At 41.7% G+C, this 247469-nt stretch overlaps 6 protein-coding genes across 9 annotated transcripts; 3 read left to right on the top strand and 3 right to left on the bottom strand.

Moving 5' to 3' along the window:
• The first annotated feature begins 12110 nt into the window (after window positions 1-12110).
• On the top strand, window positions 12111-15517 carry cyp26a1 (cytochrome P450, family 26, subfamily A, polypeptide 1). Its single transcript, XM_069664758.1, has 7 exons — window positions 12111-12299; window positions 12647-12871; window positions 13267-13548; window positions 13931-14080; window positions 14211-14345; window positions 14937-15074; window positions 15179-15517. The coding sequence occupies exons 1-7, from the start codon at window positions 12111-12113 to the stop codon at window positions 15515-15517; spliced, it is 1458 nt and encodes a 485-aa protein (XP_069520859.1).
• A 36578-nt stretch (window positions 15518-52095) lies between these two features.
• On the bottom strand, window positions 52096-99875 carry jmjd1cb (jumonji domain containing 1Cb). Of its 2 annotated transcripts, XM_069663857.1 has the most exons (30): window positions 99648-99875; window positions 92621-92734; window positions 80025-80130; window positions 79721-79845; window positions 79462-79605; window positions 78175-78216; window positions 74026-74296; window positions 72844-73398; window positions 72411-72756; window positions 70948-71911; window positions 70575-70772; window positions 69888-70060; window positions 68152-68314; window positions 65155-67672; window positions 64578-64779; window positions 62937-63151; window positions 62696-62848; window positions 61479-61568; window positions 61102-61226; window positions 60681-60915; window positions 60331-60551; window positions 59698-60048; window positions 59410-59578; window positions 59213-59303; window positions 58956-59086; window positions 58352-58474; window positions 57588-57727; window positions 57312-57488; window positions 56197-56328; window positions 52096-53654 (listed from the first exon to the last, which is right to left on the bottom strand). In XM_069663857.1, exons 3-30 carry the CDS (start codon window positions 80029-80031, stop codon window positions 53562-53564), a joined length of 8154 nt encoding a protein of 2717 aa, XP_069519958.1. In that variant the 5' UTR covers window positions 80032-80130; window positions 92621-92734; window positions 99648-99875; the 3' UTR covers window positions 52096-53561. The 2 variants fall into 2 exon arrangements, with proteins under 2 accessions (XP_069519958.1, XP_069519959.1); XM_069663858.1 differs by lacking the exon at window positions 99648-99875.
• On the bottom strand, window positions 92379-165043 carry LOC138593619 (probable JmjC domain-containing histone demethylation protein 2C). Its single transcript, XM_069664691.1, has 4 exons — window positions 164739-165043; window positions 119519-119716; window positions 92621-92734; window positions 92379-92387 (listed from the first exon to the last, which is right to left on the bottom strand). Exons 1-4 carry the CDS (start codon window positions 164892-164894, stop codon window positions 92379-92381), a joined length of 477 nt encoding a protein of 158 aa, XP_069520792.1. The 5' UTR covers window positions 164895-165043.
• Window positions 165044-170685: 5642 nt separating this feature from the next.
• Window positions 170686-211130, top strand: reep3b (receptor accessory protein 3b). The gene is made up of 8 exons (XM_069664988.1): window positions 170686-171012; window positions 184726-184798; window positions 194188-194264; window positions 194540-194660; window positions 194742-194855; window positions 202407-202572; window positions 207890-208023; window positions 208255-211130. The coding sequence occupies exons 1-8, from the start codon at window positions 170981-170983 to the stop codon at window positions 208324-208326; spliced, it is 789 nt and encodes a 262-aa protein (XP_069521089.1). The 5' UTR covers window positions 170686-170980; the 3' UTR covers window positions 208327-211130.
• A 3548-nt stretch (window positions 211131-214678) lies between these two features.
• nrbf2b (nuclear receptor binding factor 2b) lies at window positions 214679-221150 on the bottom strand. The gene is made up of 4 exons (XM_069664645.1): window positions 220991-221150; window positions 218612-218696; window positions 218148-218188; window positions 214679-217097 (listed from the first exon to the last, which is right to left on the bottom strand). Exons 1-4 carry the CDS (start codon window positions 221081-221083, stop codon window positions 216381-216383), a joined length of 936 nt encoding a protein of 311 aa, XP_069520746.1. The 5' UTR covers window positions 221084-221150; the 3' UTR covers window positions 214679-216380.
• Window positions 221151-222332: 1182 nt separating this feature from the next.
• On the top strand, window positions 222333-228157 carry LOC138593032 (NHL repeat-containing protein 3-like). Of its 3 annotated transcripts, none has more exons than XM_069663855.1 (4): window positions 222339-222398; window positions 222688-223029; window positions 225036-225238; window positions 225743-228157. In XM_069663855.1, the coding sequence occupies exons 2-4, from the start codon at window positions 222780-222782 to the stop codon at window positions 226334-226336; spliced, it is 1047 nt and encodes a 348-aa protein (XP_069519956.1). In that variant the 5' UTR covers window positions 222339-222398; window positions 222688-222779; the 3' UTR covers window positions 226337-228157. The 3 variants fall into 3 exon arrangements, with proteins under 3 accessions (XP_069519953.1, XP_069519956.1, XP_069519954.1); XM_069663853.1 differs by having other exon boundaries at window positions 222385-222398; window positions 222683-223029; XM_069663852.1 differs by having other exon boundaries at window positions 222333-223029.
• The last annotated feature ends 19312 nt before the right edge of the window (window positions 228158-247469 follow it).

Here is a 247469-nt window from a genome sequence, read left to right as displayed (position 1 = left end):
GAAACACTGCCCTCACGGGATTCAGTCATGGAAGAAAAGTAAATGTATGTCAAGACTTGCAGTCCAGTTCACTTCGTAAATTTGCATCATTGACGGATTGCAAACAAACCTCAGACAGCCGACCTGTTAAGAAACAGATCCAGCTGTAGAGTTACGTATTGGCTGTTGCATCAGATTTGATATAAGCTGCTCTGTCTGCATACAGTGAACCATGAAAGACGTGTGGCATGGTTCACAGCCAGTTATGAGAAACAAAAACATTCTCTTTTATTAACGAATTTAACTTATTGTCTGAGGAGCAGTCAGGTATGTGACTGTTTGGGTTATAGTTTACAGATTTGAAGCTTACATAAGACTTACTAAACCATATTCAGATTGCTACTCTGGCCTGAAAACCTCTCATTGTCATATGTCATGGTTCTAAAAAAGATCTACTGAAACTCATTGTCCCATTACTTGAAATGTTGTCAGTGTGTATGCATGTGTGCAGAAATGGAGTGATGCTGAGGTCATGGATGGATGGCAGAATAGATGAATGGATGATGACGTCTCGAAAGACTGATGTTCATGAAAAAGTGAAGTTTAGTTGAACTGCTTGATTGTTTTGCTTGCTGTTTAAATTCATTTCTGCCTCACATTGTACATTTAAATCAACCCCAACAACACACTCTCACAACCAGTAATGGGGATTAAACTTTATGAAGGGACCCGTTATGAAGGCGACTCTTCAACACACAGATTGTACTTGTATTGTTCGCTGCATTAGAAACATTTTAAAATTGCAACATCTGAAAAGTGGATATTGATTGATTTGAACAACATAATACTACAACAACACACATTCATGCAGACACAAGCCGGGTAACTGCTGGTTTTTGTACAGGATGTATGAGACTGTACAGGTGAACAGCAAAGGCTCCAAGGAGCTGATGAGGATTTTGGGTTGTAGTGTTATAGTGACCCCTGCATGATGCAATTCTAGTGGAGGGTTTGCATGTGATGTCACTTTATGAAACACTGACAAAACACATAGCAAAAGGAACGTGAGCGAGGCGTACAGTTTGAAAATTACCAGAGTAGAAAGTGGAAAGGCCAAACAGCTACAGACGAGTCCTCCTTCTGCAAAAACATACAGCACATACAACAGCATCACTTCGGGAAGGACAACAACAACATGCACGGCGCAAGTCACACGACTGATGGTGCCAGCTAGCTCTGAAGGCCTTGTTAAACTCGCCTTTGTGACATCTACTTCATCATTTGCCCTTAAAGTAACATCCAGTGTTGTGGATTGTGTGGTCAAAACTACGCAGGCATACTTTTTGGACTGCTCACAGACATGGTAAATGATGAAATTTAGGTCACACAGAAGAATGTTCACTTTAGGAAGGCACTCAGCAATGCTTTTGGCTGTATCCATCCGTCATGTGACCCTAAACCCTGCATGTCCGAACGGTTCTTCTCCCACTTTGTTTTAACTTCTGTGGAATGTGCCATGTTGGTTGTCTTGTTCACCTATTCCACCTACCTAATTTACACATTACGATCTGATCAGTGTACAGGATCTAGATGAGAACGCGTCTGTATACCAGGTGTGAAGGTACACGACTTTGATCAGATGTCATTCCCCAGACATCGATCACATGTTTACACCAGGTGGAGATGGGGTCTAAAGATCATCTCGCATGTCGTTAACCTGATGGCCTTTTCTTGTACGAGGCTTTTACAGATTCCTTCCCCCCCTTCTGGTATCACTCCTGTACTCATTCATAGCAGCAGAGCCTGAATTGTGGTGACAGTGGTCTCATGTAAAAGGTGACATCAGTGCTGCCCTCTTCCTCTCACTTTAAATCAGTTGTAGGGTTAAGGACTTTATTTATGTGACATTGACTACAGTTGTGTCTTACAGCTCACTCAAAATACATGATTCATACTTACAATAAATCTTTGGGAATTGTTATGTTATTAGTGATTATATATACATACTCTATATTTAACAGTTCAATAACTTGCAGTCTAAATTCTTTCTTTTTGTTCCTCAGGGTGAAATGAAGCTTTAGAATCTCATAACCCACATACAGTATATCCACAAAGCACAGCAATAATGAATTGGTTCCTTTGCAGCCTGTCAGCAGGTTGATGCTTAACTCAAACCTGCACGTGACTCCTGATGACAAACCTTTTTAATGAGACTGTTTCTATCCTCTTTGTGTTCGGGGTCTGGGCTCCACTTTCAGAAGCATTTTTGCACTGAAACTGATTGAAGTTTTTTTTCCCTTTTAGATTATTTTATTGCCTTTTTTAAAAGTTGCTTGTAAATGCCACTGTATATACTGCATATTTTGTAAAGACAATATTACAGCAGTGTGTCTGCTACAAACAGAACTGGAGGTTGACATTGTGATATGCACCTCTATAGACAACTAAGTAAATATATAATTAATAAGAGTTTGAATTTGCATTTGTTGCTTACTTGGTGAACAGCTCGATTGTTTGAGGAGCTCAGTGATTTACATTGGTACCTTCTCTCCACTCGTTTGCATGGTTGGCATACAAACTAATATATTAAGCATAAACCCTCCGTCACAATGTGAAGTATGTAAATACCAGTCCAGAAGATTTCAAATACCTGATTATTGATAATATCCTAAATAAAGGACAGTTTCAAATTACACTTAAGTCAAAGGCTTTCTGTACACACACCTGTCTGAGTTTCATCTCATGCGTGTAAACTGGTTCACTGGAAGCAGAGAAATATTTCCACATGAAAAATTCCATCAATAGAACAAAACCAGAAGCGGTTCTTAGTCACTACGTTCTGAGCTTCCTGGTCTTTTATTTTGTCTTTTTTTTATGTTTCAGTTGCTGCAGTCAGTCAAACTCAAGACTTCCTGCAGTGGTTTAAATTCAAGGCCTACCTGAATACATGTAGGAAGTGTGTTGAAGTATGCTTAATGGGAAACCTCTTTGCGGGAAAAGCTGAGTGTCATTGACAGAAACATAACAGGCAAAGCAGACTAAGGAAAAAATCAGTGCACGAGAACAGAGACAAGTCCATGAAAAAACAATTCATAGCAGCAGATTGACTCTTGATGACTCCTGTGATGGAGAGCAAGACAAGTAAACATGTTGGAGGCATGTTTGGATGTTCTAACTTCTTCTAACCCTGTCTGTTAGAAATGAAGTCGACATTAAAGAGCACAGCAATGTGTGTTAAAAACCTGTCCCGTGTTGTGCTCTGGCTGCCTAAACACAACAATCCAGAAAAGTTTAATAATGCAGTCATTGCTACGAGCACATTTTATAATACAAGATATTTTGGTGTTACACAAATGAAATAGGTTTTAAATTAAATTCTTACTGATACACGGATAGTCAGATACATTTATTAAAATGCATTTATTTCTCATCCTTCCTTGATAAGTTACTGGAACGTATAAACCAAGAAGCATTACGCTTCTTTCAAAATGTATTTGCTGTTATAGATAATGTAGTTTCTATGTGGCAGGGTTGTAAAATAAGTTAATATATACTGTAGAACCACATAAAGGCCTTTCACTCTTCAGTCAAGATCAATATTTGACGGGTTAATGTTCGTTTATTCGGAAGTTTCACATAATCCGATGTGAGACAACAAAGGAAATCTCTGTGACTGTGCTAGATTCAGATACACATCCAACACATAGCTCATCACTTTGTCTTTTGATTTGGCAGAAATTCAACAGTTTTCTGGTTAAAATGGCACAAACCAAAGTTTTATTTCCCACTGCTTGTATGCCAATGATCATTTGCCTGATTTTTGTTGTTGTTGTTGTTGTTGTTGCCTTCCAAGTGGAGAGAGGGTACGTGTTGATGTCCAAAGGAATCCTGGCTTTACCTTTGTCACACCATGACTGAGATGTTGTTTTCCTAAATCTCTTGTTTTTATTTTGTGTGCTGTAATAAAAGTTTATTGAACAGTTCAGGTCTGCTCGTTATTAAGCCGAGTGTGAGGGTAATCGTGAACGGTCGGTTTGTCTGTCCAGCTTTTTTCATGACGTCGTGCGTCAGTGTAACAGCTCTCGTAATTGCCATGATGTCCTTTCTAGCATCTATAGACTCGTAACACCATCAGGCCGGTCTGTAACAAGGACAATGTTGGTGTTATGTTTTCATCCATTATCTTATAACATTAGGAGTGTGCCTGTAGAAAAACGTTCAGACAACCTTGTAACTCATGTTATAAATGTTAATGTTTATAAAAAACCCTTATGGGGCACCGTTCTTCCTGCAATAATTGAAGTCACAAAAATGTTGGAAAATGGTCATTAATTATAAAGTAACTATGTTATTATGTCAGCAATGCTACATGGTGATTAAATATAATATACTAACATGTTTTCACTCCCAACTCGTCAAATATGGCGGCCTGACGCTTGAAAATATGACAATCTAGGTACTGCTCTAGCATCATCTTAGCACCTCCAGGGTTCAGAGTTCAAGTTAGCAATAGTGAACAGGCAACGTTTGATAAGATTTTCAAAATAAAGCCTGCTGACGAACACGTCCGAGGACTTTTGGACAAGAATCTTTAACATGTGGTGGCTGTTTGGTTCTGTTTAGGCACCAAAACAGCTTGGGTAGGTTTGGGGAAAAGATCAATTTAAAAGAGCACTTGCATACGTTATGTAACTGTTTTTGGCTTTTTGCATTTATTGATAGGACAGCTGTAGAGAGGCAGGAAATGTGGGGAGGAGAGAGTGGGGGATAACATGCAACAAATGATCGGCAGACCGATTTGTACAGGAGGGGAACATTTTTTAACAATCAATATGTAAAGGAACATCGCAGGTGGAGCTATGCTTAGTGACAGATGAGTTTCAGTGATGCTTTAGCATGTTTGATATTCCAGAGACGACCCAACATATCGAGTAATGTTGGTAAAGACCATCCGATCCACTTAGTTTTCTGTGTTCTTAAATTTACTGGAAAATCTTTGTGCTTTCTCTCAATATAATTAAATAACATCAGAGGCTTTTCCAGCTCTGGTTTCTCATTCACAAGCACCATATTGTTGGAACAAACAGGAGCCCATGTTTTATAAACAGAAGGAAAACGGGTGAAGAGATGGTGCCTTATCTTTTACTAAACCACGTCGTACTCTGGATACTCTGCTCTCCCTCTTCCTCTCTCACACAGAAGCGTCGCTTGTTCTGTGAAAGTTTTCTGTGATCTTGGATGTCGCCCTCAGAGCCCTGTGTATCCCACCACACACACGCTTACTGGGAAACAGCAAGTGAACTTTGGCCTGGGTCAGCGTTTGAATGCGAGGATCCCTGTCGCCGCAGATGTAATGAGGCGAGAGACATTTGGAGAGCTCTATTATCACTGGACAGCAGCGACCCTGCCAACACACACGCACACACACAAATGTGTTTGTTTTCCTCAAAGGGTCATGGTGCCCTCTCAGCTCTACTGTCTTGTTTAATTCTGCAACTGCCATTATTTAACATTTTGACCTTTAATCTTTGAACACGTCCTCCATCTGTCAACATAGAGAGAAAGCCAAAAAATGTGGGATGAGAGTTTTGTTTTTGAGAATGAAGTGGAACTTTCAGTATTTGTGGCAGACATTAAGAATAGAAATCCATAAGGTTGATTTTTCATTTAAAGAACAAATCTTTGTTCTCCAAATTTTGGCTCGAAATGCAACATAATGTCTGGCCCAAGTCTCGTAACCCATCGGCTACCTATGATCTTAAGCAACGGCCATTTTTCAGTGGCGATAGAGGATACCCGGACCGGGACTTCCTTTTGCATGTGCTCGTCACCATTTACAGTCCGACTAGCAACATTAGACCCCAGAACTGACGGAGGACGACGTCCATGACCGGATGTTATCTGCACGGATATGCAGAATGATTCATGCTAAATCTTAGTCGGACCAGCCAGTGGGTTCAGGGATTGCAATACTGCATGTTTCACCTCTTTTGCTTTGCACACACAGTTTTCCTGCAAACAACCAAGGCCAGCTGAAATTAAAGTGGACAAGACAACTCCGAGAACAAGCAGAAATCCAAATTCTTTCAAGACCAAATATCGTGTCATTCGCCTACAAACAGACAAACATCAAGGCCAGAATTTGGAGGAGTCCCAATCTCGGATCCCATCGGCTATAGTCTGAGACGATAAAGCCTCTGGGGACACCGGTGAACGTGCTGGGCGGTAAGCGATAAACGACTTCCTGTAAAGACTTCCTTTTCCGTGTGCTGCATTGTTACAGAAAGAGAAACCGTTCTGTTGTGATTTACTTGTTATTAACGGGTCTTACCTTTGCCCAAATCTCAACATCATGATGCAGATTTGTACGAAGTAAAAATTCAAGCTTTGTCAGGTCTGTCCTCAAGAGGAGAAGAAAACTTTTAAACTGCTTGATTGTTTAGCGGAGGTCAGATCGATCTGATGCATTCAAGGAAGTCGGGAAATCGAACGCTTAACGGCTTTCGTGATACATCGTCAAGGGAATTTATCTGAAGTTGAATTTTAGGTCTAGAATGGATCTGATGAGGCTGATGGGAGCCGGGATGGCATTAAGGTGGATCCGGTTCCACCTGCTTTTGCTCTCCTCACAGACTGCTTTTCTTGCATACGCCGCAGCCTGCTGATACGTGATTGGTCAATATTACTCAGATTACAAGCGTAGTTCAAACAGAAACCAGAACACTTGCCTTCCCGGAATCCACGTCCCTGCCAAAAGATTCTACTATGTAGAATCTGTAAATAGAGATTAGGAGGAGTCCTGACCTGACAGCAGGTCTCTCCTGGTGGATCATTTGTGATAAGAAGCACAGCAAAATATTTCTAACATTTTGGAATGGTTTTTGTGATATTGAAGGTCCAAACCTCGAGGTCAGGGGTCACAAGATAAATTTGAGGGGTCATGAGACACTTTTCTGCAACACAATGTTATGCTCACTTTTCAGGCCTCCCCTGAAATACCCCTCCTTGCTATAGGCACTTAAACTAATTTGTACCATATACAGTATGCTATTCTAACATTAAGGTTTTATAAGATCCACACAATATCAATATAGTCACAAAACAAACTGTCTGCAAAGTATTTAAAGTAGCTCCAGGCATTGTGATCAGGAGTGCCCGGGTGAAAGCAGCAGATATTGCGTTCCTGTGTCAAAGCAGTGAGACGGGGCGGAGGGGGGGGCAGGGTTTCCTTCCTGCATGTTTACAGGAGTGAGAAGTATTTTAGTGCAGGGATCAAACACTTTAACAAGGCAGTAAACTGCTTTGACATTCAATTCAACAATACAGCAGAAAGGCAGAGGATGTCAGACATCCAGACTAACTGCACCACTGTGATGGTGTTTCAGCCGTCTTATCTTCTCAAAGCTAACGAACCGTCTGCCATCAGAATACTGTAGCGACCATAATGCTACACACTGTGGTACCTAAAGACACCAGAGGTAACATGTTGTCATATCTTCTTTAATCCTAATTGTATCATAGTTTTCTTTTTCGGTTTTAATTTTTTTTTTTAATCACTCATTAGAGCCCAAGTGGACTCCAGTAAGCACCTACTTCTGCCTATGCAGTGTTTAAATAGAGGGAACTATTTATTGAGCCCATGTTTGCAATGGGTTCTGGTCTGCCCCGGGTGTCTCATGAGGCAGTACATGACATAAAAAGTACACCTGTGGCAACTGGAGTACAATTTCAGCGTTGGCCCTCACTGCTGGACGCTCCCGAATCTCTTCATCTCTCCAATTTGCAGACATCTTTGCTATTGTCGTCTTGTAAATTATCCGTCTTCATCAACCTTGAATGTTTTTAATCATTCTGTTATGTGTCCCTCTTCTGGTTTTGCAGCGGCCCTTGATCGAATTTCATCACCCCGCCCACTCACTCGCGGGGAATGTCCCTGACTATTACCTGCTGCGTTCACACATCAACTCATCCCGACTGCTTGCGGACATTTTACTCGGAGGCTGGCAGGAAAAAGTCTGCATAAAGGGCCTTATGACACACTATCGGGGGGCTGACTGTCATTCCACATATTTTTAACACAGTATGCAATTTCACTGTAAATTTGAAAAATTACTAACACTGTTTAGTATATTAGACAGCCTGTGACACAAATTAAAGGAATGGTGTTAAAACAAAGATATCAGGTTTTAGGAAAGACCCTCTTAAGTTGCATTATGGCAAATAGAGGATCAGTGAGTTTACTATGTCTGCCTTTTCCGCCTCAGATGACTATAATGTAATAAACAAAAAAGAAAGTTACATCCAGGTCACTCTCTCCTGTTTGAGTTTCTGCAGTGAGAGACAGAGAAAGGCAGAAAAACAGTGAGTGACCTCATGCTGAACCAGGAGCCCCACACTCTGACCTCCTCCTGCTGAGCATGCATCTTAAACTACAAATCCCACAAGTCAAGAAGAACAGTCACCATACAGAGTGTTGATTCGTGTCAACTCACCTGAGAATCATGATGTTAAAGGAGAGCGGGGCAGTTTCATTCATAACTCGCAGCAGAGACACAAAGTATGTGCGGGGGCAACAGGACTGTAAGGCCTCTGTTGAACCTCATCATTAAAGAAAAGAGTGGAAAATTAAGTGTTAGTGTCAGGTAAGATAAAAATATATATATTTAAACTTAATTCTCTACATTTGGACTTTTTTCTCAATGTCCAACAATATACAGGAGATATTGTTTTTTAATAGCTGAAACTGAAAGTTTGACTTTATTCTTTGATCCAAATGCCCCGCCCCCCTTTTATATTCCTTGACCAGTACTCTTCCATAAATCGCACGCTAAATGAGGTCGTTTCGTTTGTGGTCAAATTAAACATAATTATAAACATAATCGATAATTGAACAGAGAAATCATCTCTCTTTATCTCTCTCTCTCTCCCTCCCTCTCTCCCCTGTGAACTTGGTTGCGCGCGAGAGTTCACCGAGATGTCAGGGTCACAAGCAGGTCAGCCAGCGCGCGAGCTGCGGGAGGAGGAGGGATATAAACACGCGCTGCGGGACTTGTGCTGACTGCGCGCTCTCTGCCGGTGTGTGTGTGTGTGTGTGTGTGTGTGTGTGTGTGTGTGTGTGTGTGCGCGTGCGTGCGTGCGTGCGTAAAATACGTGTGAACATATAAACAGATGTGTGAGTGAATTGATCATCTGCGTATCAGCTGTAGAGACACATGGTGCCTGAGTTTTTATCATTACAGCACACATGGAAAGTAAATACATTTAATCAGGTTATATTTTTATTAGGTTTTATGTAACTGAGAGCTGTTTTATTTCTATACAGATACTAAAATACACTTTCAGAGAAACTTTCTCTGAAACAATTTAGAAAGTAACTCAGCTTCATTCTATGGAGACCAGTTTACAGCTGAAGAATCAGTTTGTATGTCTGCATGCTTTATACTCTGTACTGCTCGCCTCGGAGCTAGAATGATGTTTTCTATTATTGTCTTTGTAAAAATGTCCTTTTACATTTTGTACTGATATTAACCCAAAAACAGGCGCCATTATGGAAGACTTCTCCTGTGCTTCACCTTGGAGCACCCTCCTCACCTAAACCCAAGTATTTTGAGTTGTGTCTCACACAGACAAGCTCATGAAGCGTGTAAAGAAGAAATCGAGGAGATTTCAGGACCTGATTGATTTGGAATTGTCTACAAAATGTCAGAAGTTCATGTGTGAAAGGGGCCTTCGTGGGATATTCATGCATGCTGCACGAGGCTACAGTGATGCTGTACATGTCATAGCAGTGAAGCTGCAGATGTTGGTCTGTCCACCAGCTGATCAGCAGGTTGACAGTGAGTTTGCGGAGCAGCATTGCGAGATGTAGCCCTACACTTGAACTTCCCTTCACCCACTCACCCCCTCCTCCCCATCCTCCCCCTCCTGCCTGCTTTATCACACCTGAACAGCAGAATCCTGTTGAACACATTCACATTGTGATGAGAAAAACTCACCAGCTACAGCATGAGCAGCTGGAAACCCATTCACCCTGAACATGCATCACCCGCTGCTGTCCGTCTGCACACACACAGTAAACAAGGTTTCTACAATCATAACGCGGCTCATGTTGAAGATGAGCTGAAACACAATGGAAGTGGCTGAATCAGTAGGAGGAAATACGGCCTCAGTATCTGTGGACATGTGTGGATGCAAGATAGTTTTACATGGTGATCAGTTAGAAGCTGAATGGGTTTAATATACTCATCACATTTTATTGGCTGACTGAAATGAAAGCAGAAAAGTTCCTATGATTTAAACAGTCTTTTTGTAGTGGAGCTGATCTATTAAGGAACTCCTTGAGAAAACTGGACTTACCTCAGTAAGCTGCTTTTAACTAAAGTATCTGAAAACTAATCGTTACTCTGAGGATTACTACAAGATTACATCTTTCCTTCCAGGAAGGAAAATTAAAGGAAATAATCAGCCGTGTTTCTGCTCTTGAAAAACTTGAATACAATAAAACTAATATGTAGAATATATGTCATTGAAGTGTAATGAAAGAGCTGTAGGCCTACAGTTTGTGCAGGAACATGTGTGCTATACAGTGTTTTCAAGAGAGTGTGCTAAGGCTTACAGAGTGACATTTAGCTTGGGAAGAAGTACCCGAAAGAACATCTTATTTGACATGATTGATGAGGAGCAGAACAGCACACACTGTACAAAGTGAAAGCAGGTCGGGGTCAGCAGGGGCCTAATTTTTGCCCCTGGCATCGTAGCTGTGCTTTTTCTAGGTCCTCGTGCAACTAGTAATACTTCAATTCTGATCTGTTTTTTAATACACAGAGATAATAACAGACAACAGGAGCCACGTTTCGCTTGTAGCCAGCATAAGGTCAAAAGAACAGTCGTGGAATTTGACGTGAAAGGCCTGATGGGAGATCAGATTATATGTGAGTGTAACAGTGATAGTCGCGCGCCTTCACGCCGGGGTGAACCTCAGGGCGCACACAGTCAGCCAGAACAGACAGATCCATCCATGTAATGTGTCGCTGTAAAAGCAGCAGCCAAGCTGTCTCACGCTGACCGATTGGCCCTGCCACACACACACACACACACACACGACCTGACGTTATGGCACGTCGTAAAAAACAGAGTCCAAATGCAGGGTGAGGATGTGGGGAGATGAGCGCCTCCTCTGCGCCGTGTTTACTTTACATGCGGCGGAGGGATAACCTTGCGTGCATGTGCGTGCATGCATGTTTATGTGTGTGGGCGCGCGCGCGCGTTTCCCCCCCGCCCATCTCTGCTGACCCAAGTTTGAACCCTCTGAGAGAGATATCATTTTTATAACACACACATACACAGGGAGGTTAAAGTCTTGTTGTAGATTAGGAGGAGGTTCAACCTGAAAACAGACAGAAACTGAGTCAACAAGAGGACAGCGAGGCGTTTATCAGCTGTCATATTTCTACTTAAACATCATGGAGGCAATAGCAGGGGATCAGGCTGGTATCAGGGGCATAAATAAAAACATAAAAAGTTTGATCGCGTGCAGGCACGTCCTATCAAATTCAGTCAAATAAAATAACAATTAGAGAAGGCAAAACTTTGAATGGCACCACTGAGACCCATAGGAGAGGGATTAAGACATTCTTCGAGCCTCTTTTCCATTTTTTAAGCGGCTGAAAATGTGCTGCTTAAAAGCTTTTTGCTCTTGAATGCAGGCCGCCCTGCAGGCATGATTACTGATCCTACAAGCGGGGCTTAAGCCAAGCTAATGAGTGTGTAAACTAGCTGCCTGATTGCCAACAAAGGCGTCTTGGGCCGCGCTTCCATTGTCTCGCGGGGAATCATCACCTTTTCTCAGTGAAATCCGACCGCGGATTGTCTGCGTGCAACAGGAGGTAGGGATTAAAGATGTGGCCCTTGGAACAAATGGTGAGGCGAGTCAGCCAGTACAGGCCGGAGGCGGAGCCCAACGACACCCACAATTAAAGATGAACTTTGAGTGAACTAATTTATCTGAGGGAGGAGAAGGTAACAGGCTGGCCCGCAGCCCCTGCAGCCTATAAAACCACAGGATGAGCAGCCTGGAGCCTTCGTCGCTGACAGAGCTTCACCTGCGCTGCACCACTTCTCCTGCTGCAAACATGGCTCTGAGCACGCTGCTGGCCACCTTCCTGTGCACAATCGTGCTGCCCATCTTGCTGTTTCTGGTGGCGCTGAAGCTGTGGGAGGTTTACATGATCCGAGGCAGAGACCCGAGCTGCTCCCGCCCGCTGCCCCCCGGATCCATGGGCTTACCTTTCATTGGGGAGACGCTGCAGCTCATCCTGCAGGTAAACGCACCACACAGCTGCTCAGGGCTACTTTCACATGAGTGAAATCGTCTGAGGATTCCCCAGGCGCTCTGCGGGAAAGAGATTTTAACTTTTTCTATGGATTTATTAGTTATCTCTGGTAAACAAACATCACTGCTGCACCAACAGGGTGAAAAATCGGATTTAACTGCACTTTAAATTATAAGACCGCATTCAAGATTTGTATACATCTTCTGTAAAGCATCATCGTAGTAGTATTGATTCTTTTTACCTTATTGAGCTGTATTGATTGTGTGTGACTGTAGTGGGCTGTGTGAGCACTGTTTGTTTACTGATCTTAACTGTCGGTGTCTCCGTGTTTGCAGAGGAGAAAGTTCCTGCGCATGAAGCGGCAGAAGTACGGATACATCTACCGCACACACCTCTTCGGGAATCCCACGGTGCGCGTGACAGGAGCGGATAACGTCAGGCAGATTCTGCTGGGGGAGCACAAGCTCGTGTCGGTACAGTGGCCGGCTTCTGTGCGCACCATCCTGGGCTCGGACACTCTTTCAAACGTCCACGGAGCCCAACACAAGACCAAGAAGAAGGTCAGTTCACTTATTTGAAGTCAATATCATAGCGGATAGTCTACTAAAGTCTACTCTGGAGTTTGTTCGAGATAGCCCATTTTCATAAAGTAAAAATTCTCGTTTTTAATTTATATGGTTTTAAAGTAGGAAATATGTTATGGTGCCCAGAATTTAGAGATCAGGCTAAAGTTGCTGCACCAGAATTAAGAAAAGTCCAACTTGAGGTTGAAAAATATCTTCAACAAGAAAAAATTACTTGATTTTTTGCACTCAACAAGACAACATAACAATATCTACTCTGTCCCCAGTGGCTATTATTTGACTTAAAGGTCATTGATTCAGAGCACCACTTTGATTGAAAAGTAGCTTAATATCAGACACATAAGTCTAACCTCCCTCCTGTTGTCCTCCAGGCCATCATGCGGGCCTTCTCCAGAGAGGCTCTGGAGCTCTACATCCCCGTCATCCAGGAGGAGGTGCGGGCTGCAGTGAAGGAGTGGCTCAACAAGGACTCCTGCGTGCTGGTCTACCCAGAGATGAAGCGACTGATGTTCCGCATAGCCATGAGGATCCTCCTGGGCTTTGAGCCGGAGCAGATCAAGACCGACGAGCAGCAGCTGGTGGAAGCTTTTGAGGAGATGATAAAAAACCTGTTCTCTCTGCCCATCGATGTGCCTTTCAGCGGACTGTACAGGGTAAGAGAGAAACTCACGATCCTTATGTAGCTACACCTTTTTAAAGAAAGCAAAGAAGAGGGATTACAGAAGAGTACTTGGAATTACTTAATTTTTCCATTTTGAGGATGAAGTCAAAGTGCTGTTTGTGTTTTTATGCACTATGAGAAGTTTGACTTTCCAAAAAAACGACAAATCTACTTGATTTCATAGATAGCCAAACATTTAAAAAGCATGTTGAAATAAGTAGCAAGCATAGGCACGCAGCAAAGTGATAATCTGCCTGTGTTTACTCATACAGTATCCATGCATCGACTGCTGGTGTCATCTTCTTACATTGTCGTTCTTCTCCTCCCCCTTCCATCCACCTCTCCTCTGCTCCTGCCATCTTTTTGTCCTCCAGGGTTTGAAAGCAAGGAACTTCATCCACTCCAAAATCGAGGAGAACATCAAGAAGAAGATGCAGGATTCAGACAAGGAGTCTAAACACAGAGACGCTCTGCAGCAGCTCATAGACAGCAACAAGAAGAACGGGGAACCAATCAGCATGCAGGTACTGATCAGGACATGATCACATTTACTGCGTCAGACTACAATGTATGATAGCATCTCTTCTATTCCTCTGATTAGCCTTTGTTTGGTTAGCACCTTCACTCATTCTGTGTTTACATTTCTGTTTTCAGGCCATCAATGAGTCTGCTACAGAGCTGCTGTTTGGGGGCCATGAAACCACAGCCAGCACAGCCACCTCTCTGGTCATGTTTCTGGGCCTGAACCCAGAAGTTGTGGATAAACTGAGGCAGGAACTGATGGACAAGGTGATTAACGACATGTGCCTTTTAGGTTTTTAAGTTGTTGTATGTTCACTTTTGATAGCAGCTGCTGCAATTTAGTTCTCTCTCTAAATATTCAACAGACAATCTGGTGTAACTTAAAATTCCTCTCTCAAGTGCCAAAACCATACACAAAAAATAATACCAAATTGCGGACACTCTCCTAGCTCTAAGTAAACTTCTCCGAGCACTGCACTGTGGTTGTTTGCTATTGTCAGGTCATAAATAACAAGAGCCATGGTCTGCTAATATCTAGAGTTACATCCTGAAGCTATTGTATCAACATGCACCGTAGCATTAGCAGAATATAAACATTCCCTAGAGAGAGTTTGAAGCTTATTATTGTCAGACGTGTTTAACCCCGATCGGGATAATTAGACCTTTCTGAGTATGAAGGGCCAGCAGGGCTAACAAGCTAATCTAAAGTAAACAAGCTAAGTATGGATAGATTGATTTCATTTTGTGGCACCAATTATTAAGGTTTGATGTAATACAAAGTTACTATTTACAAACTAACACGATCCCATTGCTCACCTTAGTTAACGTAATGTCTTTGTATGTCCTCAGGAGGAGCAGGGGATGGACCTCCACAGTCTGGACATTGAGTCCTTGGAGCAGTTGAAATACACCGGCTGTGTCATCAAAGAGACTCTGAGGATCAACCCTCCTGTTCCCGGAGGCTTCAGAGTAGCTCTGAAGACTTTTGAACTCAATGTAAGTTGACAAAGATCTCTAAGAACTACATGAAACTGTAAACCCTTGATTGCAAAGAAACAACTGAAAACAAACTTACTGACGATTTCCTTTCACCACTTCAGGGTTACCAAATCCCCAAGGGCTGGAACGTCATCTACAGCATCTGCGACACGCATGATGTGGCAGATATCTTCCCCAACAAGGAAGACTTCCAGCCGGAGCGCTTCATGACAAAACCCTCCAGCGACTCTTCCAGGTTCCAGTACATCCCATTCGGAGGGGGGTCCAGGATGTGTGTGGGGAAGGAGTTTGCAAAGATCCTGTTAAAGATCTTCCTGGTAGAAGTAGTCACAAAGTGTCACTGGACTCTTCTAAACGGGCCACCCACCATGAAAACAGGACCTACTGTCTATCCTGTGGACAATCTGCCAACCAAGTTTACCAGTTATGCACAGAACTAGATCCTAGAAGAGTGTAGCGTGAAATATAAGGTCTCCCTAAAGTCTGAAATCATCTGTGCAGCAGTATAATCAAGATGCTTGGGGAGTTTTGGAAGCACTCAGATGCTCTTAGGAAACGGATCAAAGACTTGTGAACTGAAAATGGGTCCGTAAATCTTTTCCGGACTTGTGACTCTTTTGGCATAAATTGTACATATTGTAGATTCTCTATCATTGTATATCATGATGTTAATACGTTGGATTTGTTTGTGTAATTTTTGTTTTTATAATGAACAAACTAAACGAGAGGCACTATACACAGACAGGAACACTTTAATCAGCTCAGAGGTGTATCTATAGGAGTATGTAAATATGTAATGTAGATGCTGTTTATATAACTTTTCTATCTTACCCAAACTTATTTATGTGACATATGTTATATTGTATGAGCTTTTTATTTAATAAAGCTGTTTTGCTGAAAATCAAAATTTTTTTTTTGTCAATTCATTTTAAGGAAATGATTCAACAGTCATTTATTTAGGAAATTATACTATTCTGCCTTTATATTTTGTGGATGTGGGAGGAAAATGTCTGTTAAGTACGGAGCTGGAGTAAACTAGCATCGCCTAGCATGAAGACTTGTAGCAGGGGGAAACACCTCGCCTGGATCTGCCAAAAGTTCAAAAATACAACTACCGAAACGAGATTAAATATGTGGGATGACATTAGAAAAATATTCGCTTACCAGGCCTCTGAATCCCACTCCTCAACTCCTCTTGAGAAACTGGGAAAAAATATATAAGATGCAACGAGACAATGAGAGGGCCGTCAGTGTTTTTTTCAGTATTGATTTAAATCCCCTCAAACTGTAAATGTTGTCAGCTATTTTAGATTTAGTCTTAGTCAAAGTCTTCAGACGAAAATGCTTATTAGTTTTAGTCACATTTTGGTTACCTTAACCCTTAATTGTTCGATGAAACCTCAAAAACTTCTAGTCCAGTTTTATTCAATAAAAAGTTGTCACATTTCAGTCAAAATGTTTTCTCTGTTGAGAACCTGATCCTGTGAGCACACACAGAGCCTGGGTTAACCAGAAAGTTCACAACCACCTTCGTAATACCCGTTATCCCCAGCTTCGGGAATGAATGCTTGTATTTTGACAGACAGATTAAACGCACGGGGGGGAAATATGCGTTTTGAATGTCCGACAGCCAACCACTAACACAGGTTTTATTATCAACGATCTGTTTTTAGCTCGTCAGCGTCTCGTCTTTGTCATGGAAGAAAGATTGTTGATGAACATTTTTCGTTATTATTTTCCTTAATGAAATTAACACTGTTGTCAAAGAACTCACATTGATAAGAAGTGAAACCTAATTGGTGGTACCAGGTTGACCGCCTTATATTAAGCTTAAGCTGATTGTTGTTGCACCATGTAACTAAGCTCTGTGTTAGTTCAACTTTTGAGCATGAGAGGAACCAGAGTTATAGTGGAAGTCTGAGGTGTAGAGTGTGAAAAGGAATGGCACCAGTACGATACCTTGAGGCATGCCACAGCTGCTTATCATAACATCAGATGTAATGTGGTCGGCCCTGAAGCAGGACTCAGTTTTCAGTCTGCAGCTTTTCCCTCAGGACACTGAAGAAGTCAAAGAATATGACTCTCCAAGGGCCTCTCTGTTTGTCCAGGAGCAAGAGGGCCTTGTGCCAGGAGGTTGCTGAACAAGTGGAGTACTCGTCTAAAAATGTCCATAGTGCATTACACTTTTTGGTTTTTAGGTATTTGATTTCTGTGACGTTTGTTTTCCAGGAAATATCCAGCAGGTTAGAGGCTTTAGAGCTGGTTTTAAAGGTGTTTTTCACCTTGGCAGGCTGAGGCTAATTATTTCCCCATGCTTCCAGTTTTCATGCTATGCTAAGCTAACACAGTCCTGACTCTATCTACACACTTAACACACAAATATGATATTGGTACACATTTTTTCATCTCAAACTTATTTATTTTATTTTATATCATGTGTATTTATGATAGCAGCAAAATTCTTAAGCTTAGTTTCGGAAAATTTGCGCTCCATGTAAAAGTTTAATTGTGAATAAATGGGTTTAATACAGTTATAATGTTGATCTGCAATCACAACTAAAAACAGAAATACTTTAACATATGAAAAACAAAACATTTGTGACTGTTTAGAAATAAAAGAAAAGCCATTTTTTACCAGTTAAAGTTGATGACGGTTAATGTATTTACTCTGTACATTCAGAGGGTGGGTGGTCCGCCGACACACACACACACACACATTCCTTTATCCTTACTGAATCAATAAGTTGTGAGGAGAAAAGGAAAATAGGAGAGAAATCTGGAAAGCATAGAGGGAGGGAAAGCAAAGCAGAGCTGATGACCCTGGCAGATGAGCAGACAGAGGGTGAAACAGAGTTCATACTGATCAGTTCAGTTTCAGGGCACTGAACCCGTATAGACATCCAGCGCAGCATGGAAGTAGGCCAGTAGCATGAATACATGTTTGCTGCAGGGTCAGAGATAAGATTATTGCTCACATTAAGGATAATAAAATGTTAATGGATTACTTTTGACTGTGGTAATGTAACAGTGGTCAGTGAACAGCACTTAAAGGGTTATTCTGGTATTTTTAAACCTGGGCCCTCATAAGTATTTATAATACCTCAGCGTCTCAATTAGTTTGGGATTTGTTTCTCTAGACTGCTTCAGAGAAAAGGGCTGTAATGTCTGCAACCTAATCCTTACAGGGCATAAAAGTGTTTTTATTCTAAATGTTTGTTAGAGAAAGGATCCATTCAGAGATACATCTTCTTTTAAAGAGTACGACCCTTTTTGTGTAAAATTAAATAAAAGTCTGGCTTAAGGAGAAGTCTCACTCTGTCATCTCTGATAAGAGTTGAGTTCTTACAGGGAGACGATGGTAAAAATGTGTTTGAGTGAAAAGGTACGGATCATTTTAACACTTAGAGCAGCAATCCAACCAGTCAGTGGCAAAGCAAGCTGTCTCCGTGGACAGACTTTGATTATGTTTCACGTCTGTTAGTTTAATCAAACTACCAGCAAAATTACTAAACTGTCTTAAAATTAATTTAGACTCCAAAACATGTTCAAAACAGTGCCCGGGTTTAGAAATACCCAAATTATGCTTTAAGGTTTGATTCTGGATGTTTAAATAGACCTCGAGAAAAGTTTCACTATGACACAAAAAAACAGATTTATTGGTATACATTTAGTCTTTGAATAGCCATACAACAATAACTGCAATCCTCAATTACTAATACAATAACAAAAGAGTGGAGCATCATTGCCGCAAGAATAATCATTGTGTAAATAACACACTGGCTCACCAATATGACTCTGATGCAAACTCCCTTTACAGCGCTGTTGCTAAATCTGTAAAAAGCTGTTGTATCGTTCTTCCGTTATCCGCACTCCCTTATCCTTTGCAGGGTTGCAGGGATCCAGTTATATTGGGTAAGAAGTGGGATACACCAGGAATTGGTCTGTGTCCTAAAAATTTTTTTATTAAAGGATTCCTTTAATATCCAGTGCCAATGTTACGCACCGATACAGGAAGTAGTGCGATGTTGTTGAATTGGTAGTAATGGTTGTGATGATGAAATTATTAGGGCCTGTGGGGTAGAACATTCATGCCAACCCTCGTATCCTATCCAGAGAAGCTGAAAACAGACAGCCACAGTCAGTTCTCAACACCTGCCACCATCAATCCTTCAGCTACATCAGTTACACAGGGTGTAAATAGACTCTTCCTATGATTGGTTGGCAGAATGATTTGCATTACTTCCGTAATGAGTATACGAGCATCACAACGGACAATTTAAACCCAATATCAGGAAAGTTTACACAAAATTAAATGCAGATATTATTAATTTGGACATGAGCCCATTTCTAGTACTTTTTTAGATGCTTACTGTTATAGACTTATGACCCAAAATTACATAGCTGGACTGCTATTGGTGATTCAAGTTCCCAGTGGCTTTAAGTAACCCCTTTACTGTGGTCTCAACAAACAAGCGACCTGGTTACCGCAGTATGGAAGGAAGAGCTCTGCTCTGTCTGGCTCTAAGCCTGTTCTCACAGCAGTGTCAGTCTGCTCCAACACAGACACACAATAAGAGAAAAGTCAGACTAAAGATCTCAACACACTGATAAGAAAGAAATCTGGTTACTGATCGGTTGCATGTATCCACCAAATAACAATAACCATGTTAGTTTAGTGCATGTAAACATGTTCTCTTATCAGCCTGTTCCTCCAAACACCCTTGAGACTGATGGCGACTTTGATCCTTTTTGACTGTTCCCTTCACTTGGTAAGTGAGAGCCAGTGTTCCTGCAGGCTAAAGGCTGCTTTACTGGCAGATGTGCTTTGGCCTCTTTCACAAGTCGTTCCTCTTTCTTGGTGCCCTTCTGATTTACACCCAGCCTTCCTCAACTCCACGTCGACTTCTTAGCATTGTGCTGTTGTCCCTGGCCCTTGTTTATTACTGTGCTACTTGCGATTATTGGATCCCCAAATGCTGCACTGTTGTAGCTACTTATTGTAACTCACTGTCGATAAGAGTCGGAGCTTAATGGCCAAATTGTAAGTGTAAATTGTCGCTGACACCTTTATGTCTGACCATCCTATCCCCGCCGGTCCAGCCCTCGAACGATGTGAATGAACTTTTATGAACTTTGCCTCCTCTGCTCATTCTAAAGAGCGTCTGCTTCCCTCCATTGTTCCCCATCGCCCAGTGGAGACAAAACTTTGCACGGCCAAGGCCATTTTCAGCTGAATTTGTGACCATTGTGGTAAATTTACAACAGTGTTGAAAGAGGATTGAAACTAGCTTGCTTTCAGTTAGCTCCTCAGGCCTGAACATGGTCCAGTGTAAATCAATGTTATAGCTATTGAAGAAGTGTTATTGAAGGCAGCACTTTTATACACCAAACCACTTTGTTGCCATGAACAGTACATGAGGGAGGTGAGGGGTAGGGACCGGAGGAAGCAGAGACCACAACACAAATGATGGGAGAGAGAAAAGGGGAAAAGGGGTTTAGTTTCACAATTTTAAATATCCCAACGTGCACAACAGTTCACTGTGTTTTTTAACTCCCCTATTGAACCTTAATTCTTATTTCAACCAAGTCAACATGAAGGGTCGTTTTGGCTCGAAAGTTTAAGAAAACTTCTGCCAAAGCCTCAAAATTGTCCAAATATGTGTTCAGGACACAATGACAGTAATAAGACTGATGTTGGATAAATGCATGAAACCATTACTGCATGTCTTCTGTTCTTCTCTCTGTGCTTTGACTTTAGAGAATGTGTCAGGTACCCTGCTAGCACATTGTAGACTATAATATGCAAACATAACATGTTTTACAAATGCATTAGTTGTTTCAAAGTGCAAATCTTCTTTTAGAACAACAATAATTGTTTTAAAAGTACAATAGTACTTTTTTGATACACAATAATTCTTTTTTTTTTGTAAATACTTGGCTTCACAATTCTGTGAATGCACCGCAAAGGAAAGTTTTCAAAGTAAATTGATGGATATAAACTATGGACTTTTTATAAGAAGTGATTGTTGTTAGTTTTTTCATTTAAATGTTGCCGATCTCGGATCTATGAGCTATAATTTGACAACCTGACAACGATTTGGCCTTTGTGGACAACAGTGAACACGCCGGGTGTGTAGCCAGCGGTTAGCATAAACAACTTCCAGTCAAGACTTCCTTTTCCACGCGCTGCATTGTTACAGAAAAATAACCCATTTTTCTTGTGATTTACTTTAATAACGGGTCTCACCTTAGATTTATTCACAGATTTGTAAAAAGTCAAAATGAAGCTCTGTCAGGTCTGTCCTCAAGAGGAGAAGAAATCTACTTCTAATCTGAATGCTGAACGGCTTTCATGACGTTGTCAGGGAATTCATCTCAAGTTGAATTTTAGATCCAGAACAGATTGTTAGCGGTGAGCATGCGGATGTCTAGAGATTAATAAGAAGCTAAATAATTGTCATATAGCCACGAGGAGATGGTAACGCATTACGTTCCGCCTGTTTTTGCTCTCCACACAGACTCTCCTGCATACGCCACAGCCTGCTGATACGTGATTGGTCAATATTACTCGGACTACAAGTGTAGTACAAACGGAAATCAGAACATTTGTCTTCTCTAAAATCCATGTCCCTGCCTACAGATTCTACATTTCTATCTAGAATCTGTAAATAGAGATTAAAATGTTGCCGACTACAGATACCTCTCCTTTTGTTTTTATGGTACTATCATTGTTTATCTTTTACAATACAATTTGATAATCTATATCTTAAAAGCAAAACTACTCCATTGATATGTATAGAGACTGTTTGTTGTTGAACTCCATGTGGCGAGTTTAGTAAGGTCAAAAGGCCGTTCTGAGACGTGGTTATTGTATCCTGACATTTCAAGCTCCATACAAAGAACACAGCAAACAATTTCACATACTGTCATCTGTTAAAGTGAGACTTAAATATGGTTATCATGTGATCAGCTTGTAAACGGTTCAGACAATAACATTTAAACCCTTTGGTTTACAGGGGCCTGTTGCTCTGTGATCGGGGCCTAAAGTGGCTCTTTCAGCGAACAAATGGTCGACAGAAGAAGGTACTAATCTTATCAAGTGAAAGTCTCTTGTTTTAATGTTATCATGTGTGCTTTATCAGGCACTTTAGCTTCAATGGGCAGCTATTTGGTGTGATGACCGCGGTCATTGAGAGTCCATAGTGTCTCTACTGGAAAAGTCATTGTAAGCCAACGGAGCGTTAATTCCTCAAACCGCGTTTGCACAGTGTCTGCTTTCCCCTCAGCTTCTGCCGTCGACTCCTGAGTGCCCAATAAGAGATGCTAATGGAGTCGTTAGCATGGCTGTTGGTAGCTCACTGTGATTATTCACAATTTCAGAGACTGTTGACAAGTTCAGCGGGTCACACAGAGTTCAGCACCGTGGGAGAGAGGTGCTTCTTTATCAAACAATGACTCTGATCAAGGTTTACCTAACACACGGTTTAATGAGATGCCTTCAGTCTAAAGGATCATTTACAAAAGCCGATAATGTAAGTGTTGTACAAACATTGTCTTTTATTTGTTGTCTCTGGAGCAGCAAACATTATCATGTGGTATTTATTCAGTTCCTTGTATTACCAAAATAAAAGTCTTCAATGTTGTTGTGCAGAGTTTAAACAGCACAAACAGCAGCTAGCATAGACAGCAAGGCCAGCAGTGGCTGTGTTAAGACATCATGTTGAGTTAGCCTGTGCTAGTCTTGTTGTTGTTCTTTATCGTTTCATTGAAAGGATAGTGTAATAGAGACGTGACGAGTGAGAGAAGGGACACGCCATGACGAGACTCACTCACAAGCTGAATGTGTCTGCGCCATCGTTTCCGAAAGTCTCTGCCCGAACACACTAAAACGCAACCCTATTTTCTTTTTGTTTGTTTGCGATGTAGAGCACCTTGTAACTTACTAATATCCTGGTAATGCAGTTTTTCAGTGTGATTCAGTGCCCTCACAGTTAGCTGCTATAGATGATTTCACTTTTCACAGTTCAGCGTAAAACATCTGACAGCTGCAGGACGTCCTCTGTCATCTACTGGACTAAACAGGTCAACAATATCACAGGGAGGGAGTCAAAACGGAAAGAAGAGAAGAAAGGACGGAGATCGTGGAGATATACATGACTGTGCAAAAGTTTTAGGCAGGTGTGAAAACATGCTGTAAACTAAGCATGCTTTCAAACATGGAAGTGTTAATAGTTTCTTTTCATTAATGAACAAAATGCAGTGAATGAACAGAAGAGAAATCTAAATCTAATCAATATTTGGTGTGACCACTCTTTGCCTTCAAAACAGCATCAATTCTTCTAGGTACACTTGCAGAGTTTTTGAAGGAACTCGGCTGGTAGGTTGTTCCAAACATCTTGGAGAACTAACCACAGATCTTCTGTGGATGTAGGCTTCCTCACATCCTTCTGTCTCTTCATGTAACCCCAGACAGACTCCATGATGTTGAGATCAGGGCTCTGTGGGGGCCAGACCATCACTTCCAGGACTTCTTGTTCTTGTTCTTCTTTACGCTGAAGATAGTTCTTAATGACATTGGCCGTATGTTTGGGCTCGTTGTCCTGCTGCAGAATACATTTGGAGCCAATCATACGCCTCCCTAAAGGTATTGCATGATCAATAAGTATCTGCCTGTATTTCTCAGCATTGAGGACACCATTAATCCTGACCAAATCTCCAACTCCATTTGCAGAAATGCAGCCCAAAACTTGCAAGGAACCTCCACCATGCTTCACTGTTTCCTGCAGACACTCATTGTAGTGCCGCTCTCCAGCCCTTCAGCGAACAAACTGCCTTCTGCTACAGCCAAATATTTCACATTCTGACTCATCAGTCCAGAGCACCTGCTGCCATTTTTCTGCACCCAGTCCCTCTGTTTTTGTGCATAGTTGAGTCGCTTGGCCTTGTTTCCATGTCGGAGGCTTTTTGGCTGCAACTCTTCCATGAAGACCACTTCTGGCCAGACTTCTCCGGACAGTAGATGGGTGTACCTGGGTCCCACTGGTTTCTGCCAGTTCTGAAGGCACTGCAAGACATCTTCTGATTTGGAAGGGAAACAAGCTTGATGTGTTTTTCATCTGCTGCACTTAGTTTCCTTGGCCGACCATTGCGTCTACGATCCTCAGCGTTGCCCGTTTTTTTGTGCTTCTTCAAAAGAGCTTGAACGGCACATCTTGAAACCCCGGTCTGCTTTGAAATCTTTGTCTGGAGAGACCTTGCTGATGCAGTATAACTACCTTGTGTCTTGTTGCTGTGCTCAGTCTTGCCATGGTGTCTGACCTGTGACATGAACCTGTCTTTCACAAACTTACCTTGGTAGCAGAGTTTGGCTGTTCTCACCCAGTTTTAAGCCTCCTACACAGTTGTTTCTGTTTCACTTAATGACTGTGTTTCAACCTACATGTGAAACTGATGATCATACACCTGACTATAATCCCTCAAAATCCCTGACTTTATGCAGGTGTACCTGTAATAATTGATGCAGGTTTGAAAGCAAAGAGTAGTAACACCAAATATTGAATTTGATTTAGATTTTTCTTTTGTTTGCTCAGTTATCATTTTGTAAATTGATAAAAATAAACCATTATTATTTATATTTTTGAAAGTATTGTTAGTTTACAGCATTTTTTCACACCTGCCTAAAACTTTTGCACAGTCCTGTATGTCAAAGTGTAATGTCATTGTTCAGGGAGTTCAGGAGCTGCTCTACCTGAACCGTCTTTGATTTATGGAGTTTCCTGATGGACAGACTGCTTACTAGTTGTCGTTAGCTAGTTAACTTAGCTCAGTTAGTGTCCAGACTGGAAACTTGGAGTATTGTTTGTGTTCATACTGTTAGGGCAGGACAGGAGAGGAGAGGAGAGGTAGGACGAAATGGGTCTCAGCCAGGGAACGGGGCAACATAACCGACTTAGCATCAACCTCTCTGTGAGCATGGCTGGTTGGGCCTCAAGGAGGGCAGACTTACCACAGGAACTACAGTCGAGGGATGATGCAAAGCAGGGATGACGAAGGCTGTGAGGTTGATGTCTTGTACTCCACTCATTGGAAAACTCCATATGAAAAATGACCCCCTTACTGCGGTGCTTTTCAACAGCTAATCTGCGTATTTTGTAGCCCTTTGTAAGACACATTTGATGCACGGGAAGAAAATGTTTTCAAGCAGTGTTTTATATTGTAAGTTAGACAACAACACAAAGGCAGCTGGTTTGTTTCGAAATGTTCATAACCAGTAATGACATACACGATATATCATTTTAAGTTATGAGCTAAAATCTTGGTCCTTAAACGTTGGTACACCATCAGACCGACAGCTGGGTGTATCTGAGTTCAGCTCCTAAAAGATCAAAACTACGTCCGTCATTCCAAAACACCTTCTCATGCATCCTGTTATCACAAAAATACAGTTATTACTTTTTACTAGCGCTGATAATGAGTTGATCTTCAGCCATCCAACAACCAGCAATAAAGTTTAATACTTTCTAGGAAACCCACAGGTCAGGTGTCACCACTGATATAACACCTGTAAACACAGATAGGCCTGTTTTCCTGGTACTGTTAAATGAGAAGCAGCACTCTGCATCTTTGAATGATATCATTGCATTTGTCTTAATGTCACGCTTCATGAACGGCAGATTACACAGTAAGTTACACCGTTGATTTAAATGTATTTAAGACGACAGTGGGACTTTTTGTGGCTTGAGGCAGATGCATGCAAAATGCAGCCAAAATGAATAACAGTTTTGAATCCATCTGCTATCAACTGATGACAATAAAGCCATAAAGACAATAAAGACTTCCTTTTCCCTTCACTTGTCATTGTTAACAGTGCAACTAGCAACTTGAGTACATTAAGAATGCAAAGACAAAACACAAACCGAGAAAACACAGGTAAAAGAAAAATGCTGCAAATCCAGTCGACACAAAGGAAGTGCTCCAGGCCTGTAGGGGGCGCTCGGTGTAACAGGTTTATTATTGCCGAAAGAGAGCGAGGGAGACGAGACAGGTAATGCATTCATTATCAGACCTTGTAACGTTAGTCACTGGAGTGTCTCTGGTGGCCATGTGCCACAGACAGCTGGGTAAAAACACAACTTTAGAAGATGAGCTTTTGTTGAGAAATGGCTCCCAATGAACAGATAGCTTTGCTAAAGTAACCGCTGCTAAGTGAAGCTTCTGTTGGCTACAGATCTCAGTTAGCCGTGCAGCTAGCGGTACTTTTAGCTGACTCTGCCTGGTGTTGCGCTCTGAGCACAGTGAAGTGTTGGTTTTAACTCCTCTAACTAGCTGTTAGCTGTAACACTGAGCGCCCCCAGGGGCCTTCAGCACTTCCGTTGTGTTTTCTTTTATGTGTTTTCTGGGTTTGTGCGTGTTCACATCCTTAATGTATTTGCAGTGTTTCCATTGTTGGATTTGTTTTGGACTTGTGCCTGTCTTTTTGAATTTGTTTCTGAATTTTCAGCTTCTTGCTTCTAGTGGAAATCATTCGGGCTGTTGTAGCGTGATTGACCTTGTTGGCCACCGAAGCTAACCCCCGCTCTGAAAATGAAAATTCATTACATGTGATACCAAATATAGTTTGTCATTGGATATGAGCTGTGATGATATGTTGGATTTGTCCTGGTACAAGTTGAGTAGAACCGTTCTCTGTGCTGTGTATTTGTATTGTACTGACATGGTTTGTACAGAATGAGCTTAGACATTTACCGCACATTGTCCTGAGAGCTCAGTGTAACAAAAGAGCAGTTCTCCTGGTCTCAGATGGGGAAATCCTCTCCATGTCACTGTTGTCAAAGTCCACAGGGATTACTGCATGCAGATTTTTCCTGGCTGCCTGTTGCCCTCAAACATACTTTGTGAAGTTCAAAAGTTCAGCACAGCTCTGAACTCTGTCAGGGACTCTGGAGGCCGGCAGTGTGCTCGGCTCGGTTAGTCTGTACTTCCAATAACAGTTATTCCCAGTACGATTCCCGGTAGGATAACAGGGGGTTAGAACTTAAGGCCAAGGTGAGGGCGATACTAATGAGTTAGCCAAGAGGTTAACCAGGAGGCAGCGATAAAGCATGCACACACACACACACACACACACACGACAATGGTGAGGTGGTGGTGATTTCTGCTAAAGGAACACTCAGAGTGAGGTCACACTGGGGTCTTCTTCTCACTGTAATAAACATGTCAGGCTTCCATATTTTACCTTAAATTATTAATAATTATAAAAAGGAGAATCCTGAACCAACCAATCAAATCATGTTTACATCACTTTTTTAAAAATTGTTTATTTTGATTCAAACAGTTGAACTCAACATATCAGCTCGATCAACACTTGCGATGCTTTACAGAAGTGCTGTTTGTTCCCGTGATGGTGCCATTTGTCCTTTCTGATCATAGTCATACATCAGTCTGTTTAGAGGCACTTAAGGTGGCATTTGGCTTTCTGCCATAAGCTGACCTGTCAGAGATCTGGTATCAGCGATCAGTCTGGGATTACTGAAACCCGACTTAGCAGCTTGATTTCTCTTGGCAAACAGCGCTGTGTGTGTACAGGTAAACAGGGTTTTAATCGGCTTTCACAGGTACACACGCCCACAACAGACCACAGCGGAGCAGGCGACTGACAGGAGCTGATGTATTTTAAATGATTTACTGAGACACATTCATGCTGTGAAGACTTTCTGTCTGTCCTCCTCTCACTGCTCTGCAGCTCAGGGACAAGGAACAGATGCCTTTAAAATGTCTCTTTTAAATGTAGGTCTGGAGGATTCGAAACAACAAACAACATTTTCTAATAGAAAGTGAGGGAAATAAATACACACAGCTTTGTTGAGAAAAGTCCAGAGGTCCCCTGTAACCAGTGGTGTAATGTAACAAAGTAACTTTGTTACAGTACTTAATTATTCTCTGGGAGTAACTGTAGTTTACGTGAGTTTATATATTTCTGTCAACTTCCACTTTTACTCCTAAATAACGTGTACTTTTACTCCGATACATTCCCCCTAAGAATCTTCATTACTCAAAATAAATCGGAAGAATACGGCTTTGAACGGAATAAGACTGAGAGGTGACAAACTGAGGTTGGCAGTGATGCAACATCGCAGAAACCATCTGGCATAAAAACCTCAAAGAAGAAGAAAGAAAGTAAATCAAATGCAAATGTGCAAAAACAATAAAGCTTTTAGCTTTTAAATCAAGTCCAGGCCAGTCAGATGCAAGCGAGTAGCGACTATTAGAATATGACTCGATGGTGATACTGGAGGCGTGATGGATGGAGGGCGTTGAACAGCTACTCCGGTGAGAGATGACAGCAGTGATGGTGGTGATGAGGACGAATGGGTCTTTAAGTTGTGAAGAACTTATTTCTCTTCAAGTGACTTCATTTCTACTCACATCATTTACTTGTGCTTTTACTTTAAGTACAATAAATATTACAAATAACATGATACTTTAGTACAATAAAGATAAGATACTTTTACTCAAGTTATATTAGAATGGCGGACTTTCACTTCTATCAAAGTCATTTTCTGGTGTGATATCTGTACTCTTACGCAGGTATGGCTTTTAGGTACTTCCTCCACCACTGCCTGTAACACCATATTAGTATAAAGGGGTTGTAAATAAGAACTAACTACAATGTTTAGGATACTTGTGTATGCTACGTAACTGATGTACCATATTTTAAGCTAACAAACAACAATAAGCTAGAGGACCAGAAATTGTTACAGTTAGTGTTTGAGTTTAGAAAAGAGGAGGAAAATAATCTGAATGAATGGCTAACACAGCTCTGATTTTCTTATAGAGTTTGGCAGCTGGAACACAGCTTGTGGGTTTTAATATTTGGATTCACTGGAAAAAAAAACTCATCTTAAAGCTCCACAGTGAGAACAGTGAGGATTCATGCCTCTGATTTAAACTGTGAGTAAGGCTGAGCAGGGCTGGCGAGACAGGATGGAGCCTGTGAGGAGGTCACAGGGGTCACATCCCTGAACTTTTAGAAGGATTCCCACTTTCATGAGCCCAGCAGCAATCAAACATCTGAAAGACAATAAAAAGGAAATAAAAGACACAACAACGCTCGTTCTGCAGCGCCGTTAACGTCTCCTCAACGTCATTTACATCCAAATGCCACACCCTGCCTCATAAACACTGATAGACCTGCAGACTCACTGGTGTCTCCGAAGGGCACACACAAACACACACACACGCACACACACACACACACACCATGATTAGAAGATTAGAAAGTCAGTAAATCTATACAGCTCATAGAATTCAGTAAATTAAACCCATTTACTAAACTTTACTCTGAAACATGCCATTTATACATGGACAACACACCCCAGACGATCTGGTGGTGAGGTCAAAGGTCACAAAGAGGATGAAGGGGATCTCACAGGTATTTGTCACATTTCAGACGCCATCACTCCTTTGAAGAGGAAGAAAGAAAGAAAAAAAGGCCATTGTCTGTGAGCAGACCCCAATATAACAGTTTCATCAACCTGTCAGGAAGGACAGACACACCTCCAGTTACACACACACACACACACACACACACACACACACACATTTAAGTGCCTGTGTCTCTGAGGCTGTTTAAGCAGAGTCAGAAGCTGTTGGATGTAAAATGAAATAATTGCTCTGAGCCTCATTTTTCCCAAATTTGACACATCTAGCATTTTGTGTATGTGGGGGAAGAACTTTACAGTCTCAATGCACAAAAATATATTAAGAGCCGAGCATGAAGAAAACATTACAGGAGGAAGGTTTCTTTTTTATGTTGTATAGCAAGAATAAAGTCGCACTTGCAGTATTGCAGTATAAGTTCTATGGAGGATAAAGTCAAAATGTTGGGACTAAAGAGGACATGTTGCTCCTGGGTGCTGGTTTAGCTCAGCGGCTATTTCCCACGTCCCATGTGTAGAGGCTACAGTCCTCCATGCAGCAGCTCCGGGTTTGACTCCCACCCTCGGTCCTTTGCCATGTGTCATTCCCACTTTCTCTTCCCCTGTGTCCGACACTATCCAATGTCTTCTCTATCTCAATGAAGCCATAAAGGGCAAAAAACCCCAAAAACATTTCAAATAAATGAATAAATAAATGTTTTCCTGCTCTGATTTGTTTTTCTTAGAGCTGGCACTTATAATAAAAGTTTGACCTTATTCACAATCAATCAAATTGCCTTACAAAAAGAGCAGGTGTAGACTGTACTCTTTGTTATATTATTTACAGAGACATGAATCCACCAGGAGCACTTGTTAACATTTGGCCACAGTTTAACAGGCAGAAACCTGGAGCAGAAGCAGGCTCATGGTGAACAGCCATCTGCCTCCACTGGATGGGCTTGTGTGAAGGAGGAATGAAAACATGAACATCAAATGACCAAAGGAAGGCAGGGAGGGAGAAACAGAGGAGGCGTGAAAGAGAGCCCAGGTCTGGAATGCATTATGAGGTTACAATGTGAGCACTTTGCACACAGAGCAGCTCTAACCTGCATGTACTGAAGGTGTAAGGGCAGGCTGCTGACAGACATGTTAGGATGGAAAACAAGTGTGGTTTAAGCTTACAGTTCAACCACAGAGCACCAGCTGAATGAACTAACTCAGCAGTGCTGGACAGGCTGCAGCAGGTTTATCACAATACTGGGGATACATAGTGTGAGTAGAGTTCAGTGGATTAAAATTCATCTTATAATTACTATAAAATGCCCTGATTTCTTAAACATAGTATTTAACCTTATTTATTATCTATACCCCTTATCCTTAGAGGGCTGTGGGGGGGTCAGGGAACCCTGGACAGGTTGCAAGTCAGGCAGAGACGATTACTCACGCTCACACCTACAGGGAATCTTGAGTCAACAGTTAACCTAACCTGCATGTTTTTGGCAGCCAGGGTCAGCCCTACATGTGGGTCTGTATGTGACTGACTGACTGTGAGTGAGTGACGGTACTTCAGAGCCAAATAATGTAAAAAAGGAATAAACAAATAACAACAACGGGCCGGGAAACACTACAAAATAAAAGCATAGTGTACAAACGAGGGGAGCTGGAGGTCACTGGGGAGAACATGCACACAATACTCGCACAGAGAGGTCTCAACGGCCCGTAGGTTCAAACCAGGAGCCTGCTGTGAGGTGACAATGTAACCATCACACCACCATGCCGCTCACACATTCTGTTCACAAGGATAATTTTCAATGCTGAACAAAGCTGGAGTTTTACAGTAAAGCATTTGGCTGAATTGTTTCTGTGTTGAATTGATTTCAAAGGAACAGAGAACAGCATCGTTGCAAGGCAGCATTTCTGCTCTGCGTGCACAAATAAGACCTGGACCCTCACTACGTACTCGCTCATCAGGTTGACTTCACACTGCGGAGGCAGGGATGGAATAGATAGTGGAGGTGGAGCTGGCGGGATGGAACAGCGCCACGTTTATATGTGACGCCTGCTCTGTTTGTTTACATGTGAAGCCACTTTTTCTTCCACATCGCTGTAATGATATGTAAAAACACAAACTGGGACAGCAATCTGACGGACCTGTTGGGTTTAAAAGCATGACGGCGGAGTCATGCTTTCTGCTGGATCTCTGTGAGGGACAAATCAGTTTCCCAGGGCCATCGGCACATGTTAGTCTTACACAAACCTATAACCTGACTTGTGAGGCTACAAAGTTTAATGCACACTTTGAACTGATTCATGTTGGAGAGAACAACCATAGAAACACAAGGACAACAAGGAAGTGAAACCAAACCACCAGCAGTCAGTGGAGACACATTCAGGTGTGAACTGTCTGCTGCATTTACACACAGTGCAGATACACCTGCAGGAGAATGGGTCTGAACACAGCTCCAGTTTGGCAGGGTGCCAAGTCTTTCACACACACACACACACACACGGTCACATGTATATGCAAAGCCACCCACCCACACCCACAAATGCACATTTGTGCGAACGCATCTATCATCCAGTTTCACTTTCTGTTGGCTGCGTGTATTCCCATGATCAATCATAGTCCCAGTGTTTGCTCTGCCATCGGCCATCTTTTATTGTCGCCTTCAAAGGACTATCTTGTGTTCTTTGTAGAGTGGTGTAGGTGTGTGTGTGTGTGTGTAAAAGAGCAACACGGAGGCTGAGGTGGTGTTTTGTTATATTTCACTTCACTTCACTTCACTTCACTTTTTCTTCATTCACACAGAGTACAGTTTTTCAGCGATGGAACTCAATGAAACTATCACAAACTTAAGTGCCTGTTTATCAGCGTCTCGGTGTAATGGAGGAGGCGTGGGTCCATCCCATAGCTGAGTGTTTGTATAGCCTGAAAGTTCTCTAAATGGAGCGTAACCAACCGATCTCTCTACCTGTCTTTGAAGGAGTCGAGGAGACGGGGAGTGGGACGTGGATGATAGAGATAAAGGGTCAGGCATCCTTTGGTGTCTCATCACCCATTGGTTTGTCGACTGTGTAAATGAAGCGTTTGGAATTTTGCCTTGTTGGTTTTTCTTGAGCCAGAAGTTACAATATTTGAATGAGAGGGTGGTGCTGGAGAGGAGCGAGGGGTTGGCAAACGGCAAGTTATCAAAGCTAAACATAATACACCCCTGGCATTAGCTTGTGAATGAGCAAGTTTACCCTCTTGTTTCCACACAGATTCTGTTTGTGTCGGTGACTGACTGCAGCTATCAGACTAAAGAAGTAGCGACTTGCCGCTCGCTCGCCTGGTGAGAGAGCAGCGGTGACATGTACCGAGAAACAAATAACCGGTCTTTTCATCACTACAGTCCGCTGTAATCTCTCAAGGGAAAAGCCAACAACAATCCCGACTCCTGTGCACTGGCTGTAAAACACTGAACCAGCTGACAAGCCAGTTATGGCGACCACAGTATACTTGCTTATATCAATACAATATAATCATTTCATCCACTGAAAAAGCCACAGCACAGACTTCTTGCACGGCCAGAAAGTTCCATAAATCACAGAGAGAGAGAGAGAGAGATTATTTGTCAGATTTTTGCATGAAAAAATCCCCAAAAGGCTCCAACTACACAAACAGGTGAAGTAAAGTTCAGTGACTGTGTCTGTGTTGATGTCTAGCAGACAGCTAGCAGCTCCCACCTGTCACTCAAGAGACCCAGCCCCCATGATTTAAGGTTTAATATGATTAGAACGAGAGAGTTATATAAAAACTCACCTGATATAGAAGAAATCTGTTTTTTTGTACCCGGCTGTGAACATGTTTATTTCTGCTGTAAAAATGGGCATTTTAATTTGGGCCTAATGGGGGTTTTATAGCATTTGGAGCCAGCCTCAAGTGGACAGTCGAGGAACTGCAGTTTTTGGCACTTCCACATTGGCTTCATTTTTCAACACCAAAGGTTGCCATTCAGGTGAAACGCCACGTCCTGTTCATTACTGATAGCTGCCTATCAAGTTCCCAGCTTTGCAGTCCGTACATGTGAACATCCCAAAAGCGTCTGGACACAAAGAAACAGAAAGGTCGTCATCGTTACGTAAATTTACAAACATTTTGTGGAAAATATCTGGTTCAATATGCAGATAAGAAATGTGTTGACACTCCAGGTAGTCAACGCTTAGCTACGGCATCTCTTACTCACTGTCTCAAAGTGAATGTGAAGTGAACTTGGTCAGTTTGTAAGTCCTACATTTTTCATAGGTGTTTCCACCATGTGCAGTTGCATTGAGCAGCTTATATTGCTGAGGTTGTGTTTACACTGATGTTAATTGAAAGCCAGGTGCATCTTGTTCAGACACTATGTAGCTTGTGCATCTGTATGACACAATTGGGGCAGTGACAAAGCATCTGTATTTAAGGACGTGGGAACGACAACAGGCTGAAAATCTTGATTTCAAACTTCAGTAAAAACTTGCTGTTTTCATTGTGACTGAGGAAGTATCAGTGAAATATGAAATCCTCAAACATAAACAGCAGAAGGGAGAAGCAGGTCAGCAGGAGAACTTCACTGTTAGGGTTCATCAGTCCAACGTGTGTGTGACAGGTTGAGCAGAGCAAGATTCAACAGAATACCCCACGCTGGCTTTTTACTGAAATCAGCATTTGTGCAGAGGAGCTTCTGCTGACACGACTAAAAGGCAGACGCTGTGACAGCCCTCCCCCTCTCTCCCCCCTCCTTCCCTGCATCTCATACTGTCATCTGGCCTGCACATGAACCCTGCTCACCTCCTCACCCTGAAGTAACAGCAAGCCTGGCTGACTGTGTTTGTGAGAGAGAGAGAGAGAGAGAGAGAGAGAGAGAGAGAGAGATAAGTTAAAACAAACGATATTAATGAAGAGAGCGTGGAGAGAGTAGGGACACACCGAATCAACTTAAGAGGAGATTTTTTAATTCCGGCAAATTAAGAGAGAAGGAAATTGTGTAAATGAATGTCGCTGCTAGTTCAGATCAGTTTGATGCAGTTTACACACATGAGAAAACAAAACACAATCACTGAAATGTCCAAGAAAACACAGACAGGAGCTGACAGCACGGTTTCAGTAAGGTAAAGTCCAGATTGAAGTTAAATAAACAGTAGGAGTCAAACACTGGTAAGGTGAGGGATCAGACACGTAACGAAATGCTTAGCTTGTCACGAGACACAGCACAATCTGACAGAGATCGAGGCCGGGCTCGGACAACAGGAGGTTTAAAATGCTAAACAATGTTGAAATGTGGTTGCATCATGGACTCGGGAGGAGCTGCACAGATGCTGATCTCTCATCTCAAACATGCTCACACAACCAGACTGTAAAATAATGGCACATCACACACCAGAGGAAATTAATAAGATTATCCTTTGTGCCAGAGCAACATACCTCATAGCTCATGGAGAGCAGATGATGAAATGCTGATGCAACAACCTGCCACAGAAGAAAAAAATTAGTTCGGGGCTAGGCTAGTAGTATGCTAGCTAACGTTAGCCTCATAGGCTAGGATGTTCACTGTTGCTTGCCAAATACTGTCAGTGGCTCAGTCTCTTTGTAAACTTGTCACTCTCATTGGCCTGTGGTCTCACAAGAAAGCTCTATAGTAAGTAAGAGTAATCATCAAGATGTTAGAGCCTAAATATAAAAGGTGTAATGCTTCTGGGTGTAACAGAGGCAGTCTGAGATGAGCAGAGAAGCTCAGGGGAGGGGAAAGCCAGGGGGAGAGAGGGAACTGCAGGACAGGAGGGAGGATCTGTAGAAACACTTCCAGGTGCCTCATCCAGGTAACATGTGATGAGGGCAGAGGGATAGTGTTAATGCACTTACCCTTGACAGCTTCTCTGCCAGAAAGAAAGAAATGATTGGTGACCTCAATACCCATTTCACCTGCAGGAGCACGCTGTCTCTTAGAGATGACGCTAATCTACTTTAGCATTGTTTTCCCAATTTGAGCTTCAGGCCTGCTAAAGCTAGCACAACCAGCTACTGGATGTGAGAGCCAACACTGGGACTACAGTGATCCAGTCTCCTACACTCACTGCGACAGCTGCATGTTTGTTATAAACTGGCAAATACAAGCAAACAAACACACGCTCATTTTGAGCATAGCATGTGTGCTAAGGCTTTAAGGCATTCATTAAAGCAAAATTAGCGCAGGGTCTAAAGAACGGCTGAGATGCAAGTGGCGTTGTCTTACAGTTCTGCATGGTCTGAAAAGTTTGGGACCCTCTGGGCTGTTGGATTTGGGACTTCTGTAATTGGTGGGGCATCACTTCCTGCCCCTGATGTACCTTAAAGTACGAGCTACCACTTCACACACACACGCGCGCACACACACGCGCACGCACACACACACACACACACACACACACACACACACACCTCCTTGAGGGTCATCAGGAAATAGAGAACAATAGAAGTAACCAGACGACCTGACTCCTGCCTAATGGCTCACCACTTAGAGCTGAGACACACGCACACACACACACACACACACACACACACAGATGGAGACACAAAAACAGTACTCCGTAAAGGAATAGCCGAAATCAAAGTAATACCCACCTTAATTATCGTACACACATGACCTGTGTGTGTGTGTGTGTATATCATATTGAGTTCATTACAGTATCACAGCCTCTCGTTGTCCTCTGTGTCTGTTTATCTGTCCGTCATCCCTCCACACATCCATCCATCTGTCCTCACATCCATCCACGTCTTGTGTACCTGCAGTGGGCAGTAAGTGTGTGTGCTGTAGTAACATGGTGTGATGAATCTGCCAATAAATCAGAGGTGTCAGGGTGGGAGTGAACTATTGGCCTTTAATGGCCAATAAATATAGGTTAGCAGGACAGAGGTTGGCTGCAGGTCACAGGGCGGAGGTGTGTGTGAATGAGTGTGTGTGTGTGTGAGAGAGAGTGTGTCGTATTAACTGTTGTTGGTGTGGGTTAAAAAGGGGTTAAAGGGGTTCACAAATAGGGATCAAAGAGGGAAATTAAAATTGCTAATTTTAGTCACTTTAGTTTTAAAAATTTAAAACATTGTAGAATTACTGCCTCAAAATAATTCAACCCTGTAAGGTGCCTTAAATATGGACTTTAAGTTTTTATATTCTTCGTGTTACATCCTCTTTATAATATAATTTCCCAGTTTTTTGCTGGCAAGTATTCCTGCTGAACTCTGGGTCTTCCCCGCTGACTGGTTTTCCAGCTGGAACCATCAACAGCCTCCTCCTCCTCCTCTCATCTGTCCACGTCTGTCTCAGGGAGACAGCGGTCACCTTTTAGCCCTGTGAAAGGCTCGGCCTTCAGTCCCACCTCCCACAGAGAGGATGGGGTCAAAAGCGATCCAACCCAGGAAGTGATTTTACGCCCTTCACACATGTGAGGAGCTTTGAAGGGGCAGAGGGAGAGGAGGACAGGAGGCTGGAGGTGTAGTCATAAACACCAAAGGCCTCAGATCTTCTAACTAGCAGCCATTTAATGAAGACACGTTTGCTCCTCATTCACCTCTCATCACCCCCGACTCCAATCCCGACTCTCATTCCTCCCACAGTCTCTTCTTTTCCTTCCTCTCTCCTCCTTTTTATCCCCATGATGAAATAACGAAACATTCATGGTCATGGAGCAACATTTCTCATCCTTTATCCCAAAAAGGGCACAGGAAAAACCATTTTACTCATTCTGACGGTCATTAAAGGGCATAAAACAAAGGAACTAAAATATAGTTGCAAAAATGAAAAGGAGTTTTATCAAATATTTGGTACCATAGGACTAAAAAAACAATTCTATTTCATGAGTATGTGCTCTGACCTATTGAAAATCAAATTTTTTCCCTAATAAAAATAAAACTTTGTTAAGTAATTAATGCAAAAATATATATTAAATAAAAAATGAACCAATACATACAGCAAAACATTTTGCTTTCGCCAGGTGTAGCCATATGTCTTCACAGTTTACATTATAAATGTTGTATTTCCGACTCCAACAGAAAAAAAATCTGTGGGTTTACTACTAAATATAGTTGTTAGACTTCAGTGGGTTAAAGGTTAGTGAGAAAATAAAGCAATTCAATTTCAGTTTAATTTACAATGGCCTGTTATACTGATGCATTATATTAACAAAATAATAAAGCATTATATGAAGGTAGTTTTTTGACGTTTGACAGACAAAGCAAAAGCAGCACATTCAGAAGTTATTGTATTAAGAAATCTGAGGAAAGAGACAAATAAAATCCCAAAAATAAAGTTCAGTTAAGACAAAGTAAAAACAAGAAGGAAATAAACACTCAGCTCAGAGACGACAGCAGGCCGAAAGAGAGAAAAAATAAAACATTTAAAACAGATAAAAGAAATGAAAAGGAATCAGGATGTTATTTGTCACTTTTTTAAAGATCCCTGTGTGATTTCATCATCTAATATTCTCAATGCCTCCTCATTAATAAGTCCTGTCAGTTGCTACTTGTTTTTTTCATTATATATTTACAGTTATTATTTTAGGCCTGCTTAGAATTAAAGAAGCCTTTGAGTTTTACAGCTCATTCATCATTCCTTCATTCATAAAATATTGTTTGCTGTAAAACGTTGTTTCCTGTAACATTTTTTAATATGCACAGAGTGTCAGTGTGCATCTGCTGCAGGACGGCCTGCACAGGACCAGAATCGGGTTTATTGCCGGTTTGCACATACAAGGAATTTGTTTTGCTGATTTTGGTGCAGAACAATTAACACAGAAGTAGAATGAAAATAAGAAAATAGAATAAGATATAGAAAAAAAAGCAATAAGAATAAAAATGTAAAAAGCAATATGTATAATACAAAATATGCACAACAGGTGTAACTAAAAACTGTACAGATGTGCAGGATATTAAGCAGATTGAAACAGACCTCAGCATGAACAAAGACACAAACATCAGTTTTTAACCAACTGCAGCATGTTTTGCTTCACCTGCTGTCATAGAGACACATACAGTATGTCCCTGCTGCTCACTGTCAAACACACATCACTCTAGAGACTATTTTAACAGCACAAGTGGGGCATTTTGAAAGCTGTCATTCCAGGAGCAACACCTGACACCTGTGTCTGGATCTCCATCCTCTGGGTTTTGCAAAACGCAGTTACTGGATAAGCGTTGATATAAAAAGAGCTGTGTGCACCTCAGGGTGATGTTAGGAACCCGGACAAGATGGAGCTCGGTTTTCCACCATAAGGGGCTGAATATTCACGGGTCTCGTTTAAAGACAAATGAACAAAAGGGATGCATCTATGAACTGAAATGCATCTATAAATGCAGCGAGTCTATCCAGGTGAAATTCTTACGTGTTCTGCCTCAGGTCTGGCCTTGATGGATGGACAGTCGGCCATGTTGTCAAATAAAAGAATACTATTTTAAAAAATCAGTCTGCCCTCTAAACAGCATATAAGTCCACTGTGCAGAGGGGCTGCTGCTGTGTTTGAACCAGTCTGAGATCTGGGCTGGGAGTGAGTGTCGCTCACTTTCAGTGACTTTCAAATGATTTGTTTACTTCCTTCATATCATTAAACTCTTCACCTCGTCACTCCTCAGTACAGTTGGTTCAACCCTCTGTGGACCAGCTGATGAACTCCACTCAGCATTGTGGCTACGTTTGATGAACACGTGGTGTGAGTGAATAACACAAAAACATGTAAAAGATGATTCCATGCTTGAGATGTATCCTCTTCTTTCTCTCCTTTCGTTCTTTCCCTTTTCTTTTCAGCCCCCCTCCTCTCTGTCCTCCTGATTTTATCCCTCTGTTCTCCATCCATCTGTCTCTTTCTTCCCTCCGTCGCTAACCTCTACTTTACCTCTGTCCCTCTGTTACCTTTGTCCAGGGCTATGCATGTTTGGCATGCAGCATACCTCGACATCAGTGTGTGTGTGTGTGTGTGTGTGTGTGTGTGTGTGAGAGAGAGACACAGACTAACAGGCTTAAAATGAAGTCAGCCTTCTCAGTCTCTCGTGGTGTGTTTGTGTGTAATTTGAACTACACGTGTCTCTATCTTAGTATGCAAATGTGCATGAAGTTTAGTGCATGTAAGAGAGAATGTTTGTGTGTTAAGCCAGCAGGGCGCCACCTCTACTTAAACCCCTGTGTGACCCCTGGATGATCATCCCAGTGTTTAACACACAGCCCGAGTCCACATTCCTATCTGCTGTGTGTGTGTGTGTGTGTGTGTGTGCGTGCGCGCCCGATGGTTCCCCATTAGACATGGTTGCTTTTACATGTCAGGCATTATTAAAGGATATTCCCGACAATCTCGAGTAACATCCAGCGACACACACTGTTAATAGTGGCCTCTTAAATAATACAGAGCTGTACAACACACCTGTTAACCATCCAAATACTCACAACCAGCACTAGTTTTATGGTGTGTTCAGAGCAAAAAAAAGACAACTACATATAAAGTCAGGACAAAGACTCGAGATCAGAACTGATCAACAAAAAAAAACAATTAGAGCAAGAATTTGGTGTCTGTCGGGAGGTGCTCCTGACGTCCTCAGAGTGCATCAGTAGTTGTTGATCCTATCTCAACTCACACAACTAGCATATTAAAGTTATTGTCTTTATATCATTAAACTCTCCACCTCATTTAAATCTGTTTAGTTTGGCTTCACTGCTGCCGGGTTCCAGCCGACGTGTGACTTAATACAGTAAAACTGCGACAGATGGTGACAGGCGCTCCGCAGCTCAAACAGAACGTCCATCCATTAAATCTTGGTAATGAGGCGAGCCTGGCCAGGTAACATGTCGTCAAACCAGGTAAGTGTCGGCCTCTAGTAGCTGAAAGCAGCGGTAAAGTTCATTACATTACTTTTTGCTTTCCACTAGATCCTTTAACTGAAATGGCAAATATTTGTGGGTTGAATTTAACAAATGTGAATGAACATCAATCTGAAGTCTTTGTGTTGTTGTTGAGTCAGGATGTGTTTAGCCTAGCTTAGCATAAAGCAGCAGAGGGGGAACAGAAAGCCATTCTGTCTGTCCAGAGTGGAAAAACACACCTAACATCACCATTAAAGATGACTAATTGTTGGCCGCTGGTTTAGCTTAATGGTTAAATCGCGAAACCCAGAGCCTCAGTCCTCGATGCAGTGGCCCCGGGTTTGGCTCCTGCCCTCCGCCCTGTGCCGTGTGTCTTCCCCGGTTTCCCACACTATATACTGTCCTCTCTCTCTCAACAGAGGCGGAAAAAGAAAGATCACTAATTAATATATTGTATCATGTTTAATAAACGAGTAAAAAAATGTTAAATAGTCCCTTTATTGGTTTGACTTAAGCAAACCAGTACGCTCATTCAGCTGGTCAAATTGCTTCTTAAACTTGCCCCCCTTCATCTTCCTAATGTTGGACTGAGCATGCTGTTTGCAGCATTTCTGAAACACTACAATTCAACCTTCATGCAGACATGCAGCTAGCCAGGCTTTCTTCAACAGGCAGCTTGATGTTTTACCAAGAGCCTCAGCTGCAAGATCTGTCCCTGACTGAGGAACCAAATGGCAGGGTCTAAGGTTGGTGTGACAGTACAGTCCGTCGGCTGTCTTTGTTAGGAGCAGCTGCAAACATGCTTCCAGGATAAAAATATGTCAGAGTTACTGCCATGAAATTCATTGAGCACCTTCATGCTCCCAGAGGATAAGCCTTTCAATAGTGGACGCTGTATGAGCTGGGGTGAGTTATATTATAAAATTGATTAACAAATATGTGATGTGTAACGTTCAGTCTGAAGCCTCGCTCAGACATCAGCTCTCTGTATCTGTTGGTTTCATGGACACGCAACAAACTGATGAGTGATGTGTGGTGACTGCAGGGTCACAGCCTCTGGATCAACAGTGCAGGGCAGGAACTACCATTTGCTGCACACCTTAAACACTCACTTCACATGTACATAACAATCGCACACACACACACACACACACACACACATACACACACACACACAGAATGACTGTGGTCGTGAAAAAGGCAGATGTCCCAGCAAGGGAACCCCACAACCTGCACATGCATGCCTGTGTGTGTGTGTGTGTGTGTGTGTGTGTGACTTTTTCATGACCACAGTCACGCAGAGTTCAGCAGCAGTTCATCCAGGGTAACACAGGGTGCAGGGAGATACTCCACCCTCTCTCTCTCTCTCTGCTGCTCTCTCTGTCACGCATGTGTTTGTATACGTTTGTAATATTTACATTAAAGAAGATAATTTATTCATTTCTTTAGAAGATGTCACACATTCCTGTGAAATATTGTTTTGACTTGTGACTCTTGAACTGTAGGTAAAAGTGTAAAAACAAAGATATCAAGGACATTTCCATGTCATGCAGTGCTGCATATGTGAACAGAAGCTCTGTTGTCTCTCATGTAGAGTTTATTAGGTGTTGAAATTAGCAGATGAAGAATTGTAATGATTGTTTCGTACAGTGTGCAGATTCTAAAACTTCTTAATGAATTATTTTATGCAAAATCTGGAATGTTTCATGGATGTCCACTTAAAAACGACAGGCATGCTAGCAGCTTTGGGAAAAGGCTAGCAAGCTTAAAATGACAATGTGCAACATGCATATATGCAAATTTTACCCAAAACCACACTCCACTAGCAAGGACCATCAACAGGGTATGACTTAACAATTTATCAATCAATGAGATTGATAATAATGACGCTTTGGGGAAGCTTTAATGGGGATCCGCCGTAGCACTCTGGCACGACGAACCTCCTCAGGGCCCTACGGATAAGAGGACAGAAAGAAACAGAAAAAGAAAAGGGGAGGGCGGGAGGGAGGGAGGGGTGCAGGATATGAGAGCGAAAGAGGAGGAGGGGTTAGGTTTGGATCTATGGGAATCCCGGAAGAGGCGCGGTTGAGGTGCGTTCCTGCTCCTGACACTTTGCTATATAGCATCAAATGTTGAACGTGTGGTGTTGCTTGAGTTAAAGGGTCCCTAAAGCCATCAGGCATATTTGTCTGCATCGATTCATCCAGTAAATAATGAGATATGTTAAAGGATATTCAAAGGAAACCACATTTTGTTGTGCTGCTGTATCAAGGCAGGAGAGTGACTCTTGATTTCCATTTAACAGACTGTAGAATTTGTTCTGCTCGAGGTTTCTGCCTGTTAAAAGCAAGTTTTTCTGCCACTGCTGCCTAATGTTGCTAAGTCCTAGTCATGGTGGATTCATGTCGGGCCTCTCTCTGAACAATAACAAAAAAGTGTATGGTTTGGACCTGCTCTTTTTGTAAAGTGTCTTGAGATAACTTTGATTGACTGATTGATTTCTTTATTGGATTGAATAATTCCAGAAATCTAAACTTGAAATGCAAAACTGTCTGGGCCGTCACACTGACCATAATACACCTCTGAATGACTGCATTCCCATGACTGCGTTCACAAGTTCACCTGAAACTCTAAAACCTCAAGTCATCTTTCTTTAAAAAAGTGGCCGGTATTGTTAAAATCCATTCTAAGGTGGCAGACAAATACAGATGCGCTGCAATCACCCAAACGATTCCCATTGACGGGCAAAAGTCTAAAACAAATTAAAACAAAAATCATGCAGCAAAAAGCCCAAACACGCATCATCAGCAAAGGTGCTGCAAATACATACAAACACACAAACCCAGAAAACACAAGCACAACAAATACGCTGCATATCCAGTCATCACAACGGAAGGGCTCCAGGCCTGTAGGGGGCGCTCAGTGGTAAAGCTTTGTTATTGATGAGAGAGAGACAGGGAGAAGAGGCATTGAATTTATTGATTATCAGACCAAATGACTTTAAGGACAATGCACCACTGACTACTGTGCATTTATTATTAACACTTTGTCACTAAGCAGATATGCTGATGAACATTGCAGTTAAAGGGATAGTTGGGTTTGTTTGAGCTGGATCACTCAGTCTGAGCTGGATCAAAGCTCATCAGAAAAAAAAATCGGTGCAGGCGTATAACCGTCTCAGTGTTGCACCTGGAGTGTTGATGATTACATTAAGCGGAGCGCTATCTAACCCCATTATCACTCAACAGTATAAAACACTTCACGGCATGAAGGACAGCAATGTCCTCTGGTCCCAACCGTGAACGGCACGTTGTCGTTTCCATAACATTGTATTTTCTTTTGTTTGTTGTCTCTTCTACAAACCGCTGACACAAACAGCTGATCCGACACCGCACGCTGCAGGCGAGGTAACACGTATGTGTTGCGGTCCACACAAAGTAATGCCAAATAAAGAAGCGTTCTTACTGAAAAGTGGATAAATTACTTGTGAAATTGACCCTATCTGCAGCACTGATCGCCTCCTGTTGAAGGCAGGACACGAAGCCTGCCGTCTTATTGGAAGGGGAAACTTTATATTATCTTGTTAGCATAGGCAAATTTCAAACCACAGTGTGATTGAACTGATAAATACTTGAAGTGACATCAGGGGAGGAAGCCGGACAAGACCACATTCATGTAAACTCAGAGACAGAGAGTATTCCCTGGAAATCTGGGTGCTGGTCTTAAGTCAGTTAACAGAGCAAACATCCCCAGCAGTCATACACATATACACACACATACAAACACATCGTCCACAGTCCCACCAACACCTGCAGCGCTGGGCGGGCAGCCATGGAGCAGACTGCCTGTTTCACGCTCCGCTACGTTTCACCGGAACATTCTGCAGGAATCTGACTCCAACTGGCAGCGAGGCCAGAAAAGACAGGTGTGGTGGAGTGTGTGTGGGTGGCAAAATGTGTGTGTGTGTGTGTGTGTGAGACAGAGAGGCGGATGATTTGTAACTGAGAACATTAGCATGTGTTGTCAGGTTTGGTATGAGTTTATTAAGAATGTGTCTGACACTCAGGTAAAAGGATATAGTCTGGCTGATCTAACAGAGTCCAGACAAAACATATCAGACTCTGCAGAGCTCCTGCCGGGACGGGGAAGACTCTGGGTAACATAAGGCAACATTAAATCAGCTGGAGACACTGAGTATGACATGCTTATGATATCTGGTAATGATGTGATATATAATGACTTGTTTTGGGGGACTGTATTCAGAGTTATCATGAATATACATGCACCTTTACTCCCACATACACACATAAAACCTTCTGTATGTTTTATTGTAAATACATTGTGCTGGTTCACACAGCCAAAACAAAAACCTGACATCACTGCAGGACTGTACGCCCGACACACACACAATGCTCTCACCTGTACTGCTTTTCATTCTCTCTCTCTCACACACACACACACACACACACACACACACACACACACACACACACACACACACACAAACGTACGCATGCTAAGATGGAAGCCTCTTGTTCAAGTGTAGAAGTAAAGGGGGTCGTTCAGAGGACAGAAACACACAGGCAGTCTGCCCTTCATGTAAACCCTCTCTCTCTCACACACACACACACACACGCCTCCTCTCCTCTCTTTCCCCTCTGCCCTCAACTTAAACCTTCACCCCAATCTTACCCCAACCCTCTCCACGTAGTCTTAACCCCCCACCCAACATCCAACGCCCACTGCCCCATTACCCTGTTACCTCTGCTACCCCCTCCTCCGGCATATCACCCACCCACCCCCACATACACAAACACACACAAACACACACTCAGAGAAGAAGCCGTTACAACCTGACTTCAAACCTTTGATTGGTAATATCTGCACATCAGGTAAAGATAACACATTCCTTCCCTCTGATCTACCAGTCAGTGCTTCACTGCAGTGTAACAAATAACAGTAACATGTAATTGGTATTTTAAGATTACATTCATTTCAAACACCTGGATATTCTATTATATATGCAGACTTTTTGTCTGCAAGTCTAAAGTGGGTCATATGAGCTGCATTCCCACTTCAGTAACTTTCTCCAGGGACCAGGAATCTTTGGAGGAATTCAGTGCATTTCCACTGCAGGAACCAGGATCTCCACAAATGTCCCCTCTTCTTCATTCTACTTTACAAAAGTACAGGAACTTCTGTTAGATTGAGGCTTGTTTTTTATTCAGCCACTATTTTTATAAACCTGAAGCCACAGACTAGAATGTATTTATTCATCGTGCTTTGACACATTTATGTAGTTACAGAAGACAGATAGGTCGACAACAAAGTACAGGCCCTCCTGAGCATCTGTACTGAGGATGAAATCCAGTCGGTCGGTAACAGTAACTTACAACATCAAGGTGTTGCTTTATACAGCGTCATTGTGTCTGAATATTTGTCCAAAAAACACAGCGGCCTGATTTGTTGGATCTTTGCAGCTCTTTAGACCGCAGTGGAAACAACAAGAGGCTGCATGAAGTTGTAGAAAAGTAGTTTCTAGAAGCAAAAGTTGAGGTAATTTTTGTGAAAAAACTTTATTTATGAAAGAAAAACTGGCCCTGTTTGTTGTTTAACACTTGGCAGCGGTATAAGAGGAACGCAGGCCAACAGAAATATGAACAGGGCACATGGGGGTCAAAAACCAGTTTGCAGTACGGAGGTTTTTTTTGTATTGTTTTTGTTCTCATGAAGCTTTCTCGCCACGCCCTGAGGAAGGGTCAAAACCGGTTGGCGTCTATTTCTTTGATACTGATGGGGTTTTTTTTACGGGAGATGCCCTGATTCAATAAAGGCATAGTAAACTAAATCCTTGGCTCTGTGTGAGTGTGCCTGAAGAAAGCCCAGTGGCTTCCCTCCCTCGACAGAATCGGGGTTTATTGCCAAGTAGGTTTACACATACGAGGAATTTGTTTTGGTGTTCTGCTGCAGAACAATGAACACAGAACTAGAATAAAAGCTGTGCAGACAACACAACCGTTTGCTTACCTTCCCATACTGCTGAACAAGGAACAACTGCTGGTGAGATTATGCTAATGCTATGAAAGGCTTGCTATCAAGCAAAAGACAAGATATCATCAGAGGTGATCTGTTGTAGCTGCAACTTCTTCTGCAACCACGGCACATTTAACAATCTATGACAGCTTGGATGGAGATTGTGTTAGCTGAGGATGAAGGTGAAGCTAGTAGGCTAGGCTAGACTCAGAGCTAAGACAACAGGCTAATGCTAAGACTGATTTAAAGACAAAATGTTTCATATCTAGAATGAAATTAAGACAAAGAAAGTAGATATTACAGAGAGATCGAGAAGTAGAGAGCCCCAACAAGAACATCATTACTGGTAATTGCAAAGCTCTCCCTTACTATGTTTTATCGTCATGGCAGAGGATTGAACAGGCGGCAAACACTTTGACAAGAGTCAGGGTTGTCGTTTTATTATTATAACAACATAAAATGATTCTAACAGCAGGTTCCTGAATAACTCTCTGGAGGGTTTCAAGTGTTTTATTTGTCAATTTCTTCAATCTGTTACAAATTCTGTAGTTTTTTCTCATTAATTGTATTTCTAAAAGCACTGGTGGAAATAATGTGCCCTCTTAAAACAGCTGTAAGTGTCCAGCACTGCACGATGAGATGTAAGGGGCATGATTAGTCTTATATAAAGTTTGTATACAGGTGTTCCCATTGCTGGGTCAGCCTCAGTCTAACTGCTTTCATTTTATTTGCATGCGACTGGACATTAACCAGGGGTAGTAGATCACGATTTTCATTTTGCTTAATGGGAAATGCTACAATCGGCATTCAGACCTGGATCAAATGACTCTGCAGCAGAGCCGGGTAATTATCGCCTCTGCTTCAATCGGCATTGATGGGAACACAAAACCCGGGTCGACACGCTAATCTCCGCCCCCTGTCCGGCGCGATTCTATGCTCCGTCGGTAACTTCTGCAACTCCTCATCATCTCAGCTACAAATTGTGCCCGTCTTCGTCCAAGCAGCGTTCAAACATCGTTCCAAATTTGTCGGCGGCAAGTTTTATATATAGACCGAATGAATAATAGATACGATGAAGACCTAACCACAGTGACATCTTCACTGTTTACTAAGCCTGTCTCCAGCGCATTTCTGACGTCAGACAGTGACGCAGCAGAAAAGAGACCGACAGGAGGATACTCCACTGGCAATGGGAAAAGAGACAATCACCATTTATAATCTGGTCTTCCCGGATCTGAAAAACCTGCTTCAATGTGCTAATTTCGGTGGGAAAGGGGTATTACAGTCACTTGAAACAATCCCTGTGGTGTGAGCTTGTTTGCAGGTACCTGTGGGGCGTTTTGTCCTGGATGTCACTTGTTTGTGGCTCTGCTTCAGCCTCAGACGGGGAGGAGCAGCAGGCTGCCGGCTGTCAGCACACACGATTTATGACACCTAATCTCACTTTGAAACAGGCTTCTGTTTGTACACACCGACTGCTGCAACCAGTGACACACACTCTTCTCTCTCTCTCTCACACACACACACACACACACACACACACACACACACACACACACACACACACACACACACACAAAGAAAAGCAATGTATCAGTGTTGGAAGCCAATCACCAGTCGCACACAAATGAGCAATACTGTACTGATGTGGATATGACAGCATTTTTGGGCCATTGCAAGTAAGACAAAAAGGGAATAAAAATCAATTCGTCAAGGGACAGTGGTGTCATTCATAATATATTATGAATATTAGAGTCCCAAAGGAAAGAGAAGAAAGCTGGACTTTTTTTAAAAATTGAAAATGGCCGACATACGCTGTTGTTTATTACATTTCTTTAACATCAGATATGATGGTATTATATAAATGCATTATATGTTCTAATCCTTGGAAGCAGTGGTATTTGCATGTGTTACTTTGTGAGTGTGTGGGCGGAGTTACATTAAAGGTGACCTATGGCTGAACCCTCTGGCTGAACCCTGAAGACACTTCCTCTAGCTGTACTTTGACAGGGAGGGCAACACACGCACACACACACACACACACACACACACACACACACACACACACACACACACGTTGGAGTTGTTTAGGTTCGAAACAAGTATTAACGACTCCTTAACACTAAAAGAAAAATGAAAGATAAAGATAGAAGATACTGCGACAGGAGAGGCAAAAAAAAGAAGATTGAAAGAAAAAAATAGAAACGTGTGTGCAACAGAGAGAGAGAGAAAACAAAGGAGAAGAGGAATAAGAGAACGAGAGGAGAGGGAGAGTGACCTCTGTCTGAACTCACTGGTGAACTTCTGCCTCAGTGTACTCCAGTTAACCTGTCACACAAACACACACACACACACACACACACACACACACTCACACAGTGCCAGGAGGCACAGTTTGAGCTTATATAATGGAGAGCAGGACGATAATATGTGTGTTTCCAGTTCAGCTTTGGAAGTATGAATGGGAGCTGATCCCAGCATTAGTCATGTCAGCACTGCCGCTGTCTCTATCTCTCTCACACACACAAACAGACACACACATTCACAAACACACACACGTGACCTCCAGTTTCTCAAAGCAAACACATCAGCGCAGAGAAAACATGAAATCGGGCAGAAAAACAGACAGTGTGTCTGTCACCGCCTGCTAAGTGATGTCACTTTAACTCACAGAAAGTCAAAGAAAAACATGTTGCTGAAGGTAAAATGTGAAGCTGAGAGCTGAGCTCGGGTTTAATGAGTAAACTGAGACTAATTACTGATCATCAAAGACGGCAGCTTTTTACCTTTAAAACAAAGGATGACTTTGTGAATCCCACGTAGTTCTTGTTTGCACTAGATGAAACACAGTAGTGATAAGGACTACCCAAGCGTTAGCATTAAATTAATCATATAATAATTTCCCCCATGACATCACACTCAGGGTGGAAAGCTCAAATACAGTTATGTTTTGTAAATAAATAGTAATATTGTTGTTCTGCTGTGTTCCAGCTGTGTTCCAGCCAGTATAAAGTGACAATCCAGAGGGCAATCAGGCCACATTTCAATAGCTAAGTCACCAAGTAATGTTAGCAATGAACCAATTCCTAGCTAACATTAGCGTTTAATAGTGTTACACCATTAAAGAGGAAAGGCTTATGTTTCTAGCTATCAGTCATGTTGTAGGAATTGCTTAGGCTACTGTTAGTAAGCTAACATTACCGTTAGCTTGCAAACAGTAATGTTTGACAGTGAATGGTAGAGTTAGCTGTTAATTAGCTAACAGTGAGGTTACAGTTAGCTTGAAATGAGTTGCTGTTAGCCAGCTAATATTACCGTAAGCTTGGAATTTATGTTTCTCCTGTCGTATAGTGTATCACTATCAGACACTAAGATGTTTAAAGCTGAAGTAAGCTGTTGTCTAACGGTAACTTGTAGGCAATCAAATAGCCTCTGTTGTTTGGCCTTTAAATATGACCCAATGTCCCTCCTGATTTTACCATTCAGTCTTTCCAGTTGATGATCAATCGGGAAGTAATGAAATAACAGTTTTTGTGATTCCCTACGTTTGTACAATGTATAAACTTAGTATACAGCATTTGGACTTTATAACAGCTTTCAAGCTTTCCACCCTGATGGTGACCTCAGAGTAAAGTGCCCGCAGTGTGAATATGCTAATGAACCAAGTTTAAATCTCTCTCGACCTACTAACACAGTATGTCTACATGGTGGATTATGTAAGGAGAAGATAGTGCTTATGGTGAAATTAATGAATAAAAATAAAACTGTCACTTAAAAACTTGAAATGTGTCTCTGCTCTGGTCAGCAGGTCAGCTCAACAGTTCATCTCACAGCCAGAAGGCACTGATGCAACCAAAACACTGCACACGTATCTCACGATCAACGCTTGTACTAGAGCACTGACAGCATTTACCTCCTTAAGAAAGCCATCTCCCCGAGGAAACAGACAACTGCTAGCATCACTGCATAGATCACTATTTATTTATTACGTTTTTGCATAAACCATGTTTCCATTACAATTTAGAGAACCAAAAACTTTACAATTTATGGACTTTAATTTTAGTGATAAATAATATTACAGAAACATATATATCCAGCTCGCTAAAGCTTTTTTCACGCACTGGTTTGTTTCATTTCATATTCTTTCTCCTATTTTACACAATTTTACACAGTTTAAGTTAAAGATGTAGTTTTGACTTTAGCTGATATTATTTAGAGACGTTTATTCACTAAAAAGTGTGTTAATTGGTTCTTTTGTAGAGGGTTTGTTTTAATGAGAATAGCTAGAATTAAGTACAAAAATTGTGTTTCTTGTTTTTTATGCTCTGTAAATAATGTATAGAATTATAAGTAAGATGTAAAACCTCTTAGTATTGTTTTAGATGTGGCTTTAAAATTTATTTCTGGTGTTTTCTATGTAATATGATATTAAGTTATATATGATTTGATGATGATGATCTGTGATAACCACTTAACTTACTCAACTTTAATGATCAAACCAGAGGATGACAGATGTCCTGTTGGTTACTCGTCCATATTGTTCTCCCTTTAAATCAGCACATGTCTGAGTTATGTGCATTAATTTGTCTCAGTTCCATATTAATGGTGACACTGAGGGGAAAAAACGTAATCAGAAAAGGCATTCATTTCTGACAGTTGGTTTCACAATAAATTGACCTCCCAGAAGAAGAATTTATGTATTAAAGCTCCCTCTTCTGGTGAAGTCTGAGTACTGCATGTTAGAGCAGACTCACATACAAATAAGATTTTCTTTTTAAAGTGGCACAACTTATATTTTGTGTATGTGTTGTTAAAATGACATCAGTCAGTATTACTACTTTTAAAGCTCCCAGGGAATGCATCTCAGCAAATGCAATCCTTTTTTTTTGTTTTCAAACCAGCTGATTACCTCTGTATGTTGCATTATGGGAGAAAAGTGTGAATAAACAGTACACTTTAAAAATGATCTTATCGGGTCAAGCTGCTTAGTCTGTCATTCTGTCTTATGGTCATGAGGAAACACTGGCAGTTATCACGGAACAATGGAGACCTCTAAATTTGGTGAAAAAAATTGCAATTTCAAAAATTGCACCGGCCGTTACTTACTGCAAAATCTTGGCGATGCATCAGTAAACATGTGTCATTGAGAGTTACTTTTCTCTTCAGTGCATCATGTTGCTGTTCTAAAACCTGGTGGAGCAAAGGTTTCGCCTTTACCACAAACAAAACTCACATGGAATATTAGCACCACCTAGTGGTGGTTAGCACACAGTGACATGTTCAATGTATAACAGGTTATTGTAATGACAATATTCTGCCCTATAATATGTCTTAGAGCTTGTACATTACCTCAAATATATATATTATTCTGCTAATATGTTGTTTGGCGGATTGATGTGCCTTCCTTAAAGTTACCCTGTTAGTTATATTGTGGCTTCCTTAACATTAATTCCTTTCTGAAAGACATTTTTGTGATGCACAACCGTTTCCTCATTTGTTGTATTTATAATTAGTGTTATATTTTTTATCTTTAATGCAGAACAGGAACTATATTTGTGCATTTCAGTAGCTTAATTCTACGTGGAGTTGTAGTTTGAGAACTTTCCATGAATGCATCCATGAGCTGAAGCTTCTTCTTCTTCTTTCTGAAGATGTTTCACTACCTGATGCACTAAATGAAACGGCAGAGACCATGTGAATATTCCAGCATCAAAGACACAGCAACAAATGTTTGATAAATCCATTTTAATGGAAAATGTAAAACCCTTTTGAACTTCAATGTACAAAGCATGTAACACTTGCACTTTAAAATTTGAAATTGAAGCAAGCCATGTTTTAAAAAAATACCTCAGTGAATGTATATATGTATATATTTACACATAATAGTAAACTTATTCATTATTTCATCTTTTAACTTCAAAAGGTTCACCATAGTAAATCTTAACAAAACAAAAAAACAAGACAATTCATTCTTTTCTTAAATAAATTACATCTTTTTTCTAAATGTATTCATTTTACAGCAAATACTTTTTTTCCATAAAATGCTGAGGAGTAGAAGCCATTTGTTCTTTCTTTACATAATACAACTTTACACAGTCTTTACAATAGTTTGGCAGTTCATTTTCAAAAAATGTATTTATGGCATGAGGACTGTAGAGCATCAACATTTCCCAAAGGTACAGGCATTATCGTGTGTGTGTGTGTAAGTGTGTGCGTGCGTGTGTGTGTGTGTCCTCCATCACAGTAGAGCCGTATTACAACTGAAAATCACATAGCAAAAGAAAACAACAGAAACTGTACAGGTCACATTTACATTAATGCTTTTTTGTCTCAATAACATCGCATATCATAGAGCTATAAAATAAATACATCTTCACAGAGGAAATAAAACAATGTTGGTATGAAACAGAAAATTAAGAACAAAACAGCAACAGAGAGATCGAAGTGGAACGAAAGGACGAGAACAGACAGATTACAGAAGGAACAACAAACGAGGGAGCAGCAGAGCGCGCCGCCTGCTGAAACATCTGAGAGATTTTCTTTTGCATTTTCCCCTCACATCTTTTTTTCTTCATTTTTTTAAACAGCAGAGATGACAGTTTGGATCCTGATGCTGCTTGCTGCTGGTGATGCTGTCATGATTGGCGAAAGTCTTCCGTCCAAGTGGGCTGCGGCTGCTGCAGACAGGGATTAAACCTCCTGGCCTTTATAATCCACAGCAGATTACAGCGTCTCCATCCAACCTGTGAAGTGTAGTTTTCAGGACAGTCTCCATGGAAACTGGATCACCATTAGTCACACTACCAAATAGTTTAGTTTGGTTCAGGTGGAGGCTTGTAGTGCTTTTTAAGGCTCCCTGTGTCCTCTCTGTGTTGTGAGTCCATGAAACACTGAGGACGTGTGTCGCTGGTTGAGGTTTAATCCCTGTCAGCCCGGCGGCCCATCAGGTTATATTTTTGTCTCCTCTTGGCACTGAAGGTTCGGGGTGGTGATGAAGGTGGGCGTGCCTCACTGGATGCCACCCGGATCGCTCACACCACGAGGTCCCCTGGGTCACATGACCAGCTCTGACCTGACCACCTCTTGCGGTCACGTGACACAGTCCTCCTCGTGAGGAGGAGGCGGGTGCGGGGAGAGCGAGGTGCTGATGGGAGGCGTGTTCCTCTTTGAAAGGCGTGGACGAGGCTGAGGCGGTGTCATGAGTTCTCTTCCTCGTCGTCTTCCTCCGAGCTGCCTCTCTTCAGGGAGCTCACTGCCTCCTTCACACAGTGGTACAGGATGTTCTTGACCTGAGGAGGAGGGGGAGAGAGTTAGCACAGCTGCATGTGTTCCACAACCACTTCACTGAAGATGTCAGTTTCTTCTGCTGAAAGCTACTGACAGTATCTTAAGAGCCTGTTAGGCAATCAGACTTGACACAGGTATTAGTTTTAAAGGACAACTTCACAAATTTTAAGTCGGCCTTTAAACTATAATCATGTGACCACAGAGACATTTCCTGCTGTGATAGTTCCTCCTCTTCTTACTAGACATCAGGAGATCCCTTCCTACAAGCTGCCGATAGTATGAAATGTTCGACACGTCTTGTATCCCAAGTTTTTTTTTTCTTTTTCTCCCAAAACAAGTCAAATAATATAAATGATGGTGCTATTTTCAGCAAAAACATGACTTTTTCTTTGAGTTTTTCTTTTTATTCATGCCGTTGGCAGCACCTGTGGTTTATCAGTTGGCAGATCTCATAAGAGACAGGTCTTAAGCAAAACAAATATTTTCCTTATTGGCCTGAAAGTTTACATTTTAGCATCAGAATGTTTATAAGTAATAAATATGACTCTGGTGACTATCGGGCAAAGATGATTGATAATCTTGTGTTAAGGTGGGACGCTCAAATGCTGTGTTCCATGTACTAAATCATATTAATGTCAGGAATCTGACAAACTGTTATCATTTCACAGATCCTCTATGGATCAGCGACTGAAAAGACCATGAGTAGTATAACATCACCCATGTAACATCGTCTTCCCATGAATAATTCAGAATACATTTTAAGATTGTTGTAATCACCTTTAAAGCCCTGCGTGGACAAGCTCCTGCCTACATCTCAGATCTCCTACAGCCCTATAAGCTCAGCAGGTGTCTAAGGTCCTCTGACCAGGGGTTGCTTGTTATCCCTCGCTCCAGGCTCAGAACCAAAGGTGACTGTGCATTTCACTTTGTAGCTCCAACACTCTGAAACTCTTTACCAATCAGTCTTAGATCTCTGGATACTGTTGTCGCCTTCAAAGAGCACCTTAAAACCCACCTGTTTAGACTAGCTTTGACTTCATCTGTTGTTGTTTCTGCTGCTTTTTACCTTGATTTGACCTGTTTCTTGTTTTTATCCCCAAACATGTTTTCGCTTTGTATTTTCTTGGTATTACCCTGTTCCTGTTTTGTGTATTTATTTTGTATCTTGCCTGTGTTTCTTTTATCCTCTCTGTAAAGCACTTTGTGACCTGCTCTAGAAAAGTGCTATAAAAAAAAAAAAATATTATTATATAGTAAAAATCTGCAGGGGCATCAGGCATTATGTTGTTTTAACTTGAGATCTGGCCTGCTGTCCCTCCAGATATTCACTACACATTAGGGCTGTCAGCAAATATTCTAAATTAAAATATATAACGTAATTGTAATCCAACTCAGTTATTATAATGAATATTTGATGAGAAAAAAATGAGCACTACCGCAGCTGTCTCGCAAGCTCTCGTGTGTTCTTGTCCTTCTTATCCTCATGTGCACTCTCTTGGTTACGGAGCATCTTTGAATGCACACGTAACTTTATACAATGATACGTTAATAATTAACTTTAGACTGAGCGTTGAATGTCCATACTACCGTAAACTTATTCTTTCATTTGATATATTGCGCAAAAATAGATATTCGAATAGTTCGAACCTGTCTGTTTTTTCAGAGAGAATAATAGAACGTCATTTTTGGCCAATTTTGACAGCAATACGACACATGGTCTTTCAGCTGCTGATCAATCAAAAAGCAGTGAAACCAGATTCCCTAGGTTCATATACTTGCAACATATATTGTATTGATCGCAGTATTTAAGCTTCCCACACTGAGAGGAAAATGGCCACAGTGTGACATGACAAATAGAAAACTATGCAGTCGGAGTGATTTTTATTCTTCCCTGCAGTCTGTCAGTATGAACACTGCCAGAATGCAAGCGCGCACACACGGTGACTCACACCTCATTTAAAGCTCCTGTCTGTGGAAGAATGAATGTGTGTGAAGTGTATTCAGAGCAGAAGGACTGGATGTGCAGAGAATATCACTGATGATGACTCACTCTGACAGTCTTCACACATGTGACAAAAGCTCATGTGGATTATTACGCCTCTGTTACGTTCCGTCTTCTATGTAAAACACACGGAGGCGTTATGGTGGGGCAAAGTCGTTCAGCCTCTGAGCCGGCAGCGGAGGGAGTAACAGAGGTGAAACAGCGTCTGTGTAAACAGTGGAGCCGGCAGGGTGGAACAGCGCAGTGTGCGTGTATTTGAAGCTCACACGGTTTGTTTACACATCGCACACATTTTGCTTCCGAAACGCCGGAACACTATTTAAAAACACACACTGGGGCGGCTTTATGCCGGCGCTGCTTGGTCCAATGTCAAATGACAAAGATGGCATGACGGCGGAGCTTTGTTACGAGGCTGAGGTGGAACTGCAGTGTAAAAAGTCTTTGCTGTGCAATTCTTCTAATGATGTCAAGATTCCCTCTTAAATTCTTTAAAGTCCTTTTTTATTAGTTTTTAATGTAATAAAATAACTGTGATCCTTCACCTGTAGTTTATCCTCGTAGTTGACCTCCTCTTTGTTGGGCCGGAGCTCCTGGGTCAGGTTGAAGGAGTTGGCTACGTGCTCGGGTGACACAAAGTCGTTGATGACCTGGACACAGCTGTGGAGGTTCTGGACCTGTCAGACAGGACGGAGGGAGGACGTCAGCACACAATACTGACCCCTGAACTCAGATAACAGCTGGACACATCAGCTCGTATCAACATGACACTGACATGTCATCTTGAAAAAGGTGATAAAACATGAATGACAGCTTTGAAAGGTTGTACAAAATCTTACATAAAAATATAACAGAAATATGAAATACATTCAATATACTTGAGTGTGGTTTGGGACATTTGAAGTTGCAAAGATGTGTTCAATTTATGTGGGAAAAAAAGATCAAAAAGTATTCCTCTTAAACATTATTTAAAGAAGGCTCGTTTTCTTATACTTTTTCAATAAATCAAATAATTCTCTCTTTAAATACTTTGGCTTCTTGTCTGTGGCTTTGAGCTCCAAGCCCACTGGTTTCTATCAAAAACAGAAATCTTAACGAACAGATAGATTTCTCCAGATCTAGTCCAGTCCAGAAGCTTTCTATAAAACCACTAAGTTGAATGAAAATGAAGCTTAGATGTCTTCATATATCAGAACAGAAGGTAGAACCCAACCGACAAGGGATGTTAACATGCCTTTTAAAAGATCATCACAAGGTTCCTACATCTTGCAAAATAAACAAATACAATAACATAACTTTAATAAATTATATCAAACAATATTATGTATTGTTGTAAACAATTCCAGAGTGGACCACAGTCTGCTCAGCTGTGCTGCTCTGCTTCATGTGCTGCAGGACCTCTGCAAAGTCCTCTGCTGCACACACGACACGATGACGCTATTCCTTAATCATCCGAAGCTCTCATGTTTGCATTGTATGTTTTGTAATTACAGTTTTCACATCTGTGCATAACGACAAACATATATACTGTTATAATGTGGTAGGCCCTCATCTGTCCAAAATATTGTCTGACTTTCTTTCAATCCTTCTGGCTATAGTGAATCTATCACCATGGAACTGTATGTGTTTGGGTTTTTGTATGTGTGAATAGTGAACATACCTGGTGCATGGCCCCTGCTGGTATCAGTACGGAGTCTCCCAGGAACTGAACTACAGTCCAGCCCTGAACTCCGTGTTCATCCAGCAGCCGCTGACGCTGCTTCCTGCTCAGGTACAAGCCCTGCTCTCTGATTGGGTCCTGGTCCAGTGACACGTCCAATCCCTGCTCCTTACATAGCTGAGGTGGAGGATGGTGGGGAAGAAGAAGGAGGTGTTAATACATGTACTTAAATTCACCACAGTTTAGGTTATTCAGAGTCTTTATCGGAGTACTGACCTTGTGCAGGAACTCTCGCACTTTGTCCATGTCTCTGTTGAGGTAGATGTGCCACAGCGCCCCCGGTGTCTCACTGGAGTCTTTGAGCCTCCTCCGAACCCCTTCGTCTAGATCCTCCTCCTCCAGACGCTTCAACACTCCTACACACACACACACACAGACACACATTCATATTTCTTAGTCTGCGCATGTTATACCTTCACTTTTTCAATTATGGATAGTTTTTTCTCTACAATTTATACAATATTGGTTCACTATGTAGTCTTTTAGTCAGTCACAAATCCATCCATCACCAACATCTATCACCAATTCCTCTGCTCTTCTGTTCCCCTCATTATCCGTCAATCATTTTATGCTACTACCTTATAATGATATAATGCACAGACAGAAAGCACATACCTAAACTAGATATCTAAGAGACCATAGAAAACACTAAAAATGGTCCGTGTCAACCTTGAACATTCAGGTAAACACAGAGGTTGTAGAATGTAGCTTTCAGCTAAGTGGTGACAGCAGTTATTTAGCTGCAAATGGCCTCTGCATGTTGCTACCAATATGTGATAGGACTTCGCTGTCTTTGGCTTCTCAAGTCTAGATGAAGAAGGTGATGAGGTCTGACACCTTTCTGCAAACAGTCTCCTCCCATCTCATCATTATTTCCTCTGTATCCTCTCCCTCCTTTACACACTAATAGTAATGAACACGTTCATGTTGATCCACCCAGTATTTAAGTTGATGACCTAACTGTCTCTGGAGAGCCTTACCAGTTTTTGACAGGACTCCATTGCCTTTGGCTACTCCTACATAAACCAGAACAGAGACCACATCTGAGACTTCCACGTGGAGGTTGGCCGTCCCAAAGTCCTGGTCCTGAGACGCAGCTACACCTACAGGGAGACAAACAGCTGTTCATCAGAGGGGCAGGGTGGGACTTTATCTGCAAAGGACATTTTAAATGGAAATATATAGACAGTAAAAGAACAACAAAATAGTAAACAGTGGGATTCTGCGATCCTTTTTCTTAGTTTAAGATGGAATTCTAGCTAGCTGCAGTTTTCTTACAGATGTTTTGGGTTACCCCGTAAAAACGGACAATCCAGTAGTCTAAATCACAAGTATGAAAACTGAGAGTGTTTATTTAGTCTTAACTCTATCATCAGTTTGCATCTTAGCAATCTCCCAAATCAGTGATGTTAGATTTGAACTGTTTTTGAGTGCATATTTTGAGTCAAATATTGAGTGCAGGTTTTTCTCTCGCTGCTTTTGGTCCTTTTAAAAGACTCTCCTCGTTGAACTCCTTCCTCATGTACAGAGAAGAAAGGTGAATTGATGAATGTTGCGAGGTGAAGTTAAATCATGGCTACCCACCATAGGCACAGCACAGTCTTGGCCCCAGATCTGGCCTGACAAAGAAAGATGGCAGGTGGGAGGCCAGGTTGAGGTTGCCCTCCGGATCTGAGTACTCAGGCAGAGGCAGGTTCTTCATCAAGTCATCATACCTGCAAACACACTTCTTTTAGAAGGGCTTACAATCACCTCTGCAGCTGTTGCATTTAAGTTCCAGTTGTACATTTTTAGCTTCTTAGAGCAACAGCACAGATTGAGAAATGGGTTTGTGTGCATACCTTGAGGGCATGAGGGCCATGAACTCCTCTCCAGAGGGCCAGTCCTTCAGTCTGTACACCATAGGTTCTCCATCCTTGGACTTGGGCCGCTCTGAACAAGTAAGAAGGCTTTACTTAGACTGGATCAATAATGTATTCATGGTGACATAATGTGTATGCAGCAATCTGATCATTCAAACAGGAACAGTGAAACTCACTGGTGATGTCCTCAAATCCATCCCAGAACTCCTTGATCCCGGAGTTGGACACCACCTGGTCTTTGCAGTTCAGCAGGTCCCCCTGGTGGTCTGCAAACTCCTGGTTGAAGGAGTCAGCTTTCCACAGAGTGGCATTCAGTCTCTTATGGATCCCTGACACCAACACAGGCTGAACAAACACAAACAATCATAGTTCTGTTGTTATAACATGGCTTTACTGATAACTGTTAGTACAGTACTGTTACAGTGTCAACTCGAGGTGCTTCTGTCAGTAAGACTGGTGCATACCTGTCCGTGTTTCCAGCACTCTCTGAACAGCTTCCAGTTGTTTTGGTTGCGGTGATCTTTGAGCCACAGTAACCGTCTGTTGTTTAACCAGCAGTGAGGAATATCTGGATACTGATTGGTTGAATCTTCTTGCGCTGCTGTGGTAACAGGCACTGACTTCTTCTTGTCTGGTTTGACATCCTCAGTAACAGCAGGGGCAGGGCTGTTGTTGTTGCCACCTGTTGTGACAGGCTCCTGCTTGATTGACAGTTTGGTGGTGATGTTCTGGCGGCTGGCGGGGATTTTGTTCTCTACTACTGAAGCGATGATGTCATCAAGGATATTGGGCATGGAGCGCCCACCTTTTCCAGTCTGTAGAAAAGAGGATAAACAATGTTTTGTCATATTTTCTCAACACACATCATACTAAGAATATATGATATGGCGGTCATACGTATTCAATTACACTTATAGATCTTTTCACATCTGCTTTGAACATAGTTTTCTTTTACCCATGAGCCTCACCTATCAAATACACACCCTTCAAACCACTACTAACCAAACATTACAACCGTAACTTGCTGTGATTGTCTTCATAAGAACCCCAATCTTCCCCCTGTCTCTGTATTGCATTATACCAGTTAATGTGTGTACCTGTGAAGCAGTCGAATAAACCGGTGCAAATGCGATTCCTGCATCAGTAGAGCCCAGCTTGAGCTTCCCTGCTGTGGTGGTGAGCAGATCTCTGAGAGTAGAGCCCTGCTCTGTGCTGTTAGCCACCAGTGAGGTGGTTTTACACTGCTGAAGAACCTCCAGGCTGTCCCCCTCCTTGTCCTCCTTCACTGTCTTACCCAGCAGCACTGACTCCTTGTTTTCTGTCAGAGAAAGAGAAGGTTGAGGTGAAATATACAAAAGAACAAGAAGAACTTATTGAAGTAGCACTGATTGACAGTTACAACTGAATAGAATACGACATTAACAATGTAACATAACATTTCCCTCACCTTTCTTTTCCTCCCTGGATTTCTGCTCTGCAAGGTCAGCCAGGAAGTGCAGAGGTGACTGGGACTCCGGAGGGGTAACAGGAGAACTTCCTGTGTCGCTGCCTGGACTGCTTCCTCCACCACCTCCTCCGTTAGTCTCTGCCTTGGTTCCTCCTTGATCAGAGTTCTGCTGAGAACCCGGCTCGGCTTTCACCAGAGACAGTTTGTTACTGTGGTTCAGGACGTTCTGCAGAACCTGGCAGGGAGAGGTAACAAGGACTTTATACAGACGGATGATGACTCCAAGGTGGAAATTGTCTCTGAACAGTTCTCAACTTTATTAAACATACTTTACTTTACATATTAACTAAATGAAAAATAAATATATAAATAATAAAACTCTTAACTCCGTAAAAACAGTGACAGACATTGTGAACAGTACCTGTGAGACTCCGTTGGTGGCTGGTAGTTTGGTGAGGAGGTTCTGTTTGTTGGTGCAGGGACAGTGGGATTTGATTTTGTGTTTTTCTCTCAGGGAGTGCATTGAAGTCACCAAATCAGACAGCACTGAAATATCAAAGAGATATGGTATGAAAGATAAGAATTTCTTCATTTAAGATTTTAAAAAAATCACAGATCCGTAAATGGAGCACATTGAAATTAATACGACAGCAAAACAATGAAAAGATGTTTCTGTTGTTATTGAAAACTTCAGTTCACAAACTTCACAATTACACCAAGTCAGCCACGCAGCAGTTTACTGTTTGCATGTACAACTGTTTAAACAGAAAGACACAGAAACAGGAGTTTGTACTGCACCTGTGCCAGGTATGATCTGTGTTGGCATTAGGTGTTTGTGATCGTGGGGTTGGCCTTTTACGCACTTCAGCCAGACATAAAGCTCTTTATCTGAAACACAGAAGAAAGGCACAAGTCAAGTAATGCACACACACACACACACACACACACACGAAACACTATCATACTAGAAGCAGAAACTAAACAAGCTCAACAGCATGATGTTCTTAAAGGAGACGCATGTTATGTTGTGTATGTATTTTTCCATGCTCACAAAAAAGGTGACTTAGAGGAAGGTTATGTAGGAAGTTGCATTTGCCTGGAATAAACTGTTTTAAAGGGGACATACGTGTTTCAGCTATGCAATCAATTTTCTATTATTCGAATGTGTTTTTGAATCACGTTGGTAAAGTTTGTTTCGTTTTAAAAATTGTATACATATTTTAATTTTATTATTTTTCGGAGCCTCTCCTTCCTCCTGAAACGAACAAGCTGTTTTAAAGGTTAGACCTTAGTCATGATTGGCTGAAGGTATTTGGAGTAACCGCGTAGCCCCTCCGCCACATGGGATCGCACACTGCAAAGTTGTAGAAAACATGGCTGCTCTAGGATCGGTTATTCAGCCTTATATGTATGAGCCAGAATCACCAGGAGGTATCGGGATGGTAAGCTGAAATCTTGACAACGACTTGACTACTAGCTAGTGCAAAAAGGCAGCCTGAGGTGAATGAAGGTGAATGACGATTTCAGCGAAAACAAGGTTCTACATAGAAACCTGCAGCTGTTCTGAACAGCCCATTTCAGAGGCTAACTTTTTAATAATGTAATTCTGGAAAAACATGGAATTATGCAGTTTTCACTAATTCAGTGTGAACAATAAACACCTAAAATGTGAAACCCATGCAAATATGAGAATATCCATCTAAAAGATATGGCCCCTTTAATGTAAATCCATGTTTGCATGTGACATGTCAGTAAAAGAGCTTCAGATCAACATTTGTCAAATTCAGATTTTATGTCAAGTCTTCCAAATTTTCAACAAAACAATGGAACATTAACCAAGCAAGAACATGTTAAAATGGAAAAGGATGCATTAACCAACTAAGTACAACTTGATATTTTTCAGCCTACAGTAAAACCTTTGAGGCTACCTTTAATAAGAATGCATGTTTGAATCTAAACTTAATCCGCAGCTCTGGCCTCTCACTCAGCTCCTAACTGTCCAAACAAAAACTGACCTTTTGAGCTTCTTCTCTCCTTGGCCTTGTAGCAGTCCAAGCAGACAACAAAGCCACACTTCTGACAGACCCAGTGGATGTTGAAGAGCGTTGCCTCACAGGCATCACACATCTCCCTCACCCCCCTCACTGCTCGCTTCCACGCAAGTTTGGCTGAAACACACACAAAAGGATTTCAGTTTAAAACCATATTAAACATTATTTTTAATAAAAAGGCCTGCTATTCATAAAGACACCCTACCATCCTTCTTGACCCAGGTGGCTGCAGTGTTCTCAGTCACAACCATCTGACAGAACTTGTCTCCTATGAAGCTGAGGATGTACTTGGCTGTGGATTGGTCCAGGTGGCTCTCATCAATCCCCCCAGGGATCCACAAGGACAGGGCTTCATCGTCAAACTGGTCTGGAGAGGAGAAGCCATCCATCCGGATGACTCCATTTTTACTGTAAGAAAGCCTGTGTGGAAATGAAAAAGGATTTAGCACGCAGTTTGTCCAGTAAGGGTAACAGACGTAAATAAATGTATTCAGAGTCCTTCGTAGCAACTTGAGACATCCAGATAACAAAAGAATGCTGAAGCATGGTGGAGAGGACTGTGCACCCAACAACACATGTTTGCATGCTGATTACTCCACAGTAGGCCATGTGAAGCCCTCACAGCACAACAAAGATGTTTCATTGCTCTCTCTAAAAGCCAAAAACTGTAATTTCACAGAACACTGGCGTTTCTGGTCTACTGCTGTCTCAAGGGGATGGTTTATTTGTGTTATTGTATTTTACACAGATATTGTGATGGACCTGAGCCAACTTTTCAGAACTCAAACGAACTCAGAAGTCAAACAACAACACAAATAAACTAACCAGTGCGGTTAGATGTAGAGCAGAAACTGGGCTGTGTGAGGTTAAATTCCTGTTTTTGTATATTGAGTCTGGTAGCTTTAAGGAGAGTGATGCAAAGGTTGTTTAGGTGTAAAAAAAACCTTTAAGAAATTAACGAGTGCAGCACAGTCTCATCCATCTTTACTTACTGCAGCACATTTCAAGGGTGCAGCTGCAAACACTACTGCATTAACACAAGCGTCCTCTTTACCCTAATAAATCTCTAGATTTCTAAGCAGTGCTTACATTTTAATATCTAAAGCACTTTGTGAGTCATCTCTGTGAAAAACGTGCCTACAGTGTCCTCAAAAAACCCTGCCAGCTGAGGTGGATGTTTATGAAATTGCAGTCTACTGGGCCAGACAGAGAGGAGGTGAGATGAGGTGAGAGGGAGAAGCAATTATAAGTGGAGATACAGAGATGGGAGGGGGAGGCAGGGGAGATTGCAGCAGCAGCAGTTCTGCAGTGAGTCAGTGAGGGAAAGATTATAGAGCAGAAAATCCTCTTTGACAGATTTACCCTGTTAGACCCCAGACTGCAGCTGCTGCTTATCCAACTCAAGTGTGTGCGTGTGTGTGTGTTTGTGTGTGTGTTTAATGTGCATTTACAATAAAATTGTGTGTTTGAGAGAGAGAGAAACACAGACTGAGGCAGCACACTGCACCAGCCATTTGATAAATAATCTATGTGTGGAAGCTGGGGCAGGATGTTAGAAAAACGCAGACCTTATTTCCTCTCTACTGTCCTCACATCATCTGTGTGATACTGTTCTGACCTGCAGCCTCGTAAACGAGAGGTTTCTCTCTTTTCAGAAACTGTGGTGCCGGTCAACGTATGACAATGAGCTATTGTTAGTCAATAGAATGAAGGGAGCAAAGCGTACCAGCATGTAAATGTGTTATTATAAATGTAGTTATGTCCAACAGTTACAGCAAGGGGAACCAGAGGAATAAAGGAAAATATGAGAAAAATGTTAGGGACAGCAGTTTGAGTTAATTTTTACCGTCTAAAATAGTAGAAGCGACAGAAGACGGGGGAATGTGCCGGCTCCTCGCCCTTCTTGCTGCGGATCACCCTACACTCCCGACACTTCTGCAGGTTGGGTCCAATTTCGGCACATGAGTCATCCTGCAGGAAAGACTCCCCCGTCTGCTTCAGCTTCTTCACCTTCCTCCAGTCCTTCAGGACAGAGCGGGGGATCCCATCTGAGAGTAAGAGTTAACATTAGTAAGTAAAGAGTACCTCCATCTTGGAGCTGCTGCTGAAGATTTCGTTTTACACCAAGAAAGAAGTTTTGCTTTCATCCTTTATATAACAATTCCATGTAGACTCTTTTTGTCCCTGACAGCCATTATGCTAATTTTAAATCAGTGATAGAAGCTATTTCGTCCTGTTTGTTTGATGAAAACAACAGTGACAAGCTTTGAAATATTTATGTCTTCTGTAGCCATCAGAGGGCACAGTGCTGAGAGCAAGGAAGAGATACTTTAATAAGATGTGTTAACAATACTAATGTGTTCACTCCTGGAAAACTAACTAGAAAAGACACTGCTATAGTAAATGTTTACAATCAGACTTACTGCTGCTGGCCATTTTGAGTTTAGTCTTCTCTCGGGCTGATCTGAAGATGCCGTTGGGCTTCACATCCTCTTCCTCCTTGTCATTGTCTCCTTTCTTCTTGGCCATATCATTCTGTTTCTTTTTGTAGGTGGGTTTAGGCTGACGCTTGGCTCTGCCCTCCATTTTGCTCTCACTGGCATCAGAGTCATCTCCACCGCTCTCTGAACCCGACTCATAGGTCCGTTTGTTCCCTCGTCTCGATGCAGGAGCTGGCTTCCTCTCCTCCCCTCCTGCTGCTGCTGCTGCTCCTGACTTCTCCTCCGGCTGCCTCTCTCTCTCAGCTTTGATTGCGCTGTCTTTGCTCATCTCCACCTCGCTGGATGTGGAGGCGCTGAGGTTGACCGTGCAGGGTTTGATCATGTCGGACATGGCGGTGGTGTTACTTGTGCTGGTGCTGGTGGTGCTTGGCAGTTTCTCTGGTTTGGTAGTGGTGGTACTTGCGGTAGCAGTGGTGATCCTGTCCTCCTCTGAGTGACGGGTTAACCATGCTTTCTTCAGCTTGTGATAGTTACTGGGCTGCCCGCCGCTTGTGGAGGATGATCCCGAGGTATGGCCGTTTGGCAGGGGACTGGACTTGCCTGGTGTTGTGCTCCCGCTGGCCGAGCTGCCGCTGCTGCTGTCGACAGAGGAGCATGAGGCTTGGCTGGAGGAGGGCGGAGGAGGCGAGCTATGAGTGGGGGGTTTGTCAACCGAATCCATAGTTAAGAAGGGGTTTCCAGTTGTGATGCAGGAGGGAGCAGGGGAGAAGTTGCTCCTGGATTTGGCTGCAGCCAAGGCAGCTTTGTGCTTCTTAAGGTGGACAAAGGAGGAAGAGTAAGGCTGACTGGAGCCAGAAGCAGAGCTAGGTGTTGGGGTGAGGCTTGGACTGGGCTGCGGTGTCCCTGCTGGACTAGGGGGAGGCAGTGACTGTGGAGATGTCGTGCGTGAGCCTAACCCCTCCTGGTGCTCTCCCTGTCCTGAGTGGCTCAGCACCCAGCTGCCAATGCCGGATTTAAGTGTTGAAATGTCTCCCCGAGCTGACAATGGGTACCCCAGCTCAGGGATGGATGCTGCACTTTTAATCTGCATGCCAAAAGCTGATGCAGCTGAAACGGCAGTCCTGCACACAGAGTTTATGGCACCGGCTCCCATAGTTCCCTGCATGCCACGCATAGAAGTCTTTTTATACTGGAGACACATGTCGTCCAGGTTGGAGTTGGGTTGGATAACCCTGCCAGTGCCACATTCTCTTATACTCTCCCCTAGTCTCGAACATTCCCCCTGAATCTTGGATGGGTAGAACCGCCCCTGAGGGAGCTCCTTATGGATCATAGCACCAGATTTGATAGCACCAACAGGACTGTCGTACTTCATAGATGTCGATGGACGCACAATGACTGATGCCATTGCTGCTTGAGGCTTTCCCCTGGACACACCTTTCTCTCCAAAGAATGAGCCTCCTCTTTCCTGAATCATCTCTCCACCTCTCCACCCGTCTGTCAACGCCTCCCCACTGATAACAGAGGCCACAGAGGTGACAACCGCAACGTTTCCATGACCTTTGACGTCCCTGAGTTCCGGCAGCAGCGTGGGGGGCTTCTGCTGCTCCGCTGATGTTTTGTTACCAGATGCTGCCAAGCTTACTGGCTGGATGGGTGTGAGAGTGGGTGGAGACAAGCGTCCACCGTAACCCGCTCTCTCCCTCTCTCGTTCCCGCTCCTTCTCCCGCTCCCTTTCTCGCTCTGCGGCCTCTTTGCGTTCCAGCGCATGCTGGGTGGGCGGGTGGAAGACGGGCGCTCGGTGGAGAGATGGCATTGCCCTGAGCTGGAGTTGCTGTTGCTGCTGTTGATGGTGGTGGTGGTGATGATGGTGGTTGGGGGCTGAGGAGTAAGAGGTGGCTGTGCTGGAGGAAGGAGACATGGCAGGGCTGCGGCGCTCTATTCTATCAAGACCTGTGTGGTGCTGATGCTGCTGTTGGACTAACGTCACCTGCTGGCTTAGCTGCTCAGTGATTTTCCCAGCTAGACCCTCCCCTCCTTCTGGCTGGTGCTTAATGAGGGGAGGGGGCTTGGACAGGGAGGCTTTGGAGCTGTAGCTACCGAGAGACAGGGTCCCCTGGCTGGGTACAGTGGCTCCGACACTAGACACAACCCCTGGAACTCCAGCAGAAACTTTCTCATAGTAAGAGCTGAGCTCCTTGGAGGGGTATAGTCTTGGAGGCTCATTCACTACACTGTTGGACAGTGTGGTGAAGTAGTTGCTCTTTTCTGATTGGATGACGTGGGGATGAGCGTGGCTAGCCTTGGGGCTCGGGGAGGCGAGAGCTGGTATCCGGACAGGGAAGGCTGAATCTCTGCTCCGCTCTCTGTCCCTGTCCATCCCGGCATCATTGGAGCGCTGGATCTTAGCGGTATAGGGAGCAACTTCGATGCTCTCTTTCAGGATTTGCCGATTTTCCTCTTTGTATTTGCTGGCTCGCTCTGCAGCCTGAACTGCATCCTGGGAAACATAAAACAAACACTGTTTAAGACAGATTAAGATTGCAGCTCTCCTGCTACATTTTTAGGTTTCAGATTTACATCTAGATTAATACATGGGGTTCATCATTCAACACAGTGTCACCCTTCAGTTTGAAGGGAGAGATCAGTGTCTTCCTGCAAAAGTATCCAGCAGCAAAAATGTGTTGCACGTGTATACACACATTATTATTATTAAATTGTATTTTATTCATTTACAAGTTATTATTGTTTGCATTTTATCTATTTATCTAATGTTCTTAGTTTACCCCGTGTTTTTAGAGAATCGTTTCTTCTTATTTAGCCATATTTGTAAAAAAATATATATATATATAAATACACTCTTATTTTATATATAGTGTATATTGGTGGTGCTACATTTAAATACATTCACATATTACCTTTAAGAAATGTACGAGTAATAACAAAATAAAAATAAAAGTGTAGTAATGTATGGAGTACCTGTGTATTTGCCATGCGAGCCTTGCAGTGGGGGTCCAAGTAGAGGCGGTGCAGGTGGACGTCTTTCCCTGTGGGGGTTCGACTCCTGTCCGTCTGCTCCTGCTTCAACTGGGCCAACGTCAGCGTCCTGATCGGGTCCACAAAGCCTTTCTTATCCACATCTCTGCACAAGACAAGGCCAACATTTAACATGTTATTAACATTACAAGAGGTTTCACTATAAATGTCAACAAACTTGCTTGGCAGACTTTTGTTTGTTCTAAAAATAGTTTAAAAAAAGAAATGCCTCTATTACTGGGCAAATAAAAAAACTAATATGACAATAAACTAAGAAAGTTGACACCGAAAAACAAAAGCATGTGAGAGACAGCTGTGGCTGGGTCAAACTACACTTAGACAACACAGAGGTTCAGGCTGTGTGTAGGCTATCATGTTATTTCTGCCTGTTCAGCAGGTTTGAATGAATATGATGTAACCTGGCTAATGAGTGAGGCGAGTGATGTGTAACGTTTCCACAGTGATTCCTAATTCAATGTGTGTGTGTGGGTGGGTGTTCAGTAGTGTCTAAATAATGGCTGGTGGTTACATAAGCAGAGCACCGGCTGCAGAGTCAGTAGCATTCTGTCTTAATTGCTTTAATATTGGATTAGTGCCACTTCATCTCTCTGACCTAGCGCTGTCTGTCTAGTTACACTCTCTTGGTTCTCTCTGTTTGAATACATCTGGCTATAAAAAGGAAAGGGCATGCAGTTCAAAGGATTCTGTGCTCCTTTGCAAAAACAAAAAGAAGGGCCTTTTGTTCCTATTGTATAAATTAAAGAGTCTATCCCCACATTGGAGAGCTTTATTGGCTAACCTCGAACGCAGCTGGGAAACTAATGGGTTGGACGTGTGAAATAATTTTAGTTTCCTTTTTAACTTCCCTTGAACTCTAACTTCCTCCACCATATTTCCTGTCTGCAGTTAGCATTAAAAACCACAGTACAAACGAAACCTTCTTTGTTTTCAGCTTGAAATTTAAACAGTCAGCTCTCAAATTAAAAAAGCTAATAATATCTGCCAACAGTGCAAGGAAATGTCTATTACCTAATGATTTAAAAGCAAATATCTGTAGTTTCAATAGCTTATATACACTGTACAGACAACCTTAAAGCAAGTGGATTTGTCTTGATAATAATGCAATGTTTTTTTCTTAGTATGTAGGAGACTAAGGCTTAAATTTAGCATCCATACTATTGCAATTATTTAAAATAAGGCTGCATGCCCTGGAATTGTCAGAGAAAAATAGTGTGTTTTAAAGTAATCCTGACTAAATGCACATACAACAAATCACAGTGACTTGATTAAATAACTGAACCAGAAAAATAAGCATTTATTGCCCTGATTTTAAGCATCTCATCTTATTAGATTTCACTTTTTGCACAGCAAATCATGACATTTTAAGAAAACACTGACTTAATCTTGAGCCCAATCCTGGAACCCATCGGCTATAGTCTGACGACGATATAGCCTCTGGGGACAACTGTGAACATGCCGGGCGTGTAGCCAGCGGTTAGTGATAAACAACTTCCTTCTACATGTCTATGTAGAATCTGTAAACAGAGATTATCCTGAGCCTGTTTTCAGAATCCAACCGTCATACTCTATGGGAGTTAAGCCTCCCATAAGTTATATTTCACTGGCACTAGACTGTGCTAGATGCACATTGGTAAACTGCTACTGCTCCTTCTACTCACTCTTTGTGAATGTCCATGCTGGCCTTTGAAAGTGGAGGGCTCGCGTGTGTGTGGATCTTGACAGGGGGGCGGTGGGGGTCAGCACTGGCTGGACGAACAGGAACATGGCTCAGCAAACCAAGACTGTCGCCAGCACCGCCAGCAGTCTGGTGCAGCCACGGACTGGCTGTGTTCTGCACAAACACACACAGAGTTATATCGTTAATAAGGTAATAACCAAAGCATAAATTCAGTAAAAATCATATCACATTACAAAAAAATGCAAAGTTATGCCACAACTTGGCATAATGGCTGCTTCCTTGTCAGATGGTCAGAATGTTGGGCAGTTTGTTGCACTTTTGAAAACACTGAATACAGTGTTAAGGTCATTTAAAAGTAAAGAACAAAACTGATAAAAATCAGAACAATTCTGCAACATTTTATAATACGAAATTGTCACATAAAGATTTCTGTTCTTAAATAATTTAAAGATGACTTTAAAAAGATTTCCTTTGAAAGCACAGCTACATCTAACTCAGGAATTTTCCTCATTCCTCTTCTACTTCTTGTCCCTGCCTGCCAAAATCCGCTTTCTCCATCCTTCCTCTGTATTTCTCCTTTCTCTAACGCAAACATTCAGCTCACTCTGGCCTGAATTTGTTCATATGTGTTAGAGGGATTGTGTCGTTTCAGTGTGCGTACACCTACCCTCCTCAGAGAAGCCTCAGAATTCACGGAGACAGGATTTTCAGGGTGGACCCACTTAGCTGTGGGGGGCAGATTGAGTCCTGGGGGGTAGGAAGGCTGCGTTCCGTTGGGGTACTGCCAGAGGATGGGGTACAGGCCCAGTCCTGCTGCCCCGCTGTGAGCCTGGGCGAGTAGAGATGGTGGAGGAGGGCCCTGACCCTGAAAACAAAGACACATTTTAAGTCTTTTAATTCTGCTTCCAACTGTCAGATCCTCATTGGATATATCACTCTCGTCTCCATTTGCCCTCCCCCCACCTCAACCTGAAGAGCTGGACTCTATACAGTTTATTCTAGTGTAGCTTTAAATGATGTGTATGTATCTGAAGTCAGACCTGTAGGAACTGTTGCTGGTGTGCGGCTGCTGGGTGAGGCAGGGCGAGGTGACCCAATCCGCCGGGGGAGTCGAGCCGAGGGTGGCCTCCAAGGAGAGATGCTGCTGGAGGAGGCATGGCCTGGAGAACTCCGGGTGGTAACAGGTGTGGGTGAGGTAGGGCGGAGGTATGAGGCGGGGCGAGGAGGTGGGAGGCAGCGTGGGGGTGGGATGCAGGGGTGAGGCAGGGGGAGTGAGGGGAGGGGGAATGGAGGCTGTGCAGGTGGGGGTGAAGATAGGCTGCCACGTGGTTGGCAGAAGCAGAGTTCTCTGCGTCTGAGCGGACCAGTGCTGGGTCCCTGTAAACAGTGAAGGTCTCGTTCTTGTCGATGATCAGGGGGCTCTTGGTGCTGCTCGAGTCCGATCGCACCGGGACAGGCTTGAAACCAGACCGGGGAGGTTCTGTTATCTCTATTTTAGCGGACAAACTGACACCTGATGGAGGCGGGGAGGTGTCAGAATACCTCGGTATTTTATGTTTCGATACCTCTGGGGAGGTGTTGGGTTTAGGTTTGGAGATATCTAGCAGGCCCGGATGGGGCTTTGCCTTAAGAAGGTCAGATGGGTTCGTGTTGGGGTAGACATGGCATTGAGAGTTGTTAGGGTGGGGGAGTTTCTGTTTTAGGGAGTCGAGCTGAGCTGGGTTTGGGCTCATTCTGGATTTGGAAAAGTCTGGGGACGGGACTGTGTTCATCTTGAGGGGGGGCGGTTGTTGCTGTTGGCGTTTTCTCGTCTCCTCGGATAGAGACGGGCTCTTAATGTTGGGGTGAATGGATGGGTAGTGTTGTGGTTGCTGTTGTTGTGCATGCTGCTGATGCTGCTGCTGCTGCTGCTGCTGTTGATGATGATGATGAAGAAGATGATGAGGGGGGAGAGGCTTCTCCTTCTCTACTAGGACAACATTCTCAGCTATCGACGTGACAGGTCTGAAAAGAAAAGGCACAGAAAAATATGTATTACAAAGACATACATGAAGATCAATATTTTCTATTTTAAATAGGAAAGATATGATAAATCTAAACCTTTACCATCACCTCTTCTGATAAATGGAAAAATAAATGTATCAAATCAAATCTCCCATTTGACCCTAAAATCTCTACAATCCAAATGTTATGTCAGTGTAAGGTAGCTTTTATGGATTTTATTTACGAAATATTTACACAGGATTATGCATCAATGTGATGACACTAAAGTGCAAGCCTTAACTTTCCTATTTAAAGAAATTAAAAGCTACCTATTATAGATTTCTTGACTCATACAGGATAATGCAAAAAACAATCTGCTGCCACCAGGAGGTCCACCTTTCTGGGGCTGGATGGTCTGCACCTGCCACCTAGTCATCATATCAGGAAGTCCAGAAAGGGACACGTAATGTACCAGACTACAAGAAATACACAAACACAATATGAAGCCTTCTGTTCGCACCTGATGACCTCAGAGGCAGCAAACTCGATCTTGTTGCTTATGCTCCTGGCTGTTGTAATGCCACCTCCTATGACGCCCTGCTGCTGCTGCATGGGAGGCTCGATATCTGTCCTGCGGCCTCCTTCTGATGGACAGGGAGACGGAGGGACGGGAGGCGATGAGACGGGAGAGGGATTGAGAGGGAGGTAAGGTGAGAGAGATGTTGACTCCGCCTTCTCAGAGGCGAGCAGCGCTGATACGGCCTCTGAGCTCTCCTGGTGTACCGTCGCCTGGGCGTCATCTGTGATATCGATCACACCGCCGCTGTGGAGATTTGACAGGGACGGCGTCTGGGATCGAGATAACGCTGAAAACAAACAAACATTTTTTAACTACAAGATCACTAAACTTTTTGTGAGTTTTCACATATGTGACAGCTGTCATGCCGCTTTACCTTTCACAGTATTTTTGCTGCTCTCCATAATGCTGCTCTGGACAGCGTCAGACATCAAAGGCGTCTGTTGCCGGGGAGACTGGGTGATTTGTGTTACTGCAACCAATTCCTCCTCCTCCTTTGATATCAATTTGCCCGTTTCTTTAACAACACCCTTCTTGCTGTCATCCGCTGCCTGAAGCTCCGCCCACGGGGACAGTCGACCAATGAGAGACGAGGAATCATTCATTTTGGGGCTCTGCATCAGCGGCTTCTCGTCTTCCTCCTTTTTGGAAACACTGCTTGGTTTAACGTCACTGCTGCGAGTCTTTAGCTCGTTCTCAGAGTTGGGCTCTGAGGAGGAGGAAGAGGAGGAGGAAGAAGACGACGATGAGGACGAGGAGGAGGAGGAACATGAGGAGTGAACAGCCCTCTTGTTGTGGGGGTTTTCTGAGTCACTGCTCTCGGACAAGTCGGAGGTCATGTCAGTCTTCAGCCTCTTTAGACCTGCCTTCTTCTCATCTTCCTCGCCCTTCCTGCGTTTGTTCACCGCTTGCTTGGCCTTCGACTTAGAGTCTGTACAAATTAAAAGTAGACACAGAAGAGTCAATAATGGACACTGAAGAAACAACAACAAGAACAAGAAATAGTAGTGATCTTTTCGGTAATGTTGTCAAACACGTATAATACCATGACAAACCAGTCAGTGGCAAAAACAAGCACTTTAGTGGATCTGGATGTACTTGGATCAGACCAGCTGCCCTCAGGGATTAGGTTGCAGCCCTTACAGCCTGTTTTGTGCCCACTAGCTGAAGAAACCTCAAGCAAATCCAGAACTTTTGAGTCATTTAGATCTTAAATGTGCAAATGTAGGGCCCTGGATAAAACAATATTTGTATTCCCCTTTCCAACACTTTCAAATAATTGTGTTGATACTAGTCACCAATGTGGCAAACTGCTGAGGGCAGTGAAGAACCTAAGACAGAAAAAACAAACTGGACACTCAGGACCCTCTTCATGACAGCAACATTATAAAGACATGTTAGGAACAAACAGTTAGCTTCTCACTGCCACATTAGATAAATGATATTCAGTAACGTTTGATGGACAGTTTTTGGAGTAACAAAAATATAAAAACTCTGTGCATCCTGTGATGCATCCCTTTTCAGCTCTCCAGCCGTGTGAGATGGTGAGCGCCCTCACCTCTCCCTGTGGTCTCTTCTCTCCTGTCCTTGTCCTCCTCTGGAACACTGCTATCTGATCCTTTCCTCCTGGAGGAGCGAGAACTGCGCTGCTCTCTTTGCTCCCGCCCACTGCCGCTGGGGGAGTTGTGTGATTGGCTGGCAGTTTGCTGGTTTTGCTGCGATTGGCTCTGCTGCTGGGAGGCCAGCGTCCCCTGGGAGCCTTTTGGGTTGGGGCCTGATGATGTCATGATTGGGCGGGGGCTGTTGGCTTGGGCTCGCGTGTAATGACTCTGTATAAATAAAGTCATACGTTAGCTCAAACAGAGAAACATACACACATTACTAGGAATGTATACACTCAGTTAGTTCATAAGGTACACCTCTATGTTTAAAGACCTCCACAATGATAGCATCTTTGTGAATCCTACACTGACACTGGTGCATTATTGGATATAAACTACAACCAGTTTTCAGTTGACGGAGCTAAAATTAATGCAAGTCTAATCCAACAGCAGAATGACGAAGGGCTGAATCAAAGCACAAACAACATCGGTGTTAAATAGTTTCTGTTTTACGCTTTCAAAGAAGAAGTGCTGTCTTTCAAACAGTTTCTACAGTTAACTTCTAAAATAGTACAGTCATCATTTAGAGCTTTATAACACCATGACCTTGTGAATATTTTCCTTGTGAATATCAGTGACATATATTTTTTTGGATACAGATTGGGTACAGATTTTGATCTGTGAGAACAATTCTGGGGCATTTTTATCACTTCAACAGACCAAATATGAGAAACACATCTCAGTGTAACTCAATACAATTCAATAGCAGCAAAAAGCCCCCAAAATGACCATAACATTGGAGCAACACCTCTTTAAAACAGTTTGAACCTTCATGAAGGCAGAATTTATTGCCGGGCTGTTGGATTAGACTGCATTAGTTTGAGCCTTGTGTTCTAATAAACTGGAGTGTATACTGGGGCGTGTTTCAAGTATTCAAGAGTCATTTTAATGCAATGTCCAATACGCAGCAGTGGTCTTCACTCTAAAAATCAGTTCTATTAACATAAATAATTGACTGACAGAAAACAGCACAAACATCATTTGAATGTCTACAGCACAATCAAAACATAAATGTTTCATTGCTCTGTTTTTACTCTTGCACATTTGAGTTCAAATAAAAAAATCAATTAAGCATTAAGGTCTTTGAAAATTACACAAATTGATTCACTGTCTCCCAATTGTGGCTTAAAAATAAAGCAACTAAGATTTTTCTCTGTGGCCATGTTATTGAGTGAGTCATCTACCGGCAAGTGATCATATGATTCACTGCTGGAGGCCAGGCGAAGGCAAAAAGGCTGAAACAAGTCAGACATAAAGCTGGCTGGAGGACAAAGCATTGACAGGGAAGATACCAAGTGTCTGCTGACGTCTTGGGATCGTATTTTTAGACAGGCAAGAGACCGAATATCAAAGAAGACAACTATTCCTTTCTGACCCTTACTGTCAGAAACAATAAAGTGAATCAGAAATTAAATCTTTGACTCGCTGTTTTATGTCAAATCCAATGTGCAGTTGAACAGAAACAACAAAACATGACTTTAAATGCACTGTGTGGCATTCTAACTGTCAGATTTATTATGTGCATCTAATAGAGTTCTTATGTCATACTGTATGTGTGAACACAGTCCAAGAGATCAGGGAATGTTGTTTTCATGCAGTGAACAGTGTTTTGGCAATACATTTGTTTAGACCAGGTAATAGTGGTTGTTGCTTTTAATAATAATTTGCTTTTAATAATTCAATATTTTAATTGTTTTTAAAACTCTCGGATAGCTATGCTGCACCAGTGGAGCTGCACAGAACAAGAATCTATGTAAACATAGTGTCCTATTTTCCTGGTTTCTGTCTGAACAATTCAGTTATCTACTGATAGTTTCCAATGTCTGTGAGGTTTACGCTTTCAAACTGTAAGCTAAGTAGGATATCTGAAGCCTGACAGTATTTTATGTTCAATGAATTGGAGGTAAACAACTTTACTAAAAGTCCGATCGGTATTTTCAAGAAACAGCAACTTTAATGCAAATATTTTCCAATACAATAGTCTGATGTGTGGGCTGGAGGTGAGTAAGGTAAAGAGAGAGTGGCTGTGGGGGTGCCAATGCACGGAAAGCAAAAAAAAGCCACCGTCTGTGTTTCTGAAAAACAAACACTGGTTCTGCAGGTTGATTTCAAAGGGAAAGAGATCGACTGATGCTGACGCACACTTAATGCACACTTAAGGAACAATTTGTAATTTCTAAATCAAGCCAGAAACACTTGAAATCAGCTTGGTATGAATATCATTGCTTCTGTAATGAATTCCCCGACAGGTCAAGTAGAAGTCACCTACAACAATAGGTGTTTGGCTGATTTTATGTTGCTGCTGACCTTGTGAAAGAGAATGAATGTGATGTTTCACAAGTTCGGCCTGTCTCTGAGCAGACACACAGGATGACGTGTGCAGAGTTATTATGGGGCTTTTTCAGCATCTTGCTGATACAAGGTCGACATGCCACTCTGTTTAATTGCTTTCCTGTATTCCTGACCCTGTCTGGGACACGTCGGTCATTTTCAAACATGATCAACATTTTTGTAAGCCACCTTGTAGGGTGAACTGTTAAATTGGAAACTGCTAACTTGGCCGCTGTCCAGATGCAAATAAAAGCGCAATATATAAAACTACACTGAACAAAAATATGAACGCAACACTTTTGTTTTTGCTCCCATTTTTCATGAGCTGAACTCAAAGATCTAAGACTTTTTCTATGTACACAAAAGGCAAATATTGTTCACAAATGTGTCTAAATCTGTGTTAGTGAGCACTTCTCCTTTGCCGAGATAATCCATCTACCTCTCAGGTGTGGCATATCAAGATGCTGATTGGACAGCATGATTATTGCTCAGGTGAGAAATAGCTCATCACTGATAAGAGGCGGAGCTGCACTCACACTCTTTGTAATCAAACTTTTCACATTCAGCCTGAGCTTGCACATGGCTACTGAAGCAGAGGGATGGGCTATGTGGTGTTTACACCAGCATGTTAGCTACAACCTACAGAACCAGCAAATAGCAGAAAGGTCACTGTTTCTCAATATGACAAACCAGACTTGATTTCAGGGCTTGGAGTGCAAGAGCAACTGCACACTGCACTAAAACCTGCCTGTGCTCTGTGGGTCTATTCACTGTGTCCACACTGGCCATAACAGCTGGGAGGGGTTGGTGTGGTCTGTGTGCTTGTGACCACAACTGTAATGAAGCCTTTTGTATATTGTGAACAGTTCTGTGCTGCAAAGTGTGTAGCAGAGGGAGCAGAAACCACAAGATGGCAGTGCAGGCAGGATTTCTGGACTAAGTACTTCAACATTTTATCTCCAGGGTTTGTGCATGCTGTTTGACTATTTATAGAGCTCGGATTTTATTAGGTCATTCTCAAAATATGTCTTTAAATTGGTGAAGAGTTTTTAACGGAGACAATCCAAAAGTTTTTCTCTTTTTTTATGTTCACTACAGAAAAGTTATTTTGAGTCTCTCTGACTTTAAGAGAGCCTGACATATCTTACACTGCTCTACTGTTATCCTCTTAATCCATAATTCAGCTATTTTTTGGTTCCAAGTGTAATAATACAAGTGAAAAGATCCTACAGAGATAGACAACTTTGTTAAGGTAACATCCTTTTATCTAAACCACAAAACGTGGTTTCTTCAAAGGGTAACTTTAATCCACAGAAGACAGGAGTTGCTGCTCTACCACTGCCTTGATCGATTAGTTTGTTTGTGTTATGGTGTTTTTAATTGTCAGGTTCTAAAATATATGTATCACACAGTAACACAAAAACTAACTAACCTATCAAAGCAGGGGTAGAACAGCAACTGTTCTGCAAGGTTAAAGTACTGTTTTTTTAATGAGGCTTTAAAGACAGCAATGAAATGTCTCCTCCTGGTTTCAAAGTTCTTACTTTGTCGTACTGTTTTCTGAGGATTGCATTGCAGCCGTTCCGCTGCAGCCAGCTGAAGCAATCCAATCTGTCAGCTGTGACTCTACAGTTATGGACTTTTGTGTGTGTATTGTGTAAAGTGTTGGTCTGGAGGGTTGAGGGATGTGGTGGTGGTGAGGGGGTTGAGGGTACCTGAGTGTTGCCAGTGGTCCCGCCGGGTCTCCCTCCCGCCATCTTTAATGTGTCAAAAACAACATGAAAAACAATCATGAGAATCTGTGCCTAAAATAGAATATATTACAAGTGTTCTACTGATGTCACACAAAAGGAGCTGACTGGTGACCAGTACAGCACTGTGTCTGTGGGTGTTGAGGTTTAAACAAACAGCACATAGAAACTGGTTTTGCTTAAAGGCTATCTGCATTAATTAGAGAGTCAGCAGACAAATGAGGCAGCAGGCATGGGTCAAACAGCCAGGGGAGAGAGTTCATGGATAACCACGGCTACTGTCTGATTAAGGAAACAAAGAAGATTTTTCCTGGTTTGGAGCTTTGCATCATAAAACAATTGAGGAGCTGTGTTGACCGATGTCTCTGCACATACAGATAAACAGACACAAGGCTCAAAAACAGCCATAAAACAACATACATCAACAAAAACACAACAACAGTGGCTTGACATCTGACGACATTTTTGCCCTTTTGCCCTTAAAAATAGCCCTTTTAAACAGCAATACCGGAATAAAGTAGGCCACTCATTTTGCCAGCTTTGCGTTTTCAATGAAAAGCTGATATATTGCTGCCCCAGTTCGTGAATTAACACAGAATGCCGGCATACCAGAGGGAAAAACAAGCGTCATGTGAACAAACTGTGAACATGTTTGTTGCCATTGTATTCTTTTTCTTTGGTCATGTTAAGGGACCGTCAGAGCAACAACGTTAAGATGTCGCTGTTCTGTATTCTTCATATTTGTTCATTCAGCTGACAGAAATAGACTGTCAGTAACGCAGCTTCTCATCTGGCACAAATGACACATTATTTCTATTTTGTTCTCAGCCTCCCCTGTGTTCACATTTTTCAATCCAGCTGCTTACAGTATTTAGGCCTTTTATCTTCTTTGTTTGACAGATGGTGCTCTGATGACAGAATGACACCACATGCATGATTTGTTGCTGACATATGGACCTATATTTTTCTGAGGCTTAATATGTACTTAAGGGCAGCATTAGCTTTCAAATCTTACTTCTATCAAGAATCATGTTGAACTATGCTAGCTACGACAGTTGGCTGTAGTGAAGCTATTTTCTAAAATACTAATAATCGTTCTCTGTAAAACATTTTTAATTGTAATTTTCACTTTTTGCATGTGAAAACAGAACAGCTTACAGTGGCTTAATATGTCAGTATATTTTTAAATGTTTTCATCCCATTCAGCACTAAAACTTTGTGCTGTTCTGTGTGTATTGTGTGTGTACTCACGTGGGCAGTGTTGTTGTTCATGCTGGATCTTGACCTCCGTCTTGAAGTGATTCCGATATTTTCTCCTTTTAGCAGGGAGTGAACCACGTCATCCAGAAATGTCATCTGGATCATAGACGGATCCACGTTCTGAGGCTCTAGCACCTGAACATACAACAGATTCACTTAACACTGTAGACATGTAAACCCAGTCCATAAGATCTAATGACCTGTGTTTCTCTTCGAACATTGTGTGTTGTGTGTGTGTGTGTGAGCATACCTGGTCATTCATAACGACCATGTTTCGACTGAAAAGGTCGTGGTGTGTAATGATTCCAGTGAACCACTGGGTGGCCGAGTCTTGTCTGTAAACACGCACACGGTAGCCATTCAACGAATAGGGACCTAAAGAGACAGGAAACAGATCCATCAGTGTTTTTGTCTATAGTTTATACACTTAAGTATAACACTTAACTACAGGTTCCTCTTGTTGCCATGAACAAATACCAGTTCAGTGTTACAGAGTATAAATGATAAAGTCAATAGAGTGTGTGACGATTGGAGAACTGTAATAAAAAGCTTACCTTGCATAAAAATTTCCTGCACCTTCTGGTCTTTGAGCCAGCACTTCACTTCTTCATATAGCTGATGGTTGTCTCTCACCACTGGATTTTGACTGTCCACCTCATCCTGAAAGACACACGCATGTAATGTTGAACGTAGAAATACAGCCCACCTACCGAGGGGCTGCCACAACATGTTCATGAAACTGTCTTGCAATAAAAGCCTTGTTGGGAAGGAAATGTAAGATTTAAATTTTAAGTCTTTTGTCTGGGTTATGCAGTAACCGATGTCTTACAGGGCCAATGGAGCTAATCTGAAAAAAGAGGCTTTATACTGAAATATGACCAAATATAATTATCAAAACGAAAGAATTAGAAATAAAGGTCAGTGTCTTACAAAAGCCTGCTTCAAGTAAAGGCCTGGCAATCTCTGCAGCAGAGATTTTTTAAATCTTAAGGTAAACCCATTTTCTTAAAAATGGTGCTGTTAACTTGTTTGATGAAGAGACCTAATTTAGTAATGCATGCTGGTGTGTTTATATGTGTGTGTGTGTGTGTGTGTGTGTGTGTGTGTGTGTGTGGTTGGGGCATTCAAGGTCGCAGAAACAGACGTGTATTTATTGAGGAGGTGGATCAGATGTTGGCCTCGTTACACAGATTTTATTGGAGCTACAGTCTGATCTGTTGGTCGATCGGAGGCTCCACTAAACGAGCTGGAGGAGGCTTCAGGGCCTTGTTTAGGATTACTTCAGTAGTGCTTATGAAGGACATACAAAAAATGTTCTCACTTTCCCTACCCAGATTTATACTGGACGTACAGGGATCAAACCATTTTCCACCATCATCCAACGGCAAGCTATACTTCCATAACTGCTGATAGGGTTAGGATGACCTACAGACGTAGTATGTTAGTAAGTATGAAGACTCAAAATAGCCTGAGACTTTCCATACTGAGAAGCAATGCTCATGGAATAACAGCAGGCTTTTTGTTGTGCAACTGCTAGCAATCAATAGTGGAATACAAACTTGTTTCATGAAAAGTTTCATGAACGTGTGCACGTGTGTGTGTGTGTGTGTGTGTGTGTGTGTGTTAAATTTAATCTAGGTCACTTTGTTGAGACTTCAAGGCGTTGCATGACGTGTGAATTATAGCTGAACAGAAAACAGTTTCTTCATTTTGTCAGAATATGAAATACTGAGCCTGTTTGTCTGTCTGGTTTTACATGTCTCTAAGGTCATATTTCAAACAATACTCAGTAGTAGTAGGGTTGGTATTTCAATATAAGCCTAAAAGCATTGTTATAACGATATATAATAATAACTTCAGAGGATGAGGTCACAGGTCTGTCTGCATTCATTCACAACATGATGGGCCGACACACAGAAGTTGTTAGTGTAGGTGTAAACAAAAAGAAACTTCCTGTGCAGGGGGAGAAGTGAAAAGAGGCGCTTCCTGTCACCCAGAGGAAGTAGGTGATGAGCTTGGCTACTTAGAAAGCTATAAATGGTAAATATTTGCATTACTCTGCTCAATGATCTCAGTTAGGAGATAGTTTACAACATCCAACAAGTTGACACACCTAAACCTAAAGAAGTCATTGTCTCTGTTACATTTCCTTCTAGAGATGCATCTTTTTCTCAAGACAGAACCACAGCCTGGACGGTTCATATTAGACAGACATGAAGATAATAACAGCTGGGGATGCACAATATAGGATATTATATGCACATATTTTCCTACTCAAGTGACCAATGGTGGATGCCAGCACCAATACATGCTCATATATTTTCCACCAAATTCCAACAATATCAAGTCTCTAATGTAGTAGAATTATAATGTTATTATGCCTACTGTTATTGTTATAGCCTACGAGCGAATCATACAATACAATGCTTTTCAGAATTAACACAGACTCTGGGAAAAACAACAGCTTTGACCTACAGCAAAATCAGCCCAATCATGTATTTTTAAGACTATTTCAAAGATGCCGTCCACTGTATATGAGTGTACCGTGAGTAGCATTTAAACATGTGAATAGTCAGTGAGTCAGCAAGGCATACCAGCAGAAATCTTATTTGGGGCTGATGCAGATATTTAATTTAAAAGTCTTTGTCTGCAGATCCTGATGACTATAATACTGCTGATAATATTGTGCATCCCCATGCACAGAGTCAGCGGACCACATCACTTAGCAGCTTTCATTTAACCTTCCCATCTCTTTCTATGTCGCTGTCTCAGTTCAATAAAACTCAGTGCTTTGTTGGCGTGATCAAAAACATAGTGTTGCCAAGTATTCTACAGAAGATACACCTACTCTAAAACATATCAAAATACAACTCACATACCCAGGTATACAGATGCAGTCCATTTATAACTGCCTTACAACACAGTGCTCTCTTTGTCGGTCTCAGTCACTTCCTGCTGCAGTGTTCTAGTTTCTGAGACCTAAATTAAACCAGCATACACACTAAAAATAGCACACTGGAATGCAGTACTACAGAGGTCGGCACAAACGTCTCCCATATATTTTTTACAATTTGTCAGGCTGATGAATTCTTTCGCCTACAGCGAAATGCAATCCAGATTATTCTACAGGAAACAATAATGAATGTGTGCAAACAGCATCTTGTCGTTATTAATATGATGGACATCTTTGGTTTTTACCATCAAAGATGCTTAAAGGATCCTGCAAACCCCTGATACATTTAAGACAAACAGAAATGATGCATAAAAACCTAACCATCACACCTGTATTAAGGGAATATAATAATCAGTTTTTAAATATTAGTCACTTGTAGCAGGGTCATTAAAAAACCTAATATAAAAAAGCCCATCTTCTTCAGGGCTTTCCCTACAAGCCAATGATTTAAAGTATCAGAAGAGACTCGTACTATTATTTTTAGGCTAAATTACTGTAAACAGTGCGATGTAGCCGCAACAGCAAGGCAGGCTGTAAACTTCACAAAACAATTCTCAAAATGATCCTTCAGTGTTCAAAGTTCACTGGGTTTCTACTTCGAGCTAAATTAGCAAAAGCTCTCATCCACTCCGAAACAAATGGACCCAGTTATTAAAGCTGATAAAACATGTGATTAAAGCAGTTTCCTGTCAGTGTCTCTCCAACACTCTTCAGCAGGGCTTCAAGCTTTTGGCTGCTAACCTACGCTCAATAACTGACTCAAATGGATAAAGATTTTACTTCCAGCCATCTGACAAACATCAGGGGCTTTTGGAAAACCCTGACAAACATGCATCATGGAGGTAAAACAGGTAATTTATTTCGGCTGATTAAGAAGTTTGGTGCGGTCCTAGACTGGAAATAAAAGAACAACCAGAGTACAACAACCACAGAGTAGCATGAAATCTTTAATGTGACAGCAACATGAGAGGGACTTTTGCACAGCCTCATTTAGCACACACTTACCAATCTTACTATGTTTAGCTTCACATGGACACAAAAAAAGACACAGGTGTGTGCACCACTGCAAACTATTCTGGTTTACTGTTGGCCTGTTTAGACCCAATACATACAGAGAAACCATGTTACCAAGGCAACATGGTCATCATGACCACCGATTGGTCTATTTTCATCAGACTGGAGAGAAACTGAATATGAGCACAGAATAACGTGAGTGGTGAATAATGTGCAAACCGCTGATGACGGAGATGTTGTGTAAGGTTCTGAGCGGTTTGCGAGGCAGACACCTCCTGCCTGTGACGCTGAATTTAAAGCAGGGAAAAAACATGGCGTGAAACCAATCTCTGGTTCTGCTTTGATCAGACATTTTAAGTATTGAGTAAAAAGAAACCCCTTTCAATAGTAAATGGGATTTCGTGTATGCTTTACAAATGTGATAAGGATACTTCATGATCTACTGATTAAAATACATGATGGATAACAGCTTCCATTATTGTCCTCAGACTGTTTCTATGACTCAGACCTACTTGTTCGAGCTCTGCTGTGAATATAACAAAGGGCCGAGGCAGACACACCACAGTGTGACACGAGGACATCTTGCGCGGATAATTAGTAACGTAACAAATATGACACACGCTCACACATAAACGGAGACAAAGACAGATGGCTTGTTAAACACTTCAAACACCCCTCCTGTCAGGGACGATGCTTGTTGCCATGGAGATGTTAAGGCTGAGGCAGAGGGAACAAACGGTGGGAGAGTTTCTGATGCTGTTATTCTTTTAGCACTAATGGCATTATCATTGTTCAGGGAGTGGAATTACTTGTGAGTGTGAGTATGTTGTGTGTAATTAATGGAGAGTCGTGAGTACAGTACAGAACTCACGTTATAGCTGTGGGCTGGTGTCCATTTCTGAAACCTAGTGGATGTAACACTACATCCAAACTTCATTTTAGTTGTTCACATTTGTAACAACCACTCTGACACACAGCCAGATACATCCTCTATCAGATGGTGCTCACATTGTATCCACATAAAAGCTATTTATATATTCAGTGTCCCTTACTTTCAGAAACCTGTGCAAATTTGTCATAAACATCCAGCAAGATTCAGCTGAGATTTTAGCTTTTACTGGCTGAGAAGGTTATGTAAAATGTGCTGATGTGAATTGGGCTACAACTAACAATTCTTTATATAATGTCAGAAAATGGTGAAAACTGCTGAACATTGTATCTCAAAGCACAAAATGACTTCCTTAACGTCTTTATTTTTTTCCCACAACCCAAAGACATTCAGCTTACTTCCATAGAGGAGGAGAGAAACCAGAAAATGCTCACATTTAATTAGCTTTGTGCAGCATTTTGACTTGAATTTCATTTAAAAAATACTCAATAAGTTGGCAATAATTAGTTTACAAATACTCAAATAAAGCTTGAAGCTCTATGTCATGAGCCACCAATGGTGTATTATTTGTATGAAATCTGCACATAAATGTATGATGTGTATGTATCAATGTATACAGTGTATAGAACCAAAAAGACTTTTAGATTCAGGTTTGTTTGTAGAATAGTGGGTCTAATGAACGTTTAGGTCCCATGATGACGATTAGGCTGTGGAATCAGAGTGGAAGAAGCTGTTTGCGGATTTAAAACGTCTTTTCAAAACTGCTATTTCCAGATGTACTCACATTGTTCCTTTGATGACAGCTACATGTGCTGTCAGAGACACATGACTGGGAAATCTGACACTACCTGACAACTCCGGCAGGAACGACTGGCAGCCAGAAATCCCATGTAATACGATGCCTCCATATACAGCATGAGTGTGAACCGACACCACAGGTGTCTGACTGAGCATGTGTTTGGGTGTGTGGATATGTCAGCCCACGACATGTTGTCATAGTAACGTGACACTGGGATGAATATATAGGTATGTGTTGTGATGGGGGGGGGGGGTAGGAGAGGCAGAGAGAGTGATACAGAAGTAGAGAGAGAAAGAGAGCAATGGCAAGCATGACTAAGAGAGAGCGAGAGAGAGAAAGCTTTGTATTTGGAGCACTGCAGGGCATTAAGCCATGAAGTTTCACTGAGCGAGGACTGTCAGCTGAACAGCATTAAAGAGTGTGTGTCTGTGTGTGTCTGTGGCAGCTGCTGGCCCCCCCTCCCACCCTACACTCCTCCCACTCTTGGCTTCTGCCTCTCGCAGAAATCCCCTCGTCATAGGCACATTACTGCTTTGCAAAGGCAACCAAAAACAAAGTCCAAACTCTGTTACTAAAAGAAAAGGCATTAATATCAAATATATTAAGTGAAAGTTATTAGACATTTTAAAAGTGAAAAAGAAAACAGTTTGGTTACAGACAGTAACATGTTTTTTACTCTTGGACCAAGTGAAATAAAAAACATGTTTTGCTTAAGTCCACGTCTTGTGGTGCTGATTCTTACAGTATTCCAAATATAGGCTGAATAGACTAAAATAAAACAAATAAAAGAAGACCATCTAGTGTTCATCTATATCCATCTCTTGTTCCCCCTGTTAAAATATCTCTGATGACTCATCCTGCTCTTGGTGTCGTTGGGCTGATTACCTAACCCCTCTTGTCACATAAAAGCCTGTGGGCTGTAGTGGCTGGAAGAGCAAAATGAGGTTTGTTTGTATTTCCTGATACTGGTATTTAACTAGTGATAATAAACAAAAGACATATCTGACCTTGACAAATAACATTTCTTTTCTAAATAAAGATACTATCGAAACTGTGTGTCACCCAAACAGCAGGAAACGGTACACTTGTTGGGGACTACTTTTAGAGGCGAATTAATCCACATTCTTAGGACAGTGTATTCATTTTCTGGTCAATCAGTGCAGGTGAAAGGCTGCCTGTCATTAGCTGTGTTGTTGAATGTTACAGCCTGGAAATACAGCTCATTATTCATCCAGAAACAAAACCAGCAACGACACCTGGACCCCGAGGTCTTCACCCTTTCTTCTAATGAAGATGCAATCATAGCTGGGCTTATACTGTAGCGTGCCTTTTAAAACAGTACTTGACTAGTGGACAGTCAGTCGTGGGGAACAGTCGGTAAGTTGACACAGTGCTCTGACTGGTTCCAGCAGAATACTGTGGAAACTGCATTGCACTGTCACTGAGCTCTGTTTGTGTAGTTTGGTCAAACTCTTGAGTCAGCACTCAGTTTTATTCTCCACCTCCTGTCCCTCAGCCTCGACACACACACCATAACTTTCTAGCAAAATACACACATACACACACACACACACACACACACACACACACACACACACACACACACACACACACACACTTGAGCAGCAGGCTGGGTTGGCCCACTAAACAGTGACTTCATTGTACAGTTTATGCCAAACAGATTGTAGCCCCCTCCCCCTCCCTCCTCTTCCTCCCTCCGGTCTTCCTGTCCAACTGGAAAAACAGAGAGGGGAGTGGCCACAGCTTCACTGCTCTGAGTGTGTGTGAGAGAGTCGGACTGTTTTTACGGCTCTGTTGGGTTCAAAGGTCTCCAGAAGAATAGGCGGCTCTGTGTGGGCACGGCTGATTTAAAATGGAGGAATCTGCGTGTGTGAAAGTGTGTATGTGTGTGTGTACTTCTCAGCAGTAAGTAGTGCCAAGACGAGAGTAAGGCTCCCACTTTCCTTCACTTCAGATGGCTGCAGTTATGGCTGATGTGGGGTACTGGGAAAGAGTAGCAGTGTGTGTGCGGTCTGGCTACAAGTAGTGATGAGGTAGTGCGTTTGCTCCTTTGAACAGGAGCTATACAAAAATTGAGGCACATATGTACAAGTGATTACCAAGGTATGTCATAAAAAGGTTAGCTTGTTCTTTTCATCTGCCCATGATGTACCTTTAACTTATCATCTTTCACAGGCACGCCGTGTCCATGCATGTCACAGTGTGCTGGCCATCTGCAGTTGTGGTGTGTTCAAATGTCATGAGACAAAGTGCAGAACGTGTTTGAAGTGGGATGGCAGGACCAGCCATGCCGTCTGTGGTTGGCATGGGACCAAACTAAACAGTGAGCTTTTGGTCTAGTGTTGCTGGAGGAAAGAGGAGGCATGGCAGCAATGAAACAAAGATAACTGAAGATACCAAGTGGAGACAACAAGAGCTGTGATTGGCCAGCTACAGGTTTCTGTAGCAGGGTGTTGATAGTGAGGACAACGGGAGGCCAAGTGCTTTTCACTTATTAACATCTGAAAAAACATCTCCACTGCAAACCTTCAGTTCACCGTCACGCTGTCAGAGAGAGTCACAGAACAGAAACCCATGGATTTGCAGTCTCCCACATATATATGAGACGATGCAGATAAGTTATAAGGATGTTATGTCAGCTCTATAATCACAAGTATACGACACCATCATTTTCACTCTGCCCCATAACAAGACTGTATCAATCACATTTATGGTTTACAACGATGTTTATCAATGAAAATCAATCGTCGCTTTCACTTGGGTTATGACACCACAAAGCAAAGTGTGTAAAGTAATTAAAGTGAAGACATTGCACTCTGTTAAAGACAAGCTCACGCGTCTTGAAGTGGTCCAGTTTTGCAACCTCTGACCATGAAGAAGCCACTTTATGCCAGCATATCAAACAGGGGCAGGCTACAGAGTGGGGGACATGTTTGGCACTGCAAGTTATTCGAGACAGCTGCAGCACAAAAACACCTGCTAAAAGCAGAAAACATGAGCAGAATCATTTTCCCAGAGTATTGCATATGAGAAGAAAGGACCCGTGGCAAGATGTTACCTTTAGTTATTCAGCGACAGTGACGTCAACAGGTTTATATTTGCTCCTCTGACTGCACCAACATTTCTAGTACAACACCGCCAAAGAACTCTGATTAGCCTGTCGAATGCATTACAAGGACTATAATACGTCCTTTGCCTTGTGTTGTCTGGTAAACCGCATCAAGATTTTTTTTTTAATATAAATCATATTGCACAGCCATTACTGTGGTAAAAACAACTCTAGCATGTTATGACCTGCTCATGTACGATACTAAATGTGAAGTGTTGCTATGAAATATGCAGGTATCTCTGGCAGAGCAGTTTTAACTCCTGTTGTCAAGCAAGAGGTCCATCATGAGGTCCACCGTAACCCCCTTTCCTATACTTTTGTATGTGTTTTTGCACCAATGACTGTATATAAAGATAGACGACGAGTCTCCATCTGCCGTCGTTGTAAGGAATTGATGCCAAAATAGCCCCTGTGATAGGCGCTGCAATCTTGTGATGGTGATGTCATTTGGAGCCAGAGTCCGCGCAGAAGAGATTGGCGGGTGGCACCACCGTAGCCACTTCCGCTTACCAAAACACACACAAACACTAAACTTACCAAAAAAACAGACTCTGCAAGCCGGCGTGTTTAACAGCAGAACAACTTCTTTGTGTTTGTCTGAAGTTAACGTTCACAGATGTGGAAACTTCAAGGACTGTAGTGATTGTTTTTGTTACGTTTCCTCTCGTCCTCTACTCTGCTAATCCTGAACAGATCGCCTGCAGGAGCCGTATTTGTCAATAGAGCTGTCAATCATCCTTTTGACAGCATCACTTGGATGTAAATCAGCATGATAAGAACTAACTATAATGACAGAAACCATGTTCGAGAAAAATTTATTTGCAGTGTATTTTGATTTTATAGTTTGACTCATGTCCCATCTGTTAACATGGAGGAGGCGGGCTTTATGAGCTATACTGCAGCCAGTCAGCAGGGGGCGCTCAGAATGTTTTGGATTCACTTTTAGGGAGTTGTCATGTTGTCCATCTTTTTATACAGTCTATGGTTTGTAAATCTACCTCTCAAGGCAACTGATGGCAGTTTGCCATTTGGATTGATTTAATAACAGGGATCTGTGAGGAAGCCATTAAATGTATACACAGGATATCCTCATTTACAAGCTTTGTAAGCAAAACACTTTCAGTCGACAAGGTGGACACTGTCCAGCATTTCACAAGAACAAATTATAAACCATCAACTTTCCAACTATAACTGTGCCTGTATGTGTGTGTATGACTCCACATCATGCCAGACTCCATGGAGAGACAAATAAAGTCAAGGGGCTGTCACTGACACAGATATCAGGTGTGTGTGCGCTCTATGTTAAATAGGACGGGACACAGGGGATCATGCAGACAGTACCCTGCACCAGGCTGCAGAGCCAAATAAGCTCTTGTGGGTAAATGCTACAACGAAAATTTCAGTGCTCAAGAGAGTCTTTGGTTGTTTATTAATAACATTTAAAGGTACTATAAGAAGCAATGCACATGTACTAGTCACTTTGTATTGACAATGTGTGAATGATTTGTAAATTAACAGCTTTCCCATCTTTCTTAGTTGCCTCTTAAACTGGAGATCTACTTGCTTTTAACTACATACGCATGATGGCTGCCGCAGGTTCTCTGCATCTGTTTGGCACGTAGGCTGTGCGTGTCCTCAAAAATGAACGCTACGCATACACACGATGCAGTATTCAGATGACTGGTAGGGGCAGTGCAAAGGCAGAGGGGATCTGACAGGGTCAACACGGCAGCAGGAACAAAAATGGCAGAAAGTTTTGAAGAAGAGCTGGTAGACCAAGTCTGCAATTATCCACATCTGTACAATGTGTCATTACCACTGCACAGCTACAAACATGCCTGTTAAAAGAGCTGCTTAGTTTCATTTAAGAGGTGGATCTGGAAACCTTCAAAATACAAACACGTCCGGGACTGTTACGTCTGTGCAGGGAGGAAAATGTTGGAGAAACAGAGCGGGGGCGGTGCAGACAGTGTGTTCTGTCCACCGAACACACAGACGCTTTTGCTTTTTTTGCCGTGACTTCAGAATTAATATAACAGTAACCTCCTCGAGTGTCGCCATGTCTGTTGTTTACATCCCGCACATCCAGTAGTTGTATATGGCTTGAGCTCTCTGGTATGCCCTCTAGCGGTATCCTCCAGTAACACACAAAGTCCATAGACAAGTACGTGAACAAGTACATTCATGACGCAGCCGAACGCAAGGCCAAGTAGCAAGTACGTCTCCGGCCTTACAGTCCATGGATTGATACATGTAGCTTGTTATTGCCAAAAAAAACAAAGGATGTGGAAAGGACTTTCTGTCTGCAAGTTGAATAAGGGCAAATGCACACTGCAAGTGTTAACCTTAGATTAGAAATAGACCTGTCAACCAGGATAGAGGTGTAACAATGCATATCCAACCCTTTTGTCCAAATGTGGTCATGTCTCGCTGCAAAACACCAAGATGGCAATGGCCAAATTGCGTAACTTTAGGCTTCAAAACAGTAGTCCACAAACCAATGGATGACGTCGTGATGGCTTCGTCCACTTCTTATTTACAGTCTATGCTCCAGCTTCAGAAAACTATACAGGACAAATATATGTTACAGCTCCTAGACTATGATAAATGCTTTTCTGCCACCAGAAAACAACAATGTTCGTCACATGTGTTTACAGAGGGTGGAACATCTGTGGTGGCTGACTATGACTAAGTCAGAGCACTGGCCACAGTGGACAGCCACAGAGACTGGAGTCATCAGAGGACAAGGCAACAGCAGATCTGACCTGTGATTGGCTGCAAATGAAATAAAAAATAAAAATAGAGCCGTCTCTCTCGTGGTATTGGGAGTCTTCATAAACACAGACCAATGACTGACTGGTGAGAGAGCAGAGCAGTCTTCCCATCTGGTTGACACTGAGAGGAACACAGTGTTCCAGCCAGCACAATACAACAAGCTGTGTTCAGCTGCAGATACACACAGCCCAACAGCAGAAGGACATTTCCACAGTGTGCAGCGACAGTATCCACCGTGTGTCTGTGTTCCAGCCAGTGTGTAATTCATGAGTCAGTAGTGAGCAGTCGTGTGTAAAAGCACTCAGAGGACAGACTGCAGTTTCACGTGTTGGCTTTATATTCACATTAAACCCTGGCAGTGTCACATCCATATGGAACAGCCTGAATACTCTCTGGAGCCAGCAGCACCCCATGGCTGCAGGATCAAGCATAGAACTAATTGTGAATGACTAATTCTTCATTAGCACATGAGATCCACTTACAATGTGTAATTCAGCCAAAAGACGACATATTCATAGTTCCGTTTTAACCAACCGAGACCTTTAATTACCATAAAGGGGTTGCTCTAATATTCATCACTTTTACTTAACTGCCCCCAAAATAAAACCAGTACTACACCACAGGCTGCAGGCTAATTTCAAACCAACATGTTGCTGTAAATAGAAATCTACACCTGTATCAGTTACACAGCTGAGATTGAATTAGACTAGTATTCTTGAACAGCTAAACAAGCTCCTCCAAGTACCAAGGCTCCAAAATAAAGAAGCACAACAATAGGATCTCTCCTCATTTTCATCTATTGACGGTTTCATGCAACACTTTTTTCCAAACATGTCAACTGCTGAGCTGTAAAGGTGTAAAGGTGACATTTAAGTCACAATATTCTCATGTAAAGGGCCGTCCGCAGCAAGAACAATAACGATCACAATGTAATTCATCAGTAAATGGACTGTACTCATATAGAGACTACTACATATATATATACTGCTGCTTTTACACTGCATGTCACATTCAACCTTTCACACACACATTCATACACTGATGGGAGAGGCTGCTACCTAAAGTGCCCAACTGTCAATCAGTCATCACATCCATACTCCTGGTGGACAGCCGACAGGGAGCAATTCAGTGTCTGACTGAAGGAGCTGGGGATCAAACCTCCGACCTTCCGATTGAAAGACGACCGACTCTACCACTGAGCCACAACAACACAACTGCATCCTTACTGATGAAAAGTAACCAGAGCAAAAATGATACAGGTTTTTTTTAGACTAATTCTGATTGTTGAGTAAAGTATTATCAAGTTTAGGCATGGTAAATAAAGTGCTAGAGCTAAAATGGAACTCTTCTAGATGACCTGTGCACATAGATAAGGATCATGGATTAAAGACCTGTTACTGCTGTAAGCTGCACAGAAACACAAAGAGAAAAGCAGAGGGATATGTCTTTGAGTTTTAACTACTTTTAAAATGATATGTCTTTAATTCTTTTTATATTTTATCTAATTGCCTATTCTGAAACTGCAAAAATAGGGAACATTACAGGTAGCTTTACCATCAGTCCATGTATTTCTGAGTGTGCGATTTTTACCTGGTACGGCTGGAAGGATGAAATGTCAGAGAGGAAGTCCAGCTGTCGGTCTAATAAGAATTCCACTGCCGTTACTGGAGACAACAGGCTCTTCCCCACCACTGGCTTAAATGCCTGCACACAAAGAAAACACACAATATGGTCAGCGAACAGCACAGCAGCAACACAACATCAGTACAAAAGCTCCTGTCTGCAAAGATTCTAATCATAGCAATGTCACATCACAATTTACTTCAACACATGTCATACGAAATGCATGTTTAATGCATTCCGAGCTTCTGCGTTGAGACAGAGGAATCGGAGGAATGAAGGAAGGGAGATGAATGACTGTATGGATGAGATTAGAGGGAGGAAAAGCAGAAGTGGAGACATGATGAAGTGCGGCAGAGAGGGAGGGACGGAGGAGGAAGAGACAGAGCGAGGGATAGAAGGAGAGCTCCGGAGTGATGAATAAATTAATGAGTAGAGGAAGTCTGACAGTTCAAAGGCAGTACACTCCACTTTGATGTTGTCTTTTTCTCACACATGCACACGCACACGCACGCACACACTCTGTGGTGATATCTGTCAGCCTGGGGCATGTGCTCAGCTGTTACTGCACATACATCACACACAGTATTTCCTCTTTAAATCTGTGTGGAGTAAAATGAATGCCATGCAGTCACACTACAGTCCTCATGGTGAAAGGAATGTCTTTAAGTTTCTTTACTACCACATGACATCACTTGTTATTTTCTATTTCTGTGCCTCATTATCAGTCAATCATCCAACAGTAAACAGAGCCTCAGCAGCAGGGCTCAGTGCTGCTGTGATTTATGGTTACATAACAAGGTCAGTCTGATAGAGAGATGAGAGATTAGAGGTGAGAAACATGGCCGCTGTGACCCCCCTTCCATACACAAGCACAAACACAGGAGGCGGGAGCATGTTGTGTGTGCAAGCAAAACATGAAATGTGTGCATTTGTGTGTGTGTGTTGCTCTATTTCTGTCTATCTATACAAAACCCATCTCCAGCCTCCAGCATGCAACTAGCAGCACTTGCCACTCCACGGTTATTCTGGGAATGATTTTGCTTTATTTCAAAGTGCAAATGTCACTTTTGTCCCATCCTGAAGCATCATTAGATCGCTTGACTGACAGGCACACTAACGTACCGCTTAGATATGATGGTTATACTGAAGAAGAGAAACCTCCTGACACACACAATTCAAATGCTAGCCCCACGTAAAACAACTTTTTAAGAGATTTCAAATATCAAATGTTGGAATAAAATCCTGAGAGTCTTGCTGCAGCTGTGGAAGGCTCCCAGTATCTCAACTGTTCGGTAGGGTGGTCATAAAACTCTGCTCAGCTTTTAGAAGTTAATCTAATCTTTGCCTCGGCCTTCTTAAACCTACAGAAGTCCTCATGCATTCTTGTTTCTTTACTGCCAACAGGCCCGAATGCATGACTACACTTCCATGAAGATTTTCAAATGACTTTTATCAGACTGCCTACAAACTGTCAAACTGACCGTGGTCCTGCAAACGCTGGCCCATCCTGGTGAAATAGCATGTTTTTAAGGGGGACTTCTCAGGTATCCTCCCTCTCGTCTACATATTGTCACTACTGGCTCCAAACAACCAACTTGCTTCTGCAAAAGTGCCTAACTCAAGGCTTCATAATGGCGGCCCACATCCAATAGATGTAACGATGTTCAGTTCTTACATTCAGTCTGTGCTCCCACTAGTGCAGCCACTTGCTATTTTTAACACCAGGCTGTTTTGATCTGAATACCCAGCAAGGTTCTGCTGAGGATAGGAGAACAGGATAATGTTGTTCACATGTGCAAATACATTCAAGGTATACTCCAAAACCCTGATCATAACAGGGATAGCAGAGGTAACAGTCATTACGCAGGATGAAAATAATAAATTGATTACTTGAACACACTTCAAAGTAAATGAAAGTTAATATTTTAGTGCACAGAATGTATATGATCATCAGACGAGGCGAGAGTCTTCACTGTACCCGATGGAGACGCGTGATTTATATATAACAAGGGTAACAGCACATGAATACACAACACATGAAGTAGGGTTGTTTCCATGACAACGACTTAGGACACAGGGGGGCTGGTAAAGGATGCATGATAGAACACACATCTCTAGATATAGACATGGTCTTGAATAAAGCAACATCTCTGAGGCACAGCTGAAAGCTCCCCAAAAAAGCTGGTTGGACCTTGAGTTGGAAAAACATCTTTCGAGCTTTCAGTCATATCGGCCTGTTGTCACTGAGGATTGACACTTTATGGAAATCCATCTATTAGTGGTGCAACGGATCATTAAACAGTGATCTGTACAGATGAGTGCCCACAGTTCAGCACTCATTGTTGTGTTGTGTTTGACTCTCAACTGTAATGATTAGAGATGCCATGCGGACGTGAACGATACTGCATAGATGAGCTGAAGGCCTAATCCCAAACGGAAGGTCAGTGTTTCTTATTGTTCCTGTGGCGTAAACAACAATTGTACTGCAGGTTTATTAAGTAAAAAAAATACATACACATCCACGACGACTGGTCAGCATAACTGTTAAATGAGGGGAATGGTAGCAAAAGCTGCTATTTTAAAACCTTGTTTGGGAAGATTATAGCACACTTGTAACGGACACAGAAATGCGTCATCGGATGGTGAAAACATGACACTTGTCATTTCTGGATTTAAGATATCTGACATCTTAACAGTGTGGCTGCTTTCTGTGGAGCACTGCTCTGATTCCTCTCTCTCACACTGAGAGGACATGACAGTTCCTCCATCCCCTCTAAAATGACTTGCCCACACACATACACACACAAACACACACTGAAACACCCACACATCCCACTCAACCACAATTGGGTCACATCTGCCACAGTGTAGCAGAAAAAGCATTCTGTTACTGCGAATTTCCAGACAAGCGGGAGGGAAGACAAATTCTCTTACTGTTAATACAAAACACATTCAAACCAGTGGACCTACGGAGGAACAAATGTGTACTGAGAAAGGGACAAAGGCATGTTTTTACACACACACACACACACACACACTGAATCATGTGTTGTGTGTTCATGAAGACCAATCTGCTTTCTCAGAATGGCATGTTCTGTGCGTGTGTGAGTGAATGTGTATGTTCCATAATTGATAAGGAAAAGTGCAGCAGAATGTAAATGCTGAGATGAAAAGTGGATGATGGTGCTAATGCATCCCTATATGACCTAGAGAGGTGAGGTTACACATGTCAAATGTGCGTGTCAAACACTTGGTGCTATAGTCATGCGAAGGGGGCCGGGACGCCCTTGGTGAACCACCAGTCGGCTGTCATTCCCAAGTCATCAAATACTGAAGCTTTTGTCCCTTTGGTTCTCATACACATGGTGCAAGGTATACTTCTGTGTCTGCCTGAGACCCACTGGGCTTTTAACTGTCTCCAACGTAAACCCATCTGCGGCAATATTAAAGTGAACAACTCCTCCGGCTGTCCAGCATGTGGTGAGTACAAAACTGAAAAGGCTGCATGTTGTTGCAGTCAGGCGATGGGAGGGTCAGTGGCTAACAAAATGTACTCTTATACGTAGCAGATGTCAGAACAGTAATCCACTAATTTCCACTTTAAAAAGTTTAGAACTCTGTACAATATGAATGAGCACCTAACCTCTACCCATAATTACAATGGGCATAGCTGTGTGAGCTTGAAGACGGCAGCTATGTGACAGAGAGTGAGGCTAGAGGCTGATGAATGAGCAGAGAGGTGACTGAAGATGGAAGAACTTGAAGATAGTTTTGTTTATTGTGAGTTGGTTGGTCAGTATCGGTGCTTTCTACCTTTATACTCATTATGGTCTTTTGTTTAAAATTGGTCAGCTCGCGATAGCAAATGCAATTTGAAAATTAAAGAATGTTAACAGAATGTTGAATGACTTAGTTTCCGGATCACGAGATGATTCGACGTCAGTATCCATGGCTTTAGGATCTCATTCAGAACCCTGATAACAGCTCAAAGACGTTACAGAAGCAGCTTTCATAATACAGACAATGTGGTTACAGACAAAGTATTTTCCAAAAGAAAATTTACTACAATCTAAAACCATTTTGGTAAATAAACATAATAATCTCTGTATGCAGCTAAAAATGTCCAAAATGGTCGACGATTTTCAGGATTTTCTACAAAGCAGTGCTGCACTGATAAGCGTTCTGTAAGTGGGTCACAGTAAAACAGATCCTTTCTAAGAAACACACACAAACACACACACACACACACACACACACTGGTTCTGTCCTAATCTGCTTATTGCTTTGATGGTAAATGATCAGAGTTGTCAAAACACAGCTGCTCACACAGGTAATCTACACACACTGGCTCTAAAAGCTGAGCTATTGTCCCTCACACACACTGTCTAAACAGTATGACCTGATAGGCTGGTTAGGTCAATGAAACTGCACTGGGAACTATTCTCATTTCATAAAATATAAAGAAAATTAATTAATTCAATTATCCAATTACTAAAAAATGTACACAAACAAAAGAAAACAATCGTTCCCTGAGCAGTTCAGTGCTGCAGTTTGATGACAGATCTCTGCTTGGCCCTCCATAAACAGATAAACAGGAGGCTGTGTGCTTCAACACTGTCCCATCCACCATCCTGAAATGATTCTACACTACTCGAGGAAACCAACCAGCTTCTGGACCTCAGCAGGAGAAAATAAAGCCTCAATATTGATATGGAAAGGGAAATATTCACCATTTCCCAATATGGTAACACAGACCTGCTTAGAGGCACACTGGACAAAAAGACTTTCATGAAGAAGTTCATCCCAATAAAAATGTAGGTCAGATGAGTCAGCTGTTAATGATGCAACAAATCGAATTTCAAAGAAGACAGCTCATCTTTTCCATGACTCTGTATCAGTCAGATAGAGAAAATCACCATCTTTTTTTAACCCACAGCTCAAGCAATGCTCTGTTTCCAGGTTTTATTAGAGTTTCTTTTACTTGTCTATTGTTTTTACTCAAAGTATTATTACAATGTATTACATTCGTTGTAGCCTCTATGGGTTTGAAATATCATTGAGACACATGTAGTGAAATACATGCATGATAATAGAGGTGGGCAGTATGCCCAAAATCTCTATTCACAGTATATGTGATATAAAGCATGGTAACGCTTTATGTTACAATATAGTCAGGAATAGTAAAAACTGTTTTTATTGAAACTACTGAAAATGCCTTCCTCACATGCAACAACGCGTCAGCTAAATACTCAATTAAATTAAACATAACAATCACTAAAAAGTCTTCAAAATGGAAAATCCAAAGCTCCTGAGAAGAATCATTTCAGACCTACAGTTATAAAGATTATCAGGGGATCGCTCCTCCTGCTTTGTATTTACAACTTCTCTCTTAATGTCCGTCCAGATCAAGTTACCTTGTAAGGAAGCTGGATGCTCGAGATCAACACGCTTGTTTGGAATAGCGAATAGCTCCTGAGTACCTTGCAAACCAAGCTAGCGCTAGAGTTATTCTATAGCTTAATGTTTGTCGTCCAAATATGGTGACTTTTGGTTTGAAAAAGACAAAGATGCTGATGGTCACTTTGCCAAAGGCTTCAAAACGGTAGGCCACATACCAATTAATGGCCTCTCAATGGCAATGCCTGCATCTTTTATAAAGCTAAGGGGTCTCACGCTAAACGCCGTCATATTGCTTAACTCTACTTGAAAAGATTATATAATCATCTTGTCAGTAATTATGTCATCTTGGCAGGGATACAGCTCTAAAGCCGATTCCAGTTGGCTAGAATGTTCTAGGTTTTAGCTCTAAAAACACTACATCCTACATTTCCAACAATGCAACATAATGTAGTATCACAATAGACCCTCTGTAACTTCTGTGTGCACAAACACATCTTCCAAACTCAGTGGGTAGCCAGACTTTCCATTAAATTCTGATCCAAGGTTACCGTGGTGACTGTATCGGGTCGGTTTAGTCATCTTTACAAAAGCTCCAGCAGAGCCACAGGAACAATTATACAACACAGGCTCAATGGTACACAGATTTCTAAAGGTGAAATCAGTTGAGTGTTTATATTCTGTTGGTATAATGAATGAGCATAAGACTATCCTGAGCTACACAGAAAAATGAGCGATGTAGGTACAAGTGACTTCATTGATCTGTCAAACCCTCTCTGAGCTGAAACAGGGATGAAACAGTTAACAGACACTGTAAATCAAAAGTGAAATTGTCCTTACTGTGAGCAATATCCTGTAAAATTAGTAACCTGCAAACACACCATGTACTGGGACACATGAAATGATTTACCACCTTAACTCTAGACAAAAAAACATTGGTCCTGGGGAGCCGGTTCAGCTCAGCTGGTAGAGGGCGTGCCCCCTGTACAGAGGCTGAGTACTCGCTGAATCAACCCTTCGTTCAACTCCAGCCCTCTGGCCTTTAGTGCGTGTCATCCCCGCTCCCTCTTCCTAATAAAACACGGGTCCCTTCAACTTCAACGCCAAAGTTTGAGGAAGCAATGAAAAATACATGAGAGGAAAAGGAACAGAAATAGTAACAGCTAAGTTAATGAAACTGTAATCCAGTTTCTGAGGGCTTAAATCTACAGGATTTTGTGTAAATCCTGTATTACTTTTCTTTCATAGATCAATTTGCTAAACAACAAATGGTTAAAAGCTGTGGTTGACAAAGTTGTAGCGTAGATAACCCTTACTTTTTCTTGCCAAAATGTATGTAGTAAGAATGTATGGAAGAAGAAGATAGATTACGATGCTAACAGCACCTTTAGAGATTGATAAAAGCCTAACACTCTACAACACACACACAAACTCTTTCATGTGCACATCTAGGCTAGAACCCAGTAGAATGAGCAAACACTTTACTATCGACTCCAATAACTCTGAAGGATCAAACCGAATCAAACCAAACTCTGGTTTTAGTCGAAGAACGGCAGCGATTCGAGCAACAGCAGAGGACATGAATCTGTAACATTACCTCTCTCCTCTGTCTCCAAGCAACCCCAAGGAGCCATGGCTCTGAAGAAAAACACTTGACAAAACTAGCTTTGATCCAACGATCCAGTGAGAAGCGGGGAGAAAGAAAAGAAAGGATGACGAGGGTAAAAAAGGCAGGAAGAGAGAGAGTGAGATTGTGGTTTCTTCTTGTGGTAAGAAAAGACAGATGGCCAAGAGGGAGAGAAAGCAGAGTAGAGGACGAGCTACACAGCCGACATTTTAACTGCTGCTGACGCAAGGAGGGAGAGAGAGGGAGGGACGGAGCAGGGGAGGGAGGGCCGGCCTTCTCTCTCTCTCTCTCTCTACACACCATCTGACTCACTCTCTTTCACTTCCTCTCCGCTCTCTCTATAAGAACATGTCTCACTCCCACTCCTGTCCTCTCTGCTCGCTTCAATTCATCTTGTAGACTTCATACTCTACTGATTATTTGAGTCTGCGCTTTCTGCTCATCCATCATAACTTTCATTTATGAATGCCAGCTCGGCATCAATCATTCTCGAAAACAAAGAAGCAAATCAACAAATCACTGGGATGTTGACTCACCTGAACTATTTGTTTGGAGGAATAGTAGGTAATTCCCACTGTGGGGGAAGTTGCTTTAAAAGTGTTGCTTTAAAGGCTACCAACTGCCTTCCAGTGGAGCAAACTAGTAAACTACAAGAAAAAGTACCTTCGGGAAATCTAGTTTTGTAAAACTAAAGCTGCTAAGAAAAGGTAGTTTAAACATTTGACAATGTACATATGATACAAAACTAAAAGAAAATATTATACTTAAGTAGTTAACTACACAAAAAAGTCTGTTAAGTATTAATTCTTCAAATATGAATCTATCTGAACTAACAGCGACCTGCAAAAGTAGTTTGATTACATGAACTTCATTTCTGCCAAACACCAGCAGTTCACGGGGATTAAGATGGCAGACCATAGCAATTATTACAAATTACTAGATGTCCCTAGGTGATTGTAGTCCTGCATGAGCAAGTACCGCTTTAGTGTAGATACCAAATAACACTGAAAAAAAAGAAAAGGGTAAGACGATTTCTTACATGACTGCAGAGGCTTTAAAAAAAGCGCTGGCTGGCCTTCAGCTGAACCACAAACACACCCCCTAAAACCATCACCTTTGAACTCATCAGCTGACCACAAACCAGCTCCGATTAATCTGTTCATCGCTCAGCAGATTTACACTGCTGCTACTGTAACAGTACACACATACACACTCACACATATACACACACAGAGTAGTGCATCATTATCCTGCAGCCCATCTGCCACACTGATGCAGGATTTAAGCTACTGTACACTCATTCACACACAGACACACACCTGCTATTAAATCCTGTTTACTTACAAATAGGAAACAACAAGCACTTTGACCATCGCGGCAGACACTCCATGTGTAGAACACATGTGTGCGTTCTTGAGACAAGCATGACACTCTCCAACTCAGTCTCCATCTCTGTAATCTGGCCCTGAGAATGGAAGCCTTGAAGAATCTGGACGACAGTGAGTACAGAAGGAGGACAGAAACCCCTCCTGTGTGTCAGAGAAAGAGGCCTGAACTTGTTCTGTGCAGGCAGGCTAATGTTTTTTCTGCAGCCCTCGCTGCCATAAAGGTAAGCTATAATTACACATGCACACACAGATCCACAGGAGGCAGGAGATTACACTAGACCAGCTCCATCTGCTCAGGGGGAGAGACAGAGGGAGAGACAGAGGGAGGAAGGGGGGGCTGGCATTTTTATTGACCCAATTTCCACCAAAAACTACGTCTCACACAGTTCAGTGGTTCTGTCTCTGGCTGGCTGATAAGCCCATGAGCAAGGCACAAGAGCCAGACGGTTAGAGAGGGTCTGTGGAAGGTTGGATGTACACACATATCCACTTACACAGCAGCAGTGTGAGGCATGCTGTGTTACAGATACATTACAATGGTGGACACAGTTTAGAGAGACAGCTTTCAAAGGAGAGAGACGCATGTGATGGCACAGACGTGCACAGACGTGCACAGACGTGCACAGACGTGCACAGACGTGCACACACACACACACACACTCTCCTTTGTTCTACTGTCATCACAAACAGAGCCAGTGCAGCCTACTGATATCTATTTGTGTGATTGTGTGAGTCTGTGTGATTGTGTGTGTGTGTGTGCGCGTCTGCGCGTGAGTGCGTGCATGTGTGTGTCTGTGTGTGCTGTTTTTTTTTTCATTTTACAAAGTGGGCCATTGTTGCTAGGTAACGTAGCAGGACTTGAGCCAGGAAAAAGAACTCAGACAAAGATATTACACTCTCACTCTTACATTCCCGTCTATTTTCTTCTCCTCAATCCAACTCAGCTCTTTGTTCACATTACGAGCACTTATTTCCTCTGAGTGGGCCAAAGAAGTAAAACTTTGTATAACCAAGAGTACAGTCTAGACCTGCTCTTTATGTAAAGTGTCTTGAGATAAAAAATTGTTATGAATTGGCACTGTACAAATAAAAATGGATTGACTTACACTGGTTACAATACAAATAGTGCTAAACAACTGAAATACTGGTAACAAGGTTACCTGTACAACCTTTCTGTCTGTAGTTTGCCAGGGCTCATATGTTTGAAAAATAAGTCACAGTGCAAGTGATTCTGTGTGTTAAAGCTACAGTAGGCAATTCCACATTATTTCATAAGAATTTGGTTAAAATGAAATTTTGATCATTGCATCCCTAACAATATTAAATTGAAATGATCTTGATTGCTGATCTGTGACGGTCAGCATCTGCACCTTTGTATTTAGTTTGTTAAAAAGAATTTCTGGTCTGAATCAAACAACCAATCAGGGTCAGCTTTCCACGTAACTAGCCAATCACAGTGACTCTGTAAAAACTAGCGTTATGCAGCTTCTTCGTGACTTGTGTCAGCAGCGCACACACAGAAGTTGTGTCAGTCAGGAACCGTGGCAACTTGCGGTTAATTTCCTGTACCTGCTTTGCCGACAACAGAAGGAAGATTATGGAGGAGAAATAAGTTACAAAGAGAGCCTTAAATAAAAAGAGGGATCAGACGAGTGGGAGTGTAAGGGGCTGAAGAGCGAAGCGATGCAGAGGTTGCCCTGTTCCTTCTTGACAGGTAACGGTACAGTAAAAGCTAACCGTAGCACTAAGCTCCAACACCTAGAGGTAAAAAGGTGGTCTACACCAAGAGTCATAAGTATAATGATAACTTTAGCAGTATTTGAACATTTTGTGTACTTTTTGGAGTAAACAGCATCTCTCCTCTCTCTCTCATTGTCTCAGTGCTGCAGAGAGACGCACTGTACAACGGCTACGCGGCACACACCAGTTGCAAAATGCGTATGCATGTTTGGTGTAGCGGGGTAATACAGAAGGCGGAATGTTTTTTACATTCGAATGTTCATCTCGCTTACTGCCACTCTAAATAAGCTTTTTTGTTTTGGCTAATGTAAAACATCACATATGAACAACGGAAGTTTTAGGCTAATTTAAAAAGAAAAACGTTCAAATGTCAATTCACCTACAACCATGAATGTCAGTGTAAGTGTAGCAGAGTTTCAGCCGACAGCAGGAAGAAGGAACATTTGACAGTCAATGATGTTTATAGCCAGACTGCACCCTAACCTGACATCTTTGATTGTCTGCATTATAAATGTGACGGCCATAGTGGAACATGCATAACACTGATAACTACAGTTTATGAATAATGATCTAAAATGAAAACTGTTACAGCTATAGAATTAATTCTTTTTGTAGTGGAAAGCTAAGGTTTCTGCCTTTCATGTCTTCACATTACAATATGTTATGTACGGTTGGTGACAACGCACAGGCGGCATGGGGCGGTCGCAATCTCAATGGGGGAGATCTTGTTTGAATAATCCAGTTTAAATAGATTTAAAAAGGTAGGAATATGTAGGAATATGAAGCAGTGAATAATCCAGAGAAATAACATCACAATGAGCAGAAACACCAATGGAGGCACTGGTAGACCATTTCAGAGTCCTAAAGGTTAAGACCTGCTATAATAAGGCTCAGGCAAATCCTACGAAGTAAAATCCTACTGATATTTTGTGGAACATCAGAGAGATTGTTAACACTTCCAGGACCCGTCATGATGGTACGTCACTTCAGGTTTATAGCTAGTGTATTATTTTACATGTATAATGATGGTGCAGCACTGTGGCTCCAAATCCATCACATCAGAGATTGGAACCTTTTCCTACTTTTTAAAACATAAATATATAAGGACATTAAATCAGATTATCAGAATTGTGCTGTCATGTTGATACAGAAATAGCCGACATAAAGAGTGGATAAAGAAAATGATTAAACACTGAAACACAGACTGTGCCTACACATGTTAGTCTCCGAGGCTGATCCTGCCTGACAAAGTCCTCTTTCAGCTTTCTAAAAAGCCTCTCACAGACAGAGATCAACCCAGCTTTCCTCTGACCCAGATACAACCAAACAATACAACGTCACCCTGCACAAGTGCAAGTTTAACAGAAGCCATGATTGTTGCAGAACTCTTCAGTTGTTTTGAACGAACTGGGAGACGCGTCTTTGTCGCATCTGAGTTTCCTTGTTTTCCTTTGGTGAATGGTACATGCAGTGCACTTATATGCTGCCTTTCTAGTCTTTCAAGACACATTCATATAAACATAGCAGAGAAACCCAGCTGCCCGTCAGAATCTCAACCATTTACATTCACTCACATATGGATGGCGGTCTTTAGGAAGCAGTTTGGGGTCCAGTGTCTTGCCAAAAGATACGTAAAGTGTGAACTGGTAGGGGTTGATTCGCAGATCTTCAGACTAGTGGTTGGAAGTTTTCCAACTAGTGATTGACCTGCTAAACCTGTGAGCCAAAGTTGCACAGATGATAAAAAGTAATTGCAATAAAGAGGTTTAATAGATCTTTAGAGTCTTGCAACACAAGCCCACATTGTTCTTAAGCCGCTCGCAATGACTTCTCGCAATGAACTGCAAAATGTATATGTTTTGCCTTTTTCATTTGGTCTACTGCCTGTCGCAACTGCAAGAAGCTTGATGTCGAGGGCTGATAAATAACATTTTGAACAAAAAACACCTTTTTTGTTATTAGCAGGCTAATCGTCTCCGCTCTGGTATCATCATCACGACGTGTGCTAATAGGGCTAGCAAATGCTGTGATGCGAGACTGCCAGTTGTCTGTCTCCGCTGGCTTCTCCTTGTGCTGTTCTGCCTGGTTTGCCTGAAATCTTATCAATGTTAAATCAGAAGTAAACAACAATGCTGCCGCTATTAAGTCATGACTGCCATGACTCACTTCATCCCTTTATCTCAGCTTTATCTCTACTATGATTCTCTGCTGGAAACAGAGCAGAAGCTACTGAACAGAGAGAAATGACACGTGCTCATGAATCACAGATTATCAGGACTGGGAGGTTTGTTTTGGGAAGATATTTATAGCATCACTTTAGGGATACTTGCATCAAATCCTCTGTGCTGGCAGCATCTTCAGATAAAACCTCCTCAGGAATTCATTTCTAAAAACACACACACACACAGTCACATGATCTAACCCTCACTTCTCAACATAAACAAGATCTGTGAAATTACAGCCTCTCTCTCTGCCCCAAACCATGTCTCTCTCTCTCTCTGAAATTAGGACGGAGTAGAGCTCTGCCAGATAATGTAGCAGCAGCAGCAGCAGCACACGGGCACTCAGCCAGAACACAGCATCAAAGTGTGCGCGCGTGCGTATGTGAGCTAGGAGAGTGTCCCATTAGTTTTAATTCCGACTCTGCATCACTTGCCTTTGCTGCAGAGGTGGCAGACAGACACACTGTCATGTGACCTGTCAGTTAGTTCAGCAGCTTGTCTCCATTTACTGGCTGCACGGCACGCTGAATTGAATGTGGTTGTTCAATATGAAGCTACGACTATAGATAAATTTTTACTTCCAGTTTAGCACCACTGCAAACTCCCTGCCGACATGAGTCCCATGCTTTACCTGTAAGATGCATGTTGACCTGTATGATGCAGTTTCTAAAAGTACCAGCAGTCGACATTTCCAGCAGATTACTTTGTTAGTTTTTTAAGTCATGTCACCTTTTTTTTTTACAATATCATTTAACCGGATGAAGGTTTCAATCAAGAGTTACAACCATAACAAAGGGAGCCAATCGTGGACGTCACACATGCAACACTGTCTGGATATCTGGGGATTACCGCAATTACCGTGTGCCGAGATCTTCAAGATTATAACTTTAAATCAGAGTTTATACAATATTTACATTGCAACATCAAGATTCAACCAACAACCCCAAAAAACAATCATGCCAGGCAAAGTTTGAAACCTTGACACAGATAATATGGAGGTAAACAGATGTACTCATGTTGCATTCACATGGGTTCAGGCAGACTGAAAGTCCAAAAGCATTTTAGGGGACAGGAGCTGGATGGTTTAATTAGGCAGAGCTGTCTTGCCGTCCTCCGCAATGGAATTTAATATCTAAAGTTATGTAGCTCCCTCACAGAAGGATAAAGGAGAAGTAGAAGGTAATTATTTTGTGGTCCTTTTTCATGATCTGTCCACAAGGTGTTGTCCGCCTGACTGAGTCCATGTGAATTTAGCAATTACATTTTCTCTCGACTAACAAGGGCATTAATTGACGAAGCATTTCAACTCTTAATTGACAGTCACGACAGTCTGTTTTGATGGTTACAATGAAACACACTTGTGGTTTTATACAGGCATAAAGGACAAGCCTTGATAGCCTGGAACTGTTCGCACCAATGATTATGAAGTGCAAGTTTAGTTCTGTCTGTCATGTCAACCCACCAACATGTGTTCCCTTCAAAGACTCCTCGTAAGTTTGGACGAGTCACTTCCAATAATGTAAAAGAGAAAACATGAGCTGCAAACTTTGGAACATTAACAGCAACTGACAGGAGAATGAGAAATGGAAATTGTGACATCAGGTATGTTTCATTATATCCTTCATCTCTTCCTTCATTTCCTACGATGGTTTGACGCAGCAGGGCTGACGTGCTCTCTGCTCTCTCCTCTTTGTTCATCCTCTCTCTCGCTCTGCACTTGGGTGTCATCTGGTCACTGGAGTTCACTCTGTGTCTTTGATGGGAGTCTGCAGAGAGTGTCTTAAATGAGTTCGCACCACACTCTAGGCTCCCTGGGAGAACGAGAGGTGATGTAATATCTGGATCAGAGATGCAACCGGGCTCACACACACAGACACACCAGTCTGCCTCCTCTCTATCGCCTTCTGTCAGTCGTCCTTCTCTGTGGTATCAGAAGAGATCTGATCCGAGGCCCAAGCAATGCTGATTAATCACCAACCCCAGGTACAGGCAGCCATCACAATTAGAGTCCAGACACAAGCAGCAGCAGGTCTGCTGTGTGTTTTGCTAAAGATGTTAGGCTCTGGTGTGCCAACAAGTCATGTAACAGCATTGCTTCATGATTTCCTCTGCTGTTGTGTAATTCTGGCATCCTGCTTCATAGCTGGAGTCGCAGCAGTGAGAGAAAGGAGATGTTCCTACATGTGAAAGTAAAATAAAGCTGCTGCATGGTGTGGGGGAGCCTGATCACGACCCTCCCAACAACCGTACAAATAACTGGATAAACAAATCAGGTCATTTAGCTCCACTAATGGGACGTCAGACCATCAGCTGTCACTAATGGGCCAAAATATGTAAGCAGAATGTATGATGTGTGGTGTAAACGATTATCTGATCAGCTATATTAGCCCAACAGACACTTAGTAAATGGAAGGAGTAAATGTTGTTGAAATTGAAGCACAATAATATTGGAGCATCATCTGTCTCAGCCGATACAGGCTTTTAAATCAAACACAGGCAAAAGCCCCAATTGAGTATAACTTGATATGACAAGCCAATAAGAGAATGCTTTAATTATGCTTACGATATTTATATTTAGGTGGATATGCACCTTAAATATATGGTATGTCTCCTATGCAAGCTAAGTTGAAGTAGGTTTGTCTTTTTGCCCATTATTCCTGCATCTGCCCATAGGCCATTATAATAAGAGTAGGCATGATAACAGGAGAAAATTCATGCTCTTTACAATTAGGTGACTAATTAGGGGTGTTTATCGCAAGTTAACAATACGATATATCGATTCTTTGAATTCGATTCTTTGAACAACGATACGATATTTGACGAGGTCACAAAGTCTGCCACATTACAATTTCGATTCGATTCAGGGGCCTGCGATCGATATGAGACAATATAAGCCCATCAATATAATCCATTACATTTATAATACCAACTCTAAAAAACACAAAAATAAAATCATGTATCCATATTTGCATTTTGCATCGATGACGTTGTATCGTTGGTCATTGAATCGATATATTTATCCAGAGTGACGTATCGTTACATCCCTACTAAGCACTGCACTAAATAAATCACAGAGTTACTTCTATTACATCAGAACTGGTGTAACTTCCTACTATAGGAGCCTTAAATAAAGGTCCCTGTTGCATCAGAGCATTATATCACATCCTGTATGTTAGCAGCAGCTGTCCTCACATACAAAGTGCAATGCTGTGCGTGTGTGTGTCATCACAGGCCACATGTCACAAACACACTGAACAGTAGAGAAAGAAGACAGAGCCTTAGTGTGTGTGTGTGTGTGTGTGTGTGTGTGTGTGTGTGTGTGCTTTTGAAGAGTGGCTATTTAAGTAAATGAAGCAGGAACCATATATAGATTGAGGGGTAGTCTTTCTTACACTCACTGGCTACAGCAGCACAGTTGTGGTGACCCCCTGTGTGTGAAGCATCCTTTTCATGTTATTTAAGTGGCAACATAAGAGCAGAGAAGAGAAACACACACTTTGCTACGACACTGTATGTGAACCACTACTCGAAAGTATGTGGTTATCCTGTCATGACACAAGCCACAGCAACTCTGAGCCTGTGGCAAGTGACTGAGAAGTCTACAGATCAGAGTTTTCTTAGTTTAATTAGATATGGTTTGTCAATACAAAGCTTCCACTATTCATTCTGTTTGAAGTTAAGCTCCACACCAAACTCCTATAACCCGAGTCTCATATTTACCTGGAAGACACAAGTTTTCCAAAAGTACAGACTGTCGGCTCGACATTAAAGTATTTCTAGCCGACTACTTTCTCGGTGTATAAAGTCACGTCCTGTAGTTTAACTGGATGAAGGACTTGTGTCAGCTTGTAAACTTAAGTTAGCAGCAGCTCAGCTCGCAGCCAACAAAGCCAGAGAGACTGGAAACTTTAAGGGCTCACATTTTGTCATCTAAAGTTTTTAAGCTGCATTGTATACAGAACATTTTTTTTAATTAAGTCTTTCTACCAGTTATATTTACCGGGTCGTTTTTTTTAGGCAGTAGTTAAAAAACTCTTGGCCATGCATTGCTCTGTGTACCATGATGACATAGCTAATCAATACAAAGTGCAGCTATTTTACTGACAATAAGTTTTCAAATTGTCGACTTTCAGAGGACGCCCTGATTTTATTTGGATTAATCCCTCCACTTGAAATTTGGCAGGTTTGGATATTTTTGTTTTTCAAGGGATCAACATCACAGAATGTTGGAGCAACTTGCCCTGCCTCTGCCTCCCTGTCATCTGTTTGAAGTAGGGATGGGTATCGTTGAGATTTTAACAATACCATTATCGATACTGATGCTGCTTATGGATACAGATACTTATCGATACTCTTATTGATACTACTCTCCATTATTTTGGTGCAAAAAATAAAGACGTCTTTATTAAGGTGTCTGATAATGTGCCTCTGGAATAGGGGCTGTAACTGGGGTTAAGGGCCGTGGTCATCTCCCTTCAGTAACAACAGTTAACATCAACAGTACATGTAGTAACAATAACAAAAGCAACACGAACATAGTTTTCTGGCTGTCATGGTTACCTAAAATTCACATTTAGGTGGACTCCACTGTAGGGAAGTAAATCTTTTACAATAAACTTGGTGTCATTTTCCGTCGTTTAGCAGGGGCTGCTGCTTGACTGACCATGTCTATGGATTAAATTGGAGCTTAACTTAGAGGTGCTAATAACCGAAGTTTGCTAACAACAGTGACTGAATAACTACTGGCTTATTTAAAAGAACCATGTGTGTTAACTGCATTTTTAGTTTGGCTAACCCATCTGCAGTATTGCCATCAGAGCCACTGGGACTCAGAGGCTGCACTGAGTAAAAAACTAGCCGTAATAACAGCCATGGCGTTAGCATTAGCCACTTAGCTAAAGCAGTCAAACGCGCTGTACTTATTCAGATTTTTAGACGGTTGAACACGTAAGTGTTTCGTGAGGTTGCTGGTGTTACGCCCTTAAGACACAACTACTTTTTAACATAAATAGATGCAGCAGAGTTAAATTTGGTAAAGTGACGCTTTGCTCTGTCCGCATTATAGACCTACAATGGAACATCACTGCCTGGCGCCCACGGCTTTGTCATCACAAAAGGGCCGGATGCCAGCTACGTTAGAATAAAACGATGAAAATAATATTAAATAAGATGGAATGTTAATGTTAAATACTATTAGGAGCATCTTTTGTTCATGAGCTTATCGGTACTTTCGGGAACGACCAATCACGTACAGGAACCAAAAAATACTGGCTCTTGATAGCCATCCCTAGCTTGAAGAGACAGGAAAAGTAGTACTTGGAATAGTAGTTCACATTTTTTTGTCACATGATAACTATAAGTGATGTAAAATAACTCTTGCAGAGTCAAAAGGCTAAAACACAGGAACGTTTGAAGGACTCTTCTATATCCAAAAGAATAAATGAAATGGTACATTCTTACAGTCGAAGCGTTTACATCACTGAAAGAGGAAAATGGAGAGTGAAGACAGAAAGAGAAGCAGCAGCAAATCCAGCCTCACTAAACACCTTATCAGTCCCCTGGCAGACAGGAAGCACACACAGAAGACTCATTTCCTCTAATCACACACACACACACACACACAGAGTGAGTGGACTGATTCGGGAGGAGTGAACGCTTCTTCCTCTACAAACAAAAACAACATAAGAGAAAAGTTAAATGAGGACAGTCTGACTTAGTGTTTGGGTGCAAGTCTCTCTCTCTCTCTCTCTCTCTCTCTCTCTCTCTCTCTCTCTCTCTCTCTCTCTCTCTCTCTCTCTCTCTCTCTCTCTCTCTCTCTCTCTCTCTCTCTCTCTCTCTCTCTCTCTCTCTCTCTCTCTCTCTCTCTCTCTCTCTCTCTCTCTCTCTCTCTCTCTCTCTCTCTCTCTCTCTCTCTCTCTCTCTCTCTCTCTCTCTCTGTGTGTGTTCTGCCCAGGTGATTTAGCATATCTATGTCACTACATTCTTATCTCTCCACTTTAGCCTTTAACTAGCCTTAATACTTTCTTGTATTAAAAGTGCTATACAAATAAAGTATATTATTATTATTATTAGCATCATTATTATCATCATTATCATTGTTATAATTATTATCTTTATCAACATTATTAGCATTATTACTATCATGACTACTACATCTACTATTATTATTATCTGTGTCTGAACTGGTCTGTGGAATGTGAGTGGGTGTTATAGCATGTGATGTGTACACGTTGTAAACATAAGCCCAAAAGCATGACTTTACATGCTTGTGTTAAAACACACACACACACACACACACACGAATGTCAGTTAAAGGTCATTTGTCTCTGTGCTCAGCAGAAAGGAGCTACACACACACACACACACACACACACGCACACACGCACACACGCACACACGCACACACGCACACGCACACGCACACACACACACACACACACAGTGCATGTGTTCACCTCATCTGACTGCTCTAGATTTATGACGGTCAATACCTTTCACCAAAAGCTTATTTACTGGTTATTTTTAAATTGGAAAAACGTAAACGTGTTTCAGAGCTGTGAACTTTTAGTGATTCTTCCCTATTAAATCTCTCTGGAGGCCGCAACACATCTGGAGTTCAATTTTTTACAGTAAAGTGAAGAGCCAACATTTCATAGCATTGTGTTAGGTGTCAAAACATTTAAGCTAACGAGGAATAACTTAATGTCTTGAGAACCTTAAGGCTGGAGACAATTATCCCTTAAACAGACCAAAACCTGTATTTAGTTTACTTCCACATTAGACAAGAAATCCCTCTTAATCAAGAGGCTGAATTATCTCTCAGTTGACTAAATTAAAAATAGCTATGATTAGTGGATACGTATCAGCAACAGACCCAATCACAGTGACTTTGCATTCACAACAACAAAGTCACTTTAAGAAAGATAACTGCAGAGATTACCTTGGAGATAACAAAACATTTGATGTACATCATGCAGGTGTTTTTACCTGGAAGTTATTGTAAACAAACACTTTCATTCTATAGGAAACATGCTTCCACATAGCTCACACCATCCTCACTGTGTAAGTAATATACCAGGGCTCGACATAAGCACTGGCCCGGTGGCCCGACGGTATGTTTGTAACCCCCCGGGCCAGTAGATTAACTATTTAACTGGCCAGGTGTGCCAGTAGGATCTACAAGCTGACAATGTAAACAATATAGTAGCCCTCCTGAGATTCACAGTTCTGATAAACAGGACGAATTACTTTCTACGCAGAACCCCGCAGTAATCTCAGTCCGATGTCAGCATCACAGCAGGCACTTTGGCTGCTGCTGTCAACAACACGTTACACGCTACTCGCTGCACTCACGACAAGTCATTCTACAATACGCTAATTGACGTTAGCAAGCTACTGCAGACTAGTATAAACACACACGATTTAGTTTTCATACACACGCGAGGGAGATTTACTTCCCCCAACGCTGATGAGCCACTTAACACCCACAGCAGTGTTTCCCACACATAGAACAACAGGAACAGTCCGTCTGATATCACATAGTGCAGCTTTTAATGAGAGCACAGAGTGAACTGACCGCTGTGCATGCAGAGTTTGTGTGTCAGTCACCTGCCTGTAAACTGTAAACATGCACGCAACATCACAGATGCGCCTGCGGGATGAGGCAGACGGGCAGTTACGTGAGGCGGCAATGTGTGTATTCCCGTTATCAGCGGCACTACGTACCGGTGCACGTTAGCGCTGTGGCTACATAAACAGACTGTTCACAGAGCGGACGTGCCGTGGACTGTTTACCTTTAACGGCCACAGGAAGTAGGGGACGGTAAGATTTTGTTTCAAAAAGTTACTCTTACGGGCTGATCACGCTAATTAAACATACATTTGAACAGCGGCAGTAATGGTAGGAAACATACTCAATCAATCTATTACTACTTATTCATGCGGGTGTCAGAGTTGCTGAACCAATTTGGTCTTTTTTTATTAGTTCCACAATTGAACACATATTCAGTAATAAGAACCCTTACAGAGAAAGAAAATTTGACGTTAATATAATACCGAAATAACAAACTATTTCAGGGCCAGTGGTTTTAATGGCAGGGCCAGTGAATTTGTAAAGTTACTGGCCCGGAGTGCCAGTGGAAAATTGTGCTCATTGTCGACCCCTGTATACAGTCTGTACTCTGGTGTATAACACTAGCAACACAAATCTGTTGAAAAGCAGAGCAGGGAAAACACCAGAGGGCTAAATTAAAATCAAGTGTGCGCATGTGTGAGCGTGGGTGTCTGTGTGTTTGTGTTTGCTTGTGGGGGAGGAGGGGGGGGCATACTCAGGCTGTCTTGGTGAGTTATGAGGCTAGTGTCAGCAGGGTGGGGTCACTGGGAACTTTACAACACAACAGACCCAACCCAAACAGGCAGTCTGAGGCAGGTCCTGTATCTAGTGACTGCTGCCGTAAAAGCAGCAGCTCCGCCTCACAACAAGGATCATCTGTCTAACACACACACACACACACACACACACACACACATATATATGTACACATCCGCATGCAAACATACCACTATACTCTGACTCTAATTTAAAGAACACCTCTAATTGACTGCCTGTCCTCTCTCTTTCTATTAAAAGACGCCTGCATCAGCAAACAGGACAGCTGCAGGCACACACACACACGCACACACACACACACACATTCAGCTGTGCTCGCATACTTAAACAGATGACTGCTGTCTGAAAGGTAAAGGTCACAAACATCTATGTGAGTGCGTTCTCTCGCGTGCGTGTGTGTGTGTGTGAGAGAGAGTGAGAGTGAGATTGAGAGTGTGTGTGTGTGTGTGTGTGTGTGTGTGACTGTTGTGATGAAATGGGCAGTTTCCATTAGTAAACAGAGCTAAGGTTATCCCACAGGAGAGATAAATGACTGCAGCCTTACATCACCTGAAACCACCTTTCACTACACATACACACAGAAACATGCTTCTATATCATGCTTCCTCTAAGTGTGTACATTCGTTGGGAAGCAGAGTGTGGAGAGGTCATGTGACTGTAAACTACCCTGAGAACAATGGAACAGACAGTGATCAGTCAATGACATTATCAGGCACTAAAATAACTAGATAAGAGGTATCATAGCAGGCTGCAGCGATACAGAGAAGCCATTATAGACTGAGCTGTGACTGACAGACTGAACCTGATCAGAGCAGGTAGATTTGATGCAGTCTGGGCTCTTTCAGTGTGTGCTGTCTGCATGTTGCACACAGTCCAAAAACATGGGAGTTAGTTAGAATTGGAGACTCTAATCTGTAGGTGTGAACAGCCATCTGATATGTGTTAGCACTTTAATAGTTTGTAGTGATATACTTCAAGTACCATATTAAACAAGTGGTACTGGAGAGAACTACGGTGCCTCCCTCAGGACAATTTCCTTTTTAAACCATAGCTACAATAAAGCATTAAGTGGGGTGAACTGCAGACATGAAGATCTTCAGACTTTCTTGCTAAATATGCTTGGACGTGGTCCTTCATTGTCCAACATCAGAACTGCATTTGGTCTGTAATGTACAGCAGTGGTCAGCTATACAGATAAAGCAGACATAGTAACTTATACTTCATCTGAAACTATTCTAGTTCCAATACTGGTTATCAGGTTACTGTATCCCCCTGCAGCTGTCCCGTTTTACCCGCAGCACATGTTCTAATAATACTCTTACTACTGCTCCCCCAACTACTGCTGTAATTGGCACCACTGAAGCACTGATCAATCCTGTGATAGTGGAGCAGAGGCCAGTAGAGAAAGCCCTCACTTCCTTCAGTCCTTCCTCTCCGTTTCTCTCTGTGTTTCCACTCTGCTGTGATCACGCTGCTTAGCTGCGTCTTTGTTCTTCACAGCTAATTTGCTATTAAAAGGAGGAGGGCTGACATAACGACACCCGCCTCGTTGTGGGATTCCCCGCGCTCGCTACAGTGAGTGATTACAAACCGGGCTCAGGGGATGAACAGCAGCATGGCTCATGTCTGATACCAGCTTTATAGAAGGACTTCCTGACCTTTAAATGTACTAGTGGAGCTGAAATGATTGATTGATCAATAGATCATCAGAAGATGAATAGAAGACTTGTAATTTCATCAAGTTTAAATGCAACATATGAGCCAGCTACCACCTTCATACTGTCAACTGACTAATTGTGGGTTTAGGACTGTGCATTAGACAATGTTACTGCAGTTCTTTGATGAAATGAAGCTAAAAGAAACCAGCACCTTTTAAGTAGCAGCGTGTTAAATCAAACTAAACTGTTCCTAACCTTTTGACTGTGTAAGAGAACTCTGTAACAGGCAGCACACAGGTTCCTAATGCGTCTTGGTGCACTGTAGAAATAGGAATATTTTCTAACAAATAAAGAATAAAAGAATGAGAAAAAAGGAATGAAAAGAGAGACACACTTCATGTGTGTGTTAGTGTGTGGTAGTAATAGAGGTGTAGTTATATAACAAGCAGTCTGCTGGCTCTGCCTGCACAAGGACGAATCACTGTTTCTCTTTCTTGGTGAATGTTTCAATGAGCAGCAGCAGAGTCCGAAGTCTGAGTTTTGGAGAGCAACACAAACTTCCAGGACATCAAACATTAAGAAGAGTTAAACTATGCAGCAAGTAAACAAAGAAAGACGACTGATTAAGAGTTGGAATAAGAATGTAGCACACAAAGATGTGCTCTTTTTGTAATATAATTAAAGGTGGCGTGTGCAATTCTAATCCAACACACTTTTGTCAATTCCAGATAACTTCTCCCAATCTGCTAGTTGTCTGTTCTGTTTGTACACAACTGGCTCAGAGTGAGCCACACAACAAAGACCATGCTAAGAAGCAGAAAGTGGCGAACGTTGTCCATAATTACACAACCCAACCTTAAAGGTTCCTTCATGCATACGCAACCGGTAACATTATGTCATGACTGAATGCAATGCGAGCTACAGCGACAAAATCTGTTTTATATTGTGTCCTAAAACAGCTCAGAGGAATGTGGCACAGCGCTGTTTTAAGTTGGAATAAAGAGTTTTTAACTTAAGAAGACGGCAGCTGGCTGGAGGGAGCTGCACGTTTCTGATAAGACTGTGTTTTCTGCTAGGCTGCTTAAAACCTACTTGCTGCTTGCTATCTTGTCATATACAGTACAGACACATCTAAATATTATACTGTAAAACATGTTTCATGCTTGCATATTTCAAGGATTCGGTGTGGACAAACAGCGTCTGCTTTTATGCCATGCAGCACAATATCTGGGTGTTCACCTGGGGCCTATACTACGGAGCAAGTTCAACATACCCGGGGTTTCTGTTCCTGATCTGGCTTCACTTCACTTAACAAAGGCAATCGCGCTAAACGGTCACACAGCGCTGGTCATCAACTCGATAAGTCAACCCAGGGTTTCTATGAGCACGCTCACGTTAAAGGGGCGTTGTTTGGAGCAAATGACCAATCTCAACACGGGCAAGAAGAAGAAGTTACACATAATCCAGACTGAAATCAACTCAGCTGCAGCTGCTGAATGCAGGAAGGACAAAAAACACAGACTGCATAAATGTGCACATATACAGTATCACTTCTCCATCATTAGAGCACAATATATTTATTATAACACTCGCGTGTCACATCAGATAAATACTTTGCACATATGTATTTTTGTTCATGACAGATTCTGACCTTATTCCCTCAGCCCAGCCGTATCAAACAGATAAAATGGAGCATGGAGCAAGTAAAAATAAATATTAAACCACAATTTAAAGCCGTAGAAATCCTTACTTTCATATCTTATGAGTACAAAAGTAGGCTAGCCTACTTAAGGCTTCATTGTTTTGATCAGTCTCTGTTGTAGATGTATTTTAGTAAAGCACAATGAACATCTTTCATGAATTTATTTCTCTCTCTCCCTCCTCCCTCTCATGATCTGCTCCCAGAGCCCAGATCAATAAACCTGATTGGTCAGTAGGTGGTGTGTAGTTCAGGTTGATCTCTTATCTCGGACATAATCTGCTCCGGAGCAGGATAGGTGTTCAGCATAAGTAACCATGGTGATCTACCCCGGTAAGAAGTGAACCACCTTCGTAGTACTAAAAACTCAGAGTTAACCCTGAAGTTACCTCGAAAACCACAAATCTTGGTTCGTAGTGTACCTCCCTGCTGTCATGACACACATTTGTGGACATGTAAGTGCATGTATGTATTAAGCCAGTGACCAAAAAACTATAATTTCAATTAAAACATGAGCAGAACAGAAGAGCTGGGATATCACGGAGCTCCAGTATTTCAAAATGTGGTTTTTCCATGAGCCGACATTGATTCAAGATGCTGCTTTCAATGAAAAATCCATCGAAGCAACAACAAAGAAGAAAATCTCAAGTTCTGCTGAATGACAAACTTATTAATCTGATCATTTCATTCATCTTCTTAAACACTGATCACATAATTAAAGATTGTCTTATTAAAAATCAGTGATTCACTGCGGCTTGCAGCTCCATGTACCAACTGCATGTGTGTGTCTGTGCTGGATTCTGACGTTGTTGCCATGACAATAGCAGCAGAGGGGCAGTGTTATGACGAATGAGTGGAAAAAAAACAGGAGGAGGAGTCAGACAGAGAGAAAAACAAGCAGGAAAAACTGTGTGTGTGTGGAAGTCTTTGAACTCTTATCTCCCATACATGTGCCAGATGGCGCTGTGCACTCTGCTGTTACATAATCAAAACAGTGAATCACATTTCCATGCACACACACTCGCAGACAAGCACACGCACAGTCCAAACCTGAATGCCGTCAATGTCAAACAAAGCCAATCCTTCAAGTCACGGACAGACACAGAAACAGACTAAATATATGACACACACACACATCCACACTGCTCCAGCATGAGCATGCCGACACACACACACACACCCACCCCTGTCGTCTCACATGTGTGTCATGAGGCGACAACAAAAACACCACAGCAACCACACTGCCTCCACACCAAAGCCTGAGTCTGTTTGTGTGACGACAGAGACTTGGAGCAAACTCAGCATCAGAATTCACTGATAATGACACAAACACAGACATACACACAAAAACAGACACACAGACACAACAGGGCGGCAATTAAAACCAGCACCAGACAAATGTTGACTGCGTTTTTCAGCTGCTACTTTACAGTCACGTCACTATTTTCAGCCTTTACTCTGAAGCAAACCAAAAGTCACCGTAAGCCCACATTTTAACCACTTATACCTTAACACTTTAAGCATCCTTTATGTTTCAATAATACACTTTAAAATAACAAGGACATTTTAATTCTTGTTCATTACTGATCACTAGTCCAGTACAGCACAGCTGGCTATCAACTGACAGAACAGTTCCCGCCTTTGCTGTGTGTCTGCAGGCTTTAAATTAGGAACGGCCCCTCGAGGACATTTTCCCACCAGCTAAAGAATCTGAGACAACACCAGTGATACCGGTTACTCCTGAACTTTAACAACACTGAGCGTTTAGGTAATGTTATCAGAGTTTGTAAACATGTAGTATCTGATTATGTGCCGTGAAGTGGTTTCACTACAGGGTAACTACCAATGTAATTGTTTTGTGCACAATTATCTGCAGGAACTAAACCAGGAGCTACAATTCTGTTCTGCACATTCCTGGCTGCATTTCCGACACATCTGCACAACTGTGAAGATAAGTTCACGTTGAATGATGGTATCTCAATATGTAGCACACACACAACTCCTTTCCACTACTTGCAAAGTCTACTCACGTTTAATCACAACCATCAAAGGTACAGGTGATATCTGACATCTTTTGTCATCATGTTGATTCTGCTTGTAACCACAGCTTTCTTTACAGTGTAAATGAGGATGTAGACAAGTTGAAGCAGCTGTGAGGTTGTCTTTTCAAACAAGTAACACTGCAAGTACAAGTGCTACAACGTTAGAGAGATATTCTTTGTGAGCAGTGACAGTGGCTGAGCTGCTAAAGAACTTAATCCCTGGTTCTTTCAATGCAAATGCAGATAAGGTATCCAAGTATCCTAAACGGTTCATGGGTTCCTAGAAACATTCCTGCAGAACTAGAAACAGGCTACCTGAAGCAAAAATGTCTCAATCTTAACTTCAGAGGAGTAAGTCATAAAACTATTTATTGACCAGGCAAAGAGAAGAAATTGCAACAATGTAGCAAATCAACTTCCTCAACACAAGAAAAGACACCCAAAAGAAACAGCTCAACACAAAAGCTTCTAAAAACTCTGCATGACAGACTCAACAAAACTGATGGAGACTATGACAAAGCTGGTGACACACAGCAGGGCTGTCACCCACAAAGACAAACACATGTGACAATGCAGCAGGAATGAAGAATGATCCGGAGATGAAGAGAACTCGATGCTGTAGTCAGTGTGCAGGCAGTGAGGTTGTATGGCTGAGCGTTTCTAGTACCGTGTCTGGCCTATAAATAGAAAACAAAAGTCCTACCAGCGCGGGCCACTGTATGTGTTTGGCCTTGGGTCCCTGGGGCAGGCCCCCTGCTCCTCCTCCTGCCCCTCCTCCTCCTGCTCCCTCCTTCCTCTTGGCCCAGACCAGCTGGTGCTCCAGTAGAAACAGCTGGAAATCCTCATAGACCTTCACCCACTCTCTCTTCTCCCACTCCTGGTCGTCAAACTCCACATAAACCTGCAGAGCACAGAGAGAGAGACATGTTCAGTAACAACGTCACAAAGCAAAACAACTGTGCAGTCTGGTTTTTGCATTTCAGGTGATGGTTAGTTCTGCCTGTTGGAATGTAACATTTCCACATCAACATTTAACACAGCACAGGCACGACACCCTTTGACACCATGACCCATATTAAACTATTAAACACAAGTTTTCAACACATAATGATCACAAAGTAAGAGAAAGCTGAAATGTAACGTGACTTTACTAAACTTCAAGCTCTCCTGTCGTTGATCCAGACCCTCTCTCTTTCCATCAAAGCCAAAATTAATAATAATAATTAAGGGGATTACTGCAGTTAATAATTATTATGATGACAGTACTAATCACAGCTTTACAACAAGCGAGGTTGGAACACCCACAACCTCACTGCACCTAATATGTTTTAACGTCTAGTGGGTTTGTTGTGAGTCTCCCAGTGAAGGCTTTTAGGGGTTTTTAAGTTACTTAAGTCAGACACAAGATAACCTGCAGCATCAAACTGATTCCTAACTGAAAGAAAAACAAACGAGCAAACATCTGACAGTTTTTCCTGATAAAGATGTCCTAATCTGCTCCGTGTCAGCAAACATGGTGAGCGACATGGTGCTTGTTTGCAAAAGTAAAACCAAGGCGAGCGTTTTTTCAAAGTTACTGGCACAACTTCATCGCCTCTTCGCTCTGCATGAAGTGTTTATAGTATAACTGGACTACTTTCTGCATTACACTGGCTACAGTTTGCTTGCTTATTGTATGTAGGAAGAAGTGTAATAGTTCTTGAAAGGCCAGGTGTGGTTTTTCCAGCCAGATAAATATAAAGTCTGTGTTTATGAAAAGTAACAGCACCTTCCTACATGGTGAGGTCACGACTGCAATCAGGTGAATTTCACCTTGCTGCAGAGTAGCAAACGTACATTTCTTGAGGAGGTGGGTCAGAGATTAATCCTGAAACATTTGTTTCCTTTCGTGACGGATATTAGAATTGCACGGCAGATATAACACAGACAACTTACATAAGAGCATACAGGTTTAGACACAAACTTTAGAACTCATGGGGACATGTGATACACAGCTCTGAATTTGTATGAACTCATGATTGAGTAAAGCAGCAGCAGCTGTTGGAAGCTGATTTTAAATTCAGTTTGATCACTGACTCAATGCTAATGCAGATTTATTCTCACATTCAGTGCTGAGACTCAGAGCCTTTGTATTTGCTCCATAAATATGATATGACTGTTGCACGTGTCTTTCTTTGAGTGCATGAATGCGCGTGCATCTGTGAGTGTGCGTGTGTGTGCGTGTACAACCATCAGCCTCTCTCTGCATCTCCTCATTTCATCATGTTCCCTCATCCATCCTTCTATACCACTCACCCCTCCCCCACTTTTCCCTCCATAGGCAGAAAGGAAGTGGGATCAACGAGTGCATCTCTCCTCATACAGCCTCACCACCCTCCCCCTCTGTTTCCCATAATGCACTGCTGCTGTTCGACTGAGTGATCAGTCCCAGCAGCCAGCGCACACTGAGGGCAGCTACCTCCGTCTGTGTCCTCCTTTGTTTACTGTTACTGCAGTCTGTTTATTACTACATCCATCTATCTTTCATGTTTCACCACCCGATTCAACAGTTCTTTAAAAGGGTTCATGTGGGACCAGAATTGAGGCTTGTATTCTTTACAGATTTTCATGACCCCGTGAAAAAAAGCAGATTTTTTCCTGGAAAGGATCAGTTCCCACCTACATTGTATGTCCTTGAACACCGGTGTCTTCTCAGCGCTGATGTGTTTTACCAATAAAAAGAAGGGTGCTACTGTTCCATCACCAGCTGACAGAGATCCACTGAGCAACACGATTACAGATATGCCGGCATCACATGATAGCCAGACTGTCTGTTAGCCCAGGCCATTAAAACTCTGTCTAACACTAACTGTTGCCCAGCGGCCCCGGGCCAACAACAGGCCGGTTATGGACAGGAAATTATAGTGCTGTGCTGAGTGGGCCGGTGCTGAAAAATACAACACAGACAATAAACATAGAAGTAGCCATTATCGCTGCTTCTAACCAGCCCCCTTACACCCCACTATCGACCAACATACACTATCCAACAATCACCTTTCTACTGAGAGCTCCCCACACTGTTTCTCACGGCTTATACAAACAGAGGGCTGTGAATGGTTAGACAGGTCTGTGCATCATAACAAGGTGCTCACAGTTAGACACTCAAAACTGCACCTGATCAATTTTAATTCATTATGAAGACTTTAACACTCCTCATTACTCCTCAATATTAACTGCGTCCTCAGCACAGGCAATGTGGCTCAGATGTCGAGCGGGTCGGCCTCAGATCAGGAAGACTGCGGTTCGATCCCCAGCTCCTCCTGCCTACTTGTTTAAGTATCCCTGGGCAGGATGCTGAACCCCCTCCATAATGCATATCCTGCAGTGTATGAATGTGAGTGAATGGTTAGCCGATTAGTGGCCTTGCATGGCACTACATTAGAACGTGTGTGTGTGTGTGTGTGTGAGAAAGGGGGACATGTGACATGTAGTGTAAATGTGCCTCGAGTGGTCGGAAGACTAGAAAGGCGCAGTCCATTTACCATTCAGCTATCTCTGCTGAAATCACTCTGCCTCTTTGTTAGGCGCACGAGCAGGTATGATGAGAGGGAGAGTGAGACATTCCTGTTAAACCTGTTGTGTCAGTGCGTAAATGTGTGTGTGACGTTGTATGTACTGGAGTAGTGGCACGTACTGATTCTCATTTATTCGTCTGCATAGAGATTTTGAACACAGTTCACGCACAGCATAAGGGATGCAATGAAAAGGGAAGCAGAAACTATAGATTGTGTCCTGCTGTTAGTGTGATGTGTCTGCATACACTGATTACTACATGCAGAGCAGGGATAATTTGCTCATCTGTTTAAAGACACAAACACACACACAGTGTACACAAAGGGGGGGAAGTACGTAAACAAATATGACCACGACAGTTTGTCATACATTCAGTTACAACCGGAGCAAACCGTGGACGTCACACAATTACCGTTTATCGCCGGGGACAACGAAACTGAGATCTTCCAGATAACCACTTTAATATATATTGTTTATTTTATATTGCTGCCAATATAAAGAGGGTCATGATCTAAGTGGTCTAGAACACATTGTCTCAATGAAAGGATGATTAAAACAGATAAACACTGATTGAAGCCGTTTTGTGTCAATGTTGTCTCTCCTGAGCTTTTAAACAGACGCAGGAAGTCAGGAGGGGCTGTGAGCCGATCAGCCGCCAACAACACCAGCTCAGCTTCAGAAGGTTATTACTGGAAGCCGAATAATCAGCGGAGGGCTCCTACTCTCCAAAACAAACAGACCCAGTCATTAACACCAGTTGAACACTGTTTCTCCAACATTCTGTGTCAATGCTTTGTAAATGGTAAATGGACTGTACTTATATAGTGTTTTCTAGTCTTGCGACCAGTCGGAGCTGCTTTTACACCAAATGTTGCATTCACCCGTTCGCACACACTGATGGCAGAGGCTGCTACGTAGAGTGCCCAACTGTCAATCAGTCATGTCATTCACACACCGATGGCTGTGCCACCGGGAGCAATTTGGGGTTCAGTGTCTTGCTCAAGGACACTTCGACATGCGGACTGAGGGATCGAAACACCAACCTTTCGATTGAAGGACGACCACCTCTACCACGGAGCCACAGCCGGGCTCCGTGGAAGAGCTGTGAGCCAACTTAACACTCAAGTTTATTTCTGTTATACGGCTTTTAGATCTTTTCACAATAAGTAAAAAAAATGTTTACTATCATTATCGACAACTGTTGTCACAGTCCTGTATCCAGATTGTTTCATTTCCCTGCCCTATACAGATTACACTGAGTATACCAAGTACACAGAGTACTCGGTTGTGAAAAACATACACATGATAGGAATGGGAAACTCAGTGTCTGGTGAGTCTGTTGCTATAGTAACAGGAGGCAGTAGTGAGCATTGGCCACACACACACTCGCTCTGAATCAGTGGGCTTCTATCAGAAAAAGAGACAGGGAGAACAAAGGAGAGCAGATGCTGTACTTCCAGCACTGTATAGCAGCTGATAGCATCAGTATCACCTCTCTCACTGTTCTTATGGCTGCTCACAGCATTAATTAAAGACACTGACCTACACACGAGAATAAAGCTGACCTCAGACTCAAGTCAGCCAATATAACCCTGCTCTGCAGTGTGCACACGATGCCAGTGTGTGTGTGTGTGTGTGTGTGTGTGTGTGTGTGTGTGTGTGTGTGTGTGTGTGCGGCTGAATGATTTAGGGGCCCACAGCTGATAAGGGCCTTAAAGGAACCCTCTTTCAGCAGGTCAAGAATCTGCAGCAGCAGTCCTAACAATTCTACGTGGATTCGTCACATTTGACTGAAACTACCAACTGGTTCTTCAGCAGTGTTATCAGCATCACTTTCAACAGCACCTTCTGTTAAAGACAATTTTATCACTTGTGAAATGTCATAAAACATAAACAGGTTTTTTTGAAACTGTTATTTTTTTATGCTGTAAAAGTAATAAGCAGAAAATGTACCGACTTAAATGATAAAAGTGCTCATCCCAACATAGTTAATCTAACTATGTGTAATGATTTTAACTGGTGTTTCCGCTTTCTAATTTGAACTAATAACTCTATTGTCACTCATTAACTGTCACTGTCAAAGAGAGCTGCTGCAGTGTGCCTGTGCTAATTGAGTCCAATTGTAACCACTTGCATATACTTAGCAGAGCCAAGCTTATTGTTGTCTCACAATGTTATAAGAAGGAGGCACAGACAGAGGACGTGACTTCTTTATATAAATTATCTTTTAGTTTATTTTTCATCTAAGTGTAGAAGGCATCTATCCTTTCTTAGCTCCGCCTCCACCAACTTGTTAGAGCTGCTGCTCAACATCTTGTTGACCTGACTTTTGCGATGCTATCCTACCTCAGCCTTATCACTGAGTAAGTTACACACGCAGCCTTTCTCTTGTGATCTAGTTCTATTTTGAATTGCTCTGGTATTACACAATGATAAACAGACAGTGATAACCAGGTAATAATGATAACTAGTTCAAACACATCCATGAGGATTCTCAGCTTGGATATTTATTCTAACAGTAAAGATTAATTCAGGTTGACTTGCAAATTTAAATTTGAAATGGGTGAAGGGAGGCCTTGTGTGGCGAATATTGGAGGGTTCAAAGTTTTATTCCCACCAAAGGGTCAGTGCTAGTCCAACTGAGCTGAGAAGCAGCTATAAACTATCAGTTCCATGTGCGTACATTTAAAGGCTCTGAGTGTGCGGCTGATACAAGGCCAGCAGAGACACAGAGAGACAAGTGTTGGTGAGCAAGATGTTACTGCAAGTGCATGTAGATCGTTACTGCAGGTTCGTTCACAGTATATGTGACTGCATATATATGAGGAAATATATGTATAGTGGTGCAGCGCTGTATAATCTGCCCATCACTAATGTCTGCAAAGCAGCTTTCTGGCTGGCTGCACCAGAGGCCGCTGGCAGCCAATGAGCACAAGGCATGAAAGCAAACGACTAATGCAGAGAGAGGAGCGAAATCTGCCTTTTAAACAGAGCGCCAGAGAAAGCACATACCCATACAGAATACTGAGCACAGAGGAGACGAGAACAGAGGCGGCACTGTGACTATATATACACTGTGAGGACAAAGATGACATTATTAAGATATTATATGTGCTACTAAAGAGTGTGTGTACGTGTGTTTGAAACTCACCTCTGTGTGCTTTCTTTACATTGTGATTGCAATGATGAAACTGCTAGTGAAGAAGATGTTTTCAATGTTTTCTGTTTAATTCATGGAGCGTGACCTAGATGTGTTACTTTCACTCCGCAGCAATGAAGCCCAGCACAGCTCTGTGCTCTCTGCGCAGTTTGTGATGACTTGATAAAGTTTTTAAGCAGCTACATGAGGCTCCTAGTCTGTCTGTCTGTCTGTCTGTCTGTCTGTCTGTCTGTCTGTCTGTCTGTCTGTCTGTCTGTCAGTCTGTCAGTCAGTCCAGCCTTTCCCAGCCGTAAGTCACACACAGACCAAACTCTATCCTCCACAAACTCTAATCTGATATATTGAGCTTGACTGAACAGAAAACATGCAGACTAGTCAGGCTAAAAAGACTCCTTTATCCTCTTTACCCTCCACCCTATTAACCCCCTCCCCTACTGCCACATACACACACACACACACACACACACACACACTCACACACACACACACTCACAGGCACAATTAAAACAAGTGCAGATTTCTTAACCCAACCACTATTTTCAGCAACAGAAACACTGCTGGTCCTTCTGGAGGAAATGTTACGTCAACGTCACCACAAACAGGAACTTATCAGGCTATCATGAAGCAGAACATTTCTTTCTTATATTTAGTCCATCCTCATTGATAAGTGTTGAGATGTACAATATCACATAACACATAACTGAATATGAGAATCATCATATATATCTAGTGCAGATCTAATGGATTGGACTGCATTGGTTTGAGCCAATAAAAAGCTTTGACAATTCATTCCCTTTTTCCATTTAGCACCGAACCAAACTTTTCTAACAGTCACATGAGTCTCTACCTGTAAGAGGCACATTCACAAGTTCCCCATTAAGACATTTCCAGCTGACAGTTTTTTTGTGTTTCTGTCACATAACTGCCATTTTTAACTATATAATTTACTAAGAGTTCAGAGCATTTCTGGAATCACACCTAAGAAGGTCGGCAAGAAGACTTTTGAATTTAAATACGCTGTTTAGGGTTTTTTACAGGTTTAAGAGAAACAGTCCTTTATGAAAAAGTCATCTCCAGGAAAAAAAATTGGAAACACTGAATATGAAAAGTTAACAGCCTGCCACCACGCTGTCGCTCTTCCTCCACTGATTATTTAAATCAACAACTTTAAAGGAGCTGCCCTACAACTAAGCGTGTAAACAGTATGAGCTGAGTACATCCCCCCCACTTCTCAAAAAAACAGAATACTGAGAAGTATTCATTAAAGAGCAAAGAGCAGAACTTAATGAGAAAAATTATTTAGGCCTGTGCACTTTAAAAAGAGTCATTATTGTATTCTTACACAAACATGTAATATTATTGCAACTAACAACTATTTGTGGGGTTTTTTGGTGGTTGATTAATTAGCAGATTACTTGTACTGTTCATTAATGAATTACTTTGTGATTTCACAGAACCAAAATTGACATCTTCAAATTGCTTCTTTTGTCAACCATACAAAGTCAGATCACAGGACTACTGATTTACAGAATGACAAAAAACAGCAAACCCAGCAACACTCTTGAGGAATCACCTCAACGATTCATTGATTAAATCCTACTTGGCAATCATTTTCCTTCAGATTGATCGATCAACTGCTCTAATTAATGTTCTGAACAGTAGATAAGGAAATAATTGCTGCAGCACATTTGCTTTGTTTCAGCAGCATATCCCAGAGTACTGGCTCATGTCACCGTTTGAAACATGGTGAGACGCACAGAGGGATGTAAACCAGGACTGCTGTGGTTAAATGATATGCATCTTGGTCCCTCAGGAGACTGCACATTTATAACAGACAGTCTGCGTTACAAACAGGAGTTATTGAGCTTGAAAGACATGGATGTTTAGCAGTCAGGAGAAGATGCTACCGGCTGCGTGATGTGTAGGTAGTTGTTGAAAGGCAGCCTCAGAGCCCACGTATATTCTTACAGCCTACAGCAAACAGCGATGTGTTTAAATAAAACAGACAGGGTCGTGGTGCAAGAAACCTATAACCAAATGCTTTAAGTCATTTCAGCTGAGAGAATATGTAAGAGAGAAGGGGGCAGAGGATAATAAGGAGGAGAGATGATAGCAAAACAATGCAGTAATTATGCAAACAAAAGATAAACAAAGAAGGAGAGGGTGAGAAACGAGACTGAAATGTATAAATTATATAATCACAACAAAACCAAGGACAGAGGTGAACGGACACAAGAGGACAAAAGGAAACGAGGAAAGGAGAATGAAAACAAAGGAGACGGAGAAGAAAGAATTTCAGTGAAGAGGAAAGAAAATTGTGGATATGATAATTACACGAGCATTATTTGGTCATCATACAAAAGAGGGAGAAAGGGGAAAAGCAGAAATGATAAAGCTGATCCCTGTGCAATAAATTAAAGACCGATGAGATGATGTAAAGCATGGATGCAGTGACATGGGGGAAGAAACAGACAAAGAGAGGCACAGAGCAGAGAAGAGGAAGATGATGGTGAAGACGACGAGAGCATCAGCAGTAACAGACAGCAGAAAATGAAGCACGAAGGAGAAGAAAGGATCAAGAGGAGGATGACACAGAACAAAAGAAAAGCAGGGATGTCAGGGGAGGTGAAGAACAAAGAGGAGATGAAGATGAGAGCATCATCAGTGCCCAGTGACGAAGAGGAGAAGAAGAAGACGTCAAATGTAACCAAAGGAAAAAGGATTTGGGCTGAACATTTTAAGATAAATGAGATGAACGTAAAAAGAGGAGCTGCTTGGAAACTGAGTGACTAACCTACCACAACAGCAACCAGGTTGACAACACCGTAACCAAGGCGCCCCTTCCCTGACAACGGACCAAATGATGCTGCTGCTGCTGCTGCTTCTTTCTACTGCTACAGAATATCAATCAGCGGGGGAGAGAGGGAGAGAGACACACACTATGATGGAGAGATGGTCCCCCAGAGGTACATGAATATATGAGGCAGCTTCTGAGTCGCTGGGCGGCTGGCACGCTTCCCCTCGCAATTACCAACAAGCAAGAAAGAGTCGGACAGTCAGACAGACAGAGAGAGAGAGGAAGAGGAAGAGAGGGAGAGTGAATGTCACGGTGCAGGAACAGAGTGAGCAGAGAAGAAGAAATCTCATCATGCAAAACAGATATTCAAGTAGTGCTGCTGTGGGCAAAGACATATAGCGTTCCTTTCTCACACAAAACACACTCGGAGAGATTCTGTGTGTGTGTGCGCAGGCAAGGTTTGTTCACTACTAACAACTGCTACAAGGGAGAAAGGCAGGACGCTTGTTTAATATAGGGCTGCCCCTTTAATGCAAGAATCATAATCAGTGTTATTTTGGTCAACACATGATAACACGATTATTTTACACGATTACTCCATCTCAGAGTGCCGCAGCCTTGCTTATAGCGATGCTGCATTCACATGGACTCAGGCAGATGACAGACGGCTAATCGAATGTCATTTGAGTGGACACGAGCAGGACATTAAAGCCCACAGAAAACACTGGCGACCATCGCGGCAGAAGGCATTGCAGCATAATTTACAATCAGATGTTACGTAGCTCCCTCACCGAGTCGACATCTGAGCCATCTGGACAAAAAGCCATTCTGTCGGACAGAAGAGCTCTATATAAAAACTGTTTTTATTCTTTTGCTTCAAATGGCAACTCGAGCTGTGGAGTACATTTTAAATGCTTTCACCACATCAACAGTTCAACTGCTGTTAGTTAGTTGAGGTGTTGGCACAAAAGCAGTTGTAACTTTTCTACTTAAAAAAATCTAAAGCGAGTGTTTACATACAAACTGACAATTTAACTGCGTGCAGGTCTTCAAATTGATGCTGACATTTTATAGACCCCCTCCAGTGAAAATGTTTAACCTTGTAAACGTCTCCATGTGGTGTTCTTCATGTGCTACAAGACATATCAGGGACAACATCAGCAGTCATCTCCATGGCTGGGCCTGTCTGCTTTTAAACTGCAGTGCATCAAGGACAGGCTGAACAACACGCTTTCAGATTGGCAGGTTTGAGACGTCACAAACCTAAGGAGCCAATCCCGTTAATGGACGGGGTGACGCTATGCATATCATTACGTGCAACCTATGGCAACCACTTTGGTGATGTGCGGCCCAACCATCAGCTTTAAACTCACTACTGACTTCTAACGTTAATGTTACTACGACTAATTACTACATTTCCAGCTAGCTAAGTTTCAACAAGTTGCCACTAAACGATGGCAGAGACGTGTTTTGTTTTCGTGAGAGAGGGGCGGTTTGAAATTCGCAAAGTGGGCGGGGACTAGGGCTGGTCGATATGGCAAAGAAAGGGCAACAATAATATTTTCCATATATTTGTTGCGTTTCAGGGCTCAACATAAGCACTGTCCTGGTGGCCCGACAGCATGTTTGTAACCCCCAGGCCATTAGATTAAGCATTTAACTGGCCAGGTGTGGGATCCCGGTAGGATCCGCAAGCCCACTCGCGACAGAGCAGCTGTCATTCTAGATAACGCTAACTGACATTAGTAAGCTACCGCGGACTAGTATAAACACATGTTTTAGTTTTCGTACAGACGTGATGGAGATTTACTTCCCCGAACATCGATGACCCACGTACCACCCATAGACTTTTCCTGTTCTATGAGTGGGGAACACTGCTGTCTGATATCAAATAGTGCAGCTTTTAATGAGAGCACAGTGAACTGACCTGAGTCTGTGTGTCACCTGCCTGTAAACTGTAAACATGCATGCGATGCTCTGGCCATCACAGATGCGCCTGCGGGATGATCGAGGCAGACAGGCAGTTACATGAGGTGGCAAAAAGACAGGGCTGTCAGCCCCGCTGAAGCAGCAGCAGACGTGCACGTAGTGTAAACACCTTGACTGCGCGAGCCAAAACTTCTCCAAACTACTGAAGTTTAGTGGCCTTTCTTGTCGACAATGTCTTCGCCCTGCTTTGAGCTGGTAGGCACTACGTTTTCTTAAGTGCTGCTGTCACTCATTTCAGCAGAATTTCCATTCCACTCCAAAACCTGCCTCTATCCCTGCGACATGATTGGCTGTTCATCATCTTCTTCTTCTAATCTTTAAAGGTGAGTGGCATCTAGCATTTGAGACACATTAGCGCCCCCCTTTCCCGACATTTTTTGTATCTCTATCGGGAAAAATTATAAAGTTTATATCGAATTATCATTATCGTTTTATCGCCCAGCCCTAGTGGGGACTATGCAGATTGAAGTATTGAAGGAGTGAGCAAACATTTTTGATTACAGAAGAAGAATATTATGATCTTTCCCCTCTGCTGAATGAGCTACATACTGTATGTGGCATCTCCCTGCAGGAATCTAAGACAACTGAAAGACCCGACGGACCGGCAGCATTATTGAGTGTCAAAGTCCACAGGTAACAGCTTTAGATTATAGCAACACAGACACAGCTGAGGTCAGGAAAACATTCACCACGCTTCTGTTAGGTCGCCAACCTAATAAAATGTACTTTAACAAAAGTGCAGAAAAGATGAGTTTAGACTGAGACCAGGCGAACGCTCCAACACAACAGAGACAGACAGACAGGACACAGAGGGAGAAGAGTGGCTCTGTTGTGGAGCTGCACTGGGGTGCAAGTAATGTGGAGGAGAGCAACAGAATAAGAGAGCAGATGAGCTGAAGTAATAGCCAATGACAGCATGAAGAGACATCCCCTCTTCTACAAGGTCATCTCTTCCTCTCCTCGCTCTCTCACTCTGTCTGTCTCTCTCTGACAAACCCACATGGGAACCAGAGCAGACAGGAGCAGACGGCGACAACGACAGACAGTTTGGAGACGTGAGTGGAAATTAAGAAAAAGTAGTGAGAGGAAGGAGAGAGGAGGAAATCAACCTGGCAGACACAGAAAAAGAGATAGACGGAGAAAAAGATGGAGAGCGAGCAAGAAGGAGGAAAAGTAAACAGCCTTGAGCACAGTGATGTGACCCAGCTTCCCCCCCTCCTTTATTCCTTCTTCATCTCCTCCATACGAAGGATGTGTGGGCCCAGGAGAGAGGAGGGAGGGAGAGGTAAGAGGAAGAGAGGGAAGGAAAAGGCACATCCAAAAATAGCACTGTGTTGTTGTCGATGCAATACGAGGAAAATACTAACTTCTGAAGCAGGCAGAAATGTATTTCATCTCTAATGTTCTGCCACATGTTCTTATCGTCTGGTCATTACATGGAGGAATAAATTAAAGATAACCAAGCAAACAGATTTAACCAATATCTGCTTCATTTATCAGTGTATACTGCAGGTCCACACAACAAAGTGCAACAGCTTCACACTTTCCAAAAGATAATCTATCACTGGTTCCTGCTTAGGAATCACAATTATGTTATTTCATGCTCAAACAAGGATCAGTAATCGGGCATTTGTTTTGGGACTATTTTCAGCAGCGGATGAAGCCTCATATGGTGCTCTAAGTGAGTACTTGGAGAAGCAGGTGATATTTGTCGGACTGAGTCAAAACAAACAACAATCTGCATGTAAGTGATGAAGGAACATTTCAGCCAGTGCAACAGAGTGGCTTGCTGATGTGTTTTTAATAGTTAAACCACCATTGAGCTCTATGTTACAGAGGAAGAAGACACATCAGGTTGTGATGAACACTATGTTATAGAAATACATATACTGTTGGTTTGAGTCTGAACATGAAGGATAATATAGACTCTTAGCAGACATAAACTTTAAAGGCTGGAAAATAACCCGAGGTTATGGAAAGCAGCAGACAATGTTGTAATGCACTGATTGCTTCATGTCTGAACCTGCGACCCTCTGACTGACTTATAGACTTAGACTGCAAGCAAATCCAATTAGTTTGTCAGGGCCAGTCTTTAGTGCGCTCTGTCCATCATTTGTAAGTGATCAGGGAAGATTTGTTTCTTCACCCTGTTAATCAGTACATGAAACAAAGATGGCGTGTGTGTAGGACTCTTCTTAAGGTACTCGGACTGAAGTTTTCACCTTGAGATAACTGCACTAGTTTGACTGAGTCATGGTTTAAAGAAAAACTAAATGCTGATGGGCATCCCAAAACAGCTTCATGAGAATTTCTCCCTCAATTTGTACGTGAGCTTGTGCCAATGCACGACTGGAGGGAATTCTTCGCATTGCATGCTCGATGTTGTAGAGGAGATCACTGTGAGAAAAACAAGCTTCACTTTCACTGTGATTTTTTTTAGAAAGAAAAGCAACAATGGTGATGGTGGTCAGTCCTAGAGATGGCCATGAATCCAATTATGTTTTCAATTTTGGCTTCCAATGATTATGAAAACAAAATAAATCAGTAAAACTGTTTTTGTAGCGCATTCCGTTTCACACTAAAGCCGTCTGAGTCCTCGTCAGGGCGGCTAGCACGTCCAACTTGTTAGCCCGCCATCTCTATTCCCTCTTCTCTTGTAATGAAAGGCAGATACAGCTCGTATGTTATTTCTTCATCCTGTGCGAGCTCCTGCCCTTCATCCACTGTGCCTTAGGGCTGAGAATTGGCCAGAATCTGGCGATATAATTCATGTCACAACACAGGGGTTAAATTTCAACACACTGCAATACTGTTAGCAAGGCTATATGTTTTTATACAGGTTGTAGGTTTAAAATCTATAAATTGCAATATCAGTATTTTGTTACACCCCTACTGTCCCTCTTTTTATTGCCATCATGTCTGGTCAAACCGAAAAGCGGCTCTGTTTATTCTCTAACGATGTGCGATTGCAGTGACGCAGTTTTACAAGTGTTCCCACAACTAAGAACACAGTGAAAACGTCTCAACTAAACACAAAACTATGCTAAAAACAAACCCATAAATAATCAAAGAAAAAGTAGGAACAGACCGAGCGAATGTTTCTAGCTGCAGCTTGCACTGTGACGGGACCAGAATTGAAAGTCAGATTGGAAGCTGTGGTGACAACATTCATCACACTGATGAAAAACAGAATCTAATCAAGAGCGTATATAAAGTCAGCTATGAAATATGGAACGCTATAGAGAACATAGAAACTCACATCTGATGGAAACCAAAAGAGACCAAGTGCTGAATATTCAGCAGAAGTCAAGGACACAAACTGAAGAAAAACAAGACGTGCTTCTGTTTTCTCTCAGCAACTTTTCTTCCTCTCTGCATTTCTCCTTCCACCCTCCTCTCATCCATCTCTCCTGGTAATACAGCTCTAATAATAGCTGAGTTGCATCGAGACAATCGTTTGCTGGAATCTAGGGCAGCCGCTGCAGAGGCAGTATGGGAAAATCCCTCCCGTCCTCTCCCGCCTGCACGCCTGCCTGCGGACTGTGCATGCATACGTGTGTGTTAGCTGTCAATCCAGCAATCCAATCAAAACAGCGGACTGACGACTTTACACACCTACAGATAATACATGTTTTTCAACACTGGCCAAGTCTTTCATGAAATTCTGCATGCAGCATTATGCAGTTTCTATCTTGGGAACATCTGCACTACACTATTGGATTATACAAACCTGGATTTAACACTGTGTTCCCTTTATGAAACAGCCGGACCCCACATGATTTTTAAAGTACTGCAGAAGATAGTGCCATTTCTTCATATGTACAATATCGTACATGCATTTGTACTGAGCGTTGGGTACAGGATGTTCAGTTCTGTATGCAACTTTCTTCAGCTCAGTACGTCTCATCCCTGCAGACCACCAGCCCCTCACACCCTCCCCTACCGCTTCGTTTGCTGCACTGAGCAGCACGAATGCATGTAAGGCTGCTGACGCGTGTTCGGGGTCTGTGCTGGGCAGCTGTCTGAGGTCCCGACATGTTCACCCTGTCACTGGTCCGAGCAGCAGTCCCCGGTGTCTGAGGTTAAACAAGAATCCCTCCTGAACTCTGTGTGCCAAATCTTTTTCTCTACAACTGCACGTCTGTACAAGCCTTCAGTACCATTACAAGGATTGCTACAACTACAACCACTTGGAAGGTGAATTCAAAAACACAACATTCGGGTTGTTACTTCTAATAAATATAGCCAAGGGACAGATTTTGAACTTCATTAAAACGTGAGGGGGGGGGAAATATCGAGGGAATTGAAACTCCAGAAGAACATCGAGGAGAAGAGTCAAAAGAGTTGACAGGCATGGGGTGCTAACGTGGTACCCTTTGCTTGTATGAGTCCTGCGCTTTGGTGGGTATGGGGCAGAATTTCTAGTCATAGTAGATAGGAGACAAACATGTTATTGTCTCAGAATTAGGATATGCCCCTGAGTTTACATGTTTTCCTGGAGTTGGCAAACTCAGATATCATTCAGAATACCTACAAAAAATCTTTTTGTCTTGTTGGGCCAGGTACTAGCATAAAGGTGATGACAATGACAGCTAAAAAACATCAATATTTATTCTGATTTAATGGGAACTGTAAGGGGTTACAAGCCAACAAGGTTAGGAGCCCTGGTTTAGTCTTACTGCAGCTCAGACACATCACGACGCAGCCATTCCCCAAACACACACAGGGAGGGCTGAGTGCCTTTCATTGCTGGCATTATTGGTGTCTAACAAGTTGTAAAAAGTTAGCTAGCAGTCTCATCTCAGGTTGCACAGTTCATTGGCTGTAAGTATATGCCTGCAATTTCAGGTAGCTGTACTAAAGTCATGTTAATGCAAGTGTTTAATACTGTCAGGCAGGCTCACCTGTCACTTTTTTAGCTCCATTACAGTCTTGACTAACCTATGTGTGGTCTGTGCAGCTCTGTTTCTCTATCACATCATCTCTAGTGTTGGTACTTAAAGACTTGAGTGGGAACAGTTATTAATGAAAATCTGTTCTCATTCAACAAAAAAAACAACCGTACACAGAAATCCACCAATAACACACGCACACACACACACACACACAACGGTGAGGCTGGTCTGATTACCATCACATGAATACTGTTTGGAGTTGTGTCAGCCAACATGGGGAAAGAGCAGGGACCACCCTTAATACCTACTGCATGTGTAAGAGAGAAAAAGCAAAGGAGGGAGAGAGAAGGAGAAAAAGAAATGTGCTTGTATGTTTTTGTAAAACAGAGGAAGCTTGAAGGACAGAAGACTCACACACACAACCACACACACACACAGAGCAGGCTCTGGGGTTGATGTATTGAACAAAGAAGACCTCTATTTCAGCGAGCATGCAAAAGTGGGTCTGCACTGGGTTTGCAGGGCTAAAGGAACGAGTGTGTGTGGCGCATGTGCGATGCAGAAGACAAATGGTCTCTGACATCTCAGGCTATTACGGAGGAACAGGCTGGTACAAGGGAGGGGGAGACACGGGGGGAGGAAGATGGGGGAGGGAGTGTGAGCGGAGGAGGAGCTTGCTGGTGACCTTAGATTCCTCCTTCTCTACATATAAACCACTTCACACCTCCACCAGCACAGATGTCATCATGCCGATGACAGCATGACTCACACCTTGACAAGCGGCTCTGTCTGTGCTCTTGTGGCTTCCTCCACTCTGCAGTTTTTTCTTAAAGGCCCCAAAAAAACCAAAAGCTAAATGAACAACAATAAGTGTTGTATTGGTTACATATTGACAACAGTGAATGTTGAAAGCAACACCTTGCAGCGTGTTATTTCCCCCTACATGAATCTAAAGGAAGCCTTTAACCACAACCACAACCAATAACCTCTGAAGCAAACACAACCCAACACTCACCTACATTGGGACCTAAGCCCAACCACAGGCAACAGCGGTATAGGAATCAGTACACACTGCAGAGTGTAACAGCAAAACACTGGTCAAACTATAGGAAGTAAGAGTAAACTACTTTCAACCTGTGTTGGATTAGAATGATGGGACTACATTATGGTGCACTGGCAGTCTTTCACTCTGTGCTTAAATATTTGCAGAGTCTGCAAGATTCCTGAAGACCAGGATTCCTGAGCTTCCCTTCCCGCCTGTGACCTCTTTCCTTTAGTTTTCCAGCAAGTTGGGCTGAAAGCATCTAATGTAGCAATTGTATCTGTGGAAACTGATCAGTATTTGTCCTTAAACGCAGCCATGCAACCCAGTAGGCCACTGCAGCTTTGATCCAAATAAAAATAAAAGACAGCACTGTGTGTATTCAGGAGTCCCGCACACAGAAAGCAAACAGGCCTGAGAGTTGTTAGAGAAGAGAGCATTCACCTCAATCAGACACTAACTAGTCCCTGATGTGCTCAGGGTGTGGAAGGATTCCAGTGTTACCTTTCTGAAACCTGACTCCACACACACACACCCAGGAGAGCAGAACAACTTGTTTCCACAGGCTGTTATTCTAGTGGCGTTAATTACCGTGAATGAACTGGCTCAGGACACACACACACACACACACACGCACACACAAACAGTATCTCCTGTCTCACAGCACGAGACACACGACTGGAGGCATTTGGGAAAATTGAAATGTCTGATACCTCTTTCTTTCTTCCCTTCCTACGATCTCATCACTGTGCAGGGAGTTATTATTTGGACACACGCCTGTTTGTACTCGAGTCAGACACACATCACAACACACATTTGTATAGTAGGTAGTGTTCAAAGGTCAGGATCCTGAAAACGGGAGTCAGTTGTAGTTTATGGTACATTATCAAGAAGTCCAACAACCATAAAGATTAAAGTTTACAGTTTGTGATCACGTGCAGAGTTAATTCCTGGCTTTAGAAGCAGACTCGCACCACATGGTCTTTATCAGCAGATGGGGTTTGCTTAGCTTTCGAGGAATTCCTAAAAGAAAATCCTGAAAGATCTCAGAGGTCTGAGGTGGAAATGAGACTGTGGGGTACAGTTAAAGGCTGTAAAACATGCCAGCCAGTGGGCTTTGGGTGTAGACTGCTTTGTCTAACTGTGCAGAGAGGATTTCCAACCTTCATACAGGCATATTTTTGGGGCATTTTTGCCTGTACTTTCATAGTAACAGTTAATATACAGCCAAGAAATGCAGGGTGAGGTATTACATGCAACAACAATACCCAGCCAGAGGCCATCCAGGACTGCTTGTGTGCATCTTAACCACAAATACACCTAACATAACAAGCTCTAAATCTTGGTTTGCCTTCACAGCTTTGTTCATTTCATTCTTATCATGAGCTGCTTATATCTTTCACACATGTACCACTGTTACTGCAGCTGAATCACTGTGTTTAAAGTGTGTGCCTCCCACCAGGAGTGGTTCGCAGGCCTTCAGGCGATGAGTAGTTTGAATCCAGCCAGAGACAAGCAGAGACAAGCAGCGACGCAACCACAGACACACCAATCCATTTACCGTTTACCTTTTGAATTCATCCAACGCTGCTGGCTTACATGACGCAAATTTGAAACAAACTAATGATTCATTGTGCGAGGACCTGAAAGACAACAAAGTCAGGATGTCCGTCAGATGCACGAGTTTAAGGCATTCTGATACACTTTTAATTCGAGTTGGCATTAAAATCAGACTAATGCTGCCAATGAACTTAATCCATACATCCATACTTCTGTGGAACAGCTTTATTAAAGCCTCTTTTTAAAGTCTCATCTGGATGTATCCGTAATAAATAACTCCAGACCAATGGCAACTGCCTATTTTAAGGAAAACAATTGGGTGGTATGATTGGGTTCAGTGCTACATTTGATAGGGTTGAACTTACGATACTTCTTTATAGACCACACAAGTGTGTTAGACTTTCTGCACCATTGTGCATTGTGGTCAACTCATATTTACAAGAGAGGAACTACTTTGTGATGAATGAAAATCATTCATCTGAGCTAACAACAATAACATGAAGCTCCTCAGGGATCCGTTCCAAGACCTCTTTGATTCAACATCTACATGCTACCCCTTGTTTAGATTATGTAATACTTTAACATCAACCATTTTTTTACTCTTAATACACCAAGGCTAAGCTTGAGGTATTGCACTGATCTGAAAACAGAAAAATATACATAAAGATAAAAAGATTTGCCCTTTGAAAAGGTGCTAAATAGCTAAACGTGCCTTGCCTTAAACTTGCCTTTCCATAAAAAAACTGCACCATGAAACTCGGGCTATGGAACGGACTGTATTAGGGCTAAGCCTCGACCACTTCAGCAGAAACAATGCTGAGAGCCAGGCATGTGGAAGAATGAGGGTGTGTAATGCGAAGCACATCCATGGCTTGGACCTGAACACAGAACAACATCTGGTTGAGCATTCAGGGTAGAATGTCTCGAACACTCTGAGCTAACAGCAAGCAGACACCACATCAGCGTTCCCTCTCCTCCAGCCGTCCATCTAATCAATCATTCACGTTGTTCTATGAGAAACAAGGTCATATTTCTATTCACACATTCTGCCATCACATATATGTTTCTGCTGCCTTTTTCAAACGTTTAATCAGACCTAACAACAACAGGCAGAAGGGTTACGTACACTGTTCGTCTGTGCAGGGGGTTCATATTTCCAATAGAAACTGTCAGGGCATTAGTGATTACATAAATAGAGTCTTGGATGTCTGTGCAAACAAACTGAAATTCAACTGATGGTGTTATAATTCAAGATGAAGCGTCTATGAGGTGTGTTTGTATCTGTGCATTATTAGTACATTATTTCATCAAAACAGTAAATATAGCCAACCACACATGACAAAGGGCAATGATTCTAATGATGGCTTAAAACGTGTTTATAAACCACAGTTCTGGAAAGCTCTTATAATGGGCTGACACGAGAAGGCTGTTTTTACAGTAGGGCGATCCACCCGAGTAATTTTACATTACAGAGCTCATTAAGAGCTTGAAGGCTTTGGATTACAAGTCAGATTCAACACCGTTTTCTGCAGCATTACAGATATCACATGTAGGTGACCTACAGGCAACAGCAAACCCCCAACTCCTGAATAAATAATGAAGCAGAATAGACTGAGTGGTATATTTGGTCTGCTTAGGTTTTAAAACACCACTAACAATCATTAATGACTGGGGAGTTACTCAAAATGACAGCGGTTCACCAGTTTCTTTTCTGACTGTTTGACCATGTGTGAAAAAACCTTTAAAGTTAAACCCACATAGGGGGGGAACGACCGCTTTCCACTTTAGCTGGCTGATGAATTAGTAAATCTTGAGCCATATGAATTTTTGTTCTTGTGTATATGTGTGTGTTACATGTGTGGTAAAATCAACATGCCTGATAATGGTGGCACTCAGCCAGTTCAGGCCCCTTAAGTGAGAAGAGTTTATGAACCCAGTGACCCCTCTGTGGAGGCTATAAATGGCACACATATATCTTGTCCATGTCTTGAACGTAGGTATACGTGAAGGTAGTATATACTACGACTTCCATAAATAACAGGATGACACCATGGTCTTGTGTACAGTAGCTGGCTCCTAGTCTACTCTGCAAACAAGGCACTAAGCTCTCTCTCTAAGAAATGCAGAAACCTTTTTATTAGAGCATCTGTTCCCTTTGATGAATGCAGAGCATAGACTCGCTGTGCCTGTGCATCTAGGACAGAAAACAGTACATGCTGTGGCATTACAATGAGTCAATTAATTATGAGATATTTCAGCCTGCCTACTGTCTCACATGTAATGGTGGACGAATCCACTGGCTTGATACAGAAACATTTCAGTGTGAAAGATAGCCCAAACTAGGGATGCACGATATTGGATTTTTTGCCGATATCCGATATGCCGATGTTTTACAACACATTTAGCCGATTACCGATAACGATATTTTTTTCCCGCACACCTCATTGCAGAGATCATCAACTCCCTTCTATTAGCATGCAGTATAATGGTGATACTCTTATCACATGTGTTACAACGGTCGGGGTGACGGGTCTTGAGATGGTTAATCAAGTTTGTAGTGTTGAAAGACTTTGCCTTGGCTCCTCCTCGCATCACCGAAGCTGAGCAGTCATTGCAAATAGCAGTTTTGCTTTCTATTTCAGACACTTTGAAAAACTTCCACACCACGGACATTTTGGCTTCTAACTCTCTCATGCTGCAGGTAGACACGCATGATGTCATCACACTGCGCCGCGCAGGTCTTCTTTGCGCCGGGGACATTGCGCCGAGGTCGGGCATTTAATCAAGTATGCAGCAGCCCATTATTTTATCGGTTAGTTATATCGGCGGATATCGGCGTGTTGGCCGATATCCGATAACGTGCCAATAATATCGTGCGTCCCTAGCCCAAACCCCTGCAGGTACGCTAACCTGGCTGCTAAACTCCACTTACAATAATATTGTTTCACTTTCCAAACAAAACAATGAAAAATAAATAACTAACTTAATAGAAACCTGACATTTATTGTAATGAATTACACAACATATTTCTAGCAGGTTTTTATGCTGTTTAGAAAAAAGTCATATCACATCCAGCATAAAAAACACTCCAGCATGCTGCGTAAAATGACCAGCAGTGAAGTACATTGTGTATCTAGAGGTAATAAATTACTGTTCTGGTCCTTCAACCTGCAGACTAGTGAAATACAAACAACAGCAGCCCATCAACAGCAGCGAGAAGTCCTGGGCACGATGGCTGCCATCACTCACTACAGCTGTGGGTGTGACATCACACATTCAGGTTGTGATTCTCAAATCTTTAGCTTGCCTATATTTACAGACGTTGAATTTACTAGCCAGAAATCTTTGTTTTTCAGGATGGACTTGCCTTATTGTTTTAGAAGTGTTGTTGTAAAACCTGTTGAATGTGATGCTGCATCTTGTTCTTACAAATCTGCTCTGCAAATCCTCCCCATGTTGTTGTTGAATCAGTTCCAACAACAAATACCTGAGTGACTCTACATACTGGCAGGCTGTAAAGTCGGTTGAACCATCACTTAACAGACATCTTTACTTACTCATTGTATCGGTGTGATTATCACTTTCTAAACAGTACATCAAGGCAGACCGCTGGCTCATTAACAAGCAGAAACCAACAAACACAGCCTTTCAGCCTGGTTGTAGTTACAGTTACAATGACATGCAGGATTAGACCAAAGCAAAGCGTGACCAAGTGTTTCTGTAGGGCCCAGCCACAAATAATCATTTACCTACGAAAACTGCAGGGCGTAGATTGACACCAAGTTTAAGGTCAATTCACAATGTTAAGCATCCATGTAGAGACATGCTTGTGGAGCTGTGTCGTCGTAGTATTTTGCACACATAATGCAGAGGAACACAAAGGTTAACCAAAGTCCTTTGTAATCATCAATTCAAGCACAGTTATGTAAGCAGCCACACAGAGTCCCTCGTTCTCTGGTGTGTGTCTGTTTGTGTTTTCTTTGTGATCATTGTCATACTGCCTTCAAGTAAAAACGCACCCGATGTAATGAAGCTTACAGCTTCAGTTAACACACTTGCAAGTTACGTTAACTGTTCCAATAGATGTCCTCACACGAGTGCTTTTGGTCCATGAAAACAGCCGAGGGTCCTCCTGATAGCATGCACGTCTTTACCAGCCTTTTCATGTGACACAAAACTCTCACCACTCAAGTGCTACTTCTGTGTTGGATGGTATCTGCCTGAACATCTCACAGAGAGAGATAGCAAGACAGTTAGGTTTTCATTTCAAGCTTGATTATTTCTGTAATATACTCCCGTGGTTAACTACAAGTGTCTTAAATATGTGTTCGTTTTTTAGAATAAGTGTTACATAGCATAAAAGGAAAGGGTAAATTATCAACAGTAAGTTTAGTGAGGAAGTGGTTTATGTTAGCTGCTCTTACAACAGCTGATGTGTTTTCAATGTTAAATTATTATGAAATATGACCTGATTTAACTACCCATTATCTTTTAAGTTGCTGATCCATTGGGAAGCTGTAAAATGATAACGATCCGTCAGATCCTTACACTGATAAGACTTACAACCTTACAGTTGTTACAACAAACAATCAGAGCTCCCAACCCTGAACACAAAGTCAGCGGCAAATGTTTTGCAGTGTTTATATGTATGCGCTCATACACAGTATTTGACTGTGTATCGTTAAAGAAGCTGAAAGTATGAATGAAACCCTGAATGAAGGCTGTATGAACTGCTCAGTCTCTTTAGTCTCCCATGCTCTGATACCCACCGAGTCCTGTGAGAGGAAACGTTTTTATAACTGTTCATTGTTTTAGTGCGATGGTTTCCTTTCCTCTACACTGTCAGATACACACACACACACAGCTGTAGGTTACTAGCTCCCATCTGTTCAATAGCAGACCCAAATAGTACAGTGGTTTAACCAGGCCGTAGCACCACACACACACACTCACAGTCAGATCCACAGGGGACAGATTAAGCAGCTCTACAGTGTCTGTAGTCTGGAATCAGTGCTTTCCCTCCACTGTGGGTTTCATGGCAGTAAACACCGGGGATGTAAACAAAATACTGAAGAGTCTGTCACAAATACAGAACAGAATTCAGAACAAAGCAAAATGTGAGCTGTGTAAACACCTCAACCAACACTTTGAGCACGACAATGTATTTCATAATAATGGCTGGAAACTGTTTTCCCACAACAGCCGAGCAGGCAAATCCAAAAGCTGAGAGCAGACAGAGGGGAGGGAGGCCTGCAGGGGGGAATGAAAGTCCCCTTTTGGTTGATTCAGCAAAGTCTGAACCATCCCCTGCTCATGATCATGTGTCTCACTGCATCAACGCTTTGTCCTGAGGAATTAATCAGGGATTTCATTTATCTTGTAAGTATTACATGTATCTCAAAGGTAAAGTAAAATACTGGTAATTGCTCACGGTCCAGCAGCACTGCAGAACAGACCCCTGCTTTGTTCAAACAGTTCTTGCTAAAAATCAAGTTCAAGCTTTAAATATATGTTGCAATGGTAAATAATGACCAGCAGTACGGATATTCTGTTCAATAAAAATAAGTTTCTTAATACTAAGTATGAACTTTGGCATTAAAATGGGCCGTACATTATTAGTGACACACATACTATCCCATCCTGCAGGCTTACCTATTTGCACAGACATCACTTTGGCTCTGCTACATCTCTGCTGCCGCATTAGCTGCAGAACAGTGTCGCTCCTCGACACACGACAGGCAGTAGTTGCATTATATAAATGCAGAATTTAACTGCACAGCAGCAGTTAGCATATACAATATAGTAATTCATGCTGACTTAATCACTGCAGGTCTAGTTTGTTTTCACGCGACAGCAGACAGGATGCAGAGCAGTCTGGCTGACCTCTGGATGCGTCTGACATGGCCTGCTCAGCTGTCACTTACACACTGCTGGCACTCGCATGTCTTCAGCCATTCACTCTCTCTTCTTGTGGTCTTTACTCCCTCCTTTATTTGTGTTCTCCTCCATCTTATTTTGTGTTATGGATATGTTTTCACGAACCATGTTGGTGGCGACAGACAGAGAGAGCAAGCGGCAGACAAATTGAGTGATAGCTCCAGACTGAGCTGGGTTTTTCTTTGGGTTCATGTCAGGGCCTCTGACTGACATCATGGAAAATAGCTTTTCATAATTCTGCATCATTAGGACAACTTGTCAGGCTTGCTCCAGCAAGGCCACTGTGTGTTTGTGTTTGTGTGTGTGTGTGTGCCTGTGCCCAAGTCCAAAAGAACAAATAAGTCTTTCAACAACATTTGGGCTCAGAGGCTTTTGTGTGGCCTCTGTATTCTGCAGCTATACAGTGTTTTTTCTCACATTCACTGCAAGTACAAATGCAGCAACAGCAAACACACATATTTCAATATGTCTATGAATACAGCATGTATGTGTGACGTGTAGGAGCTGCAGCTCTGTCTATGTTTGTTGGCTTGTTAAATCTAAATCACAGTCTGGTTTAAATTTAGTTGCAGCTTAATTACACGGCACATGGGACTCAAACCTCACAGCACCCAAAAATATAAGAATGGTCCTGCTATTACAAGGCCTGTTTACAGCTGCGTCCGTGCAGCCAAAACCATAGAGAGGAATGTCCACATTTCAACTCTTTTTTTATTATAAGAAACAATGTCAGTCAGTCAGCAAAAGTCCCCTTTCTATCTACATTTAGTTCAGGATCAAGAATCTGCATGTGTTTTAATGGGGGCGAGAGCTGAATCACAGTGAGAGCAGGAGAAACAGAGAGGAGCCGTGACTCAACCCAAAACTATTTGACGCAAACATCAACAAAGTCGGCGAGTGTATGTGTAAGAGAGAGAGAGTGTGTGTATGTTTGACATTGAACCAGCAGAGCAGCAGGACACAGATTCTGCTGTGTCAGGGAAAATGCTCGTCTCTCTCTCTCTCTTTGCGTTTGCCGTGAACTATTGTAACTGTTGAGTCTCAGTTGGAATCTAAAACTTCCCCTGACATTGCACAAGACTCAAGAGATTTTACATTTTGTTTTCTTTTTACCACTGGTTGGTTTTACATGTAAACAAGACTGTTGCTTAAATTAAACCTAAATAAAAAACACCTAAAACAGTCTTTTTGCAAAGAAAGCCAAGGCCTCAGTCTTTTACACCATCAGGTCATTATGTTACAGGCTGTGTGAAACATGGTGACTACGTTCAAGAGGCAGGGGTGGCCTGGGGGTGATGCAGCTTGGATTTCGAAACATGGATCGTTAAAGTAATAATCTTGAAGATTTTCATTTAAATAAATGTCTGTCAAAGTCACTATCTATCACCAAATAAGGTCACACAATGGTGATTGAGCCTATGACTCACTGATGGAAGCCTTTGCATTTGCAGAATTACGCACTGGGTGTCTCGTGCAACTTTTGCTGAAAAAATCACAACTGGCGCCCAGTTAGTGACACGTTTTCCATCGACCAGCAGTGGTTGGTCTGCCAGAGAGGGTAGGCGGAGCTAAGCGGCTGCTTTTCCGCTCTCTGCAAGTGTTGCGAGTAAACAGTCATCTACTATGGCTGAACAAACAAAGAAAAGATCGATGGCTACAGATACAACTTCAACAATGAGTTAAAATCCAAAGAAAAAGAAACAAATTCGGAGCTCAGATGAAGCAAACAGTCTGAAAAGGAAAGCGACCGTCAGCCAGGAAAATCAAGAGTTACAACCGTGACAACCGGAGCCAACCGTGGACGTCAGACATGCGACACTGTCTGGATATCTGGGAAATGTGCTCCTGAAATTACCATTTATCGGCATAGGTGCCGCCAAAGAGAACAAAAGTGAGATCTTAGAGATTAGTACTTTAAATAAATGTGTATGTTGTCCGCCTGTGAAGTGATGACTTTACAAACTGCATGCGAGCAGTCTCACACCAAAGTGAGACTCCCTGGTGCTGCTCACATTTTAATACTGATGTTTTAATGACATGTATGTGATGCATAAATGTGTCTTTTATGGTATTCTATGGTCTGACACAGAACTGATTCCCAACACCGAGTAGAGGCACCACAACATGAAATGCCACTCAAACTGTGTGCAGACATGGTCACACGCGTGCTCTCACACACATAAACACACACACATCACATGTTCATGTGTGAAAGCCAAGAGACAAACACAGCAGGATTGTTGAGCATGTTAATTGAAAGCAGACCCAGTATACCTCTCTCTCTCTCTGTCTCTCTCTCTCTCACACACACACACACACACACACACACACACACAGAGTGTCCTCTGCAGGATGACAACCCCCAACCCTGCCCCTGTTCATGCCTTGCTGTAAGGAACTGAGCCATCACTCATTTACAGGACACGATACATCACCAACAGGCTTTTTCTCTTTATCTCTGCGGGCTGCCTCCTCTTGTTTTCCCTCTCCCCGTCTCCCCATAATTTCCCCCCCTCTAACTCACTGTCCTGTCCTTTAAAAGGTGCCTTCCAATATTTGCTCACCGCCTTTCCTTCTCCCCTTCCCCCCTCTCTTCCTCTGTTTAATACTCCCCCTCCTCTCTCCCTCTCTCTCTCTCTCTCTCTCAGAGATGGTTTGAGGTCAACCGGCTCACGTGTCTCCATCTCCTGCTACAGCATGTGGGCTAGAAATTCCACCATCCCACCGTTTCAAATTGCATGTTTCCTGGCTCGAACGCAGCGTGTGCACACACACACAGACTGCCGACTGCAAAATGGAGCACACACGCACATTCTCACATGCATATTATTCACTTTCATGAGCCTGTTCTCTTGCACACACAGACAACAGAATACGCATTATAAATACTCAGAAGGCTTTATAACAGGAAGCCAGTGAGCTATTACATAAATGCCTTTAACCGATATATATCAAATTCATTTTTCTCTATTACTCTGTCATTTTATGTATGTTGATAATTATGTAGCTTTTTATTTGACTGTAGGAAGCTATACAGTTGTCCACCTCGGGTAAAAACCAAGCATTAAATCATGTCTGACAATAGAAGAGCAAACCATGTCTGACATCTTCAATGATCCTACTCTAACATTCTTCACAGTCCTGAATCATTCATGTTCATGTCCACGTCATAATACCTGGCTGCTTGTTAACATTCAAACTAGACTCAACCATTTTCATTTAACTCCTCTGTCTGATTGACAGATTCAAACATGTGAGGCCCGCAGCCGACTCGGCCGACTTGCAGGTCAGAGTTCACTTATATTCAACTTTGACCAGCAGAATCACATAAGCCTCTTTTACTCAGCCTGTCCAAGGTGGGAATGTTGTTGTTCAGCTCTCGCTGTTCTGTATATAACTTACAAGCACAGAAAGGGAGCACATTGTTGATTAGCCATTTAACAGGCAGCAGACGTAGTAAAACTAAAAGCTCAACATTGTAATGACATTACAGATTATTTTAGGACTATGGGCCAAGCGGGACACACATTACTGCGCCAGTCAGCCTCGATAGTTAACCCAGTATCTGAAGAGAGTTTGTGCTAGGTGAGCAATTTGTATTAGACAACCGTGCACACGTGTGTAATTTAAATGATGTGTTATGTGTGCAACTGAAAGAAAATATGACGCCACATGTTACGTAAGACGCACAGCCATTACGTTTGAGCTTGCAGAAAGTACCCAGCTAGCACAAGCACTAGAAAACATTGCTGGTGTGTTACTCGTCACATCTCTTTTTCTGCTGTTGGAAAGACAACATGCTACTGTGCACACTGGGTCTGCAATATGGCAGCCTTGTTTACGGCACTATTGTAGGGAGAGTGATACCTCAGTAGCAATATGTGCAACAATATCCCTGACTCAAAACTGCATCTTCTCTCTCAGTGTTAACGGTTTGTTTTCTGTTCAGTATTTAAGGCGCACATCAGAATTGACAAATAATAAAAACATTTAAAAACAAGGTTAATTATCTTTCTTTTGGAAATATCAAAATGATTCAAAAATGGTGTTTCTTTCTATAAGTATTTCATTTAGTAATAATGCATGTAAGTTAGCTACAGCTACCAGCAGCTCCAGTCTCTCTCTTTGATGGTCATCAGAGTTGTAAACATCTGGAACCACCTGCCTCGCTGCCAGCATGGACAGAAGCACTTAAGTTTTTAAAAACCTCAATGGTTACTCAGCTGACATCTGCATTCAATGTATTCAAATACACATGTGCATATAAACACACACAGAAAATATTAATGGTTCCTCCCCAGCAGCAGCAGCCAGGCAGTGTACTCTGCCCAGAATCATGTGGAGATAACAGACTGCACTCTCTTCACTGGTAAATCCCTTTTCTCCAGTGTGTCTGTGTACGCGTGTGTGTGTGTGTACGAGTGAGTTTGTGTGTCCATCCCTTCTGGCTCTCTCCACCCACTAAATCCATCTTTACAGGATCCTCATTCACATAACAAAAGCAAAAGTCAACACTGATTCATGCTGCTCCCGTCTCCTCTTCAGCAGGTTATAAAGTAGCAACAAGGTCAAACTACAAGTCCCTGTCTTCTGTCTAATGAAGGCTTCACCAAAACATGGGGCCGTACAATTAATTACATATTCATCTCTACCAGGATTTTGGTCTACAACAACTTGCTCACCATATCGGCTGTTTTTCTTTACTGACAGTATTATAAATGTGTTGCTCCTCTCATTAAAAACTGCAGCACCTCAAATCAAGCACTTCCTGAACTAACCAGGGTGATGCTGTTGCAAACATACTGCAGCTCCAGCAGTCTGCAAGAATTTCCTGAATGGCGTGGCTGCTGTCTAGAATAGAAGTAAAGTTAAAATAAAAAACAAGCAAAATGAATATTAAATGTTTGGAACAGAAGGCGAAGAGCTTGTCCCTTGGATCACTCGCCGTTGTTGGGAAATATTTCTGATTGAGGGCAAACTATGTTAACAATAGCAAATCATATGCAAGAGACAAAGTGACACAATTAACTGCAGTTAGATTAATGCACCAAGGTCAGAAGAATACCTTAAAAAACGCTACATCCCTGAATCCCCTTCCATGTCCAGCATCAAGACAGACAACCATGACAAGCTGAACAGTGCTTGGAGAGATCTGTTTATTTTATTTAGAGATGCACTGTGAATAAGTATGTGTATTATTTTAATGCAAAGGGTTGTGCATTAGTAGGAATGTAACACAACATGGAGGTAAAGCTTCATTATTTTGCAGAGTAATAAATAACATCCGATCATCACACTTGCATTCCAGTGCAAGTTAATCAATGACGATCTTGTATCACGGTCCAGCCCAAACTGTAACAACTGATAAGAAAGTAGGTGATTAGGTTCCATGTTGATGGAAAGCTCAAACAGAGGCCTACACAGCATGCAAACAGTGTTCACGAGCAGCTTTATCATCACAGATAGCAGCGTGAAGCAGTGTGTGTGAGATTATATTTGCTCATTCACTTCAATAGTCCACACTTACTTCTGTAAAACGTGACAGTCAATGGCCATGCAAACCGTCTGGACTTAATTCCAGCCTCTCCCTTTGGCAAATGCGCATAAATAAATAAACCAGAACAGAAAAACTATTCAAGACTTTAAGTGCACATTGAGAGGCTTAGTTAATGTGAACACTGTGGTGGAGTGTTTGGGCAAAGCGACTGTGTTTCTATCATCCTTCTGTTTTTAACTGCATCACAGCCTAAAGCAAAAAGCAAGAAAAAAATAAAAGGGCATTTTAAATAATATAAGCGTTCAATACATACAGAAATTGTTGGGGGAAAGATTTCATAGCCTTTTTCGGTGGCTGGCTAAAATTATAATTCGGGGATGGGTCCTTGTGACCACAGTAATCCTGGCTATGTCCTTGAATTGAAGCAATGGAGGTAGTGCTGCAAGCATCTACAGTAATAATCTCAATCAGCTTTATTCTGATGATTTAGCTCCAGGAGTGAAGGCCAATATTTGGGGTCTTCCGGTGTAGCCAAGGGGATGTGACTGATAACGGATATCCGGGGAAATGCATTCAGCCTCTTTTTCTCTCCAAATGGAAAGTTGTCCTGCATACAACCAAAGCCTTCTCAAACATGATTGGTCAATACTACTTGCACTACAAACAGAAACCAGGACCTTTCCCAAAACCCAAGATCGCATCCTCAAATCCTCAACTGTCCACAAAGGATATTCAGTTTACTGCCATAGGGAAGGGAAGAAAGCAGAACATATTCATATCCAGCAATGGAATCTGTGAATTCTGACTTTACCGGTGATTCTATTATACAAATAGGTAGCGATTGATATAAAAGTTTTAAATATATTGTTGCTTCTCTCCTACAGGATAGCTATTTCTCATTTTTTAACCCGAACAAGCATGCATACAATTTGAAAATCGTCCGTCTCTCTCCATCATGCTAAAGCTGTCTGAGAGCTGTGAAATACTACAGCAAGGTGACACACTGTGCTCCACTGGCCTTAATGCAACTCTGACTGCAGTGTTGGGAGCAGGAGAACTGTCTCCATGAATGTTTGAAAGCCTCTGCACCCCTCGTCTGATAAGACCAGCAGCAACAGAGCCAGGGGGCCCTCAGGAGAGACCGGCACACTTCATCCTTCAGCTTCCTTTGCCAGCTGACGACAAGTGATTTGTGAAATGTGTGTACTGTGTTGGATAGAAGCTTATCAAAATGTCACACATTAATCCTCAGTGATCATGCTGGAGATTAGGAGAGTCTGCGATGGTCACACAGGAAAACGCAGATGAATATATGGACTGCAAGACACTGTAAGCTGGAGCAACACAATGAGGCAGAGTTGTATACTCTGTCTTGTGTGTGTGTGTGTGTGTGTGTCTGTGTGTGCGTGCATGTCTTTGGCAGCCGTACAGACATCTGCTGTGAAGGTCAAGTTTCAGTCTGTATGGAACCAATCAATGGAGCCAGCAGCAGAACACCCCTCCCTGCCTTCATCTGCTGCACTGTCTGGCACACGCACTCACACACACACATACATACAGAAAGCAAGCATTCACAAAACCAAGTATGTTTCTGCACACACAGTCACAAATTTTTATCATGCATACACAAGCCTGGTCCAAACACACGCGTACTATTACTGTAGACTCTCTACTCTACACACAACCAGACAAGTCACAGGCACACAAGCCAGCAAACTTGCATGCATTATAAATGTATGCACACACGCACACACTGACACATGTGTGGAGAAGGAACCTTACCCTAGTTTCTCAACCAACAATCTCATATTACATCTGTGGCTAGCTGGCCTCTGTCAAGGCTGCACACAAGCTTCAGTGGCCGGCATGTGCCGCCTTGCAGAGACTACATACACGCTGGACTGCATGCATACACACTTATACCCAGTGACCTATGTGCTGAATGAGTCTGTGCTTCCATAAATCAATTCAATCATGTTTATTGCACCATAATAAGCAATAAACTACATAATAAACTATTGGTTTGCAAACCAAGGTATATTAAGAATATATTATATCTAAGTTAAGGTGGCTGACGAGGGCAAACTTCTGCTGTGTTAACTGGATTTGCAGCATTTTTCTTTTGCAGGTGTGTGCTAGGTTTGTGTGTTTTGACTTAGCATCGTTAATGTATTTACAGCACATTCCATGTCAATGCATATGTTTCAGTTTGTTGCAGCACGTTTTCTCATTTTCAGCGCATTTCCATCGTTGCATTTGTTTTGGACTATTGCATGTGTTTTTGAACGTGCAGCCTGTTTCTTGAGGAAATGGTTTGGACTATTACAGTGCATTTGCCCTTGTTGGCCACCGTATTTACGTATTTTAAAAACTAATCCAAATACCTTACAATATTATGCAACAACACAAAACATCAATGTTAATTCAGCGCTGCTTTTTGGTATGATGACCATTTTAAATGAAGCTGGAGCAGCAGGTGAAAATATAACAATGTACTGCTGTAATGTCAACATAAACTTTGGACTTCACACACAACTACATCCCCTATCATCTACAGGACACACACACACACACACACACACACACACATCAGGAGCGCATGCTTATTTCAGAGCGCACTGTGTCACAGTGCTTCTCTCTCCATTCACAAGCCTCATTACACTGCAGGACTCCACTACTTCAGCCTCACTACATAGAGGTGCATAATGTGAGTGTATGCGAGTGTTCAGAGACACTCCCAGCACACTTTAGTTTCAAGGTGTGTCATGTTGGAGACTCTTATTCTTTCTTTCTCTCCCCAACACGGAGACAAACCCGGTCCTGTGTGTGAGTACATGTGTGTGCTGGACATTTGGGGTCCAAACGTGGCTATTCTCTCTGGCATGAATGATATCATAGGGCACAATGGAGAGCTGAGGAGAGGCACTTAGCTGCACAGACTGACAGGAGGGTGAGCTGCAGGCTGAGGGAGACAAGCCTGGCTGAATGACTGCCTGGCTGCTTGTTTGACAAGCTGTGCAGCTTTATTGCTGCCACTGCTTAAAGATGACACATGGGAAAATTGCTAAACCAATTGTATACCACCATGTGCAGCTGTCAGAGCTATTAAGGACTTGGCAATAATGAACAGGTTCATTAATAGTTTTTATACTGTGATGCAACATTTTCTTTGTATTTCAAGTTATCTTTTTGCGACAGACATACCTTTATAAAAACATCAAATGATAAGGCCTCATGCTGTGGTCACATTGTGTTTTTCAAAGCAGTCTTTTCTGAAAAAAGTAAGTAAGGAGTAGTGAGATAATGTGTCTCCAGCCAGAACTGTAAAACAAGGTATTTACATGTCTCTTAGCAACAACAAAGAGCTCCAATCATATCCATGTGATAACACGCGGGTGATAAACAATGCTTTTGGATGTAGTGCTGAGTAACACAGCAGGCTGAGTAATGACAGAGGAAAAGATGAGGACAGTGTGTTTCTCAGCGGAGGAATAATGCATGAGCTTGTGATACAATATTGTGAAGTTAAAAGTGATTGTTATTAATCATTTAAGTCATTCTTTTAGGAAATTAAAGCTTAAAGCTAAATTAAAGTATGATCGAGTAATGCCTTTTTTCTTTTTATATTCTTGTTAATTTAATATCTTTGTGTTTTGGACTCTTGATTGTTCAAGACACGGAGGATGAAGATTTCACCAAGGACTTTAAATAATGATTGAAATGATATTTTCAATGTTAGACTGATAGTTCTATGACGCACTCGTAGAGTAAGTCAGTTAGACATATAGGCAGACGTTTTACTGACAATGAGAGGATGAGTGCTTTGCGAGGGAATTTTTCCTCTCTCAGGTAACAAGAGTTAACTTGTTAAATTGCGGTTCACATTCCGGCTGAGACACGTCAAATACCGAGTCCACTCACACCCGGTCTGAAGCAATATGAGCTTTCAACAGTAACAAACAGCAATATTCACTCTTAACTGAGGTCAACTTCTTAATATAAATACTCATTATAAATACTGTGCTTTTTAATCTATAAATTAACATGAAGATGACTTGTTATGATTAAAGTAGAACATCTCTGCAGTGATCAGAAATATCAATCTAGTTTATTTAACTTAAATCAAGACAAAGCCAACTAAACAATGAAATAAACGTACTGTAATTAAACCTTCAGCACCAGACTCCATAGAGGAAGTCCTGCTAATTATTATTAGCTCCAATACATCTTTTACAACTTACAGCTTCTTTCACTTAAGAATGGATTTTGGGTGTTTGTGGCTACATGACAACCCACCTTTGAGTCTGGTAGTAACTCATTTTACAATAAGACTTTGTAACAAGTTACTATAAAATATATAATATGTGATTAATAATCCAAAACATTTTCACAATAACAACAATTGGGGCAGCTGTGGCTCAGTGGTGAGGTCGGAGGTTCGATCCCCAGCTCCCTCAGTCTACATGTCGAAGTGTCCTCGGCAAGACACTGAACCCCAAATATGAACGTGATTACTGATTGACAGTTGGGCTCTTTAGGTAGCAGCCTCTGCCATCAGTGTATGAATGTGTGTGTGAATGGGTGAATGTGACATGTAGTGTAAAAGCAGCTTTAAGTGGTCGCAAAGACTAGAAAAGTGCTACGTAAGTACAGTCCTTTCACCATTTACCAATAACAGTTCCCACATATGAATCTTTGCATCTGCAAAACACATTCCTTATTATTCCCTTCGGTGTACAGTAATAATAGGCCAATTAACAAAACGGTGCAGGTAACATTCAGGTCAGTAAATGCGCGTTAAGAGGAGAGGAGATGAGCGGTGAGGAGAGTTAATTCTCTAGTCCATCTGGAAAGAGTTAGCTTGCTGTTGAACAAAGAAGAGAACACAGAAAGTTTCTGACTTTCCTGCTCAACACTGCAGTAAAATGGAGATCCTCTTCTCTAGCATAGAAGACGACTTCGGAGCTGTTTGACACTGTTACACACATGTAGGGACTGATGTAGGATCTCAAGTCAGTGGTTAAAAGGTATCAAGTATTTGTATATTTGTTTTTTGTCCCTGCATGCACACACTCATAGTATACTCACACGCTGTAAATGGAGACTTTGATATACAGAACAGTGGTTTGGCGGATAGTTTATGTTTGGGGTGACAGTTTCAAAGAAATATTTCAGGAGTAGCATTATGTAAACAAACAACTGTTCTGTGTTATGATAATGGGTATGTCCGCACTGTGTTTTCAAAGCCTCATTAGCCTTATAGATTTGAAAAAACATGGCCGAGTCACTGCGTTTAACTTTTTTATATTGGATTTGTCTGTTTGCATTTCATCGACAGAGTGAAGTTGAGCAGTGGAGTCAGGAAACCCACAGAAACCAATTTTGTCCCACACTGGCTCCAGTCAACAATCATTCCACTGTTTCCTTCTGTAACCAAACAGTGGATTCATTTCACTCTTCTGTTTCAATTCTGCTCTGTATAAATAGCTTTCTAATTCTTATGACAGTTTTCTTCTTCACTGTCTTATTGACAGAAGTCTTTTCCACTGTTTCTGACTGTATTCTATTCCACCTTATATGACATTATGAAATCAGCAAGCTGAAAATCTCTTTTATTAGCCATAGCTGTAACATTTACAGATACATGGTCAACGGTGGACAACCTATCCGTCTATCTATCTTCCGTCTTTGATACATCAAAACGATCATATAAAGACATCTTAGCCCTTAAGCAACAGAAGCCAGAATGACTTACTGTCCTATTATACTTTTAAAGCACAGACATTGATTATAAAGCTATGGTGTCTCTATGTCAGCTAAAACTTATATTTATTTTAAAGTTTTGAATAGCCAGCCTGGTCAACGTCAGCCTAGCTCCACCACTATGATACAGCATATTATTCCCCTCTGTGCGATCCTCATTCCCTCTGTTTTGATTTTCAATCCAAAAGCTTTATTAGCACAAGGTTAAGGGAACAATACTGCCAACATTTAAATATTTGAACACTATACAAAAACTTTGATATTATTTAAGACAGTAATATTTTATTGTATCTTTCTATTCCAATGCATATGGTGCAGGACATGCAGAAGACATTATATTCCACTGTATGTTAGGTAAATCTATTTCAGTCTATGTGACATATTTCATTTTTCTTCTTATGATAATCTTCAATAACGATATTCTATTCTACTATATATGATGGCATTTGATTTTGCAGTGAAGACGTTAAATTCTGTTTAGTCACTAAACACAAAGAACATCATATATTATACGTTTTGTTTCGACACCATCTGTTCTTAATAAATTCTATTCTCTACTAATACCATTATTAAAGTATTCAAGTTAAGCTCAGTTAAGTTCCCCGTGAATGAATCAGATAGATGGCACTTGTTCTGTGCGTTTATTCTATCTGCAGCTCTCTTCTGTTCTCTGGCTGCTGTGTTCTGCTGTAATCCGGTGCTGAAGGAGTTAAGTTCTGTGCAGTGGGTGAACTCAAAGGAACTGGCGTTCACGTGGCTAAGCCGCTGTTGCTATGGGAGAGAGGCCAGACAGAGGAGAAAGAAACCCCTCTCTCTCTGTCTCTCTCACATTCCCATTTTCTCTCTCTCTCTCTCTCTCTTTCGTGTTCTCTTTCCCTCCTCCTCTGCTCTCTCCCTCGTTCTCTCTCTCTGCCAGAGAGCCGAGCTGGCTGGAAAACCAAACGACTAATGAGAGTACACAGCTCTCGCTCTCTCTCTCTCCGTCTCTTCATTTTTCAAATAACATTCACTCTCTCTTTCACTTCAGCTCTCTGAAACATCTCTCTCTCACCCTTCATCTGCCCATCTCTCCTACTCTCTCCCTATCCTTCCCTCTCTCTCTCTGTCTGTAATATCAGAAAGCCAGCCAGTGAGTCATGCACCAACAGTACAAGGCAAGGCTGAATATGCCAGTGTGTGCTTCAGACCTTCTGAGTGCTACAAAGAATTGAAGTCAAGACAATTTAAAGCCCAAACGAAAGAGACCAAGCAGGGAAAGGAAGCATATATTTGAAAAAGCTATTGAGCTGTTTACCAACAGTATAACTTATGGCAGTGAGCTATAAATTATTCAAGAAGAAAACCAGGACAATCTCTGTTAACGGACATGAAGCTCTGTTCATTTAAATAAAGCAGACATGCAAACAGCGTACAGCTATCCCTCCCCTTAATGATCGGCGGTGACATTTGAATGATTCTGGCAGTTTTCGGATTATGACAACAAACAAGTGTAATGTAATGCAAAGAATTCATCAGGTTATGTAGTACAAAGAAAATGTTATGAATACATGTGTTAGCTTCTAGACTGTCCACATAAAAATAACGACACATATGACAAAGAGAAGCCACACACGAAAGCATTTGTGGAGCTGGATCTCAAACATGTCTGCCATTTTTGCTTGAACGATAATCAATTAATCGCTTATTTAATTGCTAACAAATGTATCTTAGATGAACCTTACAATGTGTGAGGGGAAAAATCTGCACATGACATTTATCATTAAAGTTGATTCCAACTTCAGCATTTTCAGCAAGACAAAAACAAAGTAGCTTCTAACCATCACTGACTAAAGTTATACACTGCGCATCAAAACAGTGAGGCATATTCAAACATAGCATGACAGACACGTGTTATGTTCACAATGCCTGGCAATACACTTAATCCAGCTGCAATTCAATGAATGTGAAAGCACAGCCTAAGAAGGAGAGAGAGAGACCAGGAGCAGACAGGAAATGAGAGAACAGGTCAGGGTGGACTGGAACAGGTCCGGACTGGGAGAACAGGATCACATCAAACGAGACAGGAAAGCCAGAAGGGGAACAAGACCAGGACAGGGTTAAAGCAAAGGGCCTCCAGGAGCTACGACTCAGCAAAACCAGTAATCCAAGTGTTAGTCTGCAGTAGTAGTTGCAGCAACACGTGCACATACCCTGAGGACACTGGCACTCATCACAACATGCAATTTATATTAATAATCATCTGCTTCACAATACTTTGTTGAAGCGCTTTCTTTTTGTTGCTTAGATAGAACAAACTGTTCTTGAGGACAACAGGGACCCTGTTTGAAATTCAACTGGAGCCTGTAAGCCGGCCCATTGTCATTCATCTCCTTGTAGTGTCCCACTGGCACAGAGCAACCATGCTAATGTAATGAATTAGTTGATGACAAGATTAAGTGAATTACATTACAGGGTCAACTGGTGTCAGTGAGGACAGCAGACAGACACATCATACAGACAGGTGAGGCAACATTCCTTTGGCCCCAGCTTTCTACAACAATGTAGAAACCAGTAACGATTACCGCTCCGCCGGGGGGGACAGCCTGTGTCCCTGTCCCAGATCTGAGCAGAATACAAACAGCAGCAGGTGAGATCTTGTCATCTACTCACACAAAACCACACAACCACGGTTGCTCAATCCATTTGGGAGATATTCCAAAATGAAAAAGCACAACCTCCTCATTACCGGCAAAACACCAAAATAGCTTCCCTCACATTCTTTGGTAAAACAGTCTCCAGAGGGCCGGGTCAGTATTCCCTGACAGCAGTGTTCGAAAAATACACAGGACACGTCTGGCTTCAAGATACCACTTGGACAGACATGGTTCTTTCAATGGAGCTCAGCACTGGACATTTATGGAAACACGCACTGTGATGAACTCTAGTAGAGTCATCTTGGGGTTTTAGGAGATAGTTATAGTGTCCTTTTCTCGGCTCAAGTCTCTACTTGAGGCGTTTCCATCCAAATGTAAAAGAAATGCCAAGTATGTGTATATTTTGGTCCTAAAATGGCAGTTTGAATACAAACAGTTGGCTTTAAAACCATACCATATTGTATCAGTTCCCCTTTGTCAAATCAATGGACGACGAGCAGTTGCCCAAGAAATACTTATCAATTTTGAAATCGAGTTGCATCACACACATAAGGAGGAAATTTAAGCTTGTACTTCCCTTTATTTCAAACACGCTCACACTTCAACATTTGAACATAATCATCTAAAATGAAGTTATAAAATGATCATGTGTGCCAGAGAGATCTGCATACCGCCTCACATGCTCTCAAGTGATCTCTCAGGGAAGTACATGTAAACAAAATGTAGAGTAGCATGTTGCAATATCCGGCTGTAGTTATGCTTTCCAGTGAAAAAAAAAACAAAAGCAGAAGCTTCAACAAGGCAGGATGTGAAAATAGCTGGGGTCAACGCAGTCCAGTTATTCAGTGAGAAGTGGAGGTGAGATTTTTACACTATCAGTTTTGATATCTGCAAACAGTGCTATGCTTGATAAAAGTTTTATGTAGCTTGGCAACACTGTCAGCAGCTCTGTCCCCCTGTGGTCCTGCTCAGAAAGCACTCGTCCAGATTTTAAATCCAAATGATCAAACTTTGAAATTATCGAGGAGGCCCCGGTGTGACTGCAAACCGTTCGGGAGGTTTAAGATTGGATCCTTAAACCCTCACATTACCAGATAATCTGTGTCAAACATCAGTCCCACATCAGACTTCTCCTCCACCCATCTGGAAGGGTGAACCGGACATAAATCAGCCCAAACTCCTGTAGTCTGAGCCCGGCCCATGGTGGTGTGACGAGATAACTGAAGTCAGACAGGCTGAGGTTCACTCATTCCATATTCAGGACACAGTTACAGTCTGTCTGGGCTACTCTCTCACTCAGTGTTTTACCGGAAATCTATGGCTTAACTGTTGCGGATAACGCTGAAGTACATGGTAGCAAAGCAAGCATTAAAATGTCTGACTTTCCCAGTGATCAGAGCTCAGCTAAGATCTTATCCGCTCATTTTAAAGATGAACAGGGTCAGACCTTAAACAACTTAATGACATATCAATCACTTTGTCAACTATTAAATTAATCGTCAGCTATTTTGATTATGGATTTCACTTACACTAAAAAAAATATCATTAGCTGCAAATGCAGTCAGTGCATGTAAGGCCAACTTGATACTGTTTTGTGTTCACAGAGGTAATAAAATCATATTGTGTGTAGACAAAGACCTGAGTTTGTTGTCAGTGTGATGCCTTGGCAGTTAGTAATTTTCGTTCTTCATGGTTGTTCTCTTTTCAGTTTTCTATTAGGCACGGTGTATTTTTAGCATTATATGCCTCGACAATACAGATCCCTCCACAGTCCTGTGTTGAGAATAGAAGTGCAGCATGGTACAACATTCAGCTCCTTCAGGAAACACGGCAGCTGTTCAGTAGTAGAGCCTAATGTATTCCCAGGGTTATCTCCCATCCTCCGAGCCTATAGGAGACTTTATGGCCGCTGTATGTAGCACTGTGATGTAGTGGAGCTTTAGTGCACTGTGTGTGTGTATTTTAAGAGGGGTGGGGGAAGGGTACATCCAGCCAGATCCAGCCAACCCATCCTGGCTTCAGATTACATTTTGTTTCCTTAGGCACCAGAAAACAAACCACTAACACTGTGTGTATCCAGTTACTGCGCTGCCCAAACACCACATAACCTGGATGTCACATTGCAGCGCTGCAGCTTACTGACCAAATATCAACTAAGTAAATAAAGACTTGTACTGGCACCACTCTACTTTTAAATCCTTGATTGTACTGAAATTACAGCTACTGTTCAATGTCAAAATGACAACATGCCACGACATGAGAGGCGGAGGAGTTTCTGTGCTACCTGTGGATCGAGCACAAACTGTACTGTGCTGTTAACAAAGGAATATTCATACATATTAAAACATGCCTCAAGGTAACTCAGGAAGATTGAACCACCCTGTACATGTAGTCAGTCCACCATCCACTCTATATCTGAACCTGGTGATATAGCCTAACTATGTCCTGGCTTACTGCACAAGATAAATAAACATATTGTCATGCATTGGCTGCATATTATATTATATTTTTTATAGATTCATTTGGAATAGGGCTGGGCAATAAAGTTGAAATAATCATCAAGATATATATTGGGACATTTCCATTATGTATATATGACAATATAATAAATAAGTGTGGGAAAAGTCTTGTCACAATTATCAAACTGATGCTCAAATCAATGAACTGTACTTTATTTTTAAGTATCACATCTCATGTGTAAAACCAAAACTGTACTGATATTATGATACTGATATTACACAATTGATAATAATAATGAACTGAACTGTCAGGGCATATTTTCTAAGTATCCTGTATATAATAACTTTTTCTCATAATTCACTATTACTATTATCCAGACTCTGGAATAATGTCAAATTTTTGATCCATTTATTTCAAAGATGTAGCACATTCTCAACTATTGTATGCCATTTAGTAGAGTAAATAAATTCGGCAGGATGGTAGTATTTTAAACACTATTATAAAGTGCAAACTCATATGCAATTAAGTGCCATAGTCCAATGTATACTGGTACAGATTGTGTTGCCACATCCATATGACAGTCCACTTATCTGTCATTTAGCATCCAAAGCTTCTGTGCTACTGTTTTTCTCTGCGTCTCTGGTTTGTGTTTGCGCTCTGAACAATGCTGCTATTCACAACCCAACACGCAGCTTAGAAATGTTTGCAAGCTGGCTGAACTGCAGCTCTGCAACAACCATGCATGGACTCTGTATGTGGAAGGTTCTTCCACGGTCACGGCCTGTCATTTTCTGCTGATTAGCCACACAGAGATGAACCTCAGGCCACAGACCTAAAAACAAACTAGCAGAACTGCTACTGTACAAACACACACAAACACACGCATGCAGTGGACTGTAATGGAAAACAAAGGCTCCTATAGGCAGTGACCGGGCTGCCCTGCTCTTTCCATTCACTGTGAATCCAGATGAGTGTGGCATTTTTATGCCTAATGTGCTTCTGCTGCTGAGCTTTTTCTTTTAGCTTGTATCAAGTACCAAGTGTCTGCAAGTGAACTACAATGCTGTTTCTGTATTTCATTTGCTGCTGCAAAGATCCTAACTCAGGTTTAACGTTCATTTCTCCGTCTCTGCTGATGAACTCCTCTGTCATGTATTTTTCTCTTTCTTGTTTGAGACCACTTCTGGGTCACTGCAAAGGAATTTACAATGCCATTAATGCAGCTTTCATCAAGCATTCTTTTTTTTCCAATGCCAAGATCTAATAAAGAAAAGTATCTGTCTTCTTTAAGATCCAAGCTGATTTAAGGTACTGTCAGGTTTATTAGGCGGAGAGCACTCAAACAATGAGGCCCCAAGTGGATTGTGAGCCAACGAATGCATGGATGCAGTAACATTTAGCTTTGATAGATCATTAACAAAACTGAACGGCACTGTCAAACTGTAAACACACCGTACACAATATTTTTAATAAGCAGCATTAAAATATGAAAGCAAATGAGGACTGGCCATCATAATTCATCATATCATATTACTAACTGTTAATCTGCTTGATGCATAATAAGGGTTAGATAGGCCTTATTTATCTGTGCATTAGTGGCGTGCTACTGAGCACATGAAAATACCTATAGTGTTATTATCAGTTACAGCTAGAGAATACATTTATTACTAACATAACTCTAATCTAAAATATCTTATTTGAACCCTACAAAAAGGATCACCCAGGGGCAGCCGCGGGAATACTCTATTTTTCATATCTAAATTGAGTTAAAATAAAAACTAGAGAATGACTTTCATCTTTTGCATCACTGTGTTGTACAGTGTTAAATGTGCTGAATCCGAGCGGGCGGACTCGAGCTGGCTATGGGAGATCGTTGTTTGCATAATTCAGTTTTAGGGATATGAAGTATTTGAAGACAGTCCTTGAAAATTGAGTCCATCCATCCATTATCTATACCGCTCTCCTGTTCAGGGCTTGAGCTGATCCCAGCTGTCATTGGGCAAGAGGCGGGGTACGCCCTGGACAGGTTGGCTGTCAAAAGCAGGGCTGACATATAGAGACAGACAACATGCAATTCTAGAGTCAACAATTAACCTAAAGAGCATGTCTTTGGACTGTGGGAGGAAGCCGCAGTACCCGGAAAGAACCCACGCAGGCACGGGGAGAACATGCAAACTCCACACAGAAAGGCCCTCTGCAGCCGAGTTGAATCAGGAACCTACTAGCTGTGAGGCAGCGTCCTGTATTTCTATGTTTTGTTCATGTTTTCAACATGCAGAAATGTTGCATGCTCTTTTTATCAAAATGTGACGAATTGAGAGATTGTGGAGGACAGCCTTCAGACAACAAGGCTTGAACAACTTCAAACAGCTTGTTTTGTCCGACCAACAGTAAAAACCCCCAAAAATTATTGACTTTAATAGAACACGATAGAAAGTAAATCCTCCAATTCATAAAGCTGGCATTACAAAACAACCATTATAACACAGTAATCCAGTTACTTGTTCATCAACTCATCACAGCTATTTGGCTGCTTCAGCTCTTTTTGACAATGTTAAGCTATTTGTGTGTGCAGCTAATTGTGTATAACCAAGACAAAATTGTATTGTTCTAAGCTATCAACCCTTGTGATGGGTAACCATTGCTGATTTAGCCCAACAAAAGACATTTGGAGCTTCATTGCTGCTGTAGTTTTAGACTGATCTGTTAATCAAGTTAGGTTCATAATTGCTTAAATTGCATTATTTTTCAACTCAGATATATAGCCATGCACCATTAAGCCTCAGTGAGCCGTTGCTAGCCCAGTATACTCGTACACTACTGGCCTGTCTGACCACAGACACTTGACAAAGGCCTGACAGCTTGGCTTGACACACTTCTTCTAATCTAATCTCCAATCCTTCTCCACTGTATTCACTCGGCTAGTTAAGCCCCTTGCTAATGAGACTGTGCCCCATTGTATGGCATTAAACCAGAACACTACTCACTGCCTAAATCACATCACACACAGGGACCAATTCTACCAGAGAATTAGGAAGCAGGGAGCATGTTTGTTGTGAGCGATATAAGTGTAGTGTCACCCCACTATTCCTTTATAAACCCACAGATGACTTGATGTAAATGCAAAATAATACTAGGCTATGAAGGCGTTTTTCTACAACACATACAAAGCACCATGAGCCGTAAATACACATAAAAACAGCACACAAACAGAACTACCACAGACAAATCCAAATTCAATCGTACATAAATAATAGCCCTACTAGAGACATATGACCCTTGGATGATGATATATACTGGAAGATGTTGTATCTAATAACTTACTGCCCTCATGAAATTGCAAATATTATGTACACAAAGTCACAGCAATAATCCCATCAGACCTGAACTGGGGTTTGGCCAGTTATCTGCATTGGCAGATACAATGATTGTGTGAACAAAAGAAGACGGGGAGCAGGCACACTGTACAGTGAGACAGCGCTGTGTGAGTGCCAGCCAAGGGCTTGTCAGGGCAAATATTTCATTGTTTGCTGCCTTTGGCATCTTACCCCATTATGAAAATAGCCCTTTTTTTAAGGAGGGGAAATTCAGACCAATATATTGCCAAGATTTTTATCCACCCCTGCCTGCCTGCGTGCCTGCCTACTGGCTGAATTAATGCAATAATTGTACCTCAAGCAGAAAATATGTCTGTTCCTGAACGCTCCGAAAGTGAACTGTAACACTGAGTTGTTTTAAAATGACAGACAATATTTAAACGAAGACAAACTGCCCATTGTTTAGTCAAGGCAGTTTTATGTTTTTACAAGTCCCAGCATTCCTGTGTCCCTATCCAAGTCGGAAAGGTTGCCGCCACAAAAATACAGGCATACGGGGATTTATGGACGACCATCACGCTCAAATAATGTAGATTGTGAGCAATAAGCACGAGGTAATAGGGATTATCTCAACGTAAAGGCTGTAACGCGGGATAGATCTAGCAAACTAGCCTCACCTCCATCAGCTGATGTGCAGTATACAGCAGATTAAAGCATTTAGCTGCTCGGGACTCACATTCCTACACATGCTTTTACAAATGCAGCCCCCCTCAGAGAACAACACCATAACAGCTTCCAGGTGCTCCTCAGCGACAAATTGATTATTTTGACATCAAGGCTTTACATTATAATCCCGTATTGCATGAAGTCATGTCGTACAAACACAACCTGGAGCCCACGGCGGTCTTACCATTCTTATCAATAACTAAACATGGAAACATGTTGGTATGTGTCAGCCACAATAAATTATGAGTTGGATAAGTTGAAATAAGCAGACTAACGTTCCTGTCTGGACCAACATTAGCTGTTTGCTTTCCAAACCCCCCTGCTGGCAGTCTGCCTCCAATTAACTTGCCTAGTGCTCAAATAACTAGTCAAACTTATACACGCAACAACACACATAAATGCGAAACAATAATGAATATAAGCAGTATATTCAATGGTCAGAAGAGCGATAATAATCAGGGGGAAGCCACAGAATGTCCGCCTGGCAGCCTGCTACTCTGTCTTGCTGGCTAGCCACCAACCAACCACAGAGATTTTACCGTTTGCTTTGCATGTAACAGACCAGAGAGGAGGACACAATCAGTGGGTTCCTTACCGTCAAGTCGGGATTGTCGCTGTCACGATGGTTTACAGCTCGTATAACCCCGGACCTCCACGGCCACCGACCGGTGTCGCCGATTTCAGGCGGCTCGTCCCCGCTGACACAGAGGAACCGCTTCCCGACCAGCTCCGGCCGAGCCTCGACTGCCATGGCCCTGCGCTGGTCAAAACCCCCCCTCGAAAAAACTTCCCAACAACGACGCCCTTACAGATCTGCCATTTACGACATTAAAACAGCTCTGAAGAATCCAACAGTACAAAGAAAATAAAAAAGGAAAAGTTGTTGGTGGTTAAACGCTGAAAAACCGACCCGGGGGATTTAAATGTGTAGCAGTCTCCACCCGCGCGAGCGTCAGTCTCTTTTCTCTCAGCATGAAGGAACGGTGGAACACTGAACCGCAGCACAGCCGACATCCATACTGGTGTTCTTCCGCGGGATGGATCCTCAGGCATTCACAGGCCGCAGCACAGCAGTGTCAATCCGCTCAATTAAACCTCATAGTCGGTACTATTTTTTCAGAAATAGCACTACTACTATGCTCTTTAAAGTTCTGCTGCTATGGTTTCTTATATTTCTAATTCTGGTGCTACTTATATTGCTTTTGTTACATCTAGTTCCCATGCTGCTACATGGTTCATTGCACTATTGTCGCCTGTCTATAAGTGTTGTTGTGTTTTCTTAAATAATGTATATATATATATATACATTGAGAGTAAAAAATAAAAGTTAAATTCCGTATTCTGATACTTAAAACAAGCAGTGCTAATAGGCATGCAAGGTTCATGTATACTCTTAAACCCCTATTTGCAAGGCAGACTGTTGCAATGGAGCTATAACTGAAAGCGACACTCATAAAAACAAACTCTTATCTATGGCACAACTTCCAGTGTAGTCAGTTGAACATACCTTAGGTTTAATTTTTGTCTTTCAATTCATGTATTTAATTATTTGGTGCTGCTTTAAAGAGTTTAGTTCTAGCTGTATGTAGTTCTCAGAAATTGCAACACGACACACAATATCAACGCACTGGTGTCCTTTGTACACAGCAGAGCACCTATGCAAAATGTAGCTAACAACCACAGTTAGACCACCTTGTGCAAATAACAGGATTGGAATGACTGAATTACTAGCATGGCAGGAAGTGAGGCAGTTAACACAGCTAAAAGGGAAAACATATTTTTAAAACTTTTGCAGTATGGTTTTTACTGTATTTCAGCATGTATTATTAGTAAAAACAAGTCAAGCAAGAGTCAAGAGTCTGCTGTTATTTATTCATATAATATTGATAGGAAAATCATGGCTGCATAGATCAGTTTAAAAAGTATAGTGAAAATGTCATTGTTATAACCTGCTGTTTATTTTTGTATCTTACACCTTCTTAATCCGGCTCTATTGTATGTGAACATTTCATTCAGAATGCAGCTGACATGTCTGGTCTCTTTCTTTCAGGTTGGATTTATAGTGTGCACTGTGTTCCACTGAGTCCTGCTGGGCTGTAAAGGAGCACGACAGAGACAGAGACAGAGAGAGAGAGAGAGAGAGTCAGTGAAGGAGAGAATGAGGCAGAGGAACTGAAGGAGCACAAGAGAGGGAAGGTTTATGTGTGTGTTTGTGCGCATGTGGCTCCATGGAGGATTGCACGCTTGTGTGCTTTTGCTCGTGTGTGTTTGTGTGTGTGTTCAGAGTGTAGGGATCTTAAGGACAGTATAGAGGTTTGTGTGTGAAGCATGTAGAAAGCACTTCGCCTGGAGCGACCTCAAGGGTGGAATAAAAGTGAGGGAGAGAAAGAGAGAGAGATGGAAGGATGGTGAGGGAAACGCAGGGGACATGAGGATATAAGCAGTGAGGGAAAAGAGGAAAGATGCTGAAATACAACTATATGGACATATAAGAGTAAAGAGGAGAGAGGAAATAAAAGAAGGAAAAGAGGAAGAAGGAAAAGTAAAAATAGAGCAGAGGTGGTTCTCTGAAGTGGAAAAAGAAAATGAAACTATTTCAAGGGAAAGCATGAACTTGGGTGACTCATTTAAATATTGTGCCATGATTATTGAACAGGTATAATAAGTGCAAAAAAAACAGATTTCGAAAAAAATTTTGGCAGTAGGGTTAATTTCATTCATTTTCATTCAAAAAATATCTCAGCAGCAGGATGACTTGAGAATGGTTAGAAAGTAGGGATGCACGATATAATCGGCATGTAATCGGTATCTGCAGATATTGGCTTGAAAATGAGATATCGGCATCGATATTTTCCGCCGATAAAAGAACGCTTTAGTTATGCCTACATGCTCGATGATTCCCTAAAAAAGAAAACAAAATGTTACAAATAAATATGGTATTTTGTACATAACATTAGTTTAAATACTTTTCTTATATTGGCCAGTGAATGTGTACATTTTAAAAAGCACTGTATTATGTTATTTCTGCATCTGCCAGTGGGCCACAACATAAGATTAGGCATGATATCAATTCTGCTACAGGGGAGACTTGATGTTCTCTGCAATTAGGTGGAAAAAACATGTGGCTAATATATTAGTATCGAAATCGTCAGAAAGGGATATCGGATATGGGCAAAAAATCCAATATTGTGCATCCCTATTAGAAAGCATTTGTTTTGTTGTTGACAGATTTAAGCTAGCAGTTTCCCTGCTTGCTACCTTTGTGTAAAGCTAGCCTAAATCCTAGACCCTGGAACTAAGAAACTAATAACCATATGCCCATCTGACTCATGGATAAAATGGCAAAACATGTGCATGAAATATGGGGGAGTGTTTAATTAGCAGAGGAAGAATCTGTTTAAACCTAAAGATGAGGTCATGGTGTCATTTAAAGAACAGTATTTCACTGGATATCAATAGATCTTGAGTAGCTGGTTAGCCTTTTTTAGCTAAATGACAGGTAGCAGGGGAAAGTACCTGGTTCAGTATAAAATTCAAAAATACCCCCACAACCTTTAGAGTTCAGTTAACAGCAACTTTTTGTATCTGGTTTGTCTCAAACAGAAAAGTAAAAAGGACAACTTATTGTTTAAGGGGTGGTTGTGTTCTGGGCATGCTCAGGGCTTTCCATCTGTGGAAGGTTCTGTCCTCTTGAAGGTTTGTTCAGGTTGAACGCAGAGAGAATGTTTGGTAGCTGAGTTAAATATAAATATGAAGGAAATTGTGAACACACAAACCTCAGTAGATCCCCCCGAGTGTACGCTGAGGCAATGAAACAAGTCTGCACAAATGAACTTAAGTGAATACTTAGGGCTTTGCCAATTACGTCTGTACAGTCACTACGCGGGCTGTTTGTGGTGAATAAACCCTGACTGCAAAACAGCCAAATGTGTAAGAAAAGGGAGAGGTGAAAATTTTCAATTTAATACAAGCAGTATTCAGTATTTTGGGCAGTTGTGGCACGGTGGTGGAGTCTGTCATCTTTCGAGTCTGGGGTTCGATCCCCGTTTCCCTTGGTCTGAATGTCAGGGTGTCCTTGGGCAGGACACTGAACCCAAAATTGCTCCTGGTGGCATAGCCAACGGGTATGAATGTGATTACTGATTGACAGTTGGGCACTTTAGGTAGCAGCCTCTGCCATTACTGATGAATGTGTGTGTGTGTGTGTGTGTGAATGGGTGAATGTGACCAGTAGTGTAAAAGCAGCTTTGAGTGGTCGCAAAGATTAGAAAAGCGCTACATGGGTACAGTCCATTTTACCATTTATTCACAGGTAACAGTTTGTAAACCTAAACTTGTTGCAAATGTGTGTTGTTGAGCAGCAGCTCAGGAAAGTTGAAAAATCTGTAGTTCTTCTGTCACCAACTGCGGTTTTTGATTTAGTTGCCTTAAAGAACTACAGGCTAGTTCGGCTTGGCTTTTGAGTCTAAACCTTGGCTAGTATAAGAGACTACAGACAAAACTGGGTTACAACAACGGCCAATGTTCTTTTATGGTTTGGAAGAGGATAGATTTTACAGTGTACAGGTTGAGTCATATTCAGCCATATTAATTTGAGCGATCCTATACGGCTGAAAAAATGCAGCAGAGCGTGGCCAAGGCTGCGACTTCTCGCATGCAACAAATCCTGGAATATGTAGGCGCTGCTGGCATGGCAAAGCAAGCTCAGTTTTCTCTGTCAGTACACCATGAGCTGAGGAATGTTACATCTTTTGAAAATCATCAAGAAAATGACTTTGTTGAACAGGTTGTTTATGCTCTTTGGCTGCTACAATGATACGTATTGTTGATGATGATGATGATTCCTATTGTATATATTTTTTTACTTTCTCTACCCTGTTTGTTATTTCAAATATGATGTATTCTTCTGACTGGACTCTGTATGACATTAAACAGTATTGTGAGGTTTGCAGCGGAGCAGCTAAATGCTCAGTGTGGAGGTGTTTTCAGTTCAGCTGTGATCCTCTGATGAAGTCCCAGACAGGCAGTGTGACCAGAGAGGCTCCACTGGGAATCTCCCTCACACTGCTGCACTCTGCTGCACACTGCAGCAGCCGCCTTCATGAATAACAAGTAGCTATGAATCCAAACCCCCCTCCACCTCCATACACAGTCAGTCTCCCATCATATGTGCATGCAGGCACAAATCTGCATGTGGTCACAGATATTCACATCTGCAAATATATAAAGGTACAAGCGCTATGTGCACATATACAGGCTCACACATGTTTGTGTGCTCTGATATCATTATCGGCACACACAGATGGACACGCACACACAAAGAGACAGGCATGCTGAAGCTCACAGATGGGGTTTGTGTCTGCCAAATGCTATGTATGGAAAACTGTAATGAATATGATTATGACCTAAAGACTGGTGTGGTTTACATAATGAGCAAGACAAAGGCAGTGCACCGCATTTGTACTTCAGTTATCCAGAAGAGAATTAATAAATAAAATACTCTCTATTTAAGCAATTTCAGCAAGCAATATTTTGCTGGTGTTTCTCTGATTCACTGTTGTATATAACAAATCCTACATGCATGTGTAATACTGCAATGTAGATAAATACCAACGTTACAGTGAGAACAAGAACCAAATATAAATCTAAAGTACAATTGTAAAAAATAATTGACAAATGCATCACAAATCAATATGTTGTACTATTCCATTCCTTGCACAGTGTACATTTGAGAAGACTTGTTTTTGGTTCAGTGCTATGAAGGTTTATTGAATGTTTTATAGTTCTCGTTTGTGTTTATTTTGTTTGTCAAAGAACAAAAGAGGGAAAGATCCACTTATGTGGTGTTCTCTCATGCCTTGGTCTTTAAATGATTCTTTATGGTTTTCTGCATATCAAGGGATACTGACTACTGAAGTGGTCCATTAGACTTAATGATCATAATAATCATAAAGATAAGCAAACGTCTCCCGATCAATAACTGATTACCCTAATGAACACCATAATGACGTGAAATATTTACCAACAAGGGTTTCCAAGAGGTCGCTTGTTTTGTTTTACTGAGCTCCCCTAACAGGCGGTGACACTTCCTTTGGTCGATTCAACAAAGATTAAATAAAAAATCTTGTATGTAATAAAGACGAAATGCACAGATTGAACTAAATATGGTTATTTTTCAATACTTTAAATCTTCGTGATCATTTTGAGTGACCTGGACCTAAAACAAGGTCATTCCCATTCCCATGCTGGGAAAAAGCTTCTCCCCCAACAACAACGCCTGGAAAACCTTCATCTCATTGCTTCATTCTCCCATTGGTTAGAACCCGCCACGAGTCGAAGACTGACCAATGAGAGTGTAGGTTGCTGAGTTTGAAATGTCACCGCTTCCATCAAACCCTTGAGTCACATGGGCAATGGTGGCCAACCAATGAGAGTATTTATTTGTTGTAAACAGACTGAACTGGCCAATAGGTGGCTTGGGAGGTTGTTCTTTTCCTGTTGACGTCAGTGGCTATCCGAGCAGCTTTCTGGTGCCAGGATGAACTGGTGGGTGAAGTAGAGGAGGAAGGAGGAAACAACCTGGAGGGAATAAGAAGAGAGTGCTACAAAACATCAGGAAAATTGCGGATGAATATGCTTATAAAGACAGAACATTAAGATTGGACGGTTTTTGTGAAATGTTGTTCGTCTTATGTACAGCGAGATAACTATCTGGTCTTGGATCCGCTCATCGAAGTTTTGGCTAAAGAAGTTTACAACGGCACGGCTAACCACTAACGTTATTACCGGGGCTGTCGTCCACTACTGATACACACCTACACAACAAAGAAAGAAAACATGGTGTCCTGGATAATCTCAAGAAGCGTTGTGTAAGTACAAAGACTGCTACGAGAGATAATTTAAGTTGTATTTTTCTTTTACCTAACAGAGATAATTAAGGCAGTTCATGGGATGAGCTTTGTTAGCTTACTTGGCTAACTTGTTACCGTCCTTTGACTAAGTTACGTCTCAGTCCTTTAATATTTAAGACTAGTTGTAAAAATATTCTACATTGAAGGTTATTATTTATGTTAGCAACTTGTTTCAAGGCCCCACAAACACCCGGCACTCTTCTTTTATGTTAAAAATAGTTGTTTGGCCTTGTTGCTGGTGATTTGTTATTGGCTCGAATGCTAATGCTACCATGTTGTTTATGAATCATAGCCATGCACACGGTTGGTGAGTCAACCTTTCAATATGTAACTCTTTGTTAAGTAAGGTGGAACTGTTCAAGCCTCGACGTGTTCCTCTGTGAAGGAGTGTCAGGTACAGCTGTCATCTTGAAGATATTATTAGCCAGCCAGCTCTGCCCAATTTAACCTGGCAGCCATAACAATGTCAGGACACAGGAAGAAAGGCGTCCTCAAATGAATCTAAGTGGATTTGCATGGATTTGTTTAGTTATTGTGTAACTAGTTTTCCATTGTCATGCCAAATGAAATCTCGTGTAAATACAGCAGAAGCCAGAGACTCAGGTTTAATACACCGGATTGCTATTTTGGGTAAAAAGGCCCATTTTGACTCAACAACATGCCTTTTTTACTTTCTCTTTATCTCTCTCTAATTTCTCTCACTTTCCTTTGCTGTCTGTATACATCCAGGAAAGGTTGTTACATAACTAGGTGGTAATGGAGGACAGGAATGCAGTGAAAAGAACAGAAGGGAGTGGTGGAAAAATATCACACGCCTTTCCTTCTTCACTGATGTGAGATAATAAACACATTCTTTTGTAACAGGCTGCTGTCAGGCATCAGTACATGATTCACCGCTTTTCAAAACCTGAGTCTGACTGTAGCAAACACATGACTTCAGGCTCCTTCATCTCATAACCATTCCATAACCTTGTATAGTCTCCTTCTGTCTCTAAATGCTGTTTTTGCAGAATGGTATTGAATAGAAGAGTACATCACCTTGCAGTATCATGGCTATGACAACGTGCAGGAAAATAACCACACTTATTTATGCAAAGTTGTGAATAGTCTGCATGATGAGGCTTATTTGATTTGATTCAAATGAATATGTATTAACTATGTCATTTTTTTGTTCTTACTTGATTTCCGAGCCAACCTCAAATGTAAAGTGCATTTGATAACATTTCAATTTAGATGACAAGAATGTATTGTTGAAACAATGCTGTCCCCAGTGTCTACTTTAAGGTCATAGTAGTTTCATTATTAACTGTTTAAGAGCATAAATGTATCATAGAAAGCATCTTTGCTCTTTTAAATTCAAGCTGAAGAGTTTATGTGGATAAAACCACCCCAATGAGAAAAGGCCTTTTAATGAGTAGGTAAAACATTAACAATGGATTCAGCCTTTTGCTGTTTTCCAATATGCCATCCAGAATTTGTCCACCATTTTGTTAGTGTGCTTCTTATTCTACAAAATGTTTAGGTGACTATAAGGTCAAAGAACTAACATTCGGCTGTCATTTTTGGTAACATCCATATCAGATGAATGGTAGTGGATTTGGACCATTCACATAATCTTGAGGTGCGTGTGCCCGTTCAAACAGACACAAACAAACACGGCTCTGGTTCTCCTTCACCAAAACAGTTGCGCTTCATGTAGTGCTGATAACAACACAGGACAGGAATCGCTCCACTTTTAGCTTGTCCTCCTTTGTGTGTAGTGAAGTAGTTTACCTTTCTAACAGCAGCTAGCAAGAACAAAAAGGTCAACAGCTGTCTGAATGTGGCTGTCTTTATCATCTAAAGTTTCTTCCTGGCCAAAACTCCTGTGCTGTGTTTAGCACTAACTAAAACAGGCTCAGCAGTGTATCCAAATCACTCTGTTTAAGGGGTCCTTACAGAGCAGTGTGGAGGCTAGTTTGAAAAAACCAAAGAGAACTGAAACTTATTTTGTTTATTTTTATTCTATAAAGAAGAAAAGCAGCCAAACCATTCCAGACTAGGATTAAATTGTTTTCTTTCTGTCCACTTTCTACCTCTACACAAATCCTCCATCAACCGTCTAAGGGGCCTGTCATGCATCAATAGAAATAGCCAGACGCTGGTTTTCAACTCAGCACTTCATGACTGGCTAATTTTAGGCGTCAGCCTCCAAGGAATGGTTCCAAGATATTTGTGCAGCTCTTTCTCTGAGTTGGAGCCTCCCTTATAGTGTTGACAAAGAAACTCGAGTTCTCTGCCTAATAGTTGAAGGGCCACAGAAAGCACAGAGATTGATCCAAAGAATGTGGATGTCTGTGGTGATATTTATCACATAGCAGATAATGTTCTTCTAAATATGTAGCAGGGCCATTAAAAAAGGCACAGAAGGTTAACACCGTCACGAGTTTCGCCACAATGTATAATGCTGTGATACAGTATAAACCTGTTGCTCAGAATGTTTAACTCAGAGGTATGATTGGATGGCTGATTAGCTGTGTGGTGTTTAAATGCACCACATTGTACAGGTGTGAGTTTTTAAAGTACTCTGGATGGAGTTGGAAACTTGGAATGTTGTGTGCCGTCTGTCTGCTTTGGTCTGCTTGTACTTCCCAGTAGAGTAAAGAACAAGCCTTTCAGGATCTGTAGGATGCATGGTGTGCTTTCACTGCCTGAGGCTCATAGAAGCGTTATTCCTGAAAACACTCTCAAATCTGTTATTTAATATGAACGGTGAGATTCTGGTCATACTTGCACCAATTATTATTGTGGTAATAAAACTTATATAGCTGGAAACTGTTTTTCTGGAAAATCTACAGACAGGCCTAAAGAGGCCAATTTTGGCACACTGTGTTCAGTAATCCAAATGTATTAAGCCCAGTTCAGATCAATGATTCGCAACGCAACAAAACAGTTTTAGAATGTTGCAGAGAAAATTCAGCGGTGTGAACTAGTTTGTTGCAGAGCGTCTCAAGCCTTAGCGTGGAGTTGCAGAAGGTTTGACTTGACAAATGCAGTTTTAGAACTGACTGATGTAGCTATTTCTCTTCAGCCAATCAGGAAACAGCATAAATTAGTGTAGGCACCCTGTCTCTGATGCTGCAGTAGCAAGAGACGGCTCTAGATCCTCTCTTTCCAAACTCTCCGTCTTCGAAGTTTATTAATCAGTGTTGCAGCTAACATTGTGAGCATGTCACTGTCATCCATTTCTTTTTATAACAATAGCAGAAATCCAGCTAGATAATTCATGTAACCTAGGCCTTACTAACGTTAGAGTATTAATGCAGAAGTAGTGGGGTGTGTCAGTGCGTCGTTGCTATGGAGACGGTCAGCTGTGTCTGTGTGCGTTGCGTTGCTTTGCTTTGATGTGAACGGCCCAGTTTTAAAGGTTTACGATCAGATGTTGAGGGATTCTTTTGGCAGTTGCATCGAGTCTCATTGCGAATCATTGATCTGAACTGGCTTTATGTAAAAATCTATTTGTCCATTGAAAACCTTTTTTGCGAACAGCCAAAATCGCTTTGCTAATTAAAGAAGCAATAAAATTGGACTTGTTTGAGCTTGTTGAGCATCTAAAGCATCAGCATTTATGAATTCAGTGTAGTCTCAAAATGTCTAGAAAGAACATTTCAGTCCATCCTTGCTCTGTGAAATGAAGGCCTAGTTTTAGAAGCGGATGTCTCACAGGTCTTCAAAGTGTAGCTTCATGAAACGGTATCTGAAAACACTAGTCTTAACATCAACAGCGATGAGGAGACTCCAAGAGTCTTGAGTAGAGTAGCAGAGACAAAGCAACATCTGAGAGCTGCCAATGAAAGGAAAAGATCAGATGGGAGAAAGAGAGCGCAGGCACTGGACAGAAGAAGATGGACAAGAAAGTGTTACTGACAGGCAAATCTGAGTTTGAAGTGTTTGGATCCCAAAGAAGAACATTTGTGAGACGCAGAACAAATAAAAAGAAGCTGGAGAAGGGCTTTATGCAGTCTGTCGGACATGCTGGTGGTAATGTGATGGTCTGTGGAGGCTTGGTTGCTGGTAAAGTGGGAGATTAGCGCAGAATAAAAAGGATATGAAGGCTGTCACTTCATTTTGGAACGCCATGCCATCCCCTTTTGGACGGCACTTCACTGCAACCCCTTTTTTCCACAGCAGGACCATGACCCAAAGAACAGCACTGAACTATGTAAGTAGCAGTCAGCTGGTATTCTGTATAATGGAGAGGCCAGAACAGCCATGGGATCTCAACTCGATTGAGCTGTTGTGGGAGCAACTTGACCTTCTGTTAAGTGTGGAAGAAGTTCCCATCTAGGCAATCCAAGTAGTGGGAGGTTCTTCAGAATGCATGAGGTAAAATATCTGAAGATTACCTCAACAAACTGAGAGCCGGAAGTTTCCGGGGTGGCATCCAGTCGTCCATTTTTGAACGTGATATCTCAGGATCCCTTCAAGGGAATTTGGAAATTTTATACAGACATGTTTGTAAACTGCATCTTCATCTTGTCTGCCTGCTTGGCCTTTGGTTGCATTTTGTTGCAGCAATGTTACTATGCTCTGTGACCTCAGCTATGAATTCAGAGATTACAATGCTATTTTTCTTAAAAAGGGTTGTAGGCTATCTCTGTAATGATGAGATTTATGCCCCCATAAATATAAAAACCATTGAACTGAAGTCTGAGCCTGTGAAGTAAGCTTTTGGACGTGGGAACATTCAGAGAGCTGCGAGCCCGGTGTAAATGATGTATGTCCTTTGTTTCCCTGTGAGGAAATACTGTGGGGACGAACAGACCTGGATCTGAACCAGTCTCATTTGCTGTAGCAGCAGTTCTCTCAACAATCCTCCCTCTGTGTTTTTAGGGGAAAAGTCATGTAATCAAATTCTTATTCCTGAAGCTCAAACCAGATGTTGGAGGCTCAAGTCCTTTTTTTTCTCCCTCCTCCCTTTCTCTCTCCTCCTCTCCTTCTCGGTGTGTCTCTTGTTTTTTTTATTGCTCTTGTTCTCTCCTTCTCTCTTGTCGTCCTGTCATCCCCCTCCCTCCATCTGGTTGTTGGTGGTGTACGGTGTCAGGAAACTGAGAAATTGACCTGAAGCCCAGAGCCACGGCCCATCTAGGAGCACCGGGGCTATTTTCTCAGCTGCATGCAGAGAGAGGGGGAGAGGGTGTTGAAACGGGAAGAAGGGGGGAGAGAGGGGAAATGGAGAGATGGCAGTTTGGGTATGAAAAAGGGGCCCTGTTTCTCACAAAATTGTTTCAAGATTACTTCAGTGCACGTTCAGCTCATTTTGTGTGAGCCTTGTTAAAGTGTATGCTTGTTTAGTTCCCTGAAAGAAGTAACTGTACATTTAAGAGCTTTGGAAATATGAAGACTTGTCCAGGATACATGAAGTGGTCTCAGGGTGGATGAACCTGTTAGTATTACCAAGTGGGATCAGGAGACTTTTTCTGTAATAATTGTACTTGACAGTGGTGCTGTCTAATCAGTAGCAATCTCAGAATCAGTTCTCGTCTGATGATGATATATCCTCTGGGGGCTTTTTTGGGGGCTTTCGATAAAGGATTTCCGGCCAAGACTTCCCTTTCCATGCGCTGTTCATTGTTAACAGTCTGACTAGTAAGGTGAGAAACAAGAATGGAGCTGTGATACACCGTTTAAGAACAGATTGTTAGCTGCACTTTCATGCCGATGTCTCTTCAAAGAGATCATCCATCCCTTCATTATCTATCGCTTGTCCTGCTGAGGGTCACAGGGGCCTGGATCCTATGCCAGCTGTCGTTGGGCCAGAGGCGGGGTACAGTCAATCACAGGGCTGACGCATTGAGACACACAGCTCACATTCAAAACCTACAGGAATTTTAGAGTCACCAGTGAACCTAACAAGCATGTCTTTGGACTGTGGGAGGAAGCCGGAGTAGCCAGAGGGAGCCCAAGCATGCACGGGGAGAACATGCAAACTCCACACAGAAAGGCCCACGTCGTCCGAACGGGGATTCGAACTAGGAGCAGCACTTGCCACTGCACCACCGTGCAGCCCCTTTATAAAGATCAATAAAAAGAGAGATTGTCGTCAGATGACTCTGATGGTCTGTGTTCTGCCCTTGTTGCTCTCCACATGGACTGTATTTCCTGAATAAACCAAAGCCTGCTGATCCGTGATTTGTCAGTACATCTCGGACTGCAAACACACTACTAACGGAATCCAGAACACTTCTGATCCACATCTGGTCCCCAGACTACAGATTCTATCTAATCTATAGAGAGGGGTAGGTACCTTGGATTGGGATCGGAGGTGTAACTGTAAATGCTCGACATAGATTCATGTCCGATCCGTGTCTGTTATAAAAGGAGTAGTTGGTGTCCTAGCAACAGAGTGAGCTGTGTAAAACTTTAGTTTTCATCAAAGCTTTACTTTTGCCACTTTTTTGTGTTTTTCTGAGTTTGATTCATTTAAAAATAAAAACATTCGCTCGGACCAGATTTTAAATTGGCCACCACTTAAATGAGTTCAGCACATGAAATGACTGTGAGGGGATTCCTGCTGCCTCCGTCCTCTCCTGAGGTCTTTCCTGTCGCTGATTGTTTCGCTGTCCCAGAGGAACCATCCAGAACCCCTCCCTCATTGTCCTGCAGAGCAAACCATCCAACCAGGGGGAGAGTGTTACAGCAGGATAACACTGAGACAGCATTCATTAGCTAAGCCTGCCACGTCTTTGGAATTCAAGTCCTTGACTGCATAATTGATGTGTGATGTGCACTCGTTACTGTTGTTGATGTTGTTGAGCTTGTTTATTGCTGTCTTTATTTCCTTCACTCCATGAGGCCAGCATGTGTGTGCAGGAGGTCTGTGACTACACTCGCGCTGCAGTCAAAGCTCATTAGGAGCAATTGAGACACAAATACCTGCTATTATCACAGCGTTAGCTTCGCCCTTCATTAGAGTTAGTTAGATCTACTAGCCAAACACACGGCCTTCAAATTATAGTGTTGGAGAAGAAGGACTTGCATGTATTAGTTTTACACTGCAGTGCTACGCCACTGGCAGATTAAGCAATATAGACATTAAGGGAGGCAACCCTGATATTTATGTTTCTAAGAAAATCCCCCGGCACTTAATCTGTGTTGTGCGACCGGTTTCTCCACTCCTAATGTAAATAATACAAACACACCCACATGCAAGTGTAAGAGAGGAAAAGGATTCATTCACAGACTTTAATCTTTTTGGTTAGAGGGCTCAGAAATATCGTTTTATACCTGTATGCACCTAACGCAAATTGAGGTGAAGTTAGAGAGTATGCAGAGAGAGCAGGGAAGCTTTGTCAGCCCAACTGTTTCTATAGCAACAACGGGAAAATAAACTGCTGTGTTTGTTGGATGTACGCCTGCTGCTGAAGGCACTCTGGTCTGCTCACAGGGAATATATACAGTGTTTCTGTGTGTCTGTAGGTTGCTGTTATTGTGGAATCCTCCACACGTTTATCTTTTTAACTTCAGCACAGTGATTCTGTTCCCCTATATGAGCTAAAGAACCTCAATTCAAACTCTAAACTCATTCATCGATTCCCGGGCCCACGCAGCACGGCAAGAAATAAGTTGAGACCAAGGAGCAATGCGTCCCATCAGGCTTCTAAAACTTTAATAATATGTCATAATAAGGAAGCTCAGTGGGGCTTAAGGTAAAAGAAAAAACATAAGAGAAGAAAAGGTTAATGGACTACACTTATCAAGCACTTTTCTTCAGACCACTCAAAGCGCTTTTATTCTACATTCAAATTCACATTCACACACTGATGGCAGAGGCTGCTGTGCCACTCTTCAATCAGGATCTAACCATTCACACTATTTTGATAATCACCGATTATTGAAACGATTAGGCCTAATTAACTAATCACATAATGAATTGCACTTAATGGCTCTCATTTAGCTATAAGCTTTTAATTGTAGTTGGAGGTTCTTTTAAGCACATGCTAACTGACAATAAAGACAATAAATATGAGTTCTTCATTCAAATTATGTCTTTTAATAAACTTACTGATTCAAAAGATCAATAAAAAAACCAATGTCAAGCTTTTGTCCATTTAAAACCAATAACGGAAAAAGTGCTGATATAAAGAATAAACCAAATCAAGTACACACTTTTCATGGTCAGCTTTAGAGATCTTGCAGGCGATCCTTTTCTCTGCAGCGTTGAGGGTGAAATGCTCCCATATTTTAGGCGTTTTAGGAGGCGATGATGTTGCATTGGCCACTGCCATTTTGCTATGGTTTGTTTACCTGTCATATCCTGGTCCTGTTTTGCATGCGCAACTCTCAGCAGAGATAGTAAGGATGTGAGATGGCCAGGGTTGGAATTTCCAAAATCTACAAGCCACTCAGTTTGTTTACCATCCACTTCCTCGTTTTAACTGGGAAAGTGTAACTGCATGTGAAAAATAAAAAGGGGTGAACAATATTATTATTATTATTTAGGTAAGTGTTCTACTTTATTCCATAAGGTAGGCCTAAGTATTTAAACGCTTAAAGAAAATACTGTCATTCTTCAGGAAGTGCCTTCATTCATTGCAGCCGATTATTGAAAACTAACAACCACCACCACTTATGAGATGTAGTGAGCTTAGCTACCAGTTACTCGACAGTAAGTTTAGCTTCACTGCTCTGAAGCTACCCCTTATAGAAGTATAGCTACTAACACTGTAAAGGTATTTACATTGATTGAACACCGATTGAAAGATGACCAACTCTGCCACTGAGCCACAGCCAACCCCAAAGAATGTTTTACTTCTGCATATCTAGAGTCAAGCTGAAACTTCAAGTTGTGATGTCAGAATATCATCGTCGACGGTTCTCTGTTTGTCATTCCTGGCTGTAATGCTGAAAGTTTAACTTAATTCTTGACATTTTGAATACATGTTTGACCTTTAGACTTCATACCCGACATTTTGACTATAATCCTGACAAAATGTATAATAATCGTACTCCTCTCCTTTTTTCCTCATGCCTGGCCCTAATTCTCTTCTGTGAATTGTCTTTTTGTCTCACACCATTTCTGAGTCACATTAGGTGGTCATAGATTCCCACTGTGACTTGGCAAAAAAGTGCTGCTTTTTCTTAGTTCTTCTGTGATACTGCATAAACATGATAGCATTAGATGTAGGGAAAATCTGATGTGATCCAATCCAACTGTTAACTTTAGTGACTGAAACAGAAAAGACTTCCTGCATAACATGCTCTCAGGTCCAACATTCTTTGTTCTGTGTCTGCTCTTGGTGTTTGGTCGTCCTTGCATGTCTGTGGTCGTTTGATCATGTTGAATCCTGAATGCTGTTCAGCCAAGCAAACCAGGGATTACACCTGCATACTGTGCTTTACCCCAGTTTCATCTTTCCCCCCCTTTTTTCCATCATCAAACAGGCTGGCAGTGACAGTACAAAGCTGCACTAAATGTTACAGTGCCACTTGCCTATTTTAGCATGCAGCCTGGGCTTTTTAAAGAAGCAGCCACTCCCCCTCCCTCTCCACTCGTGTCCTCCTGATGCCAGTTTAAATAGCGGGTCAGTTTATATTCGAAAGCTCCAGCCTGCCAGTCCATGTTGCCAGCATGACTGTTGGAAGCAGGATTATGCCTCCTTCAATTTCTCCTCTGTTACTTTCCCTCTCATTTTCTGTCCCTGTTGGTCTCGTGCTGGATCACATTGCTGTTACCATTTAAGAGTTGTAACTTGATTTAACCAACAACACAAGCTACTTTTTTCAAACCTGTGGTCACTTTTTGTATTAATGTAATTATTAGTCGGTGGGGAAATCCTCTCTAATAATGTAAAATAAGCTTTATGGGCCATTTTACACAGAAAAGAACCATAACGTGTCCATAGATGATGAGAAATGCTGTTCGCTCTTTGGCAGTTGGGTTCCTGGTGTTTCCTTTATCCTCAGTATTTCATTTTCCAGTTCCAGCTGGCGGTTGTTTAGTAACTTTATCCCTCACAGCCTCCTGTAGTCTGTAGATGCTAACTCAGACATATATTTTGTGGAAAACTGTGACGTTTCACAGCGCTGTGCTGTATCGTCTGTGTTGCTCAGTTCTTATGGAGAACGATTACACATTGCCATTTGCTGTGCGTTCTGTCGCTAAAGCTGTCCACATAAATTGTAAACATCCAGGTGAACCAACAACTCCCAGAATCCCAGAATACCTCACACTTTCATCACACTAATGCTGCGTTCACATGGATTCAGGCAGACGATAGACGGACCTTTTGGACGGCACGGGAAAAGCAAACAAACGCTCAGGACGGCAAAACAAAACACGTATGGCGAGATGTTGCTGTGGTGATGTTGAATGAACTATATAAGCGATAAACTTAAACAATAGATATTCTATTGCAAACATAAAATTATTGTTAGATTTCCCTCAAACTGTAAGGTCATTCTTTCATTTCCAATATGGACAGTGAAGGAGAACTGTAGGACTTTAAACACTGCTCATAAAGTTCCAGGTGGTGTTGTACTGAAATGATATGCGTCTGTTGTCCAGATAGCTCATGTTTTCTTGGTGTGGCAATGCCGTCAATCTCTGCCGGCCTCACCACATTAAACCGTCCTGCTCTCGTCCTCTAAAATGATATCCAGTTTGCTGTGTAACGTATGCCTGAATCCATGTGAACGCAGCACAAGGAGTTTGCTATGATTGATTGAACTAACATACTGTGTGTTTAACAGTATGAACAAATGTCTGACGTAGACAAATTATTTTATACAGTATTTTATCATATTGCTAACTTCTACCATCTTCATCTTTAATTTTAATGCTTTATATGGCCTCACTTTTGCCTTGTTGTAGCATAGGATCAAAGCCTTATACAGCTTAGCTATCTGCAACTCTAACTCAGAGGTCAATTCAGTATTTCATTCATTCAATAATGCAAACATACTTAATCTTATAAAAACATTGTGTTTTTATTTAGCCTGTTGTTTATATTATTTGATTTATTTTGTCCTCTTTTTGAGGTTTCTCTTCTTCTGTTTTAGTTTTGTTTATCTGAGAATCTATTTGTGACAGAGCTCCAGTTAAGGGTAAAAAAATCTATGAAAATTGAAGAAGCCCAATCCAGAAGTTACACCACTGAAATGTGATATTTGTATTTAATGTTTTCAGTACGACATATGTGTTTTCATCTGGCAGGTAATCAGGAGTTCTGTTACATAAGAGTAAGAGTTGATTGAAGAATTTGTAGATTGTACTAAATCACTAACAAAGTGTGGTGCCAAAACATTTGCCTTCATAAGTCCAGTCCGAGTAGCTGAATGGTTGATAGCAGCTGAATGTGATGGAGACAGTTTAGTCCCCAAAGAAAAGAAGTGATATTAGTAAATTAACACCACTTAACGAGGTGTGTGAGCTGATTTGTGATCGGTGTTGAAGCGAGAGAAAAGCACTTGAAATGCAGCAGTTAGTAGCAGCAGTGATGGCTGCAGTCAGAATGAGTCCAGCTGAACAGATCCAGATCCAGCGTGCATACTAGGCAGATCTGCAGAGAACAAACTGTGCTGAAGACATGCGGGGGGAGGAGGAGGAAGAAGGAGAACGTTAGAGAGAGGGATTGGAGGGAAGGAGTGTCAGGCTATAAATTCATCTAGTCGTTTTTCTTGCTCACTCTCTCTCGCACACACACACACACACACACACGCACGCACGCACACGCACAGTTCTGTCAGGAAGAATATATGGTGTGCAGCTGAGAGCAGAGAGGTTGGACAAACTGCCCTTGTTGCTGTGTGTGTCTGTGAGCGAGGGTGCGGATATTCATTCTATTGTTGGTGCGCTCACTCTGTTTGTGTGAGTCAGGATAAAAACAGAGCTCTGATGATGTCATGTAGAGACAGGATATCTGGGGAGTAGAACGTGGATGACATGCAACAAATGATCAGTAGATCAGGAGTGGAACCTGCGATCCGTGCTTCGAGGACTGCAGCCTCTGTATATGGGACGCCTGCTCGACCAACTGAGCTGAACCAACGCTCCTCTGTGTTGTCTCTTTTCACTGCAGCTCTGCATTTGGATTCAGCAGTAGAATTGTATTTTGCCTAATGATGCTAAACTTTGCATGGTCAGCGGATCACATGCGAGCCATGGGATCCCAGATCAACTATGATCCGTTGCACCATGATCTAGAGAGCATTTCGACTGTACTCCTTGTAATATTATTTAGAGAGACCCAACATCACTCCACCGTGTGGAAGCACTTGGCAACAGTGGCAAGGAAGAACTTCCCTTTAACAGGAAGAAACCTCGAGCATAACCAGACTCATTGGTGATCAACCGACTGCAACCGGCTGGGCCTTTTTTAATGTGGATTGTTCACAGATTCTGCACCGATATGACAATGCAAAACATGGCTGCCTTAAAAAATACGATATACTGCACTATATTAATAATATTTATATACAGATTCAACCAGCTCTGGTGCAGACCTTGGTCTGCTCAGCTGTGATGCTCTGTTACATGTGCTGCAGAAAGTGCTGAGAGTGTTGCCAACCATGTAGTCAGAGCTCCCTCTAGTGGAAAAAGTATGTGACGACTCCATTTCTCCATCAACCCAAGCACTTTTTTCTGCTTTGTATGTTCTGCAAAAAAGTTTCCATACACAGAGATACTGATGTACTGATATATCCATAGAAGGCTCACAATCGGCCTAACATATTGGTCAGTATCACTGCTCTCTTCTCTTTTACATTACCTTCTGATACTCAGACATTAATACCTGATATATTTCCACTCCAACATCCTGGGCTTGACACACAAAACAGCATAATCTACAAAAACAAAAAGTTGTATCCTTACTTCTCATCCTTAAGACACTATCATTTACACAATGAATATGTTATAGGTTTATTATATATATTGTATATCGAGGTGCAAAAGAACAAATGAAGATTGCAGTACGTTGAGTAGAGCTGTTTAAACCTGCAGTGGACCAGACAGAGAAGCATACTCCACATTTGCCCAAACCGCTGCTGCAGCAGAAGATTACAGAGGAAACATTGAGTCACTGCCTTGTATTCCAGCGGTTTTCAGTCTCTGGGTCAGGACACCAACACCCGGTCACAGCAGGATATAAATAAGTCCCCAGATTGTTCTGCAGGAACAGATGATGGCTTTTAACGCGAACATCACAATTCCCGATGTAAGCCTCAGTTTGCACTTAGGATTATACAGCACTGGCATTTTGGTTTGAGGTTAAAATCCCTTTCACAAATACTGTGGCGGCAGACGGTGAAAGAGGAGACAAAGTGGGGTCTGTAAACTGTACTTCAATGTGAACAGAGCCATTGTATCTATCCGTGTTTCTTCTACAACACCACTTCAACTTGTGTGCAAACTTTTTTCTGAACTTAAAAATACTCCAACAGGGTGGAGAGCTGTAACACACAGTAGAGTAATTATATATACAAGCCTACATTCAAATTGCCTGTGTGGTTATTTATAGTCGTATATCCAGATCACCTTTACACAATGACAGCCAGGAATCCCAATGTTGTCACAGCGTGAGAACACTTCAGCAGTGTGTTTGTTTTTCTGTGTTTGCCAACGTGCATAAAATTAGAATTGAATAGCTGATCGTGTGTACTTAACATGTTGTGTGTTCTCTGTCCCTGCAGGCTGGTGTTCGGCACTCTGTATCCTGCTTACTACTCTTACAAAGCTGTCAAGACCAAAAATGTCAAGGAATATGTAAGTTGACTCAGCGACACACACTCGGGTACTTACCCCCGAACTGCCTTTAACTAACTTCCACGAGTATGTGAAGGGTCTGAGGGGGAGACTGGGGATGGTTGCAGCACTCCTCCCTGTTTACCAGAGCCTGTCTGGACTAGAACAAATACACTTACATCGTATATATGACATCTAATTCACAACAGTTATTTGAATGTGAGAAGTCACCTCATCATTCTCCACTCTGAGTGTTGCAAAGTTGTCGGACAAATAATGCATCTGAGAACATACTGATTTAACACTGCATATCTCTACAATACAAATGTTCCAGCAGGCTCCTTCTGTGGTGTAGAAACAGGTTGTCATTGCTTTTTGTTCATGTGATCTTATGATTGGATTCAGCACTTGAGAGGTTTGCCAGAAAGTTTTATGACACTGCCAGGCAGCTACATTTAATTTCTATCTGGACTCGGTGGGTTGGCAAGTCAAGCCTTCTATAAATGAAATTGGTTGTTGTGTGTGTGTATGTGTGTGTGTGTATGTGTGTGTGTGTGTGTGTGTGTGTGTGTGTGTGTGTCCTAACAGTTCAGTATACAAGCTCCAGCATGTGAAAGGAAGCTGTTTTTTCCTGTCTGTCTTTTGTGTTGTTGATTGCGATCTCCTGTAGTAGCTCCTTACAGCCTACAAGATTCATGTGTTTATGTGCTGCATTTTACTGAACGCGACAGTTACAGTTTAAACTGTAATAAACATTCATGTTCGTCTGATGTTAAGCATTCATACCTGCCTTCATCTGTCACACATAACGTCAGGTGGAAGATTGTGTCATGAATCATCTCTTTGGATGTTCAGTAATTTCCAGGAGGCATCAACCAGTACTACCAGTTTTGCCTCCTACATGTCAGTGAGTTATACATGACCCCGAATGGCTCTGAACAATCCACAGAGAAGGGCAATGTGGTCTACCTGTGTGGCCTGTGTGGCCAGTTTGAGAACATGTCACAGGGTTATACATTAACCATATCCTGTTGGTCGGTGGCAAGGATAAGTTACTGTGCGGCCACCAAGTTGCCCTCAAGTTTGATCCCCGTACTGCCAGCCTTTGCTAATGAATTGTTACGTTTCCACAAACATGTTTTAATTGTTTTAAATAGTAAATAGACAAATATGTGATTAATATGAATATGAAGGAGGATATGATTATCTGAGCTCCCCCCCAGCTCCCTCAGGGTACAAATTGCTCCCAGTGGCATAGCCAACGGGTATGAATGTGATAACTGATTGACACTTTATGTAGCAGCCTCTGCCATCAGTGCATGAATGTGTGTGTGAATGTGATATGTAATGTAAAAGCAGCTTTGAGTGGTCGCACAGACTAGAAAAGCGCTATATAAGTACAGTCCATTTACCATTTATAGGATTTTAATCCAAAATCTTCCCTTTAATTTTTCCAACCTCATTTTTGGTATCTAAAATAACTGCAGTGCAGTTGTGATGTTCTTCACAGATAAAAATAAGTCACTGTTTTGACTTTGTTTGACTGAATATCTCAGATTCTCCACGCGTCATCTGATGCCAGCATCCAGTTTAGGGAAACATCTGTGTGCGTTTGAAGACACTCTTCAGAATCATAGGCATAGCAGCGCGTGACTTGAGCACTGGTTTTCATCCTAACTTGGGTTGTGATGGGAGCCTATACATGCATATAGATGTAAGGGCTTGGATGAGTTTCCTTGGTGGAGCAGGGTGATGTAACTAATGTGAGTGAGAGTGAAATCCCAGTCCACTGAGTTAGTAACACATTCACACACACTGCTTTAACAGTGTTGCTCCCGGGTTCAGAATCAGTAAGCTGTGACTCTGCTTTGAGCTTCTTTTCACTTAGTTTCTCTTTGTCTTCCTCGCTGTCTGCGTCTGCTGCTTGATCTCTGCTCAGACTCGTTCTCAGGTCCACTTCTTTGTTGCATTAAGTATTTGGCTGGGTAAAGGTAAATCAGTTTCTTTTAACAACGCTGAATGCGAGGATGAAATGGATGGAAAAACATTCTCCTTGCCATTATTCCGATCCCATTCTTTTTAACACAATAGCTTGGGAGCGCCTGGAGGGAGTCTCTTCAGCTTGAGCACTTGGATTCAAGGATGAACTGATTAGATTTATGTGGTCAAACGTCACTGTTAGCTCACGTGTGTCCCTACATCTCTAATGCAGTATCTCAGCAAAGCCTTGAGGGAACTTTATTCAATCTGGTTTATTTAAATTGTTTTAATCCGCCTGCCAAAATGAGGCCATCCGGGGTCGATTCATGGACTATGAAGGGTCTACTGACCATCACATGCCCTGCAGAGAAGCACAGGGAGAGAAAGAGAGATGCTCTCTGCTACTGGAGTGTACAGGGTAATGCATGCTTTCAAATATTGATATAAGTTATTCATTCTGTGGGAACCACTGATGGATGGATGAGCTGTAACTTGACTAGACAGAAGCAACAATGCCTCTCCGTGTCATGTTGAACTGGTTGAACTAGGGATGCACAATATTGGATTTTTTGCCGATATCCGATATGCCGATATTTTACAACTCATTTAGCCGATTACCGATACCGATATTTTTTTCCCGCACACCTAATTGCAGAGCTCATCAACTCTCTTCTGTATTGGAATTAGCGTACAGTATAATGGTTATAATGGTGATACTCTTATCACATGTGTTACAACGGTCGGGGTGACGGGTCTTGAGATGGTTAATCAAGTTTGTAGTGTTGAAAGACTTTGCCTTGGCTCCTCCTCGCATCACCGAAGCTGAGCAGTCATTGCAAATAGCAGTTTTGCTATCTATTTCAGACACTTTGAAAAACTTCCACACCGCGGACATTTTGGCTTCTAACTCTCTCATGCTGCAGGTAGACACACGTGATGTCATCACGCTGCGCCGCGCAGGTCTTCTTCGCGCAGGGAACATTGCGCCGAGGTCGGGCATTTAATCAAGTATGCAGCAGCCCATTATTTTATCGGTTAATTATATCGGCGGATATCGGTGTGTAGGCCGATATCCGATAACGTGCCGATAATATTGTGCATCCCTAGGTTGAACTTAAAAACCAGTGTTTGAAACAAAATCTTCTCCCTCTTTCCAAATTTTAATTCATTCCCCTTCAGTAACTGTTCTGGTCACACTCCAGTTAGTATTTACATTGCTGTCAAATATCCCTCACTACACCTCCGCTACCTGTCCACTGTGACACATTGGTGATCAAGTGTTAAAGCTTTTCCCCCCTAGGCTCCAAACTGTTTCAGACAAAGGGACTTCTATGGTGACCTAATCCCAGACTGTCATGTCTGATGACTTGTGTTGTTCCTGCCTAAACCATTAAAAGCACCAAGAAGTGATCAGTCTGTTTGTTTTCACCAGAACATTTGCCCTTATTCTGGCAATATTATCACTATTTCTGCGTTCACATGGATTCTGTCCGAGTGTTTGTTTGCTTTTCCCGTCCAAAAGGTGTTGTCCGTCTGCCGTCTACCGTCTGCCTGAATCCATGTGAACGCAGCATGAGATCTATACAAGGCATGAAAATAAGTATTCCACCAATATTCCTGTTTACATGCAGCCTTAGTGTGACTCTCTGTGACTATGACTAACTGCAGCCTTACAAACTGTTGGCTGCTTGGTTTACAGTGGACAGAGCTGAATGTAAACGGTTAAGAGGCCATGTGTTGCACATGCAGTAAAAACCCCATTTGAGAAACATATTCTGAATGCACAGTAATCATGTCCACAAAAGGGAATAACATCAGAATATCCTCCATGTCTTCATTAGAAAATGCAACAAAAACAAGCTGTAGTTTGGAGCATCAAAACAACACCAGCATCACATTTGGAATATTGACTTCTTGTGAATAATAATAGAAAATGATTGTGAATGTAATTGAATCAAATCATGACACTCGTACTAATTATCACACTGTCCACATTCCACCTGGCCACAAGTGTCTGCCTGATGTAAATTCTGTCATCCGTCCACGTCCACACCAGCAAACATGTCTGAACATGTTTGTATAAACACACCCAAATGTAGTATAAACACAACTGTATATGTGTCTGCTGTGTGCTCTGGAGTTTATCCAGGGTAAGTCATGCCTTAAGTCGGCCATTACAGCAACAACGGCACCAGTTCCCAGTCGCCGCAGGGGAATACTGTCTCTGAAAGTAACAATGTGATAAGACACAAGTGTTTAGAAGTCTTTTCCTATTTCTCCAGGTCTCCTATTTGTCAGGGGGTAAAAGGGTAATTTACTATTGTATTTACTAGTCTATGATCCATACAGAAATCAACATGCACATCTTTTCTGTCCAGGTGCTTAGTCCAAAAAGTACACTCATTCTCTTTCACAAGGACTTTTCAAACTGTGCTTTCATTTGCCATCCATGTATGACACATGTCTGTACTGTACCTGATGAAGAACCAACCTGGGCTTGAAAAACTCTTGCTTGATGAGTTTCAGAGAGACAGGGAGCATTCTGCGGTGGTGCGAGTCCTAAAGTAACAGATATGACACCAATAGACGCACCCATTTAAACAGAGTAAGGATCGTCATCTGAAGAGCTGATAACATACTTGTCAGTAGGACTGTGACGATAACCGCACGATCACAGTACCGCGTGTATAGGCCGCCAACCATGGGCTGGACCAAGTAACTATCGCCCCGTAATGTTATGTGTCCTGCGTCTCTGGCACATTAATATCTAAAGGGACGCAGTAAACTCACTATCCATGCGTCCCAGGGATACACCTCATCTTTCCATACAGAACGATACATTATGAACAACAAAGTAATTTTAAAAATCAGCAAAAGAAACCGAGCTGTCAGAGCACTGCTGTTTCAACCCTCTGCGCTTCTAATGGGCGCAGACGAGCCCGTGAGCAGACAAGCCCGTGAGCAGTCTCGCGACATGCTTGTTTAGCCACTACCACAACCACAACGACAACTATTTCAACAATTATGAACTTGGTAGTGGTTAATAAGCTCCACCACTCATGCTGTGTTCACTCATGTCGATGATGTTTTACCGTCTACGGGATGCGCGGTAGTGAAAAAACGAAACATCAGGCAGCGGGCTGGGGCGCTACCACAAGGGGGCGTTAGTGGTTTCACGCAGTGAAAAATTCAGTTCCATCACAGCCCTACCTGTGAGGTACTCATCCTCTGCTCGAGGGGTAAGGAGCTCCTGTATACTGTGTATGTGTCTCCTCAATGCATGTACATTTGTGTTGCTGTATGTTAGCTAACTTCTACGTCATTAATTGCGGTCGCTGATAGCACCATAAATTGCGCATCATTTGCACCCGCTGTCTGCTCCGGCTCAAGGTCCAACAAAGCAAATTACACTAATGATATTCAAGCGCAAACATGCCCATGAAGTTTAGCACATCCGCTGCAGTTTGCTCTTGTTTTGCAGCTGATTGTGAAGAGGAGCTGTCTGCACCTCCACTCTCTGCTGCACTCTCAGGCAGTAGTTGAGCGCACACTGACGGATCTCAACTCCACGCACAGATCGATGATGAGCAGGGAGAGGAGGGGGCAGCTCCTTTAACAGTTTATTGTAAAGTCCGGACTCGACAGGTGTTTACTAGTTTAACTATCTGTAACGTAGCTTAATTTTTTTAAACAAGCGTCCAACAGCAGCTTGTCCATATACTAACCCCCGTGCCTGTGAGAATTGAGCCTCGGACTGATTGGTCACCTGATGATTATATGACAATATATTCTTATCAGATTGTTTTTACAGACAAACACATTTTTTGACAAAAGGTGGAATTGTCGTCATGATCACTGGAAACTCAGTGCGACAGCCCTTATTAAAGGTGCGCCGCTGTTACCACCAGGACTCTGCAGACGGTAATATTTTCACTGTAACTGCGCGGTGCTGTTAGTGCTGGTGTTTGTGAATTAGGTGCGTTTTGCCATGACGCTCATTTGCATAGAAAGGGGCCAAATTTGCTCCGAATTTTGCATAATGACTTTAAATATGCGCAAACGGCACCGGAGCACAGAGACGCTGTTTGCTCTGCAGCGCACTTTGGAATGCATTCAACCCTCTGTGTGTGTGTGCATGGAGAATGAGTCTTTTTGTGTCATTTGCACAGCGGGTGCAAATCTTCGATTGATCGTCTGATTCATTTATAATAAAAATAATTGTAGACATTTTTGCAGCATCTCGTTCACATTAACAGTCTTTATTAAAAATGAAAAACCAACATGAACTGTATTTACTCATTTTAAAATGTCAGAGTTATCTGTGAATGAAACTTGTTGGCTGATGCACTCTTCAGTCAGTCTCCACCGCTGCCCGGCTCTGTCTTCATGCTCTGTCTCCCAGGCTTAGTGTTACCAGCGGGCCCAGTGGCTGTAAAGAGCTGATGTCAGGTGTTTTTGTCTTCTCTTTAATGGAAGGCAGTTACTCACAGACGTGTCCAGTAAATGTCTGCTATTGCCTCAGGAAGGCAAAATGGCTGCTGTATATTTTACTGAGGTCACGTCTTAATGTCCTCGCTACTGATGAGATGAAGGAGGGAGGGAAAGAGAGGAAAAAGCTGTTCCAGACAGAGGGAGAAGAAGTAGGAGATGAAAGGGAGAGGTAAAGAGAGGGAGAGGTATATTGAGATTAGATGTCGTCTCCATCTCACTGCCTCCATGTTTCACTCTCTCTCCTTCACATTTATCATTCCCATGAGTCTCTGTGTGTGTGTGAGTGCGGCGGGAGTTCACTATGAGGTCACCAATTAACCAGTCCAGCAGAAATGTGTGTGTGTGTGTGTGTGTGTGTGTGTGTGTGTGTTTTAAGTGTCTGCATAATGGAAGATAGACTGCAGGCGTGTGTGTTTTTAATTGTCAGAGTTTGTGCTTGTGAGGCAGGTGAATGTGTGTGTTTGTGTCCCTCTCTCTTGTTCTCCTTATTACAGACACATACTCCCTCACTTGTCCACCTACCCATCCACACACTCACACACTCTGACATTTCATTAGCTAGTGTCAGTGTGTGTTCAGTCATGCAGCAGCGGCTGGGTCTCACTAATACCTCAGCTTGCCATGTGACTGTCTGCCCGCCTGCCACCGTCTACCGCTGGCTTTGATATGGAAATCCAGCCAGAAGAGCCTGGAAAGCCCTTAAGAGGGGACGGAGGGAGCGAGAGAGCAGGAAGGACAGCAGAACGCATAAAAGCAAAGAGAGAAAACATCTGAAACCTGTGTTTGCCCTTCACTGCTCCTGGTCTTAGAGGGAGAGAGGGGCAGGAGAGAATATATTCTATACAAGTTCAGATATGCATTCTGGTCAGTGTTTACGTCCCACCTCGGTGCCTTTGTTAGTGAGACATAACACCTGACCAGATACAGACACCCAGACTCTCTGCTCATTGTTTTGGGGTACTTAAACAGAGCATACCTCAGCCATGAAAATGTACTTTAAACAATTAAGGGTCATGTGTGCCCAGTGCTTAAAGATATGAGTCTATCCCTGCATTTTGCACTGTGATTTCTGTCTTATTAGCACATTTATACACTGATAGCCGACAAGTGTAAACATGCAACAACGGCTCAAAACATTCACGTTAGTAAGAACGGGCTGCAAATTGAGAAATGATGCTAATTCATGAAACATTCAAAAATCTAAAACAAATATAAAAACTCGGGCTGCACGATATGTTGTTCAACTATCGCAATTGTAATGTGCACATGTGCAATATTCACATTGCAGGACGTGCGATATTGCAGCAAATTAAGCGAAATACATCAAACGACTTTTCTGTTGCTCAGAGCAAAACGAAAACTCGCCAGTTTCTCATTTTCAATGACTACTCCACAAGTCCGTCTGATATCACATTAGTGCAGCTCTTCACCAGAGCAAAGAGGGGACTGACCGCTGAGCTGCAGACTCTGTGTGTCACTGCCTGTAAACTGTAAACAAGCACGCGAAACATAACACAGATAATGTCAGCGGGATGATCGAGGCTCTGCTACGTGAGGTGGCTTATAAGTAAGTGTATTCCTGTTAACAGTGGTCTCTCTTCCCGAAGCTGGGCCACATAAACGGACCGTTCACGCAGTGGACGTCCTGCGGAGTGTATACTTTTAGCAGCTACACCTGCAGCACACACACAGCGTGAGGTCGTGCTGATTAAACATACATTTGAACACCGTTAGAAATGGTTGATGACATACCGTATAAATAACACAACTACTGCCCACAAGTCTGTTTGTGTTTATTTAATAAAGAAACGTGTCGCTCCACCTGAACTCTCTACTTTTTCATAAAGGTGTCAGAGTCACTGAACCAAGTGTGGCGAAAGTAGGAAAGGAGTTCTGTTTTGTTAGAGGAAAATAGAATTAAAAATCCCAAATAAAAACAAGTATGATTGTTAATTGTTTATATGGACATAAAATCACACTGCATTTATCTGGTATTATATCCTTTATTTTTTAAAATCACAATAAATATGTCAGAACAAAATGTTATCGCAATGTCCGTTTTTTCCATTAGCTAGCAGCCCTGATAACAACAGAAAGGTGCTGTACATTAGACCGGATAAAAAGAGGGGCCAGGCAATGTTTTAATAAGTTTACTGATCATCAGGCCACAAAATGATGGACGCTACTGTTTCTGATGGCTGGGCCAAACTACATACTGTGCAAAATGAAAGGCCAGGGAGTAAGATTAACGTTACAGTAATCAGGCAATTTACAGCTGCTCCGACCGGGACTCTAATTCCTGGGATGACGAAGCATCAGGGAGGAGCATCGGTCAGCGGCCACCTTTAGAGTCATGAGCGGTAGATTTGGCGGGGTCAGCCATGTATCGCCAGGAGCCAAACCCGGCAAGAAAACCACTGTTGTGTTGTTGTCCCTGTGGTAAAACTGAACTCTACTGATCTCGACCCCTGGTCTTTGGTTTGGGTCCCGCCATGCCTCCCATCCAACAACGGGTTAAAAAACCTTGTTCTCCCAGCGGCCCAAAGCTCCTGTGCAAATTATTTTCTCCATGAAATATGTTTCATAATATCCAGGTCCACTTAGTGCTCCCCCAAAGGCCTGGAGACTGTTCTGTTTTTTTCGTTTGTTTCACATCATCGTTGCATCGTTGTTTGCCGTTGATGTATTTGTGTTCGTTTCTGCAGAATGTTTTCACATTTGCAGCATGTTTCCATTGTTGTGTTCGTTTTGGATTGTGTCTGAATTTTCAGCTTATTTCTCCTTATGTAAATCTTTTGGGCCATTGTAGCGCATTTACCCTTGACAGCCACCATAAATACATGTGCAGTAAGCTAAAACAGTCCTATAAATGGACCTGCTCAGTGTGTTTGTGCGGCTGTATTGTTCAATGGTCTTTCTGTTTGTGTGTTTCTGTGTAGGTGCGATGGATGATGTACTGGATTGTGTTTGCACTTTACACTGTGCTGGAGACCATCACCGATCTAACGTTGGCATGGTGAGTTACACACAAATACCCACATGCATGGTCATTTCTCATTTAGCACCTGCACAAATATTAATGCACAGAACAATTAAATCATCATCTCAAACTCACAGTCTGAGTCAGATGAACTACAGCTCAACCATTTGGGGAGTTTTAAGAAAGATACAGATGTAAGAGGGGAAACATTTAACTGATGACAAAGTACCCGACACTTGGATTAAGTAACGGCATGTAAAATGTGACAATGATAGCCATGACAGTATGTGTGCTTGTGTGTACATCTCCAGGTTTCCTCTGTATTATGAGCTGAAGATAGCCATTGTGATCTGGCTGCTGTCCCCCTACACCAGAGGAGCAAGTCTCATTTACAGGAAGTGTCTGCACCCTCTGCTGTCCTCCAGAGAGCGGGTAAGATCATCCATCCATCTGTTTGTTGTTCAGGGTGTTACAACACTTCTTTTATTGAACTCGCGTTGATTGTGTCTGCAGGAAATAGACGAGTACATCGTCCAGGCCAGAGAGAGGAGCTATGAGACCATGGTGAACTTTGGCAAACAGGGACTGAGCATTGCTGCCACCGCCGCCGTCACTGCAGCTGTCAAGGCAAGTCTCTCTGTTATGAAAATGATAAATATTCTGGTGCTATTCTCTGTTATTCTCGCTCCATCTGTTATTATTGTACTCAGGAGGTCTTTGTTTATTTACCAAAAAGTTCAGTTAGATTGCCGAGGCAGTTTGTACCCTGCACCTCACCCTTCTGGTATTTGAACAACATCTCCCATAAATCCCGTTGCCTCTGGTTTCCACTCTCTTACATTGTCAGCCTTTATAAGACCTACTGGAAGCTTAAGCTCCCTTTGATACAACAGTGCCCTCTACCTGTTGTTTACAGTAAAGCACTCCAGCAGATTGTTTTGCTCCAATTCACCTTGTTTTCTCTGAATGCACTCTTGCGAGGCCTGCTAAATCATACATCACAGAACACAGGCTGAGATGGTGCTACAACTAAATAACCTAAATAACATGTAAACTAAGTAAGGTGAGATAGGTGGGGCGGAGTGGTCGAGTTGGCCGTCTTTCAATCATAAGGTCGGAGGTTCGATCCCCAGCCCCATAGCCAACAGGTATGAATGTGATAACTGATTGACACTTGGGCTCTTTATGTAGCAGCCTCTGCCATCAGTGTGTGAATGTGTGTGTGAATGGGTGAATGTGACATGTAGTGTAAAAGCAGCTTTGAGTGGTCGCAAAGACTAGAAAAGCGCTATGTAAGTACAGTCCATTAACCATTTACCATAATATTTTAAAACACTGTGCTCATGCAAACACCCACTGTGAGTATGGCCCTGAGCCAGAACTCACTGCAGTCAGTATAAATGAAGTGTGTGTGAATCGGTTTCATCAGCATTGCGTGAATACCTGAGTGTATCACATAATCCCTGCTGACCTCCCGCCTAAAGCTGCACTGCGCTGAGGTAATCCCAGGCAGTGGGAATCCACTACTAAACAGAAAGTCAAGTCATTACACCCACATTCACAGCAGCTATCGAGCGTACGAATGATTCAGCTTGAGACTCGACTCATGAGTCACATTAGATGTCGAAGCAAATCTTGATGAAGACAATCAAAAAAGTTCCTTTTATGAAGAAAGACAAGTAAAAGAAACTTTGTGTTCTCTTTGAGTTGAAGTCAAATTTACGGAACATGACATTAAAGATATCTCGATCAGCTCCAGGCTTTTACTGATATTCTGTTTGAGTCATCTTCTACCTCTCTGCACTTCATGTCTCATTACAGAACCTGTCGATATCAGATCAGCCTCAAAAAAATATTTGCGAAGTAAAAAATAAATGACCATCTGTTCCCGCCCTTACCCTTGCGTCGCTGCTCCTGTCGCCTAGCAACAGGTAGCTAGCAGGCTAACTAGCTAGCATAACTAACGTCGAGTATAATCTTAAAGGTAATTTGTTTCAAGGGCACTTTCGTTGTCTTAAACATGTGTAACGCTAGCTATTCGACTGAGTTGAAACAAAGAAACGTTTACATTTTAAAGTGTATTTCTCGGACGCATAAGAGTCAGCCATCTCGTTTGAATTGCCGCGCAATGCATCTCGGGATACTTTGGGCTGCAAAGGATGCACCCGATGGATCCTTCGTGGCCCGGGAAAAGGAGGACCCATTTGAATGCGGCCTTTATAGGCTGCAGCCGCTGGATTGGGACACAGTTTATGTCTGCTTCTTGTATACAGTACATATACTCGAGTAAATCTGAGTATGATTATTATATGCAGTGAATATATATACTGTATACCTCCCCACAGATTAAATTTGCAATTAGCAAAAAGGCTTTGAAATAAATGACTGAGACAGCAAATAAACAAATACATTTCTGGAGTGGAGTCGCCCCCTGCTGGCAATTAGTAAATATGTTGGTTATGACCAAGCTACGTCTATGATCATTACCAGCTACTGTTTTAGTTGTTTGTAATTCATCATCATACAAAGACCTGCTCTGCATTTATCATTTCTTGAACAACTAGCATGCTAGCACAGCCAAATCAGGCACAGCAAATAACCCTGTAATTTATTTTGCTGTATAATAATCAGAACATTATGCAGGTTTTTGAATGTCTGCATGTAGCCAGGTCCCTGACTCTGTAACATCACAGCCACTGCCTTTCAGTGATACACAGACAGATAATCTGTACACCTGAGGCTGAGCAAGCATCAGCTACCCTCAGACAAAGTAAACCATACAGTTTTTCAGTTTAACCTTCATTTTAGTGTGCAGATCATCATTAAACTGTTTGTATTTCTAATTATTGTCAGCATCCCTGTCACTCAAAATGAGGGTGCACCTACATTACACACATCAGAGATTAACCCTCTAGCCCCCCTAGTGCCCCGCAGCACCTGTTCTATATATCACTATAGCGCTTAAGAGCAACCGCCATTTTGAAGTTATTTTTAATTGTAAAATCACTTCCCACTGTTTTCCGGTGGGCAGTGCGCCCCCGTCGGTAGGGAGGACTTTTTCCTCACATTTGTATCAAATTAAAAAAGGAAGTTGAGTTTTTTAAAATGAAAACGACTTGTGATTGTCACTTCCTTTCTGTTTTTGAGATAGAGATGTTTGTTTGGGTGAAGCAGGACAATTTAAGTAAGAGTTCTCAGTGAACTGCAGCAACATTCTAGAATTTTACTGGGGTCTCGAGGGTCAATCAAGTACCTCGACAAATGTTTACTTGCCACAGTTTTCCCGTTTCCGAGTACTTATTGGCATTTCTAAAATACGCCAGGAAGACGACTATAAATCCAGGATATTATGTGCATATATGCAATAAAAATGCAATAAAAAAAATAAATAAATTCAATTATTTTATTTTTAGGCCTGAATTGGATTCTTCAGAAACATAGCGTAGCAGAGAAACCAGATTGAATGAAAACTCACTCTTAGAGCAGTCAGGAGAAGTCGATCGGGAAGTATCAGGGAAGCACAAGCCTTGGTACAATTAGACTCTCATTACTAGTGTCTTCTTCTACACTATCTAAATAACTCGTACTCTTCAATTCACTCCAAATATAGCGATAGTTCTCTTCTCCTTTTTAAGAAACAAAGAAAACTAAGATCCGTCTAACCAAATCAGAAAACATAAATGACTTGAGATCTGAATATATTGCAACAAGGGAAATTAGAAGTGTCATTGCCAAGGCTGTGACTGTGTGAACTAAAGGCCTCCCTCTGCCTACCAGCCTTTGTGTGTCTCTTCATTTGTCTTTTCTTCGCCTCATTATATCTTCTATTACTCCTTTTCCTTTGCCCTCTCCTCGTCTCCACAGTTTACCCCTTCTCTTTTCTCCCTGTGTTTTTTATCAACCGTGTTTAAGGTCAATGTGCTGTCTCAAATCCTTTAAAAGCTTCTTGTGTTTTTAGCTGGAATTTGACGGACTCAGGCTTGTACAATATAAAAGCAGCTGCATCTTACATGAAATCCATCCGTCTGAACCTTCCTGACAGACTGAACCACACAGCTCACAGAGCAGACACTGGAGCCGTGCTTTGGTTTACAATTGCATCTCAGGGTAACTCAGGGATTTTATGTGATTTGGAGTGAGTAAGAAACTCCTGAGAGCCGCTCATTTCATACTACTTTATGCACATTGTTATATTATGCATGCAGCATACATGTATATTGATGTGCATGTAGCCTGAGGCTGATTTAAATTGCATCTGTAAAGCCTCCACAGGAATAAAGAAGCATTTATTTTCTTACTTCTTTCTTTAATTACATGAGCAGTCCTTATTCTAAAGACTGCCATTGCTGTTTACACGGACGTCCAACCATCCAGGCCGCCCTTGGTTTCTATACTGTGTATATAAAACACAGTAACACAAGCAGATGATATTTTGAACAACCTTCCTTTATTTTTGATTTCAGATTAGCAAGGACATACAACATTAGTGATCCACCTTTAAACACATCATATTCACCAACTCCATGTTGGAAGGGTTCGCCACTACTAAAGAGGACTTATTATGCTTTAAAAAATATGAGACCACTCCAAATGTTCCTTAAATCAGCATCTCGCTCTTCATGTCATGGCCAGCCCAGTCTCCAGATCTGACCCCCATTGAAAACCTCTTAAATGTGATCAAGAGGAAGATGGACGGTCACAAGACATCGAACAAAGCCCAGCTGCTCCAAGAGCGGCCTAACATCACCTGACAGCACTGTGACAGACTAGTGGACAGCATGCAGAGATGCATGAGAGCTGTGATTAAAAACCAGGTTCTTCCACCAAATGCTGATTTGAGAACTCTTCCTGAGTTAAAACATTAGTATTCTGTTGTTTAAAGCTCCTGTGAGGAACTTTCGGTTTGTGTTTGGCGCCCCCTGTGGACAAAGCCGTACCTCTTATCTCTTTGCTGAATTTGTCCTGTACATGCTTAAGTGATGTTTTTTAACAAAAAATCATCCTGCTTTCTTTAACAATAATATGTATCACAAATTTCGCCCTGGAAAATGTAAACAAAGGCAGTGTGCAGTTAATTGCTTTGTCTGACACCTACCCCCCCGCCAGCAGTTTCAGGCATTACAAATAACTAGAAATAATCAATCTTGTCATTGATGGTCTGGTTTGCTTTTATAGATCATATAGAGTCATCAGAATTAATTTTAACAAACAAATGAAAGACCTAAATGAGAATGTTTTCCTTCCGAGTAGGAGACATGTTGAATACAATAAAACAAAAGTTCATTTTACACAAACCTTTAAACAGTAGAACCAGAGAAAAACATATTTTTGCAGTGGTCTCTTAATCTTTTCCAGAGCTGTATATATATGTATATATTTTTTTTTACTATATATGATGTTCATATTTATCCAAAGCTAACATCAGCTCGTCATGGAAACGTTTTTTAAAGCTAAATACCTGCTCAGTCGAGGTATTCTTGTTACATTTTTCTACACATTCCTGCAGAACACTCTGAGTAGTAGAAGGCACTGTAATGTGCTTTAGCATACAAATTAAGGACACGCAGGAAGAAGCAGCACAGTAGTTTGGAGCCAATACTCATAGACCTGGAGATACATTTATTATCTACTATTTTTGATTGCTACATGAACTCGATTAGTTCCTGCCCGAGACAATTTCAAATTCAACTTGCATTTTAGTGTATTTGCCACACGCACATAAATTAACAGGGCAATATAATGAATGAAATAATCTATTATTTAGCAAACAGAGACATGCTGCTGTACTCTTCGATGCTGCTGATGTTCCTTCTGCATGAACTATCAGACCGGTCTTGGGCCTGAACATGTCCAGGTGGATTTGAGAAACTACTGTGAAACACCGTCTTCAGTATGTTCAGCCTGACAGTTTGCTTTGAGAACTCGAAGGTGATATATTCTGGCTGAAATGTTTGCTAAGTTCATGGACTGTACACAAGAAGTGATGTTTTGTAGGTCAAGATGATGATGTGTGGATCTGCCTGCCTTGCTCACTAGCTAACCCTCCTGTGACTTTGTTTCTCCTTCTCTCTCTGTACTGACATCCGTCTTTCTTCAGGTTTCTGTGCTTCAGCAGGCTGCTCTGGGAGGTAAAAACCAGTCAGTGTACCAGCATGGACAGAATGTTCCCTTTTTATTTCATACCAGTGTTATTCTCCAGTCACACCATCATTTTCATCAGACGTTGATGTCTTTTATCAGACGTGGTAACTGAAAAACATCTGTGTTATATATTTTCATCTTTATCCTTTCTTTTTTCATCCTCTTCTTAGTGTAAAATAAAACAACAAATACATTTAACTCAACATGTAGAACCTTTACAGCTTCACTCATGCCCCTTTATGTTTGGAGTTTTTGCTACCTGTGTTTAAACATCTCCTTTCACTGTAACACCTTATCCTTTCTTTTTTCCTCCTTTTATCCTCTTTGCTCATTTGATGAAACTGCTTCCATGATGATGTCATCATACTGTAGAATATCTGTTTCCTGTCATTAATAATCACCTGTGCTTAAGTGTTCGTATAAGTAAAAACTGTATATTTGTATATGAAGTACATTGTTATATATTTTATACGTACTTTACACTCGTCTCTAGTCATGATCCCTGATAGAATGTTAAATTGCCACTGACTGATTGGTTCCTTAACAAACTGAGTAGTGCCCATGTTATATTACGACATGTATTTCTCCACATGTTGATAATATTGTGTTGCACTGGGCAGGCCTCTGTCTCCCCTGCATGTCTCTGAATGATGACAGAGCAGCTTGACAGTTTTAGAAAACTCTGACACATCTGATAAACGGGCAGCTCGGAGACGAACAGTTGCCCTTGTCACTACCAGTCCATCTGCTCAACCACAGTCATTCTGCGGTTTGGCAGCACATGCTGTCTATAACGGGACAGTTGCTATTTTATGCTATAGACTTTTGTTTTGCAGCTGGACAGAAATCTGTGTGGGAAGACGCTCCTGTCAGAAAGCTCCAAACTTTAGTGAAGAGTCCTAATTTTATCCAGTGTTCTTATTTGTATTTACAGGCGAACAGAGGCAGAGGTTTATTACATTACCCCATCAGTTGTGTGACCTCTGGACAAGTCATTTAAAAAGTATTGGACAGACACTGATCTAAAGTGCAAGATCCAAATCAATGGCTTGAGAAAGTGTACCTCAGGCCAAAGTCTGCAAAGCTGCAGCTTAGGTAAACTAACATAACTAGTTCAAGTGGTTACATAAAAGTCACTATTCAGTTATGTAATAATGGCCAAGTGCTTATTTTAATGACCACAGCATGATGTTAAAACAACATAAGCTGTCACAATGATGTGGCCACTGTGAGTATGAGGATAAAGCTAGTTTAATAAGAATACATCCGATCTTATGAGAATAAGGTCAGCAAACAAAAATCAGCCGCTTCCTTTGGCGCTGGCTGTCGGCTGGACATGAAGATATTTCCAGCTGACTTCTTTGTTAGTGTTTCAAGTGTTTTCGACTGTATCATTAAACCCAACGAAGGATTTAATCTAGCTAAATGTGATTAGAGTTAAAGATATCAGCAGCTAAAGTCAGATTGATTTATAGAGTGAAACTGCTTTTTTCAGCGTGTTTGCGGTTTAAACCACAGGGTCCGATTGTTGTTTAGAGTAGGACACCTGTGAAGATACTTCTGCTCTCAGTTTCAACTGTAAATGATGATCACTGAAGAGGCAATTTCAGACGCGGAGCAAAGCAGGATCAACTTTATAAGCTGTGTACAAAGACAGAGTTTTAGGGAGCAGATCTACATCACCTTTCTCCTGCTCAGGTCTCAGGTGGGTTAGCCGGTCAGTTTTTCCTCACAGCTCTGAAGCTGCTTCTAGTTTACTTTTCAAGCTGCATCCAGCTTTATAAGTGAGACAATTAAAAAAAAAAAAAGTGAAGCAGCAAAGTAATACCAGCACCAACACAATGTGAGATCACATAAAACAGCCTTCCACATATTCAGCTGTAACACCACCCTGGTCTGTACGTGATGAGGGGGGTCATTTGGAGTTGGTTTCAACGGTCTGTTGATGCTCACTCTCTTCATCTGTGTGTTGGGTTTTGCCTGCTCTAAAGGGCTACTTTTCTAATATTGACCGATGTGAATGTGTGTGTGTCACAGGGTCAGGGTGCCATCACAGAGAAGCTGCGCAGTCTGAGTATGCATGACCTCACACAGATAGGCCAGCAGGACGAGAGGGGAGGAAACCAGCTCTATGAGTACAGCTCCCGCTCAGCCAACCCCGCCATGAGGAGATCCCAGAGCAGTGACGCTGCAGACGATGCTGGTACGCACAAACACATACACACAGACACGCACGCACATGCTACAAGATGTATGAAATAGTACGCAGTTTGTGAACTTCAGTTGCATCCCATGGCCTTCCTCAGTGGATGGTGTTTGCTAAGTTATCACATTTGTTTAAAGACTTCTGAGAACTCCTGTGAGAAGCCTGTAATATGTAGACTATTAGTCAACATCTCTTTTAGTCCAACTTTTCCGAAGCGTCGCCTGAACACCAGTAATCTTCACCCACGATTAAGAAAGGACCATAAAGCTGTTTATGTGGACGCTGTCGGGTAATCTGAAAAGTACAAACAACAAACGTGTCGAAAGATTTCACACAAATTTGACGGGAAGTCGAAGAGAAAAATTAAAGGGAGAAGTCTCGCAGCTGCATTCTGAAGCATTGTAAGCCTTTATTGTCTCAGTCAATAATCATTAGAATCATCAACTTTAAAGTGATAATCTGGAAGATTTTCATTTCAATTAATGTCTGTTAAGTTTCTATCTCTCGTCGAATGAGGTAACACAATGGTGACTGAGCCTATGGCCCACTGATGGAAGCCTTTGCATTTGCAGTATTACAGACTGGGTGTCTGTGGCGACTTTTGTGGACAAAATCACAACCGCTGCTCAGTTAGTGACGTGTTTTCAATCACGCAGCAGTGGTTGGTCTGCCAGAGAGGGTAGGCGGAGCTAAGCAGCTGTTTTTCCGCTCTCTGCAAGTGTTATGAGTAAACAGTAATCTACTATGGCTGAACAAACAAAGATGACTACAGATACAACTTCAAAAATAAGTGAAAATCCAAAGAATAAAACTAATTTGACGTTCAGATGAAGCAAACAGTCTGAAATAGAAAGCGACCGTCAGCCAGAAAAATCAAGAGTTACAACCGGAGCCGACCGTGGACGTCACACATGCAGCACTGTCTGGATATCCGGGAAGTGTGCTCCCGCAATTACCGTTTATCGCCATAGGTGCCACCAAAGAGAACGAAACTGAGATCTTCGAGATTACCACTTTAAGGGTGCAGCCCTGGTAGACATACGGGCTAAAACAATGTCACATAACAAAGACTTCAGTGATTAGGAAATGTATTGCATTTGTGTCTATCCAAAACTCTTTCTGAAAACAAGAATCAGGACTCAGCTATTGTACATTCCCACTGAGGAGAAAAGGCTGAAATATTAATCAAAAATCAAGTAATTTGTTTGTTTTTTTGTACACAGACCCGTGTGAAATCCTAAAATCCTGAACATCTTTACTTTTAGATGAAAAACAGGCTGTCTTCAAAGATTTGGGGTTTTTGTTCTTTTTGTTTCTTTGCTTGATGAGAACTGCAGGCTGGCAGACCTGTCAATGAATGTGTGTGTGTGTCTGTGTGTGTGTGTGTGTGTGTGTGTCTGTGTGTCTGTGTGTCTGTGTGTCTGTGTGTCTGTGTGTCTGTGTGTCTGTGTGTATGTGTGTGTGTCTGTCTGTGTGTGTGCAAGATGACTTCCCAGCTTTTCAGCAGACAAAGGGGATGAGATGAGGTTGGGTGGGATGCTGCTGGAATGTCAAACACACACTTTCTCTCTCTGTTCCTCTCTCTCTCTCACACACACACACACACACACACACACACAGCCAGTCAGTGAGGCGTGGAGAGCGAGATAGTAGGGGGTGGAGTGGAGGAGAGGACAGAGATGAATTTATGGGAGCAGAGTGGAGATGAGAGGGATGGATGAAGAAGAGGTGGATGGGTGGAGGGACGGGAGGCTGTTAGACAACATTAGCATACTGAGAGAGGAAAGACTGTATTATGTATTCAGCTCAGACAGGCAGCAGAGGGACAGACCGGTGATTGGAAGAAGAGGGATGTCTTCACCCTCCAACTGCTCTCTTTCATGTGATACTCCCATGACATCACACGATGTCCTCACGCTCTGAGGCAACAAAGGGTTAAACATACACACGTTTGTGGTGGCAAGAAAAATAACTGGTGACATTTGATATTTATTTAAACATGTTCAGACTCAAACAAACAGTGAATGTATCTACTAGCAAATAAACAGCCTGATATATCTCTCTGAGCCATAGAGCTCCATGGTTGAGCTCCAACTATTAAAAACACAGAGATTCGTGACCAGCAGGGGGCTTTATCACCTCAGTTAACATTTTTCATCTGAGTTTCTAGTCTCAATAGCTAGTTTCGTGTTTTCTTCAATATAGCGTGATGTTCCTTTTATAAATTCTGGTCCTTTTTAGAGTCAAATAGACGATAAAACATGGTTTGCTTTAGGTGTCTGCTGCCATTTATAAACAAGTAGCCACGACAGCAACCTAAAAGATATCAGTGTTCACACAGCCATAGATGTTTTTTACTCTGAGTACTTTTTGTTTAAAATGTTTGCATCACAGCTTCATAACAGTAACCCACTAACCAATGCATGTCATGACAGTAGCTACACACTTTCTATACAGAGGCTATGGGCTGCCCCAAATGCTCATTAATACTCATTAAGTGTTGATTAATCCGCCGCTGAAAATATGCCAACTATATACTATACGATATGACTATGGCTTTGTAAACGTGAAACAATATATTTGAGAAGTATTTTTAAAATGTACTTCTTTAGTAGGAACAGATATGCTTTAAGCCGAGAGCCACAGACAGGACGTCAGGAAGTTTTAAAAGAAGGACACTTTCATGTCATTTGCTAACTACCAAAAAGTTGCAGGATTCGCTTTCCTCTCTCTCTGAGCTTGACTTCCGTACATCAAAGCTTTTCTTTGACTTAACTAACAGACAGATTGTAAGATTGACACTCAAGCCATCACACTTGTAGTCTTTAAAAGTGCTTAAAACTTAAAATCCTCAAAGTCTCTATAATCCCAAATAAAAGGGACTAGCTAGCATAGCCACCTTCAGCCTACAACAAACCTAGCTTCCAGCAATCGAGGCAGTCCAGAAGACATCCAGTGTCAAACGAATCTGTAACTAAAGATCAAACTGTCAGATGAATATCTTTTTTTCCATCAAAATGTTTAGGTAAAACTAACAGGATCTAAAAGAGCTGCATTATATTGTGTAAAATGTTGCAGTTTAAGGCAGACAATCAGAGTGAAAGTAAGGCTCGGCAGCAGGTTCAGACAAATCCAGGACATAAATGCTCTAAAGTAAGAGTTTTTTTTTCTCTGGAGGAACATTCCAGGATTGTAAAATTCCTGGTTGGACAAGCTGCCCCAGGTCTCTGCTTTGGGCTGAGCCCTCAGCTCTCTACATGACAGGAAATTGGAGAGTTATACCGCAGAATAAACCGGTGAGAGCTGGAATGACTGGAATGGCTTGAATAAGTTCTCCACTGTCCAGACAGAGAATTTGGCTCCGTAAAAGAATGAAATTCCTCCCTGGAACATTTCAAACATGTTCTTTCCTTTGCTTATGTCCAGCAAAGAATTGGAGCCAGCAGGCTGGGGACATTGAACTGCCTGGTTTCTAGACGAGAGTTGATCAGACAATTTCAATAGCAGGACTTTCAGCCTCAAAGCTACGGCTCTCCTGCAGTGTTTTTGTCTCTTGTAAACCAGACACATGCAGAATTCAGATGGTATTTCTGATCCTGTGCTGGAATGTGAAATCTCATGTGAAGCTGGCCTCTGTCTCATCCCACCCTGTTTCCTCAGGGAGGAGAAAGGTTGCGTCAAACTCAGGAGAGTGGGAGGTTTCTCTCTTATAGACTCCAGATGTGACAACAATAGCACCAGCAGCAGCAGGAGGAGGACGTAGAACCAGAACAAATAGAACACATGTCGCTTCATGTTCACATTAATGAAGGCTTGGACATGGTGTAGGCCTGACCCAGCAGGCACAGATGAGCTTTTTATGCCTTTCAATTATTTTGTATTATTATAGTCTTTTTTGGCCACATGATTAGACTTTGCAAGCAAATAGCTTGTTCTTGCTACAATGTGAGAGGGAAAGCATTTGTTAGAACCTTCTAACTGGTACGTTTCTTCGAGATGAGCTAACCAGGGAGTTAGATGTGGGTTTGCTGAGTATCTGCTGACCTCTGCTGGACAAGCTGCCACTCACACTCACAGTTTGAAGTCCTTCAACTAACTTGGTGTTAATGGAATATGTTACTAAAGGATACGACAAAAGTTTTCTTTTTCATTTCCTGAGTGAAACCAACAACCTGTCAGTCTGCCTGCTCTATGCTTCTGACTTTGTGTCTGTGGCTCTCAGCTTTAAGCCCATTGGTTCCTTCTGAAGACTTTAAAAAACACCACATATATAGTTCCAAAGATACGTAATCTTCTGAGAGAGCTGCTCACTATTGTTTTTTTTATCAAACAAACAGGAGTAAATAGTGCATTTGAGTGGGACTACTTTCAGCGGTGGATGAGTCTAGATTTGCTTCTCTAGTAAGTACTTGGGGCAGCAAAAAGGTGTATGTGAGATTAAATCAAAATAAACAGGCAATGAAGGAACATGTCGCCGAGTGCAACAGTGTGTTCATAGTTTTTAGAAACCAAGTGGGTTTTATGGTTCAGATAAGGACGATTTATCAGGCTGTGATACACACAATACTAGTTAGGAGATGCAATCTGTTGCTTTCTGGTCCGAACCATAGACTGTAGATAAAAATTGGACGTCTTTTTCTCATCTTCTAACAAATACGTCTTTATGCATCCTGTAGAGTCGCCCCCTGCTGACCTTAGAGAGGATGCAGTGGCTTCACTTTTGAAACAAAGAGGCTACACCTACTTTTTATACACAGTCTATGGTCTGATTTTTAGATAAAAATCGGTTTGAGCTCCAAGTTATTTAGAAAGCGGTCGTATGTAAATGCCGATTAGTGGGCTGCATGTGTTTTTTTTTTTTTTTAAGATTATTTTTTTGGCCTTTGCCTTTATTTTTAGGACAGCTGAAGATAGACAGGAAATGTTGGGAGTAGAGAGTGGGGGATGACATGCACCAAATGATCGGCAGACCGGGAGTCGAACCCGCGATCAGTGCGACAAGGACTGTAGCCTCTGTACATGGGGTCGCCTGCTCTACCGACCGAACTAAACAGCGCCCTCTGCATGTGATTTTTAAATCATATCTATCAAATATAGTGAGTTTAGTGGTATCTGCTCAACTAATCTAAAGAGAACGGAACATTTAGGGGCTGTCGAAAGTAATGAATTGTGGTTTGTTAGTAGTTTGTGATCAGACAGGTGAGCTGGAAATGCTTCATGTACATTTTTAAACAGTGCAATTTTTAGGGTAATTCGATATATGACAAAGACTTCTGAAGTTTCAGTGTTTCATGATGCATGTTTGTGTGTTCAGAGTACTATTATGACCAGGAGGAGAGGACAGATGAAGAGGCCGAGCCAACCTTCTCTGAAGACGAGGCCGTCACTCAGAAAGGACTGAGACGATCGCAGAGTGTCAAGATTACACGATCCAGAGTCCGCAAAGATGTAAGTGTTCTCTCGGAGGCTGTGTGTTAGACGGCGTCAATTGTTTCTTATTGGCTCTATGGCTGTAACAAATAAGTCATTGACATTAAATTATGAATATAGATAAAGATACCCGAGCTCAGAGAACTCAGTGGATGTGTATAAAGTGAATTTTGAAGTCTGTCTTTCTCATAACAAACAGAGCAGAAGCTACTTATGAACACGTTTATAATTGTATCATGTTGTCACCAGGCTCGTTATGGATCCCTGAAGATTAAAGGCAAGAAGAGACCAGCCCTGAGCTCAGTGAACTATGGACTGTGAAGAGACTACTGCTGACACACATCAACATACACACACAGTTACACATAAACACACAGCAGAACAGTGTGCTGATTGGTGGATGGTGTTCTCAGCCTAGATTCCAGCTGGTCTTGGACTGACTTTTAACTCCTTTATCCTTTTTATGATGAGCTTTTTTCATGTCACATATTTATTACCAACTTCATCCAGAAACACGCTCTCAGAGAACCAGTGACACGCAGAGAACCAGTGGCTCTTAAGGGAACCAGTGACTCTCAGAGAACCAGTGACACGCAGAGAACCAGTGGCTCTTAAGGGAACCAGTGACTCTCAGAGAATCAGTGTATCTCAGAGAATCAGTGACACACAAATAACCAGTGACTCTCAGAGAAGTAGTGACTCTCATTGAACCAGCAACTTTCAGAGAATCAGTGACTCAAAGAACCAGTGACTCTTTAGGGAACCGCTAACTTGCAAACAACTAGGGATTCTTGAGAATCCAGGGACTTTATTAAGGAACCATTGACTCTTGAGGCTCCAGTGGCTCCTGAGGAACCACTGACTCTCAAGGGACCTGTGACTTTGAGTGGTTCTCTGGTACTCACTGGTTCTCTGACTCATGCGGAACAGTAATTTTTGAGGAGCCAGTGACTCTCAGAGATATTTTTCTTTGTGTTTGTTGGGTACATAATGTTTTCTACATGGACTCCAGTGTATTTAATCTGCATTTCATTGTAGTTTAATTGTAGTTTTCAGGTGTGATGTTATATATGTGTAGTCTTTTAGTTTTTAGATCCATCTGTCCACTTGAGTCTTTTTGCTTTATTTCCTACAAACTTTTTCGTACCACTTTCTAATAAGGAATTATTTAAAAAAAATTAATTAACTAAAAACCAAGGCGGAAACTTAAATGACTTTCTTATGCTTCATAGGGCTGTTATTAGCCATCAATAAGAAGGTATAAGTATAAAATAGTCTGTAGTTCACTTCAGCTAACTACACCATTAATCTAAGCTACAGACCTGTCTTCCATCTTTAAGCTCATAGATGATGCACAACTCTCAGCGCTCTCATAGTGCCGTTTTCTGTTAGCCCCAGAGAGCAGGTAAAGGTAGAAACAATGCAAACATGATACGGAGCCAAAAGCAGTTTTAACAACTCAGTCACAAATGTTCAATTAATGGCTTCAACATTCAAAGCCTTGTTTAGTAACACTTTATAACTTTATAAAGACCTTATTAAAATGTGGTACTAGTTTTATTTCTGCTGCCTTTCAGGTATTTTATAAATGAAAAACGTATTCTCAGTAGAGCCTCTGACACTAGGAGACCACTTAACTTCCATATGGCTTATCATACTAATGGGGAGTTTTTTTTACGCTGAGTGACACACGTAGGTTAAGACACTATGCAACATTCCCTGTCGCAGCGTTGACAGTATGAGAGCCCAGCCGGACACCAACAGCTCCTACATGAACATCTGAACTTCAGGAGCGGAGTTTTTATGGATCCAACGTGAAACACCAGCAGATGCAGGAGGAAGGAGAACATGAACGCCAGTAAAGATACAGAAAGGGAAGAGAAACCAAATGAATACAAACGATTCTTCCAGCTTTCTATTTGAGAACTTCCACTCACTTTCAGATTGATGATTTCTTATTTTCCTGCTTTATGCTGCTTTATTTTTCTATGTTCACAGCCCTGGTTGTAAATGTTCTTATTGAAGATTACATTTAACAATGATTTGCTTGTGTGTGTTTGTGTGTATTACCATTAGATCAAAAGGAGTCTTTTATATTGTAACCACCTGTTTTTGCACATATACCTCCTCCCAAACATTTTTATCAGTGCTGTTGCGTGTCATCTCATTTTTTTTTTTTGTATGTACTTTTGCTTTGGGAGGATGCAGCACACAGCTAGTACCAACGGACTCTTAGGACATCTTAAAGTTTGGCTTGTTTTTGCCTCAGTGCTACTCTGCTGGTGGTAAATGTGCTTTTCTAGTCTTTGCGACCACTCAAAGCTGCTTTTACACTACATGTCACATTCACCCATTTATACACTGATAGCAGAGGCTGCTACGTAAAGTGCCCAACTGTCAGTTATCACACCGTTGGCTATGCCACCAGGAGCAATTTGGGGTTCAGTGTCTTGCCCAAGGACACTTCGACATGTAGCCTGAGGGAGCTGGGGATCTTACCACCAACCTTCCGGTTGAAAGACGACCGACTCTACCACTGAGCTGCTGCCGATGAGATGTTGAACATTTCTCCTACATTAGCTGTTATGGAAGGTTTAGCCGAGATGTAACAATCAGGTTTTTAGGTTCTTGTGTCACTTGCGAACAAACAAAATAAAAATGCTCCATATAAAAACATCATGCTAAGGGGAGTCCATGGAACAACCAGAGTTGGCTGCTCTCCAGAAGTTTCATCAACTTCCCGTGTATGCAAGATTTGTGTTGTAAGATTTAAGGCAACCTTTTTCAAAATTTCCAAAATGACTTTAAGTTTCGATCACAGATGCACTACAAGTACAAGTCAGTGTCACTGGTGACATGGCAGGTTGTCATACCTCGTCAGACATCTGTTGAGCTGCAATAACAAGCCAAACCTCATGTCATGTCCATTTACCGCTCATAACTGACTAATGATACCAAAGCTTGATGTACTCGCAAGGGGCTGTGTGGCTGCTGGGGTTTTGATTTGTGTTGGGAAATGTCTGGAGTGTGCGTGGATTATAAATGCAGTACCGTCTGACTGTTGTACGGGCAATAAATATAGTATGTCTGTGACCTGTTGCATTTTTATTCTTTGTGTCTTAACAAGTGTGTGACCGCAGAATGAATACATTTTGTAAAACATAAATAAATCAACATTTTTAGGATTAGTCATATTCATGAAATGCTACTTCATCATTCATGTAATAACAAAAGAATATATGAATTAATTTTTATTTCACAATTGTTCTTAAAAATGCAACTTTTTGATTTATGGTATCTTTTATAGCTATACCCTTTTGCAAGATCAACAACTGCAGCGAGCTAGCTAACAGGAGCTGCCGTTAGTAAACACAGTAGCCTACACAGCACATGCTGAGGTTTTGCTTTATTATAAAATGAAGCTAAACCCCTTTAGCTTTTAAGATGTAGCATATGTCATGCTACCTACTAAACTGGCTAACTGTGAGCTTGGATTAGCATCAAAGTGAAGAGTTAGTGTTAGCTCAGTTGGCTAGCTTCAGTTAGCTAATTCAACCAGAGAAACACTGTCTGTCTTCTGGCTCTACACAGAGTTGCAGCTTTCTCTGAGGGACATTAAAAATCTGTTAGCTGAGCTAACTCTTCATTAACCAGTCAGAGTTTACTGCTGCCCTGAACTACCTTACTGCTGTCTCTTCACTTTGATGATTAGTAACAAACCAAGCCCTTACGCCACCTTGTTGTTTAAATGGTGAATGGACTGTACTTATATAGCGCTTTTCTTGTCTTCTGACCACTCAAAGCACTTTTACACTACAAGTCACATTCAGCCATTCACACACACACATTCACACACTGATGGTAATGTCCCAAGTGCCAGTTCCCAATCAGGATCTATACATTTATACCCGATGGCTATACCACCGGGAGCAATTTGGGGTTTAGTGTCTTGCCCAAGGACATGACATGACTGTAGCAGTCAGTCAGGTTTGCATCAGAAACTCTTGACTTCCAAGAGATAAGTCCAAATCACATAACATAACAACAGCAAACAGTAAAGTCACCATACAATTCTTCATCTGAAGAGAGAGAGAGAAATAAGGACTGGGTGTAAGGTGAGAGAACGTCAGATTCACACATTCACATTCAGCAGTTCTCAAATCATCTGAGCTCATATTTTCACCACCACATGGTCTCAATTCTATTTAAACGTTCTGTTTTTCAGTAGGGTTGGAGATGTTAAGACTGAGTTCATCCTCAAGCCACCACGACTGTTCGAGCCGTGCTGGCAGAGCCTGAAAGCCTTTCCACAATACAGCATAGACAGGCAAAATAAATACATTGTTTGATGTGTTGGAGGAGTTTGCACAAACCAGCTCTTCATCTACAGAAACGTTCACACATACGTTAAACAAGTCTTTTTTCCCAGGAGCCTGAAGCTTGCTGTGTGTTCTCCACACATCACATTATGTTTCCAGGTGTCAGAGCATATCACTGCAAACAGTATGTTGTCAAAGTATAATTAAGCCTTTAGTGTCACTTGAGGGAGCGTCTGAAAAATGTCCTCACGTGATGTCACTTTTGAGGACTACAAGTTTGAAAATTCAAAAAATCTTTAGATTTTAGGTTATAAAGAAGTGAGCTTACCAGACATCTGTTTCAACTGCAGGCCAAAAGCTACATGCTACATTAGCCACAACTAGTATAACACACCCAGGGGCACAAAGATTTTAGATTGGTCTATAGTGTTAGGCCAGTCCTAATATTGCTCCTAGATTAGTCTAATGCAAATCAGACCATTTCAAAATTACAAAATTAAAGACTGACTAATTTTAAGACAAAACAAATGTCCTTACCCCCAGGCTAACTCAGCTCTAAGACCCATGTTACCATGGTAACAATCAGTGACACCTGCTGACCAGTGGTACCAAAATTTGAACATCTTTAATGGTCCTTTCAACGGTCAGATTAACACCATTTTTTACATATCAGTTTTGTTGTTGTTGTTGTTGTTGTTGTTGTTGTTACACTCTTGGCCGAATGTTCCAAGTAAAATGCCCTTAAAACTACTGAATTCCTCCAGTAGACAAACATTTTCTGCTGGGGTAAACAGACTTGAGCGGTTATATGCGGTTACTCTGTCATTTTTTTTGTTTTGAATCAGTTTAATGTCTCAATCGCTTGTTTAGTCTTCTTACATTAAGATCCCATTTAGAGTAAAAGTGATACTAAAGCAGCGTTTCCTTTCCGACGTGGCTACCTATGATTGAAAAGTTGCTAACACAACAATCATAGGATAGAGGCATAGAAATGCGTAATCACATTGTTGTCCATGTGTGACCACGTCTGGCTCCAAGAAAAACAAGACGGCCAAACGGAGGCTTCAAAATGCTAATTAACAAACCAATGGGTGACACATCTATTAATTATACAGTCTATGGGGAACACAGAGTCATGACTTGGCACAGAGTATTTACACCAGGCACACGGCAGGCCTGTGGAAAAACAGCATTAGAAAAGTATTTTGGCAAATTAGGGTGTCCCAGATGTGATGCAGTTTGATCAACCTTCCTGTGAAAGACTACTGCTTCTATCCATGTGACCGTCCAAACACTGACTCCACAGTACAGAAAGTTGTCCAAGGCACGGGTTGGGTTTGTTCAGAAGTTTGGAGGGTTGCTGAGGCTGCTGTTTTGGCTACTTGGATCAATGATAGCGGGCCAGCCGGCAGATTAGCAGTTATTATGTACTCCCTTTAGCTGCATGAAGTGTATTGGTGTTCATGGGAAGGCTGCATACGTCCTATGAAAGGTTTAATCAGAACAACCTGACAGTTTTTCATATATCTAAATTCAATGTCCATGAATGTGTGTTACGTTTTCCAGCGAATCAAACACTCAACGATGAAACAGACACATGGCAGACAACGGTGATAAATCACATCTATCAAATGTTGCATAGGGTCATGACTGCAGCATATTGTCCTGTTTGCAACCATTTCTCTGCATCTTTACTGTTCCATAGAGGAAATACCCTGTCTTATGTGTGACTGCATGAGCTTGTACAAATGCCTTAAAGTGTGATAGTGTGTGCGACACATGCAACATGAATTCAGACTGCATGCAACACAGTAAATAAGAGCTTCAAGTCCTCTCTTCTGTCTGTGCTGACAGGAGCTGTCAACAGCCAATCACTTTCTAATTATAACATCAATGAGTCTCATAGCTGTTACTGCAGCAACTGTAATGAATACTTAGATGAATGTTTTTAATGTTTGCACCAAGTAAAATATGGACTTAATGTTAGCAGTGATGAGTGTGGGAATGACCCCACAGATCATTATCATCACCTCTGCAGGCGAGCAGTCAGTCATGTTCAAAATGTGTTTTCTTTAACTTTGATGCGATTAAACCACAAACATCCCATTGACGTCTGCTTATGAGGCGTCATGAACACACCAACTGTGTTGCTCGCAGTGCGAACAAACAGTGACTGACGTGTCTGCACCTGTTTGTGCTTTCGCTCTCAGTCCCTACCATCAGTCAGTAAATATGTGTATGCGAGTGTGTTGCTGTTGTTGCACAAAAACACTGATCTGCAAGAAAATCACAAAGATTGTTTATTCTCTCATTTGAAAGACTTGCTCAGAAATAACTCACCACACACACACAGATGATCGTTGAAGCTTTTAATTTGAGTTCGCTAAATAAGAAAATTAAAAAAATGCAGCAATGTCGTTTTTCTTCAACAACAGCAATCTTTGCTGTGACTGAATCACACTGCACATGATCCTGATGTGTGTGTGTGTGTGTGTGTGTGTGTGTGTGACATTGATAATAGGGGTACAAGTTAGTGCCGCGCACTTCCAATGATGCCCTAAAGGAGCAGTTCATCCACAAATACTTCAGCCATTACCCACTCCCCTCACGAGTGTATTGTTGCTGCTTCACTTCAACATTCTCTCGAACAACTGAGTCTGCTGGGAACATGTTCTGATGGAGGACCAAACCACACATAAATAGTGTACTTAAAACAGCTCAGGCAGCATATTCACAGCTGTGATCCACGATGACATGATCATCTTATTAAATAAGATTAATTCAAAACACAAGACACCGATCATGCCAGATGATTACAAACAAAGGAACATATTAAATTGACGTGCTTTCATTCATTAGGTATTAAAGACCTCATATTGAGCTTATGACAAAAAGGAAGTCTAAAAACATAAATAACGATTCACCGATGCAAAAACAAAACAATGCGAGACATTGATCAATAACTAAATTAAACAGTTATAGAATTTTACATTTTCCACTTATGAATCTCTTGCTGCCCAGCAGTGACAGTGGAGCCTGCATGTGCCTACTCGTTTTTAGAGTCGGGCTTCTATATCGGTTGGTTGTTATGGATCTCTCACAGATATTAAGTACGGGCATTTACTGTATGCTTAGAATATGTAATGCATCAATGCAATTAAAAGAATGTTGTGGTTTGTCCAGCAAAGAGCGCCCAGACTCCATAGTTTACAATATTCCCAGCACTGTGCAGCACATGTAAGCAGAGCATCATCATAAATCATCATAAATATTCTTTAACAAAGTAATTAAGACGAAGCCTTCTAAGCACCTATGCATGGACATCTCAATGCAAAATTGATGCAAAATCCACATAGTGAAGGTCATTTTCATTCCAGCTAAAATATTCACTGCATCCGCTGCCATAGCTATTATCTATGAAATTTAAATCAGGATCAGTCAAACACAAACCTCTCTGCTTAACACAATACTTCCAGGTGCATTCCAGTTCAGTTGTATCCGCAACTTGACTGACACTTCCAGAAAGTGCAAAATATTATGTAAATAATCAACTTATGGATAAAAATCACAATTGTTTAGCTTCAGAAAAATTATATTATGCTGCCCGAGTTGTTTCCTTACAATAACGTCAGCCTCCAGCTGCTCCCTATTCACTGCATGTCACAGCATCTGTCTTTGAAGGACCCAAATACAGGACTCCATTTAAACATGTTCCTGACAGCTTTGCTTGTTTCTCTGTATGCCGATACATACTGACAAACAACCTGTGTGGTTGAACTACCCCTTTATCTTAGATTGTATTAGTGGTATAGACATCAACACTTTTCTGTCTGATAAGACCTCTTTTTCAAGAATGTGTGAGACTGACACCTTCCCATCAGTAGTGCAGAGGGTTTTCTCTCCACCTTTAAACCTGAGCAGGGGCCTGATCAGACAGACTGTGGGTTTCAGATGTCAAGTGTGTGTGTGTGTGTGTGTGTGTGTGTGTGTGTGAGAGAGAGAGAGAGAGAGAGAGAGAGAGAGACACACAGAGAGAGAGAGACATGTCTCTTCTTATCACAGTTTATCCCTGTCCAGTAGCTCCTGTAGTAGTTCATTCTGGATGTCCTCTGGTAGCTCCAGAGGAGGCAGGTCGTCCAGACACAGATCCTCCTGAGCCGGCATCTCCAGCGGGGGCAGCTGAGGGATTGCGATCTCCTTCCCCTTCCCTGTGCTTTTCCTCTCCTGCCCAACCCCTGTTCCCATAGCACCACCTGCCTGAGGGAGCACCCAGAGCTCCGACCCCTCGACAAAGTCTGCTGCATCAGCTGCCTCGGAGCGCAGCCGGGCATTTTCCGATTGTAGCCGCTCATTATCAGCTGCCAGCCGCTGGTTTTCATCCATCAGGTGGTCGACCAGGCGCCGCAGGTCCTCGATGGTGGTCTGTTGTTCCTCCAGGCGAGTTTTGTCGTCTTTGGTGGTCTTAGATCCTGGGCACGGTGGAGTCAAAGGCAGGCAGCCTCCAGTCTGCCGTGTCTGAAGCTGGTAGAGCAAGGTGTCGTACTCTCTCTCCCTGTTTCCACCACGCTGTGCGGCTGAGAGCCCTGGGGAACCGTGGCTCGGGAACTGGCCTGCAGGCTGGGTCTGGGTAAGGAGATGTGGGCCACCAGCGGGCTGCACCTGGCCAGGTCGGGCCTTTGTCGCCTCACGACGAGCCTCTCTCTTCCAGCGCTCCTGGATGAGTCGCTGCTGTTTGATGTGACTATCCCTTTGCAGCTCCATGGACAGACGAGCCTGCAGACACACAGGATCAGCACCAGCCACAGCACTTAAAACGCTACCACTAACAACCAAACTGTTTACAAGGATAATTCAAATGAATATTAAACCAAAAATTCTGTTACCTGCAGCCGTGTGTACTCTTATTAATAACAGCCTTGTTGGATAGTTGGTTTGTTTACGCACTGAGCTGACCGTGAACGGACAGGAGGCCTGTGTTTTTCAAACTGAGGTAGAAAAAACAACTGCGATGCAATATTCTGAATACGCTGTGAGAATGCTCAGAAATACGTATTAAATATCTTGTTTTATACTCGTTGTTGACGTCATTATTCGAGTAACGTAACACCACTCGCGCACCCACGCATGCTAAAGTAGTTTAACTCAGTTACATGCACCATGTCAGCCGTGACCAGGTGAGTGATGTCTGGAAGTCCTTTGACAAAAAAGACGACAATAACGTGCTGAGCAAGATATGTGGTGTTAAACTTGTATATCATAGAAATACTAGCTTGATGCTTCACCACATGTGCTTAAAGCACAAGGAGAAGCCAGCGGAGACAGACAGTCTCGCATCACATCATATGCTAGCTCTGTTAGCACGTCATTGTGACGATACCAGAGCGGAGAAGATTAGCCTGCTAAGAACGAAAATGGTGACTGGAGATATGCTCCCATTAAGTGTTGTGGAAGAAGAGGCTTCCGTGAGCTAATGGTGTTTGTTAAGCCGCAGTACAAGCCACAGCTACGAGAGAGGAAAACATGCGAGTTAACGTTACCTGGCTTTCATTTTGTATTATTTTATCCATCCGTGATCTATCAATAAGTGGACAATCTGCCCTCACTCTCTACCCTACCGTAGCCTACCTGTCGGGAGCAGGTTGTACACACACACACACACGCTCTGCAGAGAAACAGTAGATAAGGCTGAACAGTAGATACATTTAACACCAGTTTGCTAACTTAACATGCACACACACACACACACACACACACACACACACACACACTATGGTGCGGGATTTGTGCAATCTACTATGCCCAATGCACACAGGAGAATCTCACCTGCTCACACTCAGTTTTCTTCATTGCGTCAGTCAAATGATCTGGTAGAGAGACAGACAAACACACAGTTGAGCACCTTTACTTCCTCCACAAACTTCTCATCATCAATGCAAATTCAAGCGTCATGACTTAAAAAAACTGGCAACCAATACACGCCTCATTAATCACACAATGAATCCTAGAGCAATTTACATCAACTCTTTGAGGCATGCAGTTTGATGCAAGTCAGAATATAAGTGTGACACATCGTTTGCTATGTTGAAACAATGAATCTAAGTAGGATACGGCTGCAGAATAACAAACTTCGATACTCTACAGTATGGCTTTCTGTGCAAAGGCCAAAAGAAAAGACAGACCTGGGCGCGTACATCATCACATAGTGCTGATTGGTAACAGAAAGAGTCCCCTAACACATTAAATACAAGTGTAATACAAATGGCAGACACGTTGTCAGCGTCACTTACCAGCTGCTTTTCCATGGCACGAGATGGCCTCTTCATACTTTCCAGCCGCTAGCAAACGATCAGCCTTCCTGCACTGCTGATGAGCCTGTGGACGCATGGAGGGAACAGAGAAGGATACTGCGAGTCAAAAAGAGGCATCAGTCCCACAACAGTGGGTGGTGGAGTTATTTAAAAGGGGGTAAAGTGTAACATTTAAACATTTAGATGTAAGAAGTTGTTCAGAGAATAAATTAATCTGTCCTGTTGTTTGTGGTTTAGAGATGTGTTGATGGACTTGTCATCCTGGGCTCTGGGAAAGTATAATTCACTATTTACCCCATTTCTGAAAATCATCCTATGATTTATAGATAACACAAATAAACAAGTTTAAGTCCTGCACTGGTCCTAAATTAGGATGAGAAAAAATTATATATTTCCAATATGGTGCCTGAGATCAGGAATGACAATACACATTTTCCATGTAAACTAGGCACCAATTTGACAATGCAGAGATACTCAGGAGGCTGATTTATTAAACAATTTCATTTATTACTGAATAGTAAAAGAAATTCTGCTGACCACAGTATGCAGATGTGATGCTCTGCCACATGTGCACAGCTTTCCTGAACAGTGACACTTCTATCAATAAAGACATTGCCACAATGAAAATATTTAAATGTTTTCACTTACATAATTATTTTTAAATCGAAAACTCAAGTTCTTTATAAACATATGTACAGTATATTTTCTCACATCATTTATCATTTATTTCGCAGAATGCCATCACTTCGGGTCAAAGCGAAAGGGTCAGGCAAAGCAGCAGCAATAGCTAATCAACTGCCCAGAAAATGTTTTTCAAAGGGTAAACAAAAAAGCAACATTACAAGAGGAAACAGTGTTCAGTACTTAAACCTGCTTGAGCTCTTTTGCTGCTCCAGCAGTTCAAGTGCCGGAGCATTGGCCTTCACTAATGTTAGTGCTAGCTGGATGGAATTTGATGATTGTGGAACAAAGTTTAAAAGTATAGGGAGAAAACCTGGTGGTCACAGTGGGACACCCACATGTAATAATTAGTGGAGAAGAGTAACTCTTTGTTGGCTCTAGTCAAAGGTAAACATCCATCCTTCTACACTGAACAAAAATATAAACGCAACACTTTTGCTCCCATTTTTCATGAGCTGAACTCAGAGATCTAAGACTTTTTCTACGTACACAAAAGGCCTATTTCTCTCAAATATTGTTCACAAATGTGTCTAAATCTGTGTTAGTGAGCACTTCTCCTTTGCCGAGATAATCCATCCACCTCACAGGTGTGGCATATCAAGATGCTGATTAGACAGCATGATTATTGCACAGGTGTGCCTTAGGCTGGCCACAATAAAAGGCTTTACTACCCAACAAAAGTTGAAGGAGCAGATATTATCGTATAGCAAACGAAACACCATGGTGCATGGCTGTATTTGTTCACTGTAAGACAGAAATCAGCCCCTCAAAATCCATATTGAAAAAGTCATGCAACTTAACAAAAGCTAACTGTTATGGAGGATTAGGTGTGCCATGGACAAATGGGTTACTTTGAATTTCTGTTCGACTATAAACTGTATAGAAACAGCCTACACATCAGGAAAATTGATGTATCATTTCAGCCAGGGCTGGGAATAAACTTCTATCTTGGGAAAAACTTCATTGTGCAGTGGACAGAATATTTGAGTCGGCCAATTAGGTTCAAAACAGTGGCAGCAGGTGTGATTGGCATGGATTTATTTATCCTTCACTTTTGTTACTTTACTATCACAACAATACATGCGAGACAAAAACTGAGGACAAATGAAGAACTATCTTCTGTTCAATACGTTGGATTTGCCTTTCATTTGTCACCAATCTCTATATTTAGGTTGTAACCGATACTCCTAAATACTACTTACACGCCTAGTGCCTACTCCTTCATTATAAGGCTGGTCAAAAAGTTACTCTATATCAACTAAAAGAACTTGTCTTCAGGGAATGATGCCACTGTCTTAACTTACAACATCGAAACATTTGGGAGACTAAATAACACTGAATTAGCATTTTCGTTTACTGTTGCCTTGAGAGTGACATTTCAAAATAACCTGCCAGCTAGATACTTATCAAATGGCCTTTCATACAAATGAAATGCTAACATGTGGTCCTAACTCTTGCTAACATTATATAGCAAAAATAACACACCACAAACTGACAGTATGATAATACCCTGCTCGTTTTGTCTAGAATAAAAGCAACATGTATCATGTGTAGCATGTATAAGCTACCAGACAACTAACAACGGTTAGCTGTAAGCTAGCTAATGTAGCTTACCTATGCAGTATGCTAGCTACAGTAACGTTAGCCTGTTATTGCAACATCCAGAGCGAAACTTACGAGATTGAGCGGGCTGTCCACGACCTCCATGGAGTCGATTCTTCGATGGCTAACACTACATGAAATGAGCCTTTGTCCCTCACGGACTGTCATCCGCACTGCGATAAAAACAACACTGACAAAAACAATCAGAAGGAAATTACTGTCAGGGAAGCACAGTCGCTTCCACAGCCACAGCGGCGTCAACAACACGTCATGACGTCACGGCCGTTCACTCTACGCTCTGGTCACATGCATTGAGTTAAAGCTCCTGTGAGGAGTTTTTTGTTGGTTATGGAACAGACTGAAATTAATTCTGCTGACTCTATATGACCTACAAAAGCAAACCAGACCATCGGGGACAAGATTGATCATTTCTATATAGTAATTTTTAATGCTTGAAACTGCTGGCGGGGGGTGGGGGGTAGATGTCAGATAAAGCATTAACTGCACGCTGCCTTTCTTTACATTTTCCAGGGCAAAAATTTAAGTGAGTGATACATATGACTGTTAAAGAAAGCAGCGTGAGATTTTTTTTGTTAAAAACCATCACAAAATCAGCAAAGACGTAAGACATACGGCTTTTGTACAAAGGGGGTGCCAAAATCAACACAAACAGAAAAATCCTTACAGGAGCTTTAACAGAAAAAAAGGCTTGTGTCTCCAAGAGCACTAATATGCTCTGATTACAGCTTATCACAAATAAGAGAGTGATTAAGACCAGATAATTTATTAGAGATACAGAAAAATAAATATATAGTAAATGTAGGTACTAAGTAAAGCATTTGTATAGGGCATATAGGAATACAATGATATGAAATTGCTGACAAAAGTGCAGAAGAAGCCACAAAAAGCAAAAGCATTGCCATAACAGTACCCTTTTTTTAAACAGATATCGATACCACAATTAGCCTAGGCATAAGTTGAAAGAAAGGTGGCAAAAGTTGTGCAAGAAGGAAAACAAAAGGTGGTTTAAAAAAATGTATCAAAAAGTAGGTTAGATGAGAATTATGGTGCGATAAGAAAAACAATGATTTTAAGACTACATTTTGGTAATACATGGCGTTATTTGAAATAAAAATATACAATACAGGAAGTTTTGGACTATTTGATTAATAGGAAACTTTTAATAAACCTCAAAAAAATGGATAGATTTGACTTGCATGACCTGTTACAATAATGTTAGTCAGCACAGACAGACAGACTCGATAGAAATGATAATAATACATTTGATTATTTTATTATTATTTATTAGAATTAGTGAATGTCCTAGTATTCGATTCATGTTCCATACCGGGTGGTGGCGGTAATGCACCATAACGTTGTTTGCTAACCGCCAAAAAAACACACTCAACAGGAAAAAGAGAAGAAGAGGACGAAATAGAAGAAGAAGAAAAAGGAGAAGAAGAAGAGGAGGAGGAGGAAGCAGGTTAAATCTTTCGTAACACATATACATTTAACATACCCTGACAAGTAGAGCAATAGTATGTGTCTTGGGAATTCAGTTCTGGTTTTTTTGCAATACTTTGAACGGAAATGCTGTTTGTTAATTTGTATTACTTGCCGCGCTGTTGTGTTGACATTTAAGGCTCCAGAGATCAGGAAGTGATGCTGCGTTGATGTGATCAGCGGGCTTTACTTAACAGATAATTCACCGGTTTTTCACTATACGGCACCTCATGACATTTCACTTAAACTGCTTCTTTGTTTAAGAGCAGACAGCTGACGTTAGACCGCTGCGGTGTTACAAACACTACACGTCACCGAACCAGGATATTGAACACAGCACGAGCCAGCAGCGAAACAACTGATGTTTGCGAAGAAGAGAGGCCATACGTGTTTAATAGCGTCCAGTATGGCTTCTTTAGTCGTGCTCATGATGGTGTTGTACTGCACCATCGGCACACAGCTGCAGCCAGGCAGCTCCACCCTCAGGCAGGACTACAGACCCCTCTACAAACTGGACCAGACCTGGCCAAGGAACCCAGAGGTGTTCACCGGGGATGTGTTTGGAGTGGCTGTCAACCAGTATTCTGAAGTGGTGTATGTGGCACAGAGAGGTAAACAAGTGATTCACTCTCTAGTATTTCTTCATTTCGATTGTTTACCTAAAATGTAGCCTTTCCCCCCTCTTATTAGGGAAAGCATCTATTGATACCTTTAGGTCACATTATTTTAATAGGTGGAGGTGGGAATGTTTATTTACATTTCTGAATACGATTAAAGGACCAGTTGTTCACAAGTAATCTGATCTGATTGTATAAAATCTTGGAAATGGGTCGATCTGGATGAAACTTCCAGTATGTGTTGTTCAAAACAGTAGGACTGGAATTTCTTTGATCCATATAATCAGGATTTTCCTGATCCATGCAGAAGGGTGATGTAAGATGGATTTCAGGGATAAAGTGAAGTAAAACCTTTAAATTGTTAAAACAATAAAACATCAGTTTCATTTAGTTTATAATGTATACATGTAGTTATATATTAGACTTACATTGTTTAAATGTTTCTTTGATTATGCATCCCTTATTGCACCTTAGTTTTTCATGGGTCTTCATGTACCCTATGACCTAAGACCCTATCGTGTCCAGGTTCTGCCCCATTCTGTGACTTGGGTCCTGGGTCTGTTTTTTCAGATTATTACATATTATTTATTTGTTACAATGTTACAATTTCACTGAGCAGACGCTTTTGTCCAAAGCGACGTACAGAGAGTGAGTTAATACAACAAAAGCAACGATCAAGAGAGGAGGGAACAAAGTTAGTAAGTGCCAAAAAACAGCTTCAAGTGCGATCGGACACTGGTGCCAACAGGCAGGGTATAGGGCATTTAAAAAATAATAGTAATAATCATCAGTAACATCAACAAGATCAGTATATTCATCATCATCATCATCATGAAAATCCTAGTCAGCATAAACTACATCCTCGATGTCTTCATCATCAGTAGCATCAACCTCAGGTCAGAGGTGTTCATGAAAGAGCTGGGTCTTTAGCTTCTTCTTAAAGGTGGAAAGGGACTCTTGTTGTGGGTCAGATTAAGAGTCTGGCTGTTAAAAGAAAATAGAAAATATACAGAGTTTTTTTTATTGACTATTTTGTCGTGCTGTTTTCTGTCTCTTCAAATTAAAACAAACACTTTAACTCTTTGGGGGCTGGCCATTCTAACTCTTGTTCATAACACAGCTAATAATTTACATTAGAAAATGCAGTCACATTTTGAGCACTGCTAGTCTGGTTTTGGTCATCTTTAAATGTTTTTGTCTGGATCAAGTGGATCCAGTCCAATCTTGCACCCGAAAAGTCTGATGGAATATTTAATACTGCACTGTAAAAAAAAAAAAGAAAAGAAAAAAAGGGTTCCGCATTTTTAAGAAATATAACTTTGGAACGACTGGCCCAGATTTGCAAACACATGAGACAAATCGTGTACCAATCTTTGTGAATGTGACTTTTTTAACTGCAGACTATTTAGAAAGTAATAACCCTATCATGCCACAGGACTGCAGAGCTTTAAGCTAACTCTAATTACACACATAAACTGGTAACTTTTATGTAAAATATTGCACCTGGTCCATTACTAATACAGTCAAATAAAATATACAACAAAACTGTTACAACACAAATTGTTCTTATTAAGGGGATTATGGCTGATCTATAAAGCATGTGAGTGATTTGCATACTACCAATGATTAATAAAGTACACCTTATTAGACAGTTGTTCAAACATTACTTTGGGGCACACCTTGTTTGTTTAAGCTGTGACATAATTGAAAAATAATAGTCGACCTAAATTTAAAGCATTATAAATGCACCTCCTTGTGTAAGTGTTTGTGCCCATACAGTTTTATTAAATACATTTTGTTATTTTTCTTCTCTATTCCTACATTATTGTTTAGTGCAACATGCACAGGGATGTAGAAAAACAGAATAGTCACATAATATTAACATGAATGTACAGGAAAGGATAATCAAAGAGATGAAACGTATCACTTTACCCACAGGGGCTGCGTAAATCAACACAAAATGAAAGTTCCTCATAACTACTTTAACATTTCTCCTATAGGTGACAATGTGCCCAAGGTGCTGGTGTTCACCATACAGGGAGAATTCCTCATGGCCTGGAACACCACCACACTGGAGATGCCTCATGGGATATTTCTTGCTGACGCTGCCTCGTCGAACCCCACTGTTTGGATCACAGATGTGGGGAACGGTCCGAATGGTCACACCATCAAACAGTATTCCCCGTCTGGGAATCTCCTGCAGGTGACTGCTTAATCAGGATTTGATTTGTCAATAGGAATTGTTGTCTTCACTACTTAGTTTACTATTGAACTATTTAGTGTGATTTGTTGAATTGGAAAAGCCAAATTAAGCCTGTAGTGGCAATTTGCTCTAAGAACAACCAGTAAAAAAGAAAGTCAAAAGTTTCTTGTGTTTTATTTTTAGGCAAACAAACAAAAATCGTCATCTTTCTCGCCATGGTAAAAACCATTAACTTCTCTGGCAGCCTGCCCATCCTATTCCCTCCTACCGATATATGCAAGTCTACCCCTAAGCCCAGGCTGCAGAGTGCTTTAAAACAAAAGTGTCAACAAATACTTAAATTGGCCAAATGATATTACTAATCTGATCAAACTATTTCAGCCATATCCTTTAAACAAAAAGACAACAAAATTGATGAATGAATAAATGTTTTTTGAGTGACTACATTTTTAAATAATAAAAATCACATTTCCTTGCCGTTGATCATTTTCCTGTACTTGTCAGGTGCTTGGTACACCAGGGAAGGCAGGCTCTGGGATGAAACCTCTGCAGTTCGACCAGCCGGCTGAGATCTTCGTCCACGAATCTGGAGAGATGTACATTGTTGACGGTGACGGTGGGATGAACAACCGCCTCATTAAGCTTTCCAAAGATCAGGAGCTGCTTTGGATGCACGGCGAGAAAGGACAAGGCCTGGCTCAGTTCTACATTCCCCACAGTGTTACTGTGGACAGCGCCCAGCGTGTGTGGGTGGCTGACAGGGGGAACAAGAGGATCCAGGTCTTTAACTCGGTCACTGGGGACTGGCTGGGAACATGGGGGAGCTGCTTCACCGAGGACGCACCCTACTCTGTCCGCCTGACCCCGGACAAGAAGTACTTTGTCGTCGTGCAGCTCAACACCAATCAGATTTCATTGCTGGACGCCCCACCGGTGGGTCGGATTGGTCAGTGCACGGTGGTGAGTGTGATCCAGCTGGCTGATGAGGTGAAGCCACACCTGGTGGACCTGGACCTGAAGACAGGGGCCCTATATGTGGCCGAGATCGGAGCTCAGCAGGCCCAGAAGTTCACTCCTTTCACTCTGGGTGGGCTTTGACTAAAGAATAGATATGGCATGATTGATCACAAAACAACAGTAATATCATAAGTTTTACCTATTTTTTAAAAATGGGCCAAAGATGTCCATGTGTGTCGTGTTTAATCTTGTGTACAGATCATAAGGTTGGGGTTGGGGAAAGCTTCTGGTCTTGTTTTTGTATATAAAAGTAAACAGAGCTTGAAGCCTGAAGCAGGACATTTTCTTCTCAATTAGTTGGCCAAAACCTGCTTCCACCCCCAGTTTTGTACAAGCCTAATCCTTGTTTGGCACGGCATGCAGCTAACCCAGATCCTGCCACGTGCATAGTTAGACCTCAAAGGGGGCTTAAGCACCTGCAATTTGGCTTCCAAGAAATAAAGTGCCCACTTTCCTGTAGCAGATTCTAGAGTGCACACAACCTGCCCTACTGAACATGTATAGAGTTTAAAGCCAAACTACTTTTGCTTTTAACAAAATAATATGCAGTTAATTACAACCGGGTTAGTTTACAGTATAAGAGTTATTCGTTATTAATACAGTGTAATCAGTAACTGCTATTATTAGGTGATTATATGGGTGATCAGCGTTGTCATTGTTGTTGGTTGATGTGAGGTAATGTGCCATTTGTATTTTCTTGACTTTGCACTGTTTGAAAAGCTGCGATCTTCTCTGAGTCAAAGCTGTTTCCATTCTTTACTGAAGACACTTTAAATTATTGTGTGCTTTTTTCTGTTTGTCTTTTTTTAAAGGCTACAGCCAAATTATTTTGCACATTGTTGTCTGTGAACACTTCATAATGTTTTTGATTTTCTTTGCTTCAGAATCATCTGTGTTTATATGATCATTACTGTGAGACATATTATGAAAATTGATTAGATTTTTCCATGACTGTGTTGCCACTATGATGAGGGGTTTCTTTAAGCAGGGTGACAGAAAACAAGGAACTCCCACTGTTTAGAATCATTATATTATTACATACTCTTGCACAGCAAAAACTATCTCTAATAATTAAGCTCTTTGTCATTCAAGATACTTTTGTTTTCATAGCTTGTTTGCCCGCCCGTAAATCTTTGTTCCATCCAACCCAGGTCCTCGTCTTGAGGACTGAGACCTCTTGTACGATGTCTCGTGTGGCTCTGCAGTAGCTTCGTCAGGTGTGGTGAAATAGCTGAGAAGACAACAGTCAACAGAAACCCTGAGTTACTAACAGGCTGTGGATGTTAAAAGGACGTGGGTCTCTCTCAGGCAGGGCTGGTCTGACAAAAAATAATACTATTGCATTATGGGAAATGTAGGATTCAGGGTTTTAGGACTTAAATTACAAAACTACATGACTGGAGCACATCTCTAATGTTTACATAATTAATGTGTTAAAACATAAAACTTGTTAAAGCTTCTTCTCTTGGAACTTTTTGTGATTGTAAATATTTGATTTTTCCCCTTCAACATATTTTAAATCAGTTCATCTTGGCCTCCATGTCTCTGCTAAAGTGTACTTGAAGCATTTGAAGAATGACGTATGGTAGGCCTGTTTGGTTTCTTCATAATTTTCCCTGTGTAGTAAACGCATGGATTCCTATGCACTATATGCTTTAGTGTATTGGCTTCTTCTCTAACAACACAACACAGCAAGTATGGCCTGTATATACAAATGTACTTGCACTTGGATGTTTAAAATGATGTTAGTGACGTATGTTTGTGCATTGTGGGGCTTGTATGTATAAATTGCGTAAGAAGTTGTAGATAAAAAGAAGGTTTTTTTGAAGTAATTTAAAAAAATAAAAAAAAAATTTGTGTCTTGCTTGAAGGTTAAAGGTGGAAGATAAAATTTTAAATCATCTAATCAAAGCAGAGTTTCTCATGTTTACTATGAATTTACTGTGTGTTTTACTGTTAATATCCAGAACCATGATGGATAATAATAATGGAATATTATGCAACAGTACAATAATATCATAGAAAGAGCGTTAGTTACCCAATTCTTTCTTATTCTTAGAACATACATGACTTTGAACCATCAGCTCATCTTCCATGTTCTTTTGCTTCACTCTACCTCTACACCAGCTGAGAACAGGAGGTGGAGCTCACTGTATGCAGTTTGTACTTCCTGGCCACTGCAGTGAAGAGGTAAACCCTGAAACCTCTCCATTTTTGTTGATTGAATTTGATTGTAGCGGATTTAAGTAGAGATAGAGAGAGAGCTCAGGAGCTTCTTTTGTGGTTTCTCAACAGCTGACTATCAGGCTCCCACTGATACATGTGAGCAAATGTCCAACCAAAATTGATTGTATACAATCAAGCTGGATATATTACCATTATCATTATTATTATTAAAACCTAATTTATTGCACTTGCAATGCAACAAAACTGTGTTGGCTCAGTTCAGAATTCAGCCCGCGTGCTGTGTGTGTTTTAATATTATGGACAGACGCTGAAGGACACAGTATACAATTTAGAAAATGATAACCTCTGGGTGGATTACCATCAGGTTGTTACAGACTTTGATTGCTGCATGTGTCCAGTTTTAAAGAGAAATATTCAGGAACATATTCAACAATTAAATGTGAATGCAAAAGGGGGCAACATGTGGGACCCAGCATGAACCCTGTGTAGCATTACTAGTAATTCTAGCTAAAAAGAGATTTGTGCGTGGCTTAACGGCCCTGGTGGTGATTAAATAGTTGTTGGTTAGAAGAATGGTTCAGGAGGAAAAAATGCAAGAGTAACTGGTATTTTTACTGATTAAGAATTGCAAGCAAAACACAACCGGCATTAACCAAATAAACAGGAAAATAACAAAAAACCCACAGTGACAGCTCACACAGTATTTTATACCCTCCTGGCCCCGTCAGAATAGGATCAAACCACTGAGGGGGTTAAAGGGAACCACACAATGTGATTCACAATGAAACAAAAGTCAAACACAACAATATAAACATTGAATGACAATATTTCAAAGTGAGCAATTTAAGCAAATTAATATATATTGATAACATAATCAGTTTTAGAAACCTGTTCAATTTCCCCTCTTTAAATTAAACAAGGAAAACATCCTCTAATGTTCGGCTCCACTCTGTGTCACTGGGCACTGGTGGCCTGACCAAGCCTGATGACTGCTGGCTGCAGGAAATGAAGGGAACCTTGACAAGGTGTGAGAATCTGAAAACCTTTTCACACTGCTATTTTCTTCAAATGCAAAGACAGAAGTGTGATTAACATATATACAACATACATTGTACAATAATGTCAAAGAAATGAATACTAACATCACCGCTGCTGTCTGTCCTCAACCAGTCATTGTGGAAACTCTGGGGGCATTTAAAATACCTCATTTGCAATAATAGTCTTCCACTTGTCTTCTCGAACACTGGACCCTCCCAGCAATAGTTAGCACTCTGTCTGAAACTTCCCTGTTCGTGTTCACATCTCTCTCATTTGTGCGGGTGATTTGTGTGTGCGATGGTTGTAAAGGTGTAAAAACGTCAAACCAGGAAACAGCACAATGTGAAGAAACAAGATGACAAAGAAACACATTGTACATTATATCACACTATATTACACACACACACCTGATTCTAATTTCTACTCCCAGACTGTAATGATATCAACACTTACACTGTCGTAACTTTTCTATACTATTGGTTCATTTTATTTTATTTCTTTGGTGCTTTCTGTACAATGTCACTATCTTGTTTGTCATGTTAATCCACAAATAAATAAAAAAAAGATGACAAAGAAAGATGAACAGATAACAAAGTCATGCAGCAGAAAGTCTCAACATTTACATTCAATCCATCACGTTTTTTTCTCACATGTAGACATACCAAATACAAACAGTGATGTTTAATGCACAGCTAATGTGCTGTATCATCCCCATCTTCTGCTTGATTCTGTTGAAGAACAAAAAAAAGTTGTTACAATATTTATGTATATGTGGGGACAGAACAGACTGACACATATCTTTATATAACTGTGTTTAGTTACCTTGTTAAAAGTGTGTCTCGCGTACCTAACAACACTGTTAGTTACTTCATCTTTAGCCTGTAAAACATCACAGGAGTGAAAATAAACAGTCAAAAGGTGTCCATTACATGTATTTAAAAAAAATAATTTGAGAAAGGGCAGCTGTGAATAATTATTAATTATGAAAGAGAATCTGCAGATATGTCACGCAATCAGGAGGGCAATCACACAATCAGGCGGGCTAACTGTAACTAGAAAATGCAATTTCTGAAGAAATTGCGGTGTGAATGCTGTCTGCTGAATAGCTTACGCTAATCTGCTAATGCTGTGCTTGAATGTTGAATGAATATAATGTATAAATGTTGTGGAATATGTTGTTGAAGAGCTGACACTAAACTGCTAATGCTGTGCTTGAATTTTCAATGAATACAAGTATGAAAGATGTGGAATATGTTGTCTAAGAGCTGATGCTAATCTGCTAATGCTGCGCTTGAATGATGAATGAATAGAAGTATGAAAGATGTGTAAGGTGATGAGAGTGAGTCTGGAGGTGAGGAAGAGGACTGAGGAGGTGATGAGGACAATGGAGGAGTTTAAAATGGAAGACCAGCCTTGAAAAATGCTTGAGAGACTGTTCAAATATATGTCCTGTGTGTGTGTGTGTGTGTGTGTGTGTCAACTGAGCTCCAATTGAACCCAAGTGACCCCTAGCTGAACTCAGCTGTTGCCATGGCGATGGTTCATGAGTAGCAGTTGTGTCACTCCTTAGTTTGGCAGTTGATTTTAACTGAGATTTCAGCTGAAAACGTCCTCTCAAACTTCTGCCATTGTGCCAAGACCGTAAATGCTATCAACACAAAAATTCAATCTGACCATCACGAGGGTCTGAGGTAGCTGTCAGGCATTTTATGCCTCTACTCCCAAAAATGTGGCCAGAGCAGCAAATACAAAAGTATAGTGAGCTTCACATCGGAGTCCTGCTCACCCTGTCTGGGTTCCATTCTGCTGTAACCTGCTCACAACATTATCATTTACATAACTGTTTAGTTACCTTGTTAAAAATGTGTCTCGCATGCCTAACAGCACTGTAGGTTACTTCATCTTCAGCCTGTAAAGCAGCGAAACAAACATCACAGGAGTGAAAATAAACAGTATAGTCCTGCTGTATGATGTGTGTATTTCTGCATTTTCAAAAACAGGTGGACATTGTGGTTGTGACCACCACCGAGCCATCGTTCTGCCTCAGGTCAAAAGTGTCAATTACATTTATTAAAAATAATTGTGTTTTTAAAAATCTTTTTCTGCTCATAATTGTTAATCATCAGCATCTGCAGGTATGTGGGTCATTTAGATACAACAGAGATATTAGATATCCTTCTGTAAAGGCACAGTGTTCTGCAGAGGGACAGAACAGACTGACACATTTATCTTGATATAACTGTTACCTTGTTGAAAGTGTGTCTCGCATGCCTAACAGCACTGTAAGTTACTTCATCATCAGCCTTGAAGGCAATAAAACAGACATGAGAGGAGTGAAAATGAACAATAGAATCCTGCTGCAAAATAGCAGAAATAATAAAGTGTTCTCTTAAAATGCAACTGTTAAAATTTGCATGGATATCTGCATTTTCCAAAAAGAGGTGGATATATTGTTTGAACCTTTAACCGTCACTGACCAAAAGTTCTTCCTCAGGGTCAAAAAGTGTAAATTACATGTATTAAAAAATAATAAGTAAAAAGGGCAACCGTGAATTCTTTATTTTGTATTTTAAAATTATTTTCTGTTTATAATTGAAATTCAACAGAGATATTAGATATCCTTCTGTAAAGGCACAGTGTTCTGCAGAGGGACAGAACAGACTGACACATTTATCTTGATATAACTGTGTTTAGTTACCTTGTTGAAAGTGTTTCTCGCATGCCTAACAGCACTGTAAGTTACTTCATCTTCAGCCTGTAAAGCAGCGAAAAAAAACATGAGAGGAGTGAAAATAAACAGTATAGTCCTGCTGCAAGATGCAACTGTGAAAATGTGTATGTATTTCTACATTTTTGAAAAACAGGTGGATATATTGGTTGGGCATTTGAGGCAAAAAATCTTCCTCAGATTAAAAAGTTTAAATTACAGGTATTAAAAATAATTTGAAAAAGGGCAGCTCATTTTGTGCTCATAATAGTCATTTATGAAAGAGCATCTGCACATCATTTATTGTTCTGCTAACCTTCCTGATGCATGCCCAGTACTCCAGTGTAAACAGAAATAATCATGATGGCAGCTCAGTAGCATTATTTGTTAAAAACAAAAAAGAGAGAGAAAAAAGAAATGATCATTATGTCTCACCGCTGACGGTTCTTCGTTTGTCTGCTCTAGAAGAGAAACAGTAAAAACTCCTGTTACTGACTCTTAAAGCTGTACATAAGTAAAAATATTCAACTACAAAACTTCTGAATATTCTTACTGTTTCTCGTCAGAATAAACCAGATGATCAAGGCCGCCATCATAATGAGGATCGACAGACTCAGAGGGATGATGAGAGTCAGCGGGTGAATGGGAGCACTGCAGCAACAGTTTCAAACACACCAACACAGAGGAGAAAATATATATATTTTATTAGTGACAAAAAGAATTGACCACATTTCATATAAGTCACATTGGTCAAAATATATACATTCAGATGCCCTTCCAATGACGTTTGATTTTCTGTCTATAAGTTAGCCATAGCACAGTGAGGCGACTGACCTGTGGGATCCAGCCTGAACTGTGGTGTGTTCTTCATACGCCAAGACAGTCGTGTGAAACACAGGAGTGGTTGAAAAGGTGTTTGAAACGGTGTTTGGTGCAAGTGTTGCTATGGGAACAACACAATGATTAACAGAATCATACCACAATAATCAATTAAAATATCACTTCTACATTACAATTGTAACGCTGTAATCACTATAACTGGGCTTTTAAACTAAGCACCAAAAGCTTCGAACCATCTATCAAAAGACAAACCTGAAATGAAAAACAAATTAAACATGTTGCTCCTTCATGAACACCTCTGCGCTTACAGATATAATTGAAGATTGTCATTTAAATAAATGTCTGTTAAGTCTCTATCTATTGCCGAATGAGGTAACACAATAATGATTGAGCCAATGGTCCGCTGATGAAAGCCTTTGCATTTGCAGTATATAGTATTATTACAGACTGGGTGTCTGTGGCGACATTCGTGGACAAAATCAGATCCTGCGCCCAGTTAGTGACGCGATTTCCATCACGCAGCAGTGCTTGGTCTGCCAGAGTTGGTCTAACAGTAATCTACTACGGCTGAACAAACAAAGAAAAGGTCGATGACTACAGATACAACTTCAACAAGAAGTGAAAATCCAAAGAAGCAAAAAAATTTGCCGCTCAGATGAAGTCAAACCGCCTAAAAAGGAAAGCGACCGTCAGCGAGGAAAAAAAAGTTTCAACGGTAACAAAGGGAGCCAACCGTGGACGTGTGGTTATCTGGGAGTTTTGTGCCAGCAATAGCTTTTTATCACCACAAGGTGCCGCCAAATGATGAACAGAAAACAAAAAAAAACTAAACACCCTGTACACTGCCTGTCGGCACCAGTGTCCGATCGCACTTGAAGCTGTTTGTTGACACTTATCTTCCCTCTTGTCTTGATCGTTGCTTGTGTTGTATTAACTCTCAGATGTACGTCGCTTTGGACAGAAGCGTCTGCTTAATTAAATTGTAATCGCTTGTCAGTAAACATCATACTGATATGTTCAATATCACATTTTAGACATGCCAGGTATGTTAATTAACTGACTGCATGTTGCAAAGACCAATAACTTCACATTTGAACATCTTGTACTCGTCTGTACTGTCGGTCAGTATTATGGTACTTACTGGTTCTGGGTCTCTCTTGAACAGTTACATGCACTGGCATCTGTAGGCCTCCTCTATCACAGAAGTACCAGCCGCTGTTCTGTGTCCTCAGTCCACTCAGAGTCACAGAGAAAACTAAGGAGACTTTTAAATCAATGGTCACTGTTGTTCCTTCTATTGATCCAGACGGCTCCTTCACACAGGACCCTCCCAGCCTGCACCACTGACCTTCTTCACCAACACTATAGTGACAATGGACGGTAACATCTTCTCCAATAAATCCTGTAACCTCCTGACGATCCACAGAGAGCCGGGGCTGACCTTGAGGGACAACAAACAGCATTTTCTACAATGTTGTGGGCATCAGTACTTTCTGCAAAGGTTACATGTGGTAAATGAATGACATTATTCACATTTAAATCTAATATTATTGACTGATGATGCTACTGTGATATTAAAATATTAAATTGTTTTTCTCTGAAAACTGTAAAACTGTTTTTCCTCCATATTGTTAATATTTCACATTATGGATTTGAAAAGTTAGTCATGGTGTTTTAAAGAGGAATATTCTATAATTGCTCCTGTAGATTGCTTCAGCAGGCAGCAGGAAACCAGCTGTTATGGCTGCAGCGTAAGCCTGAGGGGCAAATGAACCCAATCAGAGTACGAATGGGATCAAATAGTTATTCTAAGTGTCTGACAACATTTAGGTTTACAACAGAGGAACACCTTGTTTTTACATAGAAATATACTTTTATAAAAACAGAAACAACTGAACCACTTCAAAGCCACCAGACTTCATTAACAAAAACAGTAATTTAACTCCAAACAACACAGGAGTTGCTGATCCACTGCTGCATCAACTAGTTACTTAATTTGTATCGTTGTGTGACTTTGGTGTTTTAAAGGTTTGAATCCAACACATAACTCAAACAAACTACCTGATTGAGGCAGCAGGAGACCAGGAACTCCTGTGTTCTGTGAGGTAAAGTTACTGTCTTTGTCAAAGGGATCGGGTGGCTCAGAAGATAGCAATGTAGCTTACAGCTCTTTCTGTAGCGATCCTCTCTTTATGTTGTCAGCCAATTTTAATTACAGTCTGAGCCTGTGAGTGGCAAAAACAAGCATTGTTACTGTTTCCGTCTTATGGCTGCCAGCTGAAGCAATTTACTGGAGCAATCCAAATAAATATTTTTAATAAATACTTTATACACCAAAATATGTAAAACAGGTTAAAAAGTCCCTTCTAAGGCTTCTTACCTGTGGTGACTGACAGCTGAAATAACGTCCCGATGTCTGTCCCATTTCTCTCCACAGCACACCAGTAATAAGACCTTTTAACAGACAGGTCACTGATGGTCACAGTGAAGATTCTCTGCTGTGTGTCATCAGAGATTAAATAACTTCTTGAAAGACTTGCTGTTTTAGTTTTAACTACGTACAAACAGGAACCCCATATCTGTCCTTCACACAAGTATTTCACATGAGCTGTGTACTGAGGCTCATAGAGACACGGGACAGAGACGGAGCCTCCTCTCTTCACTGACACTTTACTGACTGTAGTTAGGCTGTGAATTCCTGCAACAAGACCCACGAAAATATTCAATCAATTGAGATAAAAGTTTAAATTATAGTCACATCATCTTCTGACATCACCAGAAAATATAAATGATAAAATAATCCCGGTGACCGACCTGTGAGTCCAGTAAGGATGAGAAGAGCGCTGAGATGAGCGGCCATGTTGATGAGTGAGCAGAGACAAATCTCACCGTCAGAATGACTTTATGCTTCCTCATATTACCTGAGTAGTTTTAGTTTTTAACACCCGTAGAATACGTCATTGTTAACACTTCTCCTCCCCCTGCATTCTTCCTGTTGAGCTGAAGTTCTACCAATATTTATTATTATTTCCATATTAGGGAGAAAGATGAAAATCCTAATAACAATGTTGGTCTTAATTGTCTCCCTTGTTATTTCTTTATCTTTAAGTTGCTTTTAGAGCTGCAGTTTAGTCTGCAGGCCTGTAAAACCTTAGAATGAAAGCATGAGAGAGCATATGGTAGTAATGTGGTAGTTAAACAAGAAAAAAAAACTACTTGGGAGCATGATCAGTGTATGTCTATGTGCCTTCTCTGCCCAGCACGTGGACTTTATCGCCTGGATGTGCGCGCCTTGGTAAACTTTTCATCAGAGAAGGAGATCACATTTATTACATGTAGACTACTTGTAATATATGTAAATGTACATGTACATATTGCTTTGTGATGGGCTACGCTCACTTGCTGAACACGTGGATTCATTTGATAAAACAATAATATAAATAATATCTAATGGCAGTGCTGTTTTGCAGAGGGACAATACTGACACGCTTTTCTCTTGATAGCGCTGCAGTTTATCTTGTCTAAAGTTTGTCTCATGTGTGAAACAGCCCTGTGTTACTTCCTCTTCAGCCTGTGATGAAGAGGCAAACCACATCGAGGAGTGAAAGATGGTTTCAGAATGACAGCTATTTTCTCACCTTCATGAATTCATCCACAATAAAACTTATGAAGTGCTCCCTTCTAAAACTGAATTGAAAGAAAGATAATAAAATATGCTAAAAAGTAAATACAGTAACATTTATGTTTTTAAAGAACTGATAACCTAATGACGGCCACTCTCACTTATTGTCTCATTCTTTTTAGGTTGTAAACAAAGTCCTGCAACTGATCCTAGCGATGATTTTGTCCATGTTGAGATTAGTAGTGTCACGGCCCCTCTACTTGGTAGGCTCTACTGCTGTTTTGCTCTGTGTCTCCAGGACTGCAGACCTGGTGGCAGGCTAATCAGGAGAATGGGACACACCTGGGCCCGGTGTGCGTCATGTATTTAAGCCAGAGCAGCAGCCAGTCTCTGGGCAGACCTCCTATCACCACACACCTCTGCGTTACTGTTTTGTTTGTTCTTCTTTGTTTTCACACCACAACATCCATGCAACACATTTACACCCATCCACACCCCACACGACTGACTTTACAGATTATTCATATCTACATGTTTTTGTTGGTTTTGACTATTTATGTTGTAAATAAATTACTTCTTTGATTAGTATACCCATGTGTCTCCCGTTTTTGTCGCAGTCTAAGAGCCCGGCTGTGACAAATGGGGGCTCGTCCAGTTTGTCCTTTTTGCTGAAGTGTTCCTGGTAAGTTTGGGTAGTGCTTTTGCCCACTGTTTTCCCTTTGTGAGTTTATCATTTTAACTGTGTAATCAGTGGAGATTTGTCTCTGGTGTGTTGGTACCACATGTCCAGACAATGTTGAAAGCACTACAGGGAGACACTTTAAATGGGTATAATGTGCTGTAAGTAATTAAGCCTATAGGTTGTTTGATTTTGGGTAGTTTGTGTGTACTTTGGTGAATTAGATAACTTTTGAGTGTACACACACACACACACACACACACACACACACACACACACACACACACACACACACACACACACACACACACACACACACACCATACCTGAGTCTAATTTCTACTCCCAGACTGTAATGCTATCAACACTTACACTGTAGTAACTTCTCTATACTATTGGTTTATTTTATTTTATTTCTTTGGTGTTTTCTGTACAATGTCACTATCTTGTTTGTCATGTTAATCCACAAATAAAAAAAAAAGATGACAAAGTAAGATGAACAGATAACAAAGTCATGCAGCAGAAAGTCTCAACATTTACATTCAATCCATCACGTTTTTTTCTCACATGTAGACATACCAAATACAAACAGTGATGTTTAATGCACAGCTAATGTGCTGTATGTAACATCCCCATCTTCTGCTTGATTCTGTTGAACAAAAAAAAGTTGTTACAATATTTATGTATATGTGGGGACAGAACAGACTGACACATCTCTTGATATAACTGTGTTTAGTTACCTTGTTGAAAGTGTGTCTCGCTTGCCTAACAGCACTGTAAGTTACATCATCTTCAGCCTGTAAAACATCACAGGAGTGGAAATAAACAGTCAAAAGGTGTCCATTACATGTATTTAATTTGAGAAAGGGCAGCTGTGAATTATTATTATTATTTTTTAAAATCTTTTTCTGCTCATAATTATTAATTAAGAAAGATAATCTGCAGATATGTGGGTCTAATCACACAATCAGGAGGGCTAACTGTAATCATATCAATCCGCTGAAAGAAGAATCCGGTAAATATGACGACGGTCTGTTTACAGAGGGGAGAAAAGAAAAAAGACAAGACGCTGACTCCTGCGGTCCCGTTCACCGTGTCTTACTTCACCGTCGGTGGGAATGTTTCCATTTGATGTGAGTAAAAACAGCTAGCTTAGCTCATTGTAAGAAGGCTACAGAGTTAGTTGCTATGGACACAGCTCTCACTGTGAGTGTAACAGACTATTTTAAAACAGAAATATAATCATTTCTAAATAATTAAAATAATTTCCAAATCAATATTTTGATTTTCATAAGTCCATAGCTGTGCAATAATGTATACATACATACAGACAATGTATAGTGAGCTTCACATCGGAGTCCTGCTCACCCTGTCGGGGTTCCATTCTGCTGTAACCTGCTCACAACATTATCATTTACGTAACTGTTTAGTTACCTTGTTAAAAGTGTGTCTCGCATGCCTAACAGCACTGTAGGTTACTTCATCTTCAGCCTGTAAAGCAGCGAAACAAACATCACAGGAGTGAAAACAAACAGTATAGTCCTGCTGTATGATGTGTGTATTTCTGCATTTTCAAAAACAGGTGGACATTGTGGTTGTGACCACCACCGAGCCATCGTTCTGCCTCAGGTCAAAAGTGTCAATTACATTTATTAAAAATAGTTGTGTTTTTAAAAATCTCTCCCCTCTGATTTTGAAATCCTGCACTCTGATCTTGAACATTTCTCTGAAACTTTATGTGCTCTGAAAGGTGACTGTGAAAAAAGTATGAATGGTATGAAAAATCTGAAATGACCCGATGGAAGCTGAAAAACGTGTGAATATTTTAAAAGTAGAATGGATTTTCAGAGTAAATGTATGAAAGCTGTGAGATCTTAAAAAATGCTGAAAAAGGTTGAAAATGTTGAATTTTTGAACATTCCACCATTCATTTGAATGGGCAGAATTTCCTCTTAAAACGGAAATATCTCGGAAACGATGAATGGTATTAATGAGAAAAGTCATAGCAACAATGTCCTGAATGAGCTGAATGTGGGAAAAAATGCGGCGGAATAATAAGAATAAGAATAATAATAATAAAGAATTTTGTGCGTAGAAGGACATATGCTGTGAATGCCTTCAGCATTCACACCAATCATATCAATTTGCTGAAAGAAGAATCCGGTAAATGTGACGACGGTCTGTTTACAGAGGGGAGAAAAGAAAAAAGACAAAGCAGTAGAGATAAAGCAATAAAGGTTAAAAGACACAGAAACTGTAGGCTACAACAGAGAGATGTACAAAACTGAAGACAGCACATGAAGTAAACATTAAACAGAACACAGTAGCCTACAGGATACGGCGGCGTTTAACGACGGTGAATAAATTAGAAAATGTCAACAGACTAAACAGACGAGACTGAAAACCTCAATCAGGTGCTGCGCTGACTCCTGCGGTCCCGTTCACCGTGTCTTACTTCACCGTCAGAGGGAATGTTTCCATTTAATGTGAGTAAAAACAGCCAGCTTAGCTCATTGTAAGAAGGCTACAGAGTTAGTTGCTATGGACACAGCTCTCACTGTGAGTGTAACAGACTATTTTAAAACAGAAATATAATCATTTCTAAATAATTAAAATCATTTCCTAATCAATATTTTGATTTTCATAAGTCCATAGCTGTGCAATAATGTATACATACATACAGACAATGTATAGTGAGCTTCACATCGGAGTCCTGCTCACCCTGTCTGGGTTCCATTCTGCTGTAACCTGCTCACAACATTATCATTTACATAACTGTTTAGTTACCTTGTTAAAAGTGTGTCTCGCATGCCTAACAGCACTGTAGGTTACTTCATCTTCAGCCTGTAAAGCAGCGAAACAAACATCACAGGAGTGAAAATAAACAGTATAGTCCTGCTGTATGATGTGTGTATTTCTGCATTTTCAAAAACAGGTGGACATTGTGGTTGTGACCACCACCGAGCCATCGTTCTGCCTCAGGTCAAAAGTGTCAATTACATTTATTAAAAATAATTGTGTTTTTAAAAATCTTTTTCTGCTCATAATTGTTAATCATCAGCATCTGCAGGTATGTGGGTCATTTAGATACAACAGAGATATTAGATATCCTTCTGTAAAGGCACAGTGTTCTGCAGAGGGACAGAACAGACTGACACATTTATCTTGATATAACTGTTACCTTGTTGAAAGTGTGTCTCGCATGCCTAACAGCACTGTAAGTTACTTCATCTTCAGCCTGTAAAGCAGCGAAAAAAAACATGAGAGGAGTGAAAATAAACAGTATAGTCCTGCTGCAAGATGCAACTGGGAAAATGTGTATGTATTTCTACATTTTCGAAAAACAGGTGGATATATTGGTTGGGCATTTGAGGCAAAAAATCTTCCTCAGATTAAAAAGTTTAAATTACAGGTATTAAAAATAATTTGAAAAAGGGCAGCTCATTTTGTGCTCATAATAGTCATTTATGAAAGAGCATCTGCACATCATTTATTGTTCTGCTAACCTTCCTGATGCATGCCCAGTACTCCAGTGTAAACAGAAATAATCATGATGGCAGCTCAGTAGCATTATTTGTTAAAAACAAAAAAGAGAGAGAAAAAAGAAATGATCATTATGTCTCACCGCTGACGGTTCTTCGTTTGTCTGCTCTAGAAGAGAAACAGTAAAAACTCCTGTTACTGACTCTTAAAGCTGTACATAAGTAAAAATATTCAACTACAAAACTTCTGAATATTCTTACTGTTTCTCGTCAGAATAAACCAGATGATCAAGGCCGCCATCATAATGAGGATCGACAGACTCAGAGGGATGATGAGAGTCAGCGGGTGAATGGGAGCACTGCAGCAACAGTTTCAAACACACCAACACAGAGGAGAAAATATATATATTTTATTAGTGACAAAAAGAATTGACCACATTTCATATAAGTCACATTGGTCAAAATATATACATTCAGATGCCCTTCCAATGACTTTTGATTTTCTGTCTATAAGTTAGCCATAGCACAGTGAGGCGACTGACCTGTGGGATCCAGCCTGAACTGTGGTGTGTTCTTCATACGCCAAGACAGTCGTGTGAAACACAGGAGTGGTTGAAAAGGTGTTTGAAACGGTGTTTGGTGCAAGTGTTGCTATGGGAACAACACAATGATTAACAGAATCATACCACAATAATCAATTAAAATATCACTTCTACATTACAATTGTAACGCCGTAATCACTATAACTGGGTTTTTAAACTAAGCACCAAAAGCTTCGAACCATCTATCAAAAGACAAACCTGAAATGAAAAACAAATTAAACATGTTGCTCCTTCATGAACACCTCTGCACTTACAGATATAATTGAAGATTTTCATTTAAATAAATGTCTGTTAAGTCTCTATCTATTGCCGAATGAGGTAACACAATAATGATTGAGCCAATGGTTCGCTGATGAAAGCCTTTGCATTTGCAGTATATAGTATTATTACAGACTGGGTGTCTGTGGCGACATTCGTGGACAAAATCAGATCCTGCGCCCAGTTAGTGACGCGTTTTCCATCACGCAGCAGTGCTTGGTCTGCCAGAGTTGGTCTAACAGTAATCTACTACGGCTGAACAAACAAAGAAAAGGTCGATGACTACAGATACAACTTCAACAAGAAGTGAAAATCCAAAGAAGCAAAAAAATTTGCCGCTCAGATGAAGGCAAACCGCCTAAAAAGGAAAGCGACCGTCAGCGAGGAAAAAAAAGTTTCAACGGTAACAAAGGGAGCCAACCGTGGACGTGTGGTTATCTGGGAGTTTTGTGCCAGCAATAGCTTTTTATCGCCACAAGGTGCCGCCAAAGAGAACGAAACTGAGAACTTTGAGATTATATCTTTAATGATATTGAAGCTATTGATGATGTTGTTGATGCTGATTAGGATATTCATGATGATGATGGCAATATTGACCTTGTTGATGTTGTTGCTGATGATGAATAAAAAACAAAAAAAAACTAAACACCCTGTACACTGCCTGTCGGCACCAGTGTCCGATCGCACTTGAAGCTGTTTGTTGACACTTATCTTCCCTCTTGTCTTGATCGTTGCTTGTGTTGTATTAACTCTCAGATGTACGTCGCTTTGGACAGAAGCGTCTGCTTAATTAAATTGTAATCGCTTGTCAGTAAACATCATACTGATATGTTCAATATCACATTTTAGACATGCCAGGTATGTTAATTAACTGACTGCATGTTGCAAAGACCAATAACTGCACATTTGAACATCTTGTACTCGTCTGTACTGTCGGTCAGTATTATGGTACTTACTGGTTCTGGGTCTCTTTTTAACAGTTACATGCACTGGCATCTGTAGGCCTCGTATATCACAGAAGTACCAGCCGCTGCTCTGTGTCCTCAGTCCACTCAGAGTCACAGAGAAAACTAAGGAGACTTTTGCATTAATGGTCACTGTTGTTCCTTCTATTGATCCAGACGGCTCCTTCACACAGGACCCTCCCAGCCTGCACCACTGACCTTCTCCACCAACACTATTGTGACAATGGACGGTAACATCTTCTCCAATAAATCCTGTAACCTCCTGACGATCCACAGAGAGCCGGGGCTGACCTTGAGGGACAACAAACAGCATTTTCTACAATGTTGTGGGCATCAGTACTTTCTGCAAAGGTTACATGTGGTAAATGAATGACATTATTCACATTTAAATCTAATATTATTGACTGATGATGCTATTGTGATATTAAAATATTAAATTGTTTTGCTCTGAAAACTGTAAAACTGTTTTTCCTCCATATTGTTAATATTTCACATTATGGAATTGAAAAGTTAGTCATGGTGTTTTAAAGAGGAATATTCTATAATTGCTCCTGTAGAGTGCTTCAGCAGGCAGCAGGAAACCAGCTGTTATGGCTGCAGCGTAAGCCTGAGGGGCAAATGAACCCAATCAGAGTACGAATGGGATCAAATAGTTATTCTAAGTGTCTGACAACATTTAGGTTTACAACAGAGAAACACCTTGTTTTTACATAGAAATATACTTTTATAAAAACAGAAACAACTGATATATCGCCCACTTCAAAGCCACCAGACTTCATTAACAAAAACAGTAATTTAACTCCAAAGAACACAGGAGTTGCTGATCCACTGCTGCATCAACTAGTTACTTAATTTGTATCGTTGTGTGACTTTGGTGTTTTAAAGGTTTGAATCCAACACATAACTCAAACAAACTACCTGATTGAGGCAGCAGGAGACCAGGAACTCCTGTGTTCTGTGAGGTAAAGTTACTGTCTTTGTCGAAGGGATCGGGTGGCTTAGAAGATAGCAATGTAGCTTACAGCTCTTTCTGTAGCGATCCTCTCTTTATGTTGTCAGCCAATTTTAATTACAGTCTGAGCCTGTGAGTGGCAAAAACAAGCATTGTTACTGTTTCCGTCTTATGGCTGCCAGCTGAAGCAATTTACTGGAGCAATCCAAATAATATTTTTAATAAATATTTTATCCACCAAAATATGTAAAACAGGTTAAAAAGTCCCTTCTAAGGCTTCTTACCTGTGGTGACTGACAGCTGAAATAACGTCCCGATGTCTTTCCCACCATTTATCTCCACAGCACACCAGTAATAAGACCTTTTAACAGACAGGTCACTGATGGTCACAGTGAAGATTCTCTGCTGTGTGTCATCAGAGATTAAAAACCTTCCTGCTGTTTTAGTTTTAACTACGTGCGAACAGGAACCCCATTTCTGTCCTTCACACAAGTATTTCACATGAGCTGTGTACTGAGACCCATAGAGACACGGGACAGAGACGGAGCCTCCTCTCTTCACTGACACTTTACTGACTGTAGTTAGGCTGTGAATTCCTGCAACAAGACCCACGAAAATATTCAATCAACTGAGATAAAAGTTTAAATTATAGTCACATCATCTTCTGACATCACCAGAAAATATAAATGATAAAATAATCCAGGTGACCGACCTGTGAGTCCAGTAAGGATGAGAAGAGCGCTGAGATGAGCGGCCATGTTGATGAGTGAGCAGAGACAAATCTCACCGTCAGAATGACTTTATGCTTCCTCATATTACCTGAGTAGTTTTAGTTTTTAACACCCGTAGAATGTTTAATACGTCATTGTTAACACTTCTCCTCCCCCTGCATTCTTCCTGTTGAGCTGAAGTTCTACCAATATTTATTATTATTTCCATATTAGGGAGAAAGATGAAAATCCTAATAACAATGTTGGTCTTAATTGTCTCCCTTGTTATTTCTTTATCTTTAAGTTGCTTTTAGAGCTGCAGTTTAGTCTGCAGGCCTGTAAAACCTTAGAATGAAAGCATGAGAGAGCATATGGTAGTAATGTGGTAGTTAAACAAGAAAAAAAAACTACTTGGGAGCATGATCAGTGTATGTCTATGTGCCTTCTCTGCCCAGCACGTGGACTTTATCGCCTGGATGTGCGCGCCTTGGTAAACTTTTCATCAGAGAAGGAGATCACATTTATTACATGTAGACTACTTGTAATATATGTAAATGTACATGTACATATTGCTTTGTGATGGGCTACGCTCACTTGCTGAACACGTGGATTCATTTGATAAAACAATAATATAAATAATATCTAATGGCAGTGCTGTTTTGCAGAGGGACAATACTGACACACTTTTATCTTGATAGCGCTGCAGTTTATCTTGTCTAAAGTTTGTCTCGTGTGTGAAACAGCCCTGTGTTACTTCCGCTTCAACCCGTGATGAAGAGGCAAACCACATCGAGGAGTGAAAGATGGTTTCAGAATGACAGCTATTTTCTCACCTTCATGAATTCATCCACAATAAAACTTATGAAGTGCTCCCTTCTAAAACTGAATTGAAAGAAAGATAATAAAATACGCTAAAAAGTAAATACAGTAACATTTATGTTTTTAAAGAACTGATAACCTAATGACGGCCACTCTCACTTATTGTCTCATTCTTTTTAGGTTGTAAACAAAGTCCTGCAACTGATCCTAGCGATGATTTTGTCCATGTTGAGATTAGTAGTGTCACAGCTCAGTAGGGCTGTGGCTCAGTGGTAGAGTCGGTCGTCTTTCAATCATAAGGACGGAGGTTCGATCCCCAGCTCCCTCAGGCTACATGTCCAAGTGTCCTTGGGCAAGACACAGAACCCCAAGTTGCTCCCGGTGGCATAGCCAACGGTTATGACTGTGATATCTGACTGACAGTTGGGCACTTTACGTAGCAGCCTCTGCCATCAATGTGTGACTGGGTGAATGTGACATGTAATGTAAAAGCAGCTTTATAAGTACAGTCCATTTACCATTTAAAACACTCGAGTTGGAGCAGTATAAACTAAGTCTGATTCGTGATGGTAGGGTCACAGCGGACTCTATGTTTAATGTTTCATCTGTATCTCCTGAGTTGTCACCACGGTTTGATGTGGCGAGCAATTTGCGTTTGGTCCCAAAGTTCTGTGAGAATGATCCGGACACTTTCTTTTCATCGTTTGAGCGTGTAGCTGACAGTAGAAAGTGGCCTGATTCTGAGTGTCCTCTCTTATTACAACGTGTGTTAACTGGCAAGGCTCAAGAAGCTTACTGGTCCCTTCCTGTGAGTGAAAGCCAAAGTTATTCTTTGGTTAAAAATGCTGTGTTGAAGGCATATGAGTTTGTGCCGGAGGCTTACAGGCAAAGCTTCAGGATGTCTGAACAGTCAAGTCAGCAGACTAATATGGAGTTTGCTAGGGAGTTAGTAACTCAGTTTAATGGGAGGTGTATGGCTCTAGAGGTACAAACATTTGATGACTTGTGTAGTCTCGTAGTTTTGGAACAGTTTAAAAATACTCTGCCAAGCAATGTTGCTACCTGTATAAATGAGCGCAAGGTCAAAACTGCTGCAGAGGCTGCTGCACTTGCAGACGAGTAAGTCCTGACGCATAAGGTTGACTTTGAGTCCAAGGCTTTTGATGCTGGGGTCAAGGTTCATTCAGCAAAGTGGTCAGGTGATCTGGCTCTAGGTCAGAAAGACTTCCAGGAGGTCAGTCTGATGGAATGTGTAACTATTGTAAGGAATATGGGCACTGGAAAGCAGAATGTCCTGTTTTAAGAGCTAAAAGCAAGGGTGTCACGGCCCCTCTACTTGGTAGGCTCTACTGCTGTTTTGCTCTCTGTCTCCAGGACTGCAGACCTGGTGGCAGGCTAATCAGGAGAATGGGACACACCTGGGCCCGGTGTGCCTCATGTATTTAAGCCAGAGCAGCAGCCAGTCTCTGGGCAGACCTCCTATCACCACACACCTCTGTGTTACTGTTTTGTTTGTTCTTCTTTGTTTTTACACCACAACATCCATGCAACACATTTACACCCATCCACACCCCATGTGACTGACTTTACAGATTATTCATATCTACATGTTTTTGTTGGTTTTGACTATTTATGTTGTAAATAAATTACTTCTTTGATTAGTATACCCATGTGTCTCCCGTTTTTGTCGCAGTCTAAGAGCCGGGCTGTGACAAATGGGGGCTCGTCCAGTTTGTCCTTTTTGCTGAAGTGTTCCTGGTAAGTTTGGGTAGTGCTTTTGCCCACTGTTTTCCCTTTGTGAGTTTGTCATTTTAACTGTGTAATCAGTGGAGATTTGTCTCTGGTGTGTTGGTACCACATGTCCAGAGTTTGCTGTTTGTAAGACAATGTTGAAAGCACTACAGGGAGACACTTTAAATGGGTATAATGTGCTGTAAGTAATTAAGCCTATAGGTTGTTTGATTTTGGGTAGTTTGTGTGTACTTTGGTGAATAAGATAACTTTTGAGTGTACACACACACACACACACACACACACACACACACACGCACACACACACACACACACACACACACACACACACGCACACACACACACACACCATACCTGAGTCTAATTTCTACTCCCAGACTGTAATGATATCAACACTTACACTGTGGTAACTTCTCTATACTATTGGTTTATTTTATTTTATTTTATTTCTTTGGTGTTTTCTGTACAATGTCACTATCTTGTTTGTCATGTTAATCCACAAATAAAAAAAAAAGATGACAAAGAAAGATGAACAGATAACAAAGTCATGCAGCAGAAAGTCTCAACATTTACATTCAATCCATCACGTTTTTTTCTCACA

Source organism: Semicossyphus pulcher, unplaced genomic scaffold (assembly GCF_022749685.1).
Source record: "Semicossyphus pulcher isolate SPU_LCO1_2020_fin unplaced genomic scaffold, fSemPul1.0.p SCAF_16, whole genome shotgun sequence".
Lineage (NCBI taxonomy): Eukaryota > Metazoa > Chordata > Actinopteri > Labriformes > Labridae > Semicossyphus > Semicossyphus pulcher.
The sequence above is the reverse complement of the archived record's forward strand: the minus strand, read 5'-3'. Positions and strand labels throughout refer to the sequence as shown.

What these genes read in the sequence shown, in the direction of transcription:
- cyp26a1 (XM_069664758.1), top strand. Translation starts at nt 12,111, where the DNA reads ATGGCTCTGAGCACGCTGCTGGCCACCTTCCTGTGCACAATCGTGCTG. An exon ending in GGCAGGAACTGATGGACAAG is followed by an intron (nt 14,346 to 14,936) that starts GTGATTAACGAC and finishes CAGGAGGAGCAG; the next exon opens with GGGATGGACCTCCACAGTCT. An exon ending in TGAAGACTTTTGAACTCAAT is followed by an intron (nt 15,075 to 15,178) that starts GTAAGTTGACAA and finishes TCACCACTTCAG; the next exon opens with GGTTACCAAATCCCCAAGGG.
- nrbf2b (XM_069664645.1), bottom strand. Translation starts at nt 221,083, where the DNA reads ATGACAGTCCGTGAGGGACAAAGGCTCATTTCATGTAGTGTTAGCCAT. An exon ending in GTGCCATGGAAAAGCAGCTG is followed by an intron (nt 218,189 to 218,611) that starts GTAAGTGACGCT and finishes TCTCTCTACCAG; the next exon opens with ATCATTTGACTGACGCAATG. An exon ending in AGAAAACTGAGTGTGAGCAG is followed by an intron (nt 217,098 to 218,147) that starts GTGAGATTCTCC and finishes GTGTGTCTGCAG; the next exon opens with GCTCGTCTGTCCATGGAGCT.
- reep3b (XM_069664988.1), top strand. Translation starts at nt 170,981, where the DNA reads ATGGTGTCCTGGATAATCTCAAGAAGCGTTGT. An exon ending in ATAATCTCAAGAAGCGTTGT is followed by an intron (nt 171,013 to 184,725) that starts GTAAGTACAAAG and finishes CTGTCCCTGCAG; the next exon opens with GCTGGTGTTCGGCACTCTGT. An exon ending in TGACGCTGCAGACGATGCTG is followed by an intron (nt 202,573 to 207,889) that starts GTACGCACAAAC and finishes TTGTGTGTTCAG; the next exon opens with AGTACTATTATGACCAGGAG.
- LOC138593032 (XM_069663852.1), top strand. Translation starts at nt 222,780, where the DNA reads ATGTTTGCGAAGAAGAGAGGCCATACGTGTTTAATAGCGTCCAGTATG. An exon ending in GGTGTATGTGGCACAGAGAG is followed by an intron (nt 223,030 to 225,035) that starts GTAAACAAGTGA and finishes TTTCTCCTATAG; the next exon opens with GTGACAATGTGCCCAAGGTG. An exon ending in CGTCTGGGAATCTCCTGCAG is followed by an intron (nt 225,239 to 225,742) that starts GTGACTGCTTAA and finishes TGTACTTGTCAG; the next exon opens with GTGCTTGGTACACCAGGGAA.
- LOC138593619 (XM_069664691.1), bottom strand. Translation starts at nt 164,894, where the DNA reads ATGGCAGTCGAGGCTCGGCCGGAGCTGGTCGGGAAGCGGTTCCTCTGT. An exon ending in GCGACAATCCCGACTTGACG is followed by an intron (nt 119,717 to 164,738) that starts GTAAGGAACCCA and finishes TGTGCTCTGCAG; the next exon opens with GTTTATGTGGAGTTTGACGA. An exon ending in ACATACAGTGGCCCGCGCTG is followed by an intron (nt 92,735 to 119,518) that starts GTAGGACTTTTG and finishes CTTTGTGTGCAG; the next exon opens with GCATTTAAGCCAGTGGTGGG.
- jmjd1cb (XM_069663857.1), bottom strand. An exon ending in AGAAGAGACCACAGGGAGAG is followed by an intron (nt 73,399 to 74,025) that starts GTGAGGGCGCTC and finishes TAATTTGTACAG; the next exon opens with ACTCTAAGTCGAAGGCCAAG. An exon ending in CAGCAAAAATACTGTGAAAG is followed by an intron (nt 72,757 to 72,843) that starts GTAAAGCGGCAT and finishes GTTTGTTTTCAG; the next exon opens with CGTTATCTCGATCCCAGACG.